The sequence below is a fragment of the Ochotona curzoniae genome, unplaced genomic scaffold (genome assembly GCF_017591425.1).
Source record: "Ochotona curzoniae isolate NIBS_2020 unplaced genomic scaffold, NIBS_Ocur_1.0 contig_2754, whole genome shotgun sequence".
Lineage (NCBI taxonomy): Eukaryota > Metazoa > Chordata > Mammalia > Lagomorpha > Ochotonidae > Ochotona > Ochotona curzoniae.
The window spans coordinates 15,859,082-16,115,228 of record NW_024465582.1 but is presented as its reverse complement, the minus strand read 5'-3'; the positions used below and the strand labels follow the sequence as shown (position 1 = coordinate 16,115,228).

General features: G+C 39.4%; 3 protein-coding genes across 5 annotated transcripts; all 3 read right to left on the bottom strand.

Annotated features, from left to right (window-relative positions):
• Nucleotides 1-21,277: 21,277 nt before the first annotated feature.
• On the bottom strand, nucleotides 21,278-43,843 carry IL7R (interleukin 7 receptor). 2 transcript variants are annotated; one of them, XM_040977462.1, is made up of 9 exons: nucleotides 41,243-43,555; nucleotides 38,423-38,561; nucleotides 36,693-36,795; nucleotides 29,678-29,835; nucleotides 28,006-28,163; nucleotides 26,947-27,115; nucleotides 26,089-26,182; nucleotides 25,094-25,169; nucleotides 21,278-24,700 (listed from the first exon to the last, which is right to left on the bottom strand). In XM_040977462.1, the coding sequence occupies exons 3-9, from the start codon at nucleotides 36,716-36,718 to the stop codon at nucleotides 24,137-24,139; spliced, it is 1,245 nt and encodes a 414-aa protein (XP_040833396.1). In that variant the 5' UTR covers nucleotides 36,719-36,795; nucleotides 38,423-38,561; nucleotides 41,243-43,555; the 3' UTR covers nucleotides 21,278-24,136. The 2 variants fall into 2 exon arrangements, with proteins under 2 accessions (XP_040833396.1, XP_040833395.1); XM_040977461.1 differs by lacking the exons at nucleotides 36,693-36,795; nucleotides 41,243-43,555 and adding an exon at nucleotides 43,562-43,843.
• A 37,476-nt stretch (nucleotides 43,844-81,319) lies between these two features.
• On the bottom strand, nucleotides 81,320-214,883 carry SPEF2 (sperm flagellar 2). Its single transcript, XM_040977328.1, has 34 exons — nucleotides 214,731-214,883; nucleotides 205,333-205,435; nucleotides 195,596-195,848; nucleotides 192,555-192,725; nucleotides 190,556-190,696; nucleotides 188,766-188,830; nucleotides 185,870-186,056; nucleotides 182,414-182,602; nucleotides 178,357-178,544; nucleotides 175,744-175,912; nucleotides 162,335-162,554; nucleotides 161,281-161,402; nucleotides 158,409-158,512; nucleotides 155,269-155,525; nucleotides 148,951-149,059; nucleotides 147,808-147,965; nucleotides 145,366-145,524; nucleotides 137,849-137,997; nucleotides 134,640-134,767; nucleotides 134,418-134,556; nucleotides 132,803-132,940; nucleotides 131,792-131,943; nucleotides 127,378-127,558; nucleotides 121,488-121,641; nucleotides 119,135-119,263; nucleotides 118,008-118,146; nucleotides 114,501-114,730; nucleotides 103,871-103,977; nucleotides 102,369-102,551; nucleotides 97,887-97,979; nucleotides 92,880-93,059; nucleotides 86,880-87,125; nucleotides 86,565-86,687; nucleotides 81,320-81,498 (listed from the first exon to the last, which is right to left on the bottom strand). Exons 1-34 carry the CDS (start codon nucleotides 214,786-214,788, stop codon nucleotides 81,409-81,411), a joined length of 5,214 nt encoding a protein of 1,737 aa, XP_040833262.1. The 5' UTR covers nucleotides 214,789-214,883; the 3' UTR covers nucleotides 81,320-81,408.
• LOC121154477 lies at nucleotides 104,982-107,282 on the bottom strand. Of its 2 annotated transcripts, XM_040977459.1 has the most exons (4): nucleotides 107,218-107,282; nucleotides 106,890-107,093; nucleotides 106,672-106,795; nucleotides 104,982-106,563 (listed from the first exon to the last, which is right to left on the bottom strand). In XM_040977459.1, exons 2-4 carry the CDS (start codon nucleotides 107,074-107,076, stop codon nucleotides 106,221-106,223), a joined length of 654 nt encoding a protein of 217 aa, XP_040833393.1. In that variant the 5' UTR covers nucleotides 107,077-107,093; nucleotides 107,218-107,282; the 3' UTR covers nucleotides 104,982-106,220. The 2 variants fall into 2 exon arrangements, with proteins under 2 accessions (XP_040833393.1, XP_040833394.1); XM_040977460.1 differs by lacking the exon at nucleotides 107,218-107,282 and having other exon boundaries at nucleotides 106,890-107,116.
• Nucleotides 214,884-256,147: the final 41,264 nt, after the last annotated feature.

The following is a 256,147-nucleotide window of genomic DNA, read 5'->3' as shown; positions in this document are numbered from 1 at the left end:
GAGTGTCCTAGGTATACTCCAATGTAGACTTTCCCTCTTCTAGACCCAGAACTCCCCCACCCCCTCCATTGAGCTCTGGCTTCCTGTTTTGGTTGTGTGGAAATGTCTTTGTGAAAGGCAGCCCAAAGTGCTGGAAGAGAGATGTGGAAGGCACAGCTCTTCCTCTTTGTACTCTGTGACTGTAGCTAGAGTTAAAACCACAGGGACTAAGCCCTGGTGGTGGGTGCTGGAGGTAATGACCACACACCTCGTGTTTAAGGGAAGCCCTTCTTTTTGCTACCTCTGGGTATATTCGTTTCATGTTCTGGGGGCCACAGGTTAGGTTAATGGTCTCCTTTAAGAACTTTAGAGGACCAATACACTTTTCATGTTTTACATCTACTTACTTTTTATGTCACAGTTACAGAGGTTGAGTTCAAAACTGCAACACCTGATGCTGTCAAATGCAAATTACAGCAGTCACTAAGGAGCACTAAGGCAGCTTAGCTAGCCTGCATCCTGGGGACAGATTGGAGAAGGGCCCCTGTTTCTTGAAGATGGGCGTGAGGAACTTTTCTGACGATAAACACATTCTTGAATCATGAGGAGCAACTTTATTTTCACACTTAGTTCTCCAAGTCTGACCTTCTGTTAGACTTACCACCTTGATTTCATAGAGATTATGGGTCTCGAGATTCTGGGAGTTACAAAGAAATCATCATCTCCTTGTGTTTTGCATCCTGTACCTTTCAGATTGTGTCTGAGAAGGGGTCCCTGTTTCCTGCGCATGGTGGGTTTCAAGCTTACTGCTGGATTCTGAATATGACTCATGCCCCTGCTTGACTGGGGCCATCGAGCAAGCAGGTGATTCTGAGTAGGCAATGGGTTGTAGATATCAGCTTTGTCACCCCGAGTGGCACCGAACTTCCTGCCTAACGGGGGCACAGGGCACAGCTATTTGATTTCAGATAACCTATGTGTCACAATAGAATTTTATGCAGGTACTTTCTGCTTGCTTAACATTTAAAATCTTATTCTGTTTTAAAAGTAAGCAGTTTTAAAAGTAAGCACTTGAACCAGAAGGAAAAAAAAAAAAGTCCATAATACCCTTTGGTAGCACCACTCATTGATTCTAGACCCTAGCTAGGAAATCAAATAAACGAATGTGCCAAAGAAATGAGGATGAAATCAGCAGCTTTTTATGAAGCAGGACACATATACGTGAATATTCTGAGAACCAGGCTTTGTCAGGACAAACCACCCATATCATACGAATCTGAGTGCCTAACTGTCCCAGGAAGAAGCCTATGCAAGAATGGCAAGGGGCTAATGGACCCGATTTTCTTAGCCACCTACGTTTTGGTAGAATCTTATCTGGCCCAGATGGCACTTGGGAGGCACCCTGGGTGAAGCTGGATACCCCTCATGTAGGTTGCAAATTGGCTTGACATACATGGTTTGAGGGAAAGAATACATTCCATCAAGAGCTGTTTCTTGGGCCCCATGATTCTTTCTAGGCTGTGGTGATAGAGCAGTGAACAAGAATAACTGCAAGCAAAGCCACTGACTTGGAGATCACACAGGCCATCCACAGCTGGTAAGAGATATGAGTAGAGAGAGGTGGGGAAGCATGAGCAGCAACATTGCGGTTCCCAAGTCTGCTCCAGCCTCTGAAGCCAGGGCAGCGGGAGCCTTTCACATAGCTCTGTGTTAGGGAACTGTGTGGTGAACTTCATGAACATAGAGTGCACGTGTAAAGACAAAACCAGCAACTCCCCTCCTATACTTGGAGATAGGTACTTATCCTGGTTCTTCAATTCTCTTGGCCTCCTTGAGCACGAGAATACAAAGCAGGTAATGACTCCACTCTCACTAAGCTACAAACACAATCGATTCTGTGGACACTCAATCAGCTGGAGAGATTAAGTAAGTCAAGTGTATTGTTGGGTAGTGTGTAGGTGGGCTGCCACTCCTGCTTCAAGAAATTCCGTGAACACCCCCTGTGTAGTATTCCTTTTCAGATTTATGCATGTCTGTTTGGAGCACAGAATGAAAAAAAAAATCCCACAACTTCTAGTTTCCCAAATTGCTCATGAAACTTGCTTTCCTAGAAATTATTACCTGCTATTTTAAATTAAAAACTTGTTGAATGAAGCAAGTTGAATGAAAGTTCAATCCTCCAGATGCTTAGGACTCAATGGAAAGACAAAGATGCCAAGGGTGTGGAGTTGGTCCTACAGGGTTGCTGGTTCTCATGTAATTGGTCTTGGTGAAAGCCCATGTTTCTCACATGGCTTAACCCTTCCAAATCATTTCTGTGAAAACCACATAACTTTGACAGAGGTAGGTGTTTTATTCTAATTAGTCCTGAGTTCATTCCTAAAGCTCTTTATTCAAAAAAAGATCGTGGGTGAAATCTGTTGAGACAAGCATACGCAAATGGTTAATGGGGTTCTGAGAAGAATGCTTTTGTCATCCCAGTTGGTGCGGTGACAAGTTGTGGTGAAACAGCCCTTCCTCTCTAAGAATACCATCTTCTTTAATTCTCACACCTGCTTGGCCAAAGTCAGGTGTTTTTTTTTTTTTCCCTCAGCAAAATATACTGGAAAAAAGTACTGCTCAAGAGTGAAAGGTGTTGTTGTCAGTAGGAGCAACTAACTAGTTGCTGGAGCATTGATGAGCACTTTGCAACTATCCAAAAAGAGTAATGCATCAGAGTGGGAAAATGGGAAAATGTAATGGTCTTTTTCTCTTATGTTAGATTTCTCACCCTTTTCTTCACCCTTTTCTTCATAATGGGATTTACTGATCTTCACATTTGACACTCAGCTATGGTATTGATTTGGGGATGTCTTGCTTTTCAGCTGGAAAGTTTTTAACTTAGCTGGTCTGCTGGAGGTATTCGGGCCACACAAGCTAGTGGCTATCAGTGGTCTGGGAGCTGTAGAAAAGAAAAGAGACCTGAAACTGGAGGAAAATGACAGGTGGTGCTGGGGCTGGCATCTGCAGTGAACCTCTCAGTGCCGCTGCATTGATAAGAATAAAATGCTCAGGAAGGTGAAAAGTTATCAGATGTTGGGCCTTATCTTACTAAACCCAGAACATTCCTTCAGTTTTCAAGGAAAATGGAAAAAAAGTAGCATTTCACAAATTTGACAATCATGCTTAAAAATCAAATTTAGTAACATGGTTCAAAATCCATTTACTTAAATTATTGTTGAAGCTACTAAGTATGTATAATAAAATCCTACGAATCTGAGTTCCAGTAGCTAAGGTGATTTTGAAAAGATATGACTCGAAATTTACTTACACTTCATCTCTATTTTAGAAAGAGGGGCAGTTGCTAAGTGAGTCAGTAACATAATGAAGATTGTAAAGGCTGTGCCTACCTAGCTCCATTTATGTTTTGTGAGTACTAGGAGATGCCTATTTGCATATAAGATGCAGTTAGTGTACTAGTCATAGGAAGTATCTTCGAGTCTTTTAATAATACTTCTTTGTACAATTGTAGCTCAAGCTAGTAAGGTGTTCCCATATATAAATTTTAACTTGATTTAATGACATTCACGATAGAAACTTTAATATATTTTATCTAAAAAGCTATGCATAAACCTTTTGGTACACTGGATATACACTGGAGGTAATAATCTATCTTAGTGGAAATAGTTGGACTATCATTTTTAGGAATTAGAAATTGATACTTTTTGAGCACAAAAGTTATATTTAACTTAATTTTGATATAATATAGATATTGTTCAATTAAAATTAATCAAGTTTATAATTTTTATCACATCAAACTTTTAACACTAATGTAGTTCTGATTTAATAGAATTTCTCCAATTTATGATTTAAAGATTAACAATTATTTTAATAAAACAATACATTTAGCCTTAGTATTTTTGTCTGAAAATGTTTCAACAAATATGCTTCTTACAGCTGACAACTATCTCTAAAACTTAATTTTCTTGATGGTGCTTTTTGATCAATTAGAAGTGTCATTTGTATGTGATTCTGCTATGGGCGATGAAATCTCTTCGTTGACAACGCAAGTCCCTTGTTGTTATATTGTATTCTCTCATGTTCTAAAAAGAACAGATACAACTCATAAACCATCATGTTGACATCCAAGAGAGCAAATGAAAAATTAATGTTGTTTTTCCTACAGGCAAGAATTACTCACATCTAGCAGGCCCAGCAAGTTCCCAGAATGTCCAGCCTCTTGGGGATGCTTCTAGGGCTATGGGGAACAGTGTTACTCCATGTGCTGGTAAATTGGAGGGGTCAAGAGGGAGGAGAAAATGAAGGAAGCCAGGGACTGATTCCTGCTGTTTATAGCTTGTTATTAAAAATATTTTTTTTATTATTTCAGTTTATGACACAGTTCTACAGGCTCTGGGATTCCCCCTAACTCCTCTCCAGGCCCTCCCCCCATATTGATTCCCTCCATATTATTACAGTAGCACAGCTCGTAAACACTCATAATTCAATCATTGCGGGCGTGGACCATGCAGAGAGTCCAACAACCTTTGCTAAGATAAATCCAACAGTTTCATTGGGAAATCATATTTGATTTAAAAGTAATGGCAGAATATCCTCTCCTCAAATGAAAAGCAACTACACAAAGTCAACATCAGGAAGAAAAATGGAAATTTACAACATCATGAAGTTAATTAACATTATAGCTTGTTCTTAACTTCACTGCTCAACACAGAATATGCAGAGCCAACTATGGAGTAACATATATGCAAGTCAAAATGAGAAACTGGAAGAATTTTCTATGGTTAGTCACTCTTCATTTTGCCATTGAAAGCCAGGCTACATATTTTGACCCACGACAGTCTCTCATTTCCTACTTTGATTTCTCATTATGTTGGATAGTACTCCCTTTTCCTAAGGAGCTCCTTATTTGTTCATGTATGTCAGACATTCCTTTGCACTGAAGTATTAATAATAGCCACAGTGATACATGATACAAAGATAATTATACGTTATCACGACTCTAGGGCAGAGCTATGATGATGGCTGCATCACTATACATACTGTCCAGTAAGGCAGCTGCTCATGAGTCATTGAAATACAGCAAGTACAACTGAGGAAATGAATTTGCCTCTACCTTTCATTTTAATTATTGTAAATGAAAATAGCTGCATGTGGCTAGGGGCTACCTTGTTGGATAGTAGGACATACATTTGGAGAACTTACCAACTTCACATACTGCTGGATGTGGGGGACTATGGCTGGCCAGTGGGCAGGTAAGTCTTCATCAATCTCTCTCCTTTCTACTGTCACCCTATGAAGGAGCCGGCCAGCTGGGCTCTTGCAGACCAACTTGATGCACTTGCTTGATTGTCTGTGGCAAATCAGACTCAATAGAAACTGGTCCAGGGAGGATGTAAAACACTCTAGGAAGACTTAATTACTCACGGATTTTGACATCATTTTCTTCTTTCTTTCCTTGCCTTTCTCTCCCTCAGATTTCCCAAGAAGACTTTTTGAACTACTACGCAGGTGTTAGTGCTTCTGTTGACACTGATGCGTATTTTATTTTGATGATGACAACATCCTGGAGATTATGACTTGGTCTTATTCATTTTTTTGCAAATCAGAAACTTTCAGAAAATGGAATGAGTTTGAAAGAAGATTTTCTAGATTTTGATAAGGTGTCAACTCTGCTTTTTGGAAGATTTGGAAATTTCAAAGCAGTAGATCTGTAGTTATCCCACTGAGTTAACCTGGAATATGTTCACCTCCGTAAAAGCGTGAGGCTGTATGCTTTGATTAGTAAGAAAGGAAGGAAGAAAGGAAATGAAAGGAAACAGGAAATTATAATGTGAGATTGAAAAGTGGCTCCTAGGTCAAAAAAATGTATTTTCTGTTAAAGATATTCCTCTTCTGGTTGTAAATCTAGTTGCTTCTCTACATCCAGATTTGACTTCACTTACTATTTAAGAACTCAGTAGCAGAAGGTGATAATAAAAGTTTCAGAGGAATATTTAACTCTAACATTTCATGAGCTTATTTTTTGTGTGTGAAGACAGTCAGTTCTCAACTTGCAATTTTTTTTTCTACAACATTGTGAAAACAACACACATTCAATAAATACCATATATTACATTCTGATTTTTGATCTTTTCCAGAGCTAGCAAAATGCGGTGAAATCCTGCCTCAAGATGCTGGCCAAGGGCAGTGAGTCACAGGTCCCAGGCTGCCTTGTGTTCATAAGCAGAAGCAATGGATACTTTATGGCAGGTGGTGATGTTAAGTTAGAATGCTCAGGATGCTTATTAAATGTACTTTTGACATATATTTTTAACTTACATTCTTTTTTGTTTTTTACTTTTCATTATATATATGCACACACATATATATCTATAAACATATACTGTATCTATCTATATGTATATATGTGTACATATATATATATATATTTGAGAGAGATTTTGAGAGAGATTTCAAAGTGTATTTAGAGGACAGAGTGATAATTGGTGAGAGAGAAAGATCTGGTTCACTTCCTGAATGACCACAATGGTTGGGGTTTAACTAGGCCAAAATCTGGAGCTTGGAATTCCATCGAGGTTTTCTACATGAGGGGCAGGGTTTCAAAACTTGGACCATTTGTTTTTTGGAACTTTCTCAGGCACACAGCAGGGTGTTGAATCAGAAATGGAGCTTCTTGTCTTCAGATACCACTTTGAGTAAAAACAGGTGAAGAAATATCAACTTACATGTTTCCAGTGTACTTTGTCTTGCTTGCTCCCTGACGTATGATTGACATCATAGCTTGTTATTTTTGACCACTAGGCTATCGCTTCCTTGTCTTTAAAGTCATAAGTGTGTGAAGAAAACATGAAAGGATATATGCATACCTCCCAGACATGCATAAGTGAGCAATAGTACCTCCAACTGAAGAATTTCTCAGTTCAGGACTTGAGTTTTATGGCCCCGAGGCTTAAATGTTAAATCTATTAGCCTGTCCACGATAGCTTTACTTTTTAAGAGACCTACCTTGAGCAAAGTCATAGCAATCGATGTTAAAACTAGAAAGCCAACTCACTGATACACTAACAGGGAGTATAGTTCCCATGTTTCCTGATCTGATCAAAGATCTAGGTTTTAGGATGTGAGAGAACGATAGCTTAGCTCATAGTTATAAGGGATGTGTTAAGTCGTGTATTCTCAGATACTGCTGAGCCGAACAGACACGTGCGCAAGGTATGTTAGAGTGATGAGAACTGCTTAAACAAGTAAATCCTCAGAAACGTAAAAGCTCAACTACCCCTATATTTGTTTTTTCCTCCAAAGGCAGCATCTCTTATAAACTGTTTATAGTAACAGATTAGCATACCTTTTCACCCTACTTTTCTCCAAGATGTCCATGTGACTGAAAAGAAAGAAGTTATTGAAATGATGGATAATCTTTCTGAAGATCTTGGGCCTGGAAATGGCATAAGTGGTCACGTGATCACCCAGAAGTGCAAGGGGGATTGGAGAGTGTAGTCCTTGTAAGAAAGCTCATCAGTGGCAGTCTGTTCGGTGGGAAGAAAGCACACAATCTGAGGGACTTCTGTCTGTGTCCTTGGAAGCCATGGTCCTTATATACTTACACTTTATTATGCTGACTTGTCAGGGGGGTCTCAGTTGGTCATACAGGAAACAGATATAGAGAGCTGAGGTCTCTATCTTTAGCCATGTCAGCAACCAATAACATCACTTATTTAGTTGTATATGATAACAATTTTTAGTGCCGGCTTTGAATATTGTGCTACAAGGCCCTGGAGGCCTGGGATCTAGGACTTTCCCATCCAGGTCCACTTAGGGGCTTTCTGTGGGGGAGTAGACACCACGTCCTGTCACATGAACTGGAACTAAATTATTCATCCATTTTGGTAAATGAGAACATTTTTGTCCTAGAGGAACATTCCTTGTTGATGGACTAATTATAATTATGAAGTTATTTGGCCATTGGATTCAGGACAAGAAATATAAGGGTAAAAACATTTAATCAAACAAGACTGACAGATTCATACACTCATCTTGCCAGTGGGACAATAATACTCTACAAATGTCTTTAACCAAGATATTTTCTTTGATTGTTCTTGTTCGATGTGTTATAGTTTGGTGGCTGCTTATAGAACGACACATTTTTCACTTCAGATACCTCTTGCTGTGGTCAATTCCTCCTAACCCTTGAAGTAATGACTTTTGGGATATGAATAGGTGATCAGGTCAGAGCCCTCACAGATGGGATTAATGGCCTCATGAAATTGGCTCAAGAGAACATTTTTACCCCTGACTATCATGTGAGGGCATAGCAAAGAGTCAACTAGCAAATGGACCCTCTCCACGTACCACATCTGCCAGTGCCTTTGTCTGGGACTCCCAAGCTTCCAGAACCGTGAGAAATGCATTTCTGCTTTGTATGTCACTCAATCTATGGTATTCTGTTACCTAATTCATTGCATATAAATTATCACAATAATTTCAGTTTCTCAGAAAAGAATTATTTATTTGAAAGATATGAGAGAGAGAGAGAGAGAGAGAGAGAGAGAGAATCCCCCACACATCTTCCACTCACTGGTTCACTCCCCAAATACCTAGAATAACTGGGTCTAGGACAGGCCAAGAGTAATTCAATCTGGGTCTCTCAAGTGGGTGGTGACTGACTATTTCACTTCTGCGCATGTGCAGAGAGATGGAGTTGGGAACATTTCTGAGATTTGAACCCGGGCACTCTGATATGGGGTGCAAGCATCCCAGGCCACATCTTAACTTTTTTTTTTTTAACCAAACTCCTATCTCAATATAATTTTAATATTTCTTTGAGGTCTTTCTTACTACTATATAATTTGGAGTGTGTATTAACATAACTCCAATGAGCTTAGTGCAAAAATCAGATATTTTTCCATTTTCACATCAAGGGGGAAAATTAAATCAGAATTTAACTTGATTTCCTCTGGAGGTAATTATTAACATAATGAACAGGAGTTAATAAATCATGAGGACACTTACGAGTTTTCAAGTAAAATAAACTGAAAGTTTAAAGTAGAATATGGCTAAGGATAGATTTTTGTAGGAAAAGCTTATAATTAAGTAGAGTTTTAAAATCAGAACATTAATAATATATTAGATCTAATGCATAATGTCAGTTTGCCAAAGTGTGCACAACAGAAAGTCTTACTTCAAAAAATTTTCACCTTAACTTCCAAGAGTCCATAATGACAGACATTGTTAGATGTTGTTCTTGTTCATTTAAAACTGGACAAAATAAAAGCCACCATCTGTTCCCTGTTATCCATTAACCTTATCCCATCTTCAATTTAGATCCAGCATGCTTCTGTTTTTAGGATCTCAGTATGTAGTCTTCCAACTGCCTGGAGTAGAAACCCATGAACCTTAGTTCCCTGTATTATGAAGGGGCAAGGTGTATTAGCCATTACCATAATGAAACACCAGACACGGGCTACCTATGGACAGAAAAGGGATATTTAGCTCACAGTTCTCTAAGTGAAAAGGGAAAAACACGTAGTGCATACTCCTTTGTTGACTGTATCATTTCCTTGTGGGCAGCAGTGGCTGTAGCATCTGCGGGAGGAAGTGGATTCCAATCAGACATCAAGGACCATTTGAAACTGTCCTGCCTGGGAGAATGATCTTAATGTCTTCTGAAGCAGAGCAGCCTGGAAAGGTGGAAGGACTCCCCACTAAGACCAACCTCTTAAAAATGTTCCATGCCATTTTCCAGCCTCCATGCTATGGATCATATACCCAACACCTGGACCATTTGGGAGACACTCAAATCATCCACATTTTGGTTTGATTCTCCAACATCCTTGATTTTCTCCATTCTTTCTAATCACCATTAGGGCCCAGATTCCCATTCCCCCTCCACTTTCAGAGAGGGTGAACTACTGCCCATCAGCACATTGCATTCTCATAGCGGCTATCACTGGTTCCTCTACATGCATACAATACCAGTTGGGTCAATCATGTTAAAGGTGAAAACTTCCATTTCATGTTTAGGAGAGGAGTACTTTGTGTTTCCTTTTTCTTTCTTCTTTCCTCTCTTTTTCCTCCCTCTCTTTTTTCCTTCCTTCCCTTCGTTTCCTTTCCCTTCCCTTCTCTCCTTTCTGTACCTCTCCTTCTCCTCCTCCCTCTTCCTCTTTATAATTTAACAGTCTCTGGAAGAATAAAAAGTAACATTTTTGTTACCAGATTAAGAAATCCATAAACATTGAAATTCTTCAATAGCCCAATCACCTTTTTCTTTTCCAGAGCTTCCCAGTATAGATTTAGACAAAAGTCATTTCACTATGTAGTGGAAGAAATAGTTGTGATCTGGCTGCTGTATGGACGAAAGAGGAAGCCCTCATCACACAGGAATAATACCTGTGCTTTCACAGAAATTGAACAGGACCTGTGCCGTCTTGAAGTCTGGTTAAATGCGTTTGTGTTAAAGACTTGACTCTTCATACCTTTCCCCATTCACACAATAGAGTCCTCATTGACTCATTGATTCTGATTTGTCATGTGATCTACTTGGCCAATAGAATGCGGTAAAACTTTTGAAATCAAACTTGAAGTTTTCTGCTTGTCCTGCGAAGAGAACAAGCCAGGAGAAAGATGGAACTCAAGGAACTGAGGAACGTGTAGCTGGATTCAAATGATTTCTCTCCATTTCCAGATGCCAGAAACATCCTAAGCGACAGCAGCAAAGCCATTCAGCAGAGCTAAGCCCAGACTGTTCACCTTAGATGTATGAGAATAAATGTTGCTTATAGCTCCTGAGTTGGTGTGGTTAGTTGTGATGAGGGTAACAAGAAGTATACTGTCCACTTTGGTATTTTCTCCTGCTGGAAACTGGAAGGAAAAGAGTAAGAGAGCAGTGGGGGCTTTTAGAGCATTTCCTCTTGCTGGTAGTGTTGGACAAAAAAAGGCACAGACGCTTTATTAATATATATTGCAAAAGCAATACTGGTTTAATAACCTTGTTAATATTCTATAGCATAGAGATCTGATCACTTATTTAGACTTATAATTTTTCTTGAGTAAAAGTTACACTGCATTGATTTTTAAAATACATACTTTTGATTCTTTAGGAGAATTCCTTGGTAGAAAATTCTTAAAATGGGGATTTCTCATTAACAGTGTATTAGGGGACCCTTTTCTCCACAACCTTGGCAAGATTTGTTAGGTTTTGATTTTTGGTTGGTATTCAAATTAGCACAACCATTAATGAAAACAACGTGGAGATTTTTTCAAATCTAAAAGTGTATCTGCCATTTGACCCAACTATTCTACTTCTGGAATATGCCTATAGGAAATAAAATCAGCATATGAAAGAGTTGCTACACCACCGTGCTTATCAAAGTCTGAATTACAATAGCAAAGGCGTGGAATCAGCTTAGATGTGCAATGACTGATGATTGGATGAAGAATGTGATTTATATGCAGTATGGAATATTATTCAGACAAGAAAAGGAATGGAATCACAGTGTCTGCAGCAAAATGGATGGAATGGGGACCATGATGCTAAGCAAAATAAATCAGACACAAAGGACAAATATCACATGCTTTTTCTTATTTATGGAAATTAATATAGAATGTGAAAATTTTGTGTGACTATCATATTATTTGATATATAGTTATAAATATTGTTTCACTAAAAAGAATAGTTTTCTTGGGGACACAAATTTTATTGTTTTGCTCTGCATTTCCAAATTACCCATTTAAACATTTGTGCCAAGTTAAACTTCAATCTAGAATAAATGAAAAAGTTCAGTTTGTCATACCTTTCCCAGCAGTAAAATTTAGAAATTTTTAAAATATTCACAATTTAAAATGCAAGACATTTATCACATTTAGTTAATCTGGTATGTTTTGATTTAGAATGAGATTGGGTGTTTTTTGTGTGAATGTTTAGGGTCAGTTTCATTTCTTCTGAGTCTTCTGTTAAGTTGTTTTGCTCATTTCCGTGTTGGGTTTTTCATCTATTGCTGATTGACGTGTAGCTTGTTTTGGGTGTTATGAATATTGGCTTGACATAGTTTTTCTAATTTTTTCTTTTTTTAAAATGCTTTTCAGAATGAACTAAAGAATGCTCCCATTCTGGATTATATGTAGTCACATGCATTAATCTTTCTCTTTTCATGCATTTTTATTTTTCCCTCTTATTGAGGAATGTTTTTCCACATTCAAAAAGCATATCTCATCCATACCTTCAAGCAGAACTGCTTTCATTTAAAAATCATTTATATGTGTAATCTATACAGGGTTTATTTTTGAATGAGAAACCATTTATTTATTTGCAGAAAAAACTAAAACATTGTTTCAATCTTATTTACTGAATAACCTAGTCTTTCCTCACAAGAAAGGGATGACATTTTAAAAATTACACAAATCTGGACAAACAGATCCTTTTTTGTATATTTGGTTGTTCCTACTGAAACAAATTTAAAAAGTACTAGTAGTCACTCTTCTTTATTCTTCCTTTAAATTCATATAAAATTTCAGTTTTCATGATACAGGTTTAGAAGCATAGGGGTCCTACTTGCTCCTCTCCCTCTTCTCCATATCCCCCATTAGTTTTCCCCAAATTATTACATTATCATGTTGATTTACTTCACAGAAACAAGCTTTACTTTTTTGTTATTTAAAGGTATCTTGTCATAGCAAGTAGAGGAAGGTGAAAATGAAAAAAAATTACTCATAATAAAGGTAAACTAAAATGAAAATTCTACTCACTCAAGAGTATAGACTCTTGCTTTGTACAGCCATTCCCAGTAGGCTAATCTCACTCACAAACAGAGTATGTTTCCTTTGCTCTGTATATTAGTTGTTACAGAGTTAGGAGAATAGCTGATATTTACCTTTTTTGGGACTGGCTTTTCTCACTAGACATTATGTTTCCAGCTGGGTCCATTTGTTGCAAACAATATTTCATTCATTTTTATGGCTGAGTACTCGTCCATAGAGTATTTGTATCATGTCTTCTTTATGCAGGTATCAGCTGATAGGCGTCTGGGTTGGTTTCATAACTTAGCTGTTGTTTGTTGTTCTGCTATAAACAAGATACAGGTAACTGTCTCATATGTAGATTTCGTTTCTTTTGGATATATTCCCAAGAGTAGAATGGCTGAGTTGTACAGTAGATTTATTTTCAGATATATGCTCTTTTCTTAATTATTTCTTCTCTGGAATTGTGCAGACTACTAGCAAACATTTATTTTTTATTTGCGATAGTATCATAGATACAGAAAGAACAAGGGAGATTATGTATCAGTTATTAAGCATGATTACTTTCTAAAAGTGAAATGAAACAGTGCTGTGTTTTAATTATGATATTATATATTTACATTTATGTTTATGTTTTTTATTGGATTTTGGGGGGGAGATAAGCAAATATTCACTTAATATTAAAGACCAAGAAGCATTTTTTTTTAAAAAAATACTTTGTTTTTAATTTGAAAGGCAGAGTTACAGAGAGGAGAGACAGAAAGCTCTTGCATTTACTGGTTCACTCTCCAAATGACTGCAATAACCAAGCTAGGAACTTCATCTGGACCTCCCACCTGGGTCTAGGGATCCAGAGATTTGAGCCATTCTTTGCTGCTTTCCCAGCCACGAGCAGGGTGTTGGCTGGATTCAAAGTGGAGCAGTCAAGACATGACCCAATGCCCACATGGTACACCAGCACTGCAGGCAGAGGCTTAGCCTGCTACCCAATGGTACCAGCACCTCAAAAACGGTTTAAATAGAGAAAAGTCATAAAACTATTATAAACAAATGCTTTTATAAAGTCTGTGCATCTTTTAGTGGCTTTATTGATCCTCACGTGTTTTCCAAATTACACAATAATTTCAACTACTGAATCTGGTTTCCTCTTAATACAGTGTCTTATTTTTTTTTCCTTGCCTATTTGCATTTCTCAACATTTCTAGAACAAACGTAAATATGGTGACAGTAGAATTTTATTTTATCGTTAAATTTAATGGAATACCTCATGTATTCCAATACTGAACATAACCCTGGCTTATATCCCATTATTATTCCACAAAATTCTTTAAAATAATAAAATCATTGGGCCTAGATGTTGGCGTATCAGGTCTGGCCACAAGTTGTGACTCTGAATCCTGTTGAAGTGCCAGTTTAAGTTCTGTGTACTCTAATTCCAATGTAGCTTTCTGCTGATGCACCTGGGAAAGTGGGAGAGGATGGTCCAGGTACTTGAGTCCCTGTCACCACATGAGTGACCCAGTTGGAGTTTTGACCTCCTGACTTTGGCTTAAACAAACCGTGGCCATTGAGGCCATTTGGGGAGTGAATCAGGACATGGAAGACTCTGTTCTTCTCTGTCCCTCTCCATTATGAATCTACTTCCACATAAAAAACAAGCAAATAAGCAAATAAATAATTCTTTGAAAAACAAGAGCATCTTAAGCATCGTTCAAATTTACACTGAACTTACATTCATGAAATCTTGCTATTATGTAAAATTGAATTTTACAGTATGATTACAGTCTTAGACAACAGCATTTACTGGACCTCTAGCTAATCAAATGGATAATTCCTTAAGGTTTGAAATATCTCAGTCTGTGAGTGATTGGTGTTAAAACTTCCTGATGATTCTGATATTTATGTCCAATGATTAGTCCAGTAAACAGTTTGCAGCAATTATATTTGTCTTTCTAAACAAAAACCAGAAAAATGGTTTTAAGTCTCTTCAAGTTCTTTTTGCCTTCTTGGAGAGAAATCTTTACTAAGGCAGAGGGATTTTATCTCTAATAATTCACAGTGAAGGGGCCTTCTAAATTCATGCAAGATTTTCAGCAGAATTCATCATTTCAGCTTACTTTTCAACCCTCAGGGGCTTAACATATTGTGCTCTTCACATTTGGTTTTCGCCAAAGTCCTGAAGAGCATTAATGGGTCCTTCAGTTCCACTAGGTCATTAAAGCTGCACACAAATGCCACCAGCCGTCACCACTCAGACGTTAGGGTAGGTCTCAGTGTGGATCTAAAATAAACGGAATACGTCACTAATATTTAATACAGATAATCATCAGAGAAATTGAAGCTTTGGAAAATTCTCTCCCTCCCACCCGATTCTTTGTTTCCCCACTACTGTGGTTACAGTGGTTGAGTGTGCAGCTGGGGCAGCAACTGTGGGCGGAGGGGGCAACCGACTCCCTACACGTGGCTGCCCAGATGTGCTGCTCTCTGAGGGATGTGGTGCCTGCTCCGCTCAACAGCCTGGTCTCACAGTTCGCTGCCTTCAATAGCATTGGGGAAACAAAAGAACCGACAACCATCACACACTAATACATTAACTGGTTCTTGGATTCAGTCCTTTCATTTATGATTAAATGTTGACTAATTTGTGTAGACAGTGTCTATCAAAAGGCACAAGCTCTGGTAAATCATAGTTCTCCATGCCAGAACGCTGTAGAGGCTATAGTTGATTCAGACAAATCAAGTTAACTACCAGACAGTATGGTGACAAGGGAAAGCATAAGATGTGACAGGCATTGAGAAATGAACCATATTCTGGCTTGTAGGATGATGCCTTCCCACAAAACGTGATGTCTGAGGCTAGTCTTGGGGGATTAGTAGGGATTTAGTCAGGCAAAGGCCAGTAACTTATAGTAAGCATGCCAAGAGGTAAAGTAAGAAAGCTAGGCAAGAGATAAATAAGACAGGCTGAAGAATGGCTCCCAAAGACACCCATGTTCTAATCCTGGAAGTGTATCAATGTTCTGGGATTTTGTGTGTGTGACTATTGCAAAGATCTTGAAACTGAGAGACCATGCTTGATCATGAGAGTTAACTCAATGTTATTGCCCAGCCTGGTGTCTAAATCCTCGCCTTAGGTGCTGGGATCCTATGTGGGAGTCGGTTCATGTTCTGGCTGCTCTAGTTTCCATTCAGCTCCCTGCTGTGGCCTGAGTAGAGGATGGGCCAAAGTCTTTGGATCTAGAGAAGAAGGAATAAGTAAGTCACCTAAAGATCCAGAGAAATCTTGTTTCAGACAAGAAGAAGAAAAGCAAGTGCAAGGGTCTTGTGCTTTGGGAAATGTTTAGTTTAATAATAAGAGGTGATAACTGCGTGGACCACACCGTGAAGCATTACCTGAAACATTTCTTGTTTTTCTGAAGATACTGGGAGTTGAGGAATAATTAATATTTTGCTGGTTTATGGACCATGTACTACATATTTTCCGTGCTTATTTTCCATGACCACAGAAACTCAGCTTTTGAGCGAAGAAGCATTTGCTGGGCACCATCATTAATTTGAAATTCCAGGCACATCTTCACATTTCAGGGTATATCTAGCTTAGTGTAGTTCTTAAGTTTGTTGTAATATGGATCACATGGACTGTCTTAAAAACTAATGTGGATACTGAAGAGCCACACTAGAACAACTAAACCAGATGCAGAGATAAAGCCAGGAACCCCAGCAGAAATCAACTAACCAACCAACTACCAAAATGGGAGAATTCAGGAAAAGGGTTAGGAGAGGGATAATGGTCAAGAAACTGGTAGAGGAGACTATCTGGACATTACCTAGACACACACACACACGTACATACACACACATTTGATGTTAGGTATACAGAACGTACCTGTGGATAATTACCATTTACCAGGGAAGTGAGAACAATCAATGAGAACTAATAAATATAGTGTTTTTTCCACTTCTCTAATTCTTAACTCTAAAGAGGGAGAAGAGGAAGGTGAAGAACGGTTAGGCGAAGGAAAACAAGCAATTAGTTTTCTTTCCAAGTCCCTCTTGTCATAAGCCTATTACAGAAACATGTATGGCTTTGATTCAAATATGAAATTGTATTTTCAAACAAGATTGAATTAGGCTTTGGTCACTGAAAGGAATTTGCCTCAAGAGTATTTAATAGTATGCTTGAGATTAGTAATTGGAGAAATGTGAAACTAGTTTAATATTTATATCCTACTGAAATCAAGATTTCTTTGTAAAAGCTGATAGAAGACATAGGTGTAGCTGAAGATTTTTTTAAGGATGAGACCCCAAAGTACAAGCCGTAAGAATAAAAACAGACATTAGGACTGGCAATGTGGACACAGGAAGAAAGGCAGAAACATTTCGCTCTCATCCACCTTTCCCCTCCTGGTCCACCCCACGCCCGAAATACCCCGCTTATATCTGTGATCTTCTCATCTTTTAAATACAGTAAAAATTGACAAAAGGGATTATTTCAAATGAAGAAGCTTCAAAGGAGGCAATTGACAGAGGGAAGCGACTCAGTGGGAGGGAAGTTAGGAGACTTCAATCAACCAGACATTAGTATTCAAAACACAAAAGACTCCAACAACTCAATAACTATCAAAAAGTCTGATTTAAAAATGAGCCAATGAGCCGAACAAATATTTCCCAAATGAAAACATATAAATGGCTAATAAACGTATAAAAAAGTTCAATAGCACTAATTATCAGGAAAACGCAAATCAAAACCACTATGAGATACCACCACAGTGCAATTAGTACAAGGAAAATGTGGTATACGTGCACAAAAATTAGTACTCAGCTGTACAAAAAAAAAATGAGATCTTGCAATTTACATATGACTGGAACAGGAGGATATCAAGTTAAGTGAAGTAAGCATGACACACAAAGATGAATACCAATAACATATTCTCACTGATTTGGGAAAACTTAAAAAAATGACTTCAGAGATGCACAGAATGGCATACTAGCCACCAGCCACCGGGATGGCTGGGAGGTAAGGACAGTGGAAACAGGTGATATAAGGGCTCTGAAATACAGTTAGATGGGAGGAATTAATTTTCGTATTCTACAGCCCAGTGTGAGTACCATATTCTATAACAATTTATGCCATTTTTGAAAAGAAAATGGAGAAGAGTTGAAAATTCTTCAACTTGCAGAAAAGGTCAGCATTGAGGATATAAAAATGCTTGTTATCTTAACTTGATTATTACATTACATTAATTTGATTATTGTATTGCATACATGTGTTGGATTATCATTCTGTATGCCACAGATAAATAAAAATAGCCCTGGTCTATAAAAAATGAACAATTTAAACGTGAGGTTTACATATGATCCACTATTCTACTTACATGTGTATGGTGAAAAGAGTTAAAGCAAAGAATCACAAGTATAGTGGGACACCAGTATTCATGGTAGCATCATTTTTTTAAAAAAGCAGAAATTACCCAAATGTACCTTAGTAAATAAATTGAAAAGCACATTCTGAGATATATGTACATGAAGTATAATTTAGCCTTAAAATGGAATCTAATACATGATACAACATTGCTGAACTTAAAAAAAGACAGTAAGTATAATAAACCAGATGCCCAGGGTAGATTCTTTATGTTCTTACTTATGCAATTTACTTACAAGAGGCAATTTCTTCAACACAGGAAGTAAGATAGATATTATCAGGGAGAGGAAAATGGCAAGTAATTGCTTAGTGGGTACAGAATTTCTGCTTGGAATTCTGAAAAACTCTCAGAAATTTCACAATATTTGAATGCATTAGATGCCACTGACTTATAGAGTTAAAATGATGAAAATTACTAGTAAAAGAACATGAACTCATCCAATCAGTCACGTGTATACTCCAAATCATTTAAACCTTAAAGTGTTTTCTTGTCATGCTATTAAACAAACTGATGAAATCAAAACATGGAAAGAAAGGCAACAATCCATCTCCCAGGACTGCCTCAAATGCCCTGCTACGACTTGAGATTGGTATGTTGAAAAGACATTTCTAGCCAACTGGGGTGGAAAAGTGATAGCAAATTTCTGGAAATAAGTACTGTTTAGGAAGCTGAACCTTAGCTTTGGAGGAAACAAATAGAGAATCATTAGCCAGGGTGAAGCAGAGGGGCAGTGATCCTGGGAAATAAGAGAAGACAACCTGATGGCAGAGGAAGGAGACCCATGGACATGGGGAAGCAGCAGAAATGGCAGAGCAGTATTGCAGTGATGAGATACCCCATTGGTGGTTGGCGATTGGTGATCAGAGCTCCACCAATGGCCAGGTGGGAAGGGGAGTACAGCATGAGCTCAGGAGGTGAACCCAGGCATAGAGCTGCTCATTCTACTGATTTGTTTAATCTATGAGTAGAAGCAGAGTGGCAGATCCCAACAGTTGGGTACAGGAACAGGATGGATTTCACAGCCCAGACCCCCATCAGTGCCACATCAGGTGCCATGTTGTGTACCGAGGAAAAGGCTGTGGGGCTGGAGGGACAATAGCAAGCTGTGCATGTGCTAAGCCAGGCGAGGACTCACTTCTGGCTCAATGCATTGCACTTGTCTATGTGAAATACAATACCAACTTGGCTTCCTACAGGCTCCATCCAAGTTAGGTCTGGGTGGCCCCTAGTCCTGGCAAGAATATAACCATTGACAATCTAGTGATTTAGTTGGTGTCTCCTTAAATCCTGGAACTTCTTGAACTGAGAATGGGAGAGAGGTTGAGCAGGTAGTAGTGTAGCCACAGCATGGAATCACAGGTGGGGAGTGGTGAGTCAGGAGATGAGGCTATGGAGACCATTTTGGAAGCTTAGAACAAGATCCTAGCACTGAAACTAGCTAGAGGGAGTGGCATGAGCAACTGTAAATAAATAACCTGATATTTAATGGGATCAGTAAAACTGACTTATAGACCTATGGCAACACAGCTTAGAAACCTGCTATAAGGAGAAGAATCTGATAATCAGAATAACAATGACCAAGATCAAAAGAAGAGACAGAGCACAATGAATATTACTGATGCTTCCATCTCAAAGGAGCAAAAGCCTTCGTCAACCTCAGAGTTAACTGAGGAAGACATTGAGGAAATGGGGGATAAAAAATAAAAAGAAATGTTATAAACCTCTTTAATAACAATAAAAAGCACATATAGGAGTTCAAGGAAGTTAAGGAATATGTTAATCAGGATATGGTAACTCACAAATTAAAGCTGAAATATTAGAAATGAAGACCACAAGGCAGCAATTTAAATTTTTATTTCTTTTATTATTTTATTTTAAAAATAATAAAATGAGAGCGGCAGAAGAAACAATCTCTGAATTGGAAGACAATTTCTTCAGCAATGGGGAAACAATAAAAACGCCTGAAGAGGAACTAAGTTAAGCTAAGAGAAGCATTCAGGAATTAAGGAACACTATTAAAAGGCCAGATATAAGAATTATGGGAGTTCCAGAAGCCACAGAAAAAGAAACTGAATTTATAGCTGTATTCAATGATAAAATGATTGAGAACTCCCTAATATGGAGAAAGAATTGGAGGAACACAGAACTACCAATTGGGTTGACCAAAAGCAATCTTTGCTATAACATATCATAATCAAGTTAAATCTTAGGAAAAGATCCTTAAACATGCATGTGAAAAGATATCAGTTAACTTAGAGATGAACCATAATTAGACTCACAGCTGACCTCTTAGAGGAAACTGCAGGCCAGAAAAGAATGGAGTGACATATTCTAAATTCTAAAAGGAAAAAAAAATTGTCAGACCAGAATAACTTACTCAACAATGTCTTTTTTCCTGATGCAGCTTTCTCAAGTAACCAGGGAACCCTCATCTCATGTTTGGGAATGCTCCATTTAATGCAGTAATGCCTGCCCATTTCTATAGAAGTGGGAGATCTCAGTTTTCTCTTCATTGCTACTACCCATTACCAGGACCCACACACATGATGAGCCCTTGGTGCTACTATGCATAGGCTCATTTCAGCTGCAACCAGAGATAGGATCCGGGGATGTGTCTATGAAGACCAGTCTGGGGCTAGGAGGCCACAGTGGAGATAGGTAACTGGTTTCAGTTTTTTGAGGTGCCAGTCATGGCTGTGTGGCTTCTAAGACTGCCTCTTTGATCCATCCAGATACTCTCCTACAGCCTTTAATACATCCATTTTTTTGCTTGCCAGTGTGTGCACTGGCTGTTCCACTTCTTATCCAGCTTCCTGCTAATGTTCCTGGAAAGGCAGTGGAAATTGACCTAAGTGGTTAAGTCCCTGCCCTTACATAGGAGACCTGGAAGAAGCCTCTGGGTCCTGGTTTCCATCTGGCTCATCGTGGGCCTTTGAAATCATTTGGATGAATGACACAGCAGATAGAAGATTGATCTCTGTCTTCCACCCCCCACTGTAACTCTGCCTTTCAAATACATAAAAAAGTAAATAAAGCATCAAAACTCATAAAGTGTTAGATAATACCATCAGGATTTCCACTGGCTGAGTCCCTTCTACATAGCTCCTTATCTGTTGTTTTCACAGAAGACAAGCATAGTCACAAAGAGTTCCATAGCATTTAATTAAATATGAGAAGGTAACACATATTGTGCCCCCAAATGTTTAGCAGCTCTGTGAAATGTTCGTAATGCATGTGAAAGTACACAGTCCAACCCTAGTGATGTAGTGACAGATGGCTATTGTAAAGAACAACCCCAAGGAAGGCCACTGAGCTGACAAAACCGTCATCTGATTTGCATCATATACAGGTGTTGTTGAACGTATTCTCATCATCTGCCTGGCCAATTCTGTTTCATAGCCTTTCTAGAGGGGCATAGCCCATAGATGTTTCGAAGCAAAGTCTCATGGAACCAACACTGATGGGACAGGCTGGTAGAAAATCATCCAAACAAAATGGGCCCGCTACACCCAGAAATAGTGGTTTGTCTGAATTGTCATTTAAATTTTTTTTCACTTCATGCTACGTAGAGCTGTCAGTTTACATCTGATGCATACATTGCCTCTGAGCAGTAGCTTTTCTTTCTTCACGAAGTCCATAGGAGTTGTGTGGAACTAATTAGGAATCTTATATTATACAACATCCCTGAGTATACAATCAAGCATGAGCAGCAATAAGGTTTATCAGAGCACAATAAAATAAATGCCTTCCTCAATAGACACATATATACACATCAACTCAGACGATTCCATATGTCAAACAACACAAAAACACAGGATCTCAAAAGTCCTTCAGAATCTCCTCATTTCTTTCAGGAATTATCTGTATCAGCACACAAAACTGTGCCTTCCAGTCCAGGGTTGCGTAACTGACCTATGCTCTCTGTGGCCTAATTTTAGCATAAGTCAAAGAAGATGGTCATAAGGTAACAAATGCCTAGGTTGTGCATGACAATTTGAGTGACCTCTTCATGGATATTTGGCTCTCATTTTCACAAAAGATAAGGAATACCTGGCCATCTGATGCACATGTATCATTGGTCATTTCCATATCAGGAGGACTCTGCTTTTCCTCTGTGCAGATTTACTTAAATTTGGTGGAATTTTCCCTGAATGTCTCCAAGAGGACAGTTTCAATATGCCTCTATCACAGCATTTTGCAGCATTGTGAGAATTTGTTTGCAAGTTATTGATTCTTTATTTTAGAGTTTTTAAGTCTTATGTCCTCATATGTCTTAGATTCCCTGTGTCTAACACTACGGGGGTTATACAGCAACCTTTCTATAAGTGCTTGTCAAGGAGTCAAGGAGCTGAAAGAGAATGCTTATGAAAGTGCCTTGAACATCACACAAGCACTAAAGAAGCACAAGGAATTATTATCTTGTATATTCATTGCTCTTGACAAAGAGGAAAACACTTTAGGAAGTAAAACACTCATCTGAACAATAAAATGGTATGGTTATAACTGGCTCAACAGATAAAGACTACTAGTCTACAACTTAAAATACCATTCACTGAAGATACACCATAAAAAATAAGGTACAAATAAAAACATGTAGCCCCCTAAACAAAACAGAACAAGAAAAGGAAGAGAACTCAAGACATAAACAACTGCAGCTGACCTCAAACAAGGCTTTGCAACCCTGTGTGACCTCTGCCCTGAGTGATTCCACAAACAGTCAGGGTTGGGAGCCTCTGGGAGGCAGGTTTGCTCCCTCCCCGGAGTTGAAAATGTTTAGTCACCTTGTCTGGGTTTGAGCTCATCATTAGAAATTACTTTAGACTAAGAGAGGCCAGAACAAGTGTCCAATGTTAAGGATACGTCTCCTCTGTATCTGCAAGGATGTAGCCACAGTTGGCTCACTCACTGTATGTGGTTATAGCTGCTCCATGATGCCTGTAAGTCATGTTGAAGATTGTAGAGCTGGGGACAATTTAAGGATGCTTTTGAACAGGGGCAGTGTCAGTACTCACAGCTTCTTAGTCAACTGGGTTATCATCCAGGGACAATGACAGGTTGTTGTGAGATCATGGATGAATATATTGGGATGGTGGCAGCAAGATGAATTTGGTCTTGGTAGCCATTCATATCTTTAGCAATTCTGGATTTCAGATTTATCCTGTCTTGAGTATATTTGCAGAACAAAAAAATCAAACAGCACGTGTGTGTGTGTGTGTGTGTGTGTGTGTGTGTGTGTGTGTGTGTGTGTGTTTTACCTTGTTGGCTTTCTTTAGATCTGGCTGATCATAGAACTTCACCCACATGGAACTGTTTGTTCGCTACTTTCTTCCTATGGCTACTTGAATCAGGTGAACATACGTCTACATTTGTCTGAGTCAGTTCTGGTTTTTGCTTATCATTCTGGGGGTAATTCTTAGAACATTCTATTTCATTTTTCCAAGTGACCCAGGATGGAATAACACATCATCTTGTCACTCTGCTTGTCACTATTATTAATGTCATTTGGTACCCCAAAATGGGAGGATGCTTTTGGCCTTCAGATTTTGGCTCCACCTCTCCATGGGGCAATTTGTTCACGATACTTAACTCCTTAATTCTGTTTTATCATCTATATACAGGAAAATGATAACTGCTCCCATCTTCGAGCATTATTGTGAGAATCCAGTGCAGCAAGATATACAGAACACTTAGCACAGCATTGGATCTACAGTAAATTCTAATTCTTGATCTTTTTTTCCCTTGCTAACATCCTGCCTTCCTCATCACTCCATCCCCCCTTCACTCTTTATTTCATTCTTTCCTGCTTTGTGTTCTTAAATCATTGAATCATTGAGTCACCTGTAACCTCATGACCCAATCAACCTTTTAGAAGCAGAAGGCTCCTGTCTGAAGCTGAATGACCCTGAACCCTGGTGGAGTGGTTAAAGTGGTGTTTTAGCATCTTGTAGACTAAGTAATGTGGTCGCATGCTTTTTTCTCCTTTACAATGAAGAGAAAGCACTCTAGATTTTCCCTCTATCATCTTTGTTGACCATAACGGATTCAATCCCAGGGTTTCTTAAAATGGACTGGTTTTGATAGAAGCTAGACATGGTGATGTATGCTTCTTCTTGACCTGCTCCCAGTGAGGTGAGGATTGGATGTTCTGGGAGGACTGGGTTCAATATCAGCGCTTCTGATTGTGAAGGCAATGGAGGGATCTGTGGGCTGTGGGGGGTACCAGGACCTAGCAGGAGGTCATGGACCACATGAGGTCCACCTAGAACACTCTCTCTGACATCCTGGGACCTGGAGGAAAGGCAAGTAGGGGAATCACATGCACTGAAGTTCTCTGTTAGGGATTTGGAAGGCAGTTGTCGGAAAGTTTCTGGGGTGACAACTGTAACATTAAATGACCAGCTGGGGTCCTGAGCTCCTGTTCCACATTTCTGTTTCTCGGTCTCCTCTGGCTGTGGAGGGAAAATGTTTTGCAGAAAACCTTCCACTTCTTCTCTATCTTGAATGCCATCCACCCGATGAATCTGGCAGTCCAGGAAACTTTCGGGATTGAAACTCACATTTAAATTCTGCACAGGAAAAGAGAAGGCATTAGCACAACACTGGAGAGGTGACCTTTCAAACATTCCCATGAGGAATAGTCCTGAAGAAATCCCTAGCAAGTTCACCATACAATAACAGAGAATTATGTAGCTGTTTCTCAGTTGAATCTTACTCCAGAAGTGCTGGGACACTTCGGGTTGTGAAGTGACCATTACCTGTTCACTCCAACACTGGGAAGCTCACAGATTCTGAGGATTGCATCTCACTTTAGTTATCCCCCTTACAGGGAGCTGCAATCAGGATTTTAAGAACAATTTTAGTTATGGAATGAAGTCCAATTGTTCCTTATTCCCGAATATTATTCTTGAGTATGGGGATGCTACCAATGGATTGTCTCTTTACGTACCAGAAGCACTCACCTTCTTTGGTTTCTTACAGAGTTGTTCCAGCGTTTTCTTATGATCAGGAAGACTAGGCCATATCATAGGTTTAATCCTGAAATCAGAGGAAATTGACATGAAGAGCAGAGTGAGCCAGCACAGAGGAGTTTTCCACTGAATCATGGTCAGGAATTAGAAAAGTAGTTTTCTAGTTCTGACTCCTCCACGACTAGGTGGACGACCATGGACATGAGGCTGCTTTCTCTGGCCTCAGTGCCCTGTCTATCAAAGCAGGGGTTAGACTAGAGATCATTGTTACTCTATTCTGTGAATAGAATATCACATTGGTACATTGCTGAAAGAAGCACCAGAAGGAAGGAGGTAAGAGCTTTCCATGCAGTAGTTTTGCTGTGGTTATGAGATAAAATTTGATTTGGACATTTTCATTCAACATAGATGATGTGGTCTTTTTCTTTAGCGGCCTTTGTTTTTGTGCCCTCATTTAGGTGGCTGTGGAGAATGTTTTCCAGGTTATTCAGGGGCATCACTTTAAGGAAGTAGCATTCAAATTGGGGTATTTATAAGTTTGGAGATACATGGTTTTATGCTGAGGGCAACTGCCTAGACCATTAAGCAACTTAAGTGGTATGTATTTAAAGCATGGTTTTCACCATGAACCCAATATATCTCCTTGATGGGATAGAATACAAAAGTCTTGTGAGTTAGCATGATGAAGTCAGACTTCCAGTACATTTTACGTTTCAGCTACACTCCAGAAAGCTTTAGAAGTAAAGTGTGGGGAGAAAATGACCTTTAAAATTTCTTGTGCATCCAGTTTATATATTTTTGTCTCTTAGGAAATCAATTGTGGGAATTCACTGATATTTAAGAATGGGAGGGATTACCAGGCATTGTAGTTCCTGAAATGCCTAGTTCTCCATTGTAGTTTTCTCATCAACAAATGAAGAAGTCAATAAATTTGGACTGCCTGAAATTCCATAGAGTCACCCTCTTGATTAGTTGAAGAAAATCACCTTTTTTTCCACAACAGACATGCCAAGACAGCCAACAGAGCGACAAAGCAGAACCCCAGAATGCTGACAGTTAGTACAACAGGATCTATCTCCCCTGGAACACAAGGATACATCGTGGTTAGCATTCAGGAAGCATGCAGTGGGGTAGACATTCAGAATGCTCTGAGTTTATTTATTAATTAGGCCTTTTTACTGCTTCTTGATAACTCTTCTTCTGTAAACAAGATTATGTTCTATTTTCAAGGTCCTAACATTGGCTACTTGAAATGGAAAAGTGATGTAGTGTCAAGGAATAATCACTTCTTTCACAACTTCCACCCACGGGGGAAAGGGGCCAAAATAGAGTGGATCTGGGTTTTTCTGCAGTTACAGCAAGTTGTGGAGTGAAAATGGAAGCTGACGTGCAGAATGGTTCAAGGTCCGAAAGAGAAGATGTAGGTGTGGTATTCCTGTGTCCAGAGGCCTACCACATTTCATGGCTGTTTTAACTTCCAACAACCCAAGGGCAGGTCATCAATGAAAGTGTTCCCTACAGGGGACTTGGAGACAGCAGTCATTTAGATCCCAGTTTAAATTGGTGAATGGGAGACAAGAGTGTGGTATTTTGTTCTAAGTTATAAGTAGTTCTCAGGAATACTTAGGTTAGTATCACCACATAGTTTTCATCAATTCCTGTTGCAGACAACCCTCTCCCAGTGCTCTCTTGTTCCCCTCACACAAGGGGCAAAGGAAGTGTAAGGACGACATTGGGGAGTCCTGCGCTCCTTGTCTGTGCCACTAACCTCCCTCTCTCTGGGTTCCTCATACTGGATGTGCAAAGACTGCAGGCCACTGGAGCTCTCTGCAGGTACTCCTTACCTGGACTCTGAGTCTCTGCTGTCCTGAAATAGGTACTTGGGCTCCATTCACTCCAGAAGCCTCCAAAATAGTTGTAATTAGGGATGGATCGAACCTTAATCTCATACATGGCATTGGGCTTCAGCTTCCTTTGCAGGAGTGTCAGTCTCGTGCTGGATAAATTCACGTGCTAAAGAATAAAATGTGTCATTATACGGTAGGATGGGAAAAGAAGTGTCATTTTTCTCATAGAGTTGTTTTCCACTGGGGCAATGCCCACACAAGTAATGGAAGAAGGCTGAATCAAGGTCACGTGTGTGTACGTGTGCGTATCAGGGAGGGTGTATAGAAGGAGTGGCAGATGACTTGGGGCAGGTGCTATGTTTCTACACAGAGCCACATTGTACCACGCTGTGCTCCCACAAGAGTGATCGCAGCTCAAGCAGGCAGATGAAATAAACTGTTGCTCTTTGAGCTCCCCAAAAGTAAAACAGCCATCTGTTTTGTGTCTCTGGGGAACAGAAGACAGAAGGCCGTCAAGTGGGCTAAGAGAACCTGGATATTTGACTTTTCTTTTACATTCTTCCCTAAGCAGGTTGTAGGGATAGCCAGATCATAAAGAAAGAGGCTGAGTAATCCTCCAGATCACGAGGGGTTAAAACTCAGTGGCTTGAACCTTCAAGGGATAAAGCAAGCATTCTGGCTCCACGCTACCTTCCCTCTTATGGCCTTCACAAATCCCATAAACCCAACTGTGGTTGTGATTGGGTGGTGCTGCTCAAGGATGAGACCTCCAAATAAAGATCAATTTGGTCTCAGTGGAAACTGTTATATAACTAAACCAGGAATATTACAAAGGCAACAGACAGAGCAAAGAAATAATTTAGAGGTAGTACCGGATGGGTTAGACGGGACCTGCATTTTGTGGGGCTTGAATGGACACAGTATTGGAGCATCTTTCAGCAAGGGTACATTTCTGAAGAAAAAATGGTTTAGCCCTCTAGGGTTAAATGCACTTCTGGGGCAAGGAAAGCTAGAGCAGTGAGAAGTTTCAAGTAAGAGCAAACTTGGTTTACCTACCATCCAGTTGTCTTCATCTTTTTCCTGACGGTAGGCTACATCATGTATTAAACTTTTTACATAGTTTTTTTGCAAGTGTGATGTATTAAATGTTACCACAAAGTCATTTGCTCCTTCACGATAAAGAACTTTTATGTCAAAAGGAGGCTCAGGTTTAACTGGAAAGGGAGAAAAACAAAGAAGCTCTGTATAGAGGAGGAAATAAAGGCAGTTTTTAAAGTTGATCAACTTTGAGTTGCATTCTGATCCTAAGTCAGCGATTGGCTGTTTGGAAAGTGGCTTCTTTCTGGACTCCAATTCAGACTACATTTTCCAGCTTTCCTTGCACTGAGGCATGGTCTTGTGAGCAACGTGAGAGGAAGTGGTGCTTACCAACTCCAATTCCAGTCAGAAACCCTCCTGGGTGGTGCCACACATTGGAGATAGAGGAGTGTCATCTTCACACTAGGCTGTACTCGTATTGGTTGGAATCACTGTTATTCTCTGGTCAACATGCATGACCAAATGCCTAATGCCTCTTTCATACTATATTTGCTTTTAAAAAAGTTAAGATAATTGTTCACATCTAGAACTTCTGCTTTTGCCCTTATTTTATCACCTTATGTATATATGATTCATTTTGTATCTTATTTGTCCTCTGAAGATAAACATGCAAATAAAATATGCAAATTGTAATTTTATTTGAAAAATAATTAATTTTCTTTTTCAAGTACAACATGTGTATTCTAGGCCATTCAGGTTTGGCCATGCTTTATTTCTCAGCCTTAAGTCCCCTATGCAAGTTTTGAATTTAGGTAGGCCATGGTGCCCATTGCTTGGTCAAACACAAGTATAAAGACACTGTTTTGGACATGTTTAAAATTTAAGTCATTAGACATTATGTGAAGTAGATTGCCTTCTATGATGCTGTGACCATCATCCAATCTGTAGAAGGCCTTAGAGCACAGATTATGATTCCTTAAAGAAGAATCAGTTGTGTCTCAAGAATGTAAATCAGAAGTCTGGCCTTCCTGTCGTGAAGAACTCAAGGTCAAAACTGCAGTGTCTGTTCTTACCTGAACTGTCACAATTTCAGCTTGCCCTAAAGACTCCAGACCTACCAGTCCCACGCTGCAAGAGCCAATTCCTTAACATAAACTTCTCTCTCCCTCCCTCCTCTATCATAGACACACACACACACACACACACGCACCCCTCTACCTATTTATCATCTATCTGTATCTTCTCTCCACATCCACTGGTCTTCATTTTTTGTAATGCAGAAGGCATATTTCCTTTCCTGAGTGACTTGGTAATTTATCGAAGCATGCTCAGAATATGGTGGGGACATGGCCTAGAAGACGACCTGGAGCTCAGGAAAAGGGAGGTGAGGAAGGAGAGGGTGTGTGCCGGTGGATGACAGGAGACCCGACTCCAGTTAGCACTTGGCAGAGATCTGCTCTTTCCTCAGTCTGCGGATACAAGCCATCCTTACTCACAGCTGAGTGTGAAGTATCTCAGAACTTCCTCATAGGGTGAATTTTTCACTTGATAAGAAACTGCTTTGGAGATTTTGCTGTTAGATGACTCTTGCAAATTATCTTCCTGATTTGTTCAATATCAACATGTAGTTCAGATACAGTACTTTGTTATCCACATGATGACAAGCATGCCCCCATCTACAATTTCTTACCTATCTTGACGATTTCGATTTTTTTGCACACTATGTTCTTTTTCCCAAGCTTTACACATATTTTGCCACTGACAACCAGTAAGAATTCCTTTGTCTTGATGAAATAAAACTCTTCTTGTTTATTCAAATTCTGGCATCCTTCGTTCAAAAAGACACCACTGCAAAAGCAAAAAGCAAATTTGTCTTGTTTCAGGGAAGAATTTCTGTAAACAACAGAATAATAGCATATGTATATTTTAGTTGTATGACCTGAACTCCACTCATTAGCATATGAGTGGGTAGGTCTATTCAAGACAGGGAGACTATGAATTAAAATAATGTGACTTCTTGTTGCTTGTACATTCAGTGATGGTTTACTCAGGAATTAGATGCAATTAAATGTGAAACAGTTAAAACATGTTTGTTGCAATCACAGTAAGTTTCTGATTTTTTAATAACTGATCATTGAGACACATTGTTTAGAGAGGAAGATAGTTGTTTTATACTGTTATCTTGAAGGATAAATGGAGATGTTGTAAATAATAATGGAGATGCCAAAATAAGGATTAAAAGTAAAAATAAAATAGTGCAAAAGGTTAGATTCACACAGCTTGTACCTAATGAGTCATTTAACAAATTTCCATAGGTAAGTTTGATGGATAGGTTCTGACATGATGAGTCGAGAAAATAAATACATGAATCATCAGTATTTAGAGTGTAAGAGGGTAGATCATGCACATCATGCAGATTCTGAAAGTGCAGGGGAATTTAAAAGTGCATGGCAATGCATGAAATTACTTAAACATAATGAAAACGTTTCTTACAAGCTAATAAAATGAATCCACATAGAACTAATATTTCAATAGTCCTATTTCTTTTAAAGTAATTAAATTTATTATTAATACACTACCCTACAAATGATCCTATTTCTGATGGTTATATATTGGTGAATTTTATTAAAAGTGTAAGAAAGAAATGGTAAAATATTAACCAAATTCTTTTAGATAATGGAAGTCGAGTGGACTCTGACCAATTTATTTTCTGAATTTAGCTTAATGTGGCAAATTATTACAGAGAAGAAACTTATAGGCAAATTTCCCTCAAGAATAGTTTCTCAAGAAAACATCACCACACTGTGACAAAGGAGTATATATTCCAGGAAACCCACAGGTTTGAACATTTGAAGATCAATTGATCATATTTACCACATTACCCAATAAAAGATATAAATAATCTGGTCATCTACAAAGGATACAAAGATGAAGATATGAATGCTAATTATTACCCTAAGGTTATGAGAAAACAAGGATAGACAGTTAATTGCACTGTTTCTACTCAACACTGTCTCAGAGATTCTACTCTACTTGTATAAGATAGAAGAAGTGAATAACAGATATTCATACAGAAAATAAAGAGAATTCATTTCTTTATATACAACATGTTTGTTCATATGGAAAATTATAAATAATTTCCAATACTACAAGATTCAATAAAGTGTAGTTATCAAATCCATTACACTGAAAGTCAATTATATTTCCTTAGTTTAACACAAAAAATTTGGATATTGAAGTTCAAAATGGACAGTTCCATTCATGATATCAATGAAAGTATGCAAATATTAGAAACAAAGCCAATAACAGATGTTTAATGTCTTTGTATTGAAAATTGCAAAACATTGTTGAGGGATAATAAAGGAAGTTTAAATTCATGTGTAACCAAATTCAGTATTGATAAGACAGAATTTGCATATATGTATGAATATGTATTTTTATAGATATAAATATATACACATATATGTATATATATACTCACAGATATATATACACACATATACATATAATATTAACCAAAATGGCATCAGGGCTTAAACAAGTGAAAGACTGATTCTGAAGTTTCTGTGAAAATACAGGAAACTCACAACACACTGAAACAAAAAATACCTTGAAAGACATAGAATAAATATGGGTGACTTTGATTACATAATTTCAAATTTACCTTAATGCCATGATAATTAGGATAATTCAATGCTGACATAAAGATATATATATTAATTAAAAGGACTAGAGAGTTCAGAAATGGATTCATAAGGGCAGTTGATTTTATGTGCAGATAACCAAGAAATACAGAGGAAGAACAGAAATTTTTTTTTTACAGTAAATTTCTCAAAAACAGTGGTGTGTAAATTTATGGAAAGTATGAACTTCAATTTCATGTTTTATAGGTTAATTGGATATGTGCTACCAATCTAGATATGAAGTGTGAAACTGTGAAATATTTAGAAGAAACTACAGGAAAATACTTTCCCAACTTTGGTACCAAGCAAAAAAATGTCTTCGTAATGACACGAAGAGTACTAAACACGAAAAAGCAGCCAGTATTGCGATGCAGTACTGCTGGATCCCACACAGCACTGGCTTGAGCACCTGCTGCTCAACTTGCTCATCAGCTCATTGATACTGTACCTGGGAAGGCAACAAAAGCCCAAGCACTTGTTGGATCCTGGCACCCATGTGGGAGACTCAGAAGAGCCCAGCTCCATCCACTGTGGCAATTTGGGGAGCAAACCAGTGGATGGAAGATTTTCTCTCTTTCTTTGTCTCTTTTTCTATAATTCTGTCTGTCAAATAAATTTTGAAAAACCATAAGAAAATAATAAGACATGTTGAAATTCATTGAACTAAAAAAATCGCTCTTGCTTATGTACCAGTAAGAAAATCAAATGAGTTACAACTGACCAAAAATATAACATACAGATGTGAAAAAGGAGTTGTTACCAAAATATATAAAGTACTCATATCTATCAGTCATAATAGGACAAGTAACTCATGATTTTTAAAAAAGATTTACTTATTTTTATTGGAAATTCAGATTCATGGGGGAAAGAGAGACAGAGAGAAAGATCTTCTATCTGTTGATTCACTCCCCAAGTGGCTGCAATGGCCAGACCTGAGCTGATCTGAAGGCAAGAGGCAGGAGCTTCTTCTGGATCTCCCACATGGGTTCAGGGTCGCAAGGATTTGGGCCGTCCTTGATTGCTTTCCCAGGCCACAAGCAGGGAGCTGGATGGGAAGTGGAGCAGCTGAGATATGAACCGGTGCCCACAGAGGATCCTGGCGCGTGCAAGCCGAGGACTTTAGCTACTAGGCTAATGCACCGGGCCCTTCACTCATGAGTTTAATAGATACTTGTCCAAAGGAGCCATACAAATAGCTATAGAAAAATATAAAATTATTTACTTGAAAAATGCAAATTTAAATCATAAAGATACTTTTAAGTCCATACTTTAGAAATGGTGCATCATTCCCATACATTGTTGGTAGGAGTATAGAGTAATATCATCTTTCAAAAAGTTTGGAGTGATTTCTTACAGCTAATTACACAGCTATTCCATGATGCGGCAATTAGAACCTCAGGTTTTACCTAGGAGGACTGAAATCATACATTCATAATCTAAATTTTACACAGCAGTTATCAGCAACTTTAAAAGGTGTTAGTCTGAAACTTGGAAAAACAGATGTCCATCCAGTGGAGGAAAGGATTAAATATTTCCGGTATACTCAGAAACCAAAGAGGAGGTACAATCAAGTATCAGTACAAACTAACCCATTTTGCCAAATGCAAGAAGTCAGAAAACAATAACCAGTGTGCTTCTACATAGAAGAACAATCAGAAATTGGCCAAACAAGCAGTGATGGGATTCAGAGTTCTGATTGCTGCACGGGTGTGAGAGAATTGACTGTAAGGGGACCTCGGGGACCTTTCTCAAGGGTGAGAAATGACTGATGTGAGGCTTATGGGTCATGCACCTTTCTCAAGGCTCTCTTTTTACCAATGTAAATATTGCTCTACAAGTGAGCTATCATCAAAAAAGAAAGCAAAGGAAACTAAAGGGAGTGCAGTAAAATGAAAGAGGTAATGAAAACATATGTTCTTGCTGTAAAAATAAACAATACTGAATAAACGTGCAACTATTGCTTTCCCTTCCTTCTTCAGATTTCAATTTAATTTCCTTCTCCTGTGATTACTATCATTACCAGGCTTCACTCCCCCTCCCGACATGCTCCTTACACTGAGTTGAATAGTTCTAAAAGGAAATACAACTGGGTCAAGCTAGAAGTGGAACTCTTGGCAGAAAAAATAGAAACAGCCTGTGTATAAATTTGCTCACATGAAAAGGTTCCTTCTCACTCATCATGTATCATGAGTGTGTTTCAGGAAGGCTCTGTGCTAACAATAGCCCCGAATACGTGCTGGTTTTCTCTGGTGAAGTGGAGGGGTACACACATCCCTCTGCATGCATTTGAGTGTATTCTAGCATGGTTTGTGGACGGAAGGAGGAACATGTCAGTGAGGCTTTGGGTGAGCCTGTAGGTGCTCCCATAACCTGAACTACAGACGTTTCCACCCGCGTGCTCTTGTAGTCTTTGACTGCTTAAGCTCCTGCCATCATGCAAACTAGTGACTGGTGAAGAATCTTTGATTATTTGTTAGATGCTTTTGTTTGTAATAATACATTTCTTAAAATTGTATCTCTAAAATAGAATTTTTCTTAATTGTTATCTCTTAGGCTATGCAGTTCTTCAGGATCTGAAGAGTTTAAGTGTGTGTGTGTGTGTGTGTGTGTGTGTGTGGTGTGGTGTTTTTTCTAGAGGATTGTGTCCCTTATTGAGTAGAAGAGTTTTCTTGCTTGAAACAGAGCAAAAAGAAAAAGCAAATTTTAAGGTAAACTAGATGGATAACAGGCAATGAGCGTGGTAGGAATGTCATGTGGAGAGTTCTAAAGATGGGGAGCTTGTTGTGGCCGAAGACTGACAATCCAAGGGCAGAGCTAGGGACAGGTTCCCATTTCTGAATGTCAGGTAAGCATGTGATGCAAAGAAGCTGGGGGCAATGCCTTTTATTCCAACCGGTGGGTTCAGAGTATGTTGGTAAGTATCAAGTTGTAGGTCTGTAGCAAGTTTCTGGAACTGCCACGAGTTTAAGATCTAAAATGGTATTCTTGGCTCATTTTCACTTTTCAGGGAGTGAAATTAATGAGAAACTGTTGTTAGGAATCACCATATGGCATCTTGTGAGCCTGGGCCCTGATACAAGTGCTCTTGAACTGCAGGAACTGCTTGGTGTGGGAGACGAAGACAAAGCCTGTGGGCCAGACAAGGCAGAGCCACTTTGAGCTACTGACCTCTGATTCTGGTAATTGGAGGAAAGCTTAATGTTGGCCCATGGGTAGGCTAACTCAGTGTATCCAATTTATTTCAACTGAATTAAATCAATTTAATTGGTTTCTGACTGTGTGTTGCTAGGGTTAGGAAAGTTCCAAGGCTGCACAGCCACTACCAGTAGGTGGTTGTTTAACATCTGAAATGTGGCTAGTCCAAATGGTGATGCCATGTGTCAAGTAAACACTAGATTATAGTAGGAAAAAATACAAAATCTCAATGTTTCTTTATTCCTATTGCTTTCTTAAAGCTTTATTTATTTATTTATATATTTGAAAGGTCCAGGGGGCACAGAAAGGGAGAGACAGGGAGGGTCAGCTGTGGTTTCATTCCCCCCAAATGACTGCAATAGCCGGGGGGGTGGGGGGAGACTGAAACCAGGAGCCAGGTGTTCCATTCTGGTATCCCACATGGATGGCAGGTAACAAAAACAAGAGAGGTGCCTCCAACTTCAGAACTAAGATTTCACTCCCCATCTGACAAGAGCAGCCGTGTGTCTGCTGCACCTGCTTTTGTCCCTGTGGGTTCAGAGACATCAGATTTTTTTTAATAAACTAACCAATATAAGTCACCCAAGAAAGATAAATATATATTCTCTTGGAGTTGTGACAATCAATGCACAGAGTGAAATAAGCATAATCTCTATGAGTGAACGCACTCATAGGATACTGAAAGTATCCTGGGGATTAAGCATTGTATATAGCAACAATGCAAACTCATGAGCAATAGGATTGCCATTTTCAATTTAGTTTACTTTCATTATATGCAACTTTATTTTTTTCTCCTCCCTTTACTTGCTATGTCATGCTATCTTTAAGTACTGCAAAGTTAAGTTTGTTACTATGAAATGAATGAGTATGTTATTGCAATCATTTAGGAAAAAAAAGACAAAGTGAAACAGAGAGGTAAAAAGGGGAAAGGGAGGGTGGAGTCCTTATGCTTATACATCTGCATCATGCAAAAAATGTGAAATTTACTCATTTTATAGAAATTAGAAATAAAAAGTTAAAAAATTACCGATAGGCAACAGTACAGCTTTATGAGGAATGCATCTATACACTGAGCATATTTGGCATATTTATATGTTGGCCAGCTCAAGATATCCAGGGTTTTTAAATGTTAGTCAAAACTAACCTTTCTTCTTCTTCTTTTTTTTTAATTAACCACATAGAAATCAGAAAAAAATACCTCTGCTCTTCAAAGCAACAAATTCCCTTGGTTTTGCTTTTAAATTTACTGAATGACTTTTTGACTATATTTTTAATGAAAATCAAACTGTACTGAGAGGATTCAAGCATCAGTTGCAGACACCTATCCTGTGCCAGCCTCTGCCCGCTTCTTCCCAGGCACACGCCAGTTACTACCATCAGAGAGGGTAGATACCTTCCTGGCCCACAAAGATAGTTAGGTGTTGCTATGAGGATTCTAGCCTTGGTGCCTTTTCCTGCACTTCTGCTTTGTCACTGAAGGCACCTGAGAGCTTGCTTGAGTTTTGAGGAAAGAGAAATTTTCAGACCTCCCAGTCAAGGGGGACTGATATGGATCTGCAATCTAGCAAGCCTCTCTTTCCCCTCCCTCTCCCAGTAGCGTTTCCTGTAGCTCTTGTGGCCAGGATGAACATTTGATCTGCATGACAGCTGTATCCCATGGGTACAAAGTAGCTGACATGAGCTCAGTTGACCTAAATACATCCCTGAAATCCACTGGGTACACAATGCTTCAGTTTCTAGCCCTGGGAGACGAACTGTAGCTCCAGCTGAACTGTAAATTCGTTGCTTTCTAAAAATGGTTCTTGGAAGTCTTATTAACAAACCTACCTGTTAACGACTTCATTGGCATGCATTATGTTCAGAAAATTCCAATTTCTTCTTTATGAATTTACGCAAGCAGGAAAAAAATGCAATAATAAAGATAGCTTCACTGTGGAAGAAAAAAATAATCTAGCCAGCAAATACAGTACTGTGTATAATCAAATTATTGGAGATAAATTGCCTGCTGTGAGCATAGAAGGGGCAGGAACTCCTGCACAAAACAACACTTGTGAAAAGCAGTCCAAGCTTATTATTTTTACACTAACAACATATCTTGAGATAATCACTTTTCAGCTGAAATATCTGATTTCAACTGCAAAACTGGAAAGAAGGCTTTGCATACACTAAACTACAACAGGTACAATCAGAATACTGAATAAAAGAAGTGGCCAAATTTGTTTAAGTGGGCAAGGAAGTGGTTAAGTCCGTTGTGAATGAAAGTGGATAGAAAGGTCAGCCTTGGCTTGGAGGAGAAAAACCACAGGGGTCATAGCCATCCACCCAGCAAGTGGTTGAAAACCCAAAGTCAAACCTCTGTGGGAGGTCTCCTGAATGAGGTGTTCAACTGTTTTAGCATTGTTTGGCTGCAGCCTAGAACTCCGTAGTTTTCTTTTTAATGACATGTTTTGCCCAAGAACGTGCGTCTCAAAAGTGAACTAGCAGAGATAGTCCAGTTTATGACTCTATTTATTCAATGCTGACCAAAGGAAATACTGCATGAATTGGTGCGGCAAGCACCCATAAATGAACTTAGGATGGAACTCAGGGCTTGTCCGAACTACCTATTGTGGGAAAAAGACCCGGGTGTCTCGGAATGAAAGAAGTCCTATTTTGCTGCTGCTGGTGGATCTTGACTCACTTTCCCTGCTAGTAAACTAAAAATCAGGTCATCTGATACAAATTTGGAGATAGCCACGAGTAGTTTATCAAGCTAAGAGATAGTAACCCCTGGCAACTAGAGATGACATATGGAAGGGAATATTAAATTCCCCGAGCTTTTTACCATTCATAATCTGGGGATTTCCCCCCCCCTCTCTCTCTCTTTTTTTTTTTTTTGCCTTTTCTGTGAAGCTTAGTGAGACAAAGGGCAACACATTCCAGGAATGTTTTGGAAAATCTACATTGAGAAGATCCTCTGAACTGACAGTTCCAAGAGGCAGGGTGTATGTGTAGTCACAGAACTACGGGTATCTCTTCTCCATTACTCACTACACAGTGGATGATTATTCTGAGTGTTTGCATGCATGAAACTATTTAACCATTGCAACCTTCTTGTGGAAACTCAGGCCATTTTACAAACAGGGAAAGTGAGGCTTAGCTACGGTACATAATTTCCTTTAGGTCCAAAAACTGGTGTTGGGATTATAAATCTCCCTCTAACATGATACTTGGAGATACGCAATTGTCTCATGTTGGGCAAATAAATAAAATTCCTGAGAGATGTAATCTAGGAGAACCAGGGTTTTGTTTAACCGTTACTATGAAGTCAGGTGGGATGTGACCTCTCCAATACTAAGCATCACTTAGCTATAGTCTTCAAATCTGAGAGATGAGCAGTGAGAGTTGCTCTGTTTCAGTCTTAGTGAAGGTCAAGCAGTTTCAGGAGGTTTCTGAGAACGTGTAGGGTTTAAATATTTATAATTAGACCTCATACTTCTTCCTTTACCGCTATTGTCAAGACCACAAGGAAAGAACAACAGAATTTCTCAGCATCCATTGCCACCATCATTTCTCACCATATTTCAAATTCCAGGTCGGTGCTGTTGATGTCTGGGTCATCAAAGCTACAATTCAGCAAGTGCTGAAATCCGTCCACCTCCAGCTGGCTGTAGCAGGAGAACGCATACTCATCTGCTTCGGCGTCTTCCAAGTCTCCTGGGGAGGAAGACACGTGCAGTGACCATGAGGCCAGTCAACAGCACCTTTTGAAACCTGATGCGTCATTGAAACAGCAAGAAGTGGTTACATTTTCACTGAAGAAAAGCCCAGGATCTAATAAATGAAAAAGCTGCTTACATAGTTGAAAAACAAAATGAAAATGCTCCATGAGTGCAAAGCTTAGTGATAAGCAAGATAAATGTTTAATCATAGTTTAAAAAAAATCTGCAAATATTTTTGAATAGTTCTGCCATTGAGTTGGGGCAGTAGAGCTAGAAACGGGCTCTGAACAGACTCTGCTTAGCTGGACTTTCTTGTGCTATAGTTATTACCTTCAAATATTTGTATACTCCAAATAAGAAAATTTTAATTTCAACCATTTATATGATATTTAATCTAATCATCTTTTTCTAAAAAGTTTAAAAAATTTTGATTGGAAATGCAGATTTATAGAGAGAAGGAGATACAAAGAGAAAGATCTTCCATCTGCTGGTTCACTCCTCAAGTGGCTGTAACAGTAGAAACTAAGCCTGTCTGAAGCCAGGAGCCAGAGCCTCGTCTGGGTCTCCCACAAGAGTGCAGGCTCCCAATGCATGCTTTCCCAGGTCACAGGCAGGGAGCTGGAGGAGAAGTGGGCAGCCGGGATATGAACTGATGGCCTTTTGGAATCCTGGTGGCTGAAAGGCAAGTATTTAGCTACTGAGCCATCATGCCTGGCCCTCTAATTATTCTTTTTGAGAGACTGAGAAGTGGGGGGGGGGGGGGGGGGAGGTTGAGAAAGAGAGAGAGAGAGAGAGAGAGAGAGAGACCTACCTGCTGGTTTACTCCCCAAGTCTCACATGACTAGGCTGGATGGAACTGGATCCAGGAACAGTTAACATTCAAATCCCCAGTATGAGTGGCAAGAACCCAACTGCATAATCATTTATTAGAAGCTGAATGAGGAAACAGAGTTGGATCTGGGCATTGAACCCAGATATTCCAATACGAGGCACTTACTCAAATAGGCTAAATGCCTACTCACTACTCTAATCTTTGACTTCATTATTAATCTTCCCAGATATTTTTCAAGTTAAAGAAGATGATAACTATCTGATGGCCAGAAGATCACATTTTTAGGGGCCCTTTTTTCTTGCCTGAGAAAAGCATCCGAGCTGAAAGTAGCATTGAAAATCTCCATTGTGTGACTATGTAAGGCAACTTTGCTATGAATGCTACAAATACCGCTTTATCTTACAGACTCTTCTGTTGTAGATAATATGTCTTATAGATTCCACCAAGATTCTGGAAGAAAGTGAGAAGCCAGCTATTTTTCTTCCATAGCTACTTTTTGTAAATTGCTACCTGTCAAAGATAGTACTTGACTTCTTAAGCAGATTTGGAAATACACATTTCACATGTGTATTTCACAGTACTTAATACATAATTGAGGCTGGAAAAATCCTTTAGTAAATATGCTCCAAATAAGACCTAGATGACCATGGAGTAGGCAATTCTAGTAGTAGAAACCATTATTATGAACCTATAATTGCTTTCATCCATTTTGGTTCATCAATACTAAATTCCACTCTTCCAAGGCTTTAAAATGAGAGCAGAACATACCCAAACTGAACCCCAGTTGAGTGTCCTGAAGGGTATGGGCTGTCAAGCAACTCTTATATACTTAAATAACCCACTTGATCTGCTTATGAATGGGCCATTCAATTGAACGACAGGTTGTTTCAATTAAATCAAATCTCCAACAGCTAGAGCTAGATGAGAGCTGTGGGCACTGCTCTCAACCACCAACATTTGTACTTCTGGCCATGTCAAAATCCATCTAGTTCTCAATTCTGCTACCAGAAATAAACAGGACACGGTTCTTCTGATGATAGTGTTAATATAACCCTTCATTTAGAACTTGTCTTTCAAAACATGCCCATGCAAGGCCAACAAACTAGGTGTCCTGCAGAGTGTGTGTGTGTGTGTGTGTGTGTGTGTGTGTGTATCAGGTTTGGCTTCAAAAGATGGGTACTATACACTTTCTGTAATTGGTCTGATATTATATTTTGGCTCCAACTTTGTATCCTGAAAACACTCAGATGTTTCTGCAGTTCTGATATATACAACTTGAAAGACCTACAACTTTCTGGTTGGCATAGCATCTTTTCTGCTCATCCAATAAACAGCTGTGCCCTACAGTACTAGATTATTTTTTTCTAAACAAGACTATTTCTAGTAGCTGTTTAGCAAAATGTGCCTTCAGTGGCACTCCACAAATGGAGTTTGCCCAAACATAGTTCTGTAAGAAGTGTGTGTGTATGTGCGCATGTGTATTTTAAGTTATTGGCATTGTACAAGCTTTTTAAGCCCTGGCTGTGAATTTGATTTTGAACAATTATGGCTAAAAACAGTTTCTTGGTCTAGAGAAGATAATTAAAGTTATGTAACTGTGTAAGCCTTAACGGTGGGATGTTTTATATGTAGATGTTGTTGTTAAACATGGGGACTGTTCCCAGGTACAGATATGAATCATAATTTAAGATGGATATTAGATGGGATTATGACAGCTCTGTGGTGCTAGATTTGCTAGTGTGTGATGAGAAATCAGGACAAGCTGTAGAGAAGTCTCTGTTTTGATGTAATGGAAAAATTTTTGACACCAAGCCTTAAAATACCCAAAGGGAGCAGATGCTCACCTCATTCACACAATCAGGAAGCTCCCTGCAAACTGCCCCTGTAAAAGAAAAGACCCCTTGGAGTAGGGGTATTTAGTGAGCCCAAGCAGGGTCAAGCCCCAGCAGCACCGCCAATCAGGAGATACCATTTCACCTTTATATCAGTTCTTAAGGAAGGGATTTGGAGTCTAGGGTCAGACTTCCCTGGATTGTTAGATGTCTATGTTCAATGGCCCATGCTTTGCTTGACAACTCCCTACCTGAAGTTACTGCATAGGATATTCGTCAACTGCTTCTGAGGCTTATGGTGGGGGAGACGAGGCAGAGAATAAGTACACTGTGTTTAGAAGAGGTAAGAGTCTAGTATATAGATAGATAGATTATATTTTCAACAATTTGTAAAATTGCCTGGCATTTGGCAAGGAGAGTATTCTCCTTGATGTGAACTGATAAGAGTTTAAGTTCTGCCACTCCTACTGTGTGGCCCTAGTCTTCTATCAGGTTATTTAACCTCCTTGTGTCCCAGTGTTCTTATGTGAGAACTCACAGTATGAAATACCAATGAATGGATATGTATAGCCTTAACTTAGGACACAGTAAGCACTCAATAAGGGTCAGCTATGACTATTATCATAACTTTTAGAAATAAGTGTTTTAAGGGTAAATAAAACTTTTAGTTCTAAAATACACATGTACACCTGAAGTTCTTTTAAAATAGAAGTCTGTGTCAATTGATGGTAAAATCATTGCCATCTTGAAATTACATAGAACTTCTGAATAGTGAGTTTGGCTGTTCTTTAAATGCTCAACCATGAATATTTTAAATTTTTAAAATATTTAACCAACATCAATGTTTAGATAAATATCTATGCATATTTATCCATTAATGTTTAAACCTTTTGGAATATGATCTTAAACAGTATAGTATGGTTTAGAAGTTTTCCTACTGAGTAGAATTGGTTGATTAACAGCTTAAAATGTTTGAACTTCAAAAAAATAATAAATCCTTATTCATTTGTAATTATCACAGAACTAACTTTCAAAAGTAGTAGCTAATTATGTTGTGAATTCCTGACATATAGAGCTGGAGGAGTATTTTGATGTAAGCATATGGATAAATAGTTCTTTTAAAACAGATTCTCTAAAAATATATGAAATCTAAAATTTGAAGAGAAAAACCCTGGTTTTCAACAAGAATTCTTGTTTCTTCCAAAAATAGTATGACCTTCAGGGAGAAATAGCAGGAATATATTATATCATAAAAGTGAAACTTTCGTGCCCTGCCATGTCTCTGTCTTTGGGCAAACACAAGGTGAGACTTCATGTAATGAGCATGTCCCTGGTCTGACTCACACCCGGTCACCATGTGAAAAATGTCAATGCTCGGACAGCTCCCTTGAGAAGAAAATGTAAGAGTTTTCCATATTTGGTAATTCTTAAAGACATTGACTTAAAATATCAGAGCTGAGAAAACATGTCTAAGGAAACATTTTAAAAGATAGACTCTGAGTCATTAACTTGGTATGTTTGACACTTTTAAAGTGAAAAGATCTAATTTTCAGGACCTAAGTGGTAGCCCAAGTTCCTAGTAGCTCTTCAGGTTGCTGGCATTTTTGTCTATAGATCAAATTTAACTATGTATACATTAAGAGCTCAAGGTCTGCTTCTAGGTGCCAAGAATTTTAAAGACTCCCAACAAGAATTATTACATGTGATAAATCCTTTGATAAGAAGGCAAAGAAGTGTGTTTCAATGAGAGAAAACTCCCAGACCTTTCTCTATTATTTACTAAGGATTTCACACGAATCTATTGAAAGTAAACTATGTTGAAGAAAGTTTCAAATATTTATTGACTGCTTTTAGATGCTGATTTTAAGTGCTGAGGATACGGTACTAGTCAACATAGAAAAAGTTATCAATTCTAAACATTATTATACCACGAAAGTGAAGCTTTTGGGGATCTCTAAATAAGAGTCTAACAAAACACATCTTGGTTTCTTGACAGAATAAAAATATCTGAGGGATTTTCCAAACAGCATAGTGACAGACTTTATATGGATGTTCTTTTCGTATTAGCAGAGGCAGTAGCCTACCTGTGAGACGCACAGTTTGAGTGTCAAACACCTCCCTTCTTGATACTTCTGAGGCCTTGTAAGTCTCCCATCATAGCAGCTCCCAGCCCTTGTCTTGATGGTTAGTGCATATACAATGACTGAATATGTGGCAAGGCCCAGACTCTACCAACCCATTACCCAACTCAGATATGTTAGAGAAATGAGTAATCCAAAACATGTAGAAAAGATAATCCAAAGTCCTTAAGAAAAGTTAGAAATGACTCACCATTCTGAGCATATCCACTCTCTCCAGAAACACCTTGAATTAAGTAGAAAACCAGACCAAGTGCTGTACCTAGAATTGTCATTCTGAGAGAGAGACACAGAGGAGAGAGCTGACTTGTGGCCCTGCGTGCACAAATGAATGAGCCTAGGGGAAGGAGGAGGCTTAGATCTACAGCTCTCTGCTTAGTTAACCACACTCAGGGGGAAGTATAAACACTGCTTAAAAGAAGGCGAGCTTCAGAAACAGGAAGTCTCAATGGAAGTACTGCTGCTGTAAGCAGAGTCAGAGATGAAGAACTTACAATGGTTTAAATTATTGCACTTCTCTAAGCCCAGTGTTCCTGTGGCTCTCAAGCTTTCTATGTTCTTTGGTCTGAAGGAACAGATGCAAACTTACGCTGAAGTCATCTCAGGCAAAAGCCCACTTTAAAAGAATCAGAAACAAAATCTAAATCCACAAAGCTTACCCATTCATACTTCTAGGGATGAGTTTGCCTTAAAAATAATTTCTGTACTTTATGAGATAATATATGAGGGTTATTTAAAATAGTTGACCCTGACTCTTGAGTACAGCTAAAGTTTTGTTCTTAATGTCAGTTTTGGTTATGAGTGTGATTAGAGCACCGAAGTCTGATTTATCTGCACAATTATGTACATTTCCTGGAATGTATATTGTACTTCAATATTATTTAAAAAAAAATAAGTTAGCAGTAAGAAAAAGAAATAGCTTACCTTTAACCTCTAGGTTTCACATCAATAGTAGTTTTTCTTTTTCCGTTTTTTTTTTTAAACACCTAGAGCTTACTCACAGTTTATTCATGCTAGCAGTCTCTCCGAGATTATTTGTTTAATGCAGGAGTGGGCCAACTTTAAGAGACTGAATTTAGTCCACCACCTGTTTTTGTGCATAAGGTTTCAGTGGAGTACAGCCAACCCATAGATTTGCGTGTTTGCCTACAGGTGCTTTTGTGCTACAATGGTAGCCTGAAGCAGATGTGGCAGAGAGTGTAAAGTGTAAAAATTAAAATCTTTACCATCTAATCGGTTGTAGAAAATGTCAGTGTCTTGTTCAGGAATGACGTAGATATGTTCTTAGCGGAGTTGAAACATGATTCCACTAGTGAGAATCCAGTTGCCACAGGTTTTCTACTTTTTTTTTTTTAAGATTTATTTACTTTTATTGGAAAGACTATACACAGAGGGGGCGAGATAGAGAGGAATATTTTCCATCTGCTGATTCACTCCCCATGCGGCCACAACAGCAGGAGCTGAGCCATTCTGAAGCCATGAGCTTCTTCTGAGTCTCCCACGTGGGTGCAGAGTACTAAGGCTTTGGGTCATCCTCGACTGCCTTCCCAAGCCACACGCAGAGAACTGGATCGGGAACAGGGCTGCCGGGACACAAACTGGCACCCATATGGAATCCCGGGGCCTGCAAGGTGAGGACTTTAGCTACTAGAGTATAGTGCTGAGCCCAGTATTCTATTCTTTTAATTATTTTTTTAAAAAGGATTTATTTATTTTATTGGAAAGATCAGGAGCCAGGAACTTCTTTCTGGGTCTCCCACGTGGGTGCAGGGTCCCCAGGCCTTGGGCCATCCTCGACTGCTTTCCCAGGCCACAAGCAGGGAGCTGGATGGGAAGTGGAGCTGCTGGGATTAGAACCGGAGCCCATATGGGATCCCGGCTTGTTTAAGGCATGGACTTAAGCCACTACCCTATCGTGCTGGGCCCTATTCTTTAAAATATTCATTTTATCATTTGAAAGCAGAGTTGTGTGGGAGTGGATTCATTCCCCGACCTACCCCTTCTCTATGTCCCCACTGAAAAAGAGAGGTATTCTTTCAGTTGATTCACTTCTCAGTTGGCTATATTATGTGGATCTGAGTCAGGGTGAAACCAGGAGACAGGAGTTCCTTTCTGGGTCTCTCACAGGATGTGGCCATCTTCTGCTGCTTTCCTTGCTTTCCCAGATACATTCTCAGGGAGCTGGATCAGAAGTTCAGTAGCTGATGGCAGTGCAGGTGGTGGCTTAACTTGCTGTGCCACAAAGCTGGCCCTGTCACAACATTTCAAGACTATGTATGGCTTCCATGGTATATACTGGAACATACTTATGAAGTCAATGGCTTCGAAAAGTTGTACCTTTTTTAAACTCGTATGGCCATAAAAATTGTTCCCTTATATTGACCTCATGGTTAAAGTGGTGGTATTCAAAAGATTGACTAAATGTCCTTTTTGGTAGTTGTTTGATTTCTTTGTCCACACAGAGGTTGACAGTAATTCTGTCACGGATAGGCAATGCATCCTGTAGCTCCTTTTCAGCTTTGAAGAAACATGGTGATGGACTTCGTCTGCAGGAGTTATCGATGACATAGGCTTAATGACAAACCCAGGAGATACTTTAGAGCAAAATTCTTCCTGAAGGAGACATATTCTGTGTTCAGCTGTTCAGGTCCTCTTGAAGGCATTTACTTCCAAGCTAAACAGAGTGATGGTTTGGGCATCAGATGATGTGTGTCCTTTTTTTCTGCTCTCGTTTGAAAGGTTGGTTGGAAAATTACAAATCTGATTCACAAAAGTTGATGTGTTGTGTGCATTGAGCTGAATTTCATTTCAAGAAAGCTCTAATTATAAATTCATTCAAATTCTGCAAGTATTGGAGAAAAAAATCACAAATTATATCCATCTACCAACACAAGGGTTAGAAGCTGCTCAGTGACTGTCACTCCATGGGTGAGTCAATGGGTCATGTTTCTTTAAATTCTCTTGTTTATAATTTAAGTGGACTATCATTTTGATTGTATCTCTTTCCTTTAGTCTTGAGGTTGTAGAAGAACAAAGTCAAAAGACAATATTTTGGTACAGCATGTGCTACTTTGCTCGGGGGATTTCCACTGGTAAGCTTGCAGTCTCTGGGTGGGGCAGGAGATGCTGAAAGGACCCGAGAGAGAAGACCCGAACAAAGTCAGGGAACTCAGAGAACGCTGACAGCTGCCACTAGTCCTTCTAGAGACTGGGACCGAGGGACCAAGGGAGCAAGCTCTCCTTCTTCATTGAGGTTTCATCTATTCTTTGGATACTTAGAAAACCTGAGGAAGAGCCTCTTTGTACCACCTCTGCCCCACGTGAGAGTATTAGAGTGCTTTGTTGCTAACGTCTATGGGACACGTCCAGATAGAAATTACAAGAGAGGATTGGGAAGATTCTTCAGGGCACCTGTACCTCCAGCGGTGAAATCAGGACTCAAGTCGGAATAGGCAATGCAGGTCCTGGGCTATGAGTCTCTTTCTCTTTTCTCATCACTTCCTTTTCTCTTCCCTCTTTTATACACTGCCTGAATTGGTTTCATGAGTGTCTGTGATGTGGCAAATTACAGAAAAGGAAAGCCATGTTATTGTGCCTCTTATGCAAGCTGAATGTGTACATCTAGGAGGACTCTCAATACCAATTGCTCAAATCTCTCCTTTCTTCGTGTCTGTGTGTGTGTGTGTGTGCGTACTTAGATCATTTATGAAGAAAAGCAAAACACTTCAAAGAGATTTTTCTTATTGCAAGAAGTGATGTGTGTTTCTATGTAACTAGCATAATCCTGGAAAGTTGGTCTTTGAACAAGGTTTGAAACCCTAGGATGTCAGGGTTGGATTGTTTGCTGATTCTGTGCTCAGTACCTCCCATGTCTTCCATTCTTTTCCAGCTCAAGGTCAATAAAGGCAAAAGTTTTCTATGGCAAATTCATGTTGAGTATCTGAACTTACCTTTGAACTCATTTCCTAGAAACAGAAATTTATTTATTTTATTTAGAAAGGCGTACAGAGAGTGAGTGAGAGAAGGAGAGGTGAGAGAGATCTTCCATGTGCTGGTTCACTCCACAGATGGCTGGAATGGCCAGAGCTGAGCTGATCTGGAGCTGAGAGCCAGGAGTCAAGAACTTTTTCCAGGTCTCCCATGTGGATATAGGGGCCCAAGGACTTGGGCAATCTTCTGCTGCTTTCCCGGGCCATAAGCAAAATGGATTGGGAAGTGGAGCAGCCGGGACATGAATTGGTGCCCAATAGGATACAGAAATCAGCAGGAGGTAATTTAGTCTGATATACCACCACAGCTCCTCTTCCCCCCACCGAATTTCATTTCCATTTTCTATGGAAGTGATAAATTCAGTGGGAGCTGATGTCTGTTCTTCAGCTCTTTCAACATCCTCGAGAGCATAGATGATTTTAACAGTTGTTGCTAAATCACTCATCTTGTGGCACATTGTCATTATTGAATATGTTTTATCCTTAAAGTGGAAAACAATCTTGGGCATGTGACTGCCTCAATGGAGTTGCTGGAGTCTGCAAGAGCCTTGGTGAAGGAGGACCAACAGCATGTGGGGGCGTCAGGTAGAGGGGTTGGCTGTTTGGAAATGCAGTGCTGACTTAGTCCTCAGTCAGATGTCTTGAGCATTTTATCACCCTGTGCTGAGTCAGACCCCAGGGCTCTGAGGGGGAGTCCCAGCATCTAGAAGTTTCCTTTCCAGGAGTACAGTGTTTTCCTTGTTGTGGCTCTTCTTTCATTTCACTTTCCTCCTTACCCTGCATCTTCAGCCACGTGTCTTGTTGACATTGAGCTTTCCGAGCAATGCCACATCTGTTTCACCTTCATCAGATTTTAGCTTTTGTCTTTGGATGCAACAAAATGGAATCTCTGTCTACCCTCTTTTCATTTGCTGACATTGTTTCTGTAAAAAAAAAAGGTAAATATTTTGATTTTTGCACACACCTGAAATTTGGTACAAGCAGGAACAGGTGAAAAGGTAAAAGCGAAATACTTTTGGTCAAAGGTCGAACCCTGGTGTTCCTGTGGGCAACTGCACCAGAGGCTAGGTCCCTGCAGCTCTTCACCTCCCTCCTAGGTCCTGGAGGACTCTGTGCAGCATCTCACAAAGTTTTTGAGAAAATTCTGGATTAAGCTATCCAGTTCTGGGCTCCAATCTCTGCTCTTTTGCATAGTCTCTTGCTTTGGAGGAGCTCCTGTCCTCTTAGGGGGTTGTAGCTGATAGCCACACTCTGCCAGCCATGTCCAAACACAGACCACCAGGAGAATTGACACGAACCCCCTGGAAGCCCAAACACTCTGTGCAAATGGAATCTCTGAGAACAATTCTGTCATCTCATGAATTCCCAGTCTAGCTATGCAAGCTCAATATCTAAAGTGCCCCTGAGGACACTTACCTATGAAATTATCACAAAGAATCGGTAGGCATTCTAAAACAGTGAAAAAAGCCAGGAATTTGGTCTATTGTCATACTACATAAGCCTGTAATATTCCTTTAATTTTTAATGTGTTTGTGTGAGTGTGTGTGAGAGTGTGTGTGTGAGAGTGTGTGTGAGAGAGAGAGAGAGAATTATCCACAGGACAAATATCTTGGGCTTGGCTAGGTGAAAACCAGAAACTGGGAATTCAGTCCACAACATGTGAGTGGCAGGAACCCAATGGCTTGTGTTGTCATTGCTGCCATGCATGCTCTGCACTGGTAGGAAACCCAGGGTCAGGACTGGAGCCAGGTAATGAACTCAGGTACTTGGATGTGATACATGCATGCCTTTCCCATTCGGCTAAATACCCACCCTTGTCTGCAAATTTTTTTAAGATTTATTTTCTTTTTATTGGAAAGGCAGATTTAGAGAAAAGAAGCAACAGAAAAAGATCTTCCATCATCAGCTGGTTCATTCACCAAACAGCTGCAGTGGCTGGAGCTGAGCTGATCCAAATCCAGGAGCTTCTTCTGGGTCTTCCATGGGGGTGCAGGGTCCCAAGGGTTTAGACCATCCTCCACAGCCTTCCCAGGCCACAAGCAGGGAGTGAAAAGGGAAATGGACATGAACTGGCACCCACATGCAGTTGGGTGCTTGCAATGCAAGGTCCCCAGCCACTAGGATACTGTGCCAGGTCCTGGACTGAAATTTTAAGATAAAATTGCGACTTGCAGAAACTTTCCAAGAAAATATTACAACGTTGCCAACTTTTGCTATCACACATAAGTGAACATCTGTGCTTTCACTTTATCATCAGTTCCAAGACACTTTGAAATTTGATGTAGGATTTTGGTTTTGTTTGTATTGGTATACTGTATTGCTGGGACAATGAAACCCCAAAATTTCTTGGTTGCAACCAAGATGTGCCTGTACTACTCTCTCGTGGCTAATGACCCACGATTGGTATGTACCTCTATGAGTTCATTCAGGTAGAAACCCAGTCTTTCATTTCCTAGGCATTTGACTTGGCCTGTGCCCTTGAGGTTGGTTTAACAGTACGTTAATATCATTCAAGATCTTGGCAAGTAGACAAAAAGGTAAAGAAAAGGGGGATTTCTTCTTAAGGACATGATCTGGAAGTTACTTCTGCTTGGAACCCATGCCTGGAAAGTAGTCTTTGTGACTGCTTTAGCAACTAGGAAGGAAAAAAAATACAGTCTGGAGAGAGGTTACCAGCTTTCAAGTAGCATTGGAGGCTGCATTGGCAAAGAGAAGAGAAAAGAGATGTTGGCAGAATAGGAAACCTCTTCAAGAACTGTATGCTCAGTAACATGGGGGTTGTGTGTATTCCAAAGAACACTGGAAACTCTAAGAAGGAAGATCAGCACTCGACCTTGGGATCACAGAATGTAAGATCGCTTGGTAGGTGACTGAATCTAGAACATATGAAGATACAAATGTTTTTCTTTTAGTAGATTTTCAGAAGGGACCGTGGCTCCCAATTTTATTTACTTAATTTATATGTTTTTATTGGAAATTAGAGAGGAGGATAGACAGAGACGATTCACTCCCCAAGCGGCCGCAATGGCTGAAGCTTCACTGATCCTTAGGAAAAGCCAGGAGCTCTGAGCCTCTTCCTGGTCTCCCATGTGAGTGCAGGGTCTCAAGGCTTTGTGTCATCCTTGACTGCTTTCCCAGGCCACAAGCAGGGAGCTGGATGAGAAGTGGGGCTGCTGGGATTAGAACCAGAGCCCATATAGGATCCTGGCACGTGCACAGCAAGGACTTTAGCTGCTAGACTATGGCACCGGGCCTTCAATTTTAAATTCCAATTCATTGACCCATGGGTTATCATCATGTAACCAAGAACAATAAAATTGTATCTGAGACACTCACTTGGAGCTTCCAAACAACTTGCTCACCCTATCCTGGCAGGGGGAAAGAGGCATGTTCAACCCAGGCGTCTTGTTTGTGCTCACATCTGTCTTCCCTACCCATGAGCAGATGGGAGAAAATGATGCTTTCCTGTTTTGTTTCTGGTGCCTCAAATGAGATTACCTGCTCCCCCACCCTGTGGAGGGGGGCTTCACAACATCATCTTCTTGCAAAGTAATGAATTTCTTCTTTACAAGAAATACACTCTGTTGTCCAGTTCTGTTCAAGTCTTGTATTTTCTGTAGCTAAACACTCTCCCGTTGTCTGAATCCAAGAGAAGGTGATTTCAGTTTGCTGAGGACTAAGGCTAGTCAAGGGCAGTCAGGGAACCTCAGATTTTCTACAAATGCGTATCTTGAGCTTCTTTTTTAATTGAAAAGATTCTTAGCTCTTTGACTCAGATAGGAAGCTGAGTTTTTGCTCCCCTGGTCCTTTCACTGTGACTCTCATAAAGGCAAAGTTGAATGTTAGGCAAATCTCAGATTTTTTGTGTAGCCTCGTTTTCGAAGGACCCTCTGTACAGAGAGCCACAGAGGGTGCTGGAGTTCTTGCTCCAGCATGTTGATATTTTTGGAAATATTCATCACTGCCACCTCACTTCTGGGTTTTACTTCCGCTTATTGCTCTTTTCATCTCTGTGTTCCTCAAATACGAAGGTCAGCTATTTGGAACTCTTGACTCAAGGAGAAAAGGCACCGATGTATTGAAGAGAAGAGTCTCTTTCGGCTTTTCAATTTGGAAAGTCTGAGTCTTGGAGGTAGTAAGCAAAGACATACATAGAGTAACCAGAGAAAGGATTTCTAAAGTGTCAGGTTCCTAAAGATACTACCACTCTTCATATCATACTGTAAAGTGAGGCATACTGGAGAATGAAGAGCAGTGAAGTGGGAAGAGGGCCATGATTCCAGCTTGAAAAGAAGCAACTGGAATCAAAGGCTGAGATGGAAGGGACCAAACCTGCCACTGTAAACTGCCCTCCCACACCTGGATCTCCTTGGGAGAAGGCCAGATCTCCCTACTCATCACTTTGGGGTACCCCCTTCACTATGACACTGAGAACCCTGCAAATGGTCTGCTTTTCCCATGCGGGCCTGCTGAGGATACTATTTTAGCCCAGAGACCCATTTCTCTAGCTTCCCAACTGGACGATGATATAGCATGGTTAACTTCACCCCAGCAATGATCTGGCAACTTGATAAGTTCCAGAGAAGAAAAGTACAGTGTTGGATGTTGAGAGGGTTCTGAAAGTATGGGGGGAAAAAGTCTCCACTCTCCTTACTCCGTGTAGACTTGAACTTGAGGGGCTGAACGGATCACTGTGAGAGTGGAACAAAAGAAAGGTGACTTCCCTTATTCAAGTCTGTTTGAGATAATCATCTTCCGTTGGATTTGGTTTGAAAATGAGTAAAGTTGTTTGAAATTTAAGAATGACTGAATTGCGATGAATAGAGTACAGACTTAGAATCACTTATGGCTCCAACTGTATGCCTGCCAATGCCTCTTATTTGTATTCTTCTAGTCGGAAAAATTGGATAATGATATTTAATTCAGAAGGATTCTCTGTAGTTCAAGTGCATATTCAATCGCTGTTACATATTTATCGCATATAACTTTGTGTTTGCTTTCTATTTTTTGCATATCTTAAAGATTTACTTATTTTTATTGCAAAGTCAGATATACAGAGAGGAGGAGAGACAGAGAGGAAGACAATTCATCTGGTGATTCACTCCCCAAGTGGCCGCAATGACTGGAGCTGAGTTAATCTGAAGCCAGGAGCCAGGGGCCTTCTTCTGCATCCCCCACACTGGTGCAGGGTCCCAAGGCCTTGGGTCATCCTCCACTGCTTTCCAGTGTACAAGCAGGGAACTGGATGGGAAGCGGGGCAGCCGGGATTAGAGTCGGCATGCATATTGGATCCTGGCACTTGGAGGGCAAGGACGTGAGCTTCTAGGCTATTGTGCTGGGCCCGTTTGTGTTTGCTTTCATCAAGAACATAATGGGTATAGCAAATGGTATAGTAGGACAGTCAGCATTGCCTGTTCTCCTTCCCATTATCCATTGTGCCAGATGGAAATCATGCTGAAAGAGACTTTATAGTGCTGGTTTGAGTTGCACTTGAATCAGGTAAAAGAGCCCTCAATATATCGGTTTGTCAAGGAAGGAAAATAAAAAACTAGAAAGTTTTGCAGAACAGTTTACCAAATAATCCTATGAAGTAGAATTTTTATGAGCGTTCATTACAGTTATTTTTGAAACGGCAGTGAATGCCATGCTTAATTAGCTCCAGTCTGAGTTTGAGAAGTTGAATGTATCTGAAAATGAGTCAGTCTTTGTGGAACACACCACCAAAAGTAAAAGGCAAACGGCAGATGGGCTTGCTGCCAAACACAACAGATACAGAGATGCATTGGTCTGGGAATGTGAGTAGATTTTGTATAATGATAACCGGGGCTCTGATGGCACATCCATTTGTTCCCTAACTAGGGACTCATCTATAGCCAGGAAACCCTTCACAATAATATGCTGTGAAGTTTGTTTTCCTAGGAAGCAAACATTTAGCTTCCCCAAGATTCTTATATCTGTGATCTCAAAGGCGGTAAGTGCGGCTGCCAGTCCAGCGTGTGGCTTCCAGTCCAGCGTGCGGCTGCCAGTTCAGCTTGAAGCAATGGTGGGAGGTCAGACAAAAGGCACTCAGACCTGACTGCAGAATTTTCTTGCCCAGGTATTCTCTGCCTTGCCTGCGGATCAGATTCTCCCATGCACAGCTGCGTGTGCCACACTGTCTAGATTCACCCTAGATCTACTGCCTACACATCCACTGCGTGATGTGGAGCTTCTCTGGAGGTTCAGCGAGGTTCTGTCATGGCTTCACCTGCTCATTCCAGGAGTCTGTGCTGTGGGTGCAGTTTTTGCCCTGACCCTGAATGCCAGCTTTACCCTGCTTAGTCTCACCACCCCACTGCAAATTCCTTTCTCTAATTTAATGAATCAGACCTTTTCAGAGGGGACATCTTTTTTTTTTAGAGATGTATTAATTTTTATTGTTTCTTTAAAGATTTATTTATTTTTATTGGAAAGGCAGAAGTACAGAGAGGAGGAGAGACAGAGAGGAAGATCTTCTGTCCGATGATTCAGTCCCCAAGTGGCCCCAATGACCAGTGCTGCGCCGATCCAAAGCCAGGAGCCAGGAACTTCTTTCTGGGTCTCCCACATGGGTGCAGGGTTCCAAGGCTTTTGGCTGTCCTCACTGCTTTCCCAGGCCACATGCAGGGAGCTGGATGGGAAGTGGAGCATCCGGGATTAGAACTGGCACCCATATGGGATTCCAGCATGCCCAAGGCGAGGACCTTAACCACTACCCTATCGCACCAGGCCCTAAAGATTTATTTTTAATTGGAAATGCAGAGATACACTCTCCAAGTGGCCTCAACAGCTGGAGCTAAGCTGATCTGAAGCCAGGAGCCTCTTACAGATCTCCCATGCAGGTATATGGTCCCAAAGCCTTGTCCCATCCTCCATTGCTTTTCCAGGCTGCAATCAGGGAGCTGGATGGGAAGAGGAGCATCTGGGACATGGACCAGTGCCCACAGGGGATTTTGGTAGATGCAAGTGAGGATTTAGCTAACAAGCCATCACGCAGGGCCCCAGAGAGTCTTTCTCTCTTTCACACACACACACACACACACACACACACACACACACACACACACACACACACCTATGGAACATAGTTTTTCTTATTTAATTTTCCTCTGGAAGTCTAATTGGCAACTAATAGCCACTCAACTCAGATTTCTTCCTCTTGTCCATTTCAGATCTGACTGGCAAACACCACCTGAACATCCATCTGCCTTCCCAATTGGTCCTCTCTGTTTCCATATCTTTTGGTAATGGTCATACCTTTCCCCCATGCCACCTAAACACTAAAGAAAACTCCACTAGAAAAGAATTCTAGGAAATGCTTCTTCTGCATCTCTTGCCAGCAGTGCAAGGCCAAGGTCAAGTTTCTTGTGATCGCTGTGCAGCACCACTGTCCTTCCTGCTCTGGTGTGCTGCTCCTTCTTCAATCTTTTCTGTCCCTGTTGTACTTGTTGCATGCAGTGCTGTTACAGGTATCACAGTTACTTTTGCCAGCATGGAGAGGACACTCACAGATTATCCCTATAGCTGGAGCTCTCAGTAGAGGCATTCATTCAGCTGTAGGGTGGAAAATGTCTGACTGCCTTGCTCCTGGTAATTGTCTGCTTTCTTTGTGTCCCTGGGACTCATACCTGGCTATACATATTCTCCAACCCTCCTATTTTCTTCTCATCAATCCTGTTTACCTTCAAGGCTTGGCTGGCAGGCGTCTTTGTCTTACTGAAAAGTTCTGTTGCTGGAAACCAGAGTATGTCAACTGGTTTAAAGTTCTTCTCACTGCTTCTCTAGAGAGAATCACATCATGGCAAATACAATGGAACTTCATTATTCCACGTTGTGTATAGATATTTGTGGAAAGGATTTTTAAAATTCTTTTAAAAATAATCTTGACTTTCTTGCCTCAAGTCAATGAACTGTAAATGCAAGATTATCTTTTAGACTCTCAAATATTCCATTTACCTATATTGATATTCATGTCCATGACATACTGTTTCATTACTGTAACTTTGCAGCAAGTGTTGTGACTGGGTTTGTGTCAATCCCCAACTTAATTCTTCCTTTCATCCTCCTGTTTTTATGTTTTGAGTGCTTCTTTTTATATAAATTTCAGATTCCAGTTTCTAATTTCATATAATGCCATTTCATCTTTTAATCCATTAGCACAGGTTGTTTTCCATTATTAAGGTTTAAAAAATTTCTTTTCAGTGTTGTTTTACAATTTTCATAGTACACATCTTCTGCTTACTTTGTTAAATGTATCCTTAATTATTTTAAAAGTAAAATTTGTTTATTTGAAAGAGTTACAGAGAGTGGGAGACACAGGAAGAGAGAACTCTACGTGTTGATTGACTCACTGAACTGTCACAATGGCCAAACCTGGCCGGACAAGCAGGAGCTTAAAGCTTCTTCAGGGTCTCCCACATGGGTGTAGGTGCCCAAAGACTTGAGCCATTTTTGGTTTTCCCTGGTACATGAGCAGGGAGCTTGATTGGAAGTGAAGCATCTGGTACTTGAACCGTTTCCAATGTGGGATGCAGGTTGTTACCCCACAGGGAGATCCCCCCTATATTTTTAAAGAAAATCATGGAATGGGGAAGAAGAGGGAGGGCAGTGCTTTGGGGGAGAGTAACCTGTAAAGTAAAGTCACCTTCTGATATCTAATTCAGAAGAGCATGGTAGTAAAGGAGTCCTATTTTGGTAGTTTGATATGAATAGCTAGAATCATAGCACAGATACAGGAAGAGATGATTCATAGTTCAGATGATGTGATTTGAAGAATCATATGTTGTTCATGGGACTCCGATGAGATAGATGGAAAATCTTTAGGTTCACATTGTGAAATGTGCACATGGGAAGAGCTCTCTCTTCTTTGAAACTATACTCTATTTCCTGGTAACTTCAACTGTGGTGGAAAGCATATTTGACTAATAGTAGACTGTGGTTTCTCTCTGGGTACTGGGGATTGGGCAAGATTAGTGTGAGCCTGAGGGACCCAATGCTCGCCCTCTAGGGGCGTGGTTATAGGTGATGGCTGGTTATGTGTGGCTGAAAATTAGGTTTTAATATTGATAGAGATTTGGTTTCTTGTGTTTCATTTGAAACAAGGAATGGCTAATGTGTGTATTCTGGAGGACTCAAGGGAGTAAATGTAGTGATCTCGAGGAGTCATACTAACAAAAAGACATTGAATTGTGGTGACAGCTACTATTTGGGTAAATTTAGGATCTTAGATGATCTTACCATATAACATTACTACACAGTAACTCTGTTCCAAATCCTCAAGAAATCTTCAGTAAAATCCATATTCCTTATCCTGGCCTTAGTGTGTGCACACCACTATTAATGAGTTTAGAATGCTTGTTTTGCAGCAGCGAGGTCGTAACAGTGTTTACAGAGATCCTCAGGATTCTCCTTTAAAATTTTGCCTTTGAAAAGAACACTACTTCCCTTTTAAGCGCTTCCATCAGGAAAACACAGAGCTAATATTTTTTTTTCATGCAACTTCTGTACAGTCATGAGATAAATGGGAAAATATTAAATAAAGAAATCAAAAGTCACATACCATCTTTTAAGTTTTCTAGTAGTTTTGGTATTAGTAACAGGCAGGGAGGAACAGATGGGGGTGGTACCAACTAAAGAACTGACAGTTCAGAGTTTTCCAGAGGCAAAGTTTGCTGCTTTAATTTACTGATCCTGACCTTCAATTCCTTGGGTTTCTTTGTGTAACAGAAATTTTGGTGTTGGTTTTATCTTCAGATCTGTCTTTGCATTTTCTCCTGTTTTTCCAAGTGAAATATGGAAGGCGTGGCAACATCAATCACCCATTAGACAGATCAGAGAAGGAAAGCTTAGATGCCCTCCCTTCTTAGGACCAGCGTGTTTAATGCAGTCTAAGAGAAAACAGCCAATAATAATACCACGTGGCATAGACTCACTCCTGTGTGATCTTCCCACAACTGACTCCTGACTCCAGGTGTGATGACCACCCACGGTATCTTGTTTTAATGAGAGGTGCTGTTTATTTAACAAAGAAAAATTTAGGTTTGTCTACAAACTTGCATCAGATGTAATTGTTATGGTACTTGTACAAGACAGTTATTAATAGATAAGCTGCTGAGCTATCAGTATACAATTCTGCCTCTATAAGGCACATTTGAATCATTTGGAAAACAAAGTTGATTTAGCTATTGCCTTGAAATAAACTGGGTGCAAGGCAATTATTCATGATGAGTAAAATCATCTATATGTATGCTTTTGCAAGTTTGCAAGTATGATTATCCAGTGAGATGCTCTATTGGAAATCTCTCTTCTCTTACTGTGCAAAGCAAATTGTGCTTATTACATGAGCTCTTCTGAGTGTTCTCATAAAACATTTAACTCTAGCCAGAAGGCCAGAAAGGGGAGCTGTACTTAGAGAATAACCTTTAGCTTGGTGGAAAAGTGTTGGACATGTCACTTTGTTCTAGATGAGCATATTAAGGCTATGATTTTAAAAAAAATATTTATCTATTGATTTGGGAGGCAGAGTTTTGTAAACAGAGACAGAGAGGAGGAGAGATCTTTCACCCACTCATTTGCTCCCCAAATGACAGCAATGGTTAGAGCCAGATGTATCTGTAGGCAGGAGCCAGGAACTAGGAGCTTCTTCTTGGTCTCCCATGTGGATTCAGGGGCCCAAACACTCAAGCCATCTTCTGTTTCTCCAGGTTCATAAGCAGGAAGCTGGATTGAAAATCAAGTAGTGAGAACTCAAATCTGTGTTTGTATGAGATATAGGCTTCGCAGGAGTCAGCTTTGCTTGCTATGCCACAGCACTGTCCCCAGCTGTGACTGTAGTCCTCTCTTTGTCCCATTATTTTCAGTTTATTTATCTATTCCAACTCCTGGTAGAATAGCAGGATCTTCAACAGTGGCAATTCTTTTGTGTATGTTGCTCAGATATTTATTGCTTTATTTATATCTCAGTATAACTCTTTCAAATTATTATTTATATTTTACAGATAATACATCTAAAATATGGTATGGCTACATGACTGACCTAAAGTTCTAAAGTTAAAATGTCTAGAGCAAGAGCTGGCTCTGTGCTGCAGCAGTTAAGCCATTGCTTGGGACACCTGCATTCTATATAGGAATATCTGGCTTGGAATCCTCTATTTCTATTTAAAAATAACTTATTTTTATTCGAAAGGAAAGTTTACAGAGAGAGAAGGGGAAACAGAGAGAAAGAGCGGGACACACACAGAGAAAGAGAGAGAGAGGTCTTTCATCCATTGCTTCACTCCCCACATGGTCACAATGGCTGAGCTGGGTCAGTCCAAAGCCAGGAGCTTCTTCTGGTCTCCCACATGGGAGCAGATGCCTAAGCACTTGGGTGTTTTCCCAGGCACCTTAGCAGGGATCTGGCTCAGAAGTGAAGAGACTGGGATTCAATCTGATAACCATTTGGGTTTCCAGTGCTTAGGCATGGCACCATTCCTCTCCTCTATTACAACGTCCTGCTAATGCACACTCAGGAAGGCATTAGGTGATGGCTCAAGTACCTGTGTTGGCGACCCTGGACTGAGTTTCTAGCCCCTGCTTTCAGCTTGATCCAGCTCCAGCTGTTACAGGCATTTATGAACCAGTAGATGGGAAATTCTTTCTCTTGTTTTGTGTTTTTCAAATAAAAATTTAAAAAAAGTAAAAAGGAGAAAACATTGTTATAAAAACAAATATCCGCTGTAAGCAATAAACCAAATTAAGGAATCAAAAAGCAACTCACATACAAAATTTAGAAATTGTTTCATTCATTTATTCATTATGTTTTAAACTTTATCCATCAACAGTTAAGGATTATGCCTCAAGAATATGCAATATACTTTTTCAATTCATCTGCTCTTCATGTGAGAGGATGAAGATAAGACATGTAACCATAGTACAACTGGGGAAGGTCCCACACCCCTAGGGAGTTAGAGATCATGTTAAAGAGAAGTGACACTGTGTTGGAAAGAAACTGGCAAGCATCTCTCCCCAGCTTCATTTCTCTAACTTTCAAAATACATCCTTGAATTCTCTTGCAGAGAGCCTGTTCTGAGCCTGAGAGCATTTAGTAGCTACCTGGCCCACTCTGTGTGCACAGTAAGTGGTGGCCGTTACTGCTGGCTCAGTCACTGGGATTGCTTTCCCCATCATGTTCTACACGCAGAGCTGGCTTCTGCTGGCTCTTTCGCCTTTTTATTTCATGCACACGTGGACTCTTTTGTTCAAATCCCAAAGTCAGCCAAGTCAAAAGAAAAGCTGTCCAACCAGGTTTCCCTGCTGGTTGCTACTTCTCCACTGTCCAGGGTAGCTGTAGCAGGCCAGTGAACGCTGGCTCCCACTTTCCAGCACCCTGGGCACCAGAGGAGGTGACAGTCCCTGAAAGAGGGCAAGTTCTTTTGCTTCTCTTTGGAACGATTTCAAAAATTCATTTCGTTTATGAAAAATCAGTGTTCACCATGAGCTGTATTTATTTCACACTTTATGGCAAATAGTTCCTGCATGTATCTTTTCTTTTTACCTCTATGTTGGTTTTATTTTATCTCTCACCCCCTACCAAGGATGTTTTTCATTGTCAGTTTTCCTGTACTTTCATGTAGCATTTCTTGTTTTTTTTTTTTTTTTTCACTTGCGTTCCCATAAATTCTGGTTCATTCTTTCTCGGAAGGTTTTTCTCCTTCTTAGTCATCAAGATGGTAATTTCGTTGCTGGGTCTCTCATTTATGGATGAGCTGAGATATGGCATCCTCATGCATGATAAGAGGTAGTTATTTGGAAATTTAAAATTTTATCACTTGTGAAATTTAATTTCAAAATTCACGGAAGATAATGAAACAGTGTTTTGGAAGTAGCCTCTGGACAAAGATCTCATCAACTTGAATAGCCGCACTTCTTCAAAAGTTTAGTCATAAAATATCACTTTCAGTCTTTTTCTGATTAACAAAGAAAAGAGAAACCAGGGCTCCTATCCTTTCTCTCAACTTTCTAGGTAGTTGTTCTGCAATTACAAGAATTGTTTGTTTATGAAGCAACTGAAGGAATAATTCTAATGTGAAGTATGCCATAGTTACCAATGCCAGCAGAGAATTGGCCATGGCTATGGGCATCACTCAAAAAGAACGATGAGAACTTTTGTCAAAAGACAAATTTTGAAGTTCTGAAGCCTGACTGGAATGGATCCCAGGCAGGAGAGGAAAATGGCTGTTAATGAAAATTCACCAACGAGGAAGCAGTGTTTGAGGGGCACAGCACTGAGAGAGAAGGGCAGCTCCCAAGAGGTTGGAGGCTGAAAGAGCTGAATGTAAGAGAATGTACATCAGGCACACATTTTTCATGGTCAAAAATTATCATCACTATCATTATTATCATCACTTTGATCTCATGTGATTCTTACCCAACTTGCTGTTCTTTGAGGTGTTACAGACACTGGGGGATCCTATGTCTGTGTGAAGAAGGGCGCAGATTAATAGGGTTCCGAGCCCATGTTCTTCACAGCCCATTTGCCAACACCCAGGGTCCTCCCTGGCCTCCTGCATGCACACAATCGTGTGGAATGTTCTTCAGGAAGTGGGGCGCTCCCTGACAAGAGGCCTGGTGTCTTGTGCATTCTTCTGTCAGCATCAGTCCCTGGTCACAATTGGTCCTCAGACTGTTGAGAAAATGCATCCATGGGTGGATAATTACAGTATTCATGAGATGGGATTTACAGAATCCTAACTGTTGGAGCTTCCTTTGAGGTCTCCTTGTTTACATCCTCATAAAACTTAATTGAATAGAGCAACTTTGCACATTCAGTGAATTCCTTTGGTGGTAATTTAAGCTCATTTTCCTTTGATATGATCAGTCAACTTCAAATATTGCTACTTAAACCTTTTCACTACTTAAAATTTCTTCACTTCCCTGAAGTGAAGAATGTCATTAAATGACACTGACATTTCCTTTCTTCGTGGAAGAAAAGATCTCAAATATTCAGTTTCCATTACTGCATCAACTGCCAGTCCTTAACTGTATGGGCAGTTCTCTAACATTTATCCAAAGTTTTCTGCTCCTGCTTAGTTTGAGGTCCTGTAACAGGGATTAGGATATCAGAAAATGTCTGTCAGTCCAAATTGCTTTGGGCATCCTACAATATTTTCTATAATCTGAAAAATATACTTGTGTCTTCCATGAAGGCAAAGTAAGACACAGATGCTGGAACAAGTAAAATAAGACAAATCTTTCTTTTCTTTTCTTTCTTTTCTTTCTCTTCTCTTTCTTTCTCTCTTTCTTCCTTTCTTTCTGGGAAACCAAGCATATCTTTATTTCTCAAATTTGAAAATGGTTGACTAATTAATCTGGGTTAGTATGCCCTTACCCTCTTTTTTTAACTCCCGAAAGTCATTTTTTTTTAAAGTTTGTTTTTATTTATTTGCGAGAGAATAAGAAGGAGAGTATCTTTCTTTTGTGTTTTTCATTCCCCAAATAGTTGCACCAGAATGGGCCATGCAGAATTCAGAAACCCACAACTTCCATCAGGGTCTCCAGTGTGTAGGAAAGGACCCAAGTACTTGATTTAGCATCCACTGCCTCCCAGGGTGTGAAAGAGAAGAAAGCTGTATCAGAAGCAGAGGGGGTACTTGATCTGACACACTCCAATAAGGAATGCTGGCCTCCCCAAAGACAGTTTAACCTGTTGCAACACAACAGTACCCTCCCTACAAGCCATGAGGTACTGTATTTGTTTGCCAATCCCCCACCCCCTCCCCCAGCTCAATTCCTTCTTCCCGTTTGTTGCAGAAAACCACTGACTCAGTTCTACAACTCTTCCCATCCTGCTTATCTTGCGGTGAGTTTCTGTGTCAGAAAAATCACCATTTTAATCATTGTAGGCAGCATCTTGATGCTTCCTGGTGGTGTATCAACATGCTTGCTCAACAACAAACAGAGGTGTTCAGGTAGGGAACTTCAGAGAGATTAGGTTTTCCTGTTTACTTGGTACAGACAACAGTTCTGTCTCAACATACTGGCTTTGTTTTCACAATGTTAATTTTATCTTAGTTCCTCTGAAGTAGTAGTAGTGCATTGTTGAGACTGAGTTTTCAAATGGTTAGGTATTAGAGTTACTTTCCAGGCAATAAAAACACAGTAAAAGTCTTGAGCCAATCTTAAAAGAACCCTCCACATCCTCTTCTGCTTAATATCTGAATCCAGCTCGTCCACAGCCTCTTATAACCACAGACCTGTCACTTTGGAGCTGAGCGCAAATGTATGGTCTAGGTCAGCATTTTGGGTCAGAACCATTTGATAACAGTTTCTGCTTATGATGCAAATTGTTTTCGAACAAATTGTGGGAACAAGATCTTTGTTTAACCTGACACTTTACTTGTGGTTTATAGGTGTTAAAAACATTTTCCCCAATAAAGGAACACCCAAAACGCATGTAATCAGCACTTTAGCAGTTATAAAAATGAATGGATCAATGATTTATCTGGACAATTTAGAAGTTATAAACATTTAGATTCTTCAGATGCTTCATCTAGAGTCACTTTAAATTATATTTCCATGTGACTCAATCAGAGAACATTTTAGGTTTTCGGTGTCAAAAATGTGCAAGGTCTTAAACGATAATTCAAAAACAAAACAAAAATGGATACTCTGATGAAGATCTGCAAACAACTTTTAAATTCAGAGATTAAAAAAGAGTGTTCAGACACGAGTTATCTTTCTGGTAAGGAGAATTAAAGCAGTCACTGAAGAAAAGAGAATAAACCTAAGGAGCAGTTGGGGTTCTTAGGGAAGATTATGAGTCACTAAGAACTCTCCAGGAGAAAAACAAGAGGGTCAAGAAAAAAGATGCCACAATCTGAAGGCAGGGAATAGGATTTTTGTGGCTGCATTTTCTGTCATGTTGCTTCTGTCTCATTGAAGAGGCAATTCCATAATGATTTAAATTCAGGGTGCCTCGTGATCTGTGTTTCGGAGAAGCCTGGCAGAGTTGGAAATAGTTCAGCTGGTGTGGTGAGTGATTTGCAATTGTGCAACAGGTGCCCATCAGAGTATGTTAGGCTAGTGTCCTGCTCAGCACAACTGTGCTTGTTTAGCAAAGAGTTCATCTCTAGCAATAATAATAAGTTAAAAATCTATGTAGCATTTTGGAAACAAGAAGGAAAAAAGAGAATTACACAGCCCTCCTACACAGCATGGTGAGATAGGAGTTTCAGTCCATTGAAATGGAACTCATTAGAATGACAAGACCAACTGGTCAGACTCCAAATCAGCTAAGAGAAAGACAATGATAAGTACCTTTAAAGCAAAATATCATTACTCTCTGTGTCATCATGTCTTCAGGTTTCCAGCAAATTAGCTAACCCAGAGGAAGTTTAATTAGGTACCATCAACAAAGATAATATTTTCTAGGTTAAAATTTTGTTGAGCAAATGAGCAAAAAACCTGTTAGGATGTGATCGAGAAATGCAATTATTTTACAAATATTTGCAATTGCTTTAGAACTAATAATGCTGATGTGTGGATTTGATATTATACTTATTTCTGCAATTCAAGTCTATAATATTAATTGTAAAGTTCATTCCAACTTCAGAGTTATTGAAAAATTATTAAGATACTAAAAACATTTTTTTGATAAATAACTTTTTGGCCACTCTAGTTCTTTTAAACATATGCTTTTTAAAAAAAGACTATTTCCTTTACTTGAAAGGCAAAGTGACAGAGAGTAGGAGAGAGAGAGAGATCTTCCAGCCACCGATTCACTCTCCTAATAGGTCGCAATGACTATTCCTGGGCCAGGTTGAACCTAGGAAACTAGAACTTCATTTTAGTTTCTCATATGAGTGTGAGGGACCCAAGCACTTGGGTCACCTTGTGCTGTTTTCCCAGGTATATTAGCAGGAGCTGGATAGGAAGCAATGTAGTCATGATTCCAACAGGTGCTTCAAAATGGAATGCCAATGTTGTAAGCATCTACTTAATGCATTGCATCAGGACGCCTGCCCAAAATATATGTGCTTGATGCTTGCAGATATCGAATACAATCACGCTCCTTGGAGAATCTTTTGCTCATGTCTTACCTTTAGTTTGTAAAAGCTGTCATGTGACGGCATATAAGTATGTATCAGGCTTTGAAGTTATGAGAGGGTTCAATTTTGTTTGCTAGCTTCTGACTTTTATGTGACAATACTTGTATTCTCATCATTGTGTCTGTCTCAATCGATGGACTGTCTGAGTCCTGCAAAAGTGCTGGGCTGCATTTCTAGGAACCAGACCTGGATCTAAAACCTAGAATTTCTGGTTGACCTTAATATTTTTAAGAGATTGTGGAGGGGGCAGAGTGGAACTTAAATTTCTGGGTGTCCTCCTAGCCCAACCATTGAGTGCCTCTTGTGGGAGAAGTGGGTGCAGATACTTCCTGACCAAATCTAGGCTAACATTTGGCCAAAAGGAGAAGTTACCATGTGTTAGGGGCTATGATTTTCCCATTTGTTTTTTTTTTTTAATTTATTTTTTATTTACTTATTTTTTAGAATCAAATGCTTCTTTTATTTTTCCCATTTTAATTATATTTTTGACAATCTTTACATAGTTAATTAGGGTACAAAGGTTCAAGGGCAGGAGGAAAGAGGGTAAGACTATCATTTCCACACACATTTTTTTTTTTATATCTGGGATAAAGGGGGAGGTAAAGGGAGAAGCCCACCCAGTCTCCCACCCATCTCAGGTCTCTGATTTGGGGCATGCTCCGAGGGTCTTGCCCAAGTGGTTTTGATAGTTCAACAGTTATGAGTTGCTACCAATCTTGCCATTCCTAGCATGAAGAAATTGCCACTGGTTGACATAGTCCATCTTAGAGTCTCTGTTTGTCCTGTTTTTCACTGCCAACATATGGCTGGGGTAGTTGATTGATTTGTTCTGTTCTTTGTTTTGTTAAGGTTAGGGTTCTGAGTCTGGCAGTTCGATTGAGGGGATCCCTAAAGAAACTTTGTCTGAGGTGAATCTAGACCAGGTTCCTGTGTGTACTGGCAAGTACAGAGCCTGGTACAGTTCATCGCCCCGATCAAGCGGTAGTTGCAATTGCTGGGTTGGTTCTGTTACCAGTCCTATCTTCAACTGGAACCAATGGGTGTTGCAGTTCAGCCTGATTCTGTCCAGCACACATTCGGCCCTCACACAAACCAGGGGGAGCTGCAGCCTAGTTGGAGTGACTCACAATAACCCCCACCAGGCCCACCCCCTATCTTGGATCCTGTGCTTGCCATTATGTGAAGCAGACTAGTACAGTCTGTATTTATTTATTTTAGTTTGTTTTGTTTTGTTTTGTTTGTTTGTTTTTAGAAATCGGGAGCTTCCCAGTGGCCGACATGGGTGCAGGTTTCCATGGCCCTGAATGGTCCTCTGACTTTCCCAGGCTGTAAGCAGGGAGCTGGGTAGGAAGTGGAACAACCAGGATACAAACCGATGTCCACACGGGATGTACACAGCAGATGTAGGATTGGCTCACGAGCCACCACACCATGACCCTCATTTATTCTTAATAATGGCTTCCATCACTCTACCATGCAGATTTCAGCATGCCTTGGCTTCCTAGTGCATGAAATTTGGCTTCTAGAGATGGAGTTGATAAGGACATAGTTGTTTGTTAAGGAAGTTGAAACATTTAGTACTTACTTGACTTTGGTGGCCTTAGAACACTGACTTAGGAAAACTCTTGTTAACTCATTATTTCCCTTCAATCTATATACAGGGCATTTATAAAGATTTAAGCTGAGGAACAAATTAGGTCCTACAGTAACTTTGAAATAAACTATATCATTGATATATAAACAGTATCTCCTTAATTCCAAAGAAGAAGATACAATAAGGAAAGAGCACTGTGGACTATTATCCTTAATGAACACAGACACAAAAGTCCTCAACAAAATACTACCTAAACAAAAACAACAACACATCAGAAAGATCAATCCCCTGGACCATGTGGGATTTATCCCTGGGATACAGGCATGGTTCATTATATATAAAACAATAAATGTAATGTATCTCATTAATAAATTAACAAACAAAAACATGATGATCTCAATAGACGCAGAGGAAGCATTTCATATCATGTTATTATTTTAAAAATTAAGCAAATTGAATATAAAAAGAAATACTGCAACACAATCCAGGCCATGATTGACAAATGCACAGCTAGAATAATACTGAATAGGGAGAAGTTGGAAGCATTTCCCTAAGATGTGGAACCATACAAGCATATTCAATTTCACTATTGCTATTCAATATAGCTCTAAATGTTTTAGCCAGCGCTATTAGATAAGAAAAGGAAATCAAAGGGATACAGATTGGAGAGGAGAAAGTAAAAGTTTCTCCGCTTACCATGCAAATAAACTATGAAAGGGAACTCAAAGACTGCTAAAATTGTTGGAACCCATAAGAGAGTTTCGCAAAGTTACAGGTTATAAAATCTACACACAAAAATCAATAGCATTTGTATACACAAACAATGCCACAGTTCAGAAAGAACTTGCAAAATAAGTCTCATTCACAATAGCTACAAAAAATTCCAAATACATTGGAACAAATTTAATCAAGAGTGTGAAAGATCTATACAACAAAAAATACAAAACATTAAGGAAACATAATTAGATACACACACACACCCCAGAAGTGAAAACCTAGAACTTAAACATTATACTATTCATCAACACCATTGTAAGAAAAGTTAATACAGAGAAGAACAATGAGATAAATGGACTACCCTTGTCCCAATCATGAAACTTCATTTTGGATAGGACTGTCTCATTAAGGAAGAAAGTGGATATTTTGGGTGTTTAGATGTCTGTTGTTTCAGACTTTTTCAGTTTCCCATAGAGATAAATATTTTGGGTGTCTGACCTTGATGTATTAAAGTACAAATTTATATCTAATAGCTTGCCAGTCTGGTCAAATTACAATTTTCTCTGAATGTTACAAGGGGAAAGAACTAGGCACTGTACTTTGTTCCATGTCTGAAATGGTTAAAGCATTGCTCTGGAATACGAAACTAGGACTGTGGCTTGGAAACAGTGTTTGATATTATCTGATAATCTTCAAAACACAATGCAAGTGTGGCCATTTTTTTTCAAGTTGATTTGCCATACCTGTGTTTTAGGTATCTGATTGTGCTCAGATGTGGGTAAGTGGTGGGGAGGAAAAAAATAATGTTTCTCAACTCTGAGGATAAAAAGATTTCAAACTAAGTGCGTCTCACTTTGGTAAGCTGCCCCACATTCTGCGCCATGATGTGGGATAGATATGGCTATTTTGGTGTTGATTTCTTCAGAGCTTGTTGTGGAGGAGGAAATAGACAAAGAGGAAAGTGTTTCAGACAGGTGGCAATTTTAGAGCTACCAGGGTCTTCACAAAATCCGTGGAAAAAGGAATCAAAGGTGATTTGCACTTTACTTGGAGTCTTCAAAATCTCATGGCAACTATTTATTATGGAAAGAACTATACAAGGATTGTAAGAGGGTTGTTGTTCGTTTCACTGAAATTATCTAATCTCATTTTCTATGAACTCCAAAACCCCTTGTATCATGACAACTCTTGTAAGTTGCATGTTTGTATGTTTCTACATAAATAGGAAAAACCTTGTCTTGTGTTAGAAAAGAATTTACCATAAAGGACGTAACAAGAACAAAATACACATGCATTTTGAGATAAACCACGAGACTTCACTGGCTTTAGAATGTAGTTCTCCTTTCTTATTTATCATGACTATTGTGTGAATGTTTGAGAGTGTTTGCTCAGTTCAGTGAAGCCTTCGGTTTGCCTCCTTGTTTGTACTTGTCAGAAAAGACACAAGCGTGAAGATGACTGGCTGAGATCTCCCAAGAAGTTCTGGCTAAGGGCAGCCACCAGAGTCGTGATTAAATCCCCTCGAGGTCCTCATTGTGAGGAGTCACCTGATTTCTTTTCACATGTAATGCCACTTTAAACAGTTCATGAAAAAAATGAATTGGAATGATAAGACAAGCTTATTTGGAAGAAAAAAGGCTTGAAAGCCATGCAACACTTTTTCTTGATATGCCTTTCCTGTAATCTTCGTGAAGACCCCTCCATCAATATGCTTTCCTTTAGGCTAGATTCTCATGGATGTGACCTCTCGATGGAAGGATTCAGTAGTTTGAAATGTAACCACTTCTGTAAGATTGCTTTCCAGAAAGCTTGCATTAATTTGTTATTTCTACCAGCATTGATTAGAGTTGATGGTCTTTGCTAAATCCTGGCTGTTCCAAGTGTGATTTGCAGAGGATGCCATCAGCATCACCTGGCAGCTTCTCTGAACTGCAGACTCCTGTGCTCCAGGTGCACTTGTCCACCTAGAGATCACTGCAGGCCCAGTCACTAAATATCTGGCTGTGGAAGGCCAACCAAGGCAGTAACAGTGGGTGATTCTTGGGTGGGAATGGCAGATAGAACTGCGATAAACAACCACAACATGTGCAAGACTGAATTTTGCCATGTGCCTTTCACTGTTTCGAACGTTTTCAAGACTAACACCACCAGGAAAGAGTTGTTCTGTGTTTCTATGGTATTCTTCACATACTGTTAAGTGAGATGTTTTACTGCTATGTTCCTGTGTTAGGAAGTACAGGCAAGTTCTCCAAGACACAGAGCTTGCTCTTTGAGGATATGAAAATGCCATGATGTCAATGAGGCTTTAGGCAACAGGGGCAGACATGCGTCAGTGTCATAGGAAACTTCTAAAATTTTCTCTGCAGCAGTCCCACAGCTTGAGCAGTAATTACTGACCCTGTGTGAAATTTGCAATGATAGCAGAAACTGTAGCACCAGCAAGTGGCATTTAAAAAGGACAACTAAATCAACTTCTTAAAATCATACGAGAATTCTTAGGTTGTTTTGAGTCAGAGAACTGTCTAGCAGGTGTGGATTAACTTAGTGGCAGTTCCTGCAATAAGATGTATTGATATTAGGGAGGGATCAGTTTTTGCTCAGAGAAGTTGGCAACCTTACCCTGTAAAAGAAACAGAACACCCCTTCACCCTATTTATTCTTGGAAATCTTCCTAGAACAAGAATCTTCCAATTGGCCTCAATGATGCATTGCATAACCAACTTAGTCTTAGGGAACAGCTCATGCAGACCAAAGCAAAAGCATATGGGAGTTGACAGACTGATGGCTTAAATCTGAGTCTTTTAAATCTAGCTTCTCCAGAGATTGCTCCTACATGTATGGGTTGAAACAACTTTACACTTAGAATTCAAATTCTTTTGTCTCTGAGCCCACAGACTCACAAGACCACCAGCCTTCTGAGAAATATGGCTCAAATATCTTGGGGACTCATTTTTGGGTAAAGCTGGACTTATGCTCCCAGCCACTCACAAACAAATCTGGTTGGCTACCAGTGGATCTGCCATTTCTTGTTTTGTTCTGAAACTCTTTCACTTGTGTTTGGTACTGCCATTTCTGTCAGGAATTTTTATCCTCCTGCAGAACATCTTCATCCATTAAGAACAGATCTCCAGGTGTGGCTTGGACACTCGAACCCTTGTGTGTTGGGTGGTGAGATAAAGGAGCGAAGGTGCATGGCCTCCTGGGTGGAGAAGAGGTTGTAATATCTCTTCTTTTAGCATTATTCTCTTGTAGTGAAACTCTGTTCCAGGTTGTTAGCAAAACAGCCCTTTCAGTGTTTGCTTGAATCTCTTCTCTCTTAGGGATGTTTTCTAGAAGACAAATCCAAGTAACAGAAAAGAAAATTCTTTGGGAGTGGGCATCTACCCTATCAGCTGAGAGTCTGGGGTGCTCACATTCCACATCAGAGTTCCTGGGTTTGAGTCTTAATTCTACTCCCAATCCTAGCTTCTTGCTGTTATGAATTCTAGGAGGCAACCGGTAGAGTATTGGGTCCTTGGAGCTGACAGAGACCTATATTGAGTTTTCAACTCATAGCTTTAGCCTGACAGCTCTGGCTGTTACAGGCATTTGGGAAGTAAATGAGCAAATGGGAACTTAGTCTCTCTGTGTGCCTTGCCTGACTCTCAGACTGAAAAACAAAGAAGAAGAAGAAGGGAAAACAAAACAAGAGAAAACCAGAAAACCCACTGTGGTGATGATGTCATGGAATCCAGCTGCTAGGCTCCGGCTCTGGCTCTTCAGGTGCTCAAGGCACCTTTGTCCCTGGGCTTTACCACTAGCCTAAGGGCTTCTGGTTCAGCTTTGTGCTGTGGCTTCTGCTGCAACCAGTCCAAGGACATGGGGTCACGTGAAATCATGTTCATGTCCTGGACTGCTCTGAAACCCAAGAGGGCTTCATGACTAAGCAGAGACCACAGGCTCAACCTTAAGAAGTGAGCATTCAGGGGCAGGAAGTTCCACAGCAAGGCAAATCCCACCACTTAGTGAACCACTGCCTCTGGAAGAGTCTGGGAGACCAGTTTCCTTCCTGCATGGGAGCGAACAGCCTTCATGGACTCACAGTGAGCTGGAAGAAGGAGATTGTTCTCTGTTTTCAAGTTCTGTGATGCTGCAGGGCTGCTGCCAAGTGCAGCTGAGCTACCAGGGTGTTTGGTGTGGGTGGGCCTGGGAGACAAGTGGGGCACAGGGTCCATGGGCTCAGTCAGGGCTCTTCCAACATGTTCCACTAGAATGGCAATGAAGTTTTCAGGAAATGCATTTATATCTTCTTATAGTCTTATTTGATTCCCCAGTGTGATGGTGGCTAAAACAGGGGACAGAAGTCAGGGTGGATTTGGAGACTACATCCTCTGACTCCACACTCCTCTCCCTGGGAATTTCTTGAGAGGCAGGCAGTGCCTTGTGAAGTGGATCCTCAGTTCATTTGGGAATGGATCCCCCCCAACATCTGGCTTCCAGATGAAAACCTGGATTCCAAATGATACATGAGCAGTTACTAACCAGTCCTCATTTCCAGTGCTGGGGGACAATGGAGTCTGCTGGATGTTGTGCTGGCTCAGCCATTTCAACTTAACCTTGCAGATAAAATTCAGAGATTTTAGACCAAAGATGGGTTACTAAGCATCCTCATAAAGCAAAGAAATGTACAGGCCACCATAATACATGCTATACTTTTACTTGTTAGTGAGCATTGCCCTACTTCATAGCTGCCAGATTTCCTCAAGGCGCAGCATTGTCCCACACATACAGGCGACATTTCACTTCTGCTCTTCTGAGTCTCATAGGGGTAGAAGACATGGCTGATGGGAAAATGGACTTTGGGGTGACTTGGGCTATGATTCTGATACCACTGTGAACACATTGACTCCTGGGGCTTCAGAGGAGGGCTGGTAGCACTCCAATTGCACAATAGCTTGTGTACCTGGCAGCTGAATGCCTTCCCTCTTCATCTTTTCAGAATGGTGTTTATTTTTGTTTAAGAGAGAAAGAGAGACAGAAAGCGTGATTGGCTTCCCATTCTCTGATTCATTCTCCAAATGCCTTCAGCAGACAGTGTTGGGCCCAGAATCAAATCCGGTCTCCCATGTGGGTTGCAAGGATCCCAGGGATTTAGCCATCACCTGGTACTTCCCCTTATGTGTGTGATGAGAAAGCTGAATCAGAAACAAAGAGCCAGGATTTGACCCTAGGCACTTTAATATGAAATTTCCATGTCCCAAGTAGGGTCACTCACTATGCCCACTGTGAATTGAAATCCCCTCCCCACTCTTGCCATCACTGGGGAATATTTATTTTATAAAGATCGTTACCACAATGTGCTATAAAACATTTGAAATAGTTTTCAATATTGAAAACTTAGAAAAAAAATCTGTATTTCTAGTTTCCCACATTATTGCCAGGTAACATTTGGTTACAGTGAAATACTCAGTGAGGTCATGGCCTGTGGCCTCCCTGGTATTAGGATGAAATTGAATATCATTTTTTATGATGTGTTTGCTTGATTTTCTTCTGAAAGAAGTGAAAGAAAAATGAAATCTAAGGCAGGCATTGGCCAAGCAGTTAGGATGCTGGTTAGACTACTTATACTGTATTTCAGAGTGCCTGGCATTGAGCCTTCGCTCTGCTTCTGCCAATACACACCTTGGGAGGTAACGGGAGCTGATGATGTAAGTGACTCAGTCATTGCGACCACTATGGGAGGCTTCAGCTGAGTTCCTGACTCCTGGCTCTGGCCCCGCTCAGTTCCAGTCAACTGGATAGTTAGCAAACCAATCTAGTGGATGCGATCTCTGTGTATCAGTCTGCCCCTCAATCAGAAAAAAAAAAAAAAAAGTTAAAAAGCAAAATACATCATGTGATCTCTTAAAAGTGTGGAAAATTTTAAAAGCCAACTTAGAGGCCCGGTGTGATGGCTTAGTGGATAAATCCTTACTTTGCACATGCCAGGGTGCCATATGGGTGCTGGTTCATTTCTCGGCTGCTCCACTTACCATTCAGCTCCCTGCTTGTGGCCTGGGAAACATGTTGAAGATGGCTCAAAGCCTTGGGACTCTGCGCTCATGTGGGAGACTCAGAAGAAGCTTCTGGCTCCTGGATTCAGATTGGGCCAGCTCTGGCCATTGTAACCATTTGGTGTGTGAACCAGCAGATGGAAGATATTTTTGTCCATCTTTCCTTCTCTCTATAAATCTGCATTTCCTATATATATAAATCTTGTAAAAAGAAAAGCTGGGGCCTGGTGTGGTAGCCTGGTGACTAAAGTCCAGGATACCATATGGGCACCAGTTCATATCCTGGCAACCCCACTTTCCACCCAGCTCCCTGCTTGTAGCCTGGGAAAGCAGTTGAGAACAGCCCAAAGTCTTAGGACCCTGCACTTGCATGGGAAACCCGGAAGAAGCTCCTCACTCCAGGCTTTGGATTGGTGCAGCCACAGCCATTGCAACCCCTTGAGGAGTGAGCCAGCAGATGAAAGATCTTTCTCCTCCTCTCCGCATATCTGGCTTCCCAACAAAAAATAGATAAATCTTATAAAAAGAAAAACTGATTTAGAAACCATATTGTAAATAATTCTGCCTTAGATATATAATTACCTGCCACATCTTTAGTATTTGTGTTTGCTGCCAATGAACTTGTACTCAAGAGTTGATTCATACTCAATTAAAAAGAATTTGTGGTTTTTCATTTAAGGAGATGTATAGTAATGGTATAATGGAGACTGTCATATCTAGTAGCATGTTATTTAACTGCATGCATTTTGAATTTTTATTTTTCTTCCTGTTGTTGATTTAGTATTGTGGCTTTTCATTTAAAGGGGATATATAGTAGCTGTTAATGGAGACTATCATATCCAGATGTGAGGATACAATGCAGTATGCATCTCTATTTCCAGACAAAAATGGATTCCCGATGAAACTGTTAACTATATATTGACAATAGGATGCTGGACTCTCTGCCACTGTCCATACCCGAAATGATAGACACATGATTGTGTATGAAGAACTGTACTATAGTAATAATATAGGGAAACTCAGTGAGGGGGGAAGGAATTGGGGAGGGGATAAAGGAAATCCCACAATCCATGGAACTGTATCAAATCCCAAACAATTCTGTGTTCCTTTACTTGACTGCTAAATTAAATAACTAGGCTTATAGAAGAATTTTGATTTATCCTGCTGCCTCTGAGCTCAGTAAGTATGTTCTGGGGTTTCATCTATGCCACTCTCATTTACCCAGTGTGTTGACATGAAGAGGTTAGAGTCTAGTCTTCTTGTTTAACTGGGGGACTCAATAGATAAGTGGGTCATATAGATGTCAGATGGCCAGAGAGATGTGCATTGTGATTTGAAATATGAACTCAGAATGAGTGGGAGAGTGTAGGGATTATGTGGAACGTGGATGAGACAAGTCAGGCGGTGATGCAAAAGAGCAGGTCCACAGAACCTGACTTCATTGGCTAGAATCCTTGCTGGCAGAGTCTTATCAGTGGGCAGCAGACGCTGAAAACGGAGGGAGCTGGAGACACTAATCCTTAGCTCATGGAAACTCTTCAGAACTTGATGCACTTGACTCTACCTGGTGACGCTTCTCCATGGCCTGCCGGTGATGTGGAAGCAGTCCAGTGGAGTGGTGGAGGCCAAAGAATGTAGGCCAATTCTTTCCTCAGGAAGACTCGTACCTTCTTCTTAGCTGTGTGTGCCAAAAAAGCCTCTCAAGTGCCTTCCCTTTGTCTACAATGAGCGTAATGACACACTCAGCTTTTAGGTAGTCTGTAGATGAAGATTTAATGGGCTAATTCTTAAAAAGTGCTTAGAATAATGCTTGGATAGGCCAAGTATCTAATAAGGATTTCTATGTTCTTGCTGATTCTCATTGCCTCCCTTGGGAAAATACAATATGTGGAAACATCGTTTACTAGTGTGGAGGTAAGCCCTTCCAAAGAAATAATAGCACTGCATGAGGATATTGCACAAAGTTGAGGGAAGGACTGGCATCATGGTAGAGTGGCACTTCAACCCTGGCATACCATGAAGATGTTCTGTGAAAACAGTGCAAGCTGGCCCTAGGACTTGGGCTCCTGCTGACCATGTGGGAGACCTGGACAGAGTTCCTGGTTCCTGGCTTAAGCAGCCTTTTGGAGAGTGAACCACCAGAAGGAAGATCTGTCTGTCCTCTTTGTATACCTTTGCCTTTCAACAAAGAAATCTTTAAAAAAGGAAGTTCATGGAAAAAGTGTAACTAAAGATAAATTTACTACAAAAGTTTCTGAAATTCATGCATATGAGAGATTTTTTTCAAAAAGTTCACATAAAATGCATATTACCAAAAAAAAAAACCCCATTCATGATTTCAAATTTAAAAATTCTCAGTATTTTCAAGGGTCTTTCCAAGAAATGCTTTTGGTATGAGGGGTAAATATCCCCTGGGCTCAGAAAGCAATGACTTCTCATCAAACACATTGTTCCCTTACACACTTTCTGGCGGGCTCTACTTGACTTAGAGGGTATTTATCAAGAAATGGGCTCAAGCCATGGGCATGTTTCAAGAAGAGCCAAGCCCTCCCACTGCGATGTGCGCAATGAAGTCTGCTCTACTTGAGAAGGATGTTGTGGTTTCTGACTGGTTTGTGGGGGCACAGCAAGGGGAGGCTGTTTCAGAGGCAGCGCTCAGTGTCTCTGTCTCCTTGCGGTTACTGTGAGGTGAGCAAAGACACAACAATGTGCGTTTGGAGCACAAGTATCTGAAGCGCTGCTTTGAGCCCAGGGTGGCCCTCCGGGGCTTTGAACTGCTGCCACAAGTCTCTGGTGGCAGCTCTTTCCAGATTTGTTTTGAAACAAGCTTGAAAGCAAAATTGCACCCTGTTCTTCGGCTCAAAATCTGAGAGCTGATGTGCTTACATATCTGTAGATCCTAAGCTTAACCGAATGTTCAATGCTGCCTCTAGGAACTAAGAGGATGGCCACTAAGTTGTCAGGAAAAGTGACAGAAAACTACTACTGCAGGGAAATGGATTGATGCATAGGGCAAAATGATTTTTCTCCCCATTAAATCAAATCCAATAAAACATACAAAGAAATGGAATATGTTGTGAATGGTGCCGAGGCACAGTTAGGGCATCCTTTGTTCAAGTAGGGAATGATGGGAAGAAGGGAGGTGGTAGCTGCAGTACTGACTTGCTTAGGGTCAGGCCACACTTCAGGTTCTAAAAAGGATCTGATTATATGTCAGGAGCCAGCCAGAGCAGATGTACCCTGATGTTGCCCAGCCTGTCTCATTGTGAACTGTAGTGGTCAGTGGAGGGAAGGGAAGTGACCTCTCCCCCGCTTTCACTTCAGTATATGTACTCTTACACGTATGTACACACATACCAATGGATAACCCTACACAGAGTAGTCCGGTTTGCTCTATTGAATGTTTAAGTTTAAAGGATGTTTAACCTTATGGAAACATTTCTGCTCTAAAAATGGTATCAGTGCCCCCTAGAATTTCTGTTAATAGAGGATGTCCCTTTTCATTCATTGCATTTGCTGAGTATACTGTAGGTGCTGGCTCTGTGGGTGAAGCTGTGTGGTATGCTAAGTGGGAGATAACAATGAATGAGCATCGAAGGCAGATGAGAGTCAGATTATAAATCATCTTAAGGAGAGACTCAGAATGCATCGTACAAGTGAGGGGTCAGAGGGAAGGCTTTGGAACAAAAAAACATGATATGCTGAAGTAGTTTCAGAAGGATTACATTGGAAGCCGAATTGGAGCAGAAAAAAAATGATGGAAGATTGGAAAAAAGACTCAGAAATTTAGGGAGGATCAATTGAAAGATGGCAGTGACTGGGAACTGATACAAAAGGACAGATGCGGAGACACTTTGTAGGAATAGTCAGTGGACCTGGGTATGAGGGGAGGCCAGGACAATGGTATGTTGAGTATGGGAAACCAGGGGTACCAGAGGTATTCCCATCCGTGCAGAACGGACAGGAGAAAGAGGAGTTCTTCCCAGAGAACCTCAGAGACAGATGGTTCCGGTAAAGCCAGCCGACACTCCATCTACTGTTAGTATCTCCTCTATTCCCATTGCAATCCTCCCAAAGGGAACTAACTTCAGGCTGGGCTGGAGAGGGGAACAGTCAAATGGTGGCATTGGGCTCTATGGGGGGTGGGAGTTCTAGTGCAGGGAAATATGGGGCAGGTAAACAATGTGCAAAAATCCATTCAAAGGGGACTTGGGCCTGGGGGTGCTGGTCCTCCAGCCGCTGCATGGTGACTGGGGGGCCCTGGGACTTGCCGTTTCATGCCTGGTAACCACACAGCAGCTCCCACGCCCACATGGGGAGTTGTCCTGGGCTTGCCAGAGCCCTATAGGCTGCCTTCCTTTGGAACCAGAGAAGGTCTTCCCAAGAAGCCGTTGAACTTATCTGGACAATAAGATGCTGGACTCTATGCTTGGTATATGCTTACAATGAAGGAATCTCAACTGAACTTGAACTGTGGTTACACAACAAGGTGGAGGAATCCACCATAGGGGGAAGGTTAGGGGAGGGGTGGGGGAAATCCCATACCTATAGAATTATGTCTCATAATACAATGTAACCAATAAAGAAAAAAGTCCATTCAAGGTGTTCTATAAGAAGGAGAGACCTACACTTGATGAAAGACCAAGCTGAAAGGACTCCTTAAGGACTCTGTGAGGACAGTGGAGAGTACAGTCTATTTCAAGAGAGGTAGAATCACAGTAGGAACCAGACGAAGAGGTTAGGGTCTGGGTGCCTGTCACAACTCCCCCATTCAATGGTACCCTGCCTCTGTCAGAGCATTTCTGTATTTGAGTAGCTTTTCTAATGGTTGGTGAAGGCTCCCACGCCCCTTAAATATGCATTTTTTGCTTCTCAAGGTTAAGGCTAAGAGACTTTCAGTTTCGTTACGTGTGTGTGTGTGTGTGTGTGTGTGTGTCTCCTTGTATATATTTAATCCTCTGCATATGGAAGGTGTGTATGTTAAAGGATGCACCTACAACTGCATACAGAATTGCAACTGAGGTCTGAGCACCACAGACTGGAGAAAAGTTGCCACTTCTCTACTTGATTTATTGTACTATTGCTGCTGCTGCTGGAAGAATTTTGGATCACTTAAAGGACACACAGCATGGTGAATCACATCATTTCACACAGAATGTCTGCCTTTACTTTTAAGTGTTACTAAGCCAGGCCCTGTGATTGCACAATTAGGCATTAACACCTAAGCACAGAACACTAGGTGAGAGGGTGTGGAGCTGGTATTGTGTTTGTGGTCTATATCTCTTATTTACCAGTGCCTTGACTGTGGGCACGTTACATAATCTGAGTCTCATTTGCATTATATGTAAACAACAATCGTAGGAGTACTTACTTTGCAGGATTGTGAGAACTAAATGAAAAAAAAAAAAAAACCTTTAGCACAGTATACGATTTGCAGCAAACCCTCAAAAACATTTTGTCCCTTGTGTCAATTATATTAGCCTTATTAAAGCAGACTCATTCGTTAGGTAAATTATTGGGTCCTTTATATCTTATTAGTCATGACATAACTCAAATCTCTTCCAACTTGGTGTCAACCAGAACTGTAATTTACATTGTCTCCATGAATATCATCTTTGATGTATTATATCTTAGTGGAAAATAAGTCAGACAAGATCAATATTTCCGTATGCCAACAGTCCATTGAAGAACACAGATAATGAATAACTCAATATGATTCTTCTGTGTTTGCTAAAATTACTCCACCAGTTACATTTTCATTTGTCTTTGCATTTAGCCCTAATTTTTTTTTTTACCTTAACTTCCAAAGATATCATGAAGAGATCAAGAATAACTTTGAAAAATGCCCCATTGGTACCAAAATACCCTGTATCAGGAATGAGATGGACAGTAACAAAAACATAGGTTTGGAGAGACATAGATAAGCAGTCCTGCAGGATTTCCAAGGCTAGCAGGCAAATAACACGCTGAAACTTGTGCAAGTCAGGATTGAAGAAGGAGTATCATTATAGATGAGAACAGAAGTAGGCTGAAAAGAGTGAACTGAGGCTTAAGACACACACAAAATAGGACTCAATAAAACAATAAAAGCAGGGTAACCAGAGAGTTAAAAGAAAAGTTAATGGAGTCTGCTCTCATGGAATCTAAGGGAAAAGAGACTTTTAAACCCAAAGCAACTAATAGTATGCAAACGTGGAGGGGAGCAGCCACTACAATTGTTTAAGGACTCTAGTGCTCGTTTTGTGTCTCTGGGTCATGTGCAGTCACCATATCTCTTCATTCTGATGATGACTAATAAGCTGAGATGCGACAAATAGAAATACAAAATACCTCTAGGAAATCTTTAGCGTGTCTACTGCTCCTCTTCTACTAAAGAGGAGTAGTGGGCTTTAAGATAAAGATGCCATAATTTTTCTATTTACCTGCTTTGTGCAAGAAAGTTGGTGTAGCAGGAAATACTGTTTGCCTTTACATTTTCCTATTCTGATGTAACACTGTTTTGTCTAAGTGCACCCTTGATGAGATGTGGATTAGCTTGCTGCCTATTTCCTTATCATGATATCGCACTGATTTAAACTCCATTTTAAGATTTGCATACTTTCCCTTCTCTAGAATTACTGGAATTACCATGTGATTCTACATGTGAATCAACTAAACAGAAATTTGAAAATCTCTGGTAAGATTTCCTTCTCCGTGTCCCAAGCACACTTGTCAGCCTTCATCCTCCATTATCCTGAAGACAAGGATTCTGGGAATGGAGATACAGGTGAGACTGCCTGCAAGAAGCAGGACTAGGGAATATGTCTCTAAAAAGTAAGATATAATTTCCCTGACAAACAGAAGTTGCCCTAGACTGTGAATTGTTTCAGTGATCAATGATATTTACTCAAATGTATTCTGGGGCACAGCATAAAGAAAATATACAAGTACCACAACCTCATGGAATTTACAAACTGCCCACATGTTAGCTAAGAGGGCAAATAGTTTCTCAGATACTACTAAGTGCAATGGAGTCCAATACAGATTTGTGTGGGGGGGAAGGAGATGTGTTACTATTTTGCATTATGTTCTCAGAGAAGGTTTTTCTGACTAAGTGGCATTGGAACAGACTTCCACCTGCAGGAAGTCACAGGATAAGGCAGCCACGCAGAGGTGTGAGAGAAAAAAAAAAAACATTCCAAGCAGATAGAATAGCCAAGTGCAAGGGCCCTGTGACCAGAGTGTGTCAATGTGCCCCAGGATCTGCAAGGTGTATTTGCCACTTAGAATGAGAACAGTGGAAAATAACAGGGGATGAGGTCAGGGACAGCAGGAGGTAAGATCCAGATGTGGAATTGGGCTGTTGTTGTCCTAAGAGAGGACTAGAGCTTAATGATGGTTTTGTCTGAATGCATTATTATAAAAGGCTCCTTCCGGTTGTTGTAGTAAGAACAGCCTGTAGAGAAAGGAAGAACAGACACAGGAACTCTGGCTAAAAGTCTTCTCCAGACCTCCAGACCCAAGGTACTGGTGGTTTGGAACAGGCTTCCTTTGATAGCAGGGACAAAGCAGGTTCCATGACAGATGCACTGTGGAAGAATACCCTGTCAGACTTTCTGATGAAGTAAAGGCAGCACAGAATAGAAGGAGTGTTGTTAAAATCTATGGTCTGAGTAACCGAAGGACCAAAGTGTCTGAGGTGGGGAAAGATGTGGGGAAGATGACTTCTGGGTGAGGGAATTCAGGAATTTCAGCTCTTACATGTGTTGATTTGGAGGTGACTACTAGCTATCCACCTGGAAATCAGGTAGGTGATAACACAGAGAAGCCTGGATTTGGAGCAAAGAGTGGGAAAGGGGGCTGGGCTTGTGAATGTCTCTCTTACCCACGCAAAGTCAAGGACTGACTGTCCATAGAAAAGACCGCCCACATGGAGACTGAGTAGAAGAGAATCCTCAGAGGGGAGGTCTAGCTAAGACACCCTGAAGGTTGAGGATCACATAAGCCCAGCCACTGAGAAAACATTATTCTTCATTTAAAACAAAACAAAACAAAAACAAGACACTTCAGATAAGTATCCTTGAATTAGATTCTCTTATGTACCAAGCCAAAAAAAAAAAAAAACCCAAAAAACCCACAACTGCACATTCAGCTACGAAGAAAAAATATTAAGAAACAATTACAAATAGACATTCTGAGCATGGCTATACTAACAACTCAATAATGCAGCTTTGTCCTTACCCTTGGTTGCTGGGACAACACAAAGCAAGATGTGTAAGATGCTCAAGGCAGTACAGCCCTGATGTGGCGTTTAGGAGGCAGTGTTCATTGCATATGCCTATTACACACACTTTTCACGACATACATTTGTGTTTGCTTTTGAACATAGCATTTGGGTACTTTCTATTTGCAGAATCACTTCGATGTACACTCTGCTTACTGTGGACTTTGGCTTTCTTTCTTTAAAGTTGAACATAGAGCATCATTTAAGTTAGGAGAGATTTCCTTTTCAGGACTGCTCAGACTCTGGTAAGGTAATTTTTGCACTTGCAACAACAGATATGACAGACATCATCTGTGTTTTGGAAGTTTGTTTATTAAGTTTTAAAAGCCGCACTGTTTTTTCATTTCTTTTCCTCTGTAAGTCTTGAGGGAGACCTCTCTCCATCACTTCCAGCTACATGCTCACTCCGTTGGAGAATCATTTTAATATCCTAAAATAAAAGATTCAAAAGAAAGTTACAAATATTAATAAATGACTCAAGATCAATTTTCTATCACCTAATTGAGGGCAATGATTCAACAATCTTTCTTTACTTTGAGAAAAATTGCTCTCCGTTTATTTTGAATCCCAACTTTCAATTTATTAGTTGTGTACATGGAGAGATATTTAAGATCTTGGGACCTCGGTTTCCATATTTAACAGCGGAGCTGTCATGTTATTTAAACAATATTTCTAAAAGCAATTACACAGACTGTGATTTATAATGAACAAAAGATTTTATCCCTATTAAAGAGTAAAAAGCTGTATTCATCTCTTATTTAAGAAAATATTAAATGTCAAATTAATCATGTCTCAATATTTGTAGAGTTTCAGACCAGAATTTTATTTTTCTGATACTGTTTTATTCCTTCTATTTAAAAATATTTTATAAAATTTCTTTATTTACAAGGAAAAATGACAGAGAGGGAGACACAGAGAGATCTTCCATTCACTGTTACACTATTCAAATGGCTGCGATGGCTGGGCCAGGAGCCGAGGACTCCGTCCTGGTCTCCCACATGGGTATCAATGGTCCAGGTACTTTGCCATCTTCCAGTGCTTTCCTAGGAGCATTAGTAAGTGCCAGGTAGTAGCTTCACCTTTTATGACACAGCACAGGCTCTTTCTATTTTTTTTAAATTATTTATTTGGAAGGCCGAAGTACAAGACAAAAGAGAGGGTCTGTGTGTGTATGTAGCTCACACAGATTTTCCACTCACTGATTCACTCCCCAAATAGCTACCAGAGCTAGACTGAAGCCATAAGCCAGGAACTTCATCTGGTATCCCATGTGGGTGGCAAGAGCCCAAATACTTGGCCCAATGCTGTCCTGGGCACACTAACAGAGCTGAATGGGAAGTGGAGCAGCTGGAGCTTGAATCATTGGTCATATGGGGTATCGACTTTACAATTGGTGGCTTAACCTGTTAATTACATCTGCTTTCCGTTAGTTTTGTAATATCTAGGCTGTTAAATACAAGGAAGTAGTCCACTTTCATCCATTTACAATGTCTAATCTTATGCCTTAAGTCACAGATTTAAAGGCAAATTGAAGACATCACATTGTGGAAGAGGTATTACTGTGTGGGAAAGCATAAACTGCATTAGGTAACTGCTAGTTTATTTCATAAATACTGGGAAATTGTTTTAAGAATATGGATTTGCTCCAGAGTTAATTCTAACGGTTTTACTTTGTGGGGAGTTATTTGATCACTCAGGGAGACCTCAGTTCACTCTTAGAGATGGCCCTTGCTGACTGGCATACAGTCTGCTTTTGTAGTAGCTGTCAGGAATCACTGTGAATCACTTTCCTGAGGGACATGGTTACTTGAATACATACACCTCCTAAAGCCAATGACCAACCTGAGTGAATCACCAACTGGCAAAGAATAGCTGCTCCCACTGACTTCCCTGCTTCTTCCCACTGCAATTCTAAGCAACAGGCCTCCTTTGAAATCTGTTTTCAATAATTACGTTGACCATTGCATGCTAATTTGCGGATTATGGAACAAGATGGCCTGTAATTATCTGACACTTCATAGTGCAAGCGCCCCACGTATTTAAACTGTTTGGGGCTCAATTTATAGCTGAGGTCAAGAGCTATAATTTTCAGGAGCAGCAAATAGGGAAAAGCCTGAGAACGGAAGAGATTTGACACAGGTGCCTTGTGAAGACACAGAGTACCAAAGCAGTCATCGTAAAGCTAATGAAGAAAGTGGGAGGATATTTTAGTGTCAGAACCTTCCCCTCCTTTCGCCTTCCCTTGCCTTTTTTTCTTTCCTTTTTCCCTGCCTTCCATCTTTTCTTTTCTCTCTTCCTTGCTTTCTCCTACCCTTCTCTTCCCTCCCTCTTCCTTCCTTTTTCCACCTGCCTTCTTTCCTACCTCCATTTCTTCCCCTCCCCCTCTATCCCTTCCTTGTTTTGTTAGCAAGGATAAGAAATAAATGTCAATGGAAAGAGACCTTTTTTTTTTTTTTTCAATTTTTCACTTCAGAATTTAGGCTTTTAAGCCATAAACATACTTCCTCCTGACTCCCAATAATATAGTTAAGTTCCAGTTATGGAAATTTACTCCTGTTCACTTAGATTCTTGGTGGAGCAACAAGGGGTTGAAGAAGGAGAGCAAAAGTTCAAGTAGTTGAGATGGGCCTAACCTTAAGGAAGTATCGTGGTAATGAACTAACTATCTGACTGAGATGCTTTTTGCTGTGATGCTGGTACTGTGAGACTGTGAGACTAAAGGATATGCATTCTCCAGCTGGGCAGCTCTCCAGTGAAGGCTACTGGGCTCCAGGGAAGACTCTGGGAATGCAGGGAAGGTTTTGATGGTCACCGTGCTCCTGGAATGGTAGACATCCTGTCACATCTGGGATAGTTTTGCATAGAGAGGCACTGTGCTGTGTCAAATACAGTTTCTCAGCTGGAGTTCACTGCAAGCTGAAAACCTCCTCCCTGAATGATGGAATTGAAGCACTACAAAAGAAGCCCTCATAGACTCCAGCTTTCCTTGTGAGTCTGAAGTCTTCTTCAATGGTTGACTGTAAATGCAGTCATGTGTCATGTGTCTTTTTTATTTAAGATATATTTTATTTTTATTGGAAAGTCAGAATTACAGAGAGCAGAGACAGATAGGAAGAACTTTCATTTATTGATGTACCCTTCAAGTAGCCATGATGGCAAGAGCTGCACCAATCTGAAGTCAGGAGCCTGGAGCGTCTTCTGGGTCACCCATGCAGGTGCAGGGTCCCAGGGCTTTTGGCCATCCTTGACTGCTTTCTCAGGCCACAAGCAGGGAGCTGAATGGGAAGTGGAGCATCCAGGGCATACATGGGTGCCCATATGGGATCCCAGTTTGTGCAAAGTGAGGACTTTGGCCACTAGGCCCATCATGTGTCTTTTTTTTTTTTCTTGGACAAAATGCTGAATAGAATTCTCTCCTCAAATTAATCATGTTGAAGCAGAGTAAAGATATTCCCCAATTCTTCTGATTTTGTAGGGAATTTTCTTTCCAACATAGCAGGAAATAATTGTGGCATCATTTAATGCTGAAACTTTTTCACTGTAATGTAAATAAATCCTAGTATACGTTAATTCCAAGGGATTTCACAAATTAATTTCCTTGTTCAAAACAAGATCTCAATACATATGAGAGTAGGATGCAATGCGGTCAAAAGGGCCTATCAACCCTCACCTTAGGTAGCATGACACAATAATGTGGTGAAATGGTTAGAGATAAAGCAACACTTAGCGATGAAACATGAAGTCTCATATCATGACTCCACTTGGAAGCCTATCCATTCTCCATTGCCTTACAGACTGAACCCAACTCCCCCAGCTGACAACTGACCTGATTATTAATCCAACTGGACCCCTCCATACTCTTAGCCAAACACCCTCTAAGGGACTGAACCCTTCTCTTCCCATGTGGTTTCCTCTGTTTCACCTAACATGCTATGTTACTATCTTTTTGAAAGCCAATTTATTCCTTCTTGGGCACACTCTGCCCACAGTTCTAACACAAAATTTTGGTTGGAATTCCTGTAATTTTACACCTGGATTGTTTACACTATATCATTCTCTTGTAATTCCCACATGTACAAATTTTCTTACAATTAGAAGTGGAATTTGCTTGAGATCAACAACTGAATTTGGCATGCATCTTTCTCTCTTGTATTGAGGCTTTTACTATGAGACCCAGTGGCAGGTGTTCAAAATTCCTTAGTAATCTTAATAGCCATCATTTCCAAAGCATTTTCCAGGTGACCCATGCCATGCCAAGGACACATGAACTTAATATAAACCATTGCCCTTGGAGTAGGAATGAGTGCTATCCATATGTAACAGATGAGGATAAGGGTAGGCAGGATAATGGACAGAGAAGATCAGGCAGCTTAGTGGGGTGATGGGCCTGAGATTAAGTCCCAAGACTTTTTAATTCCAGAGTTTTGGTTCTTAAATTCTGTATTCTTACTTCACTTAAATTTTGTATACACGCTTCATTATGGATGTGCCTAGTGTCTCCACAGCTGCTAGTTTGTTTGAAACAGATTTCAATTAGTACAAATATAAGCAATAACATTAACGTAAAAAGGATCAGCAAGTTAGTAAAAAAAAAAAATCAAGTGCAAAGCCACTTAAGTTCAGATGGTTTCTGAAGAAACTCTAAAAGGTAATTTGTTGTCAGTGAGATGTAAGAAGAAATGCTTCTTAGGCCACTTTGAATCTTACCAAAGTGATAATGCCAGTATGTGATGCTGAGCAACTCTTTGTAGTCCAATAAACAACTGGCAGGAGGCAAATATGTAGGAAGACTTGCTACCATTAAAACAGGTTTATGAGAAGGTTGCAGTAATTTGCCATACTCTGAAAGGGCAGTTAGCTTCTGCTTCCCCTTAGACTGTGTTAAACACGTGGGACTTGCCTGAGTGGGTACTCATTTGGTCTATGTGGCTGCTTAGTTACCATGTGATCTCTGAGTTACATTTCTTTCTTCTGCTTGGCTGGTATCATTTCTTGGTTTTGTCCTCAATTGCCCCCAATTTTTTTTTGTACAGTGCTTAATCAATGGAACTAGCACTCAACCCTTCACAAGCAATATTATTTCCACTGTATAGACAACACATATCATAATTAAAGTACAATGACTATTTCAGCACTTGAAAATCATGCTCTTGGTTCCCTTTGGCAGAGGAGATGCTGTTTTGCACATGCTGTGGTAATGGGCTAGAGTTGTTACATAGCTGAAATGACCCTTAATGATCCACGCTCCTAGTTTGATCTCTCAAACTAGGAGACTTCTGTTATGGTCCCACCATAGTCTCATAGCACCCACAAAGCAGACCCATCGCACTGACAACTGCTTGAATTGTTCATGGCTTGCTATCCTCTGGGTCCTGCAGGCTGGCTTGTCTGAGCAACTTCGGCTTCTTCCCCTTTCATGCTTGCCTAATTAAGAACTGCCCCACCATGTTCTGAACCGGAGCCCATTTGAATTAGGACACCTTAGGTAACACTCACAGGGAGTTTATAATCTGAATAATTTGAAATCAGTTCTTGGATGAAAGGATGCTTCAAGAGTACAGCAACTTCAATTAGCTCCAGGTCCTTGGTATCTAGTTCTTGAAATACTTTTATGAAGCTCTTAGAAGAAGAAGAAGAAAGAGAAGTTAGTTAACCTTACAATCATGTAGATATGAATATATTACTCTTATTTGCTAAAAAAATTCACCATAAGTTTCATAAAATGACACATTTTAAGATAAATTCTGTAAAAAAATATACTGAATATTGAGGCCAAAAAGGTTGTCCGTTTTACAGCTTCATTTCACCAACCTCTGCATAAATGTTTTCTGTCTTAAGGTGGCTGGTGAATCTGTTGGCATCCTTTACTTCGCTCCCTCCTCGGAACACTCGCAGCAGTGTTTCCATGGAAATCTTTTCAGTGTTCGCATTTTCAGGGATATCTGGTTCCTTTCTGTCTTTTTCCTCCTTTTCCTCTGTGAAGTCCTTTTCCTCTCTTTCAGCATTTTCTTCAGTTTCCACATACCCCTCGATGGGGCTCATGTCAGCAGAGGAGGTCTGCAAAAATTATGTGAAGAGAATTTGAAGTCAGGCTGAAGTCTTCCTGGCAATAGAGACATTTGGAAAACACAAATTTGCTTTATACATCTACAGTGGAACAATACAGCCTACTACAAAGTAGCTAAAGGAACTCTTGCAGACAATATGTTGAGTGTTTTGGAAATCATGATGTCAAAAATCCTTGACCAGTTTTGCTTCTAAGGCACAATGGCGTCAGTGTGTCTCTATTCATCTCCATAGAGCTGTAAGTCTACCACAATGCCAAGTACAACAACTGGACAAGGAAATGAGTTACTGTAACAGCTGCCAGACTTCCAAACATGCATATAGATTTTTTTTAAACAAGATTTGGTCTTGAAGTTAATTGTAGTGGAAAGGTTATGGAGAGAGATTTTCTCAAGCTTGATAGATACTAAGAGAATCAGAAACATTTCTTTGGACTCCAAAGAAATCCAGACAGCAAACGTGAAAGCAAATTGAGTAAAGATAATCAGGTTGGGATTCTTACTGCATGTCTTTGATATCTGGCTGACATTCAGGAACACAAGCATTCTCATTCTGAGTATGCAGAGAGTACCTTACTTTCAAAGTCGGTCCTTAAATATATTCCTATCCCTTTACTCAATATTCATAAAACTAACATGTGATCTGAAGAAATATTGATGGACATAATTTTTTAATATATGGATGTCCATATATTTGGTGTTGCAGCAATAATTAAAAACACACAATTCTTAAAATGGGAAAATGATAGATCTAAATTGGACAACTGTGATGGAATGTTATAATGTCACTAAAATTATGATTGGAAAAATACTCGATGGTATGAGAAAGCACAGAAGGACAACCGTAAATAGAACATGACAAAGTAATGGACACATAAGGGCCTTCATTTTGTTATATGTTCACACTTATTAATGAAAACAAAGCAAGCAGACACATTAAAATGTTACCAACATTCACTTTTGTGTAATTGCACAAATGAGTCCCCTTTCCTGTTTTTCATTTTTCACATCCTGTATGGTAAAATTGCATGCATATATAGGTACATATGTACGTATATATGCATGTGTAGAATGTGCATGTGTTTCTGGTAATTAGTTAATCAAATTTGATAATTTGCATGAAAAATGTGCATTTTGGGAAAGTTGGCTGTCCAGTTGTGAGAGAATACCTTGCTTTCATTTTTTATTGTGCCAAGGACGGGAAACATACTAATTCAGGAGACTGCCAATGTGTGATAAAATTCAATTCAGGAGAAGTACAAAGTGCTTTCACTCTGCACGCCCCTTCCAAATAATCATGTAAGTCTATACATGAAAGGATTAAGATGAGGGACAAAATTGAGCCAATAGATTTCTGAGTGAATATAGGGAGTGTAATGAAAAAAAGATGCTATTTGCCTACCTATCTGGGATCACCTTGATTTAGTTGGCTAAATCAGAAATTCAGTGTTTAAAAGGATGGGAGGATTCTTTTAATGCTGTAAGAAACTGGAAATGCTACATGGTAGAAATGTGAAACTTTTGGAGATTTAGAAATGATTAAATTGCCTCTCCATCTGTGATATTCTGGGCTGATACTATTCAGACTAGTGAATGAACACAATTAGCATGTAACGCATCTCGTGAGTGAAGGTAGAATAAAGGAATTTCTCTTCAGGGTGTAACCACCATCACAGTGTTGACAGGAGAGAACTGTGAGTGTGCAGGTGGCTAGTCGGTGATATGAGTGGGTGATAAGGAAGAAAACTTACCTCTCTGTAAGTATTCCCATAAGTAGGAATGAACTTATGTTTTTTCAGTAACTGATAAAACAATCCTGGATTTAATGAAAAATGTGCAATACAAAGGTCAGTAATTTAAACATCTGTTATTTTAGAAATAAATACTCCTTAATTTCAGAAGATGTATTCTAAATTTTTGCCATTTTTTTTCTCTCTAGTGGCCAAAATAGCATAAGTTGGTAGCTCTGTAAGAACAGAACAGTGAGTTTCTAGGGGGTAGATCAGAACAACAAGTTCTGAATCTTAGTGAGATTGTTGGGCAAATAAGAAAAAGAATGTACTGTCTGCCCCTAAAAGACAAGGATATGGCATATGGATGTATCAACACAAATGATGATAAAAATTGAAAGAAAAAACAGTGTTTTCCAATGAGTGAGTGCCAGTGGCATCAACTCCATGTGTCTTACATTGTAATCTAAGTAGGGAGACAGACTGTGATGCTGACAAGAACCATGTCAGTCGTGACTGGTTCTCAGAGGCAGCCCTCAAGGACCCAGTGTAAATGCGTTCCTGGAATGGTGCCTGCACATCCTCCTGACCATGCATTCTGTGATGCAATCATCTCAGTCCCACATCTCAAAGGCAGAACAGAAGGTCGATGCTTGTGATTCATGTGGGCAAAGCATCAAAGAATAGCATGGAATTAGAAATGCATGTGCTTTTGAACCCCAGGGCTTTAGGCATTCTGGCTAAGATGCTTTTACAAAACATTTACAATGTAGGAGATTCAAGCTCCTAAATTTTTAGATTTCAACATACAACCCCATGCCACATGGGTTTTGGAGTGAACTATTTCCCCAAATGTTGCTTATTTACAGATCTGTCGGGATTAGTGTGTTATTAATGAATGCCTTGTTCTCAAGCTTCTTTGAAATGGAATTGAACTGAATGCTGAATAAAGTCACCATGGGTAGTGGAAACAGACCAAGGAAGAATAAATCATGGACAAGGTTTCCAGGTTGGAAATGATTATCTTTTTTTAAAAAAAAAAATTGGTTTTCATTTTATTTGAAAGGCAGAGGAGACAGAGATAATCCTCCATCCACTCGTTCATTCTCTGAATAACTGAAATGGCTGGAGCTGTTGATCCAAAGCCAGGACCCTCTTCCGGATCGCTAAGGTGGACACAGGATCCCAAGGCTTTGAGACATCCTCCACTGCTTTCCAGGCCACAAGAGTGGTTAATGGAGCAGCCAGGATACAAACTGGCACCCTTAAGGGATCCCAGTGCTTGTAGGTGGAGGAGTAGCCAGTTGAGCTATCATACCAGCCCCATCATTGCATATTTTGAGAATGAATGTGGATCCATTGGAGGTTTTATTTCAGAGCAGGCTCAGGATGGCCTCCTGGGATGATTTTGCCCAGGAAACTAGAACAGACTGGAAGGGGATCAGAGATGAAGCAGCAGAATTGGAGACAGAATGGCCCGGATGAGAAGTGTGTGAACATGTGGGAAGGACAAGGCTGCTGTTGTCCCCAAACAGACTAGATTCATTTTAAGTCATGCGAGAAAGATATGTGCTCTACCCTTTGCTGGGTCCCAACCCTACACTTCATCTCTGGTGTGCAGTGTTCCCTGTTGGGTTCCTGTACAGTGCTCTTGGATTTTAAAGGAGCTCTTGAGAGTATAACTTAAGGGGAGCTTCTTCCTGGGCTGATACTCAAGTAGAAGGTGAATGAATAGGACAGATGGGATGTGATAACTGACTCGCCTGCCACTCACAGAGGGACATCTGTTGTCTTGGCAACAGCTATAGTACATAACCCACTTTCTCTTGTCTTCCTGCTCAAAGAAGCCTCTTGGAGTCTGCTATCACTTCCACCTGCTGGGAATGTCTGCTCTCTTCCTCTCCAACCTGCAGACTGGACTCCTTTCATTTCACTCCCCTTTCCTCCTCTTTTTCTACCTTGTCACGTTCACAAGCATTTACTGGGCACTTACTATGTAGAGACAGGTAGCAAGATGTTCCAAAGTCAAGGAAGAGAGAACTTAGCAGTAGAATTTGTGGATAAACACCCAGGCCTGAACTACTAAGTGTTCTTATTTCTCTCATTTGCCTCTTCTCAACACTAGCCAGAAATTCTAATACATATCAGGTCACGTGACCATGCTCTTCTGATGACCTTTTCTCTTGCACAGAGTTAAGACAATAGTCTCTGCAGTCTCTCAGAATCCTCATCTGCATGTTTTCCTTCCAAGCTTATTCCTTTCCAGCTCTACTAGCCAACTCTCTTTGGTACAGCTAAGGCCTGGCCCTACTTCACAGCTTTTGCGTTCACTGCTATCCACCCTTGAAAGGCTTGTAACCCAAGGAGCTGAAAGGCTCTCTCCTTCTACCTTTTCCATACCTCTGCTTTTGTCTCTTTATAGACAGGCCTTCTCTGACCACCCTAAGTACCATGGCAACCTCCACCCTAACTCCTATGCATTTCTCTGTATTGTTCCCAATCCCACTGAAAGCATTTATCACTATTTGATGCATTCTACCTTCTACTTATCTGTTGGTTGTCTGTCCTTCCCTGCCTTGTTGCTTTCTGTCCTCCCCTTGCCAGTTCAGCAATGTTACCCCAGATACAACCGTTCTCACTAACTGTTTGTGGAAACATGAATGGGTGCATATGAAGCTGCTCTCCCTAAGTTCTGGTTCTAACATAGTTCTACTGTGAGGGCACTCAGGATCCTCAAGGGAAGCATCATGGGTGATCTTGTCATTGACAACGAATAAATAAGGCCTTGGATTATGCAGAAATTTCTGACACTTGCACTTGGATAAAAGGTACTGCATATGGAGAGAACAGCAAGAACTAAGGCAGGGAGGGAAGAAGGTGGCATGAACTCTTTTGATTGACAAGGCTTCACGTCAGTCTTCATTCCTTGCATGGTGGGAAATGAGATGAAATCCCTTCAGGAGGACATTTTTGTCTCTTTCATAGATTTCAGAGCTATGTAAAAGCAAAATTTATGAACTAATTGATCTACTCAATGCAATACTGATCTACTCAAAGCCTTTGGCATAAGCTCATGGGTTCAGAACATGATAGTTGTTCCTTACCCATCCAACTCCATGCTTAGATACCAGAGAAGCAGAACTTGAAGAAATCATTGTTGTGTGGGCTGTACTGAATAAGGCAAAACATACCACAGCAACACAGACTGGGTGGCTCTTGATATGATTTGAGTTAAAGGAAAGCTTTCCCAAGGACAGACAATTGAGACCTCAGGGAAAGTTACAATTCAGGCTTACATTATAGATGTAACTGGCCAAGTTATAATGGAAACAGAAATGTTCCAAATCAAGTGTATTTATTGTCAATGTGACTATATACCATATTTAATTCCTATGAGTGGAAACGAACAACCCTTTACTGAACATCCTGCCATAGTTGTACCAAGATTTTAAGAGTCCCCAGCTTACTAGGCATTTCCCTGCCCTAGTGAAGGGGAAGCAGCTTCGCCTGTCCGTGGGCTCAGGGTCAAACCTCAAGACAATATGCAACACAACACATCCCTTCCCAATGTAGATGCTGTCAAAAGGCCCTGAGGGTGTAGGAAAGAGCAAGAAGTGTGGCTTGGGACAGCTGTTGAGTTGCTTAATGTTGCTTAACATGGCCAGAGAAGGTCTTTCTGTGAGAAGACATACAGGCAGTGTTCTGCAAAAGGTGGAGTAAGAGAGTCTTACGGTGCTCTGGGATACAAGCATTTTGAGAGAAACGTCAACTTTCTCCCCTCTGTGTTCACAGAGGGAGGATGGAAACAACACACATTCCTTCCACTGCTTTGTCCCCCACAATCCAAAGCTGTGCACAGTGCAGATGGGTACTTCAGGTCCACATTAGTCAGTACTTTGCCTAGAGGCTTTTTCATCTAAAAAGGACAGAGTCCTTGCTACCAGTAGTGTAGGATCTTCTGGCTTCCTCCTCCAGACGCCAAAGTTAGTTCATTTTTGGACTTCAAATTAAATTACCTTTTCTGCTATCATGACTGGACTTTCAACTTTTCGGAAGATATGAGTTCCAATGGCCACACTGAGGGCCCTGTAGACCCCTTCCACGGGATCTGGGTGGCAAGCAAAATACAGCAGCATTTGTGTGTAGTCCAGCTGGGGTGGGTCCATCTCACAGTCAGCAAAGAGCCTAAAGAAAAACTGTTAACAAAAATGATTTCAACCAAAGGGGAAACAGGTGTACTCTGTTGGGCAGTAGATCCATATAGTGGTGGAGAATTCTTCCAGGAGCATTGGGATTAAGTTACCTTCTCAGTATGGAGTTAGTAAAGCTAATATGCTATGAATGGTATGAACTGAAGAAAAGCAAAAAACAAAAACAAAAACAAAAACACACAGACAAAAAACCCAGGGCTCTAAGTATGGATGTAAGCAACTGTTGTGTGGAAATTAATGCTACTAACATTTTGACTGAATGCACAGATTAAAACAAGAGCAGTCTACAAGTAGGAAAACAGAGCCCAATGGGCAAGGGCTCATTAGGTATTCTTAGAATCCTCCCAATAAGTGAAGCCCTACCATACACATGAGACTTGTGGACCCTCCCACATCTATGCGAAGGGGAAGGGGAGAAAGGGAGTGACACCCAAAGCACTGACACACTTACATAGCTCTGAGCTTCATGTGCAAACTTCCAACCACAAATGACTTCTTGCTATGTGGACTCATATCCAGGGAGAGTATGGTAAGAAACAGATCTTAGTTCTGGCAATTCTGGCATTCTGAGTGAGTGGCCTGACCTTAGTTCAGCATCTTGTGCATTTGGCAGCATGAGGAGTTAATTCTTGGAAGCCTGACACCCTCCAGGACTCTACAAGGTCAAGGCCCAAACCCTGGGACACGTGGAATATGGACACAACTCTGTCTGGAAAACTTGCTGGCCTTGTTGGTATTTCTCAAAGTGTATTCAGTGACCCGGAGAAGCTTTTGTAAACAGAGATTCGGATCCAGTCAGTGGTTCTGGAGCTGTCTGAGGGTTTCGATGCTCAGCCAGCTCCATTATGATTCTGTTGTTGTTGATTTTGTTCCACACTTTGAGAAGAAGCAAGTTCCTAAAGGGTATTTCCTTTATGTTATTCTGCTATGAACAACCCTTACAACTACAAATACGTGTAACTAGACACATATTAAGACAAAAACTGGAAAAACAACTTGATGTGTCCAACAAAATATTAAAATAAAAATAACTTCAAAGAAAATGCATAAAACCTGTTGGGATTCAAAGCAGGAATTTTAAGGGTTGGGTGGAGGGACCTACAAGCTCGCAGTCAGTAACCCTTATATCAAACAATTACTTGGTTCTGGTCATATGCCAGACATAGAACTAAGCCCAGACATTTAAAATACACACTACAATAAATTATCCCTTGTTTCTTTAGGAAGCATGATCTAGCTGATGATTTTCCATTTTTTGAAGATTTATTTATTTTTATTGGAAAGGCAGATTTACAGAAAGAAGGAGATACAGAGAAATATCTTCCATTTGCTGGTTCACTCCCCACATGCCAATAACAGTTAGAGCTGAGCCAATCTGAAGCTAGGAGCCAGGAGCCAGGAGCTTCTTCCAGCTCTCTCATGTAGGGTCCCAAGGACTTGGACCACTCTTTACTGCTTTCCCAGGATGCAAGCAGGGAGCTGGATGGGAAATGAAACAGCTGGGACATGAATTGGCATCCATATGTGATGCCTGTGCTTGGAGGTAGAGGATTTGTTTGTTGAGGTTTGGCACTAATGACTTTCTGAAGGAGCTTGTATTTTCATCTTCCCATTTGTTTTGAAGTTATTAGGGGGATTTCCAGTAGGGCTTGAAGTAGGAGGAGGACTGACACAAGGACAACAAGGCACTATCTAATAATTTCACATGAAGAGTTGATTTTTAGTATTTTTCCCCTTTAGTTGCTCTTATTAATAATGTGTTAGTACAAACCGTCATTACTCCCATTAACAAATAAGCTAACTATAAATTGAAAAAAAGGGGAGAAATATGGTAAATTGATACATGTTTTCCCCTATATTTTAAATCAATGATTTAGACATTTAAAATTACTTATTATGTTCAGAAAAATTACTCAAAATACTGGAGTAGGCAGAATTAGAAGAAATGGTCTGATCCAGAGTGTGTTAGATGTCGGGTTTGAAAAACAGAATCAGGAAAGATTGCTAAGGTTTGGGTCTGAGCAACTGGAAGGAAAGAGTAGCCACTGACTGAGGTGGAGAAGACTAAAGCAAAAACGAAACAGGTGAGATCGGAGGGGCTGGGATTAGAAACCTCGTTTGGGACATGGTGAGTTTGAGAATATTAAGTGGAGGAATCACATAGGCCATTGTACACAGGAGTTTGTGTTTTATGTGGAATCTGCAGAGGAAAGGACAGAAAGATAGCAGGGTTGATTAGCAGACAGCTCGTATTTCTAACCAAGAACCTGACTGTAACACATTAACCAGCCTGAGAGAAGAGAATCTTGTTACATGTTGCAAGATGGACAAAAGCTGTGAGGAGAAGTTAAGAATACATTTGTGAATTTTAATATGGAAAAATTCAAGGAAATTCAAGGAAAGATCCCAAGGAATTATTGAAGATGGGGAAGTCTTCCCTTGGTGCTGTGCATAGGGTGGGCTAGAAGGCAGCACCCAGCTTGTTAAGCTTCAGCAGTCACCCGGGAACAGGGCTGTCACTGTCAGAAGACAATGACAGTGTTTCAGGATTCTTTGTTGGGGTGCAGCTTGGAGCTCTTATGTCAGTCAGGCCCAAGATCAGTGGCAACCACTTGACTGTGCAGATCAGTAGGATGTGGCTGTTCAGAGGCAGATGGTGGCTCATGAGGCACCGATGACAAGGCAGGAGAATGAGTGTGATCCTACAGTATTGCCCAAGCCCTCTGTTTAAGTGGATGCAGGAGGAAAAAGATGTGGCCATGTTCCTCTGCTGAATTACAGCAGAACTGGGAGTGAAACTGGGCTCCTAACTCCCAGAATTTCTTCATGAAGGGGACACTTTTTTTTTTTCTGTGTTGGTTTTCCTATTCTAATTATGAACAAAGAAGAAAACATTATTATTGTTTTATGTTTTCTCTTTGGCTTCTTTCCTACAGCATGTTAACTGCTGTGTAACTGACACATATATAGTTAGCATGGCTAGCTTTTGTTTCAGTAACATGCTTTAAGGATGCAGCATGCATGAACTCACTGTGAATAACAACCTCTGCATCACAGAGGAAAACACATAATGGGTGTTTGCTGTAGTGGTTAAGATGCTGCTTGGGAAGCTGGCATCCCCTGTAAAGGTGCTTGAGTTCAAGCTGTGGATCCCCTTCTGATTCCCACTTCCTGCTAATAGGTATCCTGGGATGTGGGTGGTGATGCTCAGGTGGCTGGGTTCACCCATATGGAGAACCTAGATTGGGCTTCAGGCTCCCTAACTTTGAACTCAACCAGTCCTGGCTACTCAGCTACTCTAGCAGTTTGTACAATGAACCTGTAGGAGATATTCTCATTTTCTCTCTCTCCCTTTCATTTTCAAATAGAAATGAAGAGGTTAGGTGATACAGCTCTTAAAGGGTGGAATTTATACTATGATTCAAGCTTAAAAAGCATTGAAATTTATGTAACTATGAACATGTAATTCCCAGGGCTCCCTGGGAAGGGTGGAAAATTCCTTTAACTTTTGTGCCCTAAAGGCATTTCACACACACTCACACACACACACAGTCTCCCACACTGAAGGGCATCACACACACACACAAACACACACACAATCAGCCACACTGATCCTGATTTTGTTGCTTACATCTATAACCTTCCAACAGCAAGGGGGAGCGACACCTGTTCTTTGACCTTTCTTGTTTCACTGCTGAGTAAACAGCTAAAAAGTTCTTCCTTTGACTGACACTTCTAAAAACTTCTGGTTGAAAAGGAAGTAATTTTTCACCTGACATGTTATTTAGGCTGTGAGTTTCTTCCCAAGTAATGAAGAACTTTCTTTTTTTATATTATTGGGGTGGGGAACAGTATAGAAATCACATTGCATTTTATAGAAAGTCAGGAAATTTTACACAAAATTGACCTTGGCCCTCAAGTTTCACATTAAAATTAACAAACACCAAACAAAAGTACTGACCCTTGCAACCTCTGACCTTGTATCTTGGACTCTTTGGTACTGTTCTAACCCCTTCTCTGCCCCACTCTCCTGCATTCAGAAGATCAGAAAATGATCATCCAATGGATTGAACTTCTCAGTTTAAAGTCATAATACAAGTTGTGTTCAATTTTGTCCTGCAATTTTCATCTAATGTCTGCCTGGAAATTGAACAAATGATATTTTATAAAGAGCTTTCCATCAAGTCTAAATCTACCTTATACTTTCCTCATTATCTTACTGGAAGTGGTTATGTTGAGTACGTTTTTAAACATTTACACTGAACTCAGAGTGGCTTTCAGATTTTAAGGTCCTGCTTTCTGTTGTGGTTTCAGGATGGAGCCTAATAAAAATGTTAGTATTGATGATAATGTTATCAAGAGTAATATGCTTTGATGGATCACAGGTAACACAAGAAAATCCCTGCCCTTGTTGGTCAAGACCAGGGAGAAATGGACAAAGCATACATTGGCAAAATGATAGAATTTTAGCCTAGACTTTCAGAATTAAAGGACACCCAGAGACAAACGTGTTGAGTCACAGCTTAGCTTGTTTGTCAGAAAGGAAAAATGAAATCTGGAGGGATCTTGGAAGTTGCCCAAGATCACTAAAATGGACAATAGCAGTGCTTTATTCAAGATTTTGATCTCTGCTCTCTCCCCAACAGCTTTGCAACTCTGGCTCGTCAGTGATGATTAAAGTCTGCATTTTAGGGACACACTCAATGACCTGGGAGGACAAGATAGGGTCCAAACCAAATCACACAAATGGAAAAAACAAACAAAAAATGTTTAGTGTCTACATTTAAGGGAAAAAAGGTCTCAATAAATTACCTGTATGAGATGTACCTGCCTATTAAAGGGCAGGGGTTCAAGAGGATTTTCTGGAATTTTTGTATCTTCATCTCCAGTAAACCACAGGCCAGCCTACATAAAGGATAAAAGTGCAAATTGTGAAAGGATGTTACTGAGAATGGAAAGGTTCCTCTTGAGATTGAACTTGCCTAGATTCAGATGCAAGAGCAGAGGTCTCTAAATGAGGGTACAGAAACTACGGCGACCGAATAAAAAAAAAAACACTGGGATTTCCCTTTACATTTCCTATTACCTCATTTTGTCATCATTTCTATTTTTACGCTCTTTATCATGTATATGTGCTATATCCATGCTATGGTACATACATAGTTTATAAATGAAAGAGTCCACGTCAAGGAAGTTAGTTGAATGGTAACATGATGAAGCTTGTAATTTATTGTGCCAGATTAAAGTGCTTTGCTCCCAGAACAATAGCTCATGTTCCACAACGCTATCAATTTTCCTAGACTCTGGTTCTGCTACAGGTTGCTGACGTTACAACGTTTTGTTGAGTCACTGAATTACTAGCTCAAGTTCTCTTTCCACTATCTTCCTCTCTTAATATCTGACAGCAATTACCAAATCCCTTTGATTCTCACTTGGCAATGCCTCTCCCATTCTATTCCTTATTTCTGTTTACAATAACACCTTTTTGTTTAAAATGCTCATTACCTCTGTCATGGGGCCACTAAAGTAATTCCAGGCTGTTTTCATTTCCAGTTTTGTTTTGTTTTGTTTTGTTTTTACTTGATTCAGATTTACAACTACATACATTTACTCAAAGTTTTCATTTTGTGATATTCTCTGCTCAGACCATCTCTACTCTCATTATTTTGATTACAGAATCTTCCTTATCTTTAAGTTAGATTCTCCCATCCATTCAGGTAAACCTACACTTCTTCCTAGAGGTTGTCAGACCACACTACCTCTGGGAAGCTCTCCCTGGGCTGTTCAATGAGACTCTGAAAGAAGGCTATGATGGCACTGGACTGACTGAGGAGGGTGAGGTCTCACTCCAGAAGGGAGGCCTGGATTCTCTTCAAAGGAGAGGCTAAAGGAAACCTGTGAAGGAGTCAGAAGAAGCTCCATGGCCAGCATGGGCTTAAATTTGAAAGTTGGTATCTTCTGTACTGATTCAGAGGAAATCCTTGCTGTTGGGAAGTGAGAACAGAACAGAGAGAAAATGGGATATGAATTTTCAGGCAGAATATATTTATTGGTGAGAAATTTGCAGAGGTGGCCAACTGCCAGCATGCACATAGAGCAAGCACGTGGCAGTGACTTGGTCCTCCAGCAGGCCCAGTCTTACATAGGTTGGGTGAGTTTAGGGCTTTGCAGGGAAAGACAGTGGGTGGAGTTGAGGGAGCTTTGGGCGGGCTGTTCTAACTCAGTGGGCCTTTCTCTCTGTAATCCAGGTAGTTAAAAAGGAATGCACTGTGTGTGGTGGGGTAATTGTGGGGATGTGGATGTTGTGATGTGTATCCAAATAGGGTCTGGTCTTGCTGAGTTAACAAGGCATATGTTGGAGCTGAGCAAGGCCAACGTGGCAGGACATGCAGGAAGGAGAGTGTTAGAGTTGTGCACAGAAAATCTTAGAGCTCTAGAGCTGTGTTTCCAAGTCTTGACCGTGGACCAGTCCGTGTATCTGCATGTGGTAAACACCAGGCATTGGAAAAAGACACAGGAGAGGTGCAAGCCTAAGAAATGAAACTTGCACAGGAATGGAGCAGGCTGTGTTTACCACCAGACAGAATGAAGGGTCCTCTTTTTAGATACGATTTTTGGGTCCAGGAGAATATTACCTTAACAGCAGAGCCAGATTGTCCCTCCCTCTTGTAAATGTTGCTTTGAATCCACCCCCCATAATTCTTCATATATATGTATGAAGAATATATATACCTCTATATACCTCTCTCTCTCTATATATATATATATATATACCTCTTTATACATATCTATCTATCTATCTATCTACATACACACAAAATTTGGCACCTAACAGTATAAAACAATACCTGCCATCCAATGTGAAATTACTAGGCATGAAGAAAAGACAGAATATATGACAGTCATGAGAAACACTAACACAGAAATCAGACAGATGATGGAATCAACTAGCAAGCACTATGCAATGCATGTGAGCAAAATTAACATTTTGAGATTTAATTGCTGTTTATAGTTCTTTTCTATACTCTTGAAGAACAATGTTGTTTTTTTTTCTACTTACTGTTCGTCGAATTCCTTATTAAAGAATTCTCTATTAAAGCAGAGAGATAATCTTGGTAATGTTTCTTGCTGAGACACAGTCAAAGAATTTTATTTTTTTACTTTTCCTTAGAGAAGATGCACTAAAGTATTTGGACCCTAGAATATCTCACATCTTAAGCCTGTAACGACATGTACTCTCCTTGGTGGAAAATGAGTCAGTACTTGAACATCAAAGGATCTCCTGAGGGTGACTAAACATTTACACCTAACAGAGGCAAGCATCTGAGGGGTGCAGCCGGGCTGGGAGCAAATGGTGAGCAGGCTTTTATGCTCTCACTGGTAAGCCAAGGCACCTAGACTGATGTACTTCACAAACACTTAATATCATTCCATCATAGAAGCGGAGAAATCAGTGCACTCCTAAGGGGCTCTGAGGGTGAACTTGTACTTAGTCAAAAGAAAGACAAAGAATGACAGAACAAAAAGCATGGTAGGCAGTTCTCTTCCACAGAACTTCATTTCAGCAATACCAACCTACTATTTCACGTGTTTATTGAGACATATCCAATAAATAGTATAAAGATTTTGTCGTAACAGCTGTTTGCCATTTGAAACATTTATGGTGTGTGTGTGTGTGTGTGTGTGTGTGTATGTGGGTGGGTGTGTAAGTGTTGGGTATCTGTAAAGGGCCTCCAATAGTATCCCTGTCTTAAGTTTTCAGGAAATGGGAACTGAGTGCGAGAGAGAGTGGAGAGCTTGCAAATCAAGCAGCCTCAAAACACAGGCAGTGTTCAACTCAGTATTTCTGGGTTTCCATTAAATGCAGCAGGCAACTTTCTCTAAGAAAGTCGCACCTTGGCTAAAGGAGTTTCTAGTTTTGCCTCAGCACTTCAGTAACAACTGCCATCACCCTTCGTTCTTTTTGTGTTTGTACAAAGCTATGTTCAAATTGATATCCTGTGTTAATTAAAGCATAGTAAATAATGAAAGTTCACTTGAGTGTTCCATACTTTTATAAAGAGTTTAAGCCATTTATGTGAATGTATTGTTTGTTTTACTGTTGACTCTTCAAAATCATCTTAAAAAATGATTAGTCAAGAACAATTCCAGTATTGATAATCTAATTGGAAGATACCAATATCAGATCCCATTCAGCCAGCCACCTACCCTGATCAGCCTGGCAGGCACTCTCACTCTCTCCAGCATTCAGGGGCCTTGTCCTCTGTTTCATTCACCCAAGCACGGGACCTTTGGGACCACATAAAAATCTATGCCATCCACTAATGAGCCAAGGAAAGAAAACTTGGAAGGACCATGACTGTTCTGTGATGAAATCAAGGTGAGGTGCAGACACTTGGACAGTATCAACCTGTTTCAAAGGTAGCCTCTGGGGAATATTTCCCTCTTTCATGTCCACTAGTAATGTGAAATGTTGGCAGAAATAATGAATTCAGTTACTATAGAAAAAAACAAATGATTCAGGATTCTCTCAGTTGTAGAATCTCATTCTAACTTTCTTCTTACTCGAACTTCTCAAAAATGAGCTGATTGGTCTTTAGTTCCTGAAGAGCTATTCACTATTTTCCATACACCGCAGACTAGATTTTGTACTTGCTATTCTGTGAAAATTGCACTGTCAGAGGTCATCAGCTATGTCCTACCTGTCAAGTTCAATCATCATGTATTATACTACTGGATAATTTCCTTGTGTGACCTCGCCCATTCACAAATTCAACACTTGCCTACATGACAGTGGCTTGCCATTCCTTCTGTAGCTCCATAAGAGATGGGACATTTCTGTCTGCATTCCCCATGGACATTTGAAAGTTAACTTGTGAAAAACAATCTCATTATTCATCACCCTTTCAATAGCAAAAATTCTGTTCTTGCCATGCCTGGAGTATTTGGGTATAGTTGTGCAATAGATTTATTAAAAGTGCTGTGGGAGATTCAGATGCACAGCTAAGGGCAAGAACCATTGGTTAGGAACTCAGGAGGAGGACAACAAAGCTCATGTGACTTCTCTCTGAACTTCTAGTGCTCCAGCAAGTTTTAACCTTTTTCGGAGCCTCTTGCTGTGGATAGAGGCCAGAATTCTGCCCGAGGCTTTGGTACTGTATGTGCTGCCTCTGGTTGCCTAGACAAGGTGAGGATCCACACGCTGGCCTGAGGTCTGGAAAAAAGACACTAGCAACACCTATTAGGTAAAGAGAATTCTAGCATTACTAGTGCCGCTAGGTGCCGGGTATTCACCTGCAGGTACTGCTCAAAAGTGACGGTGCCCGTCTGCTTCTCATCCATAGCCTTGAATCTGTGCAGGGTCTCCAGGAGTTCTTCTTCCAGAGGGATGGGCCAAGGCAATGCAGTTACTAACAGGAATTTCCGCCAGTCCACAAACTCTGAGTTTACTATTAATAAATATGTTAACTCCTGCAACTGGAAGAAAACAGGAAGTATCACTGGAATAGTTGCAAAGTTCTATCTTGAAACTGAACCTGCTCAGGCTTCCATGATTCTACAAAGGAAAGTACAGCCTGTTCTGAAATTTGTCCTTTTATTCTGTTGCTAACGAATCCATACAGGAGAGTTTCACAAAGTGTTTCATTGTTTTCCTTCTTGTCACCTGTGTTTTGCTTGCTGTAACATAACCAACTCATACACGTGATTTGGTAGCCTAAAGATTCATGTTTTATTTATTGGGCAGAGTGACAGAAAGAGAGAGAGAGAGAGAGAGAGAGAGGAGGGACACGGAGAAAAATTGATCTAACTACTAGTTCACTCCCTCAAATGTTCATAAACTCCACAGCTAAGCCAGGACAAAACCAGGAACTCCATGAGCTTTGCCCACTTGGATGTCAGGTGCACAACCACTTATGTCATCTTATGCCGTTTTCCCAGGTTGTTATCAGGAGGCAGGATAGGAATTGAAATAGCCAGGGAAGGAACCAGGTGCCCATACTGGATGACAGCATCACATATGGTAGTTTTAGTGGCTAAGCCACAAAGCCAGCTGCAATATAAAATACTTTAAAAAAGATTATAATTATACCTGTTCAAGGACTCTATGGCCCATAAGGGAAATGCTTTTTGCCTATTTAGTTTCCTGATACATTACTTAAAAAAAAAAGATTATGATAAAACACAAACACTACTATAATAAGGCCTGGTGTGAAGGCTCAGTTGGCTAACCCATCCTTTGCAAGCTCTGGGATTCCATATGGCATCAGTCTGAGTCCAGCCTTTTCCATATCTGATTCAGCTCCCTGCTTCTGGCCTGGGAAAGCAGTGGAGGATGGCCTACGGCTTTTAATTCCTGCACCCACATGAAAGACCTGGAAGAAGTTCCTGGCTCCTGGCTTCAGCTCAATTTACTTTGGCTGTTGCAGCCATGTGAGGAGTGAACCAGCAGATGGGAGAGCTGTCTGTCTCTCCTCTCTGTAAATCTGCCTTTTCAATAAAAATAAATAAATCTTAAAATAGATGACTAGAATCAGGTACTATTGCTTGTCAGAATCATTTTATTTGTTAATAAAACTCATGTAGTAAGCCTCACAGTTTCCAGAATGTTTCTTGACTATAAGATTACTACTTATTCTCCAAATATGGACTGTGGACTTCCTATGTCTTAATTCTATATTCATTCATATATGCATTAATTAAGATTTCAGTGACTGTTTCATAACTCAGACTTTGTACACATAACGAATTAAGAAGAATGTGCAAATCTTTGAATATCAAACAAGATGGAAGCTTACTTCAGGCTGGGTGAGGTTCATCCAGCTGCTAGGGAAGTTGTTTGTTCCAAGGTTAAAGGTCATCAAATCAAGCAGAATGTCAGTAAATGCTTTACTTCCTATAATCCCTGCAACGTAATAAAAAATACACTATTAATTATCTAATGTGACTACTTTTTCCTCTTTGGCTAAAATGGAAGAAATGACAGGCACTTTTTCATATTATTTAAAGTAATAGCATTTAATGAAATAGAAGGAATATTGAAAATAGGAGAATGACCTTCAGTTTTGTTATGTTCTATTATTATTTCCCAATCGAGAACCAACGTGTCTTTAATTGCTGAGTAAAAATTCATTCCACATTCGGAAAATTCCTGAGGCCAATTTTTAATTTGAAAAATTTTTAAATCTTTTACTATGAATACATTTATTTTAAGATATTACTCTAAGGTTTCCTTTATTCAGTAGGGCACAAGACCAAACTATTTTAGAAGCATGTATGTGAGATGAAGGATGCTTCAAATCTATGTAGCCCAGCACTGTGATCAAAGTAACACATTTACCATTGTTTGCCCTTTAGAACAGAATCTATTTGCTTTTAAAAATGCAGTGCTGCTTGAATTGTTACACTGTAGGCTCAAAGTTTTAATTTAATAATCTCAATGGGCCCAGATTTCCACGTATTTCATAGAAGAGAGATGGAACAAGTTAATCAACCACCTCAGCTATAGGTTGGCAACAAAAATACCAGAGACGCTATGATGGACAATGTCAATGAATGGTTTTTTCAATGACCTCATCATGCTTGGAGTGGCGAGATTGGCAGCGATTCATAACTGGTGAACTATCGAAACCACTTGAGCAAGTATCTCAGAGCATGCCCCACATGCGGAACTTGGGGAGGGTGGGAAACTGGGTGGGGCTTCTCCCTCAATATCCCCCTTTACCTCAGATACATGAAGGAAACAATATGGAAACAATAATCTTACCCACTTTCCTGTAGCCCTTGAACCTTTTTACCCAAATTAACTATGTAAAGATTGTCAAAATAAAAAAATAATAAAAAAAGTGTTGCTCTTACAGACTAATAAAGGAGATGTCTACCTTGTTATTTCTAATTGCACACACATGCATTAAAAAAAAAAAAAGAAGTAAGGAAACAGAAATAGATGAGAGGAGTTTAAAAAATACAAATCTAGCAACCCACACAGCAGCAGTACCTTCCAAGTCCAGAGAATCTCCTAGTGGGTCCCCATTTATTTTTCAGGTCCAGATTACAGAGCTACTCTTCTTTGTTTAGGAGAAAAAGAGCGAAACACAGAGGAAGTGGGCCAAAGTTTTTCTTTCTATAGTCAAGATTTTAATATTTCTGAAACATCCTTAACATTCCCTCCGTATTCCAGGGAAATGTAATAATCCTCTTAAAATGTCACTGGTTCAAGTCAAATATACAGTTTTGACCGTTGGGAAGGCAATTTCCCGGGAAAAAGAGCAGAAGCTTCCTTTCTGTTATGTAATTGGCCATCCATCAGGTCGTTCACAAATGCATTGGCATACCTCTTGATTAAACTCAAGTAGTCAAGTTTACAGCGAAAAGAACCTTTTTCTTAGGTAACAGAATTTTTGGATAACTGAACTTCATGTGATTCAATATTGATTTTTAGATAAGTTAAAAGACAGATCAGTCATTTTTCCTCAAGATGAAACTACAAATAAAATCTGTGGAAACCATGAAGATACTTAAAATATTTAAAAATTCTGAGATATGTACAATATATGTTCAGTGTTCTAATCTCTACATACAAAAAAATTGTAAGATGATAGTTTAAGTTTCTATTGGTTGTTAACTTGGGGATTTTAATGTGAGGTGTGAAGGCCATTTTAATGTTTCATTGTTTAGTTTATGTTTCTTAAGCATGGGGTGATATATTCACTGCTAATACACTAACATAAATAGATGCACTTAAATATTTTGTTCATGAATTTAAAATGCTCTCAGTTTGGCCCTGATACTGATTTATCCGGTGCGACTGTCATTTGGAATTATATAGAAGAAATAGTTAATGGTATGCTAGACAATATGGTTCTGCTTAGTAAGAACTATCAGAAAGATGACATCACAATCACGTTTTGTTTATCAACATACATTTCCATTCAAAGAACACCAAAGAATGTGTGGGTACTAAAGTGGCACAACAAAGTCACAAGAAAACCCATCCGCATATTTTTGCTTTGTATGTTTGGCAGATGTCAAATGCCTTTATGAGTCTGATGCGAAGACTGGTGACTTCTTTACAGTTCATTTTCAGGGTTTTGGAACTCATCCGTCTTTTTGCTGTGATCAGTAAGGAAGCCAATGTCTGTAATGGTGCTAATCACTTCCATAATGGCTTTCTGAGTCGGATGAGGAATCTGACGTGTGACCGGCTGAAGATGGTGTTCTTGTATTCCACAAACGGATAGCTTTCCTGGGGTCGAAATGATTGATGTCTGGAGAATTCAGCTGAATGATGAGGATATCGGTCAGGCTCTCAGCCTTGATGTTGGCCCACGTGTGGGATGTGAAATGTCTCATCTGACTAAAGCCACGTTCCGCTTCAGCTGAACTTGCAGGGAGGGTCAGCACCAGGTCGACGAGCTTCAGGATGTTTGGATACTTGTGTGCGTAAATGGAATTCACAAAATCCCAGGTCAGCTTTTGAATGTTCTGAAATCTACGTGAAAGGACAGAAAAAAAAAAAAATCTAAAGGTTTGAGAGGCCCAAGTTTTAGCCAAATATTTGTAAATACAACTTGTCGACTTGGCTTGCTTTCTTCCTTACCTGGCATAAATCTCTAATTTCAGCATGCTCCATTCCGTATCTACTTCATCTGTTTTCACACTGGCAGCTTCTAACACTGGCTCATAGTGTGAAGTCAGGATGGATACCTCTTTCTCCCCGAATTCTGCCATTGAGATACCAGAAACAGAATCACATATGTGAAAGATGCTCAGGCGATCGAAGAATCACTGGTTCCGAGTTAGCAACGTAGAGTTTACCTTGATGTAGCTTTGTGGGCCACAATTTAAAGCTTACGATCACCGTTGCCTTCACCACATCTTGGCTAGCATCTATGAAGCAGCTCTGCAGCCTCTTGATAAGATGTGTCAAAACTACGTTTCTCACAGCTGAGATGTTTTCTGCTCCTCTGAGGCAGTCGGTGTGAAAGTGTGTGACTGAATCCATCCTGTGCTCTTTGGGGCCTGGTCTAGGGAGAAAATGAGATAAACCTGGCCTAAGGAAGAAACTGAGAAAGCGCCTAGCAAATGCTTTCCCAAGTCAAACTGTTTGCTTTGACAGGCTCTTCTATCATCCCAGCCCCCTCACCTTTTTTGATACATTTGGAGCATTTCCAGTGTGGACTCTAAGGTGGCAAATATGTCAGCAATTGAGGAATTTCTGTTCTGGTTGACACGGGAGAGAATGCTAAGGACATTTATGACATCCACTAGGAAATGGGCAAACTTAATAATGTCGGCTTGGAGAAGGAGTTCTAGCAGATCTTTGGCTTTATTTTGACTAGTTTCACTTCCTTCTTCACTTTCCTGTAACATAGGAGCAAGAAAATAGCTCAAGGTATTTTCTATTATTCTGAAAAAGAAAAATAATGTGGAATTTCAAAATTACTTACTGCATGCAACTGCTGGATAATTGCAGGATATCCCCTGAGAAAGTTGTGGAGGGCTGTCTGCAATCCATGAAGCCACCTCCTACCCCCTATGTGAGAAGGCATTACGGGCCGAAGGTGAAGTTCTCTGAAGGCTGCTTCTAGAGACCGCTTACGGAGAGGAGAAGTGTGATAGAAGTGATAAATACTGCAAAGCAGCTCTGTGACGTCGTTGTACAGGGGAATGTTCTGGAACACTGCCTTGTAAGACAGTTCAAGGTGATGTGCAAAGCAATAAACAGTCTGCACACATGGCTGAATTTCTCTTAAAAGCAAGGTCACCCCCTTGTTCTCTCCTTCTATGCCAGCAGTACCACCACTTCCAAAACCAACCAGTTTCTTTGCCCAGTCGTGGCTTGATAGCCTAAGCTGAAGATTTACATCTAGAGTTTTCTCAATGGCAGTTTTAATGGCCAGGGGATCCTTCCTTTCTACTGTCTGTGCGCCAACAAGTTGGCAGTGCACTTTGCCTGCATGGGCAAACTGTACGTAGACGAGTTTGACTTCTTTTATGAAACTCTCTGTGACTCCATCGCTGATGACGGAGAAAAACGAACTTTTCTCCAGCTTCTCTCTTAGGTTTTTCCGTTCTACTTCAGCAATAAAATATGTAAACATTCTTGCTGATTTGTTAGTTCTGAACACCGGCCCGATATCGATACCCTTCATATCATCCAACTTGCACATCCAGATGAAATCCTTGAGGGGACGTCCGGTCTTGGCAATGGCATGACAGGATCTGAATAAGTTCTCTACTCTCCCAAGAGTTACTTTGCTCATGGTTCTCACCATTAGTTCTGTGGTGGCTCTGTTCACTGGAGAACCACTGGCTGCTTCCATCAATAAAGCCTTGGCATGGGCCTCACTGAGATGATGCGCATTGAGAAGTTCGGTCCTAAAGTTGTCTGTGCCATAAAAAAAGCTCATCTGACTTCCTCCTGACTTCACTCCATGCTTACGACACAGGGCACAGAACATAAGATTTAACAGCTCGTCGTAGACAAGCCAAGGGTATTTTTTTAACCAAATTTTCAAAAATTGATTGCATCTTATGGGGAAGTAGAGGTTAATCTTCTGTGGCTTTTTCTGCTTTTCGGTGACTTGACTCACAACATCTGGAGGATCCTTGCCTTTAAAATAACTGCATGTGGTCATTTTAAGTAATCACAAAACATACCCTCAGTTGTTCCCAACTCCTGGCCCCCCACATTTGCTAACTATTTCTGGAAAATCACATTATTACATGCTAATTCCTTATCTGTTCTTGTAAGTTCCTTAACTGGCTCAAATCATTTAGTCCTCATGGCTTTACTCCTCTGTTTTATTGTGACAACAGTCACTGGCACTCTATAAATTTTAATGAGTTCTTCCAGTGCTGATTAATTTTTACTGCCTTATAAGTGGTGGAGCTGGGAGTCACTTGCAGACAGATTGGATCCACAGTCCCCATGTGTATGCATTTGACTATTATGATTGTTATGTGGATAAAAGGTGATACAGTCTTCACGCTAGAATCCATTTCTTCTTTTACATCTACGGTCAGTTTTTTTTAACAGGTTCAAAGAATTCTGAATTCATGACTACATTTCTGCCATCTGAATCTGAGCTAGCAGGAGCTCACCCAGTGAGGGAGCCACAGGACACCTGCCAGCCACTAGCCTCTTCCCTATTATCCTGAGGTTTGGCCACCCGATGAGCTATTTCTATAGATAAAAATCATCCTTCTGTATCGCCCCTTTTCTAAGAAACATTTCTGTATTTCTTGATTTAGCTAAATGTCAAACTAAGCAATTTTCAGATCAAAGTATTTTTCTGAAAATATGGAGTATCAGATGTTATTAATTATCTCAGGGCCACTAAACTTGGAAAAATCCATAGAACTTTCTAGTTAACCTTTTTAGCAAACAATTCCAATGCCCGAGTCTTGTCACTGGATTCTGAGGATTTTGTAGAGCGCCTGACAGCACCTGCTGCTCTTCAGGCAGGTTCTCTACACCCTCACTCCAGCCTCCAAGCCAGGTGGCTCTTACAGCTTTAGGAAATCCTCTCCTATCTTAGCTTTGCAAGCCATTCAAGGCTCTTTGTGCCTTGCTTTCTGTCCCTTGTTCCAGGTAGTCTGGTATTTCCCAATGGTCTGTAGCTTCAATATCTCCACGTCTGTACATTTCACTTCTCCTTTGCCTGGAATATCCTTCCTCTGCTTATCTTCCTAGAAATCTCAGCTTCAAAAGCCTTGGAGCTAACCCCGATGTGATCTACACAGGCAGAGAAGGCTACTTTTTCCTTTGGACACATGTGGAAACGAGGCGGTTGAAAGGACTGAACTTCGCCACTCTGCTTAAAAGTCTTGAATTTTACCCTCTCTCCTCTCTGAGATCAGTTAATAAATCCAAAGTGTCTTCAGGAGGTGTGTAAAGGAGAGATTTTGTTAGTTACAGGCCTTAGGCAACTAAATGTTGCCTCTTTTGCAGTATGTGGATGTACTCAGTTTATTGGACTGATTTTTCAAGCCTGTCTCATGGCAAATACCAAAGTTGCTATGAACCAAATCTTACAAGCATTACATGGAGTACCAACGAACTTAAAAGGAAAAGGAGTTCTTATGATTTAAGTGGGTACAGAGAAACACTGCTAAAGTGTTCCAATTTCAATAGACTACAAATTGTTTCCGTTGGAGAAAGACTGTCTTCCCGATGTACTTGGCACTTGGTGTTTAGAGACAAGATGTACCTATTCGGAGCTCACTGCAGTATACAAAAATCAATGTTTTTGTTAGGGGTGCTTACAGTACCTGGGGGTCATATTACTTTGTGGTTTAATACTACCATCTAATGTACAGTTTTTCTGGAAGAATTTTCAGGTAATAAAGGTACCTATTAGAGTATTTGTAGCTTCAGGATGTCAAGCTAACTTTTAATAATTAGAATAGTTCGCATCAATATTGTATAATGTTATACATGAGGCTACTTCAAAAGTTCTTGGGAAAATGGGATGAAAATGAGCTTATTTTTGGTGGGAAAAGTTTAAATCCATGTCTTGTTTTTTCATAGTAGTAATTTCTCAAGAATTTTTTGAAGATCTATATGATGGATTTCAAAATATTTTTGCACAAAAAACCCCTCATCTTCCAATTCTATTTTCCAACAAACTCTGTAAAGGATCCTCATATTAATTTCCTTCACATGCGTAACAATATCATGAGGAAAATGGGGCAGAGGAGATTAGCAAACACCTTGCCCAAGATCAAGTGACAGTCACCTGACAAAAGGTAGATGAGACAAAAGAGCATTCCGATTGCAGCCATCCCAACACAGGCTTGGAGAGGGAGAGAGGTAAGTCAGCACACTAACATGGGGCTGACACATCATGAGCACTTCAAATTGCCTGCTCTTATAATTCAGTAATATTTGGCACATCTCTCCCTGCCTTGCAATATGCTTATGGGAATGGTGGAAAGAAAGCACCCTTGCTAACTCTTGCTCAAATTGTCCCTGTGACTCTAAACCATGGGACTCTGGGGGAACAAACACACAAGCTTGATGAATTGTCTCACTGCCTTTTGCAGGACCTTGTTTGATTAGCATATGTAAGTTTTTTTTTTCCCCAGCATGTTAGTGACAATCCTGAAAATGGTATTTTATGTTTAATCACTACTGTACCAGACAAGATTAACAAATGACATAAGTGACAGAATTGGACCAGAAAAGGGGGATGTTGAGTATAAACTTTACAGTACAGGAGGCATTTTGAACTTTCAAGTAGGTTAACAAGTACTCAGCAGAAAGCTTCAGTTCTTTCCACTTACATCAGGATAGATACTAGCTCTTCCAAAGGACTTATTTGGTCACTTGTTTTAATGAAAGATTATCCATTACCCTCAAAGCTTTTATTTGTGTAGCAATAATTAACAGTTGCAAAGTGTGATTTAAAAGCATAAATAATCTTTGTAAACTTGTTAAAAATCTTACTATGGGCCTGAGCATGACTGCTATATGCAATTGTGTATGCCGTTTTTTCCTCTGGGAAGAAATACATCTACATATTTTATTAAACTTGAAAGTTTGCCTGTTAGCCATTATAAGCTGCATGGGATGGTTGAAAACTATCATTTTTCCTGACTTAGGAATAACAGCAGCCTTCAAGTTCAAGCAGGAAGTTCTGTAATCACACATTTTGAGAGGCAGCACATCCAATCGATTGTCCCATACTTTCAAAGCTGTTATCACTTTAACTAACACTGTCTTTTGAAATTGTAGAGTTCTAGTTCTGCAACAGGTAATATCATAAAAGATTGTTTTCCGCTTCTTGGAAGGAACAGAATAACAGCTTTAATCTAAAAGATGAATGGGTGTGTTTCATTTCTGGTGGTAAACAACAGTTGCAGAACTGAGAAGAAAAAAGAGGATGATTCATGGGAACAGAAGAGATGTGGAAAAATGTGGTAATTCCTGGACTTCTGCAGGGAGGTTGATATCAACGTTTGGGGCTTGGGCTTTGGTTATGTCAGTAGTGAAACCAATCATGTGACTCTGAAGTGCAGAAAATGGAGTGATATTGCATTTCCCCTCCACATATAATAGTAACAAAAATAGGAACACTGAATATTACTTCTACTGATAAAATACTCAATACTGTGATGATTATTTTGTAGACACCTGAAAAGCAATGTATGTGAAAAGCAATGTATGCTATGTATGTATTTTTTCAAATAGTGCAGTTGAGGTAATAAAGAAAAGGATTTTTCTTTATTTTTTCAGAATTGTTTGCTCATGGAGCATAACTCACATGAATCATCACATTCCCTAGATCCCCGTAAATTGCACAGCAGTATACATCCTTTGGTGATAATAGTTGCCTTTCTCACACTGAGGTTAAGCTTTCAGCTCTACTGGGTGGAGTTGACTTCTAGGATGAGTAAAGCCTCCTGCCCCTAGTGCCTGCAGTTCATGGGGCTGGAAAGGGGAAAGCAGGGACCATCCCCCAACGCCCATTGCTCTATACTCATGCCAATACAAGAGTGCTCTCTGAAAAGGATCATGGGTAGCTGATCATTTTCAAAATCAAACTGTACCTCTTCAAACACTCTTTAATCTACTAATTTAGGTGATCCCAATAGTGTAAATAGTATTATACCTTTAGATCTTTTCAACAGGTATCTTTCTATTTTCTATGTCCAAAAGCAGCGCAGGTAAAGTGAAAAGCAAAGGCAACTTGGAAGAGGGAAATACGTCCTTCGAGAGCACTGTGAAGCTCACAGGATGGAAAAGAGGATAGACTCCACCTGCCTGAGAACTAGCAGGGTTTCATAGGCCAGTTCTAGGAAGTTAGGAACTTCCTGACCTGCGGATGACCACACTTCCTTCATGCCCAAGTGCTGCAGAACTGAGCCAGTGTTTCTCCATGGTCGCACTATGCAATTTTACCCCTGGAGGTGTAACACTCACTCAAGTGATTGGATGGGTTCACATACTTGAGCCCAGGGGTTCACTCAGACATGCACCTAGTTCACTTACTGCATTTGGCCAGGATGCCTGAAGACCTCAATTGAGGCTTTTGTGTGGATCTCTACAAATACCAGACTACTTTTAAAAAGTGGAGCTGTGTTAGTATGAAGCCTGTTGACTATTTTCTAGCAAAAGTGGTAATTCATAATGAATAGGGTGTATCAGAGGATAAAGTCAAGTTGTTGGTGAGAGGTAACAGTGCCATAAAAGGGGCAATTTTTTCAGGCAAGTAGCTCAGCTACTCTGTGACTCAGTGCCCAGACCTACAAAACATAATTTAAAATACTTGTGCGTCGAAAATAATATGCACACATAGATATGACCAAATAATCTTTAAAAATGCTTATTTTCGTCTCCCTGGAAGCAGAAGACAGATGAAAGGGAAAGTCATGTAGTGGTCAATCTTCCTTCTGCAGGTTTACTCCCCAAATGCCCTTCCATATGTGTGGCAGGGCCAGTCACTTGAGCAATCATTGGCTTCATCTCAGAATGCACTGGCAGCAACCCACTCCTTGGATTAGAACAAGAGTGGACAGAACTTGAACCAACATTTCTATAGAATGTGTGAGAAGTCCCAAGAGGCAGCTTAACTCTATGGGCCACAATGTCTTCAAGTTAATTAATTAATTGACTTAGCAAAAAATTGTTACTATCTTACCTTGTACTAATCATGGTCTATAAAGCATTACGAAGAAAAATACATAGACAAGGAAAATCCTCTATTCCCTGGCCTCCCTTCGCACACTAGAGGGGGTAACAAAAACAAACTCCTAGGGCTGCCGCCATGGCTCAGCAAACTAATCCTCTGTCTGCCAGTGCCACCAGCTCCTATGGGCACCAGTTTGTGTCCTGGATACCCCACTTCCAATTCAGCTCTGTGCTTATCGCCTGGGAAGGCAATGGAGGATAGCCCAGGTGTTTGTGCCTCTGTAATCATGTGGAAACCTGGAAGAAGCCCTAGGCTCCTGGCTTTGGATCTATTCAGTTCTGGCCATTATGGTCATTTGGGGAGTGAACCAATGAAATGAAGACCTCTCTGTATCTCCTTTCTTTGCAAAAGCTGCCTTTCAAATAGAAATAAACAAATCTTTAAAAAACAAACACAAACTCAAGATCCCAATTCAACACCTAAGTTGGAAATATGTATAAAAGCTTCGTATCAATTTCCAGGTTGGTTAATGCTTGGATTTAGCAACTTGCCAGCAAGGGACAGAATGCATAGAATTACCAACAAGCAGGACCAACACATGGCTCAGCTATTAGTCACTGTGGATTTACTGCTTGTTCATTTCAGACCCAAACTGTGTGAAGCATATATTTGATAAACTATGACAAAGCACTCCCATGGGGTTGATTTTTCTTGTAGGCAAACGATTGCCATCCTTCATCTTTTGGTAATTTTCATCTTTTCTGGGTACTGTTTTCATGATTTTTCCTACCTTTAGGTGCCATGTCTAAGAACTGTTCTCGAAGATTGTCAAGCTGTTCTATAGTCAGGGTACCATCTTCTTCCTTTTCTACAGGTGGAGGACGTTTCGGCAGGGGTGGATCTGGAAAGACTTTTACATCGCCATTAATGAAGAACTCTTCTTGGGTTAAGTAAAGTTCATTCTGAATTTTCGTGGCTGTTTCAATGTGATAGCGAGCCACCTCAGTTAATTTTTCCACACTGAAAAGGTAAAATGAATAGTTGTCTCCAATAAAGATTGTCAGATAAAGAGTGCTTGCTTATACACAATAATGAATGCATTACTTAGCTAACGTAGATAATTCAATCTGCGTATTGAAAAAGTCCAATGTCTTTAAATGTGTTTTATAAAAAGGCAGGATGGAAATGAATACATTTTAGAAACAAACAATACACACTTATTACATAGCCAATAGTTACCATTTAATACAAAGCTGAACAAAAAGGAGCCATTGGGCCTGGCGTGGTAGTCTAGTGGCTTAAGTCTATGCCTTGCATGTGCTAGGATCCCATATATGTGCTGGTTTTTATCCCGGCTGCTCCACTTCCCTTCTAGCTTCCTGTGTGTGGCCTGGGAAAGCAGTTGAGGATGGCCCAAGGTCTTGGGACCCTGCATATGCATGGGAGACCTGGAAGAAGGTCCTGGCTCCTGGCTTCAGATTGGCTCAGTTCTAGCTGCTGTGGCCACTTGGGGAGTAAACCAGTGGGTGGAAGATCTTTCTCTGTCTGTCTTCTCTGTAAACTCAACTTTCCAATAAAAGAAAAAAAATCTGAAAAAATGATCCATTGCAATAAGGTTGTTACTATTGTTGGAACATATTTTTTCCTATGTAAACAAAATTATGTCAAGGGTTATATTAATTTTAAGTATGAAACATATAATATTTATTTAGGGATCTTGAATGAGATTGTTAAAATGGAGCTAAAAAGTAAGCTTATTTTGGCACAAAAATTTTTGGACTTACATATTGTTTTCATAATTCTCACTTTCTATGAATATTCAGAAGATATCTTACATGGCAGAATGCCATGCTAAACATCACTGTTAGAAAAATATATTTATTTAGAGTCAGGGTAAATTATAAACTTGATAATATGTTTTTAGATAAAAGCATTTTTTATAATTTTATGATAAGGAGTTTGATGTTCTCCCAGACATGGTTGTCACAATAGCTTGTGATGTAACATATTCAATTGAAATTGCTTTCCCATCTAAAAATTCCCAACTAGATCACATGACTTATGAGAGAACTGAACAATTATGCCAGAAATGGTCTCTAGCTATGAGTCCTAAGGTGCGTCATTTAAGCTGTTTGAATTTTTACCTTTGCAATGGAGCCAATAACCCCTCTCCTTACTTTGCGATAATTAATGCGGCACCAAGTAGGCATGAATTTGAACTGTACTGGGGGGTGCAGCTAATGTCTTGATTAAAACTATGTCAAAGGCCAGATAATTTTTTGGTGTAAGTATAACATTGCATGGAAGAATGCATTTTTATTTTATATCTCACAATGAAATATTGAACATCATAGAAAATGCATATCTAATTTTAGACAATGTAGGAACACCAACATTTTCTTGCACTGAAAACTTAGGAAATAGCTGTTGTCTTTGAAAAGATGTTTTTGAACTGAACTCCAGAATGCGTTCTTTTCAAGTACCTACATGGTTTGCTTTAGAGTGTGTACCAGGAGTGGCGGTGAGGGGTGGGTGGGGAAGAGAAAAAGAACAGTGGACAGCTCCTCTACCTTTATTGGCTCGAAGACTCCTAATGGGGACTGAGATCCAACCACAACTAGAGATATCAAAATAGGTGTGTGCCACCTAGTGGAAGCTTAACAAGTGTAACCTCAAGAATGGGGATAAGGGAATGCTAGGAAAACGAAAAGCAGGATTTGAACTTCAAAGGCATCTGAGAGCAGAGGTCTGGTCTACTTTCCACTCCTCAAATCATATGTCTAGGTTTTAACATTTGTGATCACAATATATAGACATTTGTATACACAGACACAGAATTTAGGGGGTAGAGTGCTGCGAAATATAAGTGAATCTGATACAAATATTTTGTATTCACACTTGTTACATGGATGAAAACCATGAATTATAAAAATAGGAAGTTTTCATTCGTGGAGCTGCTGTTGGGGTTCCACAGGCTGATCCTCTGACCTGTGGTGCCAGCATTGCATACAGGCAATGGTTTGTATACCTGTTGCTCCACTTCTGATATAGTTTCCTGCTTATGACCTGGGAGAACAGCAGAGGATCATTCAAGTTCATGCGCCCCTGCACCCACATGGGAGACCTGGATGAGGCACCTGGCTCCTTGGCTTCAGATAGGCTTGGTTCTGGCATTTTGGCCACTTGGGGAAGTGAACCAGAGGATGGAAAATTTTCTCTCTCCTCTCTGTAAATCTATCTTTAAAATAAGAATAAATACATCTAACAAAGAGAGAGAGAGAGTTTTCATTTGTAAGTGGCAGGCAGAGGAGAGAGCTGAGCATGGCTTCTCTGTGTGTCTGCCGGGAACTGATTTGGCTCTCCGTTAGTACGGTTATTTTAAATATTGCTGCAGGGAGTCCATCAGACTGGGATCTCTGTGTGTTTGTATATTTTTCACTCTGGAGCAATAGCACAAAACAGCTAGGCTGAAGACTTTACAGTAGTACTTTCATTATGAGATAAGGACCGGATTAAATAAACCATAACCGCTTTTTTTTTTTTCAGATGGCACTTGCTTCTTAAAAAAAAAAAAAAACCTTGCCATTTGAATCCTATTTATGTAGCAAGTTCTAAATTTTCTGTAAATGTTTGTGGGAAGCTGTAGTGCATCACAGAATCTAGATCAAGTAGAAAACTCTGAAAGGGCTGGGTAGGAACATTTCCTTTTATGGATAAAGCTGAGGCCCCAAGCAATCAGGCATGCTGTTAGCTTGTGGATATGGTGGACCTTGATCTCCTGGGCAGTCAGGTCTCCCGAGCCTCAGTTGCTGTACTCCATTGGGCTGTCTCTTTATACCTTGTAGAGGAGGACAACGAGGATGAGATTCACGCCCCCTTGGTAGAAGTGATAATCTGAAAAGTGTCTGGAACCCAACAGCAAAGGCTGAGGGAATGGGGATCACCAATAAAACGTTTCCGTGAATGGAGTCTGCATGACTAACAGCAAGTCTGGCATTAGATGTGTGACATCAGCTTCTGAAAATATATTACAATTGCTTGTGACTCTCATGGGCCATTTTGAAATCTGAGCTCATAGAAACATATGTAAATGGGAATGCAACAGAACCCTCTGAAACGCAACATGCTTGTCTCATCTAGGAAGAGTCAGTGGAAATGTGGTTAGGTGAAGGCTCCCTTCATGGGCTTACACACAAGCCTACCTAACGGGTCAACACTTGTGTTTGTAAATGGTATTTGTGAACAGCTTACAGGATTTCACAAAGTGTGTTTGCAGAAAAGTCAAGCTGAACTGTACCTGGACATTTCATTCAGGTATCTCTCCCCAAGCCATTTTTCCATGAGCTTATAGATATCGATCACCTTTGTTATTAAATTTTCAAGGACAGACAATGCTTTGGCCTTTATCAATTCAAGTCGAAACTGGGTAGCTAGCTCTATTAAAAAAAAAAAAGAAAAAGAAAAACAAAGATTTTGAAGTGTGCTTCATGCATGTGGCCTTTATGATGAAACCAATGTTAAAGTAATCATGTTTCAGTTTGTGACAGCTTTCAGGGCACAGTGCACCTGCAATAAACCAAAGGAGATAATGCAGTAGTCATGCAGTAAGAAGGAAAATGTTATGTATTATAAAGTTATTTGAGAAATGATCTAAACTCAAAACAAGAAGCATTGCCGCAATTAATCTGTGTAGTAATCCTCTTTAATAAGTGGAATGTGAATAGATGATTTGATTTCAGAAAGTGGAGAAGGATGGGAGAAGTCTCTGGTTTAGTTCTCTGCTTTAGAACCTTGGGGTGGTAACGTCACTGTATTTCTTGGGTTTGCTAAAACTAGCGCAAAACCTTTTGACCCTTGAACTTACTGTTATTCCTGACCCATTATAATGTCTTTTATCTTTAAATACCAGTATTGTTCTAATCTCTCTTTGCTTTTTCTGTTCTCATGGGCCTGGCTTGGGCACTGACATCCCCATGAGCTATTACAATAGCTTTAACCCTATTTTCTTACCTCACTCCAAATCTACCCTGCTCTCCCCACCCAGAGCCCCACTTCAGATGTGATTATCATCTCTTCTCTGCTTACAGTTTCTCACTGGCTTCCAGTGAGACATGTGATGTCCTCAGTAGGGTCTCTAGGATTCTCCTTGGTTTGGCCTCTTTATCTCCCAATTCAATCTCCCCCTCCTCCAGAATATGCCTCAGGTTCCTGAGCAATTAACTGCAGGACCTCAAATGTGTCCTATGACCCTCTGGTCCTCATAGGGTCAAATGACAACAAATACTTGAATGCTGCACTTTCCAATCAGTTTATTTTGTGTTCTCAGAGACACAGTCATAGGCAATTGATGGATCAGTATGGACTATTCAACTCCTGGTCCACTTTCTACTGAAAAGCAACATGTGAGTTATTTCTATTTGCTACCTTCAAACTGGAGGGCTGCAAGATGCTCTTCCTTTATTTTGAGCCTCAGTTCACTTTTCCTTTCGATTTCAGCAATTTCCTCTGCTGTGAATACCACAGGGGCAGCTTCAGCCACAGGTGGTGATTTCCCTGAAAGGACAATGACAGGGACAGAGTACAACATCAACATAAATATAGCTTAGGATGGCATTCAGATAGAATGAGTACAAAGTGAAATTTGTGGAAGTATAACCCTCAAGTGCTTTAGAAATAATGACCCTTGCTATTTCCAGAGTGAATGATAAAGTACTGACAGCCTTTCCTTGACAAGTCTCCATGTAGTGCCTGGACCAGATTTAAGTGAAAATGTCCCCATTTGCATAGCCTTCTAGGTCAGGAGGGGCATAGAAGTGTGCAGACGGTTATAGACTTCAAAGACGGTGAGTATTCAGAGATGAAGAACAGAAAATAACAAACCCCCAACTTACCATGGATGCCCTCAGTCATCTGAAGCAGTAACCCTCTCCCCATTTTCTTAAGGGACCACATGTGATAGCAGACTGTATGCCAAGAATAGTTCAAGGATAAGCTCAAGAAGACATGGCTTAAATGTATGTGATGGTCAGGAATTACACCCTATCTGACTTTTAGTTCATACTTACCTGCAAGTGCCTCAGTGACTACTCAAGGGAATTACCAAACAAGAATTTGTCAGCATTTATCAGAGAAAATACCATTGGGAGATGGCAGAGTTTACAGTAATATATTCAATTCAACACATTTTTGTTTAGAGTTTGACATTAAGGGGGTTAAAATCTCGTAAAGAAGACATAAAATTAAATAAAGAAAATTAGATAAGAAACATTTACTGCAATGAAGGATGTGTGCATGACTGATAAAGAAGAGATTAACGTTTCTGGATTTCTGCTTTTCTGTAATTAATGGATTGGACTCAACCATTTAATCCATTCATGTATCTGGAAGCATTTCCTTTACCTTCCATGCATTTATTTTATTTTTACCATCTAGGATGGACTCAGGTTGTGTATTCTTTCTCCAGGTGGTACTCTTTACCTTGTTTCAGGTGCCACTAACCCACCCCATCTCCATCTCCAGTGCTAGTCATGGTTGCCTACAACATAATTCACCTGGAAGCTTTTCCCTGTCCCCTCAAAGGGAGTCACATGATTTTATTTTCAGGGTAGCTGTACTTCCTCTGGGAAAAAACAATCACTTCAGAAGCAGACATCCTGGTCCAAGCCCCTAATCCCAGCTTCCTGCGGATGCAGACCTCAAGGAGCAGCACTGATGATTCAAACAGTTGAGTTCCTGCCACCCATGGAAACTGGAATTGAATTTCTAACTTTGAGATTTGTCTAGGATCTGGACAGTATTGGCATTTGAGGATAGGGGATTTCTCTCACCCCCCTCCCCCGTCTCTCAAATTAAATAAACAAGCCAGTAAGCACAGTGATTGATCAACCTTGTGTCTCTGCCTTGAGACTACAGTTCCATCAAAGCAGGAGACAGGGATCTGATTTTGGTTTAGATTTCGGATCTGGTCTTGTGTCCTTGATGCCCGCTGTAAAAAGCTTCCCAGGGTAGGTGCCTATAAATACATCCTGGGCAGCTGATGAGTGGAGGGACTTTCCTCCCATGGGTCCCACTCTTTGTTGCCTCAAGTTACCTCAAAAAGTACAAGTGGAAACCTTCAGAGGGAAGGGCAATGCTTGTGTCAGAGCCATACCAAAGGTTAACTGGAGGCCTCCCAAGCTGAATTTTCCTTTATCTACCTTGCATTGTGCTTCTGAAACACATGTATACATGGGAAGCTTCAAGGAGAGGACTGATTAAACAAAGTGTTCCTGAAACACACATATTTGAAGGTATTTCAGAAAGTTCACGGTCGTAGAATTGAAAATGTGAGTTTATTTTGGTGCAGAAAAATACTTTTAGCTCTAATATTTTTTCGTAACATACGACTGACATATGACAAGACTAGGCAAGAATTTCAAAATAATTTTGTAATAAAATATGTGAATACTTCTATTTTCTACAAATATTTTGAAGTACTTTCACGACTTCCAAATTTCTCTCATTACAGCAGCAAATGTCAGCACAGACTTTTCAGAGCACACAGAGCCAGAATGGAAGTTCTTTTAATATGTTTAAAATTGTCTTTGTAGCTTATTTTACCCTAGCTGTTTCTGGCTGTTTGGAAAAGCCAAGTTAGGCAGGACCAGTATGCAATATTGTTCATTAATGCTTCATCTCATATTTAAGCTACCTTTGGTGGCCTAACGGCCACTGCACCTGGTGAAATGCTTGCCTTCCCCCAGGCAGAGGCTGAAGCAGGTGCCAAAACCATGAATACCTTTTCCGTGTTTGTCCTCCTTTTTATTCCTGTGTGTCTCATTTTCCTTTTTGATTTTTTTGTTCGTATTCATCTGGGGAGACTTCTCCTTGGATTCTGCTGATTGATTTTCTTTGTCTTCTTCTATGAGCCTCTGGTGAATTTCAGCAGCCACCTGGTTGTACAATAGCAAAGTTTCAGTGGATGCACCGTGTGTGAAAGGTGGTAGCAACTGGAGTCAAATGAGCACTAGATTGAAGCCCTATCCCATTGCAGACCTCCCCAGATGTACACTCGATTTATGAAACACACACACTGCAATGTTTTTTTTGGCCCTGTCCCAAAATGCAGCTCCCCTGCAGCCACCTGTATGTTGGCAGCCCAGGTTTGCAAAGCATTGGCAGCCTGCCTGCAGTGCTTTCTCAGTGCCAGCTCCAGACTTTGGCTCTGCCATGGTTGTGCCAGAATCCCTTTCTTTTTATTCTCAGATTCTATGGATATCTTCTGTGAGTGTGCCAAGTTCTTGCTATTGCTGGACCTCCAATCATGCTTTTTCACTATGTCACTGCCTTCTTTTTTCCATAATTATCCCTGCAATGAATTTTCTTTGGACATTTTCTTCCAGTCACATCCCTTGCCATGAAATTTCAGTACTGCAGAGGGATATTTACTTATGCACCATGCGAGTATCTGTGCTTTTAGATATTAAAACGAGAAAACATTTTCACTCTCTCCCAACAAACCCTTCTTGGGAATGTGTGGCCTATATTAATCGAGGGGCTGACACTTGAATTCTGGGCTTTGGTTCTGTTTTAGCACTAGACATCATCCTCTAACTTTTGTGTGCTTAGGATGATGACCCATCCCACAGGCTACCCTCCCAGCTCTGCTGCTTTTCTCAGCTCTTTTAGCTTCTCTCCACTCTGGCAGACCCCTTCCTCTCACTTTCCCTAGGTGTCTTACTTAAAGAGCCAGTTGCATTGTCATCCTAGGATCTATCTTCCATCTCTAGAGCAATAATCATGCCCTCAATGGTCTTTCCTTGTCTCCTGGGGCGAGAACGAGTGGGGCTGGCACTGTACTTCAGGAACAGAGAAATTCTGGCTTATGAAAATATGGATGACCAAAGTTATTATGCTAAGAAAAATAAGCCAGATGTAGAATATCAAATACTGCAGGATCTGCTTATATTCTTAAATGCATTAAAAAAAATACTGAGCTCACAGAAATGGTAAGAAGAAAGGTGGTTACTGGTGGCTGGTGTGAGTGAGTTGGCTGGGAAAAAGAGACGTTTATCCAAGGATAGACAACTGACAGGAGGAGTAAGTCGTGGCGATCAATTGCACAGCATGGCCACTGTAAGTTAATTGTAATGTATTGCTTATTTCTAAACTGCCAAAAGTGTGGATTTTAAATGTTTTCACTATAATAATAAGTATTTGAAGTGATGGCTGTGTTAATTAAATTAGTTTGATCACTGTAAAGTGGATGCATTATCGAAACATGTGATGTGCACATACAATTCCATTATTTATAAACCAAAACAAAATGCATGAAGAAACTCCAGTTTCAGGGGCTGTGCTGCTGGACTCCTGTCTGTAGTTACCATACTGGTCGCTCTGAAAGGAGGCCGCCAATTCTGGGCAGTCAAAGATCTCAGAGGTGACTGCTGAGAGCAGAGACCTTTGGAAGGAACCACATGTCCTTAGGAAGGACAAGCACATGGGTGGACATTTTAAACTCTCAATAAATCAGTGCCACAGAAATGGGACTCCATGGAGTTTATTCTTTGATCTCAGTAATTACTGGGTCCAAACAGGGTATTATTTCTGTGAAGCATGGAAAGTGAGGAGGGGTGAGGAGAAAGAGGAAGATTGATGGAGGTGAACATATATATATTTGTATATGCACAATCTCTACCACTGAACAACGTGTGTTCTTATAGGTAAGACATAGGGATCAGTTCCTGCTTGCTCCAAGTTCCTGACATACTTCCTACTCCTGGCCTAGCAGGCAACTGTTCCTGACCACTGCAAAAAGGTAAGTCTTGCCTCATCCTCTGATGGGCTTTTTTTTTTTTTTAAATAAATGATACTTGCATATTTGGAAGGCAGAGTTATAGATAAGGAGACAGACGACTAACACACACACACACACACACACACACACACACACACACACACGAGTGAGAGAGAGACATCTTCCCTTTGTTGGTTCACTCCCCAGATGACTGCAATGGCCAAGACGAGTCCAGATGGAAACCAGGACCTGGAAATGCTTGGAAACAGTGGGTCTCACATGGGATACTGTAATCGCATCACTGCATAAACTGCTACCTAGCAGTTTAACCTGCCACAACATTAGCGTCAACAGAGTTAAGCCAGGCATGTTTGTAAACTCTGTAGCCTTAATTATGTTTGCCTTGCTCATGGGGGATGAACCCTAAGTGCTTGTTAATGGATGGTCTTTTCTTTTAAAATGATCACATTCTACAGAAGCGGTTCACAGCTTCTTTAATACACGCTGTACCTTAGAAGGACATAGAGAAGCTCCAGAGAGTGGGCCAATGTTTTAAGTGCACCTCCCCCCCGTTTTTTTAATCAGATGCCCTTTTGATATAAATGGATTTCAAACTATATGCCATATTTTCAAGTTCTTGGTAAAGCAAGAGCAGACTTGTTAACATTCCCCCGAAATTGCAAGCAATTCATTTTTGAATCTGTTCTTGCTAAACACAGTAAATTAGCAATTTCCTTCAAAATTGGATTTTCCTCCTTAGTAAACAACCTTGTAATGATGATGGTGGTGATGATCATAATTTTTTGGTTTTTGGTCCTCTTCCCTCAAAGACCGCTGAGTCTCTTTAAAAATTAACATGATTTACAATGCATTTAACAATCTAATTTTTTAAGGTTGGGAAGATATTGTAGAGTTAAGAGTTAAGCACGGCTTCTGTGAAATCATTACATACCTGCTAATTAGAAGAAAGTTTGGCCAAAAATTAACATTGTGTACTAAATTGATAGTACATGGGATGCTGTAATTGCATCATTGCAGGTAACAGTTTAACCTGCCACAACATTAGCGTCAACAGAGTTAAGCCAGGCATGTTTGTAAACTCTGTAGCCTTAATTACGTTTGCCTTGCTCATGGGGGATGAACCCTAAGTGCTTGTTAATGGATGGTCTTTTCGTTTAAAACGATCACACTCTACAGAAGCGGTTCCCAGCTTCTTTAATACACGCTGTACCTTAGAAGGACATAGAGAAGCTCCAGAGAGTGGGCCAATGATGTTGCAAGGGGCATATTAAATTGATGTGGCATGACAATGGCCCTAGGAAGACATACTAACCGTACTTTAAATAACCTCATGCCAATATATTTACAAATTTCTAACAGAAATGAATTTACTAAAATGCGGTTTCTTCCAAGAAGAAATAGAAAATAGAAAGTATGGTATATATTTCCAAGAGTTATGTGTGCCTATGGGCATCATGTAAACACACTGCAAGGTTCACACAATAATGTTTATGAAGGCATCAAATTAGAAACTAGAATGTTTATGAATAATGAATGGGTTAGATAAACTCTGATGGGAGTGGGAATTTGGCAGAGTGGTGAAATTACTACTTGGGGGAAACCATTATCCCATACCAGATTCCTTGGTCTCAAATATCAAGCATGCTTCCTCTTGAGCATGTGCTGGCTCAATACGTGGACATCTGCCATCTATATGGGAGACATGGATTTGCTTTTGCCTGACCTTGTCCTAGCTGTTGTATTTGAGGTATTAACTATAGGTTGGGAAATTTCTCTCTCTCTCTCTCTCTCTCTTGCTTGCTCTCTCTCGCTCACTCTCACTCTCTTGCTCACTCTCTCTCGCTCTCTCGTGCTCTCTATATTGTGTGCATATATGTGTGTGTGTTTGCTTTTCAAGTAAAACAAATTAAAAAACTTGTGATGTGTACAGCAGAATATAGTATAGCAACAAGAATGAACTATAGCTACAACAACATGGGAAGAATTTCACAAACAATTTTGAGGGAAAGAAGACACAGAAAAGTAAAACGCATCTGTCTATTTAAAACGCAAAACCATGTGAGGATGCACATAGTGTTTAGAGATGTGGACTTGGGTAAGAAAATTATTTAATTTTAAAAAATCAAAGAAATGATTCCTCAAGAGGCAAGTGGGCAGGCCCAATTAGTGGGCAGCAGGTGGGTGAGGAAGGGCAAAGGGCGCGAGGAAGACTTGCAGGTGAGAAGCTCGTTTCCCACACTGTGCAGTGGTGCCCTGGGCAGTCCATGAATCCATGCTGTGCTTCATAAATTTTCCTTATGTGTGTCAACATCCACGCTAAAATGCTTTTCAAAAGAAGCAAAATAGGAGAGGCTTTACAGCTGTTTCTAAGAGAGCCAGAAGAAAGGACAACAACAGCAACAACAACAACAACAACAAAAAGGAGGCAGAGGAATGAAGGGAGATCCTGGGGCTTCCTCACCACAAGTTCAGAAACAAAGCCGGGAGGCACGGGGGCCGAGAGGGGCTCTGGAAAATGCCCCATCCGAAATTTCCACTGTTTGTTGTGGGAGTTTCCTCTTCCATCTCTTTCACTAAACGTTTTGGAAAGTTGGCACAGTCTTCTGTGAGAATGGGATGTTTTCTGGGAAATTCAAAGAAAGCTTGGCACGGTTGAAAACAGAAACCTAACCGGTGGACCCAGCACCTGGTGGATAAGGCACAAGCGGCCTCCGAGTTCAAAATCCCTGTATGCTTCCTGTATGATGGGCAGGCTCGGCTTACATGAAAATGATCTATATCTTTTTTCATTTCCTTTTGAATTTGAAAGGATAGGAACTTTAAAGTCATATAGGCCTAGGTTCAGGTTTCATTTTGATATCTCTCTGCTGGGGGAACTTCAATAAATTTCCTAACCTTTGTGAACTTTACTTTTATATTGCAAAGAAGATAATAACCCTGGATGCCATGTGTGACTTAGGCAACGTGTCTGGCACAAAGGTTGCAGATCAGAGACCTACAGACAAGCTATGTTTTTTTTTTTTTTTTTGGCTGTGTAGAATATTTTATTTTTATTTTTTTGTTGGAATGGCAGATATACAGAGAGAAGAAAATACAGAGAAAGACGTTCTGTCCGCTGGTTTACTCCCTAAATGGCTGAAATAACCAGAGCTGAGTCAATCTGAAGCCAGGAGCCAGGAGTTTCTTCCACGTCTCCCATGTGGGTGCAGAGCCCCGAGGCTTTGGACTATCCTCTATTGCTTTCCCAGGTTACAAACAGGGAGCTGGATGAGGAGTGGAGCAGCTGGGACGTGAACCATTGTCCATATGGGATCCTAGCACATGCAAGATGAGGATTTAGCCACTAGGCTATTGCCCTAGGTGTGGCTCTGTAGAATATTTTTACGAATTTTATTTTACTTTGTGCATGTTAAAATCAGTAGTTTTGCATTAAATTGAAATCCCTGTGTTTCCCCCTAAGAGCACTGGAAAAATATGACCATTTCAGGCTTCATACATACATGACAAAGTTGGCAAACATGGGGCAACGCCCTGTTGACAAGAATGTGACTTACATCTGGCTGCAGTCCCACTCCTCCTCATTGCCGGATACCTCACCTGCCTTTCCCTGAGTGGCCCTTGTATGAGGAACCCTTACTCAGTTGAGGAAATACTAATCCAGATGTTGGTTCCCTCTTTCTTGATCTCAAATACTTTTTGCATGCATCATTTTACCACTATTTCTTGCAGAAAAAAGAACTGTCTTTCTGAAGGCATGAATTTTTACATTGCTTGGAAACACTGCATACAATTTCCACAAACCATATATTATCAATATTGCCATTCAACTAATGGGTACCAACAAAATCAACGTAGTGACAACACTACTTACCATGTTAGATATCGCCAAAGAAGCCTGCTGCCAGGTGTCCAGTACCAGCTTCTCATCTGCCTCAAAGTTGGTCTGCACGTTTTCAAGTGAATAATCAATCTTGCCCTTCAATATTGCTTTTAATTTTGGCCTGGACACGGCTGATTCCGGAGAAATGGATATTCGGGGAACTAGAGGAATTCTTTGGAAAACAAACAAAACAAACATAAAGACGGTATTCAGTAGAATTCTATTTTTATATGCATGTTCCTTTTTGTCTTTCAATACTCAAAGTTTTCCTGGAAGAATTCCTTTAGTGGGGGAGAAGCTTATAAAAGACTATACACAAATTTTTGTAGTCCAAGAAGTTTTGTTAAAACTCCCCCCAAAAACTTACAGAACTTAGAACTTCCTTTCTGAGTTTACTTCTCAGGAATTATAAAGAGAAGGATTTAACAATGTTGATTATCAGTAAATGTACTTTTGAAATTTGTACAGAACATACACTTTCAGTGAGGGATAAACCAGTCAAGACAAACCCTGGCGTCTTGAAGTGGGCAGTTAAAAAGTGGGAGACAACTAAGTAATGTCATCTCCTCTCTTGGGGGTCATATCATTTAGATACCATAAAGTTTTGCTGGGGGGTTGGTCTACCTCTAGGAGTCCTCCCCTTTCCTGAATAAGGATAATGATTTTGTTATTGTTAAGTGCTATGAGAATACAGAATTAAGCTTCACTTTTCTAAACCATGTTGCTGTCCCTACAGAGACATTTTTAGATTTGTTCCTAGGTATATTCTGACTCTGAAGGATCCCAAAGGCTAACTGAAATGGAGAAATTCGCCTATTTCACTGTGCATGGCATCTTCCACAGTGATGATTGCAAAGGTTCTGAGCTTAGGGAGAGGAGTGAGTAACTCCGAGGATGTTTTTGGTGAAGTGCAAGAAGTGGGATCTGCAACAGCAGCAGGCACTTGGTTTATGGATTGAAGCTGATGATGATCCAGAGATCACAACTGAGAACCGCGCCTGACAGTCAGGGCCTGTTGTGAAATATCTGACACGTCCTAATTTGAAACACATTCTAACAGTGCTGGCAATTTTACAGTGCATTCAGAATCCACTACTTGTCTATGTATAAATTACATTTTTGTACTCGATTGATGCTAACTCACAGTCAGTTCAGCTCAGCTGTGATTTGTATATTCAGTAAGTTGAAATAAGGCATGCCTGGTCATTCCAGGAGATTTAATACTGTATAACATGAATTTCTGAACACCTTGCTATGCATGATGCCAATGAAGGTATATAATTTAGAAAAAGAAAATGGGCTTAGAGCTCATTCACTGGAGAAAAATTTCTCAGTCTAAGTAAACTTGTTATTATGGATGAATTTGAGCTTGGCAAAGTACCTGACTTTCTGAAGTTTTATTTCTCCTAGAATAACATAATAACATTCAGTATCAATTATTCAGTATTCAGTATCAATTGACTAATACTATTGTTATGAACACTATGCCAGTGAATAACATCATTTTTGTTACAAGTTGTTGGAAAGAGTAAAATAGATAAGCTATGTGAAGACGTTTAATTTGGGGTTTGTCCTTACACCTGCTACAGACAGGGGGCAAGCTGGTTGGTTGATCACTGATTGATAGTTCCAGTAGATAGCCACAAAAGTGATCTGAGCTTGAGATGGGTGCATACATGTTTTGCAGAAAATAATCTGTTCTTCTTGGCCAGCTTCACTCTCCTAAGTCATGTGAACAGCATTTCTATTACATCTGACTTGCTTTTTTGTGCTAAAGACAGAATGCGCTGCCACTCTAGGCATTGAAACGTGGATGCTCTGGTTGACTGAGACGGTTCACGTTGCCTTTGGAAATTTGTATTATCTTTAATTTTATAGTTCTGTTTCAGTAGCTGGCTGTACATTTCTCCTTTGTTGGTATTCAAAACAGGGTATTCACTTTTCCTTTTGTGTAAGTATCCTGGACCTCTGACAGGGATATGATGAGACTAAGTAAAAGAAGACAATGGAAGCAGTGGGTAGCAGATCATGGCATAACCCTACTGCATCAAGGCCTCCTCAAACAACCAAGCAACAATACGGAAGACTCACAGATTCTTCATCTGAGTAATAATACTCTACATTTGCTGAGGGCTGCGTAATCTAGCTTGAAAGTCTACTGATGGCCAGACATGGTTGATTTTCTGTAACCCTCATGGAACAACCCTACCTCATACATAAGGAACTGAGGCTTTGAAGACCTGGATGGATTTGACTAGAAAAAAGTATTTTAATTTGCTTACATATAGTAATTATACGTGACAGACTCACAATTAAAACCAGCTCTTTCTGACTTCAAAGCAGGTTCACTATCCTATACTTAGTTTGTACATTGCTGTCACCTGTATTGAATGAACAGGCTTGTAAAACAAAACTAGTACACTATTTTCAATATAAAATATGCAGCTCATCTTAGGAATTTAAATCTAACATTCATGCCCTTATATTATTTTTTAAATATAGCTTTTTTCCTTTGACCCCCTCTTAATAGCTTTAGTCTATTTTTTAATGATCTCTTAATGGCATTGAAAAAAAACCAGTATTTTAAATACTCAGTTTAGTTTCTTAACTTATTTTTAATCAACTCATTTAGTTTTTAAGAATTCTAATTCTATTTTCAATTGTTTTGATTAATTTTCTTAGTTTTAATTCTTTAATCTTTGATATTTAGAATCCACATCATAGGAATTACTACCAATCCCAAACCCATTCATTGAAGAGATTTTCCTTTTTTCTCATCAAATTTCTTTAAAAAAATGTTTATTTTTATTGGAAAGGCAGATTTACAGAGAGGAGAGGCAGAGAGAAAGATCTTCCACCCGCTGGTTCACTCCCCAAGTGTCTGCAATGGCCTGTGCTGAGCTGATCCGAAGCCAGGGGACAGGAGCTTCCTCTGGGTCTGCCATGCAGGTGCAGGGTCCCAAGGCTTTGGGCTGTCCTTTACTGCCTTCCCAGGCCACAAGCAGTGATCTGGAAGGGAACTGGGGCAGCTGGGACATGTCCATATAGGATCCTGAAACATGCAGGTGAGGACTTTAGTGACTAGGTTACCTCGCTGGCCCCACTCTCTTTAATTTTTATTTATTAAGTTGAAGGGCCAGAGATACATACACAGGGAGATATATATACACAGGGAGAGATATACATAGAGAGGAAGATCTTACATCTGCTGGTTCATTCTCCAAGTGGCTGCAACAGCCAATGCTGAGCAAAGCTGAAGCCAGGGGCCAGCAGCCACCAGGCTACTGTGCTGGAACCACTCTCTTTAAATTTTATTTATCAATGTTAAGGACAGATACACACACGCAGGGATATATATACACAGAGAGGGATATCTTCCATCTGCTGGTTCACTCACCAAATGTGCACAATAACTGGGTGGGACAGTCTAAACCTAGAGCTTCATTTGGGGCTTCCACCACGGTGACAGGGACCAAGCACTTAGATCATCTTCCACTGATTTCCTGGGCATTCTAGCAGGAAGCTGGATTGGAAGTGAAGCTACTGAGACTTGAAGTGGAGACCATATGGGAGACCTGTCTTGTGAGCGGGAACTTAACCTACTACATCACAACACTGGCTTGATGTCATTCTCCTATGTGTTCATAGTTCGCAGAGTTTGGCATCTTGCCCTTATTCTGCCAGCCCTTTATACTAATAGAAATATTTATTTAGAAAATGTTATGTTATATACTATTTATTAAGTTGAAAATACAAGCTTTCAATTTGTATGGAAGTCTTCAACTTGTTTTGAAGAAAATCCCAGAAAACCTGCAACGACCAAGTTCATTTTCTTGCTAGCAGAAATCTGTTAGACAAGTTTTTCAGTCTAATGAATTCATATGACTGAGACTTCGTTGTTTCTCAATTTTTTCACTCATGAAAGCAGTTCATAGTCCCTTTTATTTTCATTTATATATTGGCTTGCTCTTTCTCTCTCTTTCTCAAACACACACGCACGCAAACACACACACACCCATGCTTGCGTCTTTTCATTAAAGCCAAAGAGTTTCACAATCCCTGTGTGGACATTTTAGGAGTCAAAATCATGTCGGAGTTTATATTTTCCACACATCCATTGAGATCCCAGCAGTGTCTGTGTAAGCACTCTGCAAGAAAACTATAAAACATTTCTACAGCAAATTGAGTAAATATTCGCTATGAATGCAACATGTGATGTATACTAGTGGTCTTGAAGTAATGACATACAAGAGTTAGAGAAAATGCTCAGTGCCTACAGATTTTATGGAGTTTTAGATTTGCACATAAAGGAGTATTATTTTTGACTGGTGGTGACCAACTTCAAATCACGAGGCTTTATGTTTACAACAAGTAGAGCCCACCATGACAGCCAGGCCTTCCTTACCGAAGCTGGTTTTCTGAAGCATCTTTACTATCCAGTCGGATCAAAGGGATCCGTGTGAACCTCTTGTTGTCATCTATTGGGATTTTGTGTTCCATTGCCCTGTAATAATCTTGAAGGAGTCTCTTTGTGTCTTGGAAGCGGTTCAGTTCTGCCTTTAACAGCAAATGAGAATGTTAATATCCCAGAAAGAACAAGATGCTGTGTACATAATTCCCAGAGAAGAACCTGTGAGCAGTAAATAGTTTTAGAACATTTAGTGTAGAAAGCACTGGGTGGATATGGCAAATTTCTACCTATGGAGTACATTTCACTAAACAATATATTCCTTGGATATCCCTATGCCTCTTCTTTCTGTAACAAGAGATTGCAATAGATGCCACGTCTCAGCTTGTGCGTGTTAGCCATTACTTCAACTTTCGGAATTCTTCCCACCCAGTTCTCCAAAACTTTTTAGCCTTTTGACACAGCTAGGATCTGAATGTTCCCTAGACACAAGACCTGGACTATGTACTCTTCCCTGTACTACTATAGAATAGACACCTGTCTTCTTAACTAGTCCTATGTGAATTTCTTAGGTAGTAGACTTTCTACGTAAATTTATCAGGTTGTCCTGTCAATAGTGTGTTTTTCCAGTCATGTACCATAAAATGTCTTATATTCAGGAGTCAAACACCTGCCAGGTGTGACCTCACCCAAACTTCGTAGTCCGGCTGTTTTTCTGGTCTTCTGTTGGGAAAGACTGAACAGACAGATAACACCATTGCACAAACCGTCTCTGTATCTATCTCTACACAGCTAGGCCACCTGGAAACAGAGCTTGTTAATAGCTCCTTGGGATGCTCCCAAGTGTGGGAGACTGGCCTGGACCAGACTAAGTTATTTTAAGCAACTTTTCTTGGCTAACTAGAGCATGCATACCAGGCAGAGTTATAAGCAAATGCAGACCCTTGATGTTCCCAGGATATGTTACACCAACCACGACTGCTCCATCTCCTGGCTGACTGCTCTCACCTGCATCAGTGAAAAGAAGTGGTTCATCGTTATTCCCAACGAGTCCTGCAGCCAGTTCTGGTTGATGATATCCAGCCGCTCGAGCTCAGCCTCTTCCTTCCTGGCGTCACAGATGTCCCATAGGCGGTCTCGTAAATCCTGAATAGAAATGGAAGCCACACAGCTGTGCTTTAGAATCAAGGCTGGAATTACTTGCATGCAATGAAACTAAAACCTGTTACTACTCGAAAACAAACAAGCAAGCAAGCAAGCAAGCAACAACAACAACAACAAAATACCTCTAAAGGAAACTTAAACCCAATGCATTCATAGATTTGTTCATTTGGTCAGTATTTATTTTGCTTGCCATCTATCAGGCCATTGCCTATCTAAAGACTCATGCACCAGGTCAAATGACCTTGTCTGCCTCAAATCCCCTCCAGTTGCTTGGTAAAAAAAAAAGTTCTTTCAGTAAATTTTTTGGGAAATGGTTATTTTTGGTAGAAAAAAAAATACACAAGGGCATAGCCAAGGGTGTAGCCTTGCTACAAATTATGCTGCTGGAACATATCTCTACAGAAAAAAGTCTGAGTTTAACAGAATGGCCCCAAAATGATGTTTTGTTTTATTGTACTAACAGAAAAGAAGTCTTTTCTATCACTGTTTAATATCATTTTCTCAGTAGAAGTTTCCACAAACACCACGTTTAAAAAATGGCACATTCAATGTCCTTTTTCTCCTTTCATTGCTTTCTTGTTCATCACCTAACTCTTCCTGAAAAATGACAAGTTGATTACATTTTTTTTCTCTTGGTCACTGCTTACTCCATCTTTTGGCCACCAGAATGTGGGCATTATGCAGTCACAGATGTTTTTTGCTCATGGCTGGATACCCAGCCCTTTAAACAGTGGCAGAACCTCAAAAGGTACTCAATCAACAATTACTGGATATATTAATGCATTATTGGGCAGAATTTGACAACGTTTTTATTGCACGAACATATATTAGGATAAAATCAGATTTAATTGTAGCCTATACTTGAAGTAATGGCAGGACATGCCTCTGATGGCATAAGAGAGTGGGTCAGTTAATTACACAGAAAATGCAAAAAGTAAGAGATTTCTTGTACAGCCTTGACCAGTACAGCCCTTTTCTAAAGCACCAAGATGATATCCACTCATGGATGTGTGAAAATATTTTGTCTTTACTGGAGATTTACAGAGAGCATGTAGTATTTGTTTTTCTACTACTGGGTATATATCTGTAAAAGACATAAACTCATTGCATTGAGATGCCTGCTTCACCAATACAGCAGCACTGCTCACATAGCCAAAGAATGAAAAAACATGAAATCAACCAAGATGTCCACCATCAGATGGATGGATGAAGTGGGGTACACACACACTCACACATACACACATGAACACAATTCAGCTGTAAAAAAGGAAGAAGTCATATCATCTGCAATACGTATCATGAAACTAGAGTTTCACAACTCTTCAAAGTTAGCTGATTAAAAGTTAAAGCCATTTCCGTCCTCATCCACAAATCTCCTGAAGGTATGAGGAGGAATGAACTGGAGTTCTGTAGGACCAGATACCAAAGTGTGGCGAGAGCAGCTCACAGATTGTCTTACATTCACTCTTTGGTGGAGTTCAGCCTTTGTTTCCTCATCTTCCCACAGGTCGTCAGGAAAGGAGTTGAAATCGGCCTGCCACTGAGCCACAAAGTCTTGCTTGTGATCTGGACGCCTTAGAAACTCCTGGAAACTTGTTCTGTAAGGCATCAAGAAAATGAGATGGATCTAACGTGTTATTCTCTCAAACTCTAAAATTAAGATCTTGGAAATGTTACTTACGTGATTTCATATAAGTATGTAAGTACATCATGCTGGTCTTCTCTCAGATGCCTAAGAATGGTTTTGATGGTGTTTATGTAAGAATTTTCTATTAGTTCCCAGTAAGGTACCAAAAATGAAGGTATTTCCTGTTAAATGGTAATGCACAGTAGTCATTATTTTAAAATGAAAATTCTTTTGAACAACTGAAATGCAAGAGCACTACAAAGGGAGAAGCTCAGACTGAAACTACAACAACTTTAGGAATTTTCGGTGATATTTCCCCTTCTCCAGCGAATCCCAGCTAATTCTGTTCCAATAATTCTTCATGTGTCAGCCAGATATCATTTCTTCCAGAAATCCTACCTCTACCCAGAAAGTCGGCAAGCTCACCTCTGCTGGCTGTGAGGCTCTTAGTGCTCTGTACCTCTCCCAGCATAACACTGCTGTCAGTAGTTGTGACCACTTACTTGTCTGTATTGCCCTCTAGAATAGAAATCCCATGAAGTAAGGAATTAGGTTGTCTTGCTCATTGATAATTCGGTTTCTCAGTAATTAAGATAGTTTCTAAGACATAATAGGCTTGAAAGACATATTTACTGAGTTAAGAAATGAGCCATCACAACTGTCACATTTTGCCTTGGCAGCAATGTGTGCTGAGATGGAGGACACCCAGGGTGTTCATGCCATACTGGTTTCCATGTGGTGACAGGCTATTTCTCCCATCTGACCCTGCTGTATGCACCACGAGCACCTGAAGGAGTCCAGGTTATGGTCTGACTATACTTCTGAAAACTGCTTTTCTGATTTCCAAGGTAAATATTTGTTGATGTTCTGCAAAATTCTTCTTTGACTATTAAAGCTACTTTATTACTACTAATTGCTAAGTTACCGATCATTTCCATTCAGCCAACTGCTCAGTTTTACTGGTGAGTACTCAACTCAGATGGTCCTTATAGCTTTCTGTGTATAGCAACCATCCCCTTATTGCGGAGTAGACATTCCAAGGCCCTGAGTGGATGCCTGAAACCACAGATAGTATTGAACTCTGTATATACAGTTTTTTTTCTGCTTCATATACAGAGCTATAATAATGTTTAATTTACAGTTAGGCACGGGAAGAGGTTGATAATAATTGCTAACAGAACAGAACAATTCCAATAATCTGTCATAATAAAAGTGATGTCAGTGTGGTCTCTGTTGAAAGAGTTAAGAGAAATGGCACTTTCAGATCATACTTAATCTCAGGTAACTGAAACCACAGAAAGCGAAAGTACTGTTTCCCACAGAAAGGGGAAACTACTGTATTCGAACTATTGAAACCATCAGTAAGGCCACTAGAGGATAGATCGGAATTTGCTTTAAACCAAGTTGTACTTTCGGCAGAAGAGTCTTGTGTCTGTCAACCTCCTAAGGAAAGATTCTTTACAAATTCAGTTCCTGGGCTCCCATGACTCCTGCGGCTCCAGTTTCAGCACCCAGAAGAGGATAAGACTCCCTTGAGTGTGGGCGGTGTATTTCCCTGCTCCTCCCTGCGGCATCCCACTGGGGGCTGCAGGTCTCTATGAAGGCCAGAGCTGAGTGTGCTGGCTGGCTGCGTTAGAGCAGCAGGTCCGAGCGGCTGCCCTCCCTCCTCTCCTGCGCCCTCAGGGCCAGCATGACTCAGCTTTTCCAAGGTGTCAATCGAATCCCTCTCCTCAAATGGTCATGTTTCCTCTCAGAACCCTGAGTGTCAGAGCAATATGGCAACTGGAACCATATCTCAGGCAAATGTCTATTGTTTCAATTCCTATAATCAGTTCCTTCTTGTTTTCTAGGGTCCCCATTCTTTGAAGGGATTTAAGCTTTAGAGCCAGAGGCTGGCTTTCAATATTTTTACTTCTTCCCTACCACTCCTCACCTAATAATATTGTAATATTATTTCATTCTCCAAAATCCCTTCTATATTCTTCTAAGATAGGTACATATGGCTTCTGTTTGGCTGAGTGATGCCAATTATAGGCACCATAAATTATTCTATTTCTGTTTGTTTGTTTGTTTTAAGATTAATTACTTCCACTGCAAAGTCAGATTTTTTTTTTTTTACAGAGAGGAGGAGAGACAAAGAGGAAGATCTTCCATCCAATGACTCAATGCTCATGGGATACTGGCATGTTCAAGATGAGGACGTTAGCCGCTAGGCCACTGCACTGGGCCCAAATTATTCTATTTAATGTTCTCACCTTGAAATATTTCACTCTCAATAAGAACGGGTTAATTCATCAGGAACCTACCAAAAACCTGTTACAAATTCTGCAATGTGCTTGAATCTGTGTTAAATGAAGATAATTGCTTCATGTGCCCTTACCGTCCCAAAGGAAGTTATGCCCTCACCAGGGAGATGGCAGACATCCCAAGGAAATTTCACAAAGAGCAGCACAGCACACAATTCGTGCAGTTCAAGACTGAGCTCAACATGATTGATACAGAGAGGCCTTGCTGAGACGAGCAGATTCAGACTACCAGGCGAAGGAAGATCGACTCACCTGGACCTAGTCCTTTCTAAAGCTCTTTACATTTTGAAAGATTTAAAGGAAAAACAACAATTCTGTGTAATTTTTCTTAAGATGTTTTGTCTGTTAATGTAACTACAAGTACCTATGTGGAAGCTGGGCTTTATAGTTGTCAAGGGCAACAGACAGGCTGCAGCTTTCAGGGCTCCACTGGGCTCCTTCCTTGCCTTACATTATTGTCACTATTAGAGACTGCCAGGGAATATGTAGCGATCTGCTCTTTTGTAGGTTGAGTTAGCCTCAGCAATGCTCTCCTATTTCTTAAAAAGCCATGGGTTAAGCTTCATTTATAAGCATCATGACATGGGCATTGGGTCATGGATGAAAGGCTATGAATTTGCTAGATATGTGTTCTACGCAAGTTATTCTTCCAGGAAACTGTCTCTACTTGTCCTCAGAGAGAAAATTGGTCCTCCCAGAACCCATTTGTTCCTCCAATTTCAGCACTCAATAGTAATTCCAAGCATGACTCAGAAGCTCAAGCAAGGAGGAGAAAATTTGAGATGTCATTCAGTGTAAGTACTCTCTAAAAAAAAAAATCATCTCAGCTTTTGGGAGAGTACATATGTATATTTCAGCAGTTATGAAAGGCCAAATGATGTTCCAGATGATAGCATGAACCTTAAAATAAACAGGAGAAAGAACAGTTTCTAACAGCTTGAGTTGAAAGCACCATACCTCAGGAATTGGTTCATTCACGTAGACCCATTCTTCCGATCCCGGCTTGGCTGATGGGGGTGCTACTGGAGTAGGTGATATATCTGTAGATCCAACGGGTGATTTCTTTACTGGCACTTTTCCTCCTGGGGGTTTTCCTTTAGGAGAACCTTAAACATGCAGATGACATCATTCTAATACAAGTAAAATAACAGGATAGCATTTGTGGAAGAAAAAATCTGATTGCTGTGGATTCTGAGTAATTTATTAACTACATTATTATCTGCTTTGGGCAGTCTTATCCAAACAAAAAATATATTTTAAAGATTTTCATTCCCCACAACCCATAAGTTACACCAGCAAATGTTCAGAAGCAAGCGATCCAATTTCTCACACTCAACCAGCTATCAAATACAACCTGATATTTTATTTTCATCTCTGAACTTACTTCCATGATAAACTCACAGCTCTTAAAAAGATTTGAATCTAGTGTGAAGTATATTCTATTTCCTGTTGCAAAGATTAAAAAGTTAAGTCTCCCAACGAATGAGAGTGCAAGCAGCTGGAACAAGGGGTGTCCTCAATGACCCTTAGAGTTTGGAGAGGGGAGAGCAAAGATGAAAGAGGGCATTATAGGAGTCAGAAAGAGTAGGCAAGGGATGAAGCGGAGAGGAAATGAGGCACTGTCAAAGTACATGGCACTACTGTCAGGTACTAAGTCTGGCTTAACCAAGGCTTTGCAGGGAGTGGGAGGGGAAAGACTCGAAGGGAGGGAATAGGAGTCAGAAAATGCAGAGGGAAAGCAGATAGAGGTGAAGTAGGAGGAGGAGGAAGGAAAAGTAGAGGAAGAAGAGGAGGGAGAGGACAGAGGTCTACTTTTCTGTTTTAGAATTTAAAAAGGATATTCACTTCATCTCCCCTAACAGCATTACAAGGGATGTATTAAAGTGATACTCTCTGGTTCAAATGACCTTGTTCTTCAACCAAGAGAACTTGATTTTCCCTGAAAGGTTCAAGGTTATCATAGTTTAGAAGTTTACGCTGTGTAAGCTGCACTTACCTTCAGATTAATTATGAGATTTTTAGATACAATTTATACATGCCTGTGGACATAGGAGTATGTTCTTTCCCCACAATATGTTTTTTTAATGAGAATATTTTGATGCTAATGCTGCTTAACCTAAATACAACCATTTCATGTTAGCTAAAAATACATGGACTTTAAGTAAAGGAGAAATCTTCAGGTATGTTTCAACACATGTGATTTTTATTTTCATGTTTAGAAAAGATCTGAAATTATAATTAATTTTTTGGAAAATTTAGAAAAACTAAAACAAAATATTTAGACAGTAATCAAAAGTCTTCATAATTGAATGTACTTTTTTTCTATATGATGGCTCTTTATTCTTTGACCTAAATATCCCATGAAAGAAAAGTAATAAATCTCTGATCACTTTTAGATGAAATTCTGTAAGCAGAATTCTTAAGATGGGTTTTGCAATTGGTGATCAGGGACTGAGGCAAGTTTCTTTTTCCTTTTTTCTTCAGTTTCAAAGGTACTGAATACAAACTATAGCAGATGGAGGCTATTTTCGAGCCACTCTGATGTGGATGCCTGGCAGACGTTCCAAGCGAGGACCTCCTGTGTACATGCTAGAGCTGTGCACAGTCCTAGAGCCATGGCAGATCTGACCCCAGTGTCTGATGTTTGGGTGCGCCTTGGAATGTTGCCTGATCATTTTCTTCTCACAGTAGAACTATTTATTTTCCCTATGCTTAGAGTTGTTATGGGCTGTTTTGGAAACTTAGCGAATCTGTACTCCGCACACCTGCTTTCACACCACTTGCACTATGCTTTTGCAAAAGTAAAACCCTCGTTTGTTTTTGTTTTTTATTCTTCTCAGTTGTCATGCTGCAAGATGATGGCCGCCCTGCTACAACAACAAAAATTCAGTTCCGCACGACCTCGTGTTCTCCATTTATTCACATCTAACACACTTCGTTTTTTAATTCAACATAATTTTTATTTCATTTTTAGAAAATTCTCTTTGAGAGTAACAGAGAGAGGGAAAGACAAAGGAGGGGATTTTCCATTTGCTGTTTCTTTTCCCAAATGCAGCAATGGCTGGGGGCTGGGCCACAATGAAGCCAGTAGCCTGGAACTCCCTGGGGGTCTTCCAGGTAAGCCATCATTGGCTTCTTTCCCAGACCCTTTAGCAGGAACTGGATCAGAAACAGAGCAGCTGAGACTAGAATTGCTGCTCTGAGACGCGATGCCAGCATCATATGCAGTGACCTAAACTATTATTCTACAATGCTGGCCAGCCTCAAGAGTTGAGAGGAATGAGAAAGAAATGAGAACTGTAGGAAGGATTAAACAGATACAGAAAGTCTGATTTATGTTTTAAAGAAGGTATTATTATTATTACCCTTCAGTCCTAAAATATTTCCTGTAGACCCCTATTTTAATTTACAGCTTCATTATGTAGAGGCCAGAAGACTGGTTAACACTGACAACTTTCTTACTGCGTTGGGGCCAGCCAAGCTTAGCCAAAATCAACACTGGCAACCAATCTTGATATTCAGGATGTCGTGGATGAGATGAAAATTTTGAAGTTTAGAAACAGGACAGATGGAAGCTACACAACCAGAAATAGGAAGCAGCTTTTGTTCTAATTCTCATAGAGAAGCTGTTTTGGGAGAGTTTAATGGAGGGAAGGTATTCTCTGCTCAGTGCCCTAAAACCCATGTTGTTTTTCTGTGGAATGGGAGAGATGCAATGTGAACAACTACAAAAATAATGAGACTGGCTCTCTGGGCTCATTGATCAAGCTCTTGTTTTAGAGGGGAGATTCAACAAGTCAGCTTTATAGAAGATTCCCCTTTTTGCCTGCTGTCTTCAGTAACTTGGAGTGGAGTCTTATTCAGACTGCGCTGAGCCAGGTCTGGGTTATTTTACTCTTTCCAATCGGCGCATGGATAGATACTCTTAGTATCGTGTTTAACAGAGAGCAAACAGACGCCTAGCAACTGAAGTCTCCCATTTGCTAAAAGCTAGAATTCCAGCTGATAACAGCCTGGCTCCAGACTTGCGCTTTTGATTATTACACTCTATTGCCTTTTCGGGACTATTGACGTAGTTCATGTTCATAACTGCTCATTAGATTGATATTAAGCAATTTACAAACGTTAGTATGTTTCTTATAATATGATTTATTTGGAATACAAATTGATTTTAAGACTGTTTTATGGTGCATGCCAATTTTCCTTTGCATAATATTCTGAGAAAATTAAAAAATACAGGCTGAGAAAATAGATTCATTAGATGACTCACATTAGAAGCAACAGTATTATTTAATTTACCTAAATCATGGTGATGGTATTCAGGTAAAATCCAGAGAAACTATGGGCAATTTAGCACTGCAAATTAATTTGGGCGTATGTGTTGCATTTGAGAGTGAAGAGCTATAAGATTTCTTTTTTCATAGGCTAACATTTCTTTATTTGACTCAGATTATTCTCATCCTTGACGGTTGTAAAGTGATCATTTCAACTCCAAAGGTGATTGTAAGCACATGTTAATTATCTGTTAAAGTATCCAGTACATAGTCAATATTCCCAAAAAAGTGTTTGTTAATATGATTACAAATTATATTGTAAAAGGAGATTGTGATAGCATTTTGCTATTTAAACTGGGACCATAAATTGATCATAAACAGCATGAACTTTGAGGTGTCATCAGTGCAGTTTGAATTTGATTGCCTTCTGTTTAATGTCTCAGGCAATAAAAATCAATCTTTAAAAATTAATCCTCAAAAACGTCTTTCTTTTTTTGTCTCTTAGAACTGGCATATTTCCTGTTTGGTGGTGTGAAGGAAGCAAACGAATATGCTTCTTTCTTCCTCCTGGTTTTGCATTTTTAAATCTATTAGTACAGCATTTTGATACTTATATATTGATTTTAATTTAAGTATATTGTGAAGGGAGTATATGCTAAATCATACATTACATTAGAAGTAATTGATGCTTCTGATATTCCCATGATTGTGATAAAATAACAAGTCTTGGATTCCAGCAGAGGGATTCCCAGACGTTAATGATCACCGGAGTCCCACTAGGGCTTTGTTCAAACGGACATTTGTGGGCATCCCTTCTACAGCTTCAAACACAGCAGTTCTTGGTTGAATATTTCTGTTTCCAATAAGCTTCTGGATACTGGGGATGCTGCTGTCCACAGGCCATATTTGAAGCTGTTGTTCTTGAGTTAATTCAATTTCATTTCACGTTTGTCCTTCCCCCCCTCTGTTTGCTCCCATCTTTTACGCATGACATTAATGATCATACCACTAATATTATGACCAACTACAATTAAAACTATAAGACATAAGGTAAGCATTGGAAAAATATTAACACAAGCACTACTACGCGGGGCAAGCCATTGGAGGAAGGCAATATTATTTCTGAATGCTTACTCCAGCAGATATTAGTATTCCTCAAAGTGTTCTGGGATCTTGTAGATGGTACCCACCACCCCATCAGACATGCACGAGCGCTTTAGAAAACAATTCTGTAGTTAAAAAAAAACATTTTAATTTTTAAATAGTTTCTGAACTTAACTGATTATGGATTAAATAAAAATTTAGCTCCTAATTAAGATCAACCCAGGTAAGGTTATGGAATTGAAAAGTAATTATTTTCAGAAGGTACATTAATGGAACAATAGAAAATGGGTAGAAGAGCACAGGAAATATTTTGAGAACCCGGTAAGTACAACCATAAACTGAAATCCCAAGTTCAAAAATTAGTTCAAAAATTTAAATGCACAAATGGTTGACCTCGAAACTTATGAAAGGAAGGGAGGGAGAGAGGAAAGAGATGGAGATTGGAGGTTGGAAGGAAGGAGGTAAAGAGTTAGCATGGGGCCCGGCGGAGTGGCCTAGCGGCTAAAGTCCTCGCCTTGAACGCACTGGGATCCCATATGGACGCCGGATCTAATCCCGGATGCTCCAGCTTCCCACCCAGCTCCCTGCTTGTGGCCTGGGAAAGCAGTCGAGGACGGCCCAAAGCTTTGGGACCCTGCACCCATGTGTGGGAGACCCGGAAAAGGCTCCTGGATCCTGGCTTCGGATCAACATAGCATCGGCCGTTGCAGTCACTTGGGGAGTGAATCATCGGACGGAAGATCTTCCTCTCTGTCTCTCCTCCTCTCTGTGTATCTGACTTTCCAATAAATAAATAAATAAATCTTTAAAAAAAAAGAGTTAGCATGAATTCTATTTTAAAAATTAACTCCAAAATATTCTGATATCTCCAAAAAGAACAGCATAGACAACACTATTCTACTTTGTCATATTGAAAAAATTATTTCTAAACTAAATGCTGACACTTGGTAATGGGTTTGATTATAAACCACTTAATGGAGCACAATGTTTTCAAATGTAGTCCTTAATACAGGTGAAGCAGATAAAAAATGCAGAACTACTTAAAATACAGAACTATATTTGGTCAAAAGGACTGTTAAGGCTTCGTATACTGTGCCTCCGTGTCTACCTCATTTCCAGTCTGATATTTGTGTGTGTGTGTGAGGGGGTGGTGTGCAGATGTGCATGTGTGTTTAGTAAATAATTTATCTTCTCATCTCAATTTTTACAGATAATTTGATGTTTGAGTTAGGCATGCTCAGCAGCTTCCGATTTTCAGTTCTAAAAAGATTTTCTTAAAAAAAAAAAAGAACAATCAAACACAAAACAAAACCAAAAACCAAAAAAAAAAAAAAAACACCCACAACTGTGTGTGTGTGTGTGTGTGTGTGTGTGTGTGTGTGTGTGTGTGTGTCTCTATGCAATTGCACCCATGTAGCTGCTGGAAGCTTGCCTCCCTAAAATCCCCAGGATCACACTTGCGAAGCTTCAGCGAAGTCTGCTCTTCCACCCAATCCATGCCCCTGAGCACCAGGACTTCCTGCCAATAATTTGCAGGATGGCGGTAATTTGGACTCTGGAGGTTAATGTCTATACATTTTTAAAGACAAGGCATCAGCCCTGTCCTTGGCAGAAAAGAAGAGACAGATACAACCGGAGGTTCTTGATATAATGAGAAATTTATTGTTCTTTCAATGAACAGTATTCAAGAACACACGACTAACACAGCAAATAAACTTCAGAAAAGTAAGGATGGATCTGTGTCATTATTAGAAACACTAGGGATTCACATAAGGGAATGGATTCAATACAAAGACACTCCTGATTGCAAGCAAGCCAAGGGTGGATGAGTTGAATGAAAAGCTACTGCCACAGGTTAAAAGACTGTGTTGGGTGATTTCAGGTTACTGAGAAAATTTCTTCCCCATTCTAAGCTGCGTTTTAAAGATTTCAACTTATCCTCAAAACCTTTGCATTTGAAAAAAAAAATCCTTAACCAAGTAGTGGAATACAGGGTGGATATTAAGTTGCAATTTTTGGCTTTGTGAATTTGGGCTCTAGATAGCCTCAACTTACACTAGCAAAATAATTATTTCATAAGCAATTTCATTTGTTACTGAAGTCTTTACACTTTACATTTAATATGTAATAATGTAGTTTTTTTAAAGTAAACGTAAAAAATTTCAAGAGGTTTTAACAATTTCAGAATCATCTCAATTTTCCGCAGAACAGGAAGACTCTGGTTTGTGTAAATATGGTCATGATACAGCATCAAGTTTACCTTTGTGGATTTGTGCAACTGCATAGGCAACCCTGCAGAAAGCTGGAGCCAGAAACCAGATGCATGCGTTTCAATTACGCACACCAAAGTGCTACTGATACCGCTTCAGTACCATGAGTTAACGCCCACTGAGCTTTTTAATTTTGTCATTTTCCGCTGTCTACCACTTACTGGGAGTCTCATAGTTTGTAGTGGTGAGGGGCCTTGAAAGGATCTAAAGTATATCTTCCCACAGGGGTTCTATCTGTATCTCCAGAGACAGATGTACACTGATATGTCCGGTGTATGTATGTTTCTACACTTTTGTAATCAAACCACCTGGAAGTTAACACGGTGACACACGAGTTCTCATCTCTAAGAATGCTGCTGATTGTTCTCTTATTCTTGTGGCCAGGCAGCTACATCAATTCTAATTCTGTCAAGATATTCTTACTCTTTATGCAAGTCTAACTTCATAGCCCAGCAGGTTTCTGGATAGAAGGTTCCAGATCTGCCTTGAGCTACTTTCTAGAGCTACGACCTCGTTTCCCTACAGCATTTCTCTCCTTACCTTTCGTCATGCTTGGATCTAGAGGCTTGAATGTGATCACTCTACATTCTCTACACAGAAAAGACCCCAGAACATTTTTTTTTTTTTTTAGTAACTACTACTTAGCTACTAGTAACAAGTTCGTCTTTCCCCTCCACTTTTATCTAAGTGTACAGATGGGTTACAAATGACTGAAGTTGCCCCAGGTCTGGAATCTAGACAAATGCAGATACTATAATTTCTAATTCCTTCCAAGGTGGAAAAGCAGCAGCTGCCTAACAAGATTATAAGTTGTTCTGTCAATCACCTGATTGTGGTTTTCCTTTTGCAGGGGGAGTCTTTGCGGGCTCGTGCTGTTGAGCTTCCTTCTCTGGCTCAGCAAGGAGAGGAGGAGTGGCAGGTGGAGGCTGGGCCACGGACACTGGGGCTTTTTTCTCAGTTTCCTTTTCTTCCAATTTCTTTTGAACTGAGAGAAAAAAAAAAGGCGGGGGTTTGAAAGGACCCCTAACAGGGCCTCCAGATACTACTTTTCAATGGAACAAGAGACACCTGAATATAAAAGTATGCTTATTGACTTGCAGCAACTTGCATGTCTTTAGGTTTCTCCCTTAACTTACCATGTTCGTAAATTTACTCTGATAAGTTGTCTATGATTTGACAGAAAACATGGTTTTCCTTGTCTTTTGATGAGGAGTGGTGACAGCGGTGGCGGTATGGAGATGCTGGTGTTGATGGTGAGGGTGGTGCTGGTTGGTGCTTGTCAATAAGAATGGCAGAGGTGCTGGTGCTGGTGGTGGGGAGGGGTGGTTGTAGGGGGAAGATGGGGATGGTAACGATTATGTGGGTGGTGCTGCTGGTAACACAGATTGTAGTAATGGGGTATGTGTGTGTCCACGGAACAGAGAAATTGGATAGGCACGTTAATGCCAAATGTAGCAATTTAGAAGTACCCTCATTAAAAGGAATAGGAAACAGGGATTATTTTTAAAAATTTCCTGTGAGGATCAAGATGAAAAAATGACAGAGAGAAGGTGAAGATAAATATGAAGAAAAAGGGATGGAGAAGGCATGTGTGGGACAAGTGATGGGCAGCACTGACTTAAAGAAATGCATGTAAAACAAACAGTACATAGTATGTGTGTAAGTCTTAGGAATTTATTCACTCATGCAACAACTCTTTGTTGAGTTGGGCTTGAAGGAAAGAAAAGCTATAACTAAGAAGTAAACTCCTATGAAAGATGACAATGATAATGTTCAGACATCATTGGGTAGTAGAGATATAACAACACTACAAAATGGAAAAGTTGATGGCTCTGTGACGTTCACGTTCTATTGATATGAATTAATTCAGAAATGTGAAATTAATTTATACAAGAGGTTAGAATGTGATTAATACTATGGAAAAAAGAAACACAATGAATAAGAGGGATCAATAGTGCTGCCGAGCTGCTTAAGTTTTGGGTAGGCTGCCAAATTGGGTAGCCCACCACGAAGGTACTTTTTGAGGCCTGGAAGGACTGTTGCATATACTCGATAAGGGGTATGGGTTGTGTCTTTCTAAATCACAGTCCTGGTCAAGCTCTTCACCTTCATTCAGGTTCACTTGTTTTCTGACAGTCTGAAATGTGGAGCTTGATAGCTGGAACAGCTTCTAATATGGACTTTGATAAATACATGAGGATTAGTTTGATTTTGCCCCCTAAACAAGACTCTAAGATTTTGTAGAACATTTTGTCCCTCCTCTCTGTCCATTTATGGCTATTAAATGGCATGCTAAGGCTCTTCAATTCTCCACGTGTGTGTGTGTGTAGTTTTTCGAAGCATACATGGAGATGTAGGTACTTATTTTTCTATGTTTGAGCCCCACAGCGATTATGGCTTACTTATCAGTAAACTGACATATTGTGTTAGGTGATCAGTCTAGTAATGAGAGGCAGGATGCAATCAATGCAATTACAGGAGCCTTTTGAAATTATTAACTTTGATCACATTTTATTATAGCACAAAATTGCAGTTATTAGCATAATTAGAAGTAATTGGTAATTAAAAGGAAACATTGCTTTCTCAAATCATTTCATAGAGGTAAAATTCTGCATAAAATGGTAAAATAACGCATAAAATGAACTATCCCAATTAGACAGTGAGAGGTTAATGCGCAACCAGTATTGTTTGAACAAAGAAGGAAGTCAACTGGTTTAAAATGGGTGAGATACACCACAGAAGTGGGATAAATAAGACATTACTAATCAATACAGTCACAATAAAATATGTAATTTGGAGAGAGAAAATTTTCCTGAAAGGAGAATCATATATTATTTCCCTGAAGTGATGAAGGTAACAAATTGAAATCTTTCCCCTTTCTATAGAATTCTTACTTTTTATTATAAAATAGTTTCTTGAACAATAAACACTGTATCTATTCAGGTTACACAATGTGACAGGCTACATATCCTGGGTTTTTAATCCTGCTATTGTATTCTTCCCTTTGTGGAAGCAGTGCTTTCAATGATAGAATCCCTTTTGATGAAATTGAAAAGAAGAAAGAAAAATATTTTATTCAGAAACATATGCAGTAAGAAGCATATGCAGCAAGAAACAGATGCATTCAAGAGAAAACACACATGCCAATAATAAAATTCAAATACAAGTGAAATTACAATTGTATTTTCATTTCATTCTCACCTTCCTAAAACAGTGCATTTTAATTATATAGTTGCATAAATTCAAAATCAAAAAGAATTGTGATTACCTTTATTCTTCTTTTTCATTATTTCAGATGAAAATATTTCTCTTACTCTTTCATATAAAGACTTTTGATCTATCTCAGCATTGATTCTTATCAAAACATTTTCTGGCTCTGAATACCATCTCTCCAACGAAGGCCAGTTGTCCAAGAAACCTATAATTCTGCAAAACCACAATATTATGTGAAAAACTCATAACAACTGAAAGCATTAAAGATGGCATTACACATAATTCACTTAATATGCATAATGAAAAGAATGGGCTGCCAAAGGAATTGAATCTGAAAAACCAACTTGAAGAAATCTACAGTGTAATATTATCTCTCTAGATGAAGGGATAAATCTTTTAATGCCATCAAGATATACAATTAATGCCATCAAGATATACTTTTAAAGTATATGAAGCAGTAAAGGAAGATTTGAAAATGTCGCTATTCAGGAAATCTTTAATGTAAGTTCCGATGTGTAAGAAAAGGAAGCATCAGTAATGGTAACAGAATAACTGAGCATTCTGATATGGCTGTAACTACACTTAGGCTATCTATGTTTTCTTAGAGACAGAAACTGAAGAGACCTCTCAGTAAGTATAGATGGATCAGATTTATCTGCTTTACACCAAAGGATTCTTGGAACAGTCCTTGAATTTTTTTTTTTTCCTGGAGTGTAGACTCCCTTAGTGTAGCTCAATTACTCTTCTTTGGCACACTTCATATCTCTAGACTGCTTGTGTTTCAAACAGTTGCATAATTTTGTATAAATTTTCTTTCTCAATGGCAAACTGTACACTTCCAAAAGAATGCCAACAATGCAAGTTTTGCACAACATAAGTAGCTTTAGAACTAATGTGTGGGGTTTGATGTCTGGCTCTTTGCATTTCCATGACGTTCACTGGCATCTCCTTGATGCAGCCAGAAAGAGAAATGTCACCAGATGGACTTCTTGTTTTCCTGGACTATAAAGACTTGGAATATGAAAGCTAGCACACACATATTCGCCTCACTTAATGATCAACACAAGTTCATGTTTACCTGTAAAAGATCGAATACTCTTAACAGAAGCCTTTTTTTTTTTTCTAGATGATTCCAAAGGGGCTGCCTGTTAGTCCAAAGGGCAAGAATTAGGAAGCAAGGCGTTTATTTAAAACTAACCTATGCTGTATCTGGTCTCTTAAATTATGGTCCCCTTCCTTAGGCTTGTTTTCAGCAGCTGTTCGTTGACTGGTATCTTCATGAGAAATTGCACGTGAAAATTCTTCAGCTATGGCATGAAAGTGACTTCATTAATGAATCTATCAGCATTGAAACTTATTAATACAGTATATGCATACTAGATGCCAGATGGGTACACTTTTGTCCAAAAGTACTTAAAACTGTTTAATAAGCCATTAAAGATGAAGTTTTCTAAAGTTTTATTTTTTAAACTTTCATGAAACAGTGGTAAAGAATGCTATGTGACTATAGTTTTAATGATCTGTGATTATCATAAAATTTAATATATATGGGTGAAGTGGTCATTCTCCCATTTAATTTTGTCTATGGCTGTTGCTTGTATTCTGAGTAAGGTAAGGTCTTTCTGCTTTTGAGTTGCTAAATCACTTATTTGATGAAGTATTTAGCCTTTTTACTGTAATGAAAACTTAAATATGTTATTTCAAACCCCCCTACACCCAAAAAAGAGAAAGTGAGTAGGAAGAAGGGTGTGCAAGGTAGGGGGGAAGGAGATACTATGTGCTTAGAAATGTATAAATCCCACTGAATCTGTTAAAAATTAAAAATGTAAAAAAAAATTAAAAAACAATTTTGAGGTGAAAATTCAATTTTCTTGGAAATCAGAAAGAATGGAGTAAAAAACACGAAACATAAAGTGTTGTTACAATGTAGAGAATCTCAGGATGATTGAACAGATAAGGATGAAAATGACAGAACACACACAACAAATGTATAAAGAAAAAACAACACTGATGTAAAAGCATTCAGAATGAACTATCAAAGTAGCCATTTAGTCACATATGCATAAAATACTTTTTTCATATTACATTACAGTAAAATTCTAGACAACGATATACCCATAAAGTACAAACAACATAAAGGAATAGAATACAAGAGATACAGAAAAACAAAAACACTTCCAATAGCTCGCATTTCATCTTATTCTGGATTCAAGTTACAACGCTCAGACAATTCATAAATTCAGAACACATGGAAAATGATAGAGAGAGACTTGAATTAGGTTGAAGGAAAGAAGAATGACTGAATACATGAGGACACTGAAGTAGTAGCAGTCCACAGCAGTCAAGAAAATAAAGGCTCCAGGAGACAGCGGAGGGTGCATCACACACGTGTGTGAAAGAACAAGCTGAAGTGAATCTAGAGCACAAAACCACGCTGCGAGGTCATTAGATACTGACAGCAAAAATGGGCCACTCGCAGGAGCCTTTCTCAGGAGATGTTATCACACACCAGCTCTGCCTCCCGTTTGGAAGGGACTTCAGCATCTGAGTCAGCTTCCTCTCTCTTCCACCCCTGACCTGTCACTGGCACCTTTCCCTTCACTCTACTTCCCAACGGCCCCGCTCCCACCCCACCCTGGATTTTGTGATTGCCCTAATAGGCTCTATATTTATAATCCTAAAGATCTATATCCTTACCATAAATTCGTATCTGACACTGCCGTATAGGTGATGCATTCAATTCCTAAATTTCTAAGTGTTTCCCCGAATTTACCAGCCCTATCCTATCTTTACTTGATATTTTTTCCAGCAAACTCCATTGCGTATTTGAAGCTTTCACCCTTATCCTTCCACCTAATCTTGTGTTTGGCTACATCACCTTCCCATGACACTCATCTCTTTTATCCAAGACTCAACAGTGCTATGTGTCTTTGAACAAAACATGAAACCTTGGATTCTCACTAATGCCCTGGCCTAACTAAATAAAATAACTGGCCACTACAGTTCTTTACATTCTTTCAGAGCTAAGCTTTCTACAGTTTACCACCCTTCCAGGTTTCCCACGTGGGTGCAGGGTACCAAAGCCTTGGGCCGTCCTTGACTGCTTTCCCAGGGTGCAGGCAGGGAGCTGGATGGGAAGTACAGCATCTGGGATACAAACTGGCCCCAACATGGGATGCTGGCACAGGCAAGGTGAGAACTTTTAGCTGTTAGGCTACTGTGCCTGACCCTCCCTTAGCATTTATAGGTGACATTAAGCATGCAATTATCGAATGCTTTTACAGTATGGCACTTACAACCCAACTTGTAGAATATGATTAAGTTTCTATAATGGATCACAAAATGTAGTTTACAAATGATAGAATCAGGATTTGACTCCAGTCATCCTGACTCCAGACTCTGACTTTCTTTTTAATCTTTATCCTCTTTGCTGAATTATGCCTGCTGAAAACAGTGTATATAAGCTTATGCAGTTTAATAAGCTCATAAGCTAAAAATAACACTCAGACCAAGAAACAAACATGACCATTCCAAAAACTCCCTTAAGTTTCTTTTCAGCCACCATCACCTGCAAAATATAAGCTTGCTGAGACAGGCGCTCAGAAACCCTCTGCAGGAACACAGCCACTATCTTCCATTCTCTAGGCCACGGATAATAAGCTGAGATAGCAAATCTATTTTTCCATCTCATACGGTTTTTACGTCGCAATAGCTGCTTCCTGTCATTTGGATTTGTTTTCAGACCACACTTCTCTGCCTAGTTCTGGCTGAATTGACATTCAGCCTTCGCAGCCCACCTGCCTTTGGATGCTGTGTCTTCTCTGCTTTATCCCACAGACACCTAAGCACTGCAAGCTAATAAGCCACCTCAGTTCAAGTGACTGGATCCCCATCCCCTGTCATATTCCTCCTGGGCAGGGCAAGAACAACACCTCTGTCTGGAAAAGTTTTTCCCCTTAGCAAGTTATTCCTGTTTTTGGTTTCTTCCTTTACATCTAATTGCTGTTTCTAGACATTGCTTCCTTTGCTCTTGATTAAATTCAGATGATTTGCATGGTTCTTTGCTTTTCCAGCCAATCTATTTCCTACATGATTTTTTAAAAAAGATTCATTTATTTATTGGAAAGTCAGATATACAGAGAGGAGGAGAGACAGAGAGGAAGATCTCCTGTCCGATGATTCACTCCCCTAGTGAGCGCAACGGCCGATGCTATGCCGATCCGAAGCCAGGATCCAGGAACTTCTTCCAGGTATCCCGCACATGGGTGCAGGGTCCCAAAGCTTTGAGCCATCCTCAACTGCTTTCCTAGGCCACAAGCAGGGAGCTGGATGGGAAGTGGAGCATCCGGGATTAGAACTGGCACCCATATGGGATCCCCGGCTTTCGAGGCGAGGACTTTAGCCGCTAGGCCATGCCACCGGGCCCACCTACATGATTTTTAAATGTATTTTAAAAGCCTTAACTTTAGTATGTACTTCTTCATGTTTTCTCTCTTCTTAAGATTTACTTATGCTTATTGTTTTTTAGTTTTCCACTAATTTTATTAGTATTATAATTATCATTTTATATTACAGTTCCACAGACCCTGGGATTTCCCTTAACCTCTCCCCAAATCCTCTTCCCCCCTCACTGAGTTCCTCTATATATATAATTAAAATAGTATAGTTCTTCATAAACAGTCACATGTTCATCATTGTGGGCATGGACAATGGCAGAGAGTCCAGCATCCTATTGTCAAGATACAGTAAACAGTTTCATTGGGAGTCCATAGTTGATCTGGAAGTATTACTGCATTGCATCCTCACATCTGGATACGATAGTGTCTATTACACAGTTACTGTTCATTGCCTTAAATAAAAAGCCACAAAACAAAATCAACAACAGGAAGAAAAAAAAATTCACAATGCCATGAAGTTAAATCACATGACTAATGTGTCGCTAAAGAAATGAAAATCTATCATCTTCTTGAAGAAAATGATGCTACTGTATGATCTGAGTCAGTAAAGGATTTAATAAGAAAATGTTTTGAAGAGATGAAACTAAAAACAAAATCATCAAAACTCATGAGATATAGTTTCCTCTGATCTTTGTGGGTGAGATATATCTCCTGTAGGCAACAAAATAGGTAGTAATTTGGTTTTGTCATTTTAGCAATGAGTTGTTCACTGATTTAGTCCTCCACTGTTATTTTACTGAAATGTTGATTTGATTTAACCAAAACAAGTTAAAAGACCCAACGCAGTGGCCTAGAGGCGAAAGTCCTGGCCTTGAACATACCAGGATACCATATGGGTGCGGGTTCTAATCCCGGCAGCCCTGCCTCCAATCCAGCTCCCTGCTTGTGGCCTGGGAAAGCAGTTGAGGACAGCCCAAAGCCTTGGGACCCTGCACCCTTGTGGGAGACCTGGAAGAGGTTCCTGCCTCCTGGCTTTGGATTGGCTCAGCATTGGTTGTTGCGGAGGATTGGGGAGTGAACCAACAGAAAGAATATCTTCCTCTCTGTCTTTCCTCCTCTCTATCTGACTTTCCAATAAAAATAAATAAGTCTTAAAAAAACAACCAAAACAAGTTAAAACTGTATCATTAATTATTTCATTGTATTTGTAAAATTAGCTATCAGATTCAATTTATGAAATTAATTTATGAAAATATTAGAAACACATGATAAAAGATTGCACTGTGCTTGAAGACAAATTCTTAAAGGCATATTGTGTGTGTGTGTGTGTGTGTGTGTGTGTGTGTGTCTGTACAGGCACAAAGATATGCATAAAACTTGAAAAAGTTGGACTTTTCCCTGGAATAATGGAGAAAAAGCATTTTAAAGTCTAATAGCAAGTCCAGGGTTTAAAATTTAGAGATTATCTAAATGCTAACATTAGATTTGGAAAGTTTTTCAGAACCCTTTATAAGTTTGATAGAAAGAACAAAAACTGGATTTAATTGGATTTCATGAAAATTTTTTCCTAAAGAATTCCTTTTCATTTCATTCCTTTTTATTTTTGAAATACTTAATAATATACTTCTTATGGAGAAAATCCTTTGAGGCCTTTGTATGGTTGTAAGCCCCCAGGGACCCTACCACACAAAAGTCTGAATGTGTAATTTATAATAACTTGTCATATCTACTCTAACTCAGATTATCACAGTGTTTGACACTCGGGACTGTTACCAATGGCTATAGATGAGCAGTACTCTTCTCCAATGCTCAGCTATGCCCTGCACAGGCAAGGGAAATTAAGCAAGCAAGTACAATCAGCATTACTACTGTATGGCTCCCATTTTCTTGGGAAAGAAAGAAGAAAAGTTTCCCATTTATCATATACTAGATCCCATCCAGTTTGAACTACTGGGTTCAACAGCTTTACTAATGTCTATTCACTTTTAAAAAAAATTAGGTAGACAGTTGAAGGCAAGTTTTCAAGATTACATAAACTCAAAATGAGCGTAACTTTGGACAAATCAAGCATTCATACTTTGAATTCCTATCTAAAAAGCCCTGGACATGATCTCGCACTGAGAAGAACCCATTTGCCTTTACTTGGACAAGAATCATCTGCATTACTATCAATTTCTGACCATTTATGGACATCTCAGAGAACCGAGCTAAAGCTGATGAAAGAATAGGTTCCCACTGGAAGGCTCCCACTGGAATCAAATATCTCAAAAGCTCCAATAGGTAATACTCAGCCATATTTTCAATGGAAATCAAAAGATGGCTTCATCATACCCACAATTCTTCCTGATGTATTTATTACATATTATTATTAGGTGCCAGATTGTATCCTAGATGTTCAATTCGTCTTACCTCACGTAACAGTGACACCATTACAGTGAGCCAGTCTATTATTTATGTTGTAAGAGGTTTAGCACAATGGAAATACTTTTTTAAAATTCAAATGTCATGTGACCAAATAAGGCCCCAGGTCTAAGAACGTGTGTTTTTAATTCAGGAATATTTAATTTGTGGAATAAAGTAACATTTTCATGAAGAACATTTACGTAAGCAATGGATTTTTTTTTTTTGGCCGGAATTGTCTGTTCCACAGTGTGATGTCTTCAGCAAACTGACACTTGCTACTCAAGAACTGATACACAGTGCAAGTGAAGGATGTTTCCAGACTCCTGCTTAGAGCGCAGATTCGGTTTGTCACCACCCCTGGGGCACACACCAAGATGTACCAGACAGACACAAGGAGCTCTATGCTCGCAAGTAGCATGCAAGACTTGTCCCAGGGGAGCAGCCAAATAACACAAAGGTTTAGTGACACATCTTGCAGTTTGCTGAGAATTTTCCACTCGTTCCAGGCTTGGCCTGAGGCAAAGAATTTGCCCGTAACATTAACAGTGAAAGAGGCAACTGCGCTCAGCTAGACAATCATTTGCAAGGCTGAAATGGATACAATGTCCCTTAAAATTGAAAATGACAGCATTTAGTGAGTTAATTTGAAATTTAGGGGAAAAAAAAAAAGCATTTTGACCATAAAAATCAACATCAAAAGGAAAGGCATAGCTTACCCATAACATCATTCATACGACTCAGTGAGGAATTATCTGCAATATCTAATAAAATGACAAAGTCAAATGTAGGAGCGGGCCGGGGTGCTTCTTTGGAGGTGGTCGGGTCGGCAGCCAGCGTGGATATTTGTGCTCCTTTTCCCTCGGCTTCCAGGAGGTATCTGTTGCAGCCTGTGAGAGCTTCCTCCAGAAGCTGGGCTTGATTGAGTGTCATTGGAAAACCATCCAGGAGCCAATCCTGATACACAGGGATCTCACTAAACGAAACCAAGACAACCCATTTAACATGTTGAGAGAAACAAGTACTCGGGCAGTGATATGCAGTAAAACTTTATTTCTTTCAACTCTACAATAACCTCCTATTATAAGTATTTCATGACTTTATAACTAAAACACTGGGTTTACTAGTGTATTCCAACCACCTCCTCACATGCAATTCTGTTGTGGGGACATAACTTCCCCCTCACCCCCTACTGAATCTATTCCAGAGGCCTTACCATTGTCTGTAAAACAAATGGGCCACAACTTATTTCTCATACCTCTTGATTTTGAAGCATTTTGAGAAAACTGATCTCACCGCTACATGTTTACAAATTACATTTTCTAGCTTGTGTCCCAAAGGTGATCTTCACTGGCACCTCAGTTTCCTCATCTGTACAAAATGGGGAGGTTGTGAGGATGAACTGAAACGATGCATTTCAAAACCTTAGCACTGAGCCTAGCACATCCTGGGAACTCACAGGTTTGTTAATCCATCAGAGTCACACAGCCTGACCTCAACTCTGGCTCTCATTCACCTCACCACACAAGAGGTTGTCGTAGTGCTTTATTTGAATTCAAGTGAGATTAACTCAAGCTATAAGTTGCAGCATGCTAAGGAACATTTCTTTGCTGTTTGCACTCAGTGCTGCATCCTTATTACAGAGAATAAATCTTCCAAGAATCATTTTAATGTAATATTGGAAAACCATGTAAAAAAGGCATAAACATCAAGGTTCTTCTAAACATTTAAATTATGTACAATTGAGATGTTTGTTTTGGATTAAAACATGTGATTTTATTTCTCTCTCTGTTAAAACTCATATTAAACCACAGATTTTCTCTTCCAAGGGTTTCTACCAATGTTTTGGTACCGACATGTGAGCCTTCTGATCATGTGACAAGGAAGCAAGGGGAAAATGAAGTTGACAGATTTCATTACTGGTTCGATATCACAAAACTGCAAATGAGCAAACTACAGGAATCCTCCCATAATACCAAGCTTTTCTCAGGCCTGTGCTTTATATCCACCATCAGACTGCAAAATGGGAAGAGTCAACAGATTGCTTCATGATATGCTTAAAGATCACAAGGCATTCTGCACTGGAGAGCTGTATGGTTTCCTTTTTAAAGATTTCTTTATTTACTTGAAGGGCAGAGAGAGAACAAGAGACAGAGGTTTTCTATCTGCAGGTTTACTCCCCAACTGGTTACAACAGCCAGGACTAGACCAAATGGAAGCCAGGAGGCAGAAACTTCTTTCAGGTCTTCCATGGAGGTGGCAGGGGTCCCAATTTTTGGGCTATGTTGCATTGCTTTTACAGATGCATTAGCAGAGAGCTCGGTTATAAGTGGAGCAGAAGCCACATGGGATGCCAGCTTAACAGTTCTAACAGCTCAACCTTCTATGCCACAATCATGGCCCTAGATGTGTGATCTCATTGGTCTTAGAAGGAGAAGATACATCCTTGAGTACTTTTCCAGTTCAGGGGGAGCCCTTTCTCACACCCCTCTGCCCTCTATCCAGTCTTAGGAGATACTTCTATAAGAAGAGGAAGACAGAGACACACTTCCTCAGCTGTTATGTGAGGACAACAGATGGTTGGCAGTCAGGTGACCAGGAGCTTGGCTTGGTCTACACTACTATCCAGATACATCATTAGGGCATCTTGCCGAAATGACATGTTCCCTTTTGCCCATGAGCAAGATCAAAGCATTTCAGACTGATGAAGATCCTTTGCAAGTGCCTCAAGTTCCAACAGTGGAGTGTGAATTCTCTAGTGCCACAGAAACTAAAGTGAAAATTTGCTTTATATCTGATGCTTTTCTGAAACACTTTTTCATAGAAAGGAAATAATCCAATCCTATGCCTGAAACATATTTCATGTCAGTTTTGAGAGATGTTATAATGTTAGACTAAGAACGCTTCCTGATTCCAGGGCAGCAGCCCTGTGGTCTGATTCCAGATATATCACAACTGAGAAAAATTTAAACCCTAATGTAGTTAGTTGTTCAAGATAATGTTAAGGGGAAGTCCATGCCAGAGGCATAGTCAGACTGTTGACAACTTTCTTGTTTTCCTTCTCTTTGGTTTATTATTTCTTATATTATTTCTTATATAATATATTCTTATATTTCTTATATTTATTATTTCTTATATTTCTTATATTTAATATATTCTTATATTATTTCTTATATGCCACATCCTCACCCTCTATGATCTCCCAAACTCATCCACAGGGGCCTTCTGAGCTTGTTTCCCTCCTGGTTAGCCTCTTTATCATACGGATCAACTGAGACTGATTTTTTAAAAAATTTTCTCCCCTTTTCATATTACAAAAGAGGGCTGAGAGAACCTTTGGTCCTTAGAAGGGAGGGAGTGGAAGATCACCACGGAACAACCCATTTCAACCACGCATCATCGTTGCGCCACTCAGATATGAATTTCCTGTGCACATCTGCTCTGTCACCAGCGCCCCGTGTTCGCACTACTCAAGTCTTTGTGTGCCTGCGCACAGTTCGCTGACCCCTTCTTTGTATCCCCAAAGAAGAAGCCCAGTATCCTGGGTCCTCAGAGCTGCTCCCTTTCCTCCATTATCTGTCCCTTGGTGTTTCCAATTGATTTCTCACTGAATCCCCCACAAGGGATAGAAGTTGACTTGTATTCGTATCTGGGTGTAAGAAGTCAAGGTTGCTAAAGGGGAAGAAGGAAAACACATACATGTAAGTCACAAAACAGATTCACCTTTGTGTTACTGAATACTTTCTCATGGGGTGAGCAATTATTAAATATTAAAAACTGAAGTATTCTATATCATTCTTTATATATCTTCAAGTGGTAAAGACTGTCATTAACAAATAAAGATAATCATAATACATACTTAATGGCATTGACCAGGATGCTAACAAGCAACGCGTCTGAGATACTCTTTCCTTTCTTCAGCAACTGTTCTGATTTTGCGCCAAGCTGTGCCCGCACAGTGAGCTGTGAAAATAAACAAATGGTAGATGGCAGCTAATTTAAAATTCAGATTCCAAATGTTTTGCTTAGGAGAAAATAACTAAATGCCCACGCTCTCTGAGAAAGATACTGATTCATTTGGTGCAATCCTGGGGTCGGGGAGGCATCTCAGGAAAATTTTTATGCAGATTTTGAACTTCTTCCTTCCAACCTGGTGTATCCTCTGGGGACAACCTGTATAAACATGGCTCTGTTTCAGACTAAAGCCTAGGGTTTTTTGGTATTTTGTTTGTTTGTTTGTTGTGTTTTTTTTTTTACTTGTTTCTGAGTGCTGACTTGTTTGCTGTTTTTCGCCAGTTCTGTCTTTTGGTCCTTGCCATGGTTTGGATAGTTTGTTTCCCATGGGTTTAGATGTTGAACTTTTGGCTCTCATTGTGAGAGGGGATGATACTGCCTTTAAGCTGTCGGGTCTAGTGAAAGATGTGAGGTCACTGGAGGTATCACTTTCAGAAGGTATTCATGCTGGTCTCTTGAGAGGAGTTAGTTCCCAAGAGAGAGGGTTATTATGAAAGGGTGTGTCTGATCTGAGTGTCTCTCTGGCTTCCCGTCTAACTGTGCCACCTCTTGCTCTTACAAGTTTATCATCAGCCTGGTATCATTCACCAGGAAGTCCTCCCCAGGGCTGAAGCACAATGTCCGTGGGGTCTTTCTTTTACAAATCACCTTGGCTCATGTACTTTTGTTACAAAAAGGGAAAATGAACTAGTACAGTCCTCATACACACACACACACAAAAATGATATGTTTTGCTACTTGTAGGAAGACAAGTCAAATCTGAGCTTTTGAATGTCAGGAGAACAGGCTCTCACTTCCCTAGGGTACATTCTTAACTGCTAGGGTGAGTGCTGAACACTCCAAGACCTGCACGACACTGGGCGGCATGGTGCTTTCTCTCTCTTTCTTTGCTCCCTCCCTGTCTCTCCCCCTCCTTCCCTCCCTTCCTTCATGGCCTGAACTAGGAACAATATGATCAAAAATGCTCTAACACACTTTGGGTTCTCCTGTTGGAAGACAGGGCAAATTTCTCAAGAAAGGTTAAGCTGTTCACTAATTACCCTTTCTTCTTCCAGGATTACCAAATTATGGATAATGAACATGTCTACTAGCAGACAACTCTGCTAGTCAGGAAAGTTCTGATTAAAATCAATGAGAAAGTATTCAGAAGTCATTTATAATTAATTAGAGTAGTTTAATAATATGATTATAGTTTTTAAAAATAAGCTATCTCTTTATAAACAACTAGAGTAAATAAATAAATGAAAAACCCAAATACTTTGAGAGATTTGTATGATCATGACTAACCTATGTGTTATTTGGTGATGATGGCAACAAGCATAGTGAGTCTGGAGGTTCTCAGATTTATACTAGAATATAAAGAAACTATCTAAGAGGGCAAGCCTGTAAGCGAGAAAATGTGTTTGCTATGTAAAATTGGAGCTGAGTTGTCCTTATGGAAACACATAGTAAACTGTGGCATAATCTGTCTTTCAAATGGTTTTGATTACTATGTATAATATAGCAACTGCAATTTGAAAATATGATGGAATTTGAGACAACAGTACAATTCAAGAAAAGTATCCTCAAATAATAATCCTAGAAGTCGTGGTCATGGAAAAGTAAAGGAAAAAAAAGTAGATTATACATAACTCCATTGGTTAAAATAGAAAGCGTATCACAACATGGAAGAAGACAGAGTCCAACAAGAAGGGAAAATTCCCAGTTCTTTCAGCAATGAGTGGTTCAATTCTATTTAATGTGCAACCCCTCCAAATAACTGAGTGAATGTTCTACTAGCATATCCAGTTGCAGCAACCCACAAAGAATAGAGAGTTACACTCAGAACCTGGAATTTCAATCACAGAGTAGCCATAGACAGTCTGTTTTTAGCCCAAGTAAATCAATTCATGCCTAGGGTTTCTACCGTCACCTGTGTAAAATGAGGCTAGACCACATGAATGATTCTCAAAATGACCTACATTCTCTGATCTAATCTTTCACTTCACCCCAAGAATCTTCATGCAATAACATGAAGAGATATAATACTGAAAGGAATGTGAACCTATACAGAGAACTCCTCCTAACTCCCACACATTGATCTACTAGGCTGAACAAGAGTAGGTATGCTATGGCTTTCAGCAGGACAGCTATTATTCTATGGATCCTGGACATCACTCAGGGATCCCAGCACAGTGAACCTGGATGTTAGCCCAGGTAGTTTTCCTCCACTCCAGTTTGTATTGGTCTTCAAAACCTGTGCGGTTGCTTCCAGAGACCTCTTCTGTTCCAATTCCACATTGTAGACTCATGCTGTTAACTGCTAGGAGCTATGTAATAGGATCACAGTCCTGGAGTTGATGACTTCTTGAATTTTCCTAAGCATTCATATTTTATCTTGCAACCCTGGCAAGTCAGTTATTCCACCCATCTCCACTTATCAATTAGTGGCTCTTTCTTCAAGAGAATGGAATGCCTTATGCTGAGAACAAAGTGAGCAACCACTCTGGTGGTCCACACAGCAAGCTGATGGGACTGGGTGGAGTTTCATCTCTTTTTGCACAAGAACTCACATAATATCATCCATTTTACACTTGATCCATAAAACCTAAAATGTTTATATCCCTCTGGACCTTACAGGAATACAATATCTCCAGTCTAGAAGATCCTCTGGATTTCACTCGGTTTCAAGTCTCTGGTATGTAAGTTGTACAAGAACAAACAAAAATTGCACTTGCCTGGTTTTCTTTCCTGTCCTCTTGTGGAATTGGTTGGTCCCCACTGACTTTTTCATTGTCATGATAGGCTTGGATAGCTTCTTGGACAAGAGTGTCAATAGAAAGTACTTTAACAGGAAAGTCTAAAATGCAAAAGACAATGTTTTCAATAGCTTTCAATGTGGGAAACTGATGTCATTAGTTTGACCCTACAAGATCGTCTTTTGGGCCCCCCTTTCAACTGCTATTTCAGATCTTTTGTTATTATTACTATGGAAAAACTTCCATAACATAAACTTAACCATGAAATAATGTACAATTCAGTGATATGTTATTCATTATCTTGTTCCAGAATTTATTTTATCGCCACTAGCCCATTAAGCCGTCATTCCGTATTCTTCTGCCCTTCCTTTGACCACCACTGTGTCTATAGATTTGCCTGTTCCAAATTTTTATGTGATCTTTTGTGTATGGTTTCTTTGACTTACAATGTTATCAGGGTTCATCCATATTGAAATATATATGAGTATGTTGCCAGTTTCTTAAAAGATTTTATTTAACTTATTTTAAAGATACAGTGATGGAAACAGGAGAGCAGGAAACAAGAGGGAGGGAGGAATGGAGGGAGAGAAAAAGAGAAAGAGAGAGCGATCTTCCTTCCATCTGCTGGTTCATTCCCAGTTGGCCACAATGGCTGGGGCTGGATCAGGCCAGGAGCCAGAAACTCCATCTGGGTCTCCCAAGCAGGTGGCAGAGGCGCAAGTACTTGAGCCATCATTTGCTCCTTTCCAGTGCATCGGCAAGAAGCTTGGTTGCAAGCAATGCATGGGGGCACTCAAATTGGCATTAATCACAATTAGTCACAAATTAGTCAACTAACTGATTGCTTGACAATGTCAAAGTACAATGCACAGTCTTACAGCATAATAACCATGACTTAGAACATAACCATAAAGCAATCCAACTACATAAGAGATTTCCCAATATCAGCAGAGACTCTTACATGATTTTCTGTAGACATATGCAGCTACAGTCAGTTTAGAATCTGGTAAGGGAATAATAAAAGCTATCCTACCTTTTTGTAGAGACTGTAGAATGGTAGTTTTTCCACTAAACGTTTTCCCCAATATGCATCCTTTAACAGCTGATGAAAGTAATTCTGGCTCTGCTGATTCAACTTGAGGAGGGAGAGATTTTTCAATTAGTCTGTGAAGTACATGGCCTAATATTTGATTGTTGGAAGGTGGTTGATTATCAGCCATTTCTTCTGGTAAGGCCCACTCCCCAACCATGTTCTGAAAAAGTGACAAGCAAGCACAAAATGGAGACATTCTTAAAGACAGAATTTTAAGGGTAGAAAAATTTGAGTATTAAAAGGAAATACAACCTATAGCAAATGAAATACAATCATGGAAAGGTAACTGATCTAATGATTAAGACATTACTTGGGATGCCCACGCTCCTATTGAAATGACTGGGCTGAAGTGCTAGATCCACTTTTTATTCCGATACATGTATTGTTATAAATGTCACAGTTTGTACTGTCATGGATTAACTAAACAAACCATGGGGTCATTAGAGAATATAATCTTATGATATACTAATAGTATTTTATAAGATTTGCTGAGAATATAATCTTATGAGATCTGCTGTGAATAGGCAGGTGCTAGGTGACCAAAATTTCAAGGCCAAGGCAAAGTGAAAGTTACTAATGTTACCCATGATTCCAAGCCATCTAAATTATAGAGTTTTAGACTTAAAATAGGGCCAGGATTCCCACAGTCATCCACTACTTGCTGGTTTTGCATTTCTGTCAGTTCTCTCATTTTTGAAGCATGAACTATTGTCCATCTTACAAGATTGTGTATAGAATGAGTGAAGTAATCCTTGTGCACGTAGCCTAGCTGATGGCTGAACTCCAACATGTAATCAAGAAAGTTCTCAGGATGGTGAAGGGGGTGTGTAACAGTGCCACATGGAAGGGGTGGCAGCATCCCCACATCTGCCTAGTGAAGAAGTCCACATATGGATGCTCCCTCCTAAGGGGACTGAAATCCAGCCTTCTTCCATCATAAGGTAATTGTGGAATGTGGCCAAACACAGTAGAACAGAAAATGGACTGTGAAGAGAACAGAATGTGGAGGTCAGGAAAGAACTGAAGCCTGACTGATGGTGACAAACAGATAAAGGATTTGTGGAACATGTTGAGCACAGCCACCTTAGAAAACCAGCTGGTGACATTTTAAAGCAAAGGCCAAGAATAAAGGCCAAAGTCAAGTTAAAATCTCAAAGATGATGGAATAACTTGATGAATGAACATGAGATCAGAAGATCTGGGAAAAAAATTTAAACTAAAATGAAGTTTATCAATTTAACAACCACAAGATAAAGAGTTCCATGAATGAAGATAACTCTCTCTCTCTCTTTACACACACACACACACACACACACACACACACTATATATATATGTATATACACACATATACATGTATATGTAGATATTTACAGACCACAAAATTTCAACAGGGAATCAACATGCTCCACTTTTGGTCAAGTCATAACCTGTTGAGTGTATTAATTGAACTGCACTGATCCTTACTGAACCTGAATCTTGAATTCTCAGGTACAAGCCTGGAGTGATAGTGTAGCAGTTCAAGTCCTTGCCTTGAACGCACAGGGATCCCATATAAGCATCGGTTCTAATCTCAGTGGACCCACTTCCCATCCAGCTCCATGCCTATGGACTGGGAAAGCAGTCGAGAACAGCCCAAAGCCTTGGGACCCTGCACCCATGTGGGAGACCTGGAGGAGTTTCTTGGCTCCTGGCTTAGGATTGGCGCAGCTCCAGCCATTGCGGCCACTTATTCAGTGTATATCTGACTTTCCAATAAACATAAATAAATATTTAAAAAAAAAGAATAGGTATCTATCAAAGTATATATTTTTTACTTATATTTTAAAGTCTATTTATATTTTTGTTCCTTCTGATAATGCTCTCAGAAAGTTGCATTACTTAAGAAAATCTTCCATTTAAATTGAACAGACTGTCCTAAAGCTGTTCTAAATATTCCCTTAATGTCCATTTAATATTATCAGAGTAAATCTTTAAAATAATATATTACTTGTTGTAAGTTCTCACAAGTGTTTATAATTAATTTAAAGATCCATTTAGATTGCTAAGTCTTATTTATGTTATTAGATCTTAGTCATGGCCTATATTCATACTTTAGAAAATGGTTTTGTGTAAAATTACTTTTCTTTAATATTTCCATAATATAAATGCTAGAAAACTCTTAATAAGTAACATTATCAATTACAATTGTTCAGAGCACAATAAAATTCAAGCTTATTGGAAAACAGACTAGCTTAATAGTTACATTTCACCCAAAGTAAAAGTATTAACACATGGGAGATGAGGTAAGCCATCAACCAAAGTCCAAATATTCTGGGAGCCCCATGATGTCTTAACCACAAACAACTAAGTTATCCATTTATCATACTGTAATTCATTACATAATTGACACATTAAACTCTTGAATATATTTAGACATAATCATGACTGGTATCTTCATTCAACTCCTACGATACACAAAATTCTTGCAGAAGTTAGGGTGTTCCACATGCCTGACATTAAAAGAGCTCATGGGGAAAATACAATGACAGGAGGTCATAGGTATAGTCCATTTTTGAATTAACACCTTCAAATCAATTGAATATAATTCCTTTGAACATGTCCATTGTCATTTTTCATTCTTATCTTCACTTAAGCTTTTCTATACAGTAATTTTTCTCCCATTCACACTAAACCATGAACATCGGAAGGGGATGATTTCTTTCTCAGTCAGCTTCATAATCTAATGTCTAGAACGTCTAGAACAATATTGATATAAATATGGACTGAATAGATATTTATTGACTGAATCAGTTCATTAGTCTCAACAAATGTAAACAGATTAATGAGCAAATATAAAGACATTAAATTTTATACTGTTGATTAAGGGAAAAGTTGACTTAGGTAATCAAATCGGATGGACACAACCTAACCTCAAAACTAGGAACAAGATCAGAACGCATCATTCTCATATAGAGACGTAGTAAGAATATTAACACCATGCATAAAATGAATTGAATATAGGAACCCCCTCAAAAAGTAACAATGTGTAGTGTGATGTAAAGAGCCTCACTATCAAAGAACAGCTTTTTATGTCAGCAGAAAGTATCTCATTAAAATTTAATAAATGAATAACAATTTATACATTCAAGACTTCTTGAGGCCAGGTCCAGGGCTTTGGAGGAAGAGAGGGTTTGCCCACTTCCTGGACCCCATCTCACAGTTCACCATCTACACATACTAGATGGGCTGGCTGGGCAAAGCAAGATTTTCAAGTCCCCAAAATGACCAAGGCAAAGGGAGGAAGGTATAGGCCACATTTCCAGAATAAGGTAAGATAGTTACTTGAATACCCTAGTTCAAGATATTTCTTTATCAACCCAGACACCTGGGTCCCGCTATGACCTTCTCTATGCTCAAGATTATGAGAGGAAAGGAAAAAAAGAAAAAAAAAATGAAAACTCCCAAGCCAGGCCTGGCATGGTAGCCTATTGGTTAAAGTCCTCGCCTTGTATGTGCTGGGATTCATATGGGCTCCAGTTCTAATCTGGGCAGCCCCGCTTCCCATCCAGCTCCCTGCTTGTGCCCTGGAAAAGCAGTTGAGGACAGCCCAAAGCCTTCGGAACCTACACCCACGTGGGAGACCTGGAAGAAGCCCCTGCCTACTGGCTTCGGATTGGTTCAGCTCTAGCCATTGCATCTCCTTGGAGAGTGAGTCAACGGATGGAAGATCTTCCTCTCTGTCTCTTCTCCTCTCTGTGTATCTATCTTTTCAATAAAAAATACAACAATATTTTTTTGAAAAAAAGCTCAAGGCCATTTTCCTTAAAGCCAGCATCCAGTCGGACACTCCACTTCTCTGTTTCTCATTGGGGCAGTGCTTTCCTATTGCTTTGCTTGGAATAAAGATTCTGCTACATTTGACTTGCTTCCCAGCTTTTTATTTCTATACTAAGCTAAGGAAAGAGCTCCTCAAGTTTCACAATAACATTTCTTGAATTGGGTCATGATTTAAAGAGAAGGAATATGTAATACTATTTTGAACATGCAAAAGTTAATATAAGCATTTGAGTTTTCTGAAGCTTTATTTCAGAGAGAAGATGGGTTATATCATCACTTTTAGCTTGGTAATATCCTGAAATCACCCAAAACAAATAGGTACCGTCTCTTGGGGGAAACAATCTCACAGGAACACCACTGACATTTGTATGTCTGCAAACATTTTCTCCAAGTGAATCCCTACTTGGGAAGAGGAGACCTGACACACTTCGGACACAGCTAGGAATGGATCAGAGCTATCCGGGATTCAGATCTCCTGATCCTGAGGAGGCAGGTTTAAAGCAGTGATAGGTCTGGAAAGTTGCGATTCCTTGGTTGAATCCAGAGGGTCCTGGACCAAGGACAAAATAGCCAGAGAGAATGAGTAGGTGCCCCTCACTAGCAGACACTGTTTGGGACCTGGATAATTTCATATTCCCAGCTAGGGTGTGCCTTGAGTCTTCCAGGCCTGTTTGATCCATCTGTGTACCACACAACTGGCAAAAATAACAAAAATAAACTGCATATATCCCAGCTCTGTTTGCCTACGGCCTCTTCACTTTGCTGCCAAGTCTTTGAGTCCTGTTCTGTTCCAGTCCTGCCTAATTTCTAACCTGCTGGCTTCATTTTCATTTTCTAGTCTGGTTCCCACTCAAATCTCAGTTTCGATCACTGGCATGCTCAGAGGACCTGGCACAATCCCACCTCTGCTTCTTCCTGTTTCTGGCTACTTCAGAGAAATTATCTTGCTCCTTTGGTCTCAGTTCTAAGAATTCAACCCCTGGCACTACATCTGCTGGTTGGATAGGCCCTGGTCTCCTACCATAAGGAAGCAATTCATTACGGAAGCACACCTACTGCTATGGTAACATGGAAAGCTTGGTGGCTATATTCCAGTTAATGTGCTTGGGAAATCTGGCACTAAGAAAAAAAGCCATATTCTAAATCGAGGCAGTAAGGTAAAACTTCCCAGGTTTGAGAGCCACTGTTGTTTGTCATTTCTCCCCAGGCTTTCTTTTCTCCAGCTCGAAGAGAATCTGCAAGAACTGATTGTAAACTTCATAATGACTACTCAGGATTCTCAAAGCAGGAAGGACAGTTACAGATATAACTTGATGTCCTATTCAGATAATCTATATTTGAGCAGCCAACTTGGGTTTCTTGGATAATGGATGGAACCTGCTTAATAGCAGGATTCCTATGGAACAGAGTGATGATGCTACCATATTCTGCCCTTGATAAGGAAGAGAGAGGGGAAGGGAGGGCAACTGACTTTTGACTTCTTACCTACAAATTGTCAACAGAATGGGCTGGGTGTTAAGAGCCCAGCTTCAAGAAGCTCTCAGAACAACTTTAAAAGATGAACTGACTCTGATCAGTGAGCCTGGCAGCATAAGGCATCTGATCTCTGGTTGGATCACAGAATGCTGAACTCCCAACCTGGCCATATCTTCCTTGCAGTTTGGCCTTTGAGATCAGAGGAGCTAGGAGGCAGGACAGGAGCTTCTATCTCTTCTTGATGTTAGCTGGGGGTGGGGGGGTGGAGGGTGAACCTTCAGAGAGAAGGTTATCTAGAGATGCAAATATAGCCTGTGGCAGCAAAAAAGAGGCAGAAGTTAGCTGCTTCACTGGCATTTGCAGCCCATGCTGAGTTGAATAGTGTCTTGACTAAGAGTTATGGGTAACTGATGCCTTGCCTATCAATCCCACAGTCATTTCTGTCTTACCAAGATCCAAAGAACTGTTTCTGATACAGAAACAACTTTCACTCTGGTCTCTCTGTCCCAGCAGTGGCTTTCCTCAGTTTGCCCTCATTTAGTAGTATGGAATTAACAATGCTTAATTATAACCTATCACCAAATAAGACCCAGGGTAAGAACTTAGGTTGATTTTTAGAGGGACATCCAAATTGACCAGGGCCAATTACTTAGTAGGTAACAATGATGGTTGTCAGGACTATGGGTCCACGCGTGAGCGAGCTGGGAACTCTCACCATATGCATTTCAGTGATTGAACATAAGGTGAAGTTCAGAGAGCTCAACACTTATGAACTCTGTCATATTTTTGCCTCTGAATCTCTGAACTGCAAACAAGCAACATTTCAGGCAGCTAAAAACACCATGTTGGCTGTACAAGTAATTAAGCCACTGGGAGAGATCCTGAAAATGTAGTGATGCTGAGATCCAGTAACAGAACCAGGTATAAACAATGAGTAGGGGATTCTACTTATCAGTCTGATTCACATGTGCTTAAAGCTATTCATGTGTAAGAACAATGGAGGTATAGCTTAGTCACCACAGAGTGACATGTTCCTGCTCCTGGCCCCACTGTGTGTCTTGGCAAGCCATTATGGCCCTTCAGTGCCTGACACATTGAATGTGATGCACCGGGAATCATAACAGCTTAATGGTTTTCAAAGCATGGTTGCTGGGTCCAAAGAAACAAAATGACTCTCAGGCCTTGGAAGTCTGCTAAGCTCTAAGCGACTTTGGGACAGTATCACCCCGCATTCATATCAGCACTTTCCCCTGGACTGGAGCTCACAAGCAGTTCTATTGGTGGTGGTGGCTGGTATCACTGACCAGTGTATCCGAGACTAGCACAGGTCCAGTGTACCAACAAGTCATGGCACTGGACAGGTGCAACAGGGTGGGAATCTTTCTGGTGGAGAGCTTTGTAGTTAAGTCCAGAATATCCGACCCAAACCAAAACCCAAAGACTTTCTTGGAATCCATTCAGACTTCTAAAGGTTATCATGATATTCTTGCTCCATTTGTCTGCCAAGATACAGCTTGAGAGTTTAGAGTCATGGAGCCTGCTCTGTAATACTTGGTGGGAAATCCAAGAAACTGATTGCTGAGAAAGTGGACTTGATTGCAAAGAAACCGAGTCAATAGATTCCAAAGCAGATAGTCAAGAAACCAGAAAATCATTAGTTGGAAGACCAGAAACGCCTCTAATTTTTCTGGACCCAAACAGGAAGAAGCTCAGAGTCTATACAATCTGCATTATCAGTAGTAAACAGACAAAATGAGTGCTAGATACTTTAATCATGTCAATTATGCAGGACTCTTCTCTTTGGCTCTGTCTTTCTCACTTCCTATGCCACTCCACTTCTATATGAATACCAAATTATTTGGCTTTACAGGTCATTTTCCCCCCAGTTCTAGTATAATGCCTTGGACTTGAAACCTTAAGTCAACTGTTTCTTCCATAGTTTGATAATTACCTCACCTTGTCTATAATTCTGGTGATCTTAAGCAAATTACCTTTCCTTCCATCGTGTTTACTTCATAAAAACAAATTCTACAGCTTAACCAAGCCTATGACAATTTCCAAAAAAGAACTTTACTCACAAGAATTGTAAAATAATGTGCTTTTTTATTACATGAAATTATATTAACTATAACTCCCTTTGAAGACATATTGCTTTCTGCTATATCAGTTATAATAATTATGCCTGACTACCTGCATTCAACATCACATTAGTGACCTTATGAAGACACAATAAGGCTAGATTTTAAAAAGCCAGCCAGATAAACTTAACATTGCCAAAGGGATTTGAGAATTTAGTTCTCAATGAATAAAGAGGTGAATTTGCATATATGAAATATAAAATCTTAAAGGCAAAATTAAGTTGATATTTAGAAAATTATTTCTTAGCTTCTTTGAATTTTGCAGAATGATTGTAATTCCTGTTGCTTAGCTTCAGAAATATTGTATTGTTGCAAATGCTTAGGAATGATAACGTGGTGCATCGAGTACAACAGCAGGTAGACATTACGTAGCAAAACAGCATCTCATCTCCTATCATGTGAGCAACTAAGAGTAACCTGTATTCATATGTTTCTCAAAGGGGCCTCCAGGATTTCACAATGAAATCCTCTATTGTTAATTAAAATTGAATCAGTGCTGCAATTCACTAGCAGAACAACTTCTTTCTTAGCAAGGGATAAAAAGACTACATGAAATAATCTCATTTGATTTGGGATGCCTATTTGTATGCCCCTAAAAGTCCTATTGAAGTCTTAATGCCTACAACGACGGTATTTTACGGTGGTCCTGTTTGAGGTAATCAGGTTTAGATATAGCCTTGAGTACTAGTAAAGGGATAACAGCCTTAGCCCATAAGGATAAACAACCAGAGCTCATTCCTTCTCTGTGTTCTGCGAGGGCACAGTAGAAAGGTAATTTTTATTTAAAAAAAAAAAGCGTATCAATCAATATCATGACTAACTTAGAACAACATGGTCATATGCTGGAAATTAAAAATCTTTCCTTTCCTCAAATTATAGGAATTCCAGCTCGAGTTTGAGGGTGTTCACACTGGAGCTCTGTAAACAAAGTGCTTGGTGGTAGGCAGAGGGACTTCTCCGAGAAATTCAAGTCTGTATGAAACCACAGGCAGGAGCTAATTTCAGTTCAGATAAAATAATTTAATCTGCTTCTGTGAAGGATTGGCTCAAGCTTTCCCCACCCCCTAAAAATTGTATATGCTCAAGAGAATTTGCATGTAACCTGAACACCTATCCCATCCTTTAAATTATCTCTAGATTGCTGATAATGACCAATACACATTTATCGACATGTAAATGGCTGCTATTTTAGTCTCTGTTAAGGAATAACAATAAGAAAAATACTCTGGGGTCCGGCACAGTAGCCTAGTGGCTAAAGTCTTCACTTTGTATGCACTGGGATCCCATATGGGTGCTGTTTCTAATCCCAACTGCCCAAGCAGCTCCCTGCTGTGGCCTGGGAAAGCAGTCAAGGATGGCCCAAAGTCTTGAGGTTCTGCACCTGTGCAGGAGACAGAAAGAGGCTCATTGCCTTGTCTCTGACTGTTGCGGCCACTTGGAGAGTGAATCAATGCATGAAGATCTTCCTATCTCTCCTCTTCTCTGTATATCTGACTTTTCAATAAAAATAAACAAATCTTTAAGAAAAAAAAAGAAAAATATTCTAGAAATGTTTAATACAGATGGATTTCTTTGCACTTTTTAAGGTATTTTCAGTCCACAAATGTGTTGATTCTGTTGATATAGAACCTAGGGTTCTAATTCATAAAAAACATTCAATAAATAGCTACAAGAAGCTATGCAAAATCAAAATCCATGGATTGCAATGCATTTTCCAGGAATATCTATGGAAACGATTTACATATAGGGGAGGTTCAACAGGAGAGGTCCACTGCCTGAAAACCACTGGCTGCTGGGTGGACTGTGCTGCCGCAGCTAGCCTCCTGGCCTAGCCACTGAATAGGGTCCATTTGCTTTTCAGGGATCTTTCCCATTCTTTACTGGGTAACGTCCTCATTGTCTTGTAGTAATTTCCTGGGAACCCAATGGAGTCTGGCTATTCCTTGATGCTGTTTCTGCCTCCTTACAAAAGGGAAATCTTTGCAGGTGTTATCATTTTGGGGAAAACATTCTCTTACATGTAGCCATATAAAAAATAGAGTGTGATAATTTAGGAAATAATGTTAGAATGAAATTCGGGGCAGCTGGCTTTGATATTCAGATAAGAAGTGCATTTGATGCCTGTTAATATGTTGAATATTTTAAAATGTTAATCACAACAGTGGCCCGGAAGAGTATGGGCTCAAAACTGGGAGGTATAAGTTCTTTAGGGATGTTAGATATAGACATCAATAAAATATTCTAAAAAATATAAGCTTCACAAATATTAATTTCATGGTTATGTTTTTACTTTAAGTATCCAGGAAATCCCAATCAAACTCAAACGTTGACAATCTCCTTTAGCTAGGCCAGGATGTATGTCCCTTCATCTGGTGTGACGGACGGTTCAAGTCAGGTAATATGTATCTAATACATGTAAACATTTTTTTACCTGAATGGATGAATATTTAGGACAAAAATCTAAAAATCAGAATGCAATGGAGTGTTTTGCAGTAAATTCTAAAACCTGTATATAGTACATTATTATTATATACTCAAAATGAACACAGCATGTAAACATACAATAGAAATTGTAACTGGTTAGAAAAAAAAAAAAAACCAGCCAGGGCTGATCACAAAAATTGCACTTGCCTGAGGTTCACAAACTCCTAACGAAAGTTTGTGATTTCCTGCAAAAGAAACATTCTGGCTGCTTCAGGATGTGGGTTAGACAAGCATGTTCCTGTGGTAACAGTTTCCCAAACAGAAGAAAGAGAAAGACACATTTTTGCTCAGCTGCAGCCTTAAGTCTCCTGATTTATGAGCAACAAGAATAGAGTAGCTTGACTGTTAAAAATTATTTAGAAACAAATATTCTGTGAAGCAGCAAGTCTGTCAATTCTGTTCCTTTTAATTTACAATGAAAAGAAATACCTGAACATACTTTGACAATATCAAAACATTCTATTACGTGTCATAGTGCTTTAGGTGGACACACTAGCATTCTCATTTGTCTCTTAAGGTTCTTCTTGTTAATAAAAAATTAAAAACCCTTTCAGTAATAAGAATATATATTCATTCCATTTAGCTATGGTATATGTATGTTATTTCTCATAATGTGTTTCTTTTTACTACAAGCTTATGCTTTTTTCTTAAAATTCTTCGTTTATTTTTTAATCAGAAACACAGATTTTACAGAGAAAGGAGGAAAGACAGAGAGGTATTCCTTCTTCTGGCTCAATCCCCAACAGCCACAAAGGCCAGAGTGGAGCTTATCTGAAGCTGGGAGCCAGAAGCTGCTTCTGGGTATCTGACATGGTGCACCCACATGGGTGCAGAGTTCTAAGTGGGTCATCTTCTGCTGCTTTCCCAGGCCATAAGCAGAGTTAGATTGGAACAGGAACAGCCGGGACACAAAGAGGTGCCCATACTGGATGCCAATGTCACAGGTTGAGGATTAGCTTGCTGTGCCATCACACCAGCCCCAACAAGTTTATCTTTCAATATTTATACATTTGGGCTATTTTACACTTTCCCTTTTTCACTGTTATTCATTCATTTTCATTCATTCATACTTGTCACAAATATTTATTGAGTATCCACTAAACATGAGCAAATGAGTGAATGAAAACATCTTGGCTTTGCTTTTTCTGGTTGCTTTTAATATCCTTCTAGAAATCATCCATTTATTTCTAACAATAAAAAAGCCGCATTCTTAATTTCATAGCTATTGATCTGCAAGAACTTCTATCCAAGAGGTAAACTTTTTACATCTTTAGTAATGGTATGGCCAGGTGCTCCATTTCTCATCCAGCTTCCTGCTTGTGGCCTGGGAAAGCAGCACAAGACGGCCGGAGATGTTGGGCACCTGCACCCATGTGGGAGACCTGGAAAAGGCCTCTGGATCCTGGCTTCAGACCTTGCCAGCTCTGGCCACTGGAGCCATTTGGAGATTGAACTGGCTCCTGAAGATTCTCTCTCTCTTTCTTTTTTGTTATCTCTCCTCTGCCTTCACTCTCTTTAAACCTCTTTCAAGTACAATGTTTCAAGTAAAAAAAGTTTTGCTTTTTTCCCTCCACCTCCCCTTCCTTCCTTCCTATTCTCCCACTCCCCACTATTTTCCCCTATAATATGATAATAGTAGAGCCTTTCAGCAAAAGTCACATTCTGCTATTTCCGTGTATCATGGCATTGTAGGTATTGGCAATGGTAGAAAATGTATTATTGTAAAGTCAAGGTTATGCTTTAATAGTTTTGATTCTGGGTCCAGGGCTTTGGAGATGGGAGTGCCCACTTTCAAGACCCCAATTCACAGTTCACTGCATGCATGTACGTGGATGAGGTTACAGACCATGCTTCCAAATTAGATAAGACAATCGCTTCAATATTCTCATTCAAGACACCTCTTACCAGCCTAGACACATGAGTTCCCCTATGACCTTCCCTATGTTCATGATTATGAGAGGAAAGGGGGAAAAAAATGAAACTTTAAAAAGCCAGTGTCCAGTCGGACACTCTACTTGCCTGTTTCTCCGTGGGACAGTGCTTTCCCATTGCTTTGCTTGGACTAAAGATTGTTATACTTCACTTGCTTCCCAGCTTTTCATTTCTATACTAAGCTGGGAAAAGAATCACTAAGCTTTGCTGGTAACAAGTTTTACTGGGAGTCATCCTTCTATTTGGGAGTAGAGATGAATACTGTAGTGTATCTTTACTTCCTGATATGCTAGTCTCCATCATAGAGTTCATCTATGCGAATATATGCATATTCATGTTTACCTATATATCTATTTGTTTTGTTTTATATGAATGTTGCATCACATCAGAGAGAGCATGCATTTGTCTTTAGGGAAATGGCTCATTTTACTGAGCACAATGACTGAAGTCAGTATGGGGAGTGCTCAGACAACTGAAAATGGATCTACTGTATGATCCAGATACACCACTTCTGGGAATATAGCCAAAGGAAGTGAAATCTGCATGTAAGAAAGTGACCTGCAATCCCGTATTTAGAGCAGCACAATCTACAACAGTTACGACATGGAACCAGATGCCAATCAAAAGAGGGATGCATAAAGAAACCAGTGTATCTACTGCATAGAACACTGCTCAGCCATTAAAAATAATGAAACTCCACCATTTGCAACAAAATGGTCCCAACTGGAGACCATTATGCTCAGTAAATAAATATCTTTTAAAGAGGGAATTTAATGTGCTTGCAATATATTTGAGTGTTAAACAATCATATATGTTACACAACAAAATGAGGTCAGTATATTGTTATTCCTATTTGCAAAAATTTGGAAATTGAATCATAGCATTTAAGGGATTGATTATCTCAGATCGCATCATGCTGGAAGTGTCAATGAAAGGTCTAATGCCACAGTTTTATTATTTTTTTTTGTTTTGTTTGCCTTGCTTTTTTTGTTTGGTTTTGTTTTTTGCCAGTTCTTGTAAAAAGCACAGTTGACATCTGAGATTTGTTTTTAAGAACCTGAATACAATACTGTCTGAATATAAGCTACTTCCACTGCCCAGAGCTCCTCTTTTCCCATTCTACCTACAAAAACAGTAATGTTATTCAGATCAACTACTACAGGAACATCCTTAAACAATGAGTTTCGAATCAAACATAGATATACAAAGAAAAATGCAAATAAGTAAGTTTAAGCATTTAAACATTCTGTAATCTTGTCTTCTCAGACAATGCATTATAGTTGGCATTTTTCAGAACACTTGTGGGAAAAAAATATAAGTTATGAGTAGTTCAGGGATCTAAAATTAGGACTATAAACATAAAAAAATCCAAATGCAAAAGTGCAAGCATACAATGTCTTGATTCTAAGGATCAACATGAAATGAGAGCACAAAATCCATGTGAAATAAAAAAGCATTTATTAGATGACATTCCAACCAACTATTTCATGTTAGCGTGTACCTTGTAGTCGTCATAGTCCTTGCTATCTAGCAAATCCCTTTTCTCCAGTTCTACAAGTTGTTCTTCAGTAGGCTTAGCAGCTAGCTGCTTAATGGAGGCTTGTTCATATATGGGCTTTCCATTGAAAAATAGTTCCTTCCAATCATGCATCATCTTATGTGGAATCAGACTATGGCGGAAAAGGTTGGTAGAGAAGAATCAGTGGTCAGTTAAATATACACTTTAGACTTGGGTCTTTTATTAAATTTATGTAATTAATACACTTATTAAGACTTACATAGAACTAACTCTTAATGGTTATTCTAATGGCTATCAAACAATTTTGACTGCAATGTCAGGGCCAACATGTATTAGATTTTTCTATTACAAAATACTTACAAATATGTAAACCTACTACTACTTTAAGGAGTCTTGGAAATATCCCATCTGTTCATTTTACATTGAGGGACAATGATATTATTGCACATGTAAATGAGTTTCTAAGTTTGCATAGCCATTAACTATCAGAACTGAGGTTTAAACAATATTTAAGATTTCTGATTATTCTCACTATTTTAAGGTATGTCGTTACGTATGGCACAGTCAACAGTAAAGCTTGGGGTTTCAATGGCAGGAAGCTAATATCTCTTCACTGAAATCTACTGAGCTCCAGACATTTTTCCTAACCATCAGGGATTTAATAGCAAATGGAATCCATAGCCTTGATCAGAAGACCTTGGGAGAAAAGGACAAAAAAATAACAGCACAAATAAATAAGAGTTCTGAATGGGGATTAGATGATGGGAAAATATAGAAGTATGACTTGACTCAACTTGCTGGTTCAAAGAACTCTTTGGAGAACTAACTGCTTAAGCTAAGGCCTAAACAATGCCCAGGAGGCAATCAGGACACAGTGCCTGGGAAATATTTTCCAAAAGAACAAAATGTGCAAAAGAAAGAATCTGATATAATTCAGGTGAGTTTCTTAATAAATACTATTTCATTCTGGTACATGCTTCAGAAGACACAATGCCAAATGAAAAAGGTCAGACTCCAAGAAGAAAATATTCTATGATTTCACTTAAATTAAGTGTCTAGAACAGATCAATCCGTGCAGCCACAGAGTGCAGTTACAGGGCACTGGGGAGACAGGGCTGGGAGTTATTCAAAGAGCACAGAGATAACACCCTCTCCTTTGTGAAGAGCTGTCAGGGGGTCAGGTATCTCTGGTCTTTTTCTTTCAATTTCTGTTAGTGTTCAGAACCTAAAGTCTCCAAAGTTACCTATGTTCCTTCTTTTATACTTTTAGTACTTTTTTTTGTTTCAATGATTCTGCTATGACATTTATGGAGGGCCGATAGTTGGTGATTAATAATCCATTAATGTAGTCAATACATTTTGAAAAAGGTTAAAAAAATTCTTTAACAATTCCACCTTCAGCATAAAATTCTATTCATGTTTAAGGATACAAAGACAAAAACAGACAATGTGGCAGAAGTGGAATGCTTTTTAAATGGTTTCTTCGGTCTTTAACGGTTTCCTTGTTCTTGCCTAAATTTCTCCTTATCCTCAGAATTCTGACCTCACTGCTCCCCACCTGAGCCATTTAGGTTCCCAAATACCAATATAACCCCTGTGGGGCTGAATACTTTCTCTTCTTGCTAACTGAAATTCTTAACATTTATGCATGCATTTGTGCTAGCTGTTTTTCTCAAATAATTTCAGTTCCATCAGCTGAGCTCAAATCCACCTGGTCTGATGAGGCAATTATTTACTCAAGACAAAACAAGTACAAAAGAAACACTCTCATGTTTTATATGTACTTCACTTCGCTATTTTAGAATTTTGCTTTTTTCACTTTAAACAACTTAACCTTGAAATTCAAGGTAGACGGTCTACTTCAGGGCAAGAGTCTCTATGAATCATTTATAATCATTAAAGCTACTTGTATGTTAAAGCATTGCCATCAAAACAACACATATTTGAGTCCAAAAACCCTTTATTTTGAGATGATTATAGGCAGTAGTACAAGAGCACTTCAAAAACTGTAGAAAATGGAATTACAAGGTAACTGTTTCTGATGCCCCTAAATTAGCAATCTATGCATACAAAGGATCCTCAGAAACTTTAGGGAATGTGTCTACTATGAAAAACTTTTACTTTGTTTTCATAATGTGATCTCAATTTTCTATTTAATTTATACTATGACCTTGTTGAGCTCACTTATCAGTTCTAAGAGATTTCTGCAGATTCCTTGACATTTTCTAAATAGACAAGCGTGTCATCTGAAAAGAAACATTTTCTTCATCTCTGTAGAATTACGGAATTTTATAATTTTTAACTTTAGATCATATTTTTATCTTTTATACTACAGTCTACTGTTTACCCTCAAAATAACTGGCATCATCTTTTCCGAGTTTAACTTTCTCATGACTTAGCTCTTCTAATTCCTGGCCTGCTCTGATTTATTTAATCAGGAAAATAGTATTAGACATTTACTCTTTTGTACTTATTTTCTAAACCCAGCCTCCCCATCTTTTCATGAAACATTTTTGTCTCTTTATGTACCAATTCAATATCTGTAATTTTCTCATTTTGTCCCTACTGTAATTAATTATAAAAATCAATACTTACTTATTTGTCAGCATTCGATAGTCTGCCACTTTCGTGGACAAATCGAGTATTTGATCCAAGATTTCTGCACATACTGCATAATGCTTTTTATAACGAGCTTGAGCTCTTTCCACAGAAATCTGTTCATGAATTTCTTTCTCTCTAAGGATTTGTTCTTCAAAATCAATCTTGGCTTGTTTTGCCAAGGCCTAAAATGACAAAAATGTGTTTCAAGTCATATTTGCTCAGTATTTAAATTAAAATGACATATTTCAATGGCTAAAAAAACACTCTTTTAATAGAATAATGCCTCTTTTTTAGACTAGGAAAACTTTAATTGTAAATAATCAGCATGTTCACCTTACTTGAGTAAGTACTGAGTCCAATGGCTTAAGATAATATTGGAAATATTCTACCCTTAGTTTATTTTTTCAACAAAACATAGTACAGTAAACCATATGGTTTTCCTGAAAAAAGCCTAATGCAAATCAATAATAAAGTGAATCACTGGCCTTCAAAAAGATGTCCTGAGTTCATGAGCTGCAAATAGTCAAGTGTCACCAAGAAACAGGCAAATCTGTGGCATACGTGGTCCCTCGCACCCACCTCAGGGGCCTTGATGTGGATACTCCTGCTGTGGCCACTCCCTTTGGTCAATCAGTGTGAAGAGTTCTGTGATACTGATTTATAGATAGGAAACATTTTGAAATTTTCTAACTGTGCTGGTTTTGCGACAGTCGAGATGATTAAAAATGGCAACAGTAAGGTTAGATCTCCTGATACATTTCTGGGACATGTCCATAACCTTGGATTCTCAGAAAGTCCCAGATGGGGAGTGAGAGTACTTACAACAAGAACATACCTTATTCCAGGATAAGATCTGGCTTTTCTCTTGTAGTTCACACTGTAAGCTGAATGCCCCAACTCGGTTTTTGTACATGGAATTGGAAGGAACTGTTTACCTCGTTAAGAGTTGTTTGCTACTAGATGGAATGAGGCTCTTATTGACTGGATAGTACAACAGTGCACAGTGGTTAAACTGATGGGGTGTCTGTGTTTTGTGCCACTCCAGTTGATTGAATAATTTGTGTTGTGCACTGATGTAAGCTAGGTTGATTAGATTGTATCATGTGCCAGCTCTCTTCTAGTTGATTGGATGATCATTGCCTAAGTTCCCCTGAAAATGGCTGATCAGGGCTGCTCCTCTCTCCCACTGGTAGTGGTACAGGACAGTCCACCAGTCAGTGTCAGCTGGTGAGTAAAGACTCCTGAGCTTTTAAGAGTCTGCCCTTACTCATTTTGGGGATAGAAATCAATCAGCTCACAACAGTTTTAAAATACAGTTGTCAACAAATGTTAAATATGTTGACATCAACTATAAAGCTTTTGCTGTTAACAGCCTTAATAAATTAATTATATTTGCGTGCAAAAAGATTTCTTTATGCAAAAAGCAATGAAGTATTCAGTTTGTCATTATTATCTACTTGGTTTTTAACATTATTTTGCTTAGAGAACTTTTTCTTTATATACAATGCAAAAGTCAAACTCAGCCCAACCAAAGAGCCAAACACTCTTCAATCAGTGGCTTAAAATGACCAAATGTAGCTTTTCAAATAATTACGCCGGAGTTTTGAGAAACTTCATCATTTCATTACCTCCTGCAACTTTACCCAGTAAGTGTAGCCACAAGTAAGCTTGTCAGTTGGAAAAGCTGCTATTCCATGTAAGCCCTAGAATTTAAGTTCTTGTTATTAGATCTTGGGAAGATCTAGTTTCCTTACAACTCTCTTCTAAATTGAGGATGTCAATAATATTCAACATATACAAGAGAATGAAACAAACCATCTTGTCAGTGCAAGTATGCCTTATTAGGTTACAATTTATCACCGACTAGATGCATGACAACTGAGTTCAGGATGAAGTTCAGCTTCGTTCTGCTATTGCTGTCTTGTACATTCCAATTCTTCTTAGAAAAATGAGTTGGGCTGCATAACCACTAAGATCAGTTCTGTACATGTGATGCATGCAGGAATCACACAGGGATTTGTATTTGTTACATTTAAAATGCTTTGTTTTCATGAAAAAAAAAGAATATAATACAAGCACAAAGCTTTGTAGCATGCTTCATGAAATCTAGAGAGTTTGGAGGAAAAACGATTCTAAGAGACCAGGAATAATAGGTGAGAATGTATAGTGACACTAAACTGGGTCCTGGAGTGAGTTTATCAGTGTCTCTGGAACATGGAAATATTTAGAATGTGAAGATACAGATTTAATCTAAAAACAAACAAAACCTTAAAGTGAACAATGGAATTTCCTCGTCAAGGATAGAAGAGCTATATAAAGCCTTCTTCTTTCCCTCGTCTCTTTCCTCCTTCTTTCTCTCCCTGCCTTGTCCCCATTCCTCTATTCCACCTAGTTATTTGCGTTTTTTTTTCTCCTTTTTCTTTTTTTCTACCTTTACCATCAACTTTATGCTAAGCCTACCACAATTTCCTGTCTCTGTGCAGCAAAGTAGGTTGCAGCCCTAAAAAGAGAAAGAAGGAAAGGAAAAAGGAAGTTGGTGGGAGGTAGCAAATCTCAGCAGTTTTGAGCTTGGACTTTTAAGGACTTCTAAAATTGGCTTCGCTGGTTGTTGTCCTGCTGACAAAGTGTGACTTTCAATCTTCCTAGACTGTGAATACATATTTTCTTTATGTGTCAAATGTAAATAAGGAGAGTGTTCACTCTGGAGGCAAAGGAGACAGCCTTTCCCCACTCCCACCCAACCCCCGCTGTGCAGGCTATGCTTGCTTACAGAAGTGAGAGAACTATTTTCCTGATCTGCGGAGTATGGTACTTTCTAAATATTTCTTCTAAAGCTTGCATAAACTTGCCAAAGTTTTTCTTACATTTTCATGGACAATCACAGTACAAGTCATGCAATTGGAAAATGAAGCAATGCCTTTTTAATTTCTGTGAGGCTTACTCTCTTTCTTTTTTTTTTTTTGTCCTGCTACATTTTAAGATTATTTTATAGCCCAAAAACCAGACTATCCAAAATGCCACTCACATGTGTTGATTTTCTTCAACCAAATAGCGACTATTAGATTAAACAAGTCTCAAACATTTGCAGTGGGAAACAGACAACAAAGGATTCATATAATCCAATATTAAGACTAGACACATTCACACACATATATAACAAAAAGGTTGTATATGTATTTTTCCCATTTATAAAGGGCCTATCTGTAGTGCCACCATCACTGCACACAGAACACTCACCCAGCAGCTAGACCTTGGCTTCTACACCGTTCTCAAATGAAGTGTACTGAGTACCCCACAAAAATGACTGACACCAGTTTTCTGCATCTGTTAATACAACGGAAGCCTGCAGGAAAGCTTGTTCTATTAGGAGACAAGGAGTTGTTTACTAAACAATTGCAGTGTTTACTGAAAAGAAGCAGCTTAAAAACTGCCTTGCTGTCTGAGAATATCCACGTAGTATAACCAACAATAATGTCTGCTCTAGTGAAACCAGCGAACTTCAAAGATAAAGGTTTCTATGGATGTCTAGAAATAGAAGTAACAACTCAAGGAAATTAAAATTAGGTGATTTTTTTTTTTGACAGCCAGCAGCATTTTATCAAAAAGGAAAATAGAGTAGTGTATTGAAGATACTCAATGAAAGGAAAGTATGAAGCATGAATTTCATAGACAGCAAAACTGACAATCACATACATAAGGCACACACGCTTGTCCAGATACAAAACCTCAGGGAATGCTGTTCTCTGAAGGCTTTCCTCAGGAATCTCTCAGACAAGGAGCTTCAGGCAATCCAGGTGTCCAGACGGATGTGGACACAGTGTTGGTGGGGAGGACTAAACAGTCAGCAACTTGTGAAACCAGCACTAAGAGGACAAAGTGCAGTGTGTGTTGGCCACATACTGACTATGTAGGTGATGGACATATCATACAGAGAGCCTGCAGGAAAGGAGCTCTTGTTAGGTGACGGGTAACAGACCACAGCTTTGTTGACCACGCCTTTGTGGAAAGGATCAAGAGGAACCCGCAGATTTTAAGGGAGGCGTTATTTTACCGCTTCTCGATCAAGTGCATCCTGGAAATCTTTCAGTCGTCTCTCCTCATATTGTTTTTCTCTGAAGATTCTGTTCTGCCATAAAACTTCCTTCTCGTGCCGAACGTGCATGAGCTGCACCGCGATCCTGCGCTCCTGCTGGGACTGGCGCATCAGCCGGTTGATGAGCTGCTCCTCGCGGTAAGCCTCCTGTACACACCAGGGGAAGGGCCATGCAGCGATCAAAGGGGTGTCCACACTTTCCACTGGGCTGACAAGACTATATATAAACAATGTACAGAAGGCATAATACTCTCCTTAATCAACTTCTGCCAGTTAAATCTGAACATGAAAAAAAAAAACCGTAAAAAAAAAAATGTTTGACAAGAGAGGTATAATTTTGGTATCCTGAAATATTAAAATTTTTAAAAATTACAATTACTTTTCTGCTTTTTTTTTTTTTAAGTTGCTTATTTAGAAGAGGGAGAAGCACCTGGAAAAGAGAGATAGTGTGCCGTGTGCTTGCCTTCATTTGCTGGATCACTCCCCAAATGTATGTAGTGATCGTGGCTGGGTCCAGTCTGGAACTCAATCCACAGGTATCCCACATGGGTGTCAGGGACCTAATACCTGAGCCATCACTGCCCCCACCCCTTATGCCCACATGAGCAATTGATGGAGTCAAGGGCTTGTGCCTTGAGTTGAATCCAGATCCTGTATTATGGGATATAGGCATCTTAAACATTGTAATTGGTACAGTAAATGTCCATTCTACCCAATTATTTTAAATGATTCATTTCTTCCTTTAAAATGGAAACAGATTAGGTGATTTTGTTCAAGGACTTCTAAACAAGCACTATATCAATTTGTAAGAATGATTTTAGAAGTCTGAAATTGCATTATATGCATTCTAATATAAAACTGCTAGTCGTTAAAAAAGCGTTCACACTGTCCAGGTGAACACAGCAGATCTGACGGAGGGGAAAATAAACAACCATGTGAGAACAGGCTAAAAATTGGTAGCTTGTGAAGACTGGAGATGAGGTTAGGTGGAAATGGCCTATAATTTGTCTTAGAAAATCTGTATGTTCATAATCTGAAAAAGAAACTAGATGCACACTATTTTTTGGACTGTTTTAGAACAGAGGTCAACCAGGTCATGAACAGTGGGAAAATCAGTCACTGGGAATCAGCAAATCAGCCCATCACCTTGCAGGTACATTGTTAACGAGCTGCATTCTCTTGGACAAGTAACAGCACAGGCCTGTTTCACTGCAGGTACCAACTAGAGGGTCAGGCAGAGGATGATCTCCAGGATCCCATCAAGCACTCTGACTCTGTCTAAACAGAGACATCATGTGGAAAGAGAAAGTAACTGTAGTGTTCAATAGAGACAGAAGATGACAGCCAAACGCCGGGGCTTTCCATTTCACTCGACAATCTAATGGTTCAAGGAGAAACTATGACTCTGCTAACAACACTACCTCACGTAAGCTCTCTCACTACACTGTTACAGGGGAGATATTATATATTTACCAGGATGAGAAATAAATAACAACACTGAGAGAAGTGCTAAAATCTGAACCTGGGAATTAGATAAAAGTGTAGATTAAATAAATGTAAAGCTGAATGTAAATATCAATTATTTGTTAGATAAAATTACTAGCCATTTGATATGTTTATACATCCATGATAATTTGCCATATATTTCTATAGCTACAAAAAACATGGAAGAAGGGATTCCGAATGTTTTCATACCATTAGAAAATGTTCATCTTTTGAAAGATAGGTATGTTTGCTCTAATGGGACATTACAAAGTGTATGTGCATTCAAAACATCGCATGAAAATCCATAAATGTATAAAATTCTTATCTGTCAGTTAAAAATACAGAACAGCAACTATGAAATCTATATCTCAATTAGACAGAAAATTCCCCAAACTTTAATGTTAGTCATTTGTTTCATTCTGATTGAATACTGGAGACAACGCACAAAGTAAAAATGGCTACAAGTTCTTTCCTTCTAGTCTAGTATATGGCAAGACAACTTAGTTGTTGGGATGAGATAAGGTCATCTCAACCCTTAGGAAGAACAAACTGGATCAATTATGCTTTGATTATTGACTGAGATATCAAATTATGACAAATGGGACAAAGAAAATGTGCAATGGCTGAGTCAATGATATGTCTATAAAGATATAGTATGAAGATAGTTAAGACTTGTATCCCAATGTTTAGTGGGGAAGATTTGTATTTTGCTTCTTTGTAAAAGTAGTTCATGTTTTGGATACGGATAATCTTTCAAATTTTCAGTGGAATGTAGTACATATTACCTGATGGAAATAAAGATATCAGTTATAATGAGGTACACAGGAAAGCCTATAGATTGTTTGCTTAGTCCACAACATAAAGTACATATTCTGTGCTTGCAATGAAATAAATGGAAGAGATGTTTCTGTTTAATTATATGTACCATATTCTAGGATCTCAGTAGATACATGAGTAAAAACTGAAAACTGAAATGCATTTCCCTTGACACAGCTCAGAGCTCATGATCTGAGCCTTGGTGACTCACACCAGATGATGTAACTTTTTAAAGCTCAGCACACCTAATCTTTCCAGCTCCCCTTCCCTCTCCCCCTGCAACCACACTGCCTTCACTGACTCTCTCCAGGCACTGTTGCCTGAACAGAGGTGGACGTTCCCCTGTTTTAGCCCTTCCCACTGGTTGTATAGCACTTTCACACTCCAATGGACTCGCTATTTACAGACCCTACACTAGACATCAGGCTCTGCGAGGCATAGGCTTCCTGGTTTTCTTGCTCATTGTTCTGTCTTTGGGCTTAGTGCAAGTGCCCTCAGCAAGGGAGAGGTTCAGGATCTGTGCTTAGTTCGAAGTTGGTCAGTGGTTCTCAAACTGTAGCTACATAAAGAAATTAGAGATGGCTGGTTAGCAAGTATGGTTGAGTGCTCCTGGCTTTGAGCTGTTGATTCAGTGTGAGTGAGGGTGGTAACAATTTACATGCCTAAGATGACCCAGACAGTGCTGATACTGCTGGTCCAGGAATTGTAGTTTGAACCACTTGGAGTAGACTAACAGAGATGTCCTTTTTTTTTTTTTTTTTGCATTGTTTTCATTCCACAGTTTCCTTTTGCTTCTAAGATAGACATACATGGTTAACATAGATTTCTTGTCTTACATCATGTTTTACTGTGGAGAAATGTTATGTAACAGATTTTGCCATTTCAACCTTTTATGTATATAATTCAGCAGCATTGTTTTGTTTTGTTTTTTAGTAAATATGTACATGTTCCCCTTGATATATTTGCTGTCATCACGGAGCACGTGACAGTGACATGTGATCAAGTGGCAGACAGTGAATTTATATTATATTATATATTATATTTGTGTACACAATAGAGCAGATTCTGTGAAACTTCCAGCACTGCTATTTAACCCCCATCAAAACACCTCACCTCTTGTGCCTCGTGTGCTATTAACTGGTCCATTAACAGTCTCCGCCGTCTTTTCTCTCTCTGCTCTCTTGCAAGAGCATCTTCTTCTAGGCGCTTCTGGATTTTCTTAATGTAGTCATCATCTGAGTAAGTGTTCAACAAGTCAGCTGTCATCTGGCCTGCTGTGTCTACAGAAGCCTTGGAGGCACTGAGGAACAACAATTTTCCAGTTTTAGTTTTTCTTTCTCTGGGTAATTTTATCTACTACTGCTCTCCTGTCACCTATGCAAATGCAGGTTATTTTCTGAGTTTCCTGGTGACTTTGACTACTTAACAACGAGGCTCAGCATTTATTGGCAGCTCAGCAGCAGAAAAAAACAGTAGCTCATCATACCACTCCGACAAGCACAAGCCTGAAGTGACCTCTTGCCAAACTGGAAAGTTCAAGTGAGCACTCTGAATTTTTGGCCTATTTCATGTTACAAGACTTAAAGGATAAGAAAGAGCCTGTGGTCTTTCCAACAGAAACCAAACCAGTTCAGTTTAGCAAGACAAATGGTGATGTAGCACAGAATTATAGATTCATTCAAGTTACCACTTTGGATTCAAAGGTTATCACACATACACATCTATGTAATAACCAATTAATTAGGAATTATTGGTATAGCTCTTTAAAAACTAAGCAGACTATAATCAGTAAAACGTATGTTACAGAGCTACTTACTAATAAATGATTAATTTTTATATTAGAAGTAATCATTTCAAAATAATAAATAACATATTTAATGAATAGTATTATTCAAAATCTAAAAATATGTCTTTAATGTTCACAGGGACTAAATGGTCATCAAGCTCATATAGACAGAAGTATTTTTAGAAAACACTCCTTAGGCCATGAGAAGATTTTAGTGCTTTCTGGCATCAAGTTTGTGAATGAGCCCACAACATCTCTAGGCTGAGGATAAGCATACAGAAGGAAATAAGAAAGTCGTGATTAACAAAGGGGCTTACCAAAGCCCACCTGATACCACAGCCTTTGTTTTCCTTAACAATTTGCTCCATACCAGTACTTCTTAAAGGTTTTCTTTTTTTGGATATCGGAGAAAATGATCTTCCTGCAGCGTCACGGAGAGTACGGACTCTCCTGTGAGGCTGCTCACGGCTGCAGGGAGCTGAGCAGGTGCTCCAGCTGCCCCAGCTCCAGCTCACTGCACTGGGAAGTGAAGTGTCACATGTAAAGGTTCCCCAGCTGAAATTCGTTAGAATCAAGTGAAGGCTGCTGGGAAGAAGCAGCCTGTGATATACCCAGCAATATTTAAAACAAAGCCCAAACTCCATTTAGGGTAACACTGTAACTAGTTTAAGACAACATTTCCCAGCCTCTCTTCCTCTTGTGTGGCCATGGGATTAGATTCTGGTCCACAAGATACGAGCAGAAATGTTACTACTAGAGACTACTGTGGAGGTTTTGTTTCCCACAGGAAATGGCTATTTTTGTTGGTGTTGTTGTTTGTTCAAGTGCCCAGAGTCCCAGCAGCCATCTTAAATCATGAATGTGACTTTGATGATAAACACACACACACACACAACAGGCCAGAGCAGCAAAAATGGAGCAAGGCGAAACCTCAGTGTGTGGGTTTGCGTGCACACACGCCCTCACACACATCCCAGGGTGCTTTCTTTATATGTTCTAGGATATGGGAGAAAAGCCAACTTTTATCTAGTTTAACTCATTGTTACTTGGGAGTTTCTAAAGCAACTGACAGATCCCAGGATCAGGCTGGGAGGGCAAGGACAATAGGAGCAGAGTCCAGGGTGATCTTGATGGTACCTGACAACTGACAGGACTAGGGCACTACTCAGTGCAAATGGAAGCTGGGAAAGGGCTTGGAACCAACTATTTCCACTAAATATGTGGCTTGTAAATAAAATGGACCATGCTTAGGGTGTTATGTGGTGGAGGATCTAGTGGTCACTGTAAGGACGAGTGGTCTAGTTTTAGGGGTCAGGGCCAATGCTGGTAAATGAGAGCGGGGATCAGAATAGGGCATTCAGAGTGTCTGATGATGGTAGGAGGAAAGATCATGTATGCCATATCCATTGTGATTGAAATCCTTTCTGCACCAACCACCTCATGACTGTTTCCTTCCAGCCTTTTCTTATTCCTCATCTGTGTGTGTGCGTGTGTGTGTGTGCACGTCTCTTTTCCTTCAGAAATGATAGTATATAACAGGGCTCATATACTATAATTTGTTTCTGTTTTCTTATTTGATAGAGATCAACTTTGTATTCTATAAGATATAAATGAATAGTCTGGACAATATCTATTTTAAAAAATACAGAAAGATACAAGTCATTTTATACATGCGGTCTCTGGCAGATTACTTCCTGTGAATAAATGACCTCTGATGGAAGATAAGGGGTAAGGAATCTTTATCTCTCAAAGAATGAAGCCAATTCACTTTGTACTTATTTTTGGAATAAATTTATCAAACTTTCTCAGTGACATTCAGCTAACGCATTCATTCAGCAATGCTTTATTACTGGTCTCTGTGCTCAATAGTGAGGATTCAACATAAAAGAAACCAAAAGAGAGTCTAACGGAGGCTTTACTGTGACAAAACTAAACCAGTGGGAACTTGAAACCATCTTAACTAATGTTTAAAAATGTGTGCAAACAGCAAAAAATATCAACTTATCATATTAGCCACTTTCCCTCTCACTTGTTTATACAAGTGACTAACAACTAGTTTGAATTTTAGCACATCTGTCTTCCCTCAGACACTCTCACTTAATGATTTTTTCTGAATGAAAAGATTCTTGGAGCAGCTTTTCCAGAGAAGATATTTCTAATATTCAAAAGATATGCATAAAACAGGATACAAATTTATGAGTGTTAGAATAGTTCACATCCTACCTTTCTTTTGCCTGGAGATCCTTTTTTATTAATGCTTCAAACTTCTTAATCTCATTGGCCACATCCTTTAAGGAAAATTCATGATCAGTTCTCTGTCTTAAAAAATCTCCCTTTACCATGTTAATTCAAGTTCATGTCATTTACTACTAACTCAAGATAACGAGGAGCCAAAATGTGAAAAGCTGTATGCTGCATTCTACAATATTTTCATAATTTTTTGTTATTTTGACACCAAGTGAACTGCAAAAACTGCTTAATCTGAATTGTTCAGATCACAATTCCAACTGATACTGAATCTAGGGATATCTAATAAAAAGGAAAATTATCAGAGTTGGAACATGCATTTATGAGATATACACTTGTGATACATAAATATTTCTTAAAGATGGCAGCCCCAAGTATGTCATCATTGTTCCTTGATATTAACACTAGTTCAATTTTTTATATTATAAATCCTTATTGGTAAACATCAATTAGGTGGGCCTTTGATGCTGTGATTAAAACTATCCTTGGGATGTTCTCATCCTCCCTTGGAGCTCAGAAGTTCAGGTTCTGCTCCTGAGCCGAGCTTCGTAGCAACATAATGCTGGGAGACAGGTAGCAGCTGAAGAAGGTGGGATTCTGCCACGCATGTGGGAGGCCCAGACTGCGATCCTGGATTCTTTCTTCAGACTGGCCCATTTCCTGCTCCCTGGGGCAGGTGGGGAATGAATTAGAGGATGGAAGATATCTCTCCTTCTCTCTTTCTGGCTGCCTTTCAAATAAATCTTTAAAAATAAACTATCAGTTCTGGATGTATGATAGTTAAATACTAAAATAGGGTCCACAAAAAGCTTTTGTATTGGTGATTTTTGTTGTTGTAGTTATTATTTGTTTGTTTTTTGGTTTGTTGTTGTTGTTTTGCTAGGACTTTTAAATTGAAGAAATGTGAACTGACCTAATACAATGAGTTAAAGAATCAGAAAGATATGTCAGTCTCTACTGGCACAGTGAACTTAACTAAAACATGGCCATCTCCTGGGTCCCAGTCTCCTTACGTACACACTGGGGAAGACAGAGCCCTGCTTTAGGCTTGTTTCCAAATTAAAGATAACACAAAGTGCTGCCCCCACAGCCTGACATACAGCTCAAGGTCAACAAATGCTAGCTATTATTCCTCTACTTAATTCACACAAGAAAATTTCAATAACCAGCGTAATGTTATGCAATGTAGAGTATGGAAATTTTATCAAAATGTAGTGACATCTATGAAACATAATCAGATTTTATTTTATTGGAATGATGGACAGTTCATATAGCTTAGGGAAAAAAAATAAACAGGGGTATCTTAAATTTAAATATATCAACAGCAACAAGTCACAATGTTGCTGGGATTCATAACAAAATAGGTAAGTTGAATCAAAATAGCAAATTATAGAAGTTGAGTCAAAACAGAGTAAAAAGAGCTTATAGATGGCATGTACCCATCAGCATTTGCACATTACAACAGTGCCCATGCTGATGAATTCATTAGCAATCTCAAAATCCTACTCAGCACACAGGAGTACAGCCAGATTCTGTTACTTAAGAGTTTTCCTATTCTGGCCTCAAATTTCTATCTCTGTATCTTAAAAAGATAATAAAATTGGGTTGGATATTGTGGTAGACTGGAATTCTGAATGAGAAAGGATAAAACCAGGGATAGTTCAAAAAGAAAGTGAGAAGTTTGGGAGGGTCTGGCTATACTTGTGGGCTTTAGGGAAAGATTGTTCTTGAATTACAACATGTTTAACACAACATGAATCGCTTACCTCTGCGTCTTTTTTCTTTTTCATCATTTTTTGAGCTTCCAGTGCTTTTAAAGTACGATTTGATGCAGGTTTAGGAATCTGTATGATAGCTGCTTGGATTTTGGCCATTATTTCATTTTGTCGTCTTCTGCTTAAGCGTTGCTGAGTATTACACATACACTAGTTTAGTTCTTTGGTTTGTCAGAATAATAGATATTATTACATATACATAATATGCTTATTTCTAGAACGCAGCAATTTACCAATGGACAATGCGTTGTGGTCGTGTTGGGAAACAGTTGGCGATATGACTTACTTTGCAATGCGTGATGTTTGAACAGTTTTGGAATCCTCAAATTATGTGTATCAAACAGTGTAATTTTATTACATGTGACAATCCTGAAGGACAATGAAGGTGCTCCAGGCACAAAGAATATAAATCTCTCCCCATCCCACCTTCACAAACAGTCCAATTGTGGAGACAGAAAATCCTGCAGCTTTTTTTTTTTCTGCAGAAAATAGCCTGCAGAAAAAAAAATTCCATTCTAGGAGACAGTCCCTGGAAAATCCAAGACAAGTGCCTTGCTTCCCTGCAGAAACAACCACATGATTAAACAATGGGTTCAAAGGCTACCTCAAACATAAAGTTAACACTAAAATATAGAATATCACTATTGGACCATCTCTTCTACATGTAGGCAGTAATTATGTTAAGGAGAAATTAGGCAGATGATCAAACTGAAACACCTGAGATAGATCAGATAAAATATTTTAAAATATACACAGTCTCAATGGTAAAATATAAAACAAGTCGTTACTTATTACTCAAGCACAATATTAGAACATATGAGGTTATAAATTTCTATGTCCAAAGACTAAACACTCTATCATTAGGAAGGTAGAAATTACAGATAAAATTTTCTTCATTATGCCTTCCAAATTGCAAATTTTTATTTGATTTCTTATGTTTTAAGAAAACTGAGAAGATGGAGGCTTTTCCTATCGCCCTATGTGCTTCCTATGGTAATTTTTAACATAATTTCAGAATATATATTGGGGATAGATTTCTTTCACCCACTTTGTTTGGAGCCTTTCAACATTTACTTGGCATTGCACGTTTGGACAGCCTGGTTTTATGTAAGTTATAGCACCAGCATGTGGTCTTGACTCAAATGCTACTTTTAAGAATGTTTCGTCCCAGAGGGCAAGTATAACGCATTATCTCTTCTCACAAGTGAAGGGATCAAAAGACCTGTGTCTCAGCAATCCCTCCTTCTTCTCCAGCAGTGGCCTGAATTCAGGATCAATTTTATATGATCCTAAATATATCATTTTTAAAAATCTGTTTTTTTATCACAACATGAAGGACTGTAATTCTTTTGCCTATGGTTTACACATTCCATGTATCTAGTCATTTGCAATTCCTTTAAGTCTTTAATGATTCCAAACACCTTTATCCTCTCATGTATTTAAAGGCATAAGATATCATTAAAGGTTTTCAAAGAAATTTGAGAAGCAGCAGGGAATCAGGTAAGCCAATTGGCAAAGGCTAGGAAGGAGTTGATAGAGATGTGAGGTGACTGGGAAGAGAATCAAGACTATCCCACAAGACCGAAATGAGGATAGAAAGACCAAGGGCTTGCGAAGGAGTAGAAAGGACAGTGGGAAATGTCCACCCTGCTTCCATCAGTGGTGACTATGGTCAGGAGCCTGTGACCGCTGGGGTAGCAAAGAGCAAGCCGCATCATTAAACCAGCTCAAGCAATAATTTTCACCAATGAAAGAGACCAATTTGTGCCTCTGCCACTCCAGAGGCAGGCAGGTTTTGTTCTTGGGCACAAGCAGAGGTGGCAGCAAGCATGGGGATAAAGAGAAAGAGTGACAGCAGGTCAGGGCAAGCCAAGCACGAGGAAAATGCAACTTGCATTAATGGTCTTACTTATGCAATGTGTATAATAGGCAAGAATCACAAACAGCATACTATGCACTAAAAATTATCTGGAAAATTGCTCTAGAAAACCTTTTCAATATCACAACATCTTTGTTCTTCGCTGAGTTTTTGCATTCTTTCAAGTTTCTCAGCATGCTCACGGGCAAGATCTTCTCTCATGCGTCTATATTTTTCTTGAAACCTGCATGAAACTCGCATCAGATTGAAATCAGTTTGACGTGGTATCAGGATTTTAAGTCTCTGAGTGAAGAAAGCATTTTGAAAGATTCTGTTATTATAGAGTAAAGAATATACTGTCAGGTAAGCAAACATAAAATTTGTCTTCAAAATAAAAATCTATGAAAGGCCGCTGCTAAGGATTGGCATCAGTTCAAGCTCAACATCAACTATCTGTATCTTTAACCAGTGTGAAGACACCTATAAAATCATGACTTGAGTTCCTATTTACAGCCTCATTTATGCTTTTCTAATTAATTTTTTTCCTCTAGAGCTTAATTTTCAATGAATCATACTTGCATCTTTACAAATACATCTTTATAAAATAACAATACAGAGCCAATTTAGCATATAAAAATATAAAGCAGCTACATTTTTCCTATTACTTAAGCCACTCCCTAATAAAAAGTGAAGAAACATGGAAACATTCTTGTTTTGACTGTGAGCTCTATCACCTACTAGCTGCATGAAATTGAACCAAGTTACCAAATTCCTCTGTGCCTCATCACACATGAGATAGAGATAATAAAAGTAGTTGGTCTCTTCTGACAATCCAGTAAGATGACACACAAAAAAGCATCTGGAACTTGGCTTAGCACATCACTTGGTTCATTCAATACATTTAAAAAAGAGACTTATTAATTTTATTTGAAAGGGTTATCAAGAGAGAGAAAAAGAGAAGAAGAGACAAGAGACATACAGAGAATGAGAGAGCTCTTTTATCTGCTGGTTCATTCCTCAAATGGCTGCAATAGTTGCAGCTGAACCAATCTGAAGCCAGGAGCCAGGAGCCAGGAGCTTCCTTCAGGTCTCCCACATGGATGCAGGGTCCCAAGGACCAGGTCTTCTTCCATCGTTTTCCCAGGCCATAAGCAAGGAACTGGACTGGAAATGAAACAGCTTGGGATACTAACCAGCACCACCAGCTCAGACACATTTTAACCATTATTACCAGTACAATGTAGAGACACCTGTATCTTCTTTTCCTTGGTGTCAAATAAAAAAGATATCCATATTTCCTAAAATATTTCCTCTCCCAAATGAACCATTATTTGCATCCCTGTCTTTTTGTCCCCAAACGACCTCTTTCATTTGGCCCTCACGACATTTCCATTTAACTGCCTGACACTGATTCTTTTTCTCAAACAGCAAGTTGACCCACCTTCTGTGTCCACAAAAACAACAACCTCACACCTCCCTTGAGCTTTAGTTACTGATTTCCACTTTTCATTTACTCCTACATTCCTTGAAAGAATAATCCCCTTCCTCCTCATTTCAAAGTCCACTCTGATCACTGTGCTGCACGACTCAGTCCAAGCAACCTTCTCACCATCAGATGAGAGCTCTCTGAGGCACAGGGCTTCTCCTGCAGTGTGTAACATCCCAAGGACTGACAGACTTAACACTTCCTGCTTTCCTTGCAGGCTCTTGTAGCATTTCTGTTGACTGCTTTGTAGTTCCTTGTATATTAGCTTCCTGAAACTACATAAAAGTCCAGTTCTGAGGCAGGTATCCTCGTTGAAGCTGGGAGCTTTTAGGTCCTGGCTCAGTTAACCAACCTGCCTGTGAAGCTGGGAGGGCCCTTACACGACTTGAAGCCTAATCTAATTTATAGTTCCCCATGAATGTTGCAATCTATTTTGCCATAGGCTGGTTCAACATAGGCTGGCAGAACAACATAATTCACACTGATTTATTCTTTGGCTGAGGGGAAAATGTGTAAAATGTTCTGAAATCTCACTGATCACTTTTTGGAAAGCATTACAGTAAAGTCTCTTGTATGGAAAAATAGGGGATTTTATGATTTAAAAGTTAAGAATATTCTGTGGGGGGGGGGGGAATCCAGAATGGGCAAATCTGAAAATGGAGCTGGCTCTGACATCTATTGTATCACTGTTACAATAGATGTTAAATTGCAATACAATGTTAAAATTAGGTATTTGTCTTCATTCACACTTAGGACTTTGCCATCGGTATAGCAATTTTATACAACAGTCATAGAAAACTTAATGCACATTCCTTATCATAGTAAGAAATTCTGAATAAAAATCATACAATTAAAACATACTTATATTACAAGTCATAGCATTTTCATCACAAAATCCTGGTGTATGAGGTACTAAAAACCCTGTGAGGTCACATTGCAAATAAAATACAGAACAGGCAGCCTTTGGTATCCGAGTTAAGAGTTTGAAAGCACAGATTAAGAATTACTTGCAGCCTCAGATATTCAAAGGGAGAACTTATTTGTACTGGGAAGACTGCACAGAAATGTTAGAGAAGGAAAGTTAAGAGAAAGGGAGAAATGCGAAGGGTGACTAGCGCTGGCAGGGAGCAGAGAGCGGGAATATATGGATCATACTCCAGGACTCATAGTCAATCGACACAGAAAAAAGATGGGAAGAAACAGAGGCAGGATGATGCTGCAGAGTGAAAAATTTTGAATGTCCGTCTAAATTCTGTGCAGTATATGCAAAATCCAGGTGCCCAAACAGAAGAACCCAGTGGGAGTGGAAGAAGAACCCCGTGGGACTGAAACTCAGCAGAGTCATACAGCAGCTGCCTGACCTCCTGAAGTAAGTCTGAGGATGAAAAGCCATGTCAACAGGTCGCTGCAGCACCTCAGGGGAGTCCAGCAGAAATGAGGGGGCGGGGAGGGGAAGGGAGCCAAGGCACACCCATGAACACTGCTGGGGCTTGGGAGCCAAGTGCTAAAGTGCTGGCCGTGTGGGTAGGAGAGGGGAAAAGAGCAAGCATGACTTCAAAATAAAACCCAGACACAGCCAGTGACATAGCAAGAGGTGCAGTTATCCAAATGGGGCTTCTCTGAGAACGCAGCATCACTGCCGTCTCAGCTTTACCTCACGGCATGCTCTTCGTGTGTCAGTACTCACCTCTCGAAACACCTCACTTCTCATGTTTTGAAGTCTTACATTGGCCAGGGGCTGCATGGTTTGCATTTCCACTCCAGTCAGTCCGCTTTTCTTCTTTCTCTGAAGAGCGATGTACAGCTGGTATACAAGTTTCGTTGCTGCCCCAGGCTTTTCTGTGATGATGTCTTGCGCCACATTCTGATCAAACTGCACACCCAGAAGATGAAGTGTTGGCTCCAAGCGAGAAAAATTATTAAGTTTGGCAGTTGACACCCTGGACATTAAAACAGTTTTCATAATTAGACACTGGTAAGGAATTTAAAAATGTAAGTATCAGAGTTGCTGACATTATGAATGCTCCTAAATCAATGTAAGATGTCCCTGTCACCTATAAATAATTCAGTAGGGTTTATTATCATCAATGTCTACCTAAACTCCCTTTATTTCTCTTGAATGGCTAAGCTAACACTTGCTAATTTCATACCCTTTTCTGTTTTAGATTGACAATAGAATTTCTGTAGAGATCATACAAAGACAGATAATTATATGCCATATTTTAAACAAAAAACCTAACTATGAAAGCAAAGAATGCAATTAAAGCTTTAGGGGCTAGTGCTGGGGTATAACAGGTTAAACCATTGACTAAAGTGCCAACATCCCATGTGGGTGCTGGCTTAGTACTGGCTGCTCCACTTTTGATCCAGTTGTCTGCTAGTGTAACAGGTAACAATGAAAGACAGCCTGAGTCCTTGAGCCCCTGGCTCACCTGGGAGACTCCAGTGAAGCTCCTGTCTCCGGGCTTCAAATCAACTGAACTAGCCATTGTGACCACCTAGAGAGAACCAGCAGATGGAAGAACGTGCTCTGTCTTTCCCTCTCTCTTTTTCTCTCTCCCTCTGTAACTCTTTCAAATAAATACAATACATTTAAAAACTGATACTAATTTTATTTCAAGGGCAGAGAGAAGGAGCAAGAGACTGAAGGACAGCACACGAGAGGGTGAGAAAGAGAGCTTCCCATCTGCTAGCATGCTTTCAAAAGACTGTCAACAGCTGAGAAGTCAGGATGGGGACCTCCAGACTGCCACATGGGAGGCAGGGGCTGAGCTGTCCTCTATTGCCTCTCAGGGGGTACATTAGCACAAAATCTGAACTGGAAGGAGAATCAGGACTGACAGCCAGGCACTCTTGATTTGGGACATAGGCAACTACAATTTAATCATCTACTTTAAGTAAGGCTATTGAAGGTCTGGGAACGGTCCTAAATGTTTCACTGACAATTTTAGCAACAACCATATCTCTGTCAGTATTACTTAACAAAATATTAGTTATAAAATAATATTGATTATATAATCTTCAGTATACAGTTTATATTGTTTAAAATCAATACAAACTTTCACATTAAGATGCTATATTTATTTTTGAATGATCTATTACCAAATCAGGCTTACATTTTTGAAGGAATGTATTAATTCACTGATTTATTAATTTTCTCTTTCAATTGACGAGCATCCGTTTTGTACTCCTTGTGTACTGACAGTTTATTTAATTGATACAAATTTGCGTAAATGTATTAATGTGTTACAAAGCTTATTAAGATGTGGCTCTTTCCCTTGAGGAATACATAGCTACTGAGAAAAACAAATGCATAAACAGGAGGCACTAAATTGAAATGAATGGTATAACAGAGACCTAAAATGAACTAGAGCTGTTAATTAGACTATGAATCTAGTCACTGACAGAAATCAAAAATATTTAATGCATTTTTGAGTTTTGTGCTGCTTTATGATCAGGCTAGATACAAATGAGTCTATTATTTCCTTCTTTAACTTAAAAGATACAATAATATACTTAATAAAAAATATATACTGATACATCTAAATATAAGCCCAAGATTTACCGAAAATCCATCAAAACTGGCACATCAGAATAGATCATTGTCAGGTATTTGTATGTCTACAGAATTCCTATAATCAGAAAAATATGTACTCAATTACTTAATTTCATATTCTCAGATCAATTATTTTTTTAAAAGAGATATTTATTTTTTTTATTGGAAAGGCAGATATAACTAGAGAAGATACAGAAAGATCTTCCATCCACTGGTTTACTCCCCAGATGGCTATAATGGCAGGAACTAAGCTAATCTGGAGGAAGGAGTGTTTTCCAGGTCTCCCACATGGGTCCAGTGTCCCAAGGCTTTGGGTCACCAGCTACTGCTTTCCCAGGCAACAAGCAGGGAGCTGGGGATGGGGAGTGGAGCAGCTAGGACACAAATCAGCATCCATATGGAATCCTGGCAATGGCAAGGAGAGGATTTAGTCACTAGGTTATTGTGCCAGGCCCAACTAAAAGATCATTCGGGGAATACACTTTGATCTTTAATTATTTCAGTTAAGCTTTTAGTAGCTCACAGAGAGGAACACCTAAAAATGCTTGTAGTGTTATTAAATGCTCAGTATACTATTTCTCAAGAGATTGCTCTCAAATAGTAGCACTAAACTTTTTTGTTCCAATTACAGTTATCTTTGAAAATATTACAGCTATCAGCTATTTGCCTCAGAACACACACACACACACACACACACACACACACACACACACACATCTATATGTACAAATGTGTCTAATACGAATTGTACTAATTGTGAGAGGGAGAAAGTGAGAGAACATATATAACCTTCACGCCCTCATTTATTCCACAATTCCACAGTTTCCAGGGGAGGGCAGTGGCCTCCCTGGGAGATAGGAATTCAATCCACACCTCCCACTTATGTGGCAGTATGTGGGACCACTACTGCCTCCTGGAATAGGGAACATAGCCAGCAGTTGAATCAGAATATTCCAATGTGGGACAGAGGTGTTTTGACCACTTGAATGAACTTCACTCTTTGCTGAACAGTTTATAACACTTTCGAACTTTCAAAATTTAGCCTAAAAGTGCTCATTCTCTGAAAGTCAGATAGGGCAGAAGAAATATGAGTGTTCTTAAAGGTGAATGACCATGCATCATGAGGAGGCTCACATCAAGACCAAAGAACAATAACAACAACAAAACAAAACAAAATAAAACAAAACAAAACAACAACCACCAAGGTTGCAAATACTAAATTGAATTCCTTTTCCACCAACATGGTATAATTTATTATTCTAGAATTTACTGCTATTATATTTTAACAGAAATAACCAATAATATATATCTAGAACATCACATTACATCAACCAAACTTTGAATAAAATATTTTAAGTTAATCAAAGAGAAACTGGACTTAAAGGGTACAAGAAGGGACTACACATGATACAAGAAAATTTCCTCAACAGAGTAAACATTGTTTTAAGTCTTCTTATGTGTCAACTTGACATTCATCTCTGCAAAAACACCTTTAAGAAAATAAATCTTCTTAACTTCTAAGATGCTGGACTCTATGCATGGTACATGCTCGCAATGAGGGAATCATGCAACAATGTGGAGGAATTCAACATGGGGGGGGAGGGCATGGGGAAGGGTTGGGGAATCCCAGAGCCTATGAAACCGTGTCACAAAATGAAATAATAATAATAAAAAGATAATAAATCTTCACCCAAAATGACTGGAGGAAAAAATCAACATGTCTTGAAGAATTAGAATTGTGAAAGGATGGTTAAGATCTTGGCATGCGCTTACACTCCTTTTGTCATTGATGTCCTCTCATTCTTTTTCCATCCTAGGTGCTTTGCTCACTGCACATATTTTGGAAAGACCTGATTGAGAGCCACCTGTGAGAGCTTTTCTCTGGGCTGTAATGGGCAAGCAGGAGCATAATTCAGGAGCAGAATCTTTGAAAACCAACATTACTGATTTTTACATTTTGTCAAAATTTAATCTTGTACTTGCTAAAAAGGAAAGAACACATCGCCTCCTTTGGCTAGTATGATGTGTTCTGCAGAATGTGTGGTAGCAAGCTTACAGTTTAGGGATCTATCTTTTTAAAATGACTTTTATGGACTGGCCAGATAATTCTCGTATCATTTTAATTTTTTCTTCCTGGAAGCTTTGATGTTCAAGTATATTTCAAATTTCCCATCAAGCAAAATAATTTGGAAAATGTAATGTTTGTCTAAAGTAGTGGTAGTCTGCTCCTGTTAAAGCAGGTGTACAGTCAGCATTAACAGGATAATTAGCAATTGTTTTTGAACAGAGAAAAACCAGTGGGACATCTTTTCTCATGAGAGAGTGTCTGATGTAAATGATAACCCCTGAGGGACTAAGGAAGGCATTCGGGGAGAAGTCTTCTCCCTCCCAACTCATACTTCTTATTTGCCAGGGGACCACCGAGTTCCTCTTGTCCTTGCCACCTGTTGAGAGTGTATACCAGCTTGTAAGGCAAGTTGAAGTCCTCTAAGGGATTTTCTTGTTTGTTTACCTTCTCCTTAACACTAATCCACTCATTTCTCATCCTTTGGGAAAGACTGAAGATATTCTAAAACAGGTTAATTCTTATAGAATTAGATGAGCTTTCCTTAGAACTAAGTCACTCGCGCAAGAAAATGATAATTTCAAGCTTTTAGCAAAACATAGTTTGCTGTTTAAAGTTTAGACTAAAGAAACTAAAAATATTAGACAAGATCTTTAAATCATGAGTACCCAGGCATGAAACACTTGTGTAAAACATGTTTTTTTTTTCTCACAAGTGAGAATCCTTTTCTCCCACAAATTTCTGTACTCTTTTGATGATCATTCCCATGGATTTACTAATTCTCACTTTATTCCAAAGACCACGTACTACTGAAAAGCAGATGGTGAGTGCTTATCACATTTGGGACAGTTAAAGGAGAACTTATTTAAGAAAAAGAGTAGTTTCTAAGTCTTAGAAAGAACAGAGAGCTGTTTGTTGTTTTAACTCACCCTATTTCCCCATCCTTCATCTCAGCATCATGGTAGCCTTGAACACCAACAGCCTTGCAATTATAATAGCTGTAAAACTCAAAGAAAGCCTGGCAGGAATTGAAGACAGATCCCCAAACCCTCAGAAAGCCTATCAAAACACTGCCACTATTTGACAAGCCTGTCATGGATAATTCTCATTGCTGGTTTTATCATTACTTAGCATGAATTAGAACTTGCTCATTAAAAACAAAATAAAACAAACAAAAAAAAAACCCCAAAACTCTATTCCAAGGATATTCATAAAAAACAATCACTACGGGCCTGTAGTGTGACACAGTGGGTTAAGCCACACCCTGCAAAGCTGGCATCTCATAGGAGTGCTTGGGTCCTTGCACCTACACAGGAGACTCAAGCAGAGTCCCAGCCTCCTGGCTGTGGACCCAGCCCAGTCCTGACCACTCCATTTCGGGAGTGAACCAGTGAGTGGAAAATCTCTCTCTCTCTCTTGTTCTCTTTCTATCTTTCAAATTAATAAATAAACCTTTCAAAACCCAGGTCACTGACAACCATGCAAGATCACAGCTGAGATGGCAATACTAGCTGAAGTGGACAAGAGTGTGTCCAGAAACTTGCAAGGAAGACCTAAAAACAAGATGTATGTTGGAGGCTTTGGAATTCCTCTGTACTCCTGAGCATCCAGAAGGCCACGTCAGTGTGCAGGGATGAGTGAATGCTAAGACATGGGGAGGTCTAGGTCTCTGACTTCACTACTTTCCACTACTGTCACGGGGAGAAGGAACACTTAGGATTTAAAGGCTTTTCCATTCATTATCTGGAAGCAAAGGTGACCAGGGACTCCAGTTGCTTTACATAACAGTGAATACAGACCTAATAAAGTTAGTCCAGGGAAGTCAGGAAACAAACAAAAAGCAGCAGCAGCAAAAGCTGAAACCATCAACAACCCTTTTAGCTTCAATAATCTGATTTTCCATACTACATTAATTTTAGGAAGGTCTGGCTAGGACATAAAGGAAAAGAGAATCAATGAAAACTCCTTGAGGAACCTTAGGTTCAAACCTTAAATTGGCTATTACAAATATTTTGTAAACAATTTCTTTTATTGATTTGAAAAGGAAGAGTTATAGAGAGAGGTCGTGAGGGAGACAGATCATCCATCTGTTGGTTCACTTTCCAAATGACTGCAAAGGCCAGAGCTGGGTCAGGCCGAAGGTAAAAGCCAGGAGATTTACACAGGTGGCAGGGGTCCAAGCACTTGCCCATCTTCCACTGCTTTGCAGGCAGTGGGGAGATCAATTCAAAGTAGAGCAGTCATGACAGGAACTGTGATATTAGCAGTGGAGGTGGTGCTTAATCCATTATACCACTACGCTGGCCCCTGTTATAAATATTCTCAAAGAAACCATTTATTAAAAAAGAAAACAAAGTATAAGAACAATGGCAAAACAAAACAGAACACCAATGAAGAAATAGAAATTATAATAGTAAAAAAGTAGGTTTCTGAAGTTGAAAGATAAAACTGATACAAAATATTCAGCAGAAGAGCTCAAAGGACTTGCGTTCCCAGAAGAATCAGAAAATTCAAAGACAGACCAAATGAAATTATTCAGGGGGAGAACAAAAAGGAAAAAAGAATGAGGAAGACTAAACAGAGCCTGACACACATATATTCACTTTAATTTTAAGAGGAAAAACATAGCAAAATCTGAAGGATAACATTTAGTTACTATTCACAAAGTCAAAGGCTGAGCTTGTAGCATAGTGGGTAAAGCTTCCTCTTGCAATGCTATATCCCATGCTGGTGCTGCTCTGTGTCCCAGCTGCTCCACTTCTGATCTGCCTTCCTGCTGAAGTGTCTGGGAAAAGCAGTGTTAAGACAGTCCAAGTACCTAGGCCTCTGCCACCCACATGGAGATCTGGAAAAAGCTCCTGGCTCCTGGCGTCAGTGTGCGCAGTTCTGGCCATTTTAGAAATCTGGGGATTGAATCAGCTGATAGAAGACCTCTCTGTGTGTCTCTCCCTCTCTGTAACTGACTTTTAAATAAACATGTACATCTTTTTTTAAGGTATTTGAGAATATGTCATAACAAGTGAGACTAAAGACATATGACAAATAAACAAAATGTGGTATCCTAGATAGGATCTTGGGTCAAAAACAGGATACACACACTGGCTTCATTTCAAAATAATGTATAAATATCTACACTCATTATAACAAATAGAGCTTATCAATGTTAAGATACTAACTAATAAAGTTCACACATGGGCAATACCAGAATTCCTTACTATCTTAACAAGCTTTGTGAGATATAAAACTTCTAAAATTAAGGGCTGGAGTGGTGGCATAACAGGCTAATTCTCTGCCCTGTGCCACTGGCATTCCATACGGGCACTCGTTTATATCCTTACTGCTCCACTTCCAGTCCAGCTCTGTTTGTAGCTGGCAAAGCAGAAGAGGAAGGCCCAAGTTCTTGAGACCCTGTACCCATATGGGAGACTTGGACAAAGCTCCTGGCTCCCGGCTTCAGATCAGCTTGACTCCAGCCATTGCAGACATTTGGGGAGTAAACCAGCAGATGGAAGGACTCCTTTTGTCTTCACTTCTTCCTCTATAAAATCTGCCTTTTAAATGAATGAATCATTTAAAAAAACTTTTGAAATAAAAAATTTACTAAAAAATTAAACAATGCCTTAATGCACTGTGCAACAGCATCAAGTTTACCGTCGTACACAAAATGGACATTCCAGAAGAGAAAATGAGAGACAAAAGGGCAGAAGAAATATCTGAAGTAATGGTGGCCGAAAAATGTACAAATTTTATGAAAGACATGAATCTACCCATAAAAGAAGAAAGCAAGAATGATGTACAATAGGCTACTCACAAAGATATTCTTATGGAGACATGAACAAACATGAAATTTGAAGAGCAGCAACTAGAAAACAAGTCATGATATTCAAAGCAGTCTCAATAAAACATATAACCAAATTCTTCTCAGAAACCAGGGAAGCCAGAAGGCAGTGGTTGTTCCAGGCGAAATGCTGGAAGATAAATACTGATAAAGAATTTCATACGTAGCAAAACTAAATCAAAATGGAGGGCTAAATGAAGACCATTTGTTATCAGAATACTTGCCTTACAAAAAATACTACAGTGAGTCTCCAGGACATGAATGAAGGATGCTAGGTAGCCATTCACGTCACATGAAGAAATAAAGCACATCACAGAAGTACTAACATATAGAAACAGGTAACAGTTAACATGTATCCTTGCTCATAACTGCTTCCTTCTCCACGTGATTTAAAGGATCACTGTACAAAATAATAATTACACAACCGATTGGCTGGGCTCGAGATGTAAGGAAGGGAGACCATGCTGAGATCTACTGACGCAAAATTTTTATAAACTACTGAAATTGAATTTGTATTAATATTTTAGCTAATTTGGTTTAAAATGTTAAATATAATCCCCATGGTAGACCTTGACACTACTAGAGAAAAATGTTGTTAGAGAAAAAATAATGAAATTAAAATGGCATCAGAAAATACCTATTTAACATAAATGGAAGCAATGATGGAGGAATGAGAAATATTGTAAGCAACGAAAGAAAAACAAATAAATTGAAACGAATTAGTTCCCCCATAATTCTTCAAAGAACATGATTAAGAAAGTAAAACAACAGCCCTCATAGTGAAAAAATATCTTTAAGTCTCATACTTGACAAGAGATTTCCCTCCTCCAGAACATATAATATCTATAACTCAACAGCAAAAATACACCCATTATTAACATAGACAAGAGATATGAATAGATATTATGACATTATAATTATATAGTTCACTGACAGGCAAATAAAATATGTTCAAAATCATAAATACTTAGGGAAACACACATAAAAGTCACAGTCTCACCCCTTGCTAAATGGCTATAGTCAAAGAGAGACAATAACAAGTGTTGAAGATGTGGAGGAGTTGAAACCCTCACACACCACTTATACAAACTGAAATAATTCTGGCACTGCAAAACCTGTTTAGACATTCTTCAAAATGGAAACCTAAACTACACGACCCTGAAATTCCACCCCGTGCTATATGCCTGACAGGAAGGAGGATACATCTATACAGAAGCACTATGTTCATTACAGAGCATTCGTAACAGCTTATTCCAAATAACTATTCCTAATAGATTATTCCTAATGCTAAAAAGTAGGAACAATTCAAATATCTGCTAAGTGGTAAATGGTAAAATATATATATATACATATATATATATGATATTTTGAGCCACATAATTGAACTTATTCAGCAAATAAATAGGAATGAAAGCCTTGAAAAATATCATCCTAAATGGAAAAAAAGCAGTTACAAAATGTCTCATGTTTTATGATCCCATTGAAATGAAAGGTATAAGATGCATTTGGAGAGCCAAGGCTTTGGAAACAGTGATGATTGTGAATGCAATAAAAGCAACTGGATTCAATGCTTTCAAATGGCGAATCAGTATATATGAAGTATAACTGGGCAGAGTTACTAAAACATTTTTATTACTATTTTTATATTTTTTAAATCACAAAGTGATATTAGGACACCAAATGTGATTTCACTTCTTTTTATAAAAAGGTTTAATCAATGGACCAAACAGGAAGTAATTTGACCTAAAATGGAAGAAACGTGGATGATAATAACATGGCTTCTTCCCACGGACGCCATCTGGCCAATCACTGTCCCTCCTTGTCTTCCTGAGACAATAGGACACATCAACAGCCAGTCATCTTTGCTTGGAAAAGATCTTGTGATCAACGACTCTTTCTAGTTAACTCTGGAGTTTCCAAATGCCACAGAAACTATTTCTTAGAATAAGGACTCGTTTCACTAACCTGCTTTCTGAAAATTCCGAGAAGTCATCTTGAAGTTCGAACTTGTGCAGGACTTCTCCAATCAAGTAGCCAGTGGAGAACACCTTTGCAAACGACTTGGGGCCTGATTATTAAAACATTGAGATGTTAAAACATGAGTATAAAGCTACAAATGGAGCTAATATATTTTCATTATGCACACAGTCAAAACTCAAATTCAGTTCAAAATGTCCAGAATATAGTTTTATAAGCATCTCTTAATAACTGATGTTTATTTACAGTAGCTATCTTAGAGATCTTCAAATAAATATAAACCAATAATTAATAAAATACTTTAAAAGAAAAGAATTTTTCTGATCAAAATTAAAGAAAACATTACCAATTAAGGTTTCAAACAATCTTATGTCTTAAACCTAGATGGTTTATAAAGTTACATTTCAATACTTTAGTTTTCCATATGGCTTATGAGGATGCCAAATCTGACCAAGCAAGGTATTGTCTAATTTTTTTAAACAAAGTTTTATTTTTAACCTATGAACATAGGAAATTTTAGTAAATCATCTCTTTATTGGATAAAACCTATGGATTTAACAAGTTTTTCTTCCACGGTTCAGAAGGGACACACGATCTAGCTGTGCATTTGGTGATATTCTAGATAAAACTGGCTCTAGGGCCTGAGATAACTGTGTTGGAATCTTTTCCTGTGCCACTTACTAGCTATGCGACGTCAGACAAGCTACCTTGCCTTTCCTCATCTCTAGAACACAGATGATCATGCATGCAGCTTTGCTTGCAGAATTATTTTCAATATTTCAAGAGCATGTGAGAGTTGCTGAGTTTCACATTTGTGACTCATACTAGGCACATGAAGGTAAATACAGAAAAACAAAAAGTGTTCATTCAACAGCACTTGCTTCCTTTGAAAATGCCCCTGGTTTGGGGTCACTTGTATTTTTTTAACAAGCAACTGATACGGAGCCGCAGGTTATTTAAGCACAATATATAAAATTGAAAGTCAAAGCAAAGCATCTGGCCAGAGATTAAGCTATTCTCTCTAATGATTGCAAAATCCTTCATAAAGCTTCAGGGGGTTCCATCGGATCCTTCTGCCAACAGCCCTCCAAATACCATATGTGAATGCAATAGCCCTAACTCAGTTACATTATACTTTCTGGTTCATATATCTGACTAATCAGGTGGATAACTTAATGTGAAGGAACATCATTTCTTCACGATCTGTAGGACTCTTTGGTTTGTGCATAGAGATGAAGTGAGCTGCTCTATAAACATCTCTGAGCAGAGACCTTCCTTGGAAGTTATCTACATGCTATTCTATATTTTGGGAGCAAGACTATTTAGACTTTCCTTAGAAGTTATCTACAGGCTATCCCTTGTTATGGGAACAGGCTATTTAGACCCTCCTTAGAACTTACCTACAGGCTACCCCATGTTCTAGGAACAAAGCTATTACACACATCTGACATCACAATTTTGGCCAAGACTTTCCTACTAATTGTTATCAAAACATTTTATTCTCTCAATAATATCCCAACTCTTAGGTTGAACCAATACATTAAGAAAAGCTGTTTGAAATGATATAAACTCTTTTCGCTGATTCCATTTCCTCAAGGTGCACTCCCAATCTGCCTCCATTAGGATCAAGTGAATATGTTTATGTCATCATTGATTTATAAGACAAAAATAACGGGTAGAAAATGTTCAGAAGAAAAAAATGCTTTTGTCCATGAACCATCATAGATACCAATAAAGACACAAAATTTCATAAGTTTTAAGAAAAGGAAAACTTCCACTGATCTAACCTTGTGTTCAGCCATAGTTCAAGTAAGAAGGGACCTATTGCATTTATTCTAAAGTCCAGACTCTGGCAGATGCTGCTTCTCCTCCAACAGCCCACTTCTAGCAGCATGTAGAAAAGTATTCGAAGCAGAGCACCTCACTCTAAAAACATCAAACTTACTTTTAGATTTGGTGATGTGATGCCCTTCCTTATCAATCACATCTAGCCACCTGAAGCTTAATTTGAAACAGCAATATCACTTTCAAAAACATATATGTAGAGAACATGAATAAATTACCTCCAGGAGTTCCCAGCTAACAATTGCAAAACTCACTGTTAGCCTAAACATGTATTACTCTTTCTGCACATTTGCTTTGGGTGTCAGCTAGCATTGTTGATGAACTGGAAAAATACAACACAAGCTAGCTTTATAATCAAGTCACTAACCTGTACTAACTTTAACAGGGCACCACATGAGTGTCACAGTACCTTGAGCTTACACTCAATGCCATCTGTCACTCAGCAAGTGTCTTCTATCATACCTTAGTAGTCTTTACAGCAGTGTAATGCCAAATGGCTCCATCCAACGCCTAAGGGCAGAGTGAGCCATCACCTCCTCAACCATCAGTTGCTGTTTCCATTTCCCTAAAGTCACTCAGTGCTTGTCAGTGCTGTCCCTATTCTGGCTGCTATTCCTGCTCTCAAAGTCTAATTCAGTTGGCTCTGGCTGTACCCTTCCCCTAGTCCAGACCTATTAATCTTAGTTTTCTAAAGACCCATCTTATTTAGACATTATCACTTTACAGGTGTCCATCTTTCTGGTTCTTGGACATTAGGCACTTGGGCACCATTTTGGCTAAATGCTCCCTTCTCTAGAGCTGTTGTTACACCACCTTCCCATAATCTCATTTGCTAGCTGTCTCCTTCTGGAGTGTGTACTATGCCTGATGTTCCATTCACACGGCTGAAATACAGACAATGAATAACTGAATTTTATTCTGTTATCTTAAATATGGCAAATTATCTGTTGTAAAATATTGGTTATAAAAAGCTCACCAGAGACATAAAATCATGACCCATTTCCTTTGAAATGGTATATATTAATCAGGCAATCCTGATATAGCTAAAATAGATGTGAGTATGCTATAAAAAGTCAAACCAAGACAGTAAACACTTAAGAGATTTTTTTTTCATTTTTTAAGCAACGTACAACAAATAAGTCTAAGAACGGCTGCAGTTTTGTATGCAAAGGACACTTCAGGCTGCCTGCCTGCCAAGTCAGCAGAAAAGAAAACAATGAGAGAAGATCTAAATGACAAATGCAGTGAAGGGGAAACTAGGAGAAGGTATGAAAAGGAAAGAACACATGAATGCAAAGTGACAAGGAGAGAACAGGTGCAGAGGCTAGCAATGCAGAAATTAAAAGTATAAATGCAAAGATGTATAGGAAGCCAGAGAGGAAGATGGAAAGCTGCAGAATCAGTGAGAAGGGAATGAAAAGCTTACCTTCCCCCTTTGATTTATCAGGCTTTGCTTTTTTTCTTCTCTCCTTTATTTAAAAAAGTGTTATTAAATGCTTGGTTCTCAAAATTACAGCATGGACTTCTTAATCATTAAAGATCTCCCGTTCCTATTCCATCCTTCCTCATCTCTCTTCCCTCCCCAACAGGCACGGTCTGAGCAACGTTCAGCCTCCTGAAGTTGACCCCACAGTGGGGGAAGCAGGAGGTCGCAGGAGGGCAAGGTACACTGGGGTCATTTTCCATCCTGCAGATTCCTCAATAGCCCAGTAAATTGAAACAATAGACAGAGACCACAATGGGGAGGGCACTGCCATGGGAAGCCAGATAAAAGATGCTTTACAATTTACACCAGTTTACAAACTTTAAAGGAGCTCACCAACTCCACTAGGGCAGACCAAACCACACAAAGGCAGGCCTCTCTGCTAAGGCCCCCATCTCAGAAATCCCAAACAGCTTGCTGGGCCCAGCCTCTCAGTGGCTTGTCATACTTGTCATCTTTGCCTTCACAGGGAAAGAACAACAAGGGCCTTTTGAGGTGCCAAGCTGGGGTGAAAGCTGGGGATTCACAAAGCACCTCCCACAGTTTCTCTCCTGGCTCTACTTCAGCAATGTCAATATAATGCTCTTTCCATGCTGCCGCCAGCATTTTCCCATCATGGCTAAAACCCAGCCTGGAAAAGTACCGGACACATGAACATCACTATCCCAGAGGCTGACAAAAAGCATCCACACTTCCTGTAGCCAAGTACCTTCCCCCAGGGGTCAAATTCGATACAGATGCAGCTGTAACGAAAGGCATTATTATGCTTTTCTTCCCACTAACCATCACTGAGTACTCGGATTAATTTCATGACAGGCTGTCTCTCTAAGGTAATTTACACTCAAAATTGAAATTTCCTATGGGGAAGCAGTGGTAAGCTGACTCCAGGGCAATGGGCAGTGAATGGATACTAAGAGTAAATGAACCAGAGGAACCCAGTGACAATCTTCACCATGAATCCCCAGATGATTCACGTCTGGGATGGAGGTTTTCAATGACAATGAAGCTCTGCCTCCAACATTTCAGGCCACAGGGATGGGTCCACCACTGAGGTTTTCTTTTGCTAAAATCTTTTTGGATGCCTGTGACAGATTTGGTAGGCAGAGACTACAAGTGAAACGGTCTACATGCTTCTCTACCCTTGGAGAAAACACAAAATCACGCACATTCCAAGATGGGAACGAGGAGAGGACAAGCTCCAGAGAAAGATTCCCCATGTGTGACTTCTTGTTCATTTACAAGCCTCTTGACCTTGGGCAACTATACAGCCAGAATGCTCTTAATATAAAAGAAGGAGAGTAGTGTTTCTTTGGGTATTTGCCTGGTGTGTATTGTCAATGCTCAGTGATGATTTTTACTGTTAGTGTAACTGTCTTCTAATGCACATGAACGGGTTCTGTTAACAATACAAGTTGTGGACTCAGTAATAGATCCTCAGCAGGCATCACCACTCCTGAATAAAAGGAGAACTCCCACTGAAACGGTTAAATGTAACTTGACAATATGATTTTCTACCTTTGCTTATACCTACAATGCCATTATGCACTTCATAGCAGGATGTCAAATCTATAACTGTTGTAAAAGGACTATACTACTGTAATAAGGAAGGAAATAGTGGGAGGGAGAAAGAGGAGAAATACAGGAATCCCTATATTTATAGTACTATATCACGGAAAATATTTTTAAAAAATGTAAAAGTTCATCAGTGACTACAGCACAAACACTTGTTTCAAAGGTAATCTAACTTCAGAAACCAAAATTTGAAATATATTTCAGTTCATATACAGCCATGATTTAGGACCCAATGGCTCTACCAGTAAGCCTAAGCAATAGCAATCAAACACAACTGATGTTTCTGGCAAAATAATTCAATATCCTTATTCATTGAGGTGAATAAAATCTAAGCAGCTCATGGCCTCTAGTGAGGCTTTGCTGCCAAGTGAACATAGGCCATATCTTCGGGTTTCAGAAACTTCTGGATTTCGAGATTGTAACTAAGGGTCTGTGACCCTGGCCATTCTATGCTCAGTGGCCTTGGCTCCTCCTGTGATACGGGAGCAAGGAGCCAGCCTGTATTGCCAACTGCATTTAAAACTCAAGCAGACTCATTTTCATGTGGAAGAGAAAAGCAGTGGCTGGTAGATTGGAACAGGCCTGGCCATGGTGTTCCCAGGAGCTGACCAGGCACTCACAGCCAGGCCTTGGCATTCTTCTGCTGAACATCAATTTCAAGGCATAACAACATCAGACAAGGCTGCCCTGTGACCCTGGTGAATCCAGACACAAACAAATCCCTCTGAAATCATGTCTGAGCTCAACTACCAGAATGTTGTCCAAAATACAAAAATGGCCAAACATTCCCATTTAGCTAAAATGAATGATTGGTGTGATATTTACTATTATTACCAGTTACAGATATATATTGTGTCGGCTTGTTCTCCTCAGTACAGATTTATTATGACAGTCAGTCGTAGATTTTCTTCTGCCTCCAACAGGGGCATGTTCAGAACAAGGCTCTGTTCCCTGGAGCCCTCTCCCGGCCAGCACAAACCCAAGTCTTTTCCACACTGCCCTTAGTGACATGCCCCACAGTCCCCAAAGCATGTTGTCTGTGTTGGTGCCGAAATTCAACAAACAGGTGGCATTGTGGTCTCTGGACAGGGAACGCTGAAATTTCTTTTCCTTTAGCTTATGAACAGAATGGTCTAGCTTTACAGTTTCTCCATTGAAGGCTTTGCCATAGTTCTTAAGACATATTACCTAAAATTTTAATTTTTATTGCTATATTATAATCTTTGAGAAGATACTGACTTTTAAGAGGATTGTCCCCAGTTGAAATTACTGAATTAATTTTTCTCTGCTTCAGATATTCAGGGTATCCTAGATGCTACAAAAATTCAATACAATATGCCTTATTCAAATTGCTACCTACTTTTCAAAATAAACCAAAAATGTATTAGCTCCAGCTGCCTCTCCAACACTGAACCATTATCTTGCCCCCTCCACTCACGTGGCACACTTACAGTGTTTCGTTGCCTCAGCATGTAACGTAGGGGCTGGACCACTCTAAGCAAATATTTATTAATAAATCCACCTTTGTCAGTCATCTAGGTTATGCCCTGTGAAACTCAAAGGCCTAGGCATGGGCATTTCCGCACTTCTTGGGGATACAAACTAAATGATAATATTTATTTTCTAAAATCCAAATAAATACATTTGAGAGTTACTCATAATCATATATATACATCTCCCTAATTAATAAACTCAATATTCAATGTAACAATCTACCATACCATGCCTAAAAGCACAAGCAGACACTGTAGCTTTAAATCTCAGCCCCGCAACCTACTAGCTTTGTGAATGAACAAGTTACCAAACTCTCTGAGCTTCAAGGGAGCTCTGAGCCTCATCTGCACATCGACAGCAATGACTCTTAACGTTGCTTTGGATTAAACAAGAAAACCCATGAAAAGGCCTTGGGGCAGTTGTAGCATACGTGGATAAATGCTCAATAAGTGATGACTTTTCTTCTATTTACAAACTTTGAGAAAATAACTCACACCCCTCGTAATATTTTGCTCATTACCTTCCAACTAAAATCTGAATTGCTTCTTATTTCATCATGTGAGGTAGAATCTCTTTTTATTTTTAATACCATATTGAATTTTCTTTCCTAACCATGAAAGCAAGACAAGCAAAAAGCCGAATAGCAGAAATGCATAAAGGAATGCAATAGTCTCCCCGCCCCCTCTGCTAAGGAATCAGTGTAAACAGGCTGCTTTATTATGCTTCCACACTCTCCCCTGTGCTTAAACTGCAATGTGATGATTCAAGGACATGTCAACAGTCGAATGTATGTCTCTCATCACTTTTCGCTGTACTCCTATAACAACATCTGCCTCTGTGTATGTGTGCTTCCTATTTGCTATAAAGCATTACAACTCCCCAAGTCACAATAAGCTACTGCAGCTTTTGACTTCAGACAATACATGGATATACTTTAGGTCAGGGGTCACACCAACTACCATTCTTTCTAGACAGCAAAATAAAGCATCATTTATCTAAATGTGATACTGAAGAATATTCAGAACTTCCCAGGTTTTTCGTTTTTTTGCCTCTATAATCCATGCAGCAGTTAACACCCAAAGCCACATGGCTTCCTGTATTGCTTTTACTTTGCTAAGGCAAAAGGTAAAACATGAGATTTAGCATTTCTTTTGCCCCAAGTTCTGTTCTAAATGCTTTATGGCAATTATCTTGCTTAGTCTTGGTAAAATCTGGTGAGGGAATGTTATCACTGAAAATTTTCAAGTTTGATAACATTCACATCAAACATAACTGGTCCAGAGTAAATGAGCTAGTAAGTGAACATGACAGAGTTCAACCCAGACAGTCTGGCCATCAGATACTTGCTTTTAACGACTCTCGCCTACAAACTGCTGAATTATTTTGCCTTGAGGTTGCACACACTTAAGTCTGCCTATGAGACTTTTCTGCAAGTCATCCCAAGTCTCCCCTACACGTCACGGAGCTGCTTATCTGACAGTGAGCCAGCAGCAGCAGGCAGTGTGTTCCCACAGCAGCACAGACACAGGGGCGAACACGTTCTCCATGGTCTGAGAATTCTTTCACAAGGCTTTGGAACCCGGTTGACCACAGCAGCTCAGGTCAAGAAATAAAGCTGTATCGCTCCTGAAAGGAATGCAGAGCACCACATCCATGCTGATGGATGCAAGTGGACAGCTTCCAAATGACACTGCGGGAAAGCAAATGCTGGGAATTTTCCATCCACAGCTTCTGTTACCAAAAGTCTTTACTTAAAATCCCCCTTCTCAAACTCCCCAATCTGATTACAAGAATGATAGCAGCCATTATGTTCATATTGTTCATTCATTTTAGTTACTTTTCCCACCAAAGCATTTCGATCCCTGACTGGGGTCCAGCATACTTAAGCAAAGGATGTGGTTGTTACAAATAAATTAACCAAATTATACTCAGCCCAACCAGGCAAGCCTTTGAAAGGGTACAACTTCAAGACATGGTACTGCACTTTGGCCCTGATGGGGAGGGAGGAATAAGACATGATAGATGCTGAGATGAACATCAACTTTTAAACAGGCAGACACAAAGCAATGATCCGGGAACCCGGGGAAACAATTTCTCGCTGTTCCTAGCGAATGGGAGAGGGGCAGCTGGAGGAAGAACCCACAGCTGATGGCTTAACAAATACAAGCAAAGATCCTCCTGCTGAAATTCAACACTTTGTGCCAAGTTAAGACTGATTTAGCAACTTCCGCAGACGACTTCCGTGCAGGCCCCCCTGGTAACAAACGACTAGGCAAGGGTTCCACAGATTAAAATGATTTATGCTGAAATCCTCTGCTCTAGGGCGAAAAAAAAATCTACAGGGGTTTTTGGGGGGGGGGCGGGAATGGGGAAGGAGGAGACGTTAGCATGCTGTACTAAAATTAGTCGACGGTCAGGAAGAGCTGTATGGAAAAATGGTCGCTGGGTTGAGATATTCAGAAACCTTGGGTGGAGGCTTCACCGTTAGGATAAGTTAGGTTTGCGGAAGGACAAATACTGGCTAGAAATAGCTGAAGGGGTAATATCTTCATCTTCTACACTGACTCATTTCACTTTAGTCTGGTGAGTGTGACGGGTCCAGCTGCCATGAGAGAAACAGGTCCCACGCCTTGTCCAGGAGTTTCCTACTTCTGTTGACCCAGAAGAAGGCCATGCCAGGGTCAGACTACCAGCCCAGCAAAGCGGCCCCTCCACAGTGACTGCCTGGAACCACAAGGAGATCAGATATTCTTGAGGGAAGAGGGACGGGGTGCACTGAGGAAAGGGGTAACGCGGGAGATGCAGACAACGGAAGGCCCGGTGTGGCCGGGGTGAGTGGCAGTGGTCGTGGAAGGCCTGGGCGCTGTGGGGCACAGGAGCCCAAAGTGGAGAACTCCCGGGACCCCTGGATGCCCCTTCTGTCCTGCTCCACCACATCCCCACAGCCCCCCTCGCTCCCGAGTCCCGCATCCTGCTCGCCGTGGTCACTCACTCACTGTCCGGGACACCTTTAACTCCTGGTTGAGCCACTGGCACAGGATCTCCGACATGGTTCGGCCGGGGCCTCTGACCGCAAGCAAATGCTAGGAACACGCCAGGAGACAAACCCTCTAGCCCGCGTCCTCTTGTTGCCAAGGGCAACTCGTTGTTAAGGAAGCACATCAAGGCGGGAGCTCCGTGAAAGGCTGAGGGAAGAGAGGCATCCGAACTGCGCGGTGGAGGATTGAAATCGTGGCGCGCCCCCTGCTGGTGAGTAAGACCGGAGCGCGCGCAGGCGCAGGAGGCGCCGGAGGGTGGCGGTGTGAGTAGGTGGAGCGGCTCAGGGAGAACAGATGTGGAGAAGAGAGGCTGAGAAAGTTCCTGGGCACTGGCGGAAGGATGCAGAACAGACTGATTTTTCTGTCTTCTCAAAGCAAACTATTGAAACTCTTCTTTGAATAGTGATGAGCTTGTCATCAGTGTGCTCACTGACAGTTCTCGTCATGCTATTGATGGGCAACTCTAGCATGCACAGGGTGTCTCTTGTCCTTTCATTCCCAGTTTGGTAGGGGTCAGATGTGCTGCAAGCATTCAGTAACGTGTGTTGGCCATCGCAACCGAACAATGAAGGTGATGGATATCTCTGGATTATTTTAAGAGGTGAAATTTTAATGGCTTTCTTTCTGATGAGTTCTTCCATCCAATTAATTATTTCGAGATTGTATTTTTACGGACGTCCTATTGTTGACCAAAGCTGAATCAGAAGCTTATTCATCCAGAACTTGTCGTTGGCTTACTGAAACCAGTTTGGGCACGAATAGTGCTGGATTTCTCTAAAGAGAATTCCTCAGTCTGGACGTAAGATCTAGTTCCTAATCTTCCAGTGTTCCCCAGGTTTTACCCTGACAAGCCAGTTCAGCTCAATTCTCTCTAACTGGGATATTTTCTCCTGGTCATATTTCCATCTGCCAGCCTCACATCACCCCTTGGCTATAAATCCTACTTTTCCTTTGTGTGTTTAGAGTTGAGATAAAGCTCTCCTCTACAGCAATACCCCATTGCTCCGATAAAAATTTCCTTATCATCTGTAAAAGTATTAGAAAAGTTTTTGCTTAATGGTTCGTAAAGATTTAAATATATAGGAAAATGCATATGTACATATTATCTATGTTATTTATAGGTATAATACATTGTTATATATGCACATGGTAGTGTACATAGGTGTATTAAAAACAGAAAGACTTTCTCCCAGTGACATGGAGCAAATTCTGATTCTTTTAAGCTGTGAGAAAAGCTGCAGCTCGCAATCCCCCGAGATTGATCAGCTGTTAAACTGCGTGTCTGGACTGAATGAAAGCTTTGCCCCTTTCATTGGTGGCTTACCTCTCAATCTGCCATCACTCTCATGTCCTCGGTGCCTGCAGCAAGTGCGTGTGTACTTTTTGATCTCCTCGTCCTGTTTTATATATGATGTTGCAATAAACCCCAGATTACTTTACAAGACAGTCGTCTGCCTTGCAAGACTTACTTTATTTAGAGCAAACTAGCCATGTTGAGGAAGTGTGAAGTTCAACAACATATATAATCTAATTTGGAGCTGTTTTTGTATTTGAACACGTACTGGATAAAGAAAAACCCAAGGAAACCTGGCTGTGGCAGGACCAGGAGATCAATTGCCAACACCTTTGGGGCCTGATGTGTTTGCTATGTCTCACTCAAGAGCTGTCCAACCTAGCATGTCTGTGAGATTCTCTTTTTTAAAGCACCATATCTCTGGGAAGATATTTCATAAAGGGATGGATATATATCTGGCCTCCATGACAGCTGCGCTTATCTTCCTAGTATGTGCTTAACTTGATGATCGCTGCCGGGTTTCTTGAGCAGCTCCAAACTTTGTCAGTAGGTCCTGTGGAATTGGCAAGTGTACTTTCCAAATTTCTGAGGGAACGTCTTTTTGAGAAGGGCAAATCCATGTTGCCACAAACTCCCGTGTGAAACGCCATGGTGCACACCCAGAACTCTGTGCAGTGTTTATTGTCGGAACGCAGCTCCCAGCAGCATGATCTGCTCATGCAGCATTTTGGAAAGGGGGTTTATATAACAATTTCTGTAAACATAGATATGATTTACAAAAATTAGATAGTTCATGGTTTTACAAAAAGAGCTTGATTTTTTCTTTTTTCCGTTCCTAAGGCATTGAACTTGAAAATGATCTGCAATAAAATGTTAATGAAATTGCGGCACCTTAACAAGAATACATCATGTTAGCAAGCACATCTATTTGAAATTTCTAATTTCGTCATCATTACAAGTTTAAGGTGAAGTCTACTGGCTTTCCATTAAAATGCCAGCACTGCATAAGCCTTGTGAGACTGCATTGCTGTCTTGTGATAACATGTGACCTATTTGTTCCCTCACAATGAATTAGTAGAGAAGAATGATTGACTAAAAACAATGGACAGTTCCCTATATCTTCCTATGATAGTTCTCTGTTATTTTTTTCATGGAAAGTTTTATAACATTTGGGCCCTGCATCCAATTTTAACTACCACAGGAACTGAAACCTACTAAAAGGCTTCTTTATTAATGCATCACCATTCATTAGAATTGTAAATCTTTACTTCTGTTCTGTACATATTCACAGGTGAATTATAAAGTCATGTTAGGACTACAAATTGATTCAAAAAGTGACTTAGTATAATGAAATGGAATTTATTAAAAATGCATTTGGCGTCTGGCAATTGGATTATTCTTACAGCAGTACTGAACTTGCATTGATAGATTGCAAGTTGGATGACTCATGCCTCAAAAAATCATGCTTCTCAGTAAACAATCTCCAAGTGCTAAGTTTGGCAACTGACCCGAGTTATGGGGTCAGGCAGGGAGTTTTCATCTACTGGTTTACTGTCAAAAGAACTACAAAGGGTAGACCTGGGTTAGTCTTAGGCTGGCAGCCAGGAGCTTCTTCCTTGTCCTCCATGTGGGTACACAGGCCCAAGGACTTGGATCAGAAGTGGAGCAACCAGGACTGGAGCTGTTGCCTATAAAGTGATTCCAGCCACTACCCAACCCCCAGAGTCAGGATGTTGGTGTTAATGGAAACTTTATCTATGTTGATTTCCATGTCACATGTATTTTGATGTCGAATATGTAATGTTGAAATCATATATATATGTATTATTTTGTCTTGTATTTCTAAACAATTGATCTTTCTTCATCCTGCCATTTCTACCTTGCTAAATTATAATGCTTTCATGTTTCCTATTCAAATTAAATGCCAAACTTCCCAGTCACTTCATAATCCCTTTGTCTTCTGCTTGTACCAATGCCTATTCTTTAAGTCAATTTTCTTTTTAAAAAATCATCATGATATCCTTTAAGTGCAGTCTTTTCTCTGTATACCAATGGATCAAAATGCAAGAGTGAAATCTGGGATAACTACCTGTCAAAATACTCAATAAATGATGTGTCATATATTCTTCCATGTTGACACAACTTTTTAACGTGAATCACTCATTTGGGCATCTATTTTTTATCTTGCATCATTATTATTACCAGTTCCATTATTCCAGTTCCTCTGCATTTAGAACAATGAGTACAAAAAGACATCTAAATGCAATCATCGCCTATTCCTATGTTTTGTTTTGATTTGCAGCCTTGATGGAGTAAGGTGTTTCACACTTCCTATCCCATGACACTCAAACTAACATTGGACAAATATGCAATGAATATATTATGCACATTGTTCTCATCTTTATTCCTGAAGGAACTGTCCTATTTGGCTTAAAGAAATGTTCACACAACTGAAAACAAACGTCTTCCTGCCGCACTAGTCTTGGGGTGGGGTAGGAGTGGAGAGGGGATACGATAACGATGAAGAAAAAGGTGGAATTAGGTGATAGGAAAGTGGAAAAGAGGAAGGTATGTGGAGAAAAAAACCCCCTAGGAATGAGCTTGGGAAGTTGTCTTCAGCCAGAGGCAGAGCTGCCTGTGCAGTGGGGAATAAGGAGCCAATTCTGCATTCTGTGATTTGTACATTTCTAGGTGTCATTGGTGTTCCAGTCAACCAGAGGGAAGAATCCTCACTGAAACACTCAGCATGTTCAAATAAAAAGTCAGAAAGAAAACACTGTTTTTAAATGTCAGGCTAACAAGATGGGAAAAGACAATCTAACAAGATAAAGCTTGCTATCCAATAAATTATTGTCTGCCAGAGGAAAAACCAATCTTTAAAGGAAGGCAACAGGAGGTCAATGTTTGGTGCAGGAGTTAAGACAGTACTTGGACATTTTCTGATAACAAATGCTAGTAAATCAATAACTGTATTGTAGAGATGATAAAGTAAATGCTTTAGGCTGAAGAAAAATGATACCAAATGGAAGAAAGAACACTGGAAATAGGAAAATATGGGGATTAGTAGAAGACATTTCCCCCCCCTTTTTTCTTTTTTTTCTCTTTCTTTCTTTCTCTCTTTCCTCTTTTTTCTTCTTCCTTCCTTCCTTCTTTTTTTGTTTTTTTTTCTCTCTTTCTCGCTCTTTCTTTTTTTAAGGGAACTGATTATGACCCATTGTAATGGTTCAGTGGCTAAATCCTTGCCTCATATGTCCTGGGATCCTATATGGACACTGGTTTATCTCCAAGTTGCTCCTGTTCCCACCCAGCTCCTGCCTTGGGGCATGAGAAAGCAGAAGAGAATGGGTCAAAACCTTGGGACCGTATACCCATGTAGGAGAGATGGAAGAAGCTCAAAGAAGTTCCTGACTCTGGATTGGCTTAGTTCCAGCTGTTGTGGAATCTTGTGGAGTGAACCAGTAAATGAAAGATCCTTCTGTTTCTCCTTCTCTATGCAAATCTGATTTTCCAATAAAAATAAATAAATATTTTAAAATGGGGGTAGCTGGTTAAAGGGCGACCGGTGTTGTGGCTTAGTGGGTAAAAATAATACCTGTGGCACCAACATCTGAGTACCAGTTTTTGTACTGGCAGCTCCACTTCTTATCCAGCTCTCTGCCAACAGCCTGGAAAAGCAGCCAATGATGATTCAAATAAATACTTGGACCTCTGAAACCCACATAGGAGACCTAAAGAAAGTTCCCAACTCCTAGCTTCACATGAAGCTAAAGAGAGGAGACAAGGGAGTAACCAGCAGAGAAAAGATTCATATTCAGTCTCGCTCTCTCTCCCTCCCTCTTTCCTTCCCTCCCATTTGAAACTCCACTAACAGCATCTGCTGCGATAGATGTGAGGGAAAAGGTACCCTCTTTCACTGCTGGTGGGAGTGTAGACGAGTACAACCACTATGGAAGTCAGTGGGGAGTGTACTAAGAGAACCGAAAATTGATCTGCCATATGGCCCTGCTATCCCTCTTCTGGGACTATATCCAGAGGAAATGAAATTTGCATATGAGCAAGTGACATGCAATCATATATTTACAGCAACACACACTCTGACTTTTAAGTAAGTATATCTTAAGAAAAAGGGAGCTGATTAAAGGAAAATACAACTATTCATTTTACTCTTTCTAAGGTGTATAAGTGAAATATATGTCAGCAGTAGCGCAGTGACAGAAGAACTTGTTTCCTATAACACATTTTATTGATCCAGTCATCAATCGGTGAACTTTTAGGTTGATTCCTTATCTCTTCTGCTCTGCACCGGGCTGCTATAAACATGGGAGTACAGATATCTCTTTTATATATTGACTTCATTTCCTTTCAGCAAATTTCTGTGATGGGGAATAGGTGGGTTATATGGTAGATCCATTTTCAGTTAATTGGCTTTCGGATTTGTTTTTGGGATATTACTAATGGTACAAATCTGAGCCAGGAAATTGCTGTCCAAAATGAAATACATATACTCCCTTCACCCTGGTTTTATAAATAACTTCTTAAAATTAAATTGTGCTTTATTACTCCAGCCGTTTAGAGAAGCTTCCTCTATCCTATTGCCTCAACTAAAACAAAAGGTAAAAAGGAAAGAAATAATTTAGTGAAACTTTAGCTATAGTAAGTTATATTTCAGTTAACAGAGGACATGCACAGCTGCTAACAAATCAGATTTGTTTGCCTTTAATCCCATCTTCCTTACAAAGCTGGTACTGCAACTTTTGTTAAAATAAAAATACTATATAATTCAATAAAATCAAAATAACAAATGTTGGTTACGTATTTGGAAATGTACTAATAAAAATGAAAATATAAACAAGGCTTAAAAGAATTGACTAATTAATTAATCAAAATCTAATATATCAAAATATTATGTTACAGCCAAACCACACCCGGTCCATGCCGTGACATAGCTCTTGCATAGTTCAGTGGGAGGAGAGACATTGCCCAGCACATGAGCACCAGTGAGTGCTGACGTCTAGACAGACTGATGCTTCCCAGACCCAGTCCGCTCCCATGCTGAGGGACACTGTAGCTGTGTTCAACTAAGCTTGTCACACTATTCCAGCCCTCGTGCTCACCAGTGGGAACTCCAGCCCAGCCAGAACATCCCCTTAGCTCCTCACTCAGGCCTATACCCAGGCCCTGATTTTGTGCATGTCAGTGTTTGCTTAACCCTCCACTAAAAAAAAAAAAAAAAAAAAAAGAATTGACCAGAATTTCATCTGAGCATTTAATTGAATTATAACTTCCTCTAAGTTTAAGAAGCCTGAATCTGGCTGTAACAACAGCAAAAACATCTAGATATTTAAATGAAACATGAAATCAACTTTTATTTTCCAAATGTGCGATGTTACTGTATTTCATGAGGTTAATACCAGATCCATTAAAGTTATTAATTTTGAACCACCCAGATGTGAGCAAAGCTAATCAGTGGTGAAATTATAATGAAATTTGATTTTTATGCTTAATCAGATTTTAGAAAGTGAAGTTCAATGTTCAAGGATTATTAATTTGATGCATTTACCATATGTATCTATTTTTAGATTAAATTTGTGCTATGCTCAGAAAATAATTCTTATTGCATATGCATATGCAGTCTCTGAAGACAAAACAAGGTTTTAACAGCTACAAGGATATTAATGATTGTAATGTGTAACAAAATAGGAATGATGGGGAAGGGAAACCCCAACGTCTATTAATCTGTGTCATAAAATAAAGAATTTTAAAAACCAAAAAACTAAAATAGGGATGAAGTGATTATCAATAATTATACTATGTTCTATTTTTTGAAAGTACTGTATTTCATCGGTCAAGGTATATATAATTTTCCTTCTGTCAAAATGCTCATGAGTGTACAAATACAATTAGTCAGTTGAAAGATGGAAATATCTTGTATCTGGAAGTCAAAATCAAAGGAAGGTGTACATTTCCTTTCCATAATTTTCTTCTAGCTCTTTACATATCCCATTATTTGGTACATCACACTACACACATGCACACATGTCCCTATATGTTCATTGACACATCTATAGATATGTGTGTGTCTGTGAATGAAGCTGCTGTATTTATACTAGCTTAAGCTCAAAATGCCTTAGTGTTTGGAAGGTTACTTGCTTTTAAAAATGTGGCTATGTTTTTGTTGAGCAGAAGGGACTGCTCTCCTGGAAATGAAAGGAAGACTCTTTTTTAAAAATATTTATTTTTTATTTTTATTGGAAAGACAGATATACAGAGAGGAAGAGAGACAGGAATATCTTCTATCCGATGGTTCACTCCCCAAGTGACCACAACGGCTGGAGCTGAGCCAATCCAAGGCCAGGAACCAGGAATCGGAATCTCCCACGGGGGTGCGGAATCCCAGAGCTTTGGAACTGCTTCCTCAGGCCACATGCAGGGAGCTGGATGGGAAGCAGATTGGCTGGGATTAGAACCAGTGACCATATGGGATCCCGAGTGTAAAAGGCGAGGACCTTAACCACTGCGCCACCGCGCCCGGGCCCGCCCCCCCCCCAAATTTATATGAGCTTATCTGACCATTGGAATGACATCTGGGGACAAGAGGAACTACATAGAGCAAAGATTAAACATCTGCCTACCATGTAATATTTGAACACTCAGAATGGACTTTTCATTTTGAATTGTTATGGATGCCTATGTAGTGTGGGTGGGAAGAGAATCAAAAGCACTTCAAAGAGTAAGCAGAAAGACTCAGTGATGAAGAATGGACCTCTCAACTAGAACTGAAGATACAAGTGTGAGTGATGTGGTGAAACAGGCAAAAGTGAAGAAGCCAATAGAGAAAATGGTAGTGATTTATTTTTTAAAGCAACTCATTATATGGTGATATTGACTTGCTTTATTTTTTTGAAAGTTCTTTACTCACATTACAGAAACAGAGCGAAAGCAAATGCCAGAGATGGAAAATTTGCTGAATGATTTTCTTTTAGTAAAATGATCAGTCATGCAAACAGCAGAAGCAATAATAAAAAAGTGATTGATTTTCACTTTGTAATTTGAATTCCTGCAGTTCCCCAGATTCCTAGTGAAAATGTCACAAGCTTATACTTCTGCCCCCCCCCCAAAGTGATTTCATTTCTGTGGTTTAATCAAATCTCGACTTCCTACCCTTAGTAAGAAGAGGAGGAGGGGGGAATGATAGAGAAAAATTAGGTAGGGTGTAGAAGGATGACAAATTCTCTCTGAGTCATAACCTCTGGGCTTGTATGACCTTGAAACAGCCCTGTGATCTCAAATCTCTCATTTCACAGAGAAAAGGGTTTGGCTTTCAGTATTTTTGTTACTATAAAAATGGGATGACAATTTCCAAGCATTTTATAGGTCAAATATAAAACTGAAAGCCCCAAAGTAAACATTTTAGAAAGGATGTCTTTTTGATCCTGGGACATTTGTTTTCCAACTTAATAAAGAATAGAAGTGAAATGTTTACACATTATAGAGAGCCTCATAGAGTCTGGCCCAAATCTACCATCCATCTATACTACTACAACTATTGTTCCCAAAGCAAAACATTTGCCTTCTCATTTACTGTCTGAAATGCTTTCTCTGTATCTTCCATGAATTATGACATTTCAGTGTTGCTTATCTTGTAATGTCCAGAGAAAATGTCAACCCTCCCATAAACATGTCTCATTCATTTGTCTTTGCTCCATCTACATTTAGTTTTACTGCATTGTGTTTTAACTTGCATATCTTTTTTTTAGGTTTTTAACACATCATGTCCTTAATTTTCAGTATATTTGCATGTTCCTGCTGTTATTACTGATATCTATCTGTATATATATATACATATATATTTATATCTGATGGCTTTATCAACAACTGAAGAAAAGGGACCTACGAATAATTAAACAGTCACCTCTCCAAAGAAATATTATACACTTAAAGAAAAACTTTAACTGTTACAAAAGCAAAGGGATGCAAGCTTTCAAGCAAGTCGTACTAAGCACAGGGAGTGTTGAAAAGGTACAGTGCACAATATTTCTACAGTGTCTACAGGTTACATTGGAGGCAAAAACTATTTGTTTTACCAAAAAACGTACAAGCAGAAGTGTGAGCATTTACCTTCACATCAACTTCCTGGAATTCAGGAGACATTGTCTCTTGCATTGGATGTTCCCTCACTCAGTGCGGATAAACACATGATTTCTCAACAATTTCTGGAAGTATTGGCGAATGCTAGAATTATGCTTCTCAGGGAAGGCAAACTGAATATGCTTTATAGACTTTAAAAAGATTTGGGGCACTCTCAAATGACTTGGCAATGAGGGACATTAGAAATCACTTAGGACGTAAAATACCTCAATGCTTCATCAGTAAGCTTGATTACAAAAAAAAAAAAAAAACAAAAAACAAACACAAGTTGATAAAACTTTAGCATACAGAAGGAAAGTAAATAAAAGTTACTACAGTTTGATAGCTCAAAAGTTCAGCATTTTTTAAAATTTAAAATTCAAAAGTTGGTTGTATCAGATATTCATTAAATCTACAAAGCAACCATATGCATCTCTACTTCCAGATCAAAGATGGACTCCCAATGAAATTATAAAACATATCTTGACAATAGGATGCTAGACTCTGCCATTGTCAATGCCCACAATGATGGACTTATGACTGTTTTTAAAGAACGATACTATTGTAATAATATAGGGAACTCAGTGGGGGGGAGGAATTTTGGGAAAGAGGAAAGGGAAATCCAAAAGCCCATGGAAGTGTATCGTAAAATAGTAATAATAATTAATAATAATAATTTTAGAAAAGCAAAAGGAAGGAAATGGAAGGGTACCACATAGCACATCATTGACGTCTGAAGAAAAATTCCTCCCAGTGAATGAAAAAGTGAATTTATAAATAAATGAATAAACATTATAAGAAAGAAATTGGATGCGGAATGGTTTTTTAATAGATCTAGTTTTATTCCATCTTTTCCAGCTAGAGTCGCTTTAGGAAAATCTCAAAATGCATTACTGCCTATAATTGGTGGTCAAAAATGTTAACTGTATAAATTGGGCAGAGATAAATGAGGAAAATGCTTGTAATTGTGAAAGCAAGTACTACTCGTCTCTTAAATTCTATGAAAAGATTATTTTGGTTTGTTACATATGTTTCTATAAATTGTTCAAATACTGTGCTAAGGTTTATTTTAAATTGTAAACTCTGTCAGTTTCCTAGCCAGCTCCAGTATCAAGGAAACTGGCACATGAATATTTTTGGATTGTTTGAATTAGTTGATGCTTAATTTTGAAAAGATAATAAGATGATGCTGTCAAGTTCTGATTGGGAAAAGCTGAGTTTTAAAAGTAAAAGCTGCTTTTGCATAGGGTCTTCTTTTATATTTGACAGGTTTGGTTCTTCTGACTTTGAGATTTCCAGATGAGCCTTGGTATCTTGAAGTGAGAAGAAGGTGAAAGTCACATCTTCTTTCTGGTAAAAGTAATAACTAACCCGGCCATTTGGATTGTGTGTAAAGTATTGCCGAGATATTAAATTATGTTATATTATTTTGTGATATAAATATGCTTAAAAGTTGGAAAAGTGTAATGGCCTTATTTGTTACTATTAAACATGATTGTTAAAAGACAAAAAGTTTGGTAAAATCCTTCAGATGCTTTCAAAATGCTGTGGGCACACTTGCCAGTTAATGAGTTTAAGCTATTCTATCGTGGTCAGCACTTTCAGATGATTTTTTCAGGATGGGGTTGGAGACATTCTGGAATGCTTGGCTTCAAGGGTTGCTAGGATTATAATAAGATGTGAATTCTCAGGAAGCCCTATAATTTCAAAGGTTTACTTAGATATATCAGTTTTTCACATTAAATCTGTGACTGCTCTAAATGAGGAAAACAGGCCTCAAATGAGCCCTAAAATGAGGAGCAAGGAAGTAACATCCAATGTTTATACTGGTAGCAAACAACTCACACCCGTTTCTTATGAGGCCTGAGGGGTTTAAGGCTGTAGTGAGTACACCTGGAGAGCACACTGCAGAAAGTAATCTGGCTTTATCATAATGACATTGTCCAGCACTGTAACTCAAACATCTATCTGCCTTATATTGGCATTTTATCTCTGGGAGTTTATAAATCTGTGATTATTGTACTTAATGCAAAGAGTCATTCAACAGACTATAGTATGTTCCTCCATCACATCAGCTTTGTGCTGGCTTTCAATTTTGTGTAAGTTACACAGACATATGTATATGGCTACAGTAGATATAAGCATTGAATATCATTGTATTTTTGGAAACTCTAATGTTATTCAGGGAAATACATCCTTCCTAAAGTTGTACTACTTGCAATATGAACTGATGCTTGCTTGGTAACTAAGCATTTTAGGCTGATTGATCTTGCTGTCAGCAATAGCTAGCTAGAGTTGACCAACATTCGAGAGGGCTGGGAACCAGGCCTAAACCTATCCTGTAGTTAGTCAAAGATGCAAATTTGATTTGTTATGTTTGTGTCAACTTTAAGCTTTATGTCTATTGCTTGACAGAATTATACAGAAGAGCAATTCCTTGCAAGGTAATACTAACCTACCACTCTCAGATGATAACCCATGTCTGCATAAGAGATGGCAGTAAGCGTCAGGTGAGCTTAGCATCAAGACCATTCCTTCTAAAACCTATTTTTGCTAAATGTGGCTTTTAAACAGTTGTTTGACACTGACTCCTTATCAAATGATCTAACTACTCATTTGGTCAAGGTCAATATGGAATATGGAAAACAGGGGGAATAAGATCATGTAAATATGGGAGAGAATCTGGGGCAAGGTTTATGATTCAACGAATCCAGTTAAGTCCTCTGTGGTCCTCTATCCCATTGGGTCTATCACAATACTGCCAAACCCCTTGTGCAATATTGTTTGCAAGCTTGAGTCCTAAATCTTCTTATTATGTGAAATCGAGGCATCAGGCAGAATGCTCCTGGATAGAGATTGAGTCAATGATTTGACTCAAGTGTTAAAACACAAATGGGGAATGTAGTAGGGTGCAGTTGGCTAATAAGAACTCCAAAGTAGTCCTAGGTTTTGAGAGTGACTAAACGCGGCTAATCTGCTTCTGCTCCTGGATGGTTTAAGAGGCAAGTTGATTCCTTATCCATAAAAGGTGTAGCTAAAAAAGACAGCTACATCATGAGGTTACTATGGAGAAATGATTAGTTCATATTTTTAGCATTTGGATGAGTGCTAGTATAATGCCTGTCCCACAGTAGGAAGGCACTTGAAAATGTCTGGAAAAGAGGAGATTAAATATGTTTGCTATTATGCAAACCATTTTGAAATCACGCATACACTTTTCATGATATGCATGCTCCATGAGCTTTTTGCAAACCCTTCTCACAGGCCTTACAGTTGTTCAGTTAAGGAAGTACAACTAGAACTGCTCTGTTGAAGGTTTTAAAGAAACAAGTGCTTCTTGTGTGAAGCTAACAGATGTTGGGAGCAGAGGACAGCAGTTATTAACTAGAGAAAACAGGCCCTGAACTTTGGGATTCAAAGAAGTCAGAAGACAAATGTCAATACCAAGTCACCAAAACTCAATGAGATTGAAAGGGCGTTGTTCAATTGTTGGATGTTTCACTTGATTTTTCTACACACAAGGAAATAGCCAATTGAATAAGTGTTTCCAGAACTGCTAGTGTTTGTTGATCAAGAAGGAAATGAGATCAGAAGACAAACTTTTTATTACTTCCCAAACATGTAACACAAAGCATCAGATACTCATAACACATCCAGCACTAATTTGCCACTAAAAGTCCAAGCCAGAAAAGTTGAGTATCAAATGAAACAATGGTGATATGAAGAAATCTTAATGAGTAGAGTATCATGATGACTGAGCTGCCAAGTCTGAAGGACAAGTTGAATTCTACCAGCCGTCAAACACACAGGCACAACTAAATAGTCTATCCCTTACTACAAAAAAATGCGTACCACTGCTTGATGGCAGTAGGTTCAAATTGCACAAACAACACACTGCCATTTTAGATCACCAAGTTGTTCCCAAATGCGGTTCTAATGCATTTAAAATTTTACTGAAATGTTTTTGTTCTAAATAAGGTGAGGAATTTCTTTAAAAATATATTAACACACTTTTTCCATGTGAATTTAATTAATATTTGAATAAAAGGAATTTTTATTTCCTCTGGCATTTATTTTATGGTGTTCTAATCACATTAAGTAATCCCAAACAGTTTTGAAACCATCCTTTCTTTATAATAGCTAAGTGCTAATTAAATGCTGTATTTACTAATCTTCAAAAATACAGCTTTGCTAACACATGTTAACTTTTTAATTTGCAATTTGGCACATACAATTGTGTAGGTTTTTTTTTTTAAGACACAATAAAGACTTTTAAGCATTGTTTATTCAGAAGAGCTTAATATTTTAAGTTCAGGCATAATTTAATTTCCTGTAATTAAATGTGTCACAATAACTAGACTTAAGAGCTACAGTGGAAATTCTTTGAAGCTTAAGAGAGAAGGAGGAATTATTCCCTGCATGTAAAATGTCCTGTTATTTATTTTTTTTAATACCACAATGTAAGGCTGAGTCACCATTTTTAAGCTCATTATGAAAGTCTGGAATGGCACTAGTCAGTTTCTGAAGGTTAGCTTTCTTTCACTGTGATGCATTTCATGCACTAGGAGTCTCCTGAATGTACAGCTCATGACTGTAATGAGCACTTTTCTTCTATACTTGAAAGGGAGGACCGTAGTCTTCCACATGAGTAAACGCTTTCCCCTGAGGCATTCTATAAGGAACCCTGATGTTACGTACAGGAGAGTGGCTTTTTTGCTTTCTGGTTTTCTTTAAGAACAATGGAAAGAAAGTTTAAAAAGACATATTTCTTTCTGTTCAGTGGTTAACTTAAATCAAACACTTGTAATTTTCCTGTGATACCTCTGTTGAGAGCTTCTGAAACATTTTATAGACTGGACTTTTAAGTAGTTTCTTGCCTGAATCATAAAAAAAAATCACTGGGCTGCAGAGATTGTAGACATGTCCCTGGATTCATTTAAAAAGAAACATTTTAAAGGGTGCAAAGATAATTCACAAAACCCAAGGAGAGGGTTTTAACTATTCATTGTACCTTTTTAAATAAGAGAGTTTGAATGTGACCACAATATGTGCTACATTCTCTCTGGTGGTCACTCTGGTGGTCAGCCTGATTTAACCATCGATAGGTAAAAGCTAAGGCAGAATGGAACAGGCTGGTATTCCCACAGCTTAGAACTGGTTTCAAATCGTACAAGTTCCACACATACTTCAGTACTTGACTCTGCATTCTTGATAGTAACCATAGTAATATATAGAAAACTATTACTTTGGAAGGTAAAGCAACTGATCTTTCCATTTCCTTCCTGCCTTGCATAGTTCTCGTCTTCCTCCTCCTTGCCTAAGGAAATGCTAATTTATTTATTCAAACCATTTTTAAAAATTTCATTTAATGGCACAGTTTCATAATCTCTGGGATTTCCCCCCACCCTTCCAAAAAGCCCTCCCCACATATTGAATTCCTCCATATTGTTATGGTAGTACAGTTCATATCCAGTCATGATTCCTTCATTGCGGGATGAATCATGCAGAAAGCCCAGCATCTTATTGTCCAGATAAATTCAACAGTTTCATTGGGAGACCATCCCTGGTCTGAAAGTAGAGCTGGCAGAATATCATCCCGTTCAATGAAAAGCCACCACACAATTTCAACAACAATTTACAACATCATGAAGTTAATTGACAAGGTATTGCATGACCAATATGTTAGAAAATGCAAGTACTTAACCACATATTGTGACTACTCCATTGACATTTCAATTTTAGTTTAAACACAACTGGCTTCTATACCCCTTAAAATGGTTATAGGGTACTATTCAGCTGTCTTGTGTCTATTTTCACTTTTATATTTAGCAGCTTATAGTATTGAATTATGATTTTTACTGAACTTGGCAAATTTTAGGCTAGTCCAACATGCCATGTATTAACAATTGAGGAGCAGAACAGTTTTAGGAGGGATATGCAGAGAAATCTTCAATACCTTAGTGAGGAGTAACCATCTTTAATGGGGGCCTAGGTTACGGCAGACATTGCTTTAGCCCTATTTAATATTAAACTGCAACTGAGTACAATGATCTAAGGAAATGGCGACGATGAAGACATGTCATCCACTCTGTTCCCGTAGACAACGTACTGCCAAGACCCACCCTTCCCCACCCAACTCTAAGACCCACAACAAATCCAGACTCGAATTCTCCAACCTTCCATTCTCTACTTTAAAAAAGGTAACAAATATTTATGAAGCGTTTGTTACCATTCACCAATCTGACTTGATTAAAATTTGGTGAGGAATTTCTCCTTTTCCCAGAAAATAACTCCAACATTGCGGTGTGGTTTACCTCCCCTTCCTCCTTAATGGCAACAATTGCTTGGCCTTAGCGTAAGCATTCTGTAACCAACTATCCCATTAGTTCAGCTGCTCATTTCACTCCCACCTCTGGTTCTTTCTAACTTTATTTACTTCTCGCCATCAAATCACATTCTCTTCTACTTGACTGCTGAGATGCTTTCTGAGCTCCTGGTTAGAATGCACTTCCTGTGGTGATACTTGGCACCACTGCCCTGGTCCCCTTTCCTCTATTGGAAAAATTTTGACTATGATAACTCTATCCTGAATTCCAAGTATGCTTTCTTGCATGATAGGCATCACAGCTGTGAATAGAATCTACAATGTCATGATACACTTAAATACAAGAATGGCGGACTTGGACTTGCGGAAGAAACTGCATTATAATAATATAGAAAGGAAAGAGTTGAGGGGAAATCTGAGCCTATGGAGCTGTGTCATTAAAAAAAATTTAAAAAGAACATACATATGTTACAGCTGTCTTGACACTAACATTCATGGGAAAGATAGTAAATTAAAATAATTTATCCCTGTTTTTGGCCTGGGAAAGCAGTCGAGGATGGCCGAACACCTTGGGACCCTGCACTCACACAGGAGACCTGGAACAAGCTCCTGACTCCTGGCTTCGGATCAGCACAGCGCTGGCTGTTGCAGCTAATTAGGGAGTGAATTAATGGAAGATCTCTCTGTTTCTCTGTTTTTCCTTCTCTCTGCAAATCTGCCTTTCCAGCAAAAATAAGTGAATCTTTAAACATTTTTTTAACTCTTATTTTGATTACTTAGAATGATTGAAGGAAAGAAATGATTTATTAAATATGGAAGGTATCTTTGTATCTGCTGTTATTGCAAAATTCCCGAGAATGGGTAGTTTATAAAGAACATTTTTTTTTTCCTAGTGGATGTAGAGACTAGCAGATCAAGGTGCTGGCAGCAGCAGTGTCTGCTGAGAGCCCTATTTCCCATTTCTAAGATGGTGATTTGTTGGCTGTGCTGTTCTCCCATGGCAGAGTCAGAGGGGACCAATGATCACCCTTGTTTCCCCTAGTCCTTTGATAAGGCACTCATTCATTCCTGCATGCTGAGCCCTTATTACTTAATCACTTTGCCCAAAAGCCCCTCTGCTTGTTACAGCGCAGTGCAGTAGGAGGACATGCATTCAAAGCAGAGTAGATAGATGCTTAAATTATGTGTGGAATAAATAGCCGAGAAGGCATCATGGAAGTGACTTTTAAGAAAACCCAGTGAATGAAGGAGTAGATATATGCAGAAAGAACAAGAGATCCATCTTCAAGAACAAGGCTTTGCATGTTCAAGGGCACAAACAGTGCAGTGGACAGAGAATAGACAAGGTGTCTGGCATATACTTGCCATCACAGACTAGGTCAAGATTTTACTTGGTTTGGGCACAAATGAGTGAAGAATAAGGAGCACTGAGAAGAAGGTTCCTTTGAACTGTGGGCTTTGCTCTTGCCTGGGCCAGAGTTCTTGTGTATAGGTGGAGGAATGGAAATGTGAAGTCAGCAAGACTTGATGCATCATTCTTACGTGAGACACTCCACAGGGTTCTCAAATTCCTTAGAGGAGCCAAATCCTGCTCTTCCCTCTTCTTCCTATCTAAGGATGCCGAGGTAGCCATGGAGAGAAATAGTGGCATGATACGCTCAGATAGAGAGCTGAGCTTTCTCCTTATAAGCAAACCCCACGTGAGATACAAAGAGCAGTATGGAAGAATAAGCTGAATTTCCATAGGCCAGCACCTGGAGAGCAAAGGGGATGGAAATCATGTCTGCCAGCCTTGAGACTCATAATGGGAAGACAGCAGGAACAAACACTAAGACCATGGAACAGAGAACTCCTTTCAGTGATGAAAGGACAGCGCATGAGCTGGAGTCCAGGGAAGAGGAGGGATTGAAAGGACCTCTGATTGCTCTGAGTTTATGCTGGAAGCAACTGAGAAAATTATTGCTAACTCTGAATTGATCAGAGTAAGATTTTTTATTATCTTTTGGAACACGGATCTTTAATAACAATGAAGGTTTCACTTCCTGAGCATGCAGTCTGAAACATCAGTGTAGTAACATTCTGTAGAATATTAATGACTTTCGTTTAAATGCAAAGTGCATGCTCTTGCAGTGTAGCTGTTTCTGTATTTTGTCCACTAGTTTTTAGCAGAACAGCTGCAATATTGATGTTCAACTCTTTCACGTGCAGCATTCACTAAAATCCTCTTCTTTGGCTGTTAGTTGTCTTGTGTCTTCCTCCTAAGAATCTCCTCACATCAACCAGAAGGGAACATGTGTTCATTTGCCAAGGTGAAAGAAATATCAATAGTCTTACCTGTGTTGTCTCATTGCACAACTCTGGGAGTACCATTTGCATTGTAGTCTACATAAGTAATGCTTTCCTGTGTTATCCAACACGTATTCTATGTCTGACGCAGCCACTCTGAAATAATTACTTCTATCCATCATCTTTGTAGGTATATTGCATTCTCTTTGTTATCTTGATTCTAATCTTTGCATAATAATCTTAATAGTTATACTAGAATTTACATAACACTTTTTGCTTTTTGATGATTTTGTTTATTTTTATTTGAAAGGCAGAGTCACAGAAAGGTGGCTAGACAAAAGAGATAGAGAGATCTTTCATTCACTGATTCACTCCCCAAGTGGCCACAATGGACAGAGCTGAGCCAATTGGAAACCAGGGGCCAGAAGTTTCTTCTGAGTCCTCATATGGTTGCAGGGGCCCCAGGGCTTGAGCCATCCCTGTCTGCTTTCTCAGGATATAAACAAGGAACTGGACAAGAAGTGGAACACCTGGAAAGCAAACTGGCACCCATATGCGATGCCAGCACAACAGAAAGAGGTTTCACCAATTACACCATGACTTCAGCCCCCAACTGCTCTTATCTGTTTGATGATGGGCTTATTTAGCTTTAGGGCAGACAGAGAAAGAGGGAGAAAGGCAGAAATAAAAGAGAGAGAGAGAGAGAGAGAGCGATCTTCTTTCTTCTGGTTGACTCCAAGGAATAGTTTCGATGACTAGGGCTGGGCCAGAATAAAACCAGGAGCCAGAACTCCATCTGAATATTCCCATAGGTGTCAAGGACTCAAGAACTTGAACCATCTTCATCTTCTTTCTCAGGTGCATTAACAAAAACAGGGCTTGAACTGTTAATCTAATACAAAGTGCCAGCCTCACAAGAGGTGGCTTAAGTCACTATGCCACAACATTCTCCTATTTAAAACTATAATGGGACAGACATTTTTGGTACAATCATTTTTTTCACATACTTTAATGTTCATTAAAAGCAGTTGTTGCTTTCAGATAAATTCCCAGAAATGGGCCAAGGGGATGGACATTTGAAGATTCATAACCCTTAGTTAAAAGCTGTTTTCCAGGAATATTGTTTTGATTTACTCTCCCATTAACCACATAGAAGAGTGGCTTTTTCATTGCAACACTGCTATTATTGATGAGTCCGATTTATCAAATGACACATTGGCAGAGTTTTGGATAGTGGTTGAGATATTGTAAATAAAATCTGTTCATTTCCTAAGAAAAATATGTCATTGTTTTCTAAAGTTACATTAAACATGATGATTAATTTGAGGACATTAGAAATACGTACCATTAGAATTACAGATTTCAACTATAAAATTTTGTCATAAAAGAAATGGAGAATATATGCAAATATGAACACTTAAGGATATTTTATGGTATAACAAAATAGTGAAATATAAAAGCAATTTATATGTAAAAGAATTGTTGCATAAATGATAAAACAGCTTTAAAAAGTATTGCAAAGCTACTAAAATGTTAGATGTACTTAATATTAGTGAGACATTAACAAAAATCAACTATCATATCATTGATGTTTTATTTGAGATAAAAATTCAAGGTGGTTTTAGTTGCATTTCCCTGATGGCTTGCAATCCTGAATATCTTTTCATGTATCTGTCGGCTGTTTGTATTTCATGACCTTAGCACACTTTTAAAAGATGTATTTTATTTGATTTGATGAAAAAAGTTATACTGAGGAGGAGAGATAGGCAGAGAGAGAGAGAGAGAGAGAGTTCTTCCATTAGCTAGCTCACTCCCCAAGTGGTCCCAACAGCCAGAACTAAGCTGATCCAAAGCGGAGAGCCAGGAACTTCTGGTTCTCCTATGTGAGTTCAGGGAATGAGTAATTCTTTGCTGCCTTTATATCCCATAAACAGGGAGCTAGATCAGAAGTAGAATATCCAAGACAAGAACTGGGGCCAATATGGGGTACTGGCACTGCAGACAACTGCTTACCCTACCAAGCCATGGTGCAGTCCCTTAGCCCATTTTTAAACTGGACTGCTTGTTTTGTTGTTGAGTTTCTTGAGCTTCTTTTTTTATCCTAGATATAAATATCAGATGTGCAATTTGGACATGTTTTCCTATTCTGTCAATTGCCTCTTTATGTTGCTGAGTGTTCACTTGGCAGCGCAGAAGCTTCTTAGCTTGATATAATCCCATCGTCTATTTTTTTTCTTTATTGTGTGTAATTCTGGGGTCTTGTCCAAAAATCCTTCGTCTCCGACAATGTTTATCAGTGTTTCCCTATGTTTAACTGATATTTATTTATGTATTGCCTTTCTTTTTCCCCCAAGAAATGCCTAAGTAACTACTTGCTTACATGGATGTGAGCTTTAAGTAAACTTCATGTTATTTATGGTTTTCATAACAACAATGTTTGTTTTCTGGAAGTAAGCTGTATACCCCTGTTTATCCACGTCTATCATGGCCAGGAAAGTACTGCTCAGCTCTCTTCACACTGGTCTCTCCCGTTCGTGGCTACCATTTGTTGCTTCCCTTGTGAATAGCATCTCTTCCATTGCTACTTCCACTTAGTGTTTTCACTGTTATCATTCACCTTGTCCTGTTCAATTAGTTATGTTTGTCTTTCAATGAATTGTTTAGAGTTTTCTCATACACACACAGCATTTAAAAGTTAGCTGCGTTGCCTGCTCAGTGTTTGCGTCAAGCCCCTTTTTCTTGCGTTGACATGGTCTCTCTTGCCGATTCTGGAACAGTGATTTCCACAGCAGTTCTGTTACCTCAGGGCTCTTTCTGGGATCCTGAGAGATACACCATATTATAAATCAGGAAAGTTTCATAATGTGGTTTTACCTTATGAAATATTTATCATAAAGGAAAGACCATTAAAATTCATATTTCTGTCAATGATAACCATCTTTCTAGAGATTTAGCCAAAGTCATTATAATTAATCTTAGCATTTTAAATATTTTAACATATCAGTCAAACCCGTTTATCATTATTTTCTTTGGTTTTATCCTTAACAATATTCATTTCCAACATTAGTCATCATAATGTGTACTGTCCTTTTTTTAAAACCACAATTTGGCTACAAATATGAACTAGTGTCACTGTTTATAGTTCCCATAATTTGTTGCATTAAAATTCATTGAAAAAGTCAAACCTGACAGTATTTTTATATTTGAATATTTCTGAAAATTTTAAATGGCGTTTGAAAACAAAAAAAAAAATCCAAAGTGAGTTTTGAATGCATTAAAATATGTTACTCTTAGAACTCTGCCTAAACATGTAGCAGAAGTCACCACCTCTTTTTATTCCCAATGTTTCTCCTTAGACAAATACAGGTATGTCTAAATGAGTATTTCCCATCCCTACTCAAAATGGGCTTTGGTAACTAGCAGTATTGATAGTACCTGTAGGCTTTTATAATTCCAAATACCTCTAGAATGTCCACAATTTTTTAAATTTTCTTTTGGGCTTATACTAATAGCAAGGTTTGAGGAACACTGAGCTAGAGTTGATGATAATAAACATTTCTAATATTCTTGTACTTGTTTTGTTTTTAATGTTCTGAACCTTATTTACACACTTCCACCTTGGTAAAAACAACTATATAATGCTTCTTCTATCCAATCTGAAACATTTTTTTTTTCAAGTCTGGGCAAATGTAGCTGCATGGTTTTAAACCAAACAAACCAATAATACGTTGAAGTTTTCCTGGAAAAACTCAAAGTTGAAAAAGAAAACAAAGCAATGACACAGCAACTGCTTAAGTATTACCTGTCAAAAACAGGTTGTTCAACTAATGCAAAATTTCTTCTTTATATCCACCAGACTACATCAAACAAAAGCATAGGTGCCTTTATATATAAGCATTTATGCCATTTTTGTTACAGAATTTCTTTTTGTGAAGGTGAATTTCATCAAAGCTACACTTCCTAAAGTAGGAATATTTGAACTGGATCGCTTAAAAAAAAAAAACACTTTTTAACCTTGAACTAAACACATATGATAGAATAGTCCTAGTTTAAAAGAGCATGTGGATTTTTTTCTCCTGGAAATCAATACTAATAAAACAATCTTTTCAATTCATGCAAGAATTCCACTATGTGCATACCTCTAAACAAAATAACATGGTGAAAAGAGTTAGTTTTCTTTTCCTGTGAACCCAGTGGGGCATAATTGCCCCATCTAATTCATGAACAATACATGAGCAGAAATGACTAAAACAAAATCTTCCACTGCTTTCATTGCATCTTTGTGAAGGACTGTGTTAGTACTCTGTGGAGCTGGAGTTCACATAAATGGTCAACCAACTTTTGACATGCTAGGGTGGCCACCAATTCTTTGACATTCTTCATTTCATTCCTATGTCACTGGAAAGGTGAGTTGCTCCTGTTTTCGCAACATGGTGGTCTGGTAACTAATCGAATGGAGGGGCAGAGTGTGACCTCTGGGACCTTGTAGGAAGAAACTGTGCAGTTCCTCCCTTGCCTGTTCTAATTCATCCCATCAGGGTATATTCCTTTGGGCTGTCCTCACAGGACCCAGAGACTATGCAGCAGGGACCCAGCCATCAAAAGACACAAGCTCCTGTTGATGGTCCCAGTGGGTGAGTCATTGTGGAAGTGGAATTTTCAGATGACAGTGGCCCAGTCAACATGTGACAACAGCATCTTGAGACATCACGGCTGAGAACCGTTGGCTGAGCTTCTCCTCAGTTCCTGGCCACAGAATCATACAGAAAATAACATGGTTATTTTAAGATGCTATATTTTGAGATCACTTTTTAACCATCATGGTTAAAACATAAACAAATTTTCACATTTTCCATATTTAGAAATCACATTTTCTTTTCCACTTGCTTTCTATTCCCATAGCAATGACCATTTAATTCAGCAAAATATTAACCATGACTTTGTTGATCTTAGATAACTTAATGATCTCAGATTGCTAATGTCAGCTGTCAATTTCATTTTTTTTTCAATTTTGCTGACCCAATTGAGTTGGGTAACAGGCAAAATGAAATTTGAGAGCACTGTTGCTGTCGGTAAGATAGATTCATAAAGAAAGCAGAACCAGACACTGAACTCATGAGGAAGCCAGATACAAAGTGACGAAGAAGACAAGTCTGTGAGAGGCAAACAAAAGCTGGTGAATGAGAGCACAGTAACATTTTCATTGGCTTTGCAGACTTTTTTTGTTGTTGTTCCAGAGTGAAAGCATTTGACCAACAAAATAATAAAAATTGATTTTTGTGAAAGTAGGCCAAGAATTTTCAACTAGTAAACTGAATTGATCGCTATTGCATAGACAAAGTGCTCCTATATTGAAATTAAAGCTCACCACAGAAGTGTAGGGCTACTTTTAGGCTACAGCTAGAAAATTCTGAAATCTCAACTGAATGAAGATCAGGACCTCAAGCATGTCAGCCATTTGTCACCAAGTACAGTACAGACACCAAAACATTGGGAATAGTTGCATGTTTGTTTTAGAGCTGGAGGGTTAAGAGAATGCCAGAATGTCTTGATACCAACAAGAATTAGAAATAACTGATTTCAATTGTGTGGCCTAATGACAGATGGGAAGTAAAATTACCATTTTACACATCACTGCTCTACTGCTTAAAATACTAACTTAAGAATGTCTCACAAAGATTGAATGTAGTGTTTAAGCGTATGGTCCCAGCAACCCTTTCTTTTATCCCAAAGCCCCCAAGTCTCCTGCAAGTCTAAAAGCATGCAAGTTTCCCAGGACCCAGGTGATATTTGAAAGCAGAAAAGAAGAAGCATGTTGCCTGACTTTCTCTGCTCATTTACTCACCCTATGTGCATTTGAGTAACTGAGGAAAGAACCATAGGAGGAACTAGATTCAAATTCAAGCGAATTTACATACTTAGCACACATAATCTGAGAGTCAAAGAACATAAACTCTATATTTACTCCTAGAGCCCATTTCAGCTGGTTAAAGTGGTTCAACCACAAGTAAATCATACTACCACCTAAACCTTCACGTAGGGTCAGAGCATACCCAAAAGAAGAAAATGGGTAGACAGAAGCTGTCTCATCTTTGCTCATGCTGGGAAGTCTTTTATTTTCTCCTACATCTGTGAAGCAAGAACTGAGTGATCCTCCTTGTGATCTGAGAAATGAGGGAAATGAGTACCCAGCAGAAATGAGAAAAGTAGCTTTGCTATAGGCTTCATATCTATCATTACTTATTCCCAGAGATTATGTCTTTGATTAAAATATTGATTCTAGGTAAAATCAAATCATATCATTTAAAAAATAAGTCTAAGTTCAAATAAGCAAGTGACTTTACTAGAGACAAATAATCATACATGATAAATAGCTTTATTTAATAGTTAGAAGGCATTTGTTTATTTACCCAATAATGTTTGTTATTTCTACATCTGAAATAGTTCAATATTATTTAAAATAAGTATAAACATGCAAAAAGAGAAATAAAAATAATTAGATAGAACCGAGTCCAAATGAGGATAATGGATAACATCTTTAATTAAAAGTTTAAGAAATGGCATACATACTGGAAAATACTTACGAGCTGTTAGAATCGATAAACTCTGACTGAAATAGTTACAGTTGGATCCAGGCTTTAGTAGCAGATGGACTTACTGTTTCATATCACTGAGAAAACAGAAGCAATCAGAAGAGAACTGTGCTATCCTCCCACATAATTCATTATATTTGTACCTGAATTCTCCACTTTCTGTCATATTAAAATTGGCAATTTATAGCTCTTCTAATCTAAGGGCAATTATTCCACTTGTGCAGTGGATTCTATGCACTCCTTTCATCTAGTGAAGTATTCTGTTCCTGCAATTATTATTTTGCCCCTGCATCTTCAAGTTGTGCTCACTATTGGGTCATTCCTATTACATAAAAATACCCTATAATTGCTCTCATTAAAAAGCAACAACAGCAAATCTTGTCTTGACCCCATGTTCCCCTTCATTCCACTATCCATGACAGCAAAAATTACTGAGAGTATATGGGATCTGAGTTATCAAATAAATGACATCATTTTTCCTTTTCCTAGATGAGATTCCAATGAGAACAAAATAAAACAGTTAGGGAAATTGTGATAACTGACAAGAAGAATATGAAAGGATATAGCTTAGGTCTGTTAGTAAGTTGGTTTGTATAGTATTTCCCAACCTAATCAGACGAGCACCTAGCTATTGACATAATTGCACAACAAGGACCTCCCTTTCAGAGACAGAACTTGTTTTTCTCAAAGAGAGCAAAGTAGGTGAGTGCTGGGCAGAGGGGGATGTTAGAGGAAGGAATCACACCACATCTGCTCAACTCTTCCTGATTCATCATCAGATCAGATCCTCCTCTTTCCCTGGGAGATTGTGATGAAGAGGCAGAAGGAGCTCAGAAAGTTATTCTAGTGGAAAGTTGCAACGTGAAGACACGGGGCAAAGGGAATCAAACTCCTTCCAAAGCCTTCTGTACTCACTTCCTCCACTCTTAACCTCAAATCAATGCAATCAGTCCCTGGTCAAGGCTCCCAGTGAATGCCAAATTGCCAAATCAAGGGCCAATAGAGACCTTGGGCCATTGTGAGAAGCCTACGATGAAGTAATCATAATGCACAGGGTTTAGATGTAGAGGAGATCTAGTGCAACGCCAGTTTTGTTTTCCTCAATTCCAGGGAGTGTGGAACAGATCCAGAGAGATCCCCTGTGAGACTTTAGTGGGACAGGGAGAAGAAGGCAAGGGAGGGAGAAATAACACAGAAGAGTCATCCTACAGGCAGTGGAAATGGTACAGGGGGAGAAACCTTATAGTGAGACTAGATCCCAACATTGGTAAGTCAAGGCTAGATCTGGTGCATGCAGTTGAGTCTCTGCGGTTCATGTGAAGCTAGAGCAAAACCCAGTGAGTTGGGCCACAGGGTCATTACCACTCATTCTCCTCTGTACCAAGAGAGCACAGGACAAACCCAGGATACTTGAGTGCTAACTCCAGTATGAACAGAGGCCAACACCCAAAGGACAGGAATAGACACTAGGGCACATTTCTCTCTGTGCCTAGTAACTAGCTTGGCAGAAAGACAGAGTGTTAGCTCCTTGAAACAGGCAAAAACTAGATTTAGCAGAGGTTTGAATTTCATATGGGCTAAATATTTACTTTAAAAAGAAGGTCTTCAACTAGGAGAGATTGAGTTGCATCAGACAACTATACTAATGTTTATTAACTCCTCACTTCAATATTAAACTGATATAGCTCTATATTATATTTTATTAAGCCACCGGACAGTAACAAGTGTGCAAGAATGAGACAGCTCATAGATCTAAAGATACTCAGGTACATTTGTAAAGTTAACCCTGTAAAATTGTGTATACCAGTGAAACATTTGCTGAATTGATGTTCCTATAAGTAAAGATCATTTTATAAAGTAATATTGCCATCTGCTGAACCCATTGCTTCACTTTTAAACTGAGTATCGACACCTGAGAAGTTCTAGGTTAATTTCTAGTGAAGCAATAAATGTTTGGCCCAATATTTCAGTTCTCGGTTAGGATATTCCTACCCCATATGAGAGAGTACGTGGGTTCAAGTCCTAGCAGAAAAAAAAAGTGATGCCAAATCATTGGTTTAGAAGCACATCACAAGTTCCTGCACCAAAAAAATCCACCATGAATTTCTTTATTGTAAGATGTATTCCATTCTTCTTATCAGGTAAGTCAGCACTGTTAGGTTGTCCATGGGATGTGACAACAAAAACTTCTAAATAGATGTACCAGTTTTATAGAATGGGACTTCAGATACTTACAGGAGGTATAGGATAAGAGATCATGAAAGTGTAAGTACTTCATAGGGTGCTTGTCCTAAAGTGTGTACCCAGTAACTGTAGCTATTATAAATAACACCACTGCTGTTGTTATTGTTATTACTAATATAGCCTAATGTTTCAAGGGGAAAAAAGCAAATTAGTACGGCAAATTAATGAGGCTACAGGACTTATACAGGTTGCACAGTGAAAAGATACTATAAGGGAAAACAAAACTCCAATTTCTGGGCTGCCAAAAGCCCACAGACTTTTCATCTGGTGAAGGCTCCTGTGTAGGTAATGTGTCTTTATTAGGCTTCCAAACCTTTCATGGACTCTATATTTTCTACGGAGTTTATTTTCCATTTTTAAAAATCTTTGTGAGCCTTTTGTTTTCTCAGTTTATTTTCCGTTTTTAAAGAGGATGGAACATTCCACAGTACTAAACTGGGAGTATTTAATAGTTCCCTCCTTGTCAGAAAATGGATTTTATTCTTTGGATACTTACATTTGTCTTCATATTTTCTCTTGAGTGGGTAGTAAGATAAAACAAGAATAAAAAATTCCATTTGAAATTCTGGAAATGTAAAAGCAAAAACCAGCAAGGTTATGTAATTTCGTTTTTTTCATAAGTACTATGTTTTGTTTTTCTGTCAGCTCACTTCTTGTGTTACTTCAGTGTGTCTTTGCACAATAGAGGAGATTCAGAAAACACAGCTGTGTACCATGGCAAGGGTAGAGCTCAGAGCATAGGGAGAAGAGAAGTCAGTCTATCAGGAAAGAAACCACCCGTTTTATGCCCCTTTGAATCACTTTCTTCTTTGCAGTGGAAGCAGAAGATAACGTTAATTGCCCCTAGTGACAACACTGCCTAGAAAAAAATTATTCCACATGAGTTTTACTTCTAATGTATTGGGCCACTTTGATTTTTATATTTTGTTCTGACCTTCTGATTTCAGGACAAATCAAATTTTTAAGACTCAGAGCATTTCTTAGCACGACTTTGTTGCACTGTGCTCAGCAAAGAAACGAAACTTTCTTTGTCAACATTAGCTATGTGTCATTATGCAGTGGAAAATGATGAAGTGTGGCATTATTCTTTTGTAGATAAGTCTCCCAAAAGAAGTGATATTCTCCATTAAAGTTAAAAAAAATTACTGTAGAGATGTATTGCCTTGGAATTGCCTGAGAGTTAGAAAAGCTGAAAGAAATTCTGTTTCTTTTAGGTTATTAATGATCTTATATAGTTACTCAACTACTTTAATGTGTCTTCATCCTGGTTCACCATGTCTCCAGTTTCAGGAATGTGGAACAAACATACAAAGTGAGTTAGCAGCACCCTATGCCAAAGGGGAGAGGGTGGAGTGAAAGGAAAAAATAAAATTCCCTAATGCAGCAAATCACATTCATTAATATTTTAGTTTTCGATTTCTCTGAAATGCATTCCATCCTAGATCCAGAGTTTAAGGTCTACTCACACATATGGGGTGTATTTCAAGAAAATAAAGCAGAATGAATTGGCAGGTGCTAGATGATGGGGGCTTCTGAGATGACTGAAACCTGGAGATGGCATCTTAGGCTGAGCTCACTGAAGAGAGTCTGAACATGGGTTTTTGTGAAAGGTAATGAGAGACATTACACTCCTCAAGAACAGGAGTGAGGGGAGCAAGGTAGAAGGCAGGAAGAAAGGCGAGAAAGAATATGTTCTCAGAGAATAGCTTCTGCCTGGTCCTACAGGCAGTTCTGTGTTTAAAAAAATTCATCATGAAGTGGCAAGTACTGTTGTGCAGCAAGTTCAACTGCTGCTAGTCATGCTGGTATCCACTTCTTACAAGAAGACTCTATTGGATCTAGCTAGACTGTGTAGGATTACCTTCCAATCTCACGATACTTGATTAAATGACATTTGCAAAGCCCCCTTGCTTATGTAAGATAACATATACCACAGTATCTTGGAAGTATGACATTGGCATATTTGAATTTCTATCATTCTACTGACATGATCACAAAATTCCTGGGAAATCCCATAGTTTTCCCTGTCATCTACAATAATTTAGCTTTTGACATCAGAGATGCTTCATTTAAATTTATCCTGGATATTTGCTCTGTCTCGTGAAGGGCCCAGGTTGAACCCATCAGGTTCGCTAACCATCCCAATCTCTTACCAGCCTTTGCCTCATCAGAGGTCAGAGGGCATCCCACTTATTTGGATTGCACTAACTTCCTCTTTTTCACTTATCCCTACTTTAGACGTTTTCATGTATGCTGATTTCATTTCCCAGTTCCTCAAATCCTTCTCTTCCTCTTGATTTCTTCCACTATGTCCTGATTTATTTACTCATCACACCATACCTAAACAATAAATATCTTTTATGCATCTTCTTGATGCCAGTTACTTGCTGTGAAGTTTGTTCTCCTCGCTGACACAACAGACTTTAAAGGGGTTGTTTGTCCTTGTTAAAAACAAACAAACAAACAAACAAACAAACAAACAAACAAAACAAAAAAACCCTGCTATGTGTTTCTCTCATCCACAGGGAAACAACCCAGCTCTGGGAACCTTCTGTGATCTGACTTCTGCCTGCAATCCAAGCTCATTCCCTTCACTCTTTGTCTCACACTTTCTACTTTAATAAGCAGAAAGTCCACCTACAGGGATCTTTAAAATTTCAATCATACTGGTTTCCCTAAGCATAAGAAAAATGAGCATTTGAATTATCTTCTATCTGCCTGGAGTGCCTTTCTCTTCTCTGCCTAAGTACTTTCTACTCAACTGACAAATTATAGGAGGACTTTGTAGGGGTCTCACATGAGAAGGCTGGGAACCCTTTCCATGTGTTCCCATGGTAAATTTCACATTCCGTTTGCACTTAACACTCACCACTGTTATATGCTCTCACAGAGTTCAGAAAAGTTCCTAACAGAGTACAAATCTTGTCTGTTTCCGATGAATGAATGAATGAACATGTTCTTAAGTGGCAGAACCTGGAACTAATTATTACCAGTTTTGTTAGCACTCTTTCCATTACACCATACACTTCAGATCTTTATAAGTGTAGCTGCTATGTTTTAGGGGATAGAGCTGCAGGTGCAGCTTGAGCCCTTCAGTTTTAATAGTGCAAAAAGGAATATGTGTAATGCACTCCTTGGCATGTCTTGGGTGAGCTGCATTAGCATAGTTTCTCACCTAGCTTCTGTGTGTCTCTACGCCATCTGCCCTCTGTGGGTCTGTGTATGTGTCCAAATTCCCCTTTGATATCAAGACACAACTCATTTGGGAATAGGAACCACCTGATGACCTCATTTTAACTTGCGAATGTCTGTAAAAGTTATGAAAAAAAAAAAAAACCACTTTTATCCAAATAAGGTCCTATTCTGAAGTAAAGGGGGTAAGGACTCCAACATACCTTTTCAGGGAGAAACAAGTCAACACATAAGAATTGATGGTAGATTATTTATAACTTTGAAGGAATTAGAAAACGCAGAAATAGTAAGAAACAATAATTTTTCCTTTCCTAGGCTAAGGAAAAAATTCAATGTAGGAATTTGGCAACATATAAGAACAAAAAAAAAGCGCAAAGTTTAGAAGAAAATGACTGTAGTGAAAAAATAAGTTAGCTCTGTTTGTGAACCCTTATTAAAATTTTTCTATTTAAATATTTTAAAATATTTTAGCTCTTTCAGGCAATGCTTAGATATCACCTGAGATTTTATAAGTAAAATTTAGCCCATAAGAGGATTTGAACCTGAAATCAGAATAAAAAAATAACTGATGGAGGCAGAATTGTTCTTATAGAAGCATATGAAAAGGTTGATCCTGAGATGGAGGTGTCAGAGCAGAGAAAGAGAGAGGTAATTAGCAACCTCGGATGTTCTTTTACTCTTTTTCTAGATTCTCCAACCAGAAAGTGCAAGAAGGGATAAAAAAATCAAGAAGAGCAAGATATTAAAACTTTGGGGAAATATTTTTTCACCAGGAAGTTATGAAAAATGCCATCAATTTTATGCCCGCTATGGAAATACCCAATACTTCAGAAAGGAGCTCTGAGAGGACTTCTGAAGTATTAATCCACCCCACACCATCAGACCATATCCGAGAAAGGAACGGTGAGCATAACTATAAAAAGTAAGAGGAGTTGCAGGCATATGCTGATCAATTGTGCTGTAGGAACTAGGAGTCAATGAGGAAACTTTGTTTTGCTTCTTCAAATCTGCTTCCTGAATCTACGTCTCTCTCCTGTTCAGTGCTTATTATGCCTTTGTTGATTTAAAATATCATTATGGAGACATGGAATCAGTTGAAAAAAATATTATTACTATTTAAATATTGAGGTCATCACTAAACCCCTTTCTTCACTGACAGTAGATACTAGTTATCCGTGAAGTAACATATAACTGATTGAATACTTACTAGTCTAGTATTTAGAGCTTATGATTAACTTACTCTAATCACTGCCTCCATTTTCATCTGTGTTTTTCTTTTGTTAATATCCAATTCTTTTCTGCCTCGCTCATTTAAAGATAGAAAGCTACATTAAGAGCTCATGTGAAGGGCCCAGCACGATGGCATAATGGTTAAAGTCCTCACCTTGCATGCGCTGGGATCCCATAGGGACACTGGTTCTAATCCCGGCAGCTCCACTTCCCATTCAGCTCCCTGCTTGTGGCCTGAGAAAGCTGTCGAGGAGAGCCCAAAGCCTTGGGACCCTGCACCCATGTGTGCACAGCACCAGCCATTGCGGCTCACTTGGGAGTGAATCAACGGATGGAAGATCTTTCTCTCTGTCTCTCCTCTCTGTATATTTGACTTTGCAATAAAAACAAATAATTTTTTTTTTTAAAAAAGAGCTCATGTGAAAAACTTGGAAAGACTCCTTATGAAATCTTTAATATATTCATGCCTGCAAAAACCCTCTTTGTATGAAAGGTAATTTTTATAAGGTGTGTTAGTAAGGAGGTTTAAGGGAGACATGATTCACCAACCACAAAACCATTGCCTAGTAACAGTAAGGTAATATTAAGAGGTATTTGATAAGGCTAGCTCTAGAGTCATCCAGATATGCTTCAAGTCACTGCTCTGACATAATTAAGCATCTCTGTACCCACTATTCCAGTCTGCAGATTGGGGTCAATATTATACCGTCCTTAAAATACATGTGATAGGGAACAGATGAGAGTATGCACTTAAAGCATTTAGTACAGGATTTATACATAAAAAGCTTTTGATAAAAATCAACCATTTATTTATCTGAAAGGCAAAGATTGACAGAGAGAAGAAAAAGCACAGAGATCTTCCATCTGCTGGTTTACTTCTTCAGTGGCTACAAGAGGTTAAGTTGGGCTAGACTTAAAACAGGAGCCCAGAGCTTCATTTGGGTCACAAGTACTAAGGGTCACCTTCACTGCTTTTTCAGGTACCTTAGCACGGAGCTGTATCTAAAGTGGAGCAGCTGAGGCTTAACTAGCACTCATATGGGATGCCAGCATTGCAGGTGGTGGCTTTACCTGGCATGCCATAATATAGACCCAGTAAGTTTTCAATACTAATCATTCATAAAATGAATAAGAATAATGGTGGAGAAAGAATTCTGTGAAATTGCCAATGTATCTTCCATTGTGTTCTTTTACACGGAAAATGGTTTACTCTTAAATCACAAATTAGTTAGAAACCTACTGGAATACTTATTTTAAGGAAGAATCTCCAAATAATCTTCATGAAATAATGGAATCAATGCATGAGGGGCAAGGCGTGTCACAGGCAGAATTAGTGGACACTGAAGTGGGGAGTTTAGTCTCAAGTACTTCCCTTACAGCTAGAGCAGCACAGAATTAGTTTCCAAGAAAAGACAAAAACAGCCAAAGCCAATAGCAGAAATACTTTTAAACTGGTAGATATTAATTGCTTAAAGAATGACTAAGAAAAAGCTACCCTTTCAGATTAAAATAGAATGTAAGTGGACCTGATTTTTAGTCTAGATAACCCATTTTTGGTGTCCCCAGTTACGACTTGCAGAAAATTATGAGAATGCTGTCGAGGAAGCAGAAGCTGTTGCGGAATTCTTTCTTCTTCAAACAGAAATTTGTGTTTTCTTGTGGGATGGAGGATGTTTGCATCAGCAGAGTGTGTTACACAAAAGGGGAACCACGCTGGTGAAATGGTTTCCTGTTCATTTTTTTTTAAAAAATTATTGTTTCTAATTTAGAGTCTAAGAAAATTTTGAGAGGAAGGCATCTCAGGTATTCAAATCTAGTTCATTTCGACTGTAAATTTGATTTTGGAGAAGAGTTGAGACGAAGTGTAAGTGACTAAGTCAATTTTAGGGAATAATGTCTTAGAACCACAAAAGAGATATTTGGAGCAATTGAAACAGCTACAATTCTTTTTTTCTCAATTTTATAAAACTTTTGTGTCCAAAATTAAGTCCTGTTCTTCCCCGCCTACAAATTACTCATGAAGAGCAGAGTTATATCAGAGAACAGGATCTATTTGAGTTTTATTTCCCTCTTGCTGACACAAGAAGGAAAAATATTCCTTTTCCATTATTTTCTTTGGTGGTTCTTATCAATTTCCTTATTTTGAGTCTACCGAAATTAGTTCTCTGGGGTTAAATTCTAATGGGATTTTTTCTTATTTTTCCTCTATAATTGAGTTGCTGAACACTCCACATGCCTTTTTATTATAGTCAGCATTATTATTCCTCCTAACAGGAGAGCTTGGGTTGTGAAAAAAAAAAAACCCTTATAATAACTCCCTGTGTTAGCAGAGTCTGATTGAATAAGTCTGATGTAAAGCTCAGGAATCAACATTTCTGAAAATTTCTCCTGCAGCTTAATTTCCCATGTCTAGGTCAGAATGACAGCCTTTCCTCTAGGGGAATGACAATCACTGCTCTGTAAGCAAATTCATAATTCTGACCCTTTGACCTCTAGTGTCCCGCTATGCCATTATTAACCCTTTGTGTATACGACTGTGCATATAGGCGTGTGGTGTAGATGTCCATGTCCTGCATATGCATGTCTGGGTTTGCACCCCAGCTTTCATTCCAGTCCAGCTCCCTGCAAATGCACACACGGGAAGGCAGCGTGTCCTGACTCCTGCACACATGGAGGTCTGGATTGAATTGCAGGTTACAGACATTGGCTTGACCCTGGCTATTGCAGACATTTGTGGAGTGAACTGGCAGATGTGAGCTCTCTCTCTCCTTCCCCACCTCCTTCACTTCTGCCGGCTTTCAAGTACACAAAATAAATAAAGAAAAGAAAAACAATTAAAAAATAGGTAATAATGCCTGTTTATATTCTTGTCCTTCTAATGACAGTATTAATGGCACTTGATAAATTACACATATATTTGAAGGTGTTCTCAACATTTTTAAGCAAACTTGTCAATAGCAACATGGTGAAAGCTAACCTTCAACTAGAATCTTTCGAGATTCAGACAAAATGGAAAGTAGTTTACATGTCATTTATCTAAATTCATAACTAGCATATTAAATAATTGTTAATACTACTTTTAACTGACAGGAAAATTGAGGTGCCATAAAGTTATAATATTAGTTTATGGCAACTAAAATTGGAAAACAAATTGGGTTGAGATGATGCTATAAAATCTAATTTCAAACCTTCCCATTTCTTTGGAATAAATAAAGCCATTAATATTTGAAGAAATGACATTTTAGGACATAGGCTTGTTTGCCACTTTGCAAAGTTTTGCCTCAGGACATAATGCCCTGTGATCAGATTTTCTTTTCTTCATTCTTTGATTATTTATTCTGTGTCTACTTCCCAAAGGAATTAGGCTGGCCTGTGAGAGCAACACTAGAGACAGCCTAAGACCTGGAGACTCTAATGACAGAAATAAAGCAAATTTAAAATGAAGTCATGGAAGCTTGGGCACAGAAAAGAAAAGGATGTTAAGAGGCCAACATTTGTTTTCTCCCTGTACTGGGATGAGTTCGTGAGATACACACCTCCCCTTGGCCTTTTCCAATCTCCTGCAATTAGTCTGAGTCATGTCCAAGCACATGAGGGGATTTAGGATTTTTGGAGTAGAAATGTAATGAGAAAAGCAAGCTTCTTTTCTGTGTTTTAATTTCTGCATTCAGCTTCCCAGAATCAAAAAGACTATCCTGGAGGATCATTTCTATGAGAAGCAATTATAGAAAGAGACGAGCACTGTTCCCCATCTTTGGGAGATGCGTGAGTACTATGGACATGGAAGAAATGACTGCTCAAAAGGAGAAAATCTGACTTGACAGAGCCTGAGAGAAGCTGTGTGAGGTCTACTTCTCTCTTCCCTTATGCGAAAGAGCTGTGGTTGCTTCCTTCCAACCTTGTGGATGAAGGTCTTCAATCCCAGGGCCCAACCTGTCTCTGTGACCCATCTGTTGGAAGGACCCCTGACTCTGCTGCCAGATACAGCTCTTGAGAATCAGACTCTTGTTGCCAGTCAGGACATAGGATGGGGTCTTTTCTCCTCAGAGGGGTGGGAGTACCATGGAATCAAAAGCCTTAACATTACAGTAAGGGGGAACCAACACTTCACTGGCACTGATATGGGAGGAATTTAGTGCTTCAAGTGGATAGAAACACACAGTGATATTCAGATGTGTTGAATATTGCCATAAAAATAAATCCACTTAGGGTGTATTGTCACACATTCACTTGGGATTTGGAGAATGAAATCGAAGTTAACAAAATATTTCTTTACTCTGTATTTCAGTGAAGACCTTTGTAGAACAAGTTCAATCAGTGCAGCTTTTATTATGTTCGGCTCAGGGCTATCAGAATTAATAACATGCTACTTCTCAGGATATTAGTTGTATATCACAATATGTCAGAGGCAGCCCTGCTTCCCATCCAGTCTCTGCTTGGGGCCTGGGGAAGTAGTCGAGGACAACCCAAGCCTTGGGATCCTGCACCCGTGTGAGAGACCCGGAGGAGGTTCCTGGCTCCTGGGTCAGATTGGCTCAGCTCCAGCCATTGTGGTCACTTGGGGAATGAATCATTGCATGGAAGATCTTCCTCTCTTTCTCTCCTCCTCTCTGTATATCTGACTTTGCAATAAAAATAAATAAATCTAAAAAAATCCCACAGATTTCTGTATAAATATCAGTTAATTCTGGGGTTGAGTCCTAGAATCGGCATTCCTAAATAGATTCCAAGGTGGTTGTTCCTTCTGGTTCAAGACCAAACTTGGAGAAACACTCACCAGGAGAATTAGACTGCTAGAATGAGATAATGGTCCTACTTGAGTGGGCATTCTAGGAGGACTGTGAAACGAAAACTCACACAAAACCAGATCCATTCCTGTCAAGTGATGTTACAGATGGGTTTCACATGGGAACACACTTCGCCTTCATAGGAACCCTTTCAAGGACACACCAAATTCCTAGCCTCATGGTGCAGATTAGAGAGACTGAGACACAGAAGGCGAGATGACTTGCCCAGGAGCACACAGCTGGAAGATGACACAGGTAGGAGTCAATCCCAGGTTATCTGCCTGTGATCGCCACTTCTGTGATACATGCTGCAGCTCAGTTCCCTGAACGTTGCCTGAATTACAGATGCTGCCTCTGGAATGCTTTAGATATATCATGTGTAGGTGAAAAATTGACATTTTGCTGTGAGAAATCAGTGTGAAATTTGGAATAAAGATTAGGAGTTCTCATTTTTCGACACACAAGCCCCCCAAGGAGATGAGATCTCGAACTGTAGGTGGCATCAAACTTTCCTAAGGACAAAGATGTTGATATGCAACATCCTATGACCTTCATCCACTTTCCTCTAGAATTTAAATATCCAGGGATTCCTTTCCCACTTAAATGATGACCACAGCCCTCCCCAGGCCCACTGGGACTTTTCTCATCTGGATTTCTCAAGGCCTTACTTTTTCCTATCCACAACTCTTTCTGCTGTTACCCAGATGTGTGCGTCGTATTTTTTCTACCGGAACCTTTCAGTAGCAAGCAAGGGCAGCCATCCTTATCCCCGTGACTTGGCTTCTGCACACTCCTCATCCTCTAATGCATGGCCCTGACCCAAGCTCTGGTCAGCTTGCATCCTCCCACATTCCTCCCAGCCTGAGGCTGCTGTTGACTTCAAACTTTGGATTGCCTTATCATTCCATTTGTTTTCTTGGGTCTTCTGCCATTCATGAAATCAATTCCACACATGACATCCTCTATTTAAGGGGTTTTAAGTGGCTTTTATTCTTTTACTGGCCCAGGGCTTAGCAGCCTGAGTTACACTGGACCTTGGTCCTTAAACACAAAGCTTGTGCTCTGGGAGATTTGGACATGTTTGTCTACTGTGAAATGTTGTTTTTTGAAATAGCTTCAATTTACTTTCACATACTATGATGGTCTTTTGATAAATGTCACTTTCTTGAAGAGCTTACACAATCATCCTGCACAAAATCACTTCATTAGTCTCCATCCATCAGTGATGACCCAGGGGTGGTAAATAGATAATCTCTAGATTGCCAGCTCTGATCAATTAATGTTGTCTACAGATAATACTAAACAGACATTTTATAAGATATATTTATAAATTTGAATCTTAAAGGAATTTTAATAAGACTGCTGGAGCAAAGCAGATTTTGAGAACACTCATGGTACAATAGGCACACTTGTTTGCACAAATCAGAAAATACCGGTAGTCACCAGAATGACTTCACGCATGCGTTACTTAACACTGTCCATCTAAATGCTAGACAATGCTTGCCTACCTCAAAATAATAACTTTGGTTTCACATATTGGATAATAAAGTGTTCTTTTATACATTAATTGATAATCAACTTGCAATTGCTTCTATTTTTAAGATTTATTTATTTTTATTGAAAAGGCAGATGTATAGAAAGGAGAAGCACAGAGAAAAATCTTCTGTCTGCTGGTTCACTCCCCAAATGGCCCCAACAGCCAGAACTGAGCCAATCTGAAGCCAGGAACCAGGAGTTTCTTCAGATCTCCCACATGGGTGTAGGGTCCCAAGACTTTGGGTCTTGCTTGACTGCTTTCCTGGGCCACAAGCAGGGAGCTGGAAAGGAAGTGGGGTAGCTGGGACACAAACCATTGCCCATATGGGATCCCAGCGCATACAAGGCAAGGACTTTAGCCACTATGCTATTGTGCCAGGCCTTCTAGCATTCTTGTGGAAATATTCTTTCTTATCAGGAGCTCCATTGTCCTCAATCATTCTATGTATTTTTGAAGTTAATGAAGAATGAGAATTAATGAGTGACACACTTCACGAGTCCTTCCAAATATAAATGGTAGTTTTGATTTTCTCTACACAGGATTTTCAATTAGCTCTGAAGCAACATGTTTGAGCATATTTGCTTCACATTCAGAAATGCAAATGTTTCCTAGATTTTCTTGCAAATGTTTCTGTAGAAGAAAAGTCTTGAATCCCTGAAATATTGTTGCTCACATGTTACAGATAAAGACACAGATGCCTGGCTATGCATTAAGTGCATGTACATACAGATTACGCAGAAATGAGTGTTTTTCTAGAGGTTTTGTATTTTTTTTTCTAAAAATGATTTTAAGCAAAACTTTTGTCAGATCTAGAGTTTTCTTAGTTTAAGGAAAAATTTTACTTTTTTTTTTTAGCTCTTCCTCTTAAATAATTTATTTTTCATATTTCCTTTTTCTCTGTTCCATGTCTGTCACTTATCTTTCCTTTGCATTTCAATAAGGTATACAAAAATTAGATGCTTTAATTTTTCATAATAGTATAATTTTTGGTCTTTATTCCCTACAGTGCAGTTTTTAATCTTTTACGATGTTTCCATTTCTAATAATCTTTCACTGTCTTACACTTTTTCTCATCTTGAACTGCTCCCTTATTTTCATCTGTTTTGTTTCTTTCTCCTCTGTGTCTGTACCAGGAAAGCACATGTAAGTTAATGTGATGAAGCTGCTGAAATTCCAGTTTTCTTCTTGGATTCTTAGCTCACAGTTTTTCACCAATGTATCTTTCTTATCTGTGTACAGAATATTGTTTTTCTCTCTTTTTCTCTCCCATGGGGTCAAAGGTAAGGATTTTTCTTGCTTTGGCCTCTTTCGACTTTGCTGTGGTCCTATTCCTTTCTCAGATTTCTGTCTCGAGGCCAAGTTGTAAGTGACAGGCCAACTTAGCCATTTTGGGTAGATATTGTCTTTTCTGTTTATTTTTGTTCTTTTTCTCCACCTCACCCCCACCCTGCCGTGATTCCTTAGTAGTCTGAACGTTTGAAATGGATGAAACACTGTGTAGGGTTACTCAGAATCTTGAGTTGGGTTCTGCCTCTGCTCATCCACCTTGGCTATGTGAGTAGGGAGATAGCAGGTGGATCATATGATATGAAGTGAGTGCCCTTAACCATATACAGGAAATAAGGTAGGAAGAAAAATGTGTTGACTTCCTAAGAAACAAGTCTCAGACTCCAGAAGATAAGAAAGGAATGTGAATTAGATAAAGCAAAATTTTCCTAACACGATCTTCTCCCAGATATTTAAAAGTAAACATCAGGTGCCCCATGAACTCTGTTTCCCAATTTCAATTTAACGCGTTTTTTTTTTCTTTAAGCATTTTCACATCATTTTGAACCCTTTCTCTCTTCTAGCCTTTCAAATTTTATGATTATTAAATGTAATGTACAGTGTAACCGATGGCTGCAGAAACGCACGCTTATGAATAGCTGTCTAAAACACCCCAGATGTGAAGTATCGCCCACACTGTTGCAAGTAGCCTCAACTATGTCCACCCACCTCTTCAATCCCCACAAAGGAAAATGCTCTCCTGAATTATAAAGCAATTACCGCTTTGCTTCCAGGACTGTTTGGGGACATATTCACCAGAGATTTCAGTGTTATTTGCCTTTATTAATTTATTTTTAGCTTTGCGTAATGGAGGCATACACTACACAGGTTCAATTTTCTCCTTGATTCTTGCTCTCAGACTATTATGAATCCCTGCATGCTGTGTTTAAGTCTGTTTTGTTGTTATCCCATTCTGTTGATTGGCATGACGTATTTCTGTTGTATTACTGTGCATGATGCTGCTTTGAATGTACTGTAACACGTGTCCTAGAACCCCCAAGTGCTTCTACATGTCTAGGAGCAAAAGTATGATGTCATGCGGTGAGAAAAACTTTTCTATGTAAAACCAATCTGCTTTCTAAAGTGATTATACAAGTATACCTTCCCAACTTCTGGCAGTCTTGCTCCAGAGAATCATCATGAGTTATTCTCATCCTGTTTTTAACCTCTTCTCGGTGGCAAGAGGTCATGTATATCTCCAGTTTCAGCAGTGGCCTGCAGATTTGCACTCAATGTTTGCTGTGTAATCTGACCACAGCACTGTCTTCTCGTATGTAACAGGATACATCCAGGATTAGTTTAATCATATTTGTTTTGAACTAAGTAAACTACAGCTTGAAGTCTTTTGTTGGTAAGTCATGTCCTCTACAATAGTATATTTTTACAACATTTTTTTTTTACTGTTGTGTTTAATGCTTATATATTCTAGCATTTTCACTATGCTTCTGATGAAAACTATTTGGCTTTGGCCTGCCTCAGTCCTGGTTGTAGCAGCCACCTGAGCAGCGAACCAGCACTTGCTAGATTCTCTCTCTTTCTGTCCATCTCTCTCTCATAACAAGGATTTTCAACTGAAAATGTCAGCAGGTGCTAAAGCTGGGAAACTTCATATTAGCCTTACCTGAATGTGTTATCTAATTGAGAGAAAGAAAATGTGAAATACGGTTACTAATTGCAGGTGATGCAAATGCATACGAGCCTGTCTGAGCAAGTCAGAACACTGGAGACTGATCAGAGAATGAAATAGCAAGTTCTATTTAAAATAGTGAATAAAAGAATAATGCTCATTATAACTTGATTCTTTAAGTTGGCAATCCCAAGTATATTCAAGATGAGAAAATGTAAAATTTATTCTTTTTTCTAAGATTTATTTATTTTTATTGGAAAGGTAGAATCACAGAGGAGGAAAGAGAGAGAGGAAGAGCTTTCATCCAATGCTCCACTCCCCAAGTGGCTGCAATGTCTGGAACTGAGCCAATCTGATCTGAAGACAGGAGCCTGGATCCTCTCCCTGGCCTCCCACGCGGGTGCAGGGTCCCAAGGCTTTGAAGTGTCCTGGACTGCTTTCCCAGGCTACAAGCAGGGAGTTGGTTGGGAAGTGGAGCTGCCAGGATTAGAACCGGTGACCATATGGAAGAAATCTCAGCACGCTAAAGGCAAAGACTAGCTGATAGGCTATCACGCTGGACCCAAGTTTAATTTTTTTTTAATCAACTGTTTCTTTTGCAATAATTTTAATTTTTAATCAAGTTCTTTTTTCCCAATGAATGTGATTTGGAATTTAAGTTTTGAGTAGGATTATGCTTTGCTGAAATAGCTACAAATCTAGGGAAATATTCAGAATTAGCTGCCCAGATTAAGAAGTGGCACTAGCATCCAAATCAAGAGATGCCTTCCTCATTGAGGAAGTCTAGCCAAGAGAACTCTTAG

Excerpts from the sequence above, each read along its gene's own strand:
- IL7R (XM_040977461.1), bottom strand. The coding sequence starts at position 43,643 with ATGACAATTCTAGGTACAGCACTTGGTCTGGTTTTCTACTTAATTCAA. Across the intron at positions 28,164-29,677 it reads AATCGAAATCGTCAAGATAG|TTAAACCTGAGCCTCCTTTT; the intron begins GTAAGAAATTGT and ends CTCCCTTTCCAG. Across the intron at positions 26,183-26,946 it reads AGCAGAGACTCAGAGTCCAG|GGGAGATAGATCCTGTTGTA; the intron begins GTAAGGAGTACC and ends CTTGTGTTCCAG.
- LOC121154477 (XM_040977459.1), bottom strand. The coding sequence starts at position 107,076 with ATGGATTCAGTCACACACTTTCACACCGACTGCCTCAGAGGAGCAGAA. Across the intron at positions 106,796-106,889 it reads GCCCACAAAGCTACATCAAG|AATTCGGGGAGAAAGAGGTA; the intron begins GTAAACTCTACG and ends TCTCAATGGCAG. Across the intron at positions 106,564-106,671 it reads AAATTAGAGATTTATGCCAG|ATTTCAGAACATTCAAAAGC; the intron begins GTAAGGAAGAAA and ends CCTTTCACGTAG.
- SPEF2 (XM_040977328.1), bottom strand. The coding sequence starts at position 214,788 with ATGTCGGAGATCCTGTGCCAGTGGCTCAACCAGGAGTTAAAGGTGTCC. Across the intron at positions 205,436-214,730 it reads AAAGGTGTCCCGGACAGTGA|GCCCCAAGTCGTTTGCAAAG; the intron begins GTGAGTGACCAC and ends TTTAATAATCAG. Across the intron at positions 132,941-134,417 it reads AACTCCACCAAAGAGTGAAT|GATTTACGAGACCGCCTATG; the intron begins GTAAGACAATCT and ends ATTTCTATTCAG.